The sequence below is a fragment of the Lithobates pipiens genome, unplaced genomic scaffold (assembly GCF_037356315.1).
Source record: "Lithobates pipiens isolate NorthernLeopardFrog02 unplaced genomic scaffold, aLitPip1_a1.2 Scaffold_18, whole genome shotgun sequence".
Taxonomy (NCBI): domain Eukaryota; kingdom Metazoa; phylum Chordata; class Amphibia; order Anura; family Ranidae; genus Lithobates; species Lithobates pipiens.
In genome coordinates this window covers 364,147,201-364,435,558 of record NW_027507758.1, presented here as the reverse complement: position 1 = coordinate 364,435,558, position 288,358 = coordinate 364,147,201, and the positions used below count along the sequence as shown (strand labels likewise).

The window sequence follows — 288,358 nt, the reverse complement described above, 5'->3', positions numbered from 1 at the left end:
ATTTATGAAGAAAAATTACTAATTTGCTAAATTTTATAACAGAAACGAAGAAAAATTCATTTTTTTTTACAGATTTTTCGGTCTTTTTTCTTTTATAGCGCAAAAAATAAAAAACCCAGCGGTGATTAAATACCACCAAAAGAAAGCTCTATTTCTGTGAAAAAAAGGACACAAATTTCATATAGGTACAGTGTTGCATGACTGAGTAACTGTCATTCAAAATGTGAGAGCACCGAAAACTGAAAATTGGTCTGGTTAGGAAGGGGTTTTAAGTGCCCAGTGGTTAATTATATCTGTTCTATCCCCCTCCCCCTCATCCCTAAACACTTACCTGGTTTTTGTCACCACTCCAGCTCTGTTCTGTCTGCAGCACGGCTCCTTTCAGTTCCTGACCTCACAGGTGACACTGAGGGCAGTGGCCATAGCCTCCTGTTGCTGTCAGCAAACACCTCTGAGGAGGGAGCGGGGGGCATGGCTTACCAGCACTGTGTGTGTCTATGGATGCATACAGCCTGGCTCAGAAGCATACCCGCATGGGTGCCCCCATAGTACACTATTTGCTAAGGGGGCACTCAGAAAAAAGGAGCGGACAGCATCAGTGTGGGACTGCCAAAAAGAGGTAAAGGACCACTCTGTGCAATATTTTTGCCAAAATAGGTAAATATAAAATATTTTTTCATTTTAATTATAATAAATAGCCTTTAATAGCACCTTAATGTTAAACTGGTGATGACCTATAGGGGCTTTTAGAATGCCATCCATGGAAATTTGGGGGTACTGAAGTGTGTTTTCGTTTTGGAATTCAAATTTTTGACATGTTAGGTATTATATTATGTGCACCAATACTAAAATGGGATTTTTTATTTCAAGCGTCCTTCACGTAAAGGCAGAAAATCAACCAACAATGAAATTTCAAAGCCATTTCCACCTGAGATGAAGGACAAGATCTTTAGGCAGAGGCTCTGTGCACAGATGGACAGAATCTGCGATTCCTTCATTGTCAGATCGGGAGGACCGAGGTTTTTTGACAGAAGACACGATGAGCTCCAAACTGCAGAAGAACATGGCTATGTTCCAAGGTAAAAAACAGGACTTACATTAATTTACTGACACACACTGGTCAACATACATTGACTGGCATACACTGACCTAAACTAACAGAGGACATCCAGATGTACATAACTGACTGGTACATACGTTAGAGAGATGCACACAGACACACAACCAAATTAGGAGAGAGTAGAACGCACACACAGATTATAGGATGAGGCCTACTACAAACATACATCCAACATTAGAAAAATGATGACTAGCATCGAGTAGGGTAGCTTAGTGTAGTTTAGTGTAGGTCCTGCCCTAGAAGAGTCTACCTTGCCGTGATGAGCAGGCTTGGAATCTCTTGGTCAAAAGTGTATCAGTGAATGGAAGAGAGGATCACTAGATCTTCACTTTTGGCCAATTGATTTCACTAAAAGACTCTTGGTTTAATCAGAGAGCATGAAAATAGGTGAAAAAGGAACAGATGTCCATAGGTACATAATCATACTTTCATAAACCTGCAATAAAAAAAATGGTATATTTTGATTTTGAATTGCTTCCTCTTTCATTTAACCCTTTCATGCCCAGTCATTAATGTCATTCATTAAAGCCACTTCTTTTATATCTACAGGTAAGCCTATAATAAGGCTTAACTTTAGGTAAAGTAACAATCTCTTAAACCTGCACGGAGATGCACTGCATGCAGCCGGTGACATCACCGTTGCATGCGCTCTGATGGGAAGGCATGCCCGGGCCGTTCCTTCAGAGCTCTATGCCAAGGTCCGTGGCATAGTTCCATTATTCATTAACTAACCTTACAGCAGTAAATTACACACTTGCTACATGTGCTAAGTAAACCTAATATGTGAAAGAAAATGTTCAAGGATCATCAAAGATGTGCTTAGTGCAATAAATTGACTTGTGCAATAAATAACCAAAAGTTCATATTGGAAAAGTTCATCAAGGATATTCTCACCTGAAGCAGATTTCCCACTGACCATTGGCTGCTACTTCTGTGCACCAAGTAAGCAAACAACTTGCGTACCAAAGATCAAGACCTCAAGAAAACAGGCCAAAAAAATGGAAAATTTGTATCAAATACTTACCGTAATTTTCCTTTCCTGGTGGACTCCATGGCAGCCTACGTATGGGTTAATCCCGCCTCTCATACCTCATAGGACCCCACTCCCATTAATCTTTGCTTCTAGCCAGATACTGTGTTCCGTAACTTAGCCTACTCCAGCAAATGGGAGGGAACTCCTGCTGCCATGGAGTCCATCAGGAAAGGAAAATTACGGTAAGTATTTGATACAAATTTTTCATTTTCCTGACAGACTCCATGGCAGCCTACATATGGGAAATAACTAGCCATACACACCCGGGTGGGCAATTGCTGGATAAAGAAAAAAGGTTTAATTGGCACCGTCAACAGATAAGACATTCAAACCAAAATTAACCGAAGACAAGGACGCCGGTTCCACACAATAGTGCGTCATAAATGTATTAATTGACGACCATGAAGCCGCCTTACAAATCACTTCTGGAGAAACGTGACGGGCAGCCGCCCAAGATGTATAAACGCTCCTAGTAGAATGAGCCGTCACTGCCTCTGGAGGAGCCAAACCCCTAGCCTTATAAGCCCCTTGGATGGCCTGAACGATCCAAGCTGCAATAGTTCTGGAAGAGGCACGTAAACCCTTATTCTTTCCGTAGAAAAGGATGAACAGATGATTTTCCGGAAAGGAGCTGTGACTTTCAAGTATTGCTTTAAAACGTCCCCAACATCCAAAGGATGGATACTGGAATCTTCAGAGGACTGAAAGATTGGAAGAACGATTTCTTGATTTTCATGAAAAACGGTTGACACCTTCGGATTTGACCCTAACCTAGGAATCAAAACTGCTCGGTCAGGAAAGAAAGTGAGAAACCGCTCCTTACAGCCTAGAGAACTGATCTCAGAAACCCTCTTAGCTGATGTTATGGCTACTAAAAAGGCAGTTTTACAAGAAAGTTCTTTAATAGATACTTGATCCCCATGATGTAAATCTTTCTCTGAAAAGTAATCCAGGACAAAGGGGTGATCCCACTAAGGCCGCATACACACGGGCGGACTGTCTGCCCAACTTAGTCCGCTGAACAGTGTTTCAGCGGACAATCCGCTCGTGTGTGGGCTTCAGCGGACTTTTTCAGCGGACAGTCTGACGAACAAAGTCTTACGGAATTTCCGTAAGACAGTCCGTTCAAACTTGGTTTTGTCCGTCCAAACTTGGTTTCAGCAGACAGTCCGCTCGTGTGTAGGCAAGTTGGACGGACTAAGTATGGCACATGCTCAGAAAGGATTTACACGGCCGAAGGTTGCATTGCAGTGTATATGACGTCGTTTTTCTAGTCCCGTCGTACGTGCTGTACACGTCATCACGCACGCTTTCAGCGGACTGTCTGCTCATCGTGTGTGGTCAAGTCCGTTCATGCTAATTTTGAATGGACTGTCTGTCGGATTGTCTGCCGAACTTAGTTGGGCAGACAATCCGCCCGTGTGTACGCGGCCTTAGAAAACCTTGGTTTCCTCTGAGGTCGGAGCCTCACTGCTCCTTTGAAGAACTGTTTCGTGTGAGGATGCTTGCCCCAGGAAACACCTGAAAAGGCAGATATTGCGGAAACCTGGACCCGCAAGGAACTCACCGATAAGGACAATTCCAGGCCTATCTGAAGAAAGCCTATAACATCCCTTATCTTTGGGTCTTTACACGAACCGTTGGTTGTGGACACATAGTCTGCAAATTTTGACCAAATTCTCTGATAAACCTTGTTGGTACCTGGTCTTCTAGCATTCAGTAAAGTAGCAATTGCCGTATCAGGACAACCTAATGCTTCCAGTCTTTCCCTCTCAAAAACCAGGCCATCAGATGGAGCTGGGATGGGCATGGATGAAGAGTTGTTCCCTGTAACAAGAGATCCGGTCTGGAGGGCAGAGGAACTGGATCCTGGAAACTGAGCTGCAACAAAAGTGGGAACCACGGCCTGTTGGGCCAATACAGAAGAACCGCTATTATTTCGACTTCTTCCCACCTGAGCTTTGCCAGAAATCGGAGAATGATCGGAGTCGGGGGAAAGGCATAACCTTTGTGGAATCTCCACTGGTCCGTCAGGGCATCCACTCCAAAGGCCTGAGGGCAACGACACCTCGTGTAATATTTCTCCAGTTTGAAATTGCACGGGGAGGCAAACAGGTCTACTTCCGGTAGGATCCCCAGAGACAGAATCCAATCGAATACCTCGCTGTGGAGAGACCATTCGTTGTTGTCCAGGGGGAATCTTGAAAGAAAGTCTGCCTGGACATTTTGAACTCCTGGGAGATAAACCGCCGTCAGATCCATCAGATTCGACTGGGCCCAGGACATAATCGGGACATAATCGGGCTTACTTCCCTCAGTAAGGAGAGGCTGCGAGTGCCCCCCTGTCTTTTGACGTAAGACACAGCTGTCGTATTGTCCATTCGAATGAGAACTGAAGCTCCTGACGTCAGGTGAAGAAAGGCTTGCAGTGCTTGAAAGGTGGCTCATAGTTCCAGCACGTTCGACACCACGCTTTGGACAGGGAAATCCCAACTGCCTTGGGCTACTTCCGAGAGACAGAGAGCACCCCAACCTCTGCTGCTGGCATCTGTTGTCACTGTGACCCAGGAGACAGGTGCTATGGAATGACAATGAAGAAGATTTTTCCGCTGTAGCCACCAAGGGAGGCTCTTCCGCATGGAAGGGGTTATCCGGACGAGAATATCTCGAGCCCCTGGATCCCACTGTTGGAGGAACCCTTTCTGAAAGGGACGCATCTTCCATTGTGCCCACTTCACCATAGGGGCTGTGGCTACCATAGTGCCGATTATCTTTTGACATTGAGAGACTCTGAGGAGAGAAGAGGACATTGCAAGACGAATCCTGTTTCGGATCACCGGAATTTTCTCCAGGGGTAAGGAGATGGTGCTCATTACTGTGTTGAACTGGGCTCAGAGGAAGATTAGAGACTGCGTTGGTTCTAGATGGCTCTTCTCCTTGTTCAGGAGCCAGCCGAACTCCGTTAGGGTAGAAATAACCTGTGCCCGATGAGACAACAGTTGCTCTTTGTCTTGAGAAAGTATGAGCAGATCGTCCAGGTAGTGATGCAACCGTATGCGTCTGATCCTGATTAAAGCCACGACCGCCAGTAAAGCCGCGTACACACGTGGCGGACTGTCTGGCCAACTTAGTCCGTCAGACAATCCGACGGACAGTCCGTCATACTTTCGAATGAACGGACTTGCCCACACACGGCACTTTTTGAGCGGACTAATACGGCGGACTAAGTCCGCCATACTATCCGCCCTACTTTTGAAATGAACGGACTCGCCCACACACGCGGAGGAAAGTCCGCTCATTTCGAGCGGGTCTCCAGGTAGGCGGGGCCCGCGAAGGAGACGCCGCCTGGTATGAACTTAAAGGGGAACCCCAACGCCGAAAAAAATCGGCGTGGGGGTCCCCCCCAAGTCCACAACAGACCCTTGTCCGAGCACGCTACCCGGCCGGCCAGGAAAGGGGGGCGAGCGAGCACCCCCCCTCCTGAGCCGTACCAGGCCGCGTGCCCTCAACATGGGGGGGTGCCTTGGGGAAAGGGGGGCCGCGCGGTCCCCCCACCCCAAAGCACCTTGTCCCCATGTTGATGAGGACAAGGGCCTCTTCCCGACAACCCTGGCCGTTGGTTGTCGGGGTCTGCGGGCGGGGGGCTTATCGGAATCCGGGAGCCCCCTTTAATAAGGGGGCCCCCGGATACCGGCCCCCCACCCTATGTGAATGAGTATGGGGTACAATGTACCCCTACCCATTCACCTGTGAAAAAAAGTACAAAAAAAACACAACACAGGGTTAAAATATTTTATTGCACAGCTCCGGGGGTCTTCCGTCTTCGGGGGTCTTCTCGCCGGACTCCTCCGCTATCTTCTTGTAGCTCTTTTGCTAGCGGAGGAGTCCGGCTTTCTTCCTCGCCACTGGCCTCTTCTCCCGACTTCGGGGGTCTTGTCCCCCTCTTCGGTTCTTCTGCCGGGCCACCGCGCCTTCTTATAGCTCTTTTACAGGCGGTGGCCCGGTCTTCTGTCGCCGCCTTCGCCGCCGCCTTCCGTTCTTCTTCTTCTTCTTCTTCTTCTTCTTCTTCTTCTTCTTCTCCAGGAGATGTTGCCTCGACGATCTCTCCGGCCGGAATGCCAGGGACGCGCTCCGCTGCCACTTATATAGGGACAATGGGGCGGTGTCACATGGCTTTATGTCACATGGGTTGGTCACATGGGTTGATGTCACATGATGACTATGACATCGTAAGGGGGCGGGGTCACCATGTGACCAACCCATGTGACATAAAGCCATGTGACACCGCCCCATTGTCCCTATATAAGTGGCAGCGGAGCGCGTCCCTGGCATTCCGGCCGGAGAGATCGTCGAGGCAACATCTCCTGGAGAAGAAGAAGAAGAAGAAGAAGAACGGAAGGCGGCGGCGACGGCGGCGACAGAAGACCGGGCCACTGCCTGTAAAAGAGCTATAAGAAGGCGCGGTGGCCCGGCAGAAGAACCGAAGAGGGGGACAAAACCCCCGAAGTCGGGAGAAGAGGCCAGCGGCGAGGAAGAAAGCCGGACTCCTCCGCTAGCAAAAGAGCTACAAGAAGATAGCGGAGGAGTCCGGCGAGAAGACCCCCGAAGACGGAAGACCCCCGGAGCTGTGCAATAAAATATTTTAACCCTGTGTTGTGTTTTTTTGTACTTTTTTTCACAGGTGAATGGGTAGGGGTACATTGTACCCCATACTCATTCACATAGGGTGGGAGGCCGATATCCGGGGGCCCCCTTATTAAAGGGGGCTCCCGGATTCCGATAAGCCCCCCGCCCGCAGACCCCGACAACCAACGGCCAGGGTTGTCGGGAAGAGGCCCTTGTTCTCATCAACATGGGGACAAGGTGCTTTGGGGTGGGGGGGGCCGCGCGGCCCCCCTTCCCCAAGGCACCCCCATGTTGAGGGCACGCAGCCTGGTACGGCTCAGGAGGGGGGGCGCTCGCTCGCCCCCTTTCCTGGCCGGCCGGGTAGCGTGCTCGGACAAGGGTCTGTTGTGGACTTGGAGGGGAACCCCACGCCGATTTTTTTCGGCGTTGGGGTTCCCCTTTAAGTCCATACCAGGCGGCGGGGCCAGCGATGTCTCCGTCGTGGGCCCCGCCTACCTGGATACCCGCTCGAAATTCTCCGGGCGGGAAAAGTCCGCTCATTTCAAAAGTACGGCGGACTGGCACACACACGGCGGATTGTCCGCCGAAATGCGAGTCCAGCGGACAGTATTTCCAACATTCCGAAATACTTAGTCCGCCAGACTGCACGCTGAAAAAGTCCGCTGAAGCCCACACACGAGCGGACTGTCCGCTGAAATGTGTTTCGGCGGACTAAGTAGGCCAGACAGTCCGCCCGTGTGTACGCGGCTTAAGAGTTTCGAAAATACTCAAGGCAACGTACAAAGCCTGAATGGGAGACATGTAAACTGAAGATGTACCTGATCTACCGCAAACCTGAGATACTTCTGGTAATCTTTTGCAATCGGTACGTGGAAATAGGCATCCTTGAGGTCTATTAAGACAAGTCGCCTGGTTGAATAGCCTGGCGTATTGTTAGTAGAGATTCCATTTTGAATTTTTCCTTTTTTATGAAGGAGTTCAGATGTGTCAAATTGATGACTGGTCTCCAGGAGCCATTCTTTTTGAGGACCATGAAAAGAGGGGAGTAAACTCCTTGAAATCTTTCCTCGGCTGGAACCAGAATGGCGGCTCCTTGAGCCATCAGTGATTCTGTGTATGATACAAGAATCTGTCTTTTTTCTTCTGAATGGGAAAGATTCATTGGCATAAACTGGTGAATGGGTGGATTGTTGAAGACCCAAGAATGTCCTGAAGAGACCGTTTTGAGGGTCCAGTAGTTCTGAATCGAGGCTGCTCAGACGTGCTGAAAACGGAGTAAACAAGCCCCGACTTGCTCTGTCTGGACAGACCCCATATCAAAAGGACTTCGATGCCTCCCGACCACCAGAAGAAGAAGCTTTTGAGGACTTTTGACCTGAAGGCTGGCTCCTTTTCCAGTTCTTCCTAAACTCGCGGCCAGGTCTGTAACGACATGCGTCCCTAGCACGTTCCAGTTCTTGTCTGGGGTGAACTGTTCTCTGACCCATGAGACGGCGATCCTGGGGCAGAAACCCCGATTTCCCCCCGGTAGCACGGGTAATAGCTGAGTCAAGTTTGTTCCCAAAGAGGGAAGATCCCTCAAAAGGAATTTTACACCATGCCTGCTTAGAGGCAGGATCCGCAACCCATGGGCGCAACCACAGGGCAGGTTTGGCTGTGACTGCAGAGAGCATTACGCGAGCTACCAGATGAATGTCCCATGTCCAGGGATGCCTCACCCAGGAAAGCCAAGGCCATTTTTAGCTCATGCACTGGCGAGCTTTTGACCAGCTCCTCAGAAATGCTTCATAAGGTCGTACCTTTATCATCCGTCCAGGATTCCATGGTCTTAGATAACGCTGCGAGGGCTAGGGCTGGTTTATAAGCCATGCCTGCAGTAATGTAGATGCGCTTGAGGTCCGTATCGATCTTCCTCTCCAGACCATCTTTGAAGGAAACAGAATCTTCCAGAGGGAGAGTAACATGCCTCACCAACCTCATTAAAGCCGAATCAATAAGAGGGGCCGACTCAAGATGTTTAACCTCATCGCTCTTAAAAGGATACATTTTTGCTACTATAGAGATCAAGGAATTTTTCCTCTCAACTTTGCTCCACTCATCAGAGATGATTTCACCAAGTTCTTCCAGAAAAGGGAAGTTTGGACAGTCTTTCATGAGATGCTTGAAGTATTTCCTCTGCTTAGAGGGAGCCTCCACCGGTTCATCCCATTTTAATGCATCTTTGACTGCTCTGACTAAGAATGGAACCTGAGAAAATTCAAAACCTGCGCCAGGTTCATCCATCTCCACCTCGCTATCGGAGGTTCCACTAATAGAAAGACTGTGATGAGAGGGACCTGGAGCCTCAGGATCAACCACATCAGTAACTAGGGCTGGAAGAGAAGGAGGATTGAAAGTATGGCTGGAATCTGACTTGTTCATGGATTCTTGGATCACCTTCCTGACCAGAGCCTCAACATGTTGGTCCTCAGATCCTCTTTCCTTCATAGCCCGAGAGTAACACAACTCGCAGAGAGATTTACCCTCTGGAACCTGAGTTTTACATCCCCAGCAAGCCTTTTCCACAGAGCGTCTGGAATGGCGGTAAGAATGGTGTCCAGAACCAGACTTTGAGCCTTCCTTCCGATGTCTGGAGGACGATCTGGTATGTCTAGTGCTTGAAGATGAAGGAGGGCGCTGTGACCTATTGTCACTATCACCGTGTGTCACAACTTGAGATTCAGACCTAGAGGGGCTGAGGAAAGGAAAAAATCTTTAACTTGCTCCAGAAACCCAAATACAAACAGGCAGAGGGAAAAAAATTCCATCCTACCTGTGGCATAAGGGTTGGCCACTAGGGGGCGGTGACACGTCCATCACAGCAGAGATTCAAACAGCTAAAACAAACACAATACGAATGAGCATGTAAAATGTAGGAACATAGAGAGAGCAATGATATGCACAGTACCACACAATGATACTCACCCTACCTTGAGCAGAAAAGCCACGAGCAGGGGAAGTAGCTGCCTTGCTTGTAAACCTTCCAAAGCATAGCTGTCTCTGGCTATTTAAATCTGCCACCGCGATGAGGTCATTACGTTAGCAGCGCACCTGCGATGTAACTAACGCCCCTCCTACGGTGTCCGCACGCATGCGCGACCGCCGCCATCTTGTCCCAACTGCACACGCGCTAACCAAGCCTCGATCTCAGTCGAAGGCTCGCAGCTGCGCAGAGGGAGCGAAGAGCGGCGGACTGGAATGCAAAGCGCTCCAGCCGCCATGGCTACACCGGAGCAGGTAAGGACAAACAAACACACAAAAACAGGCTGCCATGAAAATATTATACATCCCCACACTGAAGCCAGCACAATCCATCCTGGGACTGGGAGGGTCGATACACTCTCTGCATGATTGGCACATTAATAAAGGGGCCTCCCGCTAATAGCTAGGACGAATGGCCATGATGCAATCTGTCAACCAATGGATGACTTTAAAGATCTTCACAGCATCGCTCTTCAGTGGCTGTGTCCTCCCTGCTAATAGTTGGGAAATATGGACTCCAAGAATAACCGCCATCACCATCAACGTGCAAACCACCAGGACTGGATTAAAGCTTCCGAAAGGTATGAATACACCTTGGTCCTAGGAGGAGGACAAAAAAGGAATACAGTCTCTGGCTAGAAGCAAAGATTTATGGGAGTGGGGTCCTATGAGGTATGAGAGGCGGGATTAACCCATACGTAGGCTGCCATGGAGTCTGTCAGGAAACATTTAATTATACTACTCCGGCAACCAACATTACACCCAGGCAGACTTCTAGGGATTAATCCTCTCTTCCATTATGGACCTTGAGATACCCAGTACATGAGCCTCACAACAGCCAAAATAGCAGTTATGGTACATGAATAATAAAGCGCTCTATAGTGCATTACCCCAATAAAATTCAATTTATTCCAAAATTGCGCACTTACAGTATTGTAGGAGAAATGATCATCACACACTGAGCATCTGCCATACAGAATTTGCACGTTGCACCGGATTACAGCCGTGCGCAATGACATTATCACCAAGGGGTAATGCACTATAGAATTTGCTTGTCGATTTTATTATATGTTTACGTATGTTCTGCTGCCTTTCCTTTTCCTGCCTTAATGAGTTTCAAGATGGGAGACTGGTAAGCAATATGTACTGCACAGAAAATGTGTGGGAATTTCAAAAGCTTTCAATCAGGTTTTGACTACAAAAACTATTGACCGAATCAATGCACCCTACGAGAAGTCTTGTCCTTTAGATATACTGTACATATAAAGCTTGTTGGTGGAAACTTGCCTTGATTGATTCAATCAATCGGTTAAATCAAAAGTGGTTGAAAATGTATGGAAAATTGGTGTCTATATGGCCAGCATCAATGACTCCACAGGCAAGTGCAAGGGCACAGCGAGGACAGCTGGTCAAACATGCGCACTTGGGTGCACTCACTGCGTGCCCTGTCACAAATAGCAATTTTTGGCTTGGCAAAATACTCATCTTTTGGTGAATGGAGACGGAGAAAGGAGAAAAGGGGCACCATCTATTACAGCAGGCAATAAAAAAACTAGACCCATTACCTGCCTTGTGAGTAAGTTAACTGTAGGGTTTAACATGAATCATAATACACATTAGGGTTGCAGTGATGGGATGATATGGTGATTATTGTCTAGCCCAACAAGCTCATTGCCTTCTGTCTTTACCATAGAGTCAGACAGGCCCGGGTCAGGTGTGGTTAAAATCCAATTGCTAAAATGGAACAATTCTAGAAAGTCCCTTAATTTAACACAGGCATTCCCTGAAATCGCATCAAAATCGCAGCAAAAGACTTTTATATCGCAGCAGTGTGAAACGGGCCTTAGGCGTTAAACACAAAGCCTTAACACTTAGGCTGCATTCACACCTGAGCATGCATTTTCAGGTAGAAAGTTGCATGATTTTAATGTGATTTTTGTAGCATTTTTGCCACAATTTTGCAGCGTTTTTGTACAGGTCAAAAGTTCACCAATGTAAAAAACAGAAAAACACCCCAATCTGCCCGAATTGAGCTACAAAAAAGCTGTAGAACTTTTTTGAGTTTCAGGCATTTGGCTTCAGGCGTTTTGGAGTGGAGATGTGAACCAACTCCATAGAGAATAATTGATTTTTTTCCCCTCCAGCGTGTTTTGTAGCTTCAGCCTTCAAGCAAAAAAACGCTCAGGTGTGACTGGGGCCTTACAGCTGGCTCTGGAGAAAATGGTTTCAGAAATAAAGGTAACACATCACTATTAGGAATTTTTTTCATGTTGGTTAGCTCTTTAACCGCTTGACCACAAGAAGATTTTACCCCCTTCATGACCAAACAATTTCTTTGCTATTCAGCACTAGGGATGAGCCAAACAGGCAAAAAAATTGTTTGAACACGCGAACACCGTTTAATGCCTTGTACACACAGTTGGACATTCCGAAAAACAAAATCCGTCGTATGTTGCATACATACGGTCGGACAAAGCTGTCGTAAAATCCGATCATTCGGAACGTGATGACGTTCATTGGTTACGACGGGACTACGGTGAGGCTAGTAACCAATAGCTTTGGTCTCGTAATTTGATCTGCACATGCGTGGCATTTTGTCCGATCGGAATTCTCTACAAACGATCAGAAAAAGTCTGATCAGATTTTTTTGTCGGAAGAGATCCTGCTCTCAAATTTTTCCATTCGGAATTTCCGACGGAAATTCCAGTGCAGAAACTGACCGGGAACTGTCTGCATGGTGTGAACTAGAGCCATTGGAATACATGGAAAACACTGTGCATGCATTTTTAGTTCAGACAAAAAGCGCACAGAACTGAACGGAACTGCGTCTGGTGTGAACTGCCCCTTAAAGTGAAGTTGCTGAAACCCCTCAAGGTGTAGATACATTCACAAGGAAGGTGGGACATGAGCACATAGAGGTGTTACCAAGCAAACGTCAAAATGTAGGCATTATTATTACATGAGAGAACTTCAAATTCCAGGTCTCAGGAAATAAGTGAGCACAGTTGCCAACATTATAAAATAAAATTCCGGGACACTTTTTGGCTAGTAGGCGGAGTTGTATTATAATTAGGGGGTGGGGCATGTATTTGTAAGTGTGGCATAGGGAAAAATTGAAAATGCAGTGAAAAATGGATGTGGTTTACGCAAAATAGTGGGTGTGTCTTAAATAGGTGTGGCTCAAAGGAGTGTGGTTAGAGTCTGAGATGAATGTGGGATGGAGAGGGAAAGGGGGGAGAGGGATGGAGGTACAGCAGCCCCAGATCCTACACAACAATAGCAATATGTGTTTTCCAGCGTTTGACAATCAGCAGATAAGATACTCTAAATACCTGGTGTTAGCACTTCAATCATCCTGGCACCATGATTGTTATGGTGTCAGGATGATTTAAGCACATTATTTCTATTATTACATTGTCATATAAAATGAAATCATTCAACTCGCCATAATGCAGAATCAGGGGGAACCATGAGCATGTCACTAGCCATGTTGCCTGCCACTGGATGCCATCAGGTGCCCCCAGCAGAGACCACTCCTTACATCTGTGTCTCCATCAGTGGAGCCCCTCCTTACATCTGTGTCTCCATCAGCGGAGCCCCTCCTTACATCTGGTGTCCCCATCAGTCCTCCTTACATCTGGTGCCCCATCAGTCCTCCTTACATCTGGTGCACCCATCAGTCCTCCTTACATCTGGTGCCCCCATCAGTCCTCCTTACATCTGGTGTCCCCATCAGTCCTCCTTACATCTGGTGTCCCCATCAGTCCTCCTTACATATGGTGTCCCCATCAGACCCCCTAACATCTGGTGTCCCCATCAGACCCCCCCGCGGCCCCCCTGACATCCAGACTGCCCCCCCTGTGGTTCCCCTGACATCCAGAAAATGGCAAACCTCTAGCAGCCGGCGGCGAAAATGGGGAAAACCCAAATTTCCCAAGACATTTCCCGGGAAACGATTAAATCGGGAAAAGGGTCTAAATCCCGGGAATGTCCCGGGAAATGGGGTGTGGGAGTAAATGGTGGTTTGGGGTGTCATTAAGAAATAATGGCATCCTGTGGCATCCTGTGTTTTGCTGCATGATTCCAGATGTTTTAGATGTGAATGGAGCCTTAATCACAATTTTAAATCCCGAGCCGGAATGCTAGTTTTTATCTCCACAAGGTCTGAATGGGGCCTTAGGCTCGGTTCACACTAGTGTGAGCTGTGCGGTCTGCGTTTGCTCGGGCACGAAAAAGGTGCATGCAACTGTTTGAAAACACGGCCACAGGGAACTGCATAGTCTTTTTGATGTGCAGGAGTACCATTCAGAATGAATGGCAGCCCTGCGCGTCTGGCAAGAGCAAGGCATTTTGGCTGCAGGGGCAAGAACAGGTGTGAATCCTGCACCCAAAAAACTGCAGGCTAGGCAGTGTGGACTGAGCCTAAAAGACACAGATTTCAAATTGCTTTATGTGACTGGGACAGTAGTGACTGTACCTTAGAAGCTCCCATAGCCAGGTGTGCTACTAATTCTTTGAGTGTGTACAGGGCGAGAAAGAGAAACAACTTATGGAGTGTTGAGGTTGGCCTGGGGTAGATGAGCTCCAACATGGACTGTATGTTGGAACTGCAGTGTACTGGGTCATAGGCCGTCTACACCTGGGCAGACCCTGGCGGCCACAGCGCGGTGTGATCATCCCATCCACTGGGGGGAGCCAGCCTTCTACTTGGTCTACAGGCAGCTACACACTAACTCCACCACAGCACTTCTCAACTAAAAAAGGAAGATTCCTCTTTAAGTCCTTCTCCACCACTTTTTGAATATTTCTCTTTTTTTTGGGGGAGCATGTACTTTACCTAGTTTTGTCAGGTACCCACTCTTCCCCTCCCCCATCCCAGCCTTCTGGGACATGGCACATGTAAGCAGCATCTTTAGGGCGGTGGGGGAGCGGTGTATACACTGCTCCCCCACCGCCACTGCCTATTGAAATGAATGGGCATTGTTGCAGAAGCGCCTGCAAAGCGATTGAGCAGCGACACAACACAGGCACTTTTAACCCTTAATTCGGCCGCAAGTGGGGGTTAAAACTCCCTGCTAGCGGCCGGAAAAGCATTGCTGTAACAGCGGTAAAGCGTCGCTAGCACTGCCCCAGTGTGAAAAGGGGTCTTAATATAAATGGTGGGAGCGATACAATCAGTAAAATATAATTCTATAAGGAACCATTTACAACATCATGTTTTAATTCACTGATGTGCTAAAGAGCAGGTACCATGGTTTCCCTTACTATACAGTGCCTCCAAAAAGTTTTCATACCCCTTCAAATTTTCCACATTTTGTTCCAGCTGTATATATATAGAGACTAAATTACACACAAGTGTACACAGGTATTTACTAATTAGGTGACTTCTGAAGGCAATTGGTTCCACTAGATTTTAGTTGGGGGTATCAGAGTAAAGGGGGCTGAATATAAAATGCATGCCACACTTTTCACATATTTATTTGTAAAAAAAAATGTGAAAACAATTTATAATTTTCCTTCCACTTCACAATTATGTGCCACTTTGTGTTGGTCTCTCACATAAAATCTCAATAAATTAATTTAAAGTTTATGGTTGTAACATGACAAAATGTGGAAAATTTTAAGCGGTATTAATACTTTTTCAATGCACTGTAGATTGTCTCTGTTCCCATCTCAACCCTGCAGTACAGTGTGTTTTTAAAAATACATGTAGCGTTACCCCCATAGGGGCTGCCATTGTGGTTCTTCTCCCACCCTGCACAGCCAGTCACATGAACCTCCAGTCACAAGAAGTCAAGAAGTAGTCCCCGCAACCTCGCTTTTACTCAATTCTATTAGGGGAAAATAACTTGCATGGGGATAGGGTGCATATGGGATACCCATTTGATTGAATTAAAATTGGTAGGGACTTAACTCTATACACTCCAGTATAAAAAATCTTTTCTCCTCAACCTCCTGCACATACACTTGCTTGCAAACTATTACTCACAGGACCAGCTAGCACTGATGTGGGGATCTGACACTGGCTCAGTGAGACCTAGGAAAATGCCCTTTGCAGGCAGGGGCCACGGACCCCTAGGGTGTAGCGAAAATAGAGATTCTTGGTGCTAGCTTTCCTATATGTGGCTACTGCTCCCAGTACCACCTATCTAGGCCCTGTCAGCTCTCCAGGCCACAGCTGCCTCCTTTCATTGCCCGTGCCACCACAGTCCTCCAGACTGACTCTGCACCCATCCCAGACTGCTTCATCCCAGTCTTCCCAGCAGGGGCGGTTTAAGAGTCTAGTCTCAGGAGGGGCACTGACAGAAAATAAGGTGTGCTTACAGAACTGTATTTAACGTATCATACAGTCCTAACCTTGTTTAACCACTTGCCATTTCTGGCACTTCGCTCTTACATATAAAAATCGTCATTATTGTTTCTACAATTACTCAGAATCCCTAAATATTATATGTTTTTTTTAAGCAGAGACCCTAGGGCAAGGGTTGGCAACCTACGGCCCCTGCTGCTAAATATCTGGCCCGTGTCAAGCTGGCGCCCCCGCGAGTTAAACCGTGACAGCGGCGCTGTGACAGGGCAGAGAAAGAGAGGTGAGCTGTGACAGGGTGCGGGGGTGCCTGGGCCAGGTGCGGACTGTACTAGTACCCGGGGTACACCCAGGACCGGCCACCGGATTGACTCTGCCAGTCACAGCAGAACAGAGCAAGAGACATAAAACACTGTCTCTCCTGTACAGCAGGGGAGAGAGAGTGTGACAGAGGAGCAGCACTGAATAGAGGACCAGAACAGAACTGCTGGAGTTAACTTTCTAAGTTAATCAGCAGGTCATTGGTTGCTAGGTGGTCTTGGCAACCAATCATTAGCTTGTTAATATGAAAAATTAACTTCAGTAGTTCCTGCCCTCTGTTCAGCGCTGCTGCGTCTCCCCCCCCTCCCCCCCCCCCAATTGTAGCTTTATGATATTAATTACAGGTACTCCATCTATTTACACAGTGCCTACCATCCAGTATATTGTACAGTCACACCAGTCCCTGCCCCCAAGGAGCTTACAGTCTAAGGTCCCTAATTCACATTCATACACATACTAGGGCCAGTGTAGACAAGAGCCAGTTAACCTCCCAGCATGTCTTTGGAGTGTGGGAAGAAACCCATGCAGGCACAGGGAGAACATGCAAACTCCAGGCAGGTAACACTGTGGTTGGCAATTGAACCAACAACCCCAGTGCTGCTAGGCAGAAGTGCTAACTACTTAATTCCTCTAACTTCTGGTGGGACTGCGGCTTCTTGTTGTATGTTTCTGTGCAATATAACAGCTCTTATGCTCCACTGCATGTGGATTAAGCTGGACTCATAGCAACATCTTATGCCGCATACACACAACCGGACTTTTCGTCAGCAAAGGTCCGGTGGAACGAACCCGACTGACAATTTGATCGTGTGTGGGCTCCATTGGACCTTTGCTGTCCAAAAATCTGACGGACTTTAGAAATAGAACATGTTTCAAATTTTTCCGCTGGAACTCCGCCAGATCCAGTTCCTATGGAGAAATCCGCTCATCTGTATTCTAGTCCGACGGATTAAAACGTTAGGGCAGCTATTGACCACTGGCTATGAACTTCCTTATTCTAGTCCAGTCGTATGTCATGACATTTGAATCCGTTGGATTTTGGTGTGATTGTGTGTGGCTAAGTCCGTTCATTCGGAAAGTCCGTCAAAACCCTGCTGAAAGTCCATCGGGAAGACCGTCGGACCTAGTCTGCCGGAAAGTCCGGTCATGTGTACGTGGCATTAGTCTGCCTTTTCAATGCCAAGCAGTTACTCATTAGGTAACCATACTCCTGTTCTACAGAAGCTGCATTAGAGGCCCCATAAGGTGCCAGATGGAGACAACTAAAGACAGTTTTGGATGGAGTGGAGTGGGATTAGAACCCCATGTAAGTTTTTATTGCAGTCTGTGCCCCCAGTAGGGAGATTCACCCTCTCTATTTGTCCTATTTATCATTATCATTGCAAGTGAAAGTAAAAAAATCTCAAATAGAGGGTTGTCCCCAGAAAGGTAAGAGGGGAAATCTTCCATTGGGGATACTAGTTGTGGTGACATTGAGGGCCCCAGGGGCTTCTCTTAATTAGCAGGGATTTGCTCTCATTCCTGGGTTTAGCTATGGCACAGAAAGTGAAGGGAGATCTCCATGAAAAATAAACTGATGGGTTATGACACTCCCTAATTTTTACTAGGAGCCTGCAAAGCATTGCACTTACGAGGACTCATGTAGACTGTTAGTGTGGCAGTGTGCTCTTACCCCGTACAGGCTGCCAGTTACACACTGACAAGGAAGAAACAATGAACTACCACAGTACTCAACAGCGCCCTGGTAGCTCATTGGGAACTACAAGCCGACAGCTGCAAAGGCTGCCTGTTCTTGTAGTTCATTCATTCACAGAACTCTGTGAATGAAAGGAGAAGTATCGGAATGCAAAAAGAGGTAGTACATGCTACCCTCATACCTGCATTACATTTCTTTCTTTCCCCGGTCCTTCCATTTTTGCAGAATAGACTTTTGAAGATGCCAGAATCAGCCGCTAACGGTTCTTTCTCAGTTAAAAAGTTTCGAGAGGGTGGAAACATCTCCACAATCCAGCCCCTCCTTTACTCCCTCCCTCTGGAAGACATGTGAGTGTGTTTGGTGAAGAGGTGCACATCCAGGATGCTGTCTAGAACTAGCACATTCTTCACTTGCCTCTGTTTCCATGGCAGCATGTCCCCAGCTAAAACCCGGAAACAGAGTTTGATACAAGCAGTGAAATCTTGACCTTTCTCTGGCTCTTATCTGCAATCTCTCCTCTCCCCTGGGCTTTGATGTTCCTTCCTGTGTCCTCCGAATTCCCTCACCCTCACTCATTCATTCATTCAAAGTTCATGTCAGTGTCTCCTTCAGCTGATGAGGGAGGGGGAATTGTCACTGAAAACTTCAATGAACACAGGTAATCTCTCTACACATAGCACTGTGTTATATCAGAAGAGGAGACATGATAAGGATAGGGATAAGGATAAGGATAGTGACCTCTGCCCTGTATCTGTCCACTGAAATGAACACAGTGATACAGTATGTGTATAGAACATACCTGTGGACAGTACATAGGAGAGGAGACTGACAACTTCCCCACATTAAAGTGACCCCGATATGTTCCGAGTCTCCTTTATTGTACTTACAAATCATCCCTCTGTCACTGATGTCAACCCCCCCCCCCCCACCATCCCTCTATCACTGATCCCATCCCTATCCCCCATCTCCTGTACTCCTGTACAATCCCATCATCCCAGTGCCATCACATGCCATACAGTGCCATCATATTCCATACAGAGTCATCACATGCAGTGATATACAGTCCCATCATCCCCATCCCCTGTACTCCTATACAGTCCCATCATCCCCATCCCCGTACGGCATGTGATGGCACTGTACGGCATGTGATGACTCTGTACGACATGTGATGGCACTGTACAGCATGTGGTGGCATTTTACAGCACTAGGGGGTGGCTTCTGGGGCTATAGCCCCAAATCTGGGGCCCATAGCCCTGAGTCTCTGCAGGAGTCCCCAACCACTGGGCCACTGCCTCTCTGCAGCTGGGCTGCATAACAGTGCCGGTGTGTGAGAGAGCAGAGAGATGACATCATCTCTCACCGCCCATCCTGCATCACCGCTGTTCTGCCCTTACTATGCAGCTGGAGGCAGAAGAGAGATTACATCATCTCTCACTGCCCGCCCTCTCTCTGGGGACTCTAATGCAATCAATCTAATTTGATGCCGTGTGCGGGATATAGTCTGAGCATTGACAGGCTGATCCCCCACCCCTTCAATCTCTGCAGCAATTCTGGCAGCACTCATACATCAATTTCCCAAAGAAACCTCTGGATGTGACGCTGTGCATATGCACTCAACTACTTTGGTTGACCATGGCATGGCCTGTTCTGAGTGGAACCTGTCCTGTTTAACCGGTGTATGGTCTTAGCCACCGTGCTGCTGCTCAGTTTCAGGGTCTTGGCAGTCTTCTTATAGTCTAGTCCATCTTTATGTAGTGCAACAATTCTTTTTTTCAGAGAAGTGGTACTGTGCAGTGTCCACACATGCTGCCAGAGTGCCTCATCTAAGTGTTAACCACTTACGGATCGCCCGCTGTCGTTTTATGTCGTTACTTTGAAGAGGAATATTGTTGTTATGGCAGCAGCTAGCTGTCATAACCCCAATATCCTCTTCTTTAGCTGGCGGTCCGCTTTCAGATAAAAGTAGTCTCTTTGGTGGATTCACCCCGAGATGATGGGTGAGGGGAAGATGGGCAAGAGTTAGGGGAAGATGGCTCCCACCCGTCTCCATATCATTGCAGGGCGGAAGCGATGTCAAAACGTCACTTCTGCCCATAGCTCTTAAAGGGACATTTTTTTTTCAAATGACAATTTTTTTAATTCTTTTTTTATTGCATTTTAGTGTAAATATGAGATCTGAGGTCTTTTTGACCCCAGATCTCATATTTAAGAGGTCATGTCATGCTTTTTTTTCTATTACAAGGGATGTTTACATTCCTTGTAATAGGAATACAAGTGAAATTTAAAAAAAAAACAAAAGTGTAAAATATAAAAAAAAAGTAAAATAAATTAGAAAAAATAAATATTTTAAACGTGTCCCGTCCCGCTGAGTTCACGTGCAGAAGCGAACGCATACATGATTAGCGTCCGCATATGAAAACTTTGTTAAAACCACACGTGAGGTATTGCCGGGATCGTTAGAGCGAGAGCAATAATTCTAGCCCTAGACCTTCTCTGTAACTCATAACATGCAACCTGTATAATTGTTTAAACGTCACCTATGGAGATTTTTACGTGTAAAAGTTTGTTGCCATTCCACGAGCGGGTGCAATTTTGAAGCGTAACATGTAGGGTATCAATTTACTTGGCCTAACATTATCTTTCAACATATAAAAAAAAATTGGGCTAACTTTACTATGTCTTATTTTTTAACCACTTGCTTACTGGGCACTTAAACACCCTTCCTGCCCAGACCAATTTTCAGCTTTCGGTGCTCTCACACTTTGAATGACAATTACTCAGTCATGCAACACTGTACCCAAATGAATTTTTTGTCCTTTTTTTCCCACAAATAGAGCTTTCTTTTGGTGGTATTTGATCACCTCTGGGGTTTTTATTTTTTGCGCTATAAATGAAAAAAGACCGAAAATTTTGAAAAAAAAACGCATATTTCTTTGTTTCTGTGACAGAATTATGCAAATTATTAATTTTTCTTCATAAATTTTGGCCACAATTTATACTGCTACATATCTTTGGTAAAAATAACCCAAATTTGTGGATATTATTTGGTCTTTGTGAAAGTTAGAGAGTCTACAAGCTGTGGTGCGAATCGCACAAAATTGATCACATCTGATGTACTGGTGGCCTATCTCGCTTCTTGTGACCCGAACAAGTCAGGAAAGTACAAATACCCCCCAAATGACCCCTTTTTGGAAAGTAGACATTCCAAGGTATTTAGTAAGAGGCATAGTGAGCTTTTTGATGTTGTCATTTTTTTCCCACAAATGACACCCCCCAAAAAATTCTGCTACTCCTCCTGAGTATTACAATACCTCATGTGTGGGACTTTTTCACAGCCTGGCCACATAGAGAGGCCCAACATGCAGGTAGCGCCATCATGTGTTCTAGGAACATAAATTACACATCTAACTTGTTGACTATTTATTACACTTTTGAAGCACCAGGACAATGACACGTGACACTGATGACAGATGGCACTGATACGTGGCAATGATGACACTTATACGTGGCACTGATGACAGATGGCACTAATATGTGGCACTGATGACAGATTGCACTAATATGTGGCACTGATGACACGTGGCACTTATACGTGGCACTGATGACACGTGGCACTAATACGTGGCACTGAAGACACGTGGCACTAATACGTGGCACTGATGACAGATGGCACTAATACGTAGCACTAATACGTGCCGCCGATGACAGATGGCACTAATACATGGCACCGATGACGCGTGACACTGATGACAGATGGCACTGATAAGTGGCATTGATGACACGCGACACTGACAACAGATGGCACGTGACACTGACAGGTGGCACTGATGACAAATGGCACTGATACGTGGCACTGATGACAGATGGCACTAATACATGGCACTGATGACAGATGGCACTATGTGGCACTGATGACAGATGGCACTGATGGCAGATGGCACTTATACGTGACACTGATGACAGATGGCACTGGGAACAAATGGCACTGACAACAGGTGGCACTGGGGGCAGGTAGCACTGGGGTGGATGGCACTGGGGGCAGGTAGCACTGGGGTGGATGGCACTGGGGTGGATGGCACTGGGGCGGATGGCACTGCTGGGGGAGGATGGCACTGCTGGGGGAGGATGGCACTTTTTTTTTTTTTTACTTTTTTTTACTTTTTTTTAGCAACTCCAGGCTGCAGCCGTTCATCTCTCCCCTCTCACACTGTCTGTGTGAGGAGGGAGAGCGGCGCTGAGAGATGATCTCATATGTTTACATACGAGATCATCTTCCATTGGACATGCCGATCACGCTGTAAACGGCCGCTGTGATTGGCCGTTTACAGCGATCTGTGTTTGCCTGTCCCCGGGGGACACGGCGAACACAGAACTTCCGCGATGCGCGCCCACGGCGGCGCACATTGCGGAAGTAAACATTAGGATGTCCAGGGACGGCCTCGCGAACGCGCCTGCTCTACGGCCGTCATTCGGCTATAGGGCGGGCGCGAGGTGGTTAATTAAAAAAAGTGTATTTTTTTCAAAAAAAGTGCGCTTGTAAGATAGCTGAGCAAATACGGTGTGAAAGAAAGTATTGCAATGACCGCCATTTTATTCTCTAGGGTGTTTGAAAAAAAATATATACTGTTTGAGGGTTCTTAGTAATTTTCTAGCAAAAAAAAACAGTTTTTAACTTGTAAACACCAAATCTCAGAAAGAGGCTCGGTCCTTAAGTTGTTAATAACATGGGTGTTTTAGTAATCCAGTTGATGATGTGGCATTTCTTCCACTTAATCTATGCTGTATTGAAGCTAGCGGAGTTAATGATAAATTGCAGCAGACTGAAATGGTTTCAGTTTCTATTCTGTTTTCTGACTGCTGACTTTTATTGGGAGTGGATTGCTTACAAGACAACCATTAAACACTCTGCACTTCACAGAGAGAGAGATACCATCACACACCAGTATCCAGTATTCTGGTAAGTACATTGTAATTTTATCCTTCATTAAATAATTTTAATTCTTATCAGGGTGGATATGATTTAAATCAGGTCAATTTAAATCACAATTTAAATCATGATTTAAATCATTAGTAAAAAGGTTTGATTTAAATCAACTCGATTTAAATCATAATTTTTAAAGAGCAACTGTCATCTCTGTCCCGCAGAGACTCCTCTGACCTGCTGTTGACTCACCTACAGTCCCATTCACTTTAATATGACGGCTGGTGATGCAGCAGTAACACAACAAGGTGAGGGACGTGGCGGCAGCAGGTGAGTGGATGCCCGCTAAATGGCACTGCCATGATGGATCTGAAATGACAGGAGCGCTTTAAATGTAGGGACCCATTCTTGTTCCTAGTTGGAATCTTTAATATTTGCAAACAAAATGAAGGTTTCCTATTTAGAATAATAAGCTGTCAGGTTAGTAAAACAGCGATATCAGAATTGATTCAATTCAATTGATTCAATCATACAGGTTGTAGTGTACATAGATTTGCAAAACAATGGGATAAAGGAATATTCCTGAACTTTGTTTTATCTCATGGCTACTGTGAAATTGTGTGAATGCATCAATGCAGTGCATGTCATCTCAGCTTGCAGAGCTTGGATTCATTGAATGAGTTTACCAAAAATGTAACTATTGCAGAATATACAGCTACATAACTAAGCTCCATTTCATGTTGAATAAACTAAATTATTAATGTATCCTAAATAAAAAAAACAATTTAGATAGATTTTTACTCCAAAAGCATTTTAATAAATAAATTTGATACAAATAAAAAAAATCGATTTAAATTCCAAAAATTTGATTTAAATCTAAATCAATCTGATTTTTTGGATTTTTTTTTTTTTAAATCATTGATTTTTATCCACGCTGATTTTTATTCATACTATAGAACATCTTAATTAAATTGATGAGTTAGACATCGCAAAGCAGTTTGCTATATATTTTGTTTCCTACAAATTCAGCGCAATGTTCCAGGTGCACTAAGGCAGTGAATAGTTCTGATAGATATAATAAAATAAATATTGAAAATGTGAGTTATTATTACTATGGGGATATCTTGTAAAACATGGCAAAGAGTTAGAGGGTATGGACATTAAATCGTGTACACTAGTGAGTACTTTTTATATGTTTGTTTGCACCATATACTGTACATATATATATATATATATATATATATATATATATACATACATACATACATACATACACTTAGCAAAATTATAAACGCAACACCTTTGTGTTTGTCCCTATTTATCATGAGCTGAACTTAACCACTTGCCTACCCGGCACTGACATCCCCTTCCAGCCCAAGCCATTTTTCAACTTTCAGCGCTATCGCATTTTGAATGACAATTGGGCGGTCATGCTACACTGTACCCAAACACATTTTTTATCATTTTCTTCACACAAATAGAGCTTTCTTTTGGTGCTGGGTTTTTATTTTTTACAAAAAAAAAAAAGACCAAAAATTTGGGGGAAAAAACGTTGTTTTTTCTGTCAGTAAATTTTGTAACCAAGTAATTTTTCCCCTTCACTGATGTGCGCTGATGAGGCGGTACCGATGGGCACTGATAGGCTGAACTGGTGGGCATTGATGAGGTAGCACTTATGGGCACTGATGAGGTGGCACTGATGAGAAGACACAAATATGCCGTACTTATGGGCACTGATAGGTGGCACTGATGGGCACTGTTAGGTGGCATTGATGGGCACTGTTAGGTGGCATTGATGGGCACTAATAGGTGGCACTGATAGGCGTCAGTGGCTGGAACTGATAGGTGGTACAGATGGGCACTGATGGACATTGATGGGTGGCACTGATGGGCGACACTGATGGGCATTGATGGACAGCAGTGATGGGCATTGATGGGCAGCACTGATAGGTGGCACTGATTGCCAGCACTGACTGGCATGGCTAATGGGCACTGATTTGTGGCACTTGTGGCCACTGGTGGGCACTAATTGTTGCCACTGGTGGGCACTGTATGCTGGCATTGGTGGGGACTGTATTGTTACACTATATTTCTTTATTGTGATCAGGGCACTGATGATCAGTGCCCTGATTACATTCCTAGATGTCCCCCTGTGAGGAGATGCCACTGATCGGCTCTCCTCGCCTCACACTCTGTCAGTGTGAGGCGAGGAGAGTCGTCAAATATTGGCATCTCCGTGCTTACATGCGGATGCGGCTCTTTACACAGATTGGGGTCGCGCCGTGTCCTAACAACACGGCACGGCCGTGATCGCCGCTCTGCACACCACCGGGGGCGCGCGAGAGCGGCCCTTCTGGGACGCCGTCATTGGCCTAGCATAAGGGGTTGCAGGGGTCACAATTGCAACCCTACCCCCAGCTCCAGGGGACCCCTGCAGTCTCCCTGTCATATTGTCGTATTATCATATCCTCCACAAAATGCAGCTCTGATCTTCCCTAGGGCCCCACAGCCACGCTCCAGTACTGGGCTTCTACTTTGCCTTCCACAGTCCACACCCCTCTTTTCCATTGGCTGGGGAGAATCTCTGAGCCGTTTCCTGAATGGAGAGGAGCACGTGGTGAGAACAGCCCAGGGTGGGGAAGTGTCTGTGCTGTGTGCTGGCAACACAGAATGGTAACCAAGCTCAGCGAGGCAAGAGGAGGAGAGTGCCGTCCTGTAGCCACGATGGGACTGATGTCACTGGTGAGGTATGCTCAGTGTCTCCTAGTGACCAGCTGGGATTCTCTGTACCCCCCCACCCGGGGATGTCTACTTACCCTACTTTCCTGACAACTGGGGAAAAGACACACACCTCTGGGAGGTGTCCTTCCCAGCACTGACAGAGAAACCTTCAGAAATTTCTAAAACAAATCCCTTAACACCTCCTCGGGGGACCCCTGAAGGGCTAGAGGCTCCAGATTTTGTGTCACGTGACTTTATCCTCCCAGATCTAAGTTGCCCCCCCCAAGCCCCCTGACTACTCCCTTCATCCTGCATGCTATGCCTGCCTGCTGAGCTCCTTTCCTATTACAACACTTTATACCGTTCCTCCTCTGCCGGACTGAAATCCTTTACAACACAGCCAGTTAGCCATGATCTGCACAGGGTGTATCTGCCTACCGCAACTACACTGCCTTTCTGACCAGAGAATTCCACAGGTCAGAAGGGAGACATGAAAGCCAGATACACCCTGTGAAGACTGACAGACTTTGTGTAAAGGAATGTGATTTGAGCCCTGTGTAGTGTGGGGGGAGGGCTGTATACAGTGTTGGGATGGGAAAGGAGCTCTGCTAAGTGACCTGCCAGGGGTTCCTGTCCTCTGCTTCTCCAGCGGGAATCCCTGTCCTCTGCTTCTCCAGTGGTAATCCCTGTCCTCTGCATCTCCAGTGGTAATCCCTGTCCTCTGCTTCTCCAGTGGTAATCCCTGTCCTCTGCTGTAAAGAGGGACTCTGATGTAAAGAGGGACTCAAAACTCTTAAGCCACTTTGAGTATCTTAGCGTGAGGTGGATGTATCTGCACTCACGTTGGAAGTAGTGGGGGGGGGCCCAGGTCAACTTTTGCATCGGGGCCCACAAGCTTCAAGCTACGACTTTGGATGCCGTCATATAACGGCGTCCCAGAACAAGAGCTGCACCGCCCGCCGTCATTTGTCAGTGGATGGGTGGCAACAAGGCTGGCATTTAGTCCCCTCCAAAAGCCTCTGTCCCAGGTGAGTCTGTCACATTTCTCCCCCATCAAAGGTTGAGATCCCAGACCTCCACCTGGTCTGGACATGGGTTAGTCAGGCAGAGTGAACTCACATGATCTCCTTTCTTGGCTGCAAAGAATAATTGACCTCAGTAGGTGTGGGACAGAGGTCATTTACTCTCTGTCTGGCTGCCAGCGCTTCAGCTCGGTGGTTTTTAACATTCTTGGGCTCGGTCTGCTGCTGAGCAGAGGGGCCGATCACCCCAGCTTCCTGAAGCTGTAGAGACACACTAGGTGCTAGGCAGAGGCCAGTGGCGCTCTACTCTGTTGCCAGTGATTCAGCTGAGACTAGCAGCTTTACTACCTCAGCTTGTCGCTGGAGAGAGGGGCCGACTGCCCCACCTCCCTGGAACTCCACAGTTGTTGCCGGTGCTGGACAGAGGTTGGTAGCACTCTGCCCTGTTGCCAGCACTTCTGCTGGGGATTCCACATCCTCCGCTCCGGTTAATCGTTGGGGCAGGAGGCTGGCTTCCTCCACTCCTAAACTGTGTAGCAGCCATTGAGAAGGAGAGGCGGCTGCTTCCTTTTCCATTCCCTCATCTGGTTGCTGGGATGACATGTGTGTGGAACTGTCTCCCAGATGCACTTCCTCTCCCTTCCCCCCCTGTGTCTGCTGCTGGGAAGTGATTGCCACCTTCTCACCCTGAGCCTCCGAAACTGCCACAGGTGTGGGGCAGAGGTCTTGGACCCTCTGTCCGGTGACCAGCGCTTCAGCTGGGGAAGTTCCTTGTAACTCCACAGATACTGCTGTTGGTGCTGGGCAGAGCACAGTGAAGTTTGGCCCTGATACCAGCTCTTCTGCTGGAGGCTCATCAGGTTGTTTTTCCTCAGCAGAAAAGTCTATCAAATCCCCTGTTTCCGCAACTGGTGTCTGGGGATAGCGGTTCACCTCCTGTCTTTGGAACCCAGAAGATGCTATCAGTGCTTGGCAGAGGTTAGCAGAGCTCTGCCCTGTTGTCAGCACTTCAGGTTTGGGGATGGCATTCTCCGGAGTTTCCACTGCTGAGTTTCCACTGCCGATTCTCTGGCATGCTGCTGAACGTGTTCTGGCAGTTTCCTGTATGCCCTTTTCAGATGCTGTTCCTTCCTTAGCAAATGGTCTAATCTGCTGCCTGAGCTCCAGGTATTCATTCTCAGACACAGTCCTGGTGTATGCTGTACGATCTGCAGCAGGCCCAGGAACTCTGACGCCAGGTCCATATCTCCACTGGGGCGACCGAAGTCTGCTTTCCTGATCTTGGAACCAGGTGGAGGTTTGGATGTCCCAGACTGTAGGAAGCTTCCCCAGGAAGCGACTGTAATGGAACGTCCCCACACTCTGTGCTTCTGTCAGTATACCGCTTCTAGCATCTAACAGTATGCGTTCCAACAGTATGAATCAGTCACTATTCTAATATGGCAAATAAAGGGTTCCCAGAGTCTATGTGTCTTGGGGGGACATGGACCTGAATCCAAAGTAACACCTCCTCCAGGGTCCCCAGGCATACAGCTCACAAAGAGCACTGTTTCCCCAAATGCCAGGGCCCAAAATCGGTGTTCAAGAGGCTGGCATTCAGTCCCCTTCAAAAGCCTCTGTCCTGGGTGAGTCTGTCACAGATATCACTGGAATTTGTACAGCGTGGCTTCTGAAAAAGTCCATCTGCATTTGCCTTCTTCCCACTCAAGCAGCCAGCCAGGATGGTTTCACAGTTTACTAGAAGAGATTGGCGAATGGTTCATGCCGAGCAAAAGTTCAACCTGAGCATCGCCTGTTCACCCACTCGGGGCACACACCTGAATTTGTGGGTTGCTTGGCGGGATGTTCGCCCCGCCGAGCGATCCACAATGCACTGTGCTCTGCACATTCTAAGCCCGGTGCACAGTGCATTTTGTGACCTGAATGGGCAAAGCTTTTCCCAATCAGGGAACAGTGAATAGCTGGTTGTTAAGGAGTGGGCTGGGAAGCCGGCAACAGTGTCCTTAACAACTTATGAGTCATCAGCTGTCAATAGGTGCTTTGGGGCAGGGGGGCTGTTGATGGGGACAAGGGCCATCCCCCACAACCCTGGGCTGTGGTTGTGGGGGCCTGCGGGCAGGAGGCTTATCAGAATCTGGCCTCCATATCCCACACCCACCCCCATGTGTTTGAGTATAGGGTACCCATTCACCAAAAAAGTGTAAAAAAGAAATAAAAATACAGACACAGTTTATGAGAATTCATTTATAAAAAAAAACAATGCCCCCCCCACCCCCCCATGTAGATCCATTGTGAATCACGATGCTGCCGCCACCACCGACCCCTAAAAAGAAAAAAAAGCTTCGCCTGCGAAGAAGACTAACCGCCAACTGCAGGCTCCACTGTTTGACAGTTCTTATATGGGTAAGGGCAGGGCCACTATTTTTCTTTTTTTGGGTCTGGCAGTGGCGAAGTGGTTGATGATGGATCTACATGAGGGGGAAAATTGAATTTTCAAAGGATTTTTTCATTTGTCTTGTTTCACTTTAAAGTGGCTGTAAACCCTTGCAGATCACTTTTCACTACAGGTAAGCCTATAACAAGGTTTACCTGTAGCTACCGTGGATCGGCACTTATCCCACCCAGGTCGTGGCTGCAGGTTTCCATCTCCTCCACTGCTTTTCCTCCCGGCCAATAGGGTTTTCGGACTCCCCGCTTCCTGATTGGCTGGGAGGAGAAACAGGAATTTTAAGTCACATAACTGGAAGGGCTCAGGGTTCACTGTGCAGTGCTCTGCACCCCAAGCCCACCCTCTTTGGAAGGCACTTAGAGCCTCAGGCTCTAATCATGTGCTTAAAAAAAAAAAACATTGAAATCCATGCATCCTGCACCCTGCATGTAGATTAGGGGTCGGGCGCATGTGAATAGTATTAGTTGCTTCTTCATATAATACATATAGTGTAGTTGTTTTGTTTGGGACAATGTAGTCATGGCATCTTAGCAGATACAATCTTGATAAATGATCTGTGAAGACTTATTCACTGTCCTGTGGAGCATGTGTCGATACAAAAAAAAATGTTTAGCAGGGAGAAGCTCTATTAATAAGATTTAAAGGGCAGAATTAAATATCCACAATTCCCATAAAAAAATAAATGCCGGAGGAATGCTTTAAACCTGCAGGTGAGGTGGTACACCTGTACAATGTACTAAAGCAAAAGCAGCAGAAAAAGACAGGTTTTCCCTTAACATCCATACATGACCCTTATTTAAGAGGAGGGTCTGGTATGGATTGCAAAAAAAGACACAACAAATGAAAAACAAAGAAAAAACTGTGTGAGGTTTCCTTCAAAAAATCTATACCAGACCCTTCATTCTTGGTAAGTGTCTGGTATAGATTTTAAGAGGAACCCCATTCCAAACAAAAACAATAAAAACAATATGAGGTCCCCCACAAAAGTCATATCAGACCCTTATCAGAGCATGCATCCTGACAGGTCAGGAAAGGGAGGGAGTATAGCAAATCATACCAGGTCACATGCCCTCAATATTGGGAGGATATCTTGCCAGGAGAGGGACCGGCAAAGGACCATGTCCTCATATTAATGGTGATGACCAGTTGTCAGTGTGTTTTGTTCTTGTGGTCTGGCATGTGTTGTTCATCATGATTAATGTAGATCTACATCCCTGTACACCCCCCCCCCCCCTCCCCAAGAAAAGTACCCTCCCCATGTTGAGGAGGACATGTGGCCTGGCATGGTCTGGCAGTCAGGCTTCATGCTCTAGTAAGGGTAATGGATTTTGCGGAGGATCCCACTACCAACCAATGACTGTGCAGCCTCTGGAATCATAGCAACCAATGACATCATTGATGTATGATCTGAGAGGGCAGCAGATGGCCACAGGTTGCTGGCTGGCACAGCATCCTTGGTGGCTGCCAGCATCCTAGCAACTAATGATGCTTGCAGCCTGCACCATGGGAATTTGTCATTCAGTGGTGGTAGCAATAGCAAAACTAAAATAATGACGTGTAGTACTGCGTCAAGGACTGCAGTAGCCGTCAGAAGTTCACATGGGATGCCAAATATGGCAATTTAGTTTAGCCCATTTAATGAACAGTGAACAGCTAAAGTTAGCTGGAAATCCTGCATCACAGTGGACTCAAACCTCATCCCTACTCATGTTGTTCCATATTGGAAACAAACAGAAGGTAGACACCCTTTAAGAGTAAGCATATCATAGGCTGTGTGCTTCCGTCTTAATACTTTGTTATGGGCTCTGCTAATTTAGGAGTTTTAAATGAATGAGGTCACCATGTGTTCAATAGTTTGTACAAATGTTCAGATGGTTATTTAGAAGTCAGATTGTGTATTACTAAACTGTAAAGGAATAACGTATGGTATGAAAATATTGATTTACAATATAATATGATAACATTCATATCTAGTGTTTTTTTGTCAGAGAAATGCCCAGGGAACCATCTAGAAACATCTGGATAGACATATTTGATGAGCTGCAAGAGACAGAGCTAGAGCAAAGGTATGGAAAAACCTGGGTTCTGCAGTTCAACTACAATTTGAAACCTACTCTAACCCAGGAACAGAGACAAAATGGCTGGAAGATATCACAAACCACCACTAATGGCAGGTAATAGCATATAAATCCCCATCTCTGTTAATGTCTGTGTATATGCATGAGTGCCCAAGTGTCCTGGATTCCCACAATTAACAGGTCTGTCCCGGGTCCCGGGCACCTTAATTTTGGGACAATACAGTGTCCCGGAATGAAATTGACAGAGCGAGCAAACCCCGCTATAGCGCTGGCGCTCACTATGCCTCCAGCTCCATCTGCCTCCAGCCAAGGGGAGCTGAGACCGCCCCTCTGCCCAAGCACAGCCGAGCCTGCCCGAGCCGAGGGGAGCTAAGACCACCCCCCCCCACCCAAGCACAGCCGAGCCCGTCCGAACCAAGGGGAGCTGAGACCGCCCCCCCGCCCGAGCACAGGCGAACCCGTCTGAGTCAAGGGCAGCTGAGACTGCCCCCCTGCCTGAGAGTAAGGGGGTCTGTACTTAGCGGGGGGGTGGTCTGTACTGAGGGGAGTCTGTACTTAGCGGGGGGGTCTGTACTGAGGGGGGAGAGTCTGTACTAAGGGGGGGGGGTCTGTACTGAGGGGGAGTCTGTACTGAGGGGGTCTGTACTGAGGGAGGTCTTTACTTATTTGGGGGGTCAATACATATTGGGGGGATTCTGTATTGATTGAGGGGGATCTATACTGAGGGACGGGGGTCTGTACTGAGGGGGGTCTGAACTTATTGGGTGGGTCTATACATATTGTGTGGAGTCTGTACTTAGTGGGGGGGGGGTCTGTACTTATTGGGGAGAGGGATCTGTACTGAGGAAGGGGGGTCTGTACTGAGGGAGGGGGGTCTATAATCAATGAAGGGGGACACCCTGTTTTACCGCACCGGTGGGGTGACACAAACTATAGCGAAGCCACTGCCACCCACCTCCTCTTTCTTCTCTGGGCCCACTCCAGCACAGGGCCGGTGCTACCACTAGGCAAACTAGGCGGCCGCCTAGGGTGCCTTGCTGACTAGGGCGCTCGGCCACTGGTTTTCCTACTCTCTTCTTTCTGCAGCAAGCAACTAAGTCTCAGCATCAGCAGCCAGCTGCCGCTCCGTTCACACATAGTGTCAGAGGCGTAGCAGTGGTGGAGGACTGTATCTGTGTCCTGACTCCTGCAGCAAGAAAACATTCATTGATGGCCATTGTTGAGGCTCCATTTGATGGGCACTGGTGAGGCTGAATTTGATGGGCGCTGGTGAGGCAGAATTTGATGGGCACTGGTGAGGCTGCATTTGATGGGCACTGGTGAGGCTGCATTTGATGGGCACTGGTGAGGCTGCATTTGATGGGCACTGGTGAGGCTGCATTTGATGGGGGCTGGTGAGGCTGCATTTGATGGGTGCTATATTAAAAAGGTGGGATTTACATGGGCAGGGAAAAGGGGGGGCGCAAAATGAGGTTTCGCCTAGGGTGTCAAAAATCCTTGCACCTGCCCTGCTCCAGTATAAATACTGCGAGTGGTGGCACAGCCAGGCACTGCAAAGTACTCATAGGTCACAGTGTACTTCCTGGTTTTGCCGCGTGCATGTGTGCACCCCCCTGTTGACCCATGTGGTGATTAGACAGCATGAGTTTGTCAGCAGGGTACAGCTAATGATTATGGCTGTACACCTGCTGATCGCCTGTGGCCAATCACAGCACAGAGTTCTGGCCAATCACAGCACAGAGTTCTGTGTGAGGGCGGAGTCACCTGGGGCTCCGCCCCCTCTGACGCATGGAACCATGCGTCAGAGGGGGCGGAGTCACCAAATGGCCCCACCCTCCATTATAAAAGAACCATCAGAAGAAGAGAAGCGTCACACAGCGGGAGCCTCCCATTGCGCAGAGCGGCTTCGTGAACCAAGAAGAGACGCCATGGAGGAAGATGCCGGATGAGAAAACCGGAGCAAGAAGCAGCGGATCGGAAGAAGAAGAAGATGGAGGCAGAAACCAAAGGATGAAGAAAAGAAGAAGGAAGAAGACCAGAAGAAAGAAGATGAAAGAAGACTTTAATAAAGGACTTGTCAAAGACCATCTCCTGTAATTTTTAACACTTTTTTGTCACTTTTTTGGTGAAATGGTAGGGGTACTTTTCTACCCCCTTACCATTTCATACAGGGGCGGGATCTGGGGGTCCAGATTCCAATAAGCCCCCTGCCCGCAGACCCCCACAACCACCGGCCAGGGTTGTGGGGATGAGGCCCTTGTCCTCATCAACATGGGGAAAGGTGCTTTGAGGGGCTACCCAAAAGCACCCTCCCAATGTTGAGGGCATGTGGCCTGGTACAGTTCAGGAGGGGGGAGCGCTCTCTCATCCCCCCCTCTTTTCCTGCGGCCTGCCAGGTTGCATGCTCGGATAAGGGTCTGGTATGGATTTTGAGGGGGACCCCTACACCATTTTTTTTTGGCACAGGGTTCCCCTTAAAATCCATGCCAGACCTGAAGGCCTGGTATGGATTTTGAGGGGGACCCCATGCCATTTTTGTTGACGCAGGGTTCCCCTTAAAATCCATGCCAGACCTGAAGGGCCTGGTATGGATTTTGAGGGGGACCCCCATGCCATTTTTGTTTTGGTGCAGGGTTCCCCTTAATATCCATATCTGACCCAAAGGGCCTGGTATTCTCTTGAAGGGGAACCCATGCCGTTTTTTTTTTTTTTTTTTACACTAAAGTCGTGTTTAAGTCGTGCTGTGATTCACACTCAAGTCGTGTCCAAGTTGCCTCCCAAAATCGTGCTGGAAGTCGTGTTGCCCCGTGTGAATGAATGGACTGTTATGATACAAGTGCAATAGACACAGATTATTATTGTTAGAGTCACGTTAAATCTCCTATCTGTGTCGAACTGTGTCAAAACGAAAACGAAAATAAAGCATTTATTTATGTCGGATCTTTCATTTTTCAGATTCTGTGCTTTCGTTATCGTTTGTCAAAATGATAACGAAAATACCTGAAATTTGGACGAAAATGCATTCGGACAAAAACAAATGCACATGTCTACTGATGTGTTTAAGTGGTGCGTGTTAATAAAGTATCTGTAATGTCACACTTAACTGATATGTGCAATTTAACACTCACATTAAGCATAGAGCCCACACTTAAAACTTGTTATAAACTTCGTGCTGGTGCCAACCTATAGTAAAGTGATAAATACTCTACAATGTCACACTGTGTACAAAATTAGCATTCACATTAACCATAGAGTCCACATAGTCCAAAACCTCAAAGCTTCAAAAAAGAAGTGGCGTTAAGACGTACAGCACTGAACACTTTATTATTGAGCACCTATCACTTTATCACTGTTGCATAATAGCACAAAGTTTAAATACGTTTTAATTGTGGACTCTATGGTTAATGTGAATGCTAATATTGTACACAGCGTGGCATTGTAGAGTATTTACCACTTTACTATAGGTTTGCACCAGCACGAAATTTATAACAAGTTTTAAGTTTGGCCTCTATGCTTAATGTGAGTGTTAATTTGCACATATCAATTAAGTGTGACATTACAGATATTACCCTACTTTATTAACACGCACCACTTAAACACATCAGTAGGAGTTTTGTTTTGTTTTTTGTCTTTTTTTGTTTTTTTATAATTTCTTTATTGAGAAAAGCCAAAAGGTAATGTACAGTAACTCGAAATACAAATACAATTGGTGGTTGACATCAAGATTAAGGGTAGGAATTTTCAGTACAAAAACTGTACGATCAAGTGTAGCCTTGGTCCCTTGTATGCTCCCAAAGAAGGGAGCCTGGAAGGGAGGAAAGATAAAAGGAAAACTCTATATGAGTGAGGGGGAGGAGGGAGAAGGCAGGTAGGGAAGGGGAAAGGAGATGGGGTGTTAGTAGGTTAATGTTCATTGTTATGAGGAGTAGTGTAGTAATAGGCCTGTCAGCAGACAGCCCCTGGTGGCTCCGTTCTTTCCAGGTGATAGGCCATTATAGGTGAGGCCTAGTAGATTGGTTAAGGACAAGGCAGGGATGTAATAGCCAGAATTGCCAGTGGCAATAGAATTTATCCAGTGTCAGCTGTGCTTTTGCAAAGACAAATTGCATTGTTAGGTGGTCATTGAGGATATCAATGGTGTCTTGAAGAGTGGGTGGGCAAATCTGTTTCCAGCGCCGGGCAATAGATAACTGGGCAGCAATAAGTATGTGCGTAATGTTGGGGTGGAATTTGGAGGGCCATTCAGAGAGGCCCAGTCCGAAGAGAGCCACCTGGGGGGATAAGTCAATATTCATGTTAGTAACATTGTGTATAAGTGTGGAAATGTCCATCCAGTAAGCAATAATAGACGGGCATGCCCACCATATATGGAAGATATCCATCCAAGTCACAATTTCTCCAACATTTACTAGAGTAGGTCACGAAGATTCAAGCTAATTTCATGGGGGTGTAGTACCACCTGTATAACATTTTCATTGTGGTTTCCCAGTGGGAAATGTTTTTAGAGTATATGGTGGATGAGAGTAGTGCTCTGTACCAGATAGTGGGTTGAATCTCAATTTGTAGTTTGGATTCCCAGTATTTTATAGTTGGAGTGTGTTCCTCCATGTTTGGTTTCATTAGTAGGCTGTAGAGATAGGATATGCCACGCGTTTTATTGTTGGATGAGGAAAGAAACTGTAGAATGTCCTTAGTCCACGTGTTGTGTGAGGTTGAGATGGAGCTGAGTATATGGCGGATCCTTAGGTAGACATAGAAGTCTTTATTGGGGATGTGAAAACAGTCTTTGATTTGGGGGAAGGACAGAAGTTGATTCTGTTGGAACAAATCTCCAATATTCCGGAGACCCTATGAGGACCACTTCTGTAGTGGAAGGTCAGGTGATAAGAGCAATAAGGCTGATAATGGAAGTAGGTCAAGGGCTTCCATGTGTATGCCTCCCACGGATTGTAGGATGGATTTCCACGTGGATAGTGTAGCATTAACTGTGGGGAGGAAGGAGCGCAGATGGTGGTAGCCCATCCAAATAGCCGCTAATAAAAGTGCTGGTGATTGAACAAGATTATTTGCTTCGATAAGAGTCCATGGCTGTGCTGAGGATATGTCCCATCGTTTTTTGGTTTGTTCCAATATTATTCCTTTGTAGTACATATGGAGGTCTGGCACCCCAAGGCCTGCATAGGCTTTGGGCGTATTAAGTAAAGAGACTTTGATGTGTGGCTTGCGTGCCGTCCAGATGAAGTGATTAATGATCCGTTGAAGCATGGCGATGTCTGATTGTAGGATCGGTATTGGTAGGGTCCTAAAGAGATATACTACGTGTGGCAGAAGGAACATCTTAGAGAAGGCTATTCGACCTGCCCAGGTAGCCTTCGTAGATAGAAGCGATCTAACAATATCTTGTAATTTCTGACTCAGTAGAGATATGTTAGTACGGAGAAGTGGGTTAGAGGGGGAGATCAACTGGATGCCCAAGTAGGTCATAGAGAAGCCGGAGGCCAAGGAAAAGGGAGAAGAGGTTGTGATGGCTTCTCTAAGTTGTGGAGAGAGGGAGACTCCTAGCATGGCTGATTTAGAGTGATTCAATTTATACATGGACACCTTGCTAAACTGATGTAGGAGATCACACAATGGGGGGAGGGATTGTAATGGGTCAGTAAGCCAGATGATTATATCATCGGTGTAGAGGCCGATTTTGTGGTGGGTTTGGCCAACAGTAAGGCCGCAATATTTGGGTTTGCTCGAATTGCTTGTGCTAGGGGTTCCATCACTAGTGCAAAGATTAGGGGGGATAGGGGGCAACCCTGGCGAGTTCCATTAGTGATAGGGAAGGGGGTGGATAACATGCCTCAAGTGAGAACTCTTGCACTCAGTGTGGAGTAGAGCCCTAGGATGGCTTGTCGGAATGGGCCATGGATACCAAATTTCTGAAGGACGGAGTCTAAATATACCCAGTTAACCCTTTCGAACGCCTTCTCTGCATCAAGAGAAATCAGCAGATAAGGTGTTCGGTGGTGTTCAGCCTAGTGGATAAGGTCTATAAATCTTTGGGTGCCATCTGAGGCTTGTCGGGAGGGAATGAAGCCTACTTGGTCCGGATGGACTAGGTTAGGCATATGTTTTGCAAGGCGGGTGGCTAACAGTTTTGTATAGATCTTGAGGTCTGCGTTGAGTAGGAAGATGGGGTGGTAATTGGCTGGATCTTGGGGGGGTTTGCCAGGTTTATGTATAGTGGTTATTACTGCTTCAAGGGATTCAGATGGAATCTTTCCTGTTGACAAGAACCTATTAAAAGAATTACATAGGTGGGGTACTAGTTGATCCACATATGCTTTATATTATTCGTTAATGAAGCCATCAGGGCCCGGGGCTTTGTGGGAGGGAAGAGTTTTGAATATCTCTATCTGAGAATGGTTGGATTAGTGACTGGAGTTGAGGTGGAGAGAGTGAAGGTAGTTGGAGAGGATTAAGAAATTCTTGTATAAGTTGCAGAGTGGGATGGGGTTCAGAGGTTGATAGCGAAAGATTATATAATCTTCAATAAAAGGCACTAAATTTGTCCGCTATATCTTTTGGGTTTGTTAGTTTGTGTCCCTTATCATTTAGGAGGAATGGGATCCTAGTTTGTGCTACTCTTCGTTTCACATCAGTAGGAATTTTAACCCCCTATAGCACTTTACATGATCAATTGCATTGGCATCAACATATTAAAACAGCAATAATTTTTAATTTTTTAATTAATCAAGTTCTAGAGGTACTACTACTACAATTATCATTTCATATTATTTATAGCACTAGTTATTTTATCATAGAAGAATAGCGCCACGCCTACTTTTTTTATTTTATTTATTTCTGTACTCCGCCTAGGTGGTAGTATATTGTAGGGGCTGCAGTTCACTCTTCCCACCATCTGCTTTGTACTTTTTCCCTTGCGCGGAATCACACCCCAATTTTTACAAATTGAAGTTTCAGCTCACTCCATACATTTTCTATAGGATAAAGGTGTGGAGACTGATTAGGCCCCTCCATGACAGCTATGCAGACCAATTTGACCAATTTTATGCAGTGTGTGGGGTATGGTCTGAGCACTGACAGGCTGACCCCCCACTCCTTCAACCTCTGCAGCAATGCTGGCAGATATGGCGCTTAGCACGTGCACTTAACTCCTTTGGTCAACTATGGCGAGGCCTGTTCTGAGTGGAGCCTGTGGAACCTATCCTGGTAAACCGCTGTATGGTAGTCAGAAACCATGAAATCAGACCAAGACAGAAGTACAGTTAAATCACACTTGTTTAATAATGAAAGTAAAAGAACAAACATAGTCAAAGTTCAGTAACCGGAACGGATAGTCAGCCAAGTCAGATGTCAGGGATCAATGTAGTGGAACAGCAAGCAGGATCTGGAGCCATAAGGCATGTCAGCAAAGCAAGTCTTTAAACAGGAACACAGTTGATAGTCTCTGTGATGTTGACCAAGGCGAAGGCAGAGATCCACTGATCAGCTTAAGTAGGCAGGACTGACGAGCAGGATATCATCAACAGCTGAGTAACTGTGGAGAGATAGGAGCTGACAATTAGCCGACAGCTGAGCGGCCAGCTCTGAGAAGGAAGGGCTGAGCCCAGCCGTGACAATGGTCTTGGCCACCGTGCTGCAGCTCAGTTTCAGGGTCTTGGAAATCTTCTTATAGCATAGGTCATCTTTATGTAGAGCAACAATTCGTTTTTTCAGATCCTCAGAGAGTTCTTTGCCATGAGGTGCCATGTTGAACTTCCAGTGACCAGTATGAGAGCATGAGAGTGATAACACCAAATTTAATACACCTGCTCCCCATTCACACCTAAGACCTTGTAATTCCTAATTTCTATCTATAGGTGGCAGCGTGCTAACTACCATATTTATATACCATAGTAACACTGTACTACTCTAGTGAAGTAATCAAGATTTTTTTTTTACACATTATATTTGCTTATAGTAGTGTATAACATTGCTATAAGCAAGCATTTTACTGAATGAAACTGAATCATACAATTTGTTTTGTTGTGATTATCTGTGATTGGTCTGACAACACAGGGGAAAGCCATAGGGAAGTCCCCATGCATCAGAGGGAGGCGGGGTCACCGGGTGGCCCCAGCCTCCGTCATATAAGAAGTGTCAGAAGAACAGACGCGTCACACGGCTGAAGACTCCGACTGAGGCGGATCTTTTGGAGGATGAAACAGAGAAGAAGCCGGAGGAAGATGCCAGACGAGAAGAAGCGGAGGAAGAAGATGAAGGCCGAAGGAAGACCAGAAGAAAGATGGAAGAAGAAGCGGGGAAAGAAGAAAAAATTATTAAAGGACTTGTCAAAAACCATCTCTTGTCTTTTTTTAACCTTTTTGTCACTTTTTTTGTGAAATGGTAAAACATGCACCCCATTACGGCATACTATAGACACCCCCAGGTATGAACATTAAAGAATTATTACACTTTAATTTTTTTCACTTTAAGCATTATTAAAATCACTGCTCTCAAAAAAATGGCAGTTTTTGAACCTTTTGTTTGCATTGATACATGTCTCCTGAGGCAGGATCCAGGTCCCCAAACACTTTTTATGACAATGACTTGCATATAAGCCGTTAAAATTAGCACTTTTGATCTTTCATGTTCGTGTCCTATAGACTTTAACTATGTTAGCGCGTTCGAACAAAGTTTTTGCCTATTTGCATGTTCTGGATGCAAACCGAAAGGGGGGGGGGGGGTGTTCTTCTCATCCTTACCTAATTGTATTTGATCAGGTCCTTTAGAAAATCAAATCTGATTTCATTTTTTTCCTTCTTCCAGTTTTTATGAATGCTGTTGGCTATGGTCCAGTATTAGTGTCCAAACTGAATAGGTGCAAAGTGACTGTGCTGCCTACCTACAAGGAGATGGTGCCCTTTGCATCTCCTCAGTAAGATTGGCTATTATGGTGCAAAGGGCACCATCTTGTGGAAGACAGCACACTCATTGTGTTCACATCATTTTCAATTAATCAAAGAATATAAAAATAAATTCAACTGAAAAATGACCAGCCTTGAATACACTGACTTTTCTTTAGGCTAGTTTCACATCTAAGCGGGTGCGAGAAGCTGTGTAATTGCACACCTTCCTGCACTGGCAGAGGATAAACACACTACTGCTTAGGAGATCCGTGGAGGTACACTACAATGTGGGAAACCATCAATCCACGCACGTTTCCTGCACCTCATTCAAATCGCACCCCCCCCATGCAATCTGCAGTGGGTGTTAGTGCTATCTTAAAGTGGTTGTAAACCCCCTAAAAAAAACAAAAAAAACCTGCAAGACAAAGACATAATGAGCTAGTATGCATAGCATAATAGCTTATTATGAATTACTTACCTTAGATTGAAGCCCCCGCAGTGGTCCTTGTACACCGCTTTGGCCGGCGACATCGCTCCCGGAGTTACTTCCGGGTATTGCAGGCTCTGACGCTGTGATTGGCTGGAGCCGCAATGATGCCACTCCCACACATACGCACGGAAGCCACCGGTAATGTCACACTAAGGGCCGGTTCACACTGCGGGCGATGCGAGGCGACACCGACTTGCCTCGCCGCGACTTGCCGCGACCTCAGCGGCGATTTGCAAATGACTTCTGTATAGAAGTCAATGCAAGTCGCCCCGAGGTCGCCCAGAAGTAGTACAGGAACCTTTTTTCTGAGTCGGAGCGACTCGAGTCGCTCCTCTCAGAACGGTTCCATTGTACAGAACGGGGGCGACTTGTCAGATTGCGGCGAGGCAAGTCGTGTCGCCTCGCATCGCCCGCAGTGTGAACCGGCCCTAACTGAAGCAACAGCACGGATGTGTGCAATGTGACGATGACGTGGCACATGCTGATACAGGGGATATCTCCTAAACCGTGCAGGATTAGGAGATATCTGGGGTAGCTACAGGTAAGCTTTATTATAGGCTTACCTGTAGCAAAAAGTGGTTGTAAAGGGTTTACAACCACTTTAACGACACCCCAAGCTAAGGTTGCAAAACACAGTGTGTTTGCTCGCACCAGATCGCATTTACAAAACAACCATGCAAACCGGTTGCAGTGCGGTTCCAAAATTGCATGCATGACTTTGGTGCGATTTGAGCCCATTCAAAATGAATGGGCCTTGATTGCACCCCAATCAACACAGTAAGCCTGGTTTCACACTATAGTTTGCATGTAAATCGCACAGGAACTGTGCGTTTCACATGTGATTATGTGTGGTGTGATTTTAGCCCATTTTGAATGGGCTGAATCACGCCAAATAGCACCAAAGAAGTGAAGGCACTTTTTTTTGAAAACCAACCATGCGCTCACACAAACACTGCATTTGTGACCTTCTTTTGGGGAGTTGTTAACTTTGAATTGACACCTGCAGCAAATCAAAAACACAGTGTGATTGCAATTCAGTACAGAAACGCACAGGGAGCTCAGCATTTCCTGTACCACATATGTATGAACCAAGGGTAAAAAAGGGCCAAGGCATGCCACTGAGGGAAGCAGAAAGTTCAGCCTGGCTCTGGCATTGGCAGACATGTTGTGGTACCAACTGATGAATCAATAACTGATTGCTGACCGCTGGCAGTCAAATGACAGCCAGGCGGCGCACCTATTGTGGCGGGAGGCCGTCATATGACGTTTAATGTTTAATGCGCGCGCATCCCTGTTTCTTCGGTGGCGGCGTGTCACGGAGACACTGCTCGCCACCAAAGGGGGTGAACAGCCATTGGTTATGGCTGTTTACCACATGATCGGCCGTGATGAAGTCACGGCCGATCACAGATGGTCACACCCCGACTTTGCACGACGCATGTGCGCGATCGCGAGCGCGCTGTGCTTGCACGTCGGTGGCGGCTTGTTCCCCTGGAACACTGCTCGTCACCGACGCTGGTAAACAGCCATTGGCCGGCTGTTTACCCACGTGATCGGCTGTGATCCTTTCACAGCCGATCACTAAAATGTAAACAAACCGCGGTAACGAGATGTTACCGGGTTCTCCTCCTCACACACCGATCGTGTGTGAGGAGGAGATTGTGGTAACATCCTGTTACCGCCTACAGTGTACACCAATCACACTGATTGTCCCCCCCCCAATAAATAGGACCTGTCACCACCCCTCATAGTACCTGGCAATCACAGTCCATCAGAGTACCTGTCACAGTTCATCAGAGTATTTGAGTACCTGTCACGGCCCATCAGAGTACCCGAGTACCTGTCCCAGTCCATCTGAGGACCCGAGTACCTGTCACAGTTCACCTGAGTACCTGCCCCAGCCCATCAGAGTACCCGAATACCTGTCACGGCACATCAGAGTACCCGGGTACCTGTCACGGTCCATCAGAGTACCCGAGTACCTGTCACAGCCCATCAGAGTACCCGAGTACCTGTCATGGCACATCAGAGTACCCGAGTACCTGTCACAGCCCATCAGAGTACCCGAGTACCTGTCACGGCCCATCAGAGTACCCGAGTACCTGTCACAGTCCATCAGAGTACCCGAGTACCTGTCACGGTCCATCAGGGTACAGTCCATCAGGGTACCCGAGTACCTGTCACGGTCCATCACGGTCCATCAGAGTACCCGAGTACCTGTCACAGTCCATCAGAGTACCCGAGTACCTGTCACGGTCCATCAGGGTACCCGAGTATCTGTCACGGCCCATCAGAGTACTTGAGTATATGGCGGATCCTTAGGTAGACATAGAAGTCTTTATTGGGGATGTGAAAACAGTCTTCCACGTGTATGCCTCCCACGGATTGTAGGATGAATTTCCACGTGGATAGTGTAGCATTAACTGTGGGGAGGAAGGAGCGCAGATGGTGGTAGCCCATCCAAATAGCCGCTAATAAAAGTGCTGGTGATTGAAAAAGATTATTTGCTTCGATAAGAGTCCAGGGCTGTGCTGAGGATATGTCCCATAGTTTTTTGGTTTGTTCCAATATTATTCCTTTGTAGTACATATGGAGGTCTGGCACCCCGAGGCCTGCATAGGCTTTGGGCGTATTAAGTAAAGAGACTTTGATGCGTGGCTTGCGTGCCGCCCAGATGAAGTGATTAATGATCCGTTGAAGCAGGGCGATGTCTGATTGTAGGAACGGTATTGGTAGGGTCCTAAAGAGATATAGTACATGTGGCAGAAGGAACATCTTAGAGAAGGCTATTCGACCTGCCCAGGTAGCCTTCTTAGATAGAAGCAATTTAACAATATCTTGTAATTTCTGACTCAGTAGAGATATGTTAGTACGGAGAAGTAGGTTAGAGGGGGAGATCAACTGGATGCCCAAGTAGGTCATAGAGGAGCCGGAGGCCAAGGAAAAGGGAGAAGAGGTTGAGATGGCTTCTCTAAGTTGTGGAGAGAGGGAGACTCCTAGCATGGCTGATTTAGAGTGATTCAATTTATACATGGACACCTTGCTAAACTGATGTAGGAGATCACACAATGGGGGGAGGGATTGTAATGGGTCAGTAAGCCAGATGATTATATCATCGGTGTAGAGGCCGATCTTGTGGTGGGTTTGGCCGACAGTAAGGCCACAATATTTGTGTTTGCTCGAATTGCTTGTGCCAGGGGTTTCATCACTAGTGCAAAGATTAGGGGGGATAGGGGGCAACCCTGGCGAGTTCCATTAGTGATAGGGAAGGGGGTGGATAACATGCCTGAAGTGAGAACTCTTGCACTCAGTGTGGAGTAGAGCCCTAGGATGGCTTGTCGGAATGGGCCATGGATACCAATTTTCTGAAGGACGGAGTCTAAGTATACCCAGTTAACCCTGTCGAACGCCTTCTCTGCATCAAGAGAAATCAGCAGATAAGGTGTTCGGTGGTGTTCAGCCTAGTAGATAAGGTCTATAAATCTTTGGGTGCCATCTGAGGCTTGTCGGGAGGGAATGAAGCCTACTTGGTCCGGATAGACTAGGTTAGGCATATGTTTTGGAAGGCGGGTGGCTAACAGTTTTGTATAGATCTTGAGGTCTGCGTTGAGTAGGAAGATGGGGCGGTAATTGGCTGGATCTTGGGGGGGTTTGCCAGGTTTATGTATAGTGGTTATTACTGCTTCAAGGGATTCAGATGGAATCTCTCCTGTTGACAAGAACCTATTAAAAGAATTACATAGGTGGGGTACTAGTTGATCCACATATGCTTTATATTATTCGTTAATGAAGCCATCAGGGCCTGGGGCTTTGTAGGAGTGAAGAGTTTTGAATATCTCTATCTGAGAATGGTTGGATTAGTGACTAGTTGATTAGTTGGAGAGGATCAAGAAATTCTTGTATAAGTTTTATAATCTTCAATAAAAGGCACTAAATTTGTCCGCTATATCTTTTGGGTTTGTTAGTTTGGGTCCCTTATCATTTAGGAGGAATGGGATCCTAGTTTGTGCTACTCTTCGTTTCACATCAGTAGGAGTTTTAACCCCCTATAGCACTTTACATGATCAATTGCATTGGCATCAACATATTAAAACAGCAATAATTTTTATTTTTTTAATTAATCAAGTTCTAGAGGTACTACTACTACAATTATCATTTCATATTATTTATAGCACTAGTTATTTTATCATAGAAGAATAGCGCCACACCTACTTTTTTTATTTTATTTATTTCTGTACTCCGCCTAGGTGGTAGTATAGTGTAGGGGCTGCAGTTCCCTCTTCCCACCATCTGCTTTGTACTTTTTCCCTTGCGCGGAATCACACCCCAATTTTTACAAATTGAAGTTTCAGCTCACTCCATACATTTTCTATAGGATAAAGGTGTGGAGACTGATTAGGCCCCTCCATGACAGCTATGCAGACCAATTTGACCAATTTTATTCAGTGTGTGGGGTATGGTCTGAGCACTGACAGGCTGACCCCCCACTCCTTCAACCTCTACAGCAATGCTGGCAGATATGGCCCTTAGTACATGCACTTAACTCCTTTGGTCAACTATGGCGAGGCCTGTTCTGAGTGGAGCCTGTGGAACCTATCCTGGTAAACCGCTGTATGGTAGTCAGAAACCATGAAATCAGACCAAGACAGAAGTACAGTTAAATCACACTTGTTTAATAATGAAAGTAAAAGAACAAACATAGTCAAAGTTCAGTAACCGGAACGGATAGTCAGCCAAGTCAGAAGTCAGGGATCAATGTAGTGGAACAGCAAGCAGGATCTGGAGCCATAAGGCATGTCAGCAAAGCAAGTCTTTAAACAGGAACACAGTTGATAGTCTCTGTGATGTTGACCAAGGCGAAGGCAGAGATCCACTGATCAGCTTAAGTAGGCAGGACTGACGAGCAGGATATCATCAACAGCTGAGTAACTGTGGAGAGATAGGAGCTGACAATTAGCCGACAGCTGAGCGGCCAGCTCTGAGAAGGAAGGGCTGAGCCCAGCCGTGACAATGGTCTTGGCCACCGTGCTGCAGCTCAGTTTCAGGGTCTTGGCAATCTTCTGATAGCATAGGTCATCTTTATGTAGAGCAACAATTAGTTTTTTCAGATCCTCAGAGAGTTCTTTGCCATGAGGTGCCATGTTGAACTTCCAGTGACCAGTATGAGAGCATGAGAGTGATAACACCAAATTTAATACACCTGCTCCCCATTCACACCTAAGACCTTGTAATTCCTAATTTCTTTTTTTTTTTTTTTTTTTTTTTTTTTTTTCCAACAAATTTTATTGAGTATAATGGGTGATAACAGGAATCATAAAACATAAAATATAAGATAAACAACTGTTACAACTAGCATGGCACGTAAACATAAACATGCACAATAATGCATACGACAATGTGAAGCAATGTGGTTTTAACAGTAGAGTTATAAAAACAGAAAGGCTACGTCTACGTGCGCATTATACGGTCCTGCTATTGGGGAGCATATGAGCAGGCATGTGAGCGGGTTATTCGGCCTTGGCTCCCTATAGATTGGGTTTAGGGGGCAGGATCCGTCTAAAGATGAGATGAGGAGGGAGGAGGGGGAATTGCCTTAGTAAGGATGTGGAACATGACCAAGTGCCGGTGGCCGGGAGGGGGCCGGGGAGGGGAGGACAGAGGGGAAACGGGGACTGGGTGGGGGGGAGTTGAGGATCCGTCCACCGCTGTTCTCCAAAAAAAAGGATGTGACTCCTTAGCGTGTGCGGGTCGTAGTGGCGGATACCCAAAAAAGGGGTAAAGACGTGAAACATTGAGCATTCCCATAGGCGCATGATGATAATTGTCATACCGTCATAAGGGCAGGAAAGGTGCGGCTCTACATCTCTGTCAGAGGTTGACTAGGGGATTCAAGAGTTACTCGGTGTATTTTGCAGTTTTTACAATGTGTTTGTAGTTGTGAAGTATTTCCAGCAGGCCCATTTGGCGTTATATTTGTCGGGGGTGTCTCTAGATATGTGTATTAATTCTTCCATTTCTGATATTCTGTGCATTCTGTGGAGCCAGTCTTTAATAGAGGGGATTGTCTGGGATTTCCAGTATAATGGTATACATTGTTTGGCTGCATTGATCATGTGGACTATGATGGTTTTACGATAGGAAGTTTGTGACAAAGTGGTATGGTGCAAGAGAAATTGAGCTGGGGTAAAAGGTAGTTCATATGTCGTGATGTCTTTGATCAGTTTGTGTATAGATTGCCAGAAAGGTTGGAGTAAAGGGCAAGACCACCAGATGTGGAGCATCGTGCCTCTACTCTGGAGGCATCGCCAACAATTATCTGGCGTAGATGGGTTCCAACTGTGTAATCTATCTGGTGTTCGGTACCAATGTGACAGTATCTTGTATCCATTCTCCTGGGTGGATACATTGATGGAGCCTTTATGTATATTGAAAAAGATGTTCTGCCAGTCATCTTCCGTGAGTGTGAGGTCAAGGTCTCTTTCCCATTTCGTGCAAAATTTGGAAGTATTGGGGTTGTAATCTTGGAACAGGAGTGTGTGCGTTTGGGAGACAAGATGGGATAAGGGCGTAGTCTCGGAGCATAGGGTCTCAAAGGGCGTCAAATGTCGGGAGCAGTCAGATATTTTCTTTAACGAGTGTAAGTAGTGGGAAATCTGTTGGAACGTCCAGGGAGGGATTGGCTGTTTCTGCATGGCGTTAGCTATTTGGGTAGACGTTTGTGGGCGCCCCTGTTCGTAGAAATGTTTTAACAGGACTTGAGGGTGTGACCAGTGATTTTGAAGAAAGGTATGGTGCATCCCCGGAGGAAAGTCGGGATTCATTCGCAGTGGTGTTAGTGGACCTGGGACAGACGATAGGGAAGATTGCGTGCAAAGTTTACGAAAACATCGTAGTGTTGGAAGTAGGAGTGGGTGTGCTTTGATTTCTGTTTGAGAGGGGGAGGATAGAATCCAAGGCAGGGATCCAAGTGGTAATGACGTGAACGAGGATTCTAGAAGTACCCAGTCTTTGTTATTCGCGTGGACATTCCAATCTATGATTCTGGTCAGGTGTACTGCTGAGTAGTAATTGGAAAGGTCCGGGAGCCCTATGCCACCTAGGTGTTTGGGTCGGGACAGGAGAGTGAAGTTGATCCTGGGTCTGCGGGAGCCCCATAAGAATTTGGAGCATAAGCTTCTATAAGAGCGGAAAAAGGCTGGGGGGAGATGTATCGGTATCGTTTGGAGGAGGTAAAGGATTCTCGGCAATACGTTCATTTTCAGAATGGCGGCTCTACCAAACCAGGAGAAAGTAGGTTTGTCCCAACGTTTGAGATCAGAGGTGATTGTCTGTAGCAGGGATAGGTAATTCTTTGGGTACAGATCCTGTAGGTTATTCGTCAGTTTGATACCTAGATATGTGATATGATCGTCTCGCCATTGGAAGGGGAAGTTGTTTTTACAGAGAGTGACATCGGCCGGGGGTAGGGAAATGTTGAGGGCATAGGACTTAGTGAAGTTTATTTTTAGATTGGAAAGCAGGTTGAATTTGCGGAATTCACTCAAGAGGACCGGGATTGTCGTGTGCGGTTGCGTTAGGAACAGTAGAATGTCGTCCGCGAAGGCGGCAAGTTTGTATTCTTTATTGGCAGTTCGGATCCCTTTTATATCAGGGTTCTGACGAAGACTATTTAAAAAGGGTTCTAGGGTAAGTACAAAGAGAATAGGAGATAAGGGGCAGCCCTGCCTTGTTCCGTTGCATATGGGGAAGGCATTCGACAGGGTGTTGTTGACTCTGACCTGGGCTGTCGGATTTTGGTATAGAGCTTGGATGAAAGTTGTTAGTCTTGGACCGAGTCCAATGGTTTGTAGAACAGTGTGCATGTAGTCCCAAGCTACCCTGTCGAATGCCTTCTCTGCATCTAGGGATAGGAAAAAACCCTTTTGTTTGGTTTTTGATGTGAGGTGGTGTATATTAACAGCTTTGATGGTGTTGTCTCTGGCTTCGCGGCCAGGGACAAACCCAACTTGATCCTTTGTAATTAAAGCCGGTAGAAGGGGGAGAAGTCTGTTGGCAAGTATTTTTGCAAAGAGTTTAACATCTACATTTAAGAGGGATATGGGTCGATAATTAGCAGCTTGCGTGTGATCTTTATCTTCTTTAGGAATGACAACGATGTGGGCTGTGAGCATTTCAGTGTCAGGGGTACTGGAGGCATTCAGGGAATTGAAAGCTTTCCTAAACGGGTTCTGGAGGATATCGGAGAAGGATTTGTAATATGCTGATGTGAGTCCATCTGGACCTGGGCTCTTGCAGGGTTTTGTTTGTTTGAGTGCCTTATCCCACTCCTGTTGTGAGATAGGGCCGTCTATGTCTTGTAGAAGTTCTGATGCCTGAATTTTAGGACAGTATTTGTGGAGGAAAGCTTCCATGTCCCGGAGCCTGGTCTGGTTAGGGCAAGGAGGATCATGTGTTTCATTTATGTTGTATAATTTGGTATAAAATCTCTCAAATTCCCCAGCAATCTCTGTATTTTTCGTATAGATGGCACCTAGGGGGGATCTTAGGGAATGCACTGTGTGTTTCGTTCGTTTGGAGTGAAGGGCTCTTGCCATGAGGCGGCTGCTTTTATTTCCGAATTCATAAAATTGCTTTTGGGAGAGCATGTAATTCTTCCTGGTGGTTTTGCCTAGTTCTGTTTGTATTGACAATCTAACGTCCTGCAGCTCTTGAAGTGTTTGAGCGGCTAAGGTATGTTTATGAGCCGATTCCAAAGTTCGAAGTCTTTGGAATAATTGACGGAGGTGAAATTTTTTTTCCTTATTCTTCTGAGCGGATAGCGAAATCATTTTCCCTCTAATTACACATTTGTGGGCAGCCCACTGGGTCATAGGGGATGTCTCTGGGGTGTCATTTTCTCTAAAGTAGTCGGTTAAACAGGTCCTGATTTCCGATGTGTGTTTCGTGTCAGTGAGGAGAGTGGGGTCCAAGCGCCATATTCGAGTATGGGCTTGCTTTTCGGGGAGTGTCAGCGTTACCGTGATAGAGTGGTGGTCGGATAAAGTCATTGGTTCTATAGTCGCTGTGGTCAGGTAAGTGAGATCAGGTTGGGTTAGGAAAAGGTAGTCAAGACGGGAGTATCTGTTGTGGGGGTTGGAGAAAAAAGTAAAGTCCTTTTCGGTAGGGTGTAGGATGCGCCAAGTGTCGTGTAGAAAGAGCTGTTGGAGGGACAGATTTATTTGGCGTAGAGCTCTGTAAGGAAGATGGGAGGTACCTGCCGAGGTGTCTGTGAGAGGGTTTAAGGGGACATTGAAGTCTCCGCCTAGCAGTAACATGCCTGATTGAAATGCAAGTAGTTGATTGGAAACCTCTCGAAAAAAGGGTACTTGTGCTTTGTTGGGGCTATACACGTTAGCCAGAGTTATAGGCTTGCCGCACCATGAACCTTTGACAAAGATGTATCTGCCGTATTCGTCAGTCAATGTGTCTGTAATTTGGATGGGAACATTTTTGGATAGTAGAATCGACACGCCTTTAGTCTTGGAGGCCGGCGTGGTCGCGTGGTAGCTATGCGGGAAATGATCGTTAGACAGTCGCGGTGTGTTTCGGGAGCTAAAGTGTGTCTCTTGCAAGAATATAACATCAGCTCTCATGCTTTTCATGTGGGATAGCGTTTGTTTCCTCTTTTCCGGGGTATTCAGTCCTTTAATGTTTAGAGAGACAATCTTTAGAGTCGGATGGATGGAGGTGGTACAAGATGAGGCCATTGTAAGTGGTCAGGTTCACTATCTAATAGGGAACTGTGTGGACGGAGAACAGCGGAGGACAGATGGGAGGCTGGGGGGGTGGGAAAAGGTCAGGTGGAAGGTAGGGATGGAAGAGGAAGGAGGGAACGGGAGGATAGAACTAATGGGGCTGAAGGAGTTCCGGTCGTGTAAGGGGGGAGATACACGGCCCGGGCGGTGGTATAACTACTGGGGTCGGGGCGACTTAACGGATCACGCCCGACTGATCTTAGTCCAGTGAGGGATCAGGGAAATCTCTTTCCTCTCGGAAAGTAGAGAGCAAAGAGAACCCTGTGAGTGAGGGTGGTAGGTGTCGAGGTCGAAATTAGGTAGGATTTTAGAACCCTTGAGGTCATGTTGCCAATGAGTGTATCTGGCCGTTCACCATAGAGTGCGTAACGGGGAGGCAGGGTCAGAGGTCCATCATTAGATAGGTGAGAGAAGAGGGGAGGGGGCATGGGAATTTAATATGGTGGGATCAAGAAGAGAGAGGGAGAGAGCTAGAGGAGGTGAAGGCCCATATCTGAAAGTGTTTATGAATGAATTTGGATCTCTAGGAGTGGCGGCAGAACAAATAGTTCTTCTGACCTTGTCAGTGGGGTGGAAGGGGGTCATAGAGCATTAAGGCGTTATGATATACAAACTGCTTTAAATAGAAATAAGGGGGAACGATGCAGTCCTCTGAACGTAGGAGTCCTGGGTGAGCCCCATTCGAACGAACTCAAGAGTAACAACGAACAGAGGGATGCGATTAAAGTGGAACATCACAGTACGAGCGTTTGTAGATACTACTGTACCGGGTATGTAGAAACGTGACATAGCTAACTATTATATTCAGGTCGGGATACCGTATCAAAGGTGTATCAATACTACAGCGCTAGGTCAACGAACGTTTACTTCAAACGTCAGCTAAACAAAAACGTGTCTCACTCAAGAATGCATAACGCTGAAAATACGACATGAAACATAAAACATAAAACAGAAAACATATTACTTAAAGCATGGAAAAAAAACGAGGGCAACCGGTCTCTTCGTGGAGGAAGGGTACCTATAGACTAGAGTTCCACTCCCAGCGGGAGAGATCTCGAGCTATCCAATAGGGTCAATAAACTCAACATCGGACGTTAGAGTGTTAAGTGTAATGAGAGCCCGAACGGATGCGGGAACTTATTTGGGCTCAATAGGAAATCATTGGACGTGAACGAGGAGACCGGTAGCCCAACATGTAACAACTACTTGGTACTTGGTAACCAGTTCGTATTGAAGGATACCGAGACTTGCGTGTATGTTGCAGTATCGTAGAGTAGGACGGGAACCATGTCAATGAGACGGCAGGCATCTTTCCGAAATGACCTACGATCGGCAGGTGCATGGTATCCCGAGATCTAAGGCTTCGGATCAACATTCGGGAGCAACGTTCGGCTCAATGCAGTTCAACGGGAGGTGTGAGCCTCGGGTCAAACGAAGATAGTTTTGCGGGGGGGTTAGGAACTTACCACATCGTCCCGGAAAAAAAAGAGTGAGTGATTCGTGGTAAGAAGGGCAAATTTATCCGTCAGTTGTGATGGGGAGTTTGGGGTCTTGCAATGTAAGGTCCAGAGTCTCGAAGCGTAGAAAGAGATAAGTCGGTGGTAAGTTCGTGCGCGTTACACGCCCGCACAGTACGAACGGTGATGAATTCAGGGGAGAATAGGGTTAGTTGGAGACATCAGAGCAAACGATGAGCAATACAACGTAAGTCAGAGAGTGTACAGTTCAAGCTGGTACCTTATTTGGTGGGTGCCGTCGGATTAAGATCTTCTTAGTCTCCTGTAGTCCGGAGACGCCGTGGGGCTGTGGTTCCGCAGGTTACCTGATGGGCGCGGGGACGAAGGCGGCGGATGTGACCTGCGGCGGCGGCCAATGTGGAAGTTTCCTGCTTCAGCTATACCCTCCATAGATTCAGCTCTGTGTAGCGTGGGTAAGCGAAAGTCACTGTACCAATCAGGGACATCCACTGGAGGTAGGTTGAGGGCAGAACAAAAATGATCCAGGTCCTCCGGCACACGCAAGTTGACTGTGTGGCCATTAGCTGTAGCTGAAAGGCAGAACGGATATTTCCAGCGGTATGTGATGGCCCTCGTACGAAGGACATCCAGAAGAGGCTTTAACTCCCTTCGTCTTTGGAGGGTGATAGAGGACAGGTCTTGGAAGATTCGTATTTCTGTCCCGTGGTGTAGTATTCTCCCCCTGTTTCTCGCCTTTCTCATAATTTCTTCTTTTACGATGAAATCTGTGAGGCAACAGATGACATCCCTCGGCGGATCCGTCTCTCTTCCTCTGGGGCGAAGAGCCCTGTGGATACGTTCGAATGTGATCATCGTATCTGGAGCTCTCTCTAGTAGGTCGTTAAAGATCGTCGTTACCGCTTGGGCCAGTTGCTGCGGTTCAATAGATTCGGGCAATCCTCTCACCCTTACATTGCGGCGGCGGCCGCGATTGTCGAGATCCTCCAAGTGGCGGTTCACCTCCCTGAGGTGGATCGAATGTGATTCCGCGATTTGCTGTACTTGGCACAGCGCTGTGTCATGGCGGGCCTGTACTTCTTCCACGTCCTCCATTCGCAGCGTTATGGCGCGAAAGTCCTCTCGGAGCTCCGAGATGGCCGCGGATAATGTATTTTTTATGTCCGCCGCAACTGCCCGCAAGTCCGCAATATTGAGGGCAGGAGGTGTCGGAGGATCCATGGCAGAAGCCTGAGGGCTGCGGCTTCGTGACCTGTGTGCGGGTCTGCTGGCTGGAGGGGCCTCGTGGATTGCGGCCTGTGAGTCCGGCGTCGCGCCTCTGGATCGGGCCCGAAATATCTCGGGTATGTTTTGGCTCAGCGGTGCTTCTTGGCTCCGGGGTGGACGGGAGCCTACCGGGGGGGTATTTTGTTGTTTGCTCCCCATGGTGTAAGGTAAATAGGGCTTCTTAACGGCTGTTGCTGGACCTCTGGGAACGGGAGGTGAGGATCAAGCGTCCATCTTCCTCAGGCACCAAGCCACGCCCCCAGTGCTTGTTTCCCTAATTTCTATCTATAGATGGCAGCATGCTAACTACCATATTTATATACCATAGTAACACTGTACTATAGTGAAGTTTTTTTTTACACATTATGTTTGCTTATAGTAGTGTATAACATTGCTATAAGCAAGCATTTTACTGAATGAAACTGAATCATACAATTTGTTTTGTTGTGATTATCTGTGATTGGTCTGACAACACGGGGAAAGCCATAGGGAAGTCCCCATGCATCAGAGGGAGGCGGGGTCACCGGGTGGCCCCAGCCTCCGTCATATAAGAAGTGTCAGAAGAACAGACGCGTCACACGGCTGAAGACTCCGACTGAGGCGGATCTTTTGGAGGATGAAACAGAGAAGAAGCCGGAGGAAGATGCCGGACGAGAAGAAGCGGAGGAAGAAGATGAAGGCCGAAGGAAGACCAGAAGAAAGATGGAAGAAGAAGCGGGGAAAGAAGAAAAAATTATTAAAGGACTTGTCAAAAACCATCTCTTGTCTTTTTTTAACCTTTTTGTCACTTTTTTTGTGAAATGGTAAAACATGCACCCCATTACGGCATACTATAGACACCCCCAGGTATGAACATTAAAGAATTATTACACTTTTATTTTTTTCACTGTAAGCATTATTAAAATCACTGCTCTCAAAAAAATGGCAGTTTTTGAACCTTTTGTTTGCATTGATACATGTCTCCTGGGGCAGGATCCAGGTCCCCAAACACTTTTTATGACAATTACTTGCATATAAGCCGTTAAAATTAGCACTTTTGATCTTTCATGTTCGTGTCCTATAGACTTTAATTATGTTCGCGCAATCGAACAAAGTTTTTGCCTATTTGCATGTTCTGGATGCAAACCGAAATGGGGGGGGGGTTGGTGTTCTTCTCATCCTTACCTAATTGTATTTGATCAGGTCCTTTTTTTTTCCTTCTTCTAGTTTTTATGAACGCTGTTGGCTATGGTCCAGTATTAGTGTCCAAACTGAATAGGTGCAAAGTGAGTGTGCGGTAGGCAGAATCTCTACCCTTTGCATCTCCTCAGTAAGATTGGCTATTATGGTGCAAAGGGCACCATCTTGTGGAAGGCAGCACACTCATTGTGACCTGCCTTGAATACACTGACTTTTCTTTAGGCTAGTTTCACATCTATGCGGGTGCGAGAAGCTGTGTAATTGCACACCTTCCTGCACTGGCAGAGGATAAACACACTACTGCTTAGGAGATTCGTGGAGGTACACTACAATGCGGAAAACCATCAATCCACGCACGTTTCCTGCACCTCATTCAAATCGCACCCCCCATGCAATCTGCAGTGGGTGTTAGTGCTATCTTAAAGTGGTTGTAAACCCCCTAAAAAAAACAAAAAAAACCTGCAAGACAAAGACATAATGAGCTAGTATGCATAGCATACTAGCTCATTATGAATTACTTACCTTAGATTGAAGCCCCCGCAGTGGTCCTTGTACACCGCTTTGGCCGGCAACATCGCTCCCGGAGTTACTTCCGGGTATTGCAGGCTCTGACGCTGTGATTGGCTGGAGCCACAATGACGCCACTCCCACGCATACGCACGGAAGCCGCCGGTAATGCCACACTAACTGAAGCAACAGCACGGATGTGTGCATGTGACGATGACGTGGCACATGCTGATACAGGGGATATCTCCTAAACCGTGCAGGTTTAGGAGATATCTGGGGTAGCTACAGGTAAGCCTTATTATAGGCTTACCTGTAGCAAAAAGTGGTTGTAAAGGGTTTACAACCACTTTAACGACACCCCCAGCTAAGGTTGCAAAACACAGTGTGTTTGCTCGCACCAGATTGCATTCACAAAACAACCATGCGAACCGGTTGCAGTGCGGTTCCAAAATTGCATGCATGACTTTGGTGCGAATTTGAGCCCATTCAAAATGAATGGGCCTTGATTGCACCCCAATCAACACAGTAAGCCTGGTTTCACACTATAGTTTGCATGTAAATCGCACAGGAACTGTGCGTTTCACATGCGATTATGTGTGGTGTGATTTTAGCCCATTTTGAATGGGCTGAATCACACCAGATAGCACCAAAGAAGTGAAGGCACCTTTTTTTGAAAACCAACCATGCACTCACACAAACACTGCATTTGTGACCTTCTTTTGGGGAGTTGTTAACTTTGAATTGACACCTGCAGCAAATCAAAAACACAGTGTGATTGCAATTCAGTACGGAAACGCACAGGGAGCTCAGCATTTCCTGTACCACATATGTATAAACCAAGGGTAAAAAAGGGCCAAGGCATGCCACTGAGGGAAGCAGAAAGTCCAGCCTGGCTCTGGCATTGGCAGACATGTTGTGGTACCAACTGATAAATCAATAACTGATTGCTGACCGCCGGCAGTCAAATGACGGACAGGCGGCGCACCTATTGTGGCGGGAGGCCGTCATATGACGTTTAATGTTTAATGCGCGCGCATCCCTGTTTCTTCGGTGGCGGCGTGTCACGGAGACACTGCTCGCCACCAAAGGGGGTGAACAGCCATTGGTTATGGCTGTTTACCACATGATCGGCCGTGATGAAGTCACGGCCGATCACAGATGGTCACACCCTGACTGTGCACGACGCATGCGCGCAATCGCGAGCGCGCTGTGCCTGCACATCGGTGGCGGCGTGTTCCCCGGGAACACTGCTCGTCACCGACGCTGGTAAACAGCCATTGGCCGGCTGTTTACCCACGTGATCGGTTGTGATCCTTTCACAGCCGATCACTAAAATGTAAACAAACCGCGGTAACGAGATGTTACCGGGTTCTCCTCCTCACACACCGATCGTGTGTGAGGAGGAGATTGTGGTAACATCTTGTTACTGCCTACAGTGTACACCAATTACACTGATTGTCCCCCCCCCCCAATAAAGAGGACCTGTCACCACCCCTCATAGTACCTGTCAATCACAGTCCATGGCATTAATGAGCAATGATGGACGGCATTGATGAGCATGGATAGGTGGCACTGATGGGCATTGATCACTGATAGGCAGCATTGATGGCCACTAATGAGGAGGCACTGATAAGCGGCACTGATAGGCAACACTTATAAGCTGCATTGGTAGGCGGAATTGATGATCAATGATAGGTGGCACCTATAGGTGGCATTGATGAGCACTGATAGATAGCACTCATAGGTTGCACTTATGAGCACTGATAGGCGGCATTAATGAGTACTAATAGGTGACACTGATAAGCAGCACTGATAAGCTGCATTCATGAGCAATGACAGGTGGCAGTAATAGGTGATATTTATGAGCACTGATAGGCAGCACTGATAGGCTGCATTGGTGAGCACTGATAGGCTGCACTGATGGGCATTGAGCACTGATAAGTAGGGATGAGCTTCGTGTTCGAGTCGAACATACGTTCGTCTCGAACATTGGCTGTTCACCCGTTCGGCAAATTCCGAACGTTATGGGCCGTTCGCGCCAAATTTGTGTGGCGCTCACGGCCCACAATGCACTGCGTCATCGCAGTGCATTGCTGGCTCATGATTGGCCAAGCATGCACTGTGACCCCGCATGCTTGGCCAATCACAGTGCCAGCAGCGAGGAGAGCCATGATTGGCCACAGGCAGGATGCCTGTGGCCAATCATAGCTCAGGCTGTGTAGTACACGCCCCACACTATATAAGGCCGCCAGCGCGGCAGCCTAGTGTAGTGTGTTGGCATCTGAAGCAGTTAGTGGGTGTTCTGTGTACCTTCAACACAGTATACACCGATCGTTATCGGCCGATTTTCGATCTTGCTCTTCTGTAGTGGTTGTTGTCTGCTTGCCCTGACCGCAGTATACACCGCTATATTCACCTCACCTATATAGCTAGTGATCTATCTTTTATAATAGAGCTTGCAGTCAGTAGTGTTAGGAGCTTGTGCGTGCTGTCTGCCTGCTCTGTACCCAGTACACACCGCTATATCCACCTACATAGCTCTTCTCTATTTGAGCCCACTTGCCACCTGCAGGAGCTATTGGAAGTTGTGTGTGCCTCCAGCACAGCACAGTATACATCTGTATATACCCCTTTATCTCTGGTGTTCTATAATAAAGGCATCTGCAGGAGTTAGTGGGTTTTTTGTGCCTCCAGCACAATATACACCTGTATCTACCCTTTATTGCTGTTCTCTAATAGAGGCATCTGCAGGGCTTAGTGGGTGTTGTGTGACTCAATTACAGTATACCCCTTTATCTCTGGTGTTCTATAATAAAGGCATCTGCAGGAGTTAGTGGGTGTTGTGTGACTCCAGCACAATATACACCTGTATCTACCGTTTATTGCTGTTCTCTAATAGAGCCATCTGCAGGGCTTAGTGGGTGTTGTGTGACTCCATTACACTGCTGTTTTACCCAACTCCCTTCAGGCCATTACCATGTCTGAAAGGCCAGCAAGGAGAGTCAGACAGGCGCGAGCTGATAAAAGAGGGCAAGCAGGCTCTGTGTCTAGAGACAACAGTGCTGGTCGTGGACGCGGTGCATTGTCATCAGCACGTGGCCATGGGACAAGCTTGTCCTTCTTTTCGGCAGCTGGACATGTTGAACCGCAACATGCCAACGACTTGGTAGAGTGGATGACCAAGCCCTCTTCATCCTCCTCATCCTCTCTCACCCAGTCTCAGGGTACTAGCGAAGCAGCTGCCAACGCATCGTCTTCCCTCCTCTCAATGTCACCATCAGTGACTCCTTCCCTAGACCCACCACGTCCTCCTGAGGAGTCTCCTGAACTCTTTGAGCACAGTGTTGGGTACATGCTCCAGGAGGATGCCCAGTGTTTTGTAGGCTCTGATGATGACACTCAGCTAGAGGAAGGCAGTAGCGTGAGCGCAGAGAGAGGGGATGCTCAAGAAGGACAGCAATCTGGCAGTCATGTTCCACAAGCTGCAGCATACTGCTAGGTTTGCTACAGCGATGAAGAGGGAGGGGATGATGAGGGCACTGACTCCATGTGGGTGCCTGGTAGGAGAGAGGAGGAGGAGGAGGCACATGTCCAACGAGGCAGGATGCCCTCCGGGGGCCAGCTTAGGGGCAGCACACCGACTGAATCACACCGCAGAGCTCCGCCTGTGCAGGGCGCTGCCTCTGCGCGTTATTCTAAAAGTTCTTTGGTGTGGGCCTTTTTTGAGACGAGTGCATCAGATCGCACCGCTGCTATTTGCAACATATGTCTCAAGCGTATCTCGCGTGGCCAAAACATCAGCCGCTTGGGCACCACATGCTTGACCAGACATATGTTGACCTGCCATGCAGCTCGTTGGCAAGCGTACCTCAAAGACCCACACCAAAGAACAAAGCGGACCTCTCCTTGCTCCTCATCAGCTGGCATCTCCAACCCCACTAGACCTTCAGTCCTCTCTGAAACCTGCTCTGAGAGGAATGAAGGTGTAGAATTAGGTGTGTCGTAGCCTTTTTTGAGACGAGTGCATCAGATCGCACCGCTGCTATTTGCAACATATGTCTCAAGCGTATCTCACGTGGCCAAAACATCAGCCGCTTGGGCACCACATGCTTGACCAGACATATGTTGACCTGCCATGCAGCTCGTTGGCAAGCGCTCCTCATCAGCTGGCATCTCCAACCCCACTAGACCTTCAGTCCTCTCTGAAACCTGCTCTGAGAGGAATGAAGGTGTACAATTAGGTGTGTCACAGCCAAGTGCTTCCGGGCACTCTGCTAGCAGTACACCCACGTCCGATTATAGCAGGCAAATGTCCCTGCCCCAGCTGCTGGACCGGCAAAAGAAGTTCACTCCCAGCCATCCACATGCCCAGTGGTTGAATGCTAGCTTGGCTAAATTGCTAGCACTTCAACTGCTGCCTTTTCAGTTGGTAGACTCGGCCCCCTTCCGTGAGTTTGTACAATGTGCGGTTCCTCAGTGGCAGGTCCCCAAACGCCACTTTTTCTCACGGAAGGCGATTCCGGCTCTCTACCGGCATGTGGAAGGCAATGTCCTTGCCTCCCTGGACAGGGCGGTCAGCGGTAAGGTGCATATTACCGCTGACTCATGGTCCAGCAGGCATCGACAGGGACGTTACCTGTCTTTCACTGCCCATTGGGACACTCTTCTGGCAGCTGGGAAGGATGCAGGACAAGGTGCAGTAGTGTTGGAGGTTGTTCCGCCACCACGCCTCCAAAATGCTACTATTGGTTGTGACACACCTCTCTCCTCCACCCCCTTCTCTTCTTCTTCCTCCATGGCCTCTTCCAGTGCTCTCTCCTCAGAACCAGCGGTGCTCCGTAGGCGTTCCAGGGGCTACGCAAGTACGCAGGCATAACGATGCCATGCCGTGCTTGCGCTGGTTTGTTTGGGGGACAGGAGCCACACTGGGGCGGATGTTTTGTCAGCTCTGCAGGGGCAGGCCGAGAGGTGGTTGATGCCACGCCAGCTTAAGCCAGGAATGGTGGTTTGAGACAATGGCACCAACCTCCTCTCCGCCCTCCGACAGGGACAACTGACCCATGTGCCCTGTGTAGCTCACGTCCTTAACCTGGTGGTGCAGCGGTTCTTGGGCAGGTACCCCGGCTTACAGGATGTCCTGAAGCAGGCCAGGAAAGTCTGTGTGCATTTCCGCTGATCATTTAATGCCTGTGCTCGGCTGGCTGAGCTCCAAAAGGAGTTGAACCTGCCCAAGAACCGCCTTATATGTGACATGCCCACCAGGTGGAACTCAACGTTGGCCATGCTGCAGCGGCTGCACACGCAGCAGAGGGCCATCAATGAGTACCTGTGCGACTACGGCACCAGGACAGGGTCAGGGGAGCTCGGTTTTTTCTCCCCACGCCAGTGGGGCATGATCAGGGATGCGTGCACTGTCCTGTCACCGTTTGAGGAGGCCACAAGGATGGTGAGCAGTGACAGTGCATGCATCAGTGACACTGTACCTCTTGTCCACCTCTTGGAGCATACGCTGCATGGAATAATGGACAGGGCACTTGAGGCAGAACAGAGGCAGGAAGAGGAGGACTTCCTTGCCTCTCAAGGCCCCCTTTATCCAGACAGTGTTCCTGCTGTGCCACCCATCACACAGGAAGAGGATGAGGAGGAGGAAGAGGAGGAGGAGGATGATTGTGTCAGCATGGAGGTGGAGGCTGGCACTCAGCATCAGCAACAGCAGTCTTGTAGGGATGATTTACAGTCCCAAGAAACACGTGGACTTGTACGTGGCTGGGAGGAGGTAGCTGCGGATCATGTTGCCCTTAGTGACCCAGAGGACTCCGGACCGAATGCCTCAGCTAACCTACGCTGCATGGCCTCCCTGATCCTGCAAAGCCTGCGGAAGGATCCTCGTATTCTTCGGATCAAGGAGAGGGACCATTACTGGCTGGCCACTCTCCTTGATCCACGGTACAAGGGTAAGGTTGCCGACCTTATCTTGCCATCGCAGAGGGAGCAGAGGATGAGACATCTCCGGGAGGCCTTGCAGAAAGGTCTGTGCAACGCGTTCCCAGAGACTGGGAGGTTACAAACTCCTGGTCCTGGACAACGTGTTGCTGAGGCATCGGTCAGAAGGAGCGGTGAAGAAGGTGGCCGTCTGACTGATGCTTTCAGACAATTTTTTAGTCCGCAGCCCCAAGGTATGATCGGTTCCAGCAACCATCGCCAGCGTCTGATTTACATGGTGCAGGAATACCTAGGGGCAAGGTCAGACTTGGACACCTTTCCCACCGAAAATCCTCTGGCTTACTGGGTCTTGAGGATGGATCACTGGCCAGAGCTTGCACAGTATGCAATTGAGCTACTGGCCTGTCCTGCATCCAGCGTTCTTTCAGAACACACCTTCAGTGCTGCTGGTGGCTTTGTTACCGATCACAGGGTGCGTCTGTCCACCGAATCAGTTGATCGACTGACCTTCATCAAGATGAATCAGTCTTGGATCACCCACAGCTACCAAGCACCTGAAGCTGGTGTAACCAAATAATTTTTTTTGAAATATCACATCCCTTCAAGACTGCCTATGCTGATGCTGAGTGACTGTCCTGTTATGTTGATTGTCTATCCTCTTCCTCCTCCGCTGATATGTTGGAAGAACATTTCTGGTTCTGGGTGATGCCATCAGCCCAATTTTTCTGCCCCTGTTTAACAGGGGCGTTTAAGTACAATTTTTGATGCAATGCTTTGCAGCAGGGCTAGTTCCTGCAATAAAACTAGAGTATATGGGAGAGGTTGCAGTGTGGTGGCACCAGCACCAGTGCCTAAGGCCCAATTTTTCTGCCCCTGTTTAACAGGGGCATTTAAGTACAATTTTTGATGCAATGCTTTGCAGCAGGGCTAATTCCTGCAATAAAACTAGAGTATATGGGAGAGGTTGCAGTGTGGTGGCACCAGCACCAGTGCCTAAGGCCCAATTTTTCTGCCCCTGTTTAACAGGGGCGTTTAAGTACAATTTTTGATGCAATGCTTTGCAGCAGGGCTAGTTCCTGCAATAAAACTAGAGTATATGGGAGAGGTTGCAGTGTGGTGGCACCAGCACCAGTGCCTAAGGCCCAATTTTTCTGCCCCTGTTTAACAGGGGCGTTTAAGTACAATTTTTGATGCAATGCTTTGCAGCAGGGCTAATTCCTGCAATAAAACTAGAGTATATGGGAGAGGTTGCAGTGTGGTGGCACCACCACCAGTGCCTAAAGCCCAATTTTTCTGCCCCTGTTTAACAGGGGCATTTAAGTACAATTTTTGATGCAATGCTTTGCAGCAGGGCTAATTCCTGCAATAAAACTAGAGTATATGGGAGAGGTTGCAGTGTGGTGGCACCAGCACCAGTGCCTAAGGCCCAATTTTTCTGCCCCTGTTTAACAGGGGCATTTAAGTACAATTTTTGATGCAATGCTTTGCAGCAGGGCTAATTCCTGCAATAAAACTAGAGTATATGGGAGAGGTTGCAGTGTGGTGGCACCAGCACCAGTGCCTAAGGCCCAATTTTTCTGCCCCTGTTTAACAGGGGCGTTTAAGTACAATTTTTGATGCAATGCTTTGCAGCAGGGCTAGTTCCTGCAATAAAACTAGAGTATATGGGAGAGGTTGCAGTGTGGTGGCACCAGCACCAGTGCCTAAGGCCCAATTTTTCTGCCCCTGTTTAACAGGGGCGTTTAAGTACAATTTTTGATGCAATGCTTTGCAGCAGGGCTAATTCCTGCAATAAAACTAGAGTATATGGGAGAGGTTGCAGTGTGGTGGCACCACCACCAGTGCCTAAAGCCCAATTTTTCTGCCCCTGTTTAACAGGGGCGTTTAATTACAATTTTTGATGCAATGCTTTGCAGCAGGGCTAATTCCTGCAATAAAACTAGAGTATATGGGAGAGGTTGCAGTGTGGTGGCACCAGCACCAGTGCCTAAGGCCCAATTTTTCTGCCCCTGTTTAACAGGGACATGTAATTACAATTCTTGATATAATATTTCACACGAGGGCCCATTCCTGTGCCCACCCAGAGTAACTGTGAGGACTTATAGTGTTGTGGCACCAGCACCACAACCACCAAAGGTCAATTTTTCTACCACTGTTCAACAATGGCATGTAATTACAATTCTTGATATAATCGTTCACAGCAGGGCGCTCCAGCGCCCAGCAAGAGTCACTTTGAGGGCTTACAATGTTGTGGCAAAACCAACACCTTGTTCCGCCATTTCTGCAGAGCATATAGGGCAGGCCCCTACTTTCAAACATCCAACTTACAAACATCTCCTACTTGCAAACGGAAGGAGACAACAGCAAGTGAGATGAAAAAAGATGGACGACAAAACAAATTATACAGGGGTGATAACCCTTCCCTATGTTTTCCAAAAAGCTTAAAAATAGTTTTTTTGACTGGAGCTACACTTTAAAAATGTACCAGTTGAAAATTACAAACAGATTCAACTTAACACAACAAACCTACACAGTCCCTGTCTTGTTTGCACCGCCTGTATACTGCTGTTCTGAGTATATAGGGCCTGGGGGACACACGCATTTCCTTTTTTTAATATGGGTACAGGGTTCCCCTTGATATGCGTACAAGACCCAAAGGGGCTGGTAATGGGCAGGGAGGGCTACCCATGCCATTTTTCTCAATGGTTTTCAACCATATTGCAGGAACCAGATATAACATTAAAACCGCAAGCAGTTTTCAATGATGTTATTTCTGTTTAATGTCATTTTGTGCAGGGACTGTTCTAAACACGGGAAACACGTGGCACTTCACAAGCATACTACAGACACCCCCCAGGCACCATATTTAAAGGAATATTTCACTTTTTTTTTCACTTTAATCATCATTAAAATCAGTGCTCCTGCCAAATTGGCCATTTTTAAAAACATTTTAGGCATTGACCCATGTCCCCTGGGGCAGGAGCCAGGTCCCCAAACCCTTTTTAGGACAGTATCTTGCATATTAGCCGTTAAAATTAGCACTTTTAATTTCGAACGTTCGAGTCCCATAGACTTCAATGGGGTTCTAAAGTTCGTTCGAATTTGGGGTCCGTTCGAAAGTTCTGGTGCGAACCGAACCGGGGGGTGTTCGGCTCATCCCTACTGATAAGCAGCATAGATGACTACTGAAGGGCTGCACCGATGAAAAGGCATGCACTAATAGGCACTAATTGATGAACACTGATAGGCAGCACTGATATCCAGCACTGATACGCAGCACTGGTAGGCAGCACTGATAGGCGGCACTGATAGGCAGCATTGATGGCCACTGATGAGGAGGCAGTGATAGGCATTGATGAGCAATGATAGACGGCATTGATCAGCACTGATAGATGGCACTGATGGGCATTTAGCACTGATAGGTGGCATTGATGGCCACTGATGAGGAGGCCCTGATGAGCAGCACTGATAAGCTGCACTGGTAGGTGGCATTGATGAGCAAGGATAGGTGGCACTGATAGGCTACACTGATGGGCACTGATAGACGGCATTGATGAGTACTGATAGGTGATACTGATAGGCAACACTGATAAACTGCACTGGTAGGCGGGAATTGCTGAGCAATGATAGGTGGCCCTGATAGGCTACACTGATGGGCACTGATAGATGGCATTGATGAGTACTGATAGGTGACACTGATAGGCAGCACTGATAAGCTGCACTGGTAGGCGGGAATTGATGAGCAATGTCAGGTGGCACTAATAGATTACATTGATGGGCACGGATAGGCAGCACTGATGATCTGTACTAGTAGGCAGCATTGATAAGCAATGATAGGTGGCACTGATAAGCAGCATTGATGAGCACTGATAGGTGGCACTGATGGGCATTAAGCACTGATGGGAAGCACTGATAGGTGGCACAGATGGGCACTGATAGGCAGCATTGATATATGATGATAGGTGGCACTGACAGGCAGAATTGATGGGCACTGATAGGTGGCATTGATAAGCACTTATGGGCAGCACTGATAGGCAGCATTGATGGGCACTAATTGGTGGCATTGATGAGCACTGATAGGCTGCACTGATGATCAGGGCTCTAATCAGTATTATCAGTGTAAACAATGTACTGAAATTGCTGCCTCTCCTTTCCTCACACAGACACAGCATGGTAGGAAATGACTGCCGATAACCAGCAAGTCTGTTTGCATGTGATCAGCTGATCACATGGTAAAGAGCCGCTGTGATTGTGCTGGATGCAGGGGACACATGGGAGGCAGAGTTCTGGGAGCATGTCCATGGACGCCCTCCCAAAATTGGAAGCCCAGGGCTTGGATGGAAGTGAGGGGGGTGCCAAGGGGGCCCCCCATCATGGTTTCTTGCACTGGGGCCCTGAGGGTTCTAGTTCTGCCTCTGACCAAGACTAGAGGGGAAAATATAATCTACATGGAGTTTATAGGCAATACTATTCATTTGTCCTATGCCCTATGATTGCTGAATTCAGGAACCTCAGCACTCCAGGTCCTCTAACTGCTGCAGCTGAATGCACCCTGTTGTCAGAGAAGAAGCTCCAGACTGCTGCTTGTATTAAAGATATATTGATGCTCTATTTATTTTTATTTTTTACACTTATTCAGACTTGTGAGAAGCATAATAATGTTAGTCACTCAAGCAATATGCACTGACATATTGTTTAAATCATTTTACAATGTGTGTAGTGAAGTTTACAATTACAAATGCTCAAAGTCTACAGATGCCAAACTGTGTTTGACAAACAGAAGCTGCAAATAAGGAAGTTGGTTAAAGGTAAAGCTGGCTTACGGCCACGGCCATTATTTAAAGTAACAGCATAAAACCAGATCTTTGCACATATCTGCCTAAGGATATGTCCCCCTGTATGTGTGTTGTATATAAAAAAAAGCCGTATATACCCTATTTGTGAGCTCTGGTCACGTGATGCACCACATCTCTCCTCTCCCCGTCTAACAGATGCTGAGATTCCCCCACTGACGTCAGTCTAGAGGGGAGGTGAAGGAGAGAAGGAGAAAGCCGGCGCGTTATGTAACCACTGATCAGCACTCACAAATAAGGTATATACACAGCTCTCTTTTTATACAACACACACACAGGGGGACATATCCTTAGAAGACTGAGCAGATTATATAAAGTAAGACATGTTATTGCAGCAGGAGGGGGTCGGGACCTGACACAGGAGCCGACAGGCAGGGAGGGACGGGGGAGGAGGACACTAGAGCAGAGAGGAGAGACAGCAGGGCTGCGGATGGCGGAGGCACGTAAACTGACCACGGTGTCAGGGCTCAGCAGCCATTATACACCGTGATCAGTTTACAAAGGTATGGTAGAAACTGGCAGGATCAGCCAGGTTTTTTAGGTGTTACAGGGGTCCAAATGACACAGCACAAGCACTGTGTCATATAACATGCTTTAAAGGAGCAGGATCCATTTTATTTGGGGGGGGGGGTGGGGTTAAAATACGCTTTAAATGCTGTGATATCTTAATGCTACTGGGTTCCAACTGCATGAATTTTCCTATAATCACAGTGATAAAAAAAAAAAAAATGTATCTGGTTTTACTTGATCTATTTTGTTTTTCTAGTTTTACCTGTTTCAGATGCCAACATTTTTGGAACTCTGGTCGAGTTACACTTATCTTTCACTACTGCCTTGGTAGAGGCAAAAGAGGCACAGTTGTGCTACGGCCATTTGAACAATCGTGTCGAGAGTGTAACAATAACTTCTATATAAAACCTACATTTAATGAGGAAAAGGTGGAAACCATTCTGGAAAAAGTTATTTTAAAAATCAGAAAAAACTGCTATAAAGAAGATATTGATACTGGCGGGCAAGATAGAGACCGACGTGTACTGAGGACCAAACCTCATGAGAAAGACCATTGTGAAGCTTGTGCTGAAGGAGTGTGTAATAAAGAACTTGATGTTGCCTAGGAAGCATTTCTGTGTAATTCTCTGTGCTTTGACTACAGCGTTACCAATGCTTTTCTCATTATGATTCTTCTTTACTCTAATTCATTGATCTGAATATTTTAAAACAGAGGCTACAGGTATTTCCCTACCTACAAAACCATTGTGATTTGATTTCTAGCTCCATACTTTATACACACAGTGATCATGTTATTAGGTATATCTGCTCCTTAGCATTTGTAAAGCCCAAAAAATGTTTTATCTTAGTTTGGATTAAGTAGATAAGTAGTCTAGTGTCCCATCAGCATGATCTCCTTTCATTTCCTGCAGCAGGAAGTAAGAGGAGATCTCGCTAAAGTGAGGAAATATCCATCTTTAAACAGCTGTCACTAGAACATTTTTCCTCAATGGAAGATTTCCCATGACCTCCTGTTCCTATAACAACTTAAAATTATTGGATTTCCTGTCCCTTTTTTCACTGGGATACTAATCATCAGTACCAGCAGAGAGTATGGATCTACCCTATGAGGAGCAGACAGCAATAAAAACCTCCTACTCTACTTTAACACAAACAGAGAAGACGCACTTCATGTAGCTATATAATACATGCAGATACCAGGACATTATTTGCTTGTTTATTCAATTGTTTATTCAGTTGTTAGAATGTTTCTCCAATAAATTAGACAATGAAATGAAAATTTATTATTTTTAAAATGTACATATTTTTTCATCAATCACATTGACATGCTCCATGTAAAGTCCCACCTCCATTTTTCAAATTTTCTACAATATATGCAGGTACGGAGGCATGCCATTGTTTAAATTAAATTATAGTTGCGCTGGGTCACTTTCACCTTTAACCTTTTAATATATATATATATATATATATATATATATATATATATATATATATATATATATATATATATATATATCCCGCTCCTCAGTAACCTCATGCACATAATACTAATATTATCATCTTTCATATAATATACTTGTTACCCTTAGTCATGATCTCATTTGGTACTATTAGGACACATTTTTAATTCACACCTGCCTGCTTATGTATAGTCTAAGTAATTTGTTCCATCATTTACTGAGACCCATGTGACTTTCTAAGGACACTCCTCTTTACCATTGGTTAGCCAGCCCAGACCATGGGTGGTGGGGCTGGATCCTCGTTGGTCTCCGTTCCAGGGTTGCGATGCACCTAGATCCCTCTCCTCCATCCACCCTAGTCACCCGATAGGAGCAGGGTCTGATCTCGGCACATCGGCGTCATGTTCAAGCATGCTTTGCTTGCATTGTCCTCCAACGCTGCAAGGCGGTGGCGTGCTTGTTTCTCCATCTCACGCTGCAAGTGGAGACAATTATCTCCAGACTACCAGGTCATTCCCATACTGGAGCTGGGTATTACTTTTGGGTGTCCTTTTTTACTTTCTCTGCATCTGAGGGCTGTGTTTATTAATAATTACTTTATTTTGACTTTTCAGTACACACATGCATCTCACCCCTGATGATTGGCAGCATAAAGCCATGAAACGCATTGGGTTAAAGTGGATGTAAACCCCAATTTTTTTTTTTTGTATGACACAATATAGAGTATGGGATTTCAGATCAGCTGTGCCCAGTCTTGCCATAAAGAGTTAATCCAGCTCTGAGCAATCCTCATATCTTTTTTAAGTGAAATAAAACAGACAAACTTGGAAAACTTTGCCCGTTCTTCCCCCTTGCTGTGATTGACAGGTGATTTACATATCTCGTGCACTAGCCTAAGACATGCATTATTTTTTAATTCCCACCCCCACTCCTTTCTTCAGCAGCTCTGCAAGGATTGGCTGTTCCACACCTCAGCATGATTTGGCATGCTGAAGTCATGTGTGGACTTTTCTTGGTTTTGACTGGATGTTAGTGATCATAGAAGAAGTTCATTGTAAGAAATACACAGGAGAAAATGCATGTTGATAAGGGGAGTGTAGAGGTGGGCGGGGAGTCTACTTTACGACTCCACCCACTGAGCTGAAAAAGGAGATATCATCACTCCAGGAAAAACAAACAGATAGTGAACCGTTCTCTCGGTTTGGAAGTCATAGGTGCTGCCAATTGCAAATAGCAATGAACAGGAACAGATTCTTGACAGCCTGGATAGCTATTTTGTCTTCTGTGATTTACATCTTTTGATTTTGTGAATTTTTCTCAATAAAAGAAGGCTGCTTTTCAAGAGTGTGGCTGTCCAGAATCTGTTCCTGTCCACCCACTGAGCCCTGGAAAACAGACCCACCCACAAAATCTGCAGTTTTTCGGGGTCTCATAACAGACAGAAGGGAGACATTTGACAGATAAGTATACATGGAGGAGGCATGTATATCCTTCTAGATTACCAATATTGCAGTAGTTTAGAAAGGATGAGAGTGGGTTTACATCCACTTTAACAACTTATGGTGCCTACATATTTTCACTTCAATCTTGAATTTTAACAATAACATTATTGTCTGTATATCTCATATGTATTTTATGATCTGTAATTTGATCTCTATCTTTTCTGTATTTGTCGTATCAATTATGCCCATTTATGTGCAATAAACCTATTATTACAATTATCACGTTAACTATTTTTTATGATTGTATTTCAAATGATATATCATTTATATAATTTATTTATTCATTGATTATAAACATCATGGACTACCGCCAGGGGATTATGACATTAAATCAAATTAAAATTAATTCTTTTTTAAATTTACATATTTTTTTATCAATCACATTGACATGCTTCATGTAAAGTACCACCTCCTTTTTTCACATTTTCTACTAGACAATGAAATGATTGCAGGTCAAAGATGTTATGGGAGCCAAAATACCAATCTTCCCCATGCAATGGGGTTGATTTACTAAAACTGGAGAATGCAAAATTTGGTCCAGCTGTCCATGGTAACTAATCAACTTCTAACTTCAGCTTGTTTAGACCCCTTTCACACTGAAGTGTTTTTCAGGCGCTAAAGGGCTAAAAATAGCATCTGTAAAGCGCCTGAAAAACGCCTCCCCTGCCACCCCAATGTGAAAGTCCAAGTGCTTTCACATTGGGGCGCTGCGCTGGCAGGACGTTAAAAAAAGGGGCGGTGGAGGATTGAAATGAATGGGCACAGTACCTGCAAAGCACTACGGCAGCAGCATTACACGGGCGCATTTAACCCTTTCTTTGGCCGCTAGCGGGGGGTTGAAAGTGCCCCGCTAGTGGCCCAATAGCCCCTCTAAAATGATGGTAAAGTGCCTCTAAAACTAGTGCCGCTTTACTGCTAACACAACCCACAGCTCATAAAACTCATGATTTAATTACACATGGGGTACAGTTAACACTAGCCTGGTAGCACTAGAGTCATCATTTTGAATCTCAATGGTGACACTACCTGCCTGGAGTTTGCATGTTCTCCCTGTGCCTGTGTGGGTTTCCTCCAGGGACTCCAGTTTTCTCCCACACTCCAAAGACATGTCGGTAGGTTGATTGGCTCCTGTCTAAATTTACCCTAGTATGTGTATGTATGAATGTGAGCTCGGGACCTTAAGCTCGCCATACAATTTTCTTATTCAATTTCCTTTCGATTTACATTTATTATGTACTGCAATGGCCCACCTGATTGTTTACAAATTGAAAGTGTTTAGGTTTGACCTCATATTATATGGCTTTGGTCAATCTAAATTGAAATTGTACAAGAAAACTGTATAATGTATGGCCAGCCTTAGATTGTAAGCTCTTTTAGGGCAGGGGCTGATGTGAATGTACAATTTGTATGTAAATCATTGCGTACATTGTCGGCACTATATAAGTGCCTCAAATAAAACAATAAATACACATCATATCTATCTTGTAACAGAATTTACTTTATTAATATGTCACTCCACTTGTTGACTTTATCCAGTCTACATTTTTATAGACATTTGAATATACACCATATCTATCACTATCCCCACAGCCAACTCCCCAGGACACTGTTCCTGCCAGATACCAGAAATTTTTGTGCTGACTGAAGGTGACCATTGGACCACCGGAGTCACCAGAGCAGGCATCCTTCCCTCCTGCAAAACATGAGACTTTTACTTCAGTATGTGCATTTACCTTGTAACAAGACTGAAAAAAACTGTATGCAAAAGTGTAGTAACATGCAACGACCAATTTTTCAAAATTAAAAATAAAAATAAATGCATACGATTTAAAATACTTAAAATAGAAGTTTGGAAATAAAAACTATTATACTCACCTGATAAAAAGTGTATTAGTACCTCACGCCAATTATTAAAGTAAAAAAACTGCTGCTCCACTAGCTAAGGTTGGGGACACTACTTTTGGTGACAATATATTTGGTGTGAGGGGGTACTCATGTGAGGACCTTGGTCCAATACTAAAGTGCAAAATATTAGTGTATAAGTGAAATGAATGGATTATAAGTCATGAAAATAGCCACTATAACAATATTAAAATGCAATGTGCCATATTGTGAAAATATATCTTCAATATATATTAAACATCTTCAAGTAAAATGCAGACTATATAAAAACAACTGTGAATCAATTAAAATCCTTTTAAATAAACTTCTTCAGTGCTTGATATCTTCAATGTAACATCAAATGTAAGTATCCGTCACCAACTGCTTACCAGATGGATGTGACCTCTTTACTTAAAAAGAAGTTCAAACAGCGCTTTTAGCAAAGTATAAACTTGCTCAATACTGGAGACTTGTTCTTGATATGAGTCCCTCCTCTGCAAGCCCATAATAAACATAATAAACGGCATTACACATTATGGCACAATGCACTTTAATATTGTTATAGTAGCCATTTTTATCATTCATAGTCTATTAATTTCACTTATACACTAGTATTTTTCACTTTATTATTGGACCAATATCCTCACAGTGACCATTGTATTATGAGGGCCGGGAAACCTCCAGTTGTCCACTAGTGCAGGAGGATGGATTCTCCTATCAACACTGACTTCAACCTGTTGTGCATAATATATGGCCTGCATTACAGTTTAAATTTTTCTTATATGCCAGGAGCCTACCTATCTCTATGCAATCCAAACTTTTGGCCTCAGAACTGTGCCCCTCTTTCCTTCTTCCTGCCAAATAAATGCATTCAGAAAATACCAAGGCTCCTGTAAATGAACAGTCAGAGCCCCAGAGTATTGTGATAGCTGCACTCCTGGAGCTCTATAAAATTGCACATGTAAATGAAAGAGATAAGTCCACTAGGTGGCATGCACCTCGTTGAGCCTAATCATACTATGCTAGCACATATTACAAATGGGCTGAATTACTGGCGTTCAGCCTTAATAATGTTTGTTTTATTTTCTAATTGTTAATCAATATGCTTGTGGTGAGAAATTTTTCTAACAATGTGATTTTTGTTTAGAAGATTACGTTCATTCCAAAAACAAATGTTAAAATAAACAAAATTTTAAAGTACTTTCAAATGACATTCATCCAGTAATCGAATGTACAAATAATTTTCCTACGAATATTCGTATGAATTCTCAGACCAACCTTCATTTCAAAATCTATTATGCATGGCCAGTTTTAGGGTAACTACTCTGTGTTCCCAACCTTAGGCTTATACTGATAAAAAGGCCAACAATTCTAAGGAAATGAAGCCATTGCACCAGCTGTCACTTTTCAAAAAAAGTGCAGCTCTTTGGTGCTCAGCCCATACAGCTGCATTATTCATTTACATTGATCTGTGAATGAATGAACTACAAGTACCCTCTCCCATTGTGGCAGATGGCTTGTGGTTCCCAATAAACTCTAAGGGTGCTAGTGAGCGCTCTCGTACTACATTGATTCTTTCTGAACTTCCGTAACTGTCTGCCCCTACCTCCCGTACGACAGCTGTAGAGTCTGCATAAGCCTGACATTGCACCTGTGATCTATTGATCACAGGTGCAATGCTCTGCAGGCTACTGGGGGAAAAAAATAACAAATGTATATTTTTTTTACTGCAGAAATGTGTGCATTTATTATTTTTACCCAAAAGATGAACTTATATCAAGTACACACACATTTCCAACTGATGTTGGCTCAAACATTTCTTGCATACACACGGTCACACAAATGTTGTTGGAAATTCCAAACGTCAAGAACGCGGTGATGTACAATACATACAACGGGTATGGCGAGCCGAGAAAAATTAAGTTCATTAGCCAGTGCTGCTCTTCTGCTTGATTCCGAGCATGCGTGGAATTTTGTGCGTCGGAATTGTGTACACGTGGATTTTGTTGTCGGAAAATTTGAGATCCAGCTGTCAAATTTTTGTTGTCGGATATTCCGACAGCAAATGTCTGATGGAGACTACACACGGTCGGAATTTTTAACAAGCTCACATTGAACATTTGTTGTCGGAAATTTCGACCATGTGTATGTGGCAAGTCTTTAATGTAGATTAATTTTGAAGGGTGTGAAATGGTGGGTTCGAGCAGCTGATTTCAATAAAGCAGAATTTTTAGAGCTATGCGTGATCACGAACAATTTGTCTCTCTGTAGTCATTCAAACTAAAAACGTAACTTTTACAATCTCCATCAATTTATTTTTCACAGTTACTACCTTTTTTAATCACTTGGCCCTCTCTTTTAAATTGTAAGTTTCCACAAGCAGGACCATCCTGATCAAGGGGAACTGCCTGTCCTATACAATTAATCCCCTCTTATTCCTGCCTCAGGCTGACTCTCCAGCAACCACCCCCTTTGATCAGCTGGTTTGTAAAGAGGCCTGAAGTGGAAGTACCTTCAGGGGAATTTTAAATGGACTGAAATCAGGGCCGTCTTTAATATTGATTGGACCTGGGCAAACATTTTCTTGCCCCCCCCCCACCAGTGTGTCACCAATTTAAGGTGACACTTTTGCACTGACCACCAATGTTAGGTGGGATTTACACTGACCACCAGTGTAAGGGCAATTCTGCACTTACCACCAATATAAAGGGAAATGCATGCTGATTACCAATGTAATGAAGAATTTACACTGATAACCAATATAATGGGGAATTTTACATCAACAACCAACAGAGGGGGATTTCTACACTGGCCACCAATGTAAGGGGGGGGGGGGGAGGGGATTTACACTCACCACCAATTTAAAGGGGGCTTCTACATAGACCACCAGTGCAAGGGAGGATTCAAAATTGACCACAAATGATCAAATACCACCAAAAGAAAGTTCTATTTGTGGGAAAAAAAGGACATAAATTTTGTTTGGGTACAACATCACACAAGCCTGCAATTGTCAGTTAAAGTGACGCAGTGCCGTGATGCAAACAAATTGCCTGTTCTTTGATCTGTAAGGTGAGGAAACTTTCCAATTGAATTAGACAACATCAGCTATGGAGATATGTGCTGAACTAATGAAGTACGCATAGTCTCACACTGGTGTTGTATTTGTAGTTTATGTGCTCTTAAATTGCTTCCACTTTTACTAAGTCAAAGTAAGGTATCACCTCCACATCAGACATGGGTGGAGGGGTAAAGGGAAAATTCATTGACAAAAGCTGGGATTTTCCCTCACTTTGGACAAGGTTTATTTTTCACTTCTTGTCTCCAGGATAGAACGCGGAATGAAATCTTCCCACTAATGACATCAACAGCAATAAAAACAGAGGATCTAATTTTTTGCCTCTCTGTCCCAAACTAAGAAGAACTCTGGCTGATGGTTTCACCATATACAAATATATAAATACAATGCAGGTATATAATAATAAATGAATAATAATGCATACCTTCTTTTAGTCCTGCACAAAGCATATCGTCAGTTAGCACCCTGCCAATCTTTACATACCCAGCCTTGCACATTTCATGGGCTACCACAGGAATTTCAATCTAAAATAACAGAAGGACATTTAAAGCATTTGTTACCCCAACACTTTCTATTCCTGATATGTGCCTGCTGTACCATGTACTTGTATGAGAAAGCATCCTGTTATCTTTGTATTGCTTCCTTTGTGTTAAATACCTGGTGTTCCTGCCAGTCCCTCTGCTTCCCTATTCAAAAGTGATCACAAAAAGCAGGAGAGCACATCATGGTCAGTTCTCTAGCTATGCTATCTCCCAATAATGAGACTTGTTCTGACATGCTCCTGCTGCACAGCCATTCACTGGAAAGCTCAGTGTGCTGCTGCTTCTCCTCCCCCAGCTCTTATACAGCTGAGAACAGAGAGAATATGATCACTTATAAAAAAGGGAAAAAAAAAGTTTTTACAATGTGTTTTTTTTATATCTATACACAAATGTTTTGCTTTTCATTTCTATTTTTAACTTAACCACTTCCCACCCGGCCAATGCACATATACGGCCGGGTGGGAGCCGCCTACTCCTGATATGACGTTCAGGAACGTCATTCAGGAGTAGCGGGATCGCGCGCGCGCGCGCCCGCGCAGCGGCGCGATCCCGATGCGCCCGTGTCACCCGGACACGGCGCATCTCAGATCGGCAGGAGGGCTCTGTGATTGGCCCTCCTGATCACATGACGGCCGTGTCCAATCACGGCCGTCATGTGATGTAAACAAACAGCCGGTTGCTAGGCAATCGGCTCCTCCTCTCCTCACACAGAAGTCATCGCTGTGGAGAGGAGAGCAGATCGCTGCAGCCGGCTGCTGATCAGTGAGTATGGGCTGCTTTTTACAGCTTTTTACTCACTGATCACCAGTCTAGTGTACACAGTAAACACACCACACAGTAAACACATCACACAGTATAAACACAATGTCCCCACACATGTCCCCAAAACATACATGTCCCCAAATAATAAAAACACATGTCCGTAATAATAAAAACATGTCCCCCACATATGTCCCACTAAAATCACATGTCCCAATGATTATCTGCACACATATGTACGTGATCACCTGCACACATATGTACATGATCATTTGCGTACATATGTCCGTGATCACACAAACCAATTATTATACACTTAACGGATTTTTTTTTACCAAAAACATGTAGCAGAATACATTTTGGCTTAAATTTATGACAAAATTAGATTTTATTGGATTTTTATTGAAGTAGAAAAAAGAAAATAGTTTTTTTTTTCCAAATTTCCGCTTTTTTGCGCTTATATCGCAAAAAATAAAAAACGGAGTCGTGAATAAATACCACCAAAATAAAGCTCTATTTGTGCGAACAAAATGATAAAAATTTCATTTGGGTACAGTGTAGCATGACCGCGCAATTGTCACTGAAAGCGCTAGAGCGCTGAAAGCTGAAAATTGGGCTGGGAAGGAAGGGGGCGAAAATGCCCTGTATTGAAGTGGTTAATGTTTTTTTTTAAAAGGTGATCTTCACAAATCTTCACAATCACTTTAAGATACACTGCTGCTATACACAAACTGGTGAAAAAGAAAATGAAAGATTTTGTCAATTTCTAGCAATAAATTATTTAAATATGCGGTACATTGGACATACCTGCACAGTATTACAGTAGTATAACCAGAGCTAAAGTCCTCCTTGCATCAGATAAATACTAAAACAGCGCTAAAAATAAAATAAAAATAGAAAACAACTGATGGTAATGAAACCATGGGGCAATGGCAAACACCACAGCCAACAGTCTTTACGTAGCAGATGGATATGTGGACAGTTCAGATAATTCACAGTCACTTTTCTCTTAGTGTGCACCTTCCACCAGAGTAAGAATGCAATTATCCACCTCGTACGCTGGAAGTGTGCTGTTCCTTGCAGACACTGTATTACACTTCCGGGTAGAAGGCAGAGCGCGGTGGGGCCTGACCAGCACGGAAACCGGAAGTGACGTTGTGCACTCCACCGTGCTCTGCCTTCATACCCGGAAGTGTAATATAGTGTCTGCAAGGAACAGCACATTGTCAGGCCTAAACCTGTGCTAGTTGGTTCTGAGTACAAACAAGTGATGTGCTGGAGGTGTTGAGGAGGAATAGTCTTCAAGTGTTGTGCTGGAGTGAAGACTGGAGTGTATATACAAGGAGTGTATATAGTTGGCCCCATTTAAATATTCTGCAACTCAATGGGCAGCCCATATTCCCTTATCCCATCCAAGGTAATTCCACTCAATAAAAACAAACAAAACAACGTGCATGGGCTGTTTTCTGTCTAAAGAGTGACTGGAAATTGTGTGCCTGGCTTGGCAGGGTAACAGGTTGAGTACAACACGCAGAAGCCCCTATGGGGGTACCGCTACACTGGAGTTACATTTTACATTACATTTCAAAAACAGGTTCAGCATGTTCTAAATTTTATTTTATACTTTTTTTTAAAATAATTTAGTTAAATGAAACAAAAAAAAAAATACCTCCATGAGGGCTTCTGGCAGTCTTTTTAAGAACTGTTTTCCCCATCCACTGACAACTACAAAATCCTCTAAAATATAATATAATTATGTTAGACATTGCACAATGACAACCCATTGAAATACATTGGCACAATGGAAAAGCATATTTTATCAAAGGCACCAAGCTGAACAGCATCATTCAGGCCATTTAGAATACCCATTAAGAGTTGAAGACTCCGAGGTGAGTTTCTACTTCATCACCCTTCTGATATTTCTGAAGGGGAATCAATGCTGGCAACCATGATGTGACATAGTAAAACTAAAATTGTATCAGTCTTGCTTACCTATTATGAAATAAATTGGAACCAGGGCTGGACAATTCCCAGTCACCAGTTTTATGGGGTATACTTTTCAAAAGGCAACTTCTGAACAGAGGTGACAAGATGGGGCTGATGCCACAGGCTGTCATGTTGTACCATACTTTTACGTTTTATCTGACTCTGCACTTCAGGTGATGCTTTCTCAAATTACTAACTACTGGATCTTTATCAATTGATCCAATGGTTCCAATAAGGAAGACAGTTACTGGAATAAATAATGTTGCCATTTTGTCTCACTGCAATATAAACAATGCTTTGTGTTTTTAAAGTTCTTGCCACAAGTGGCTTATTTTATCTGCCAGTGATTAGTTATTTACTATAATGCTAAGTCGTTTCCGCTTCTTAAACAAAGCCCTTGTACACACAGTCGGACATTCCGACAACAAAATCCGTCGGATTTTATCCGACGGATTTTGTCCAAAACTTGTGTTGCATACACACGGTCAGACAAAGTTGTCGGAAAATCTGATCGTACGTAACGTGATGACGTTATTTCGTTACGACGGGACTACATTCAGGCTAGTAGCCAATAGTTTTGGTCGGGGAATTTGATCTGAGCATGCGTGGCACTTTGTCCGATTGGAATTCTCTACACACAAACGACAACTAACTATCCTTTTATAAGGTTATTAGCAGAGAGCACTATTTGTCCCTTGATTTTTTATATATGTTTGGCATATCTGATACATTGGAGGATCGTTCAATCTGGAAAAGAAGTGTCACCCTCATTGGGGAAAGCGTGCTGTCCCTGTCTTTTTAACTTAGGGGTAGGAATGGGCTCGATGTTCGGGTCAAACATAAGTTTGACTCGAATATCGGGTGTCCCGTTTGCCAAAGAACAAACATTATGGAGCATTATGCTGTATGATGATTGGCTAAAGCATGCACCTGACCGGCATGCTTTGGCCAATCTCAGTGCCCTCTGCTAAGAGAGCCATAATTGGCCAAAGGCAGGGCGCCTTTGGCCAATCATGGCTAAGGGGGACTAAGTCCACACCACACACTATATAAGGCTGCTAACACGGCTGCCCTGTATAGTGTTGTTGGTGTGGAGAGAGAGATAGTTTGATTTAGATTAAGCAGACAGGTTATTCAGTTAGTGGCAGTGTAATTGAGATATATATATATATATATATATATATATATATATATATATATATATATATATCAGTCAGAATATATATATATATTCAGTCAGATTAAGAGTGGTGGAGAAGGTGGCCGGCTGAGCGATGCCTTTAGACAATTTTTCAGTCCTCAGTGCCAAGGTCTGATCAGTTCAAGCAGCCATCTCCAATGTCTGCATTACATGGTGCAGGAATATTTAGGGGCAAGAGCAGAGTTGGAGACCTTTCTAACAGACCATCCACTGGGTTACTGGGTCTTGAGGATGCTGGAAGGTTTGTAACGAATCATAGAGTGTGCCTATACACAGACTCTGTTGCTAGGCTCACATTCATAAAAATGACTCAGTCTTGGATCAGCAGCTATCAAGCACCTGATGCTGATGTAACTAATTGATTTTTCTATGGATGTGAGATCCCTTGAAGGCCTATGCTGAGTGAATATCCTATTCCTCCTCAATCTTGATGATGCTAGCTTCCAACGATATTTTTGGTTTAGGGCACCACAACCACTGCCTAAGGCCTTGTTCGCTTCATCCCTACTAATGCTTCTAACGTGAGTGCACTGAGCGGCCACTATTGATTTTGGTGAGGGGACTGAACAACTTCTACACCTGGATGTTTACCATGTCACGGTTTTCATACACCGCTTTAACTGTATCATTGCTGGTGATTTGCCATCTGGTGAAAACTTTTCTATGGACTTTTTACTGCACTTTTATAATCTGATGAACATGATTTTTTTTTTACATAATTATTTTGCAGCATGACTACAGGGGGGCGGGGGGCAGTGTTTTATGATGTATTGTGATCCTATTTTAATTTTACTTGTTGCCTAACCATATATCTTCCAACAACCTATATTGCCATATGCAGGTTGATTAGTGGTAGCTCCTAGGTGTTTCTGCCTCAGGCAAAGGCCATATTTGGACAATAATGTCACCAGCATCCTGCCCTTTGTTTACTTCCAGCTGTCCACCAATAAATCTCCCAGCCAACAGCTGAACGGGGCCTGGAATGAGTCATCTGTTGCTATGATGTTGTTGACTGCACAGCCAACAGCGTATACGCTACCAAGGAGTTAAACATGCACTGAGGACAAAGTGTTTGTGAAATAGACACTTCAGCCTCAGTGCTGCCCCACTCTGTTCAAGAGATGTACCTGTTCCCGCATCTGGTTCCGGAATCAACATTTTTCATGTGAAGGAGTGACAGAATCTTAAAGACTGTCTAGTGAATGTGTGCTATGCCCCCTTGCCAATGGCATATAAAAGATGGCAGCACTCATGTTAAAGGATCCATTTTGGGCCCCTTATGCATCCGGAGAAAAAGTTAAGAAACACAAAAAATACATATTTCATTGGATTCTTTGGACCTCCTTAAAGCATCTGCAAAGGCAACTGTGATTTGAGGTACAGTATGTGAGTGCAGTGGCAGAGAAGGGAAAAGCAGAGGAGATGAGAGGGGATAAACAGAATATCAGAGAGCAGAAAAGCAGAGTAGCAGAGAGAGGATAAGCGGAGAAGTAAAGAGGAGTTATGCAAAGTAGTAGAGAGAGGATAAACAGAATGGTAGAGAGCAGATAAGCAGGGTAGTAGCGAGGGGATGAGCAGAGCAGTAGAGACAGGATAGTGTGGCATTGAAGGAATAAACAGAGTAGCATAGGTGGATAAGCAAAGTAGCAGAGAGTAGCAGTGGTGGCTGGTGTTTGCAATTTGTGAGGGGGTGCAAACAAACTGAAAAATTCTGAAAAATACTTAAAAAAAAACATCAATTGCAGCCTTACTGTGAATTCAGCCACTTGGCCCATCAAATGCAGCCTCTCCTGGAGTGATGGGGCTGTCCTCCTCCTCTTCTGCAGTGGCGGAAAGCGGCGGCTCCGATGTTCGCTCAGCTCCTCAGGCTTTCTCCACTGTGTCTCCTCTTCCGCCAAAGCGCTAGGCATCCAATTGGTTCGCCTAATGCTTTGGCCAATTGGGGGAGACAGGTCTCCCTGACCTGCCTCCTGATTGGCAGGGAGGAAAGTTAGTGTAAAAATAGCAAAAATGAATTTGCTATGTCACACAACAGGGTGGGATCGGGACACAGTGCTCTGCGCCCAGAGCCCACCCTATTTTGGAGCCTATCAGAGCCTCTGGCTCTAATTACATGCTTCAAGATACACACCCGCTGCCTATCCCTGTCATAGTATTTCATGTGTCCAGCATCCTAAAAGGGGCCAGGCACGTGAATATGGAAGGTGGTGAAGGTGTTAGAGGGGTGGCGCCTGTGTTCCCACAATGCAAGGCCCGCCAATGGAGAGTAGTAGAGAGTGGATAAGCAGAGTGGTAGAGAGAGGACAAGCAGAGTAGTAGAGAGGGAATATGCAGAGTGGTAGAGAGCGGATAAGCAGAGAGGTAGAGAGGGGATAAGCAGAGTAGTAGAGAGGATAGTGTGGCAGGGAAGAAAAAAACTGAGTAGCATAGGAGGATAAGCAGAGTAGCAGAGAGTAGTAGAGAGTGGATAAGCATAATGGCAGAGAGAGAATAAGTGGTGGAGTAGAATTTGGGTAAGCAGAGTAATAGAGAGGGGATATGCAGAGTAGCATAGAGGGGATAAGCAGAGTAATAGAGAGGGGGTAAGCCAACTAGAGAGGGGATAAGCAGAGTAATAAAGAGGAGGTAAGCAGAGTAGTAGAGAGGGGATGAGCAGAGTAGTAGAGAACAGATAAGGAGAGTAGCAGCGAGGGGATAGGCAGAGTACTAGAGAGGATAGGCAGAGTAGTAGCGAGGGGATAAGCAGAGTGTTACAAAGGGAATAAGACGAGCAGTGGAGAGGGGATAAGAGGAGTAGTAGAGAACAGATAAGGAGAGTAGCAGGGAGAGAATAAGCAGAGTAGCAGAGAAGGGTTAAGCAGAGTACTAGAGAGGATAGGCAGAGTAGCAGAGAGGGGATAAGCAGAGTAGTAGAGAGGGGATAGACAGAGTAGTAGAAAGGGGATAAGCAGAGTGGTACAGAGGGGATAAGCAGTGTGGTAGAGAGGGGATAATCATAGTATAGAGGGGATAAGAAGAGTAGTGGAGAGGGGATAAGCAGAGTGGTGTAGTAGAGGAGTAGTAGAGAGGGGATAAGCAGAGTGGCGGAGAGGGGATAAGCAGAGTGGTAGAGAGGGGATAAGCATAGTAGTAGAGAGGGGATAAGCAGAGTGGTAGAAAGGAGATAATCATAGTAGAGAGGTGATACGAAGAGTAGTGCAGAGGGGAAAAGGTGAGTATTAGAGAACAGATAAGCAGAGTAGTAGAGAGGGGATAAACAGAGTAGTAGAGAGGTGATAAGCAGAGCGGTAGAGAGGACATAAGAAGAGTGGTAGAGAAGGGATAAGCAGAGTAATAGAGGGGATTAGCAGAGTGGTAGAGAGATGATAATCAGAGTAGTAAAAATTGGATAAGCAGAGTAGTAGAGAGGGGATCAGCAAAGTAATAGAGAGGGGGTCAGCAGAGTAGTAGAGAGGGGATCAGCAGAGTAGTAGAGAGGGGATAAAAAGTGTAGTGGAGGTGGGATAAGCATAGTGGTAGAGAATGGATAAGCAGAGTGGTAGAAAGGGGATAAGCAAAGTAGTAGAGAGGGGATAAGCAGAGTGGTAGAGACGGGATAAGCAGAGTAGTAGAGGGAGGATGAGTGGAATTATAGAGAGAGGATAGTGTAGCAGAGAAGGAATAAGCAGAGGAGCACAGAGGGGATAAGCAGAATACCAGAGACAGTGTAAGCAGAGTAGCAGAAAGGGGAGGGCGTATTTGTCTCTGAACCTCCCTTTCTTTAGGATACTAAGAACATTTTTTATTGTAGATGGGATCAGCCTTTTTGGGATTTTCTAGAAACTCACTGATAACAGCTACGTTGAAAAAAAATAGCTTACCGAAAGTCAATAAAGAAAAAATGTTGCGCGTCAAAATAGTGATATGTAATAAAACAAATTTCCTTCACATACTTCAAAACACATTATATGTTTAAAGTGATGACAGTGTCCAAACACCAGTTAATCCTTAGGTGAAAAAAGGGCGGTGTCCTTCCAATTAAGGACAGGTGCATCACCTTGTGCTCCCCAAGGGATAGATAAAGGGGTTACAACACTTTAACCCCTCACATATACTCTTGTTGGGCACAGGAACGTATATCGGCAAGTAAGGTGGCCGGCAAGCGTTTAACTAGTGTTTGGACACTTTCATCACTTTAAACATATAATGTGTTTTGGATTATGTATAGGACTTTAACGGTTTATATCCTCTGATAATATATTGAGGAAAGACTTTTATTATATATCACTATTTTGACAACATAACATTTTTTCTTTATTTGCTTCTATGGTGTGTACATATTTATGAGTGCTGCTGTTGTGTAACATATTATCAATTACAATTAGATCACTAAGCGCAATTTTCCCATACTGTATATACTGTTTTATGAAAGTGTTTGATTTAAACCAAGAGGATGAATTACTGTGAATTCAGTTCCAATATTAAATGTATATATCGTTATATAAAAATGAATACCTGGCTGCACTTCTTCTTCTGGTATGCAAATAGGCATCACATAGTCATTGAGAAAAGCTTGTTCTGAAAGCTCCACCAGGGCAATGTCATTTTGAAAGGTACTACTATTGTACTTTGGGTGGAGAAAAAGGTTCTTGGCCTGAAATACTTGCTCTGAGTCATCCTTTTTTAAGGTCCTATGCTTCCCTGCGAATAGAAAGAGTATTCATAACACTTTAATTTCTGTGCTGTAATACTCAGGCCAGTTTACAATACTGTAGATCAATTTATAGGAAAACCTTCCGGAAAATTTAGGGGTCATTGCTCCATTATCATTCTGAGTTTCCTGCCTGTCATGCTCACTCTTCGGCTTCAATATTTTGTACCAGTCATTGACTCAAAATAACTATGCGAATAAGGACTTTACTCTGACTTTTTTGATGTTTATAATTGTTCTGGGTAAGTAGCTCAGAAAGTAAATGATCCACTGGACAATATAACAGCCATGCAAATTGCACAAGTTGCACAACAGTGATTCTCATATTTCTCTTAGGAAAGGTTTGAAATATGCATTATACAGCTGGTCCTAGATGTGAGTGTGATGCCGAAATACACATGTATCAGACTATCCGGCGGACTTATTCTGGCAGACAAACCGCCAGTCTGTCCGCTGGACTGTCCAAACGAGCTACCTGCCCACACACGGTACTTTTGTGGTGGACTAGGTCCGCCGGACTATCCGCCGTACTTTTGAAATGAACGGACTCGCCCACACACACGGAGGAAAGTCTGTTCATTTTGAACGCAGCTCCAGGTAGCCAGGACTAGCGAAGGAAGCGTCGCTGGCCCCGTCACCTGGTATGGACTTGAAGGGGAAGCCCTACGCCGAAAAAACAACGTGGGGGTCCCCCTCTAGGTCCATATCAGACCCTTATCCGAGCACGCTACCCGGCCGGTCAGGAAAGGGGGTGGGGACGAGCAAGAGGCCCCCCCTTCTGAGCCGTACCAGGCCGCGTGCCCTCAACATGGGGGGGTGCTTTGGGGAAGGGGGGCCACGCGCCCCCCCACTCCCCCCACTCCAAAGCACCTTGTCCCCATGTTGATGAGGACAAGGGCCTCTTCCCGACAACCCTGGCCGTTGGTTGTCAGGGTCTGCGGGCGGGGGGCTTATCGGAATCCGGGAGCCCCCCGGGCATGCTCAGGGATGTCATTCTAAAGAACAAAAAGGATTACAACAATACTAAGCAAGTAAGGAGATATCTACAAGCAGTGTTCATTAGGTTTTTTTATGCTGATTTACATGGGACAAAGTTGTGGGGGAGAGTTTACACCCACTTTAACTGTGGGTTATTTTGACTTTCCCTTACAAGTATCCTCCCTATCCTCTGAGACTGGAGAGTGAAAGGAGAAGCAGCAGACTGATGAGCTCATCTCTCTATCACTCTGCTCTCTACTATTGGAATGCTCCTTGCATGTTATTTGTTGCTTCTCCCCTCCTCTTTGAAGTATGCTGTACAGGGACTTCAAGAGGTTAAAGTGGTTGTAAACCCTTACAAATCACTTTGACCTACAGTTAAGCCAAGATTAAGGCTTACCCGTAGGTCCAAGAAATATCTCCTAAACCTACACGGTTTATGAGATATTTACAAAAAGACAGGCACTGCTGTCTACGGCGCATGTGCGGGATATGCTGTTAGTGTGCATGCGCGGTAATAACAACATCGCTGCTCCAGCATTGTGAGTGGCCAAAACAGTGATACTCAAAAGAAGATGGACGCTCCATGCTACAGGGGACAGCGGTGATATCGCTGGCTCCTGTGTCAGGTAAGTGACACATAATGGGCTACTATGCGATGCATAGTAGCCCATTATGCTTTACCTTTGCAGGGAGACAAAGAGGAAGTAAAACCATCAGGGTTTACTTCCTCTTTAATACCAAATCAAAACAAGCAGGGTTACCAACCGTCAGTAAATTTACTGACAGTTTGTAAAAATAAGTTATTTTTAGAGGTGTATTTAACTGGTATTTAATGGATAGGCTGTACTAATGGGCACTGATGAAGAGGCACTGGTGGGCACTGATGAGGCTGCACTGATGGGTGGCACTGATGGGTGGCTCTGATAGACGGCACTGATAGGTGACGCTGATGAGGAGACACTGATGGGCTCTTATTGGCAGCATTGGTGGGCACTTATTGGCAGCACTGGTGGGCACTGATTGGCAGCACTGGTGGGCACAGATTGGCAGCACTGTTGGGACTGCACTGATAATCAGGACACGGATAATCAGTGCCCTGATTATCAGTGCCTATGTCCCTTTTAGAGAAGTTGGTTATCGTCTCTCTTCTCCTCTCCTCTCTGTCAGCACGAGAAAAGGAGTGATGATAACCTGCTTCTATTTACATCTGTGATCAGCTGTGTCCAATAACAGCTGATCAAGGATGTAAACAGAAGCCGCTGATTGGCTCTTTACCTCAATCTGTGATCAGCAGTGTCCTCCGAACACTGCAATCACAGAGTGCACCGCCTGCACATATGACGGCCTCCCAGAACTAGCCGTTTGCACTGTAGCCATCATTAAATGTACACCAGGCCAATTACCTACTCAGTGTGCTCAGATGCTGCTCGTGTTGTCTGTCTGTTTCACACTGGTCCAATGGGACAAGGTATGTTGAGTGAGCAAATTATCATACTGTGTGCAAAGGCTGGGTCTCGTGAGGTATGTCTTTTGCAAAGAGCAACATTTGAATGTTCAGGGATGCCGCAGTGCATTTTTCAGGCATTTTAATACATATTAGTAGAAAATAACAAAGATGGTTCAGTTCAATGAGTCTGTATACAGCACTTACCTAGTGTGATGTTAAATGATGAAAGTGTGTTTAGATTAAGACTTGTCTCCCCTGCGGTTACTTCACTGTGCAGGCAGTGGGCAGCAGTAACAACCCATTTGTTACCTAAAAGATATATTTACATTTTAACACATTAATATCACACCAAAGCATGACAAAGATCACATCTAAGTGTCAGTCCATTTCATTCATCTGTCTAAATAAAAGGTTCACTAAAAAAGCTTGTCTGTGATAACTTAATGGGGAACTTTAGCGGGTTTTATGATGCTATCAGCATTTATAACTGTGCTTTTTAATTTGTACTGATTGTTTTTGTAGCAGCCACATGGTTGTCAGTACAAATTCCATAGTCCATAGTCCATCTTGGGAGGGAGAAAGAAAGGGTGGCTATGCTCTTACTTACAGTGGGACTAGAATGAATGAACATAGCTATACTCTAACACAGCCTTTCCCAACCCTTTGAACACAAAGGAACCCTTGAAATAGTTCTCTGGTCTCAGGGAACCCCTGCTAAAATTTTGAAATCTACAACTCATGATACAATAGTGTGATGGTCAGTGAGAAGAATGGTCCTTACACTTGTGGTCATTGGGAAGAATTACCTCCTTACAGATAGTTAAATCTAAAGATCAATGGTGTCAGTGGGAACTTATCCAAAAGGTGGAAATTGCCCAATGCTGAAGGAACCCCTAGCAACCTCTGGAGGAACCCTGGTTGAGAATCACTGCTCTAAAAGGTAGTTAGATCACAGCAGCAAAAGAAAATCAATTAGAAGATTTGGAGGAGGCTGAATAAAACAGAATGTACTTTTTTATCATTTAAGAATATGTAGCCAAGTGCTGGACTACAAGAACATGGAGGAAAAGACGTTGAGGTTGATTTACTAAAACTGGAGAGTGCAAAATCTGGTGCAGCTGTACATGGTAGCCAATCAGCTTCTAACTTCAGCTTGTTCAGTTGAGTTTTGATAACATCCAGATTTTGCACTCTCCAGTTTTAGTAAATCAACCCCATTATTTGCTTACAGTTAGCTACTTTATTCTTCACTAATAAGCTGGACATTGTAACATACTATGCCCTCCGGCCAGCAGGGGGAGAACTACACAGGCAAGCCTAGAGACTTCTTTATAGCACAGCAGAGATCATATGAGTTGAAGTTCTGGACATCCATGGCATTATACTGTAGGTCATATAGACGCACACACTACAACTACCATAAACGCGAAAGAGGATCACTGGACATAAAGGGGCACCTTTCCACCAGTATAGCTTGCAGTGAGTATACTATATTATTGCAAACTGTGTTTAATTAACCTACTGTGTCAGAGAGGTTGAAGTACTTGTGAGGTTGTGGCTAAGAACAGATAACCCATCCTATCCAGCAGCTCCTGCATACATGAATAGAATATATATATATTTTTAAACAAGAGTTTAGTGTCACTTGAAGGGTCTTTCAGATATTTATTTACTAAATGAAAAATATATACAGTGCCTTCAAAAAGTATTCATACCCCTTGAAATTTTCTACATTTTGTCATGTTACAACCAAAAACGTAAATGTATTTTATTGTAATTTTATGCAGGCATGTACTGGCCATAGGGACTATAGGGAGTTTCCCGGTGGGCCGATGGCTCAGTGGGCCGGCTTCAGTGACAGCCAGTGGCATAGTTGGGAGGGACTTCTGGGGCTATAGCCCCGAATCTGGGGCCCTAACCTCCCGAGTCCGTGCAGGAGTCCCCAACCACAGGGTCCCAGCCCACTACCTGCCCTCTTTCTGGTGACCCTGATATTAGGAGGGGCTCTCTGTGGACCTGGATTTAAGGGGGGGTTCTGTGGGGACCCAGATGTAAGGGGCTGGCTCTCTAGGGACCCTGATGTAAGGCGGATGATCTCTGGGGACTCTGATGTAAGAGGGGCTCTCTGGGGACCCTGATGTAAGGGGAAGGCTATATGGGGACCCTGATGTAAGGGGAGGCTCTCTGGGGACCCTGATGTAAGTGGGGGGCTCTCTGGGAACCCAGATGTAAGGAGGGGCTCTCTGGGGACCCTGATGTAAGGGGGACTCTCTAGGGGCTTTTTTGCGCAATTGCATACAGTTTATATACTGTTTTTTTGCGTGTTTGCAAAATTAAAGTGGGCCGGTGTCTTGTCTAATAGCGTCCTCCATCGGATAGTGTCCCCTGCTTACTGCGCATGCGCAGTACACAGGAACACAGATTCCGAAAATTGCCGAGGATGAACGGCGCCTGCGCCGTGAGTCCAGGTTCTATCCCCACTATCCAAGTGGACATAGAGTTAGAATAAAAAAGAGGCGAGCGCAGCGAGGCCGAGCCCGAAGCGTGGCGAGCGAAGCTCGCCCGCGAGGGGCCCTCTAAAATTCACAACCCTATGTCCGCTTGGATGGTGGGGCTACCACCTCCACTCACAGCATGCAGTACGGAGCGGACACTATGTGATCGCCGGACTCTATACGGCAGAACACCGGTCTGGATGAAGTCCAGGGCCAAATTTTAGTCCCAGTCCAGCCCTGATTTATGTGATAGACTAACACAAAGTGGCACATAATTGTAAAGTAGAAGGAAAATGATAAATGGTTTTCAACATTTTTTACAAATAAATATGTGAAAGTGTGGTGTACATTTGTATTCAGCCCCCCTGAGTCAATACTTTGTAGAACCACCTTTCTCTGCAATTATAGCTGCAAGTCTTTTTGGGTATGTCTCTACCAGCTTTGCACATCTAAAGAATTAAGTTTTTGCCCATTCTTCTTTGAAAAATAGCGCAAGCTCTGTCAGATTGGATGGAGAGCATCTGTGAACAGCAATTTTAAAGTCTTGCCACATATTCTCAATTGGATTTAGGTCTGGACTTTGACTGGGCCATTCTAACACATAAATATGCTTTGACCTAAGCCAATCCATTGTAGCTCTGGCTGTACGTTAAGGGTCGTTGTCCTCCTGGAAGGTAAACCTCTGCCCCAGTCTCCAGTCGAGCCGACTCTAACAGGCTTTTGTCTAAGATTGCCCTGTTTTAAGCTCTATCCATCTTTACATCAACTTTGACCAGCTTCCCTGTCCCTGCTGAAGAAAAGCATCCCCCCATAACATGATGCTACCACCAACAGGTTTCACGGTGGGGATGTTTTTGGTCTCACCTGACCAGAGCACCTTCTTCCACATGTTTACTGTGTCCCCCACAACTGCAAATGGCACTTCTTATGGCTTTCTTTCAACAATGGCTTTCTTCTTGCCACTCTTCCATAAAGGCCAGATTTATGGAGTACACAACTAATGGTTGTCCTGTGGACAGATTCTTCCACCTGAGCTGTGGATCTCTGTTTGCAGTTGTGCCAAACTCTTTCCATTTTTGGATGATGGATTGAACAAGCTTGGGATATTTTTTTTTTTTATAACTCAACCCTGCTTTAAACTTCTCCATAACTTTATCCCTTCATGATGCTGGTTGTTCATGGAGGTTCTCTAACAAACCTCTGAGGGCTCCAAAGAGCTGTAGTTATACTGAGATTAAATTACACACAGGTAGACTCTATTTATTAATTAGGTGACTTCTGAAGGCAATTGATTCCACTAGATTTTAGTTAGGGGTATCAGGGTAATGATGGCGGAATACAAATGCACACCCCACTTTTCAGATATTTATTTGTAAACAAAATTGAAACCCATTTATAATTTTCCTTCCACTTCACAACTATGTGCCAATTTGTGTTGGTCTGACACATAAAATCCCAATAAAATACAATTTCGTCTTTGGTTGTAACATGACAAAATGTGCAAAATTTCAAGGGGTAGGAATACATTTTCAAGGCACTGTAGGATAACATGATAGGATAAAAATAGCAGATTTTCAAATGAAATACAGGGACACCCTACTAGTCACACTACCTTTCACTGCACCCACAAATTCTCACCCTATTTGTTGCCACACCCAGAAAATCACATTCCTTAAGCAATTTGTCATAAACTTTTTGAACAAAAGTCAGACATTGAAGGGTTGGACAGAGGTCATAGGTTGGACTTGATGGACGTTTTCAACCTTGCCCACTATGTATGAAAAAATATATAAACTGATTTTGAAAAAAGGGGCACCAAGATACAGTTTGCCTGCAAAGTTAAGAGGAATACCTTAATAGTATCAAGAAATGAACTGCGTGCACCTCCCGCCGAACACCTTATATCTATATATTGTGTAAATATAATTTATTATCACCCCTGATGCCCATCCAGAAATATATATGTTATGCTCAATCAGTACATTTTGTAAAATGTATAGAAAGATTTGGGTTGATATCTAAAAGCATATGCATTAGCTATCCTGGGATTTACCACTTACCAACACTGTTTTACTAACTTACTTCTGCCACTATATATACTGTATTTATTGTTTACTTCAAGGAGTGTTCCGCATCAGTGTTATTGCTGAAGTTGTTGTTGCTAAATGATGAAAATGTAATGAGCTAAAAGGGTTTGGAGAGACACATTTGATTGCACACTTTCATATTACTGTCTAGTGCCACAAACCCAAAATATGACACTTTAAGATATCATCCTCCCCAGCCTGTTTACAATTGGGTGCCTCATGTAGTTCAGAATATAGACGAGCGCCTACTTGGACTTATGTATATGTGCCCAGATCCAGGAGCAGGGTACATCTCCTCCACTTCCTCACCTCCTGTTCGTAAGTGTGCACAACCTAGGGAGGTGGATCACGTGATGTCCACAGACTAGAGTTGGGCCAAATACCCTCCATCCAGTTTGCGCCAGAACTCTCGAACATTGCAAAAGTTTGGACCCGAACTCCAAACTCTATTAAAGTCTATGGGACCCAAACTTGAAAATTCAAAAATTCCCATTTTGAAGACTTATATGCAAGTTATTGGCCATACAAAGGGTATGGGGACCCAGGTACTGCCCTGGGGGACATGTATCAATGGATTTTTTTCCTCGAAACTATTGTTATTGTTGAGTAGTGATTTTAATGATGCCTAGAGGTTCAGCAGTGGGGGTAGCTCACTTGCCCCCCCCCCCCCTTTCCTGTGTTGCTAGGCTGCATGCTCGGATAAGGGTCTGATATAGATTTTGGTGTGGGGGGGAGGGGGACCGCCAAGCCGTTTTCTTTAGTTCCCCTTAAAATCCATACCAGACCCAAAGGGTGCTTCTTAATCACCTTTTTTTCACTTTTTTCTTTTGCTGGCAATGTTTTGTTTTCATTAAGCTGTCAGCGGGGAGGCCCATTGACAGCTGATGACTCATCCGTTGTTAAGGACGCAGCGGCCAGCTTCCTGGCCCACTCCTTAACAACCATCTATTCACTGTGCCTTGATTGGGCAAAGCTTTGCCCAATCAGGGCTTAGAATTCATTGGGCAGTGTGCAGTGCTTTGTGGGGTGCACGGCAGGCGAATATCCTGCCAAACGTCCTGCAAAGTTGGGTGCCAATGTTTGGGCTGAACTTTTGCTCGGCTTAAATTGTTCACCCAACTCTACCACAGACCAATGACTAGTGGACACTGACGTCATAAAACCTAGAGACAGCCAGCAGCTAATGTACGCACCCCTTCCCTCCCTCCTGCCTCCTTCCTCCCTCCTTCTCCTTCAGGCAGCCAATGAGAGAACAGCAACCGTTTCCAGGTAGATTATCATGTAGCCTTTGAGCTGCAATTTTTAAAATGAAAATGAAATCAGAGATACTTTTCAACTGGAGACAGCCTCCCAAAATTGGGGACTGTCCCTGGACACCAGAGATGTCTGATCACCCTAACCTAAGATTGGGCTTACCAATGAGAGAGCCACCACAAAAGGGTTGGCCACTCCATGCACTGGAAAACATGGCTATCCAGGGAGAAATGCCTTTCTTGGCTGTACTTCCTCGTGCAATTCTTGCCAGCTTTGACCTGGAAAATCGTGGCTCCCCACATACTACAAACAAGCAAATAAACATAATTAGTCTCATTTTTTTATATTTTACATGATGGTATGTCCTCAATGTATAGATGTTTGTGAAAAAAACATATTTTTAAACCCTAGCCTGTGTTTGCTTCAAATACCCGATTGGGTATTTGAAACATACATAGAATACATAGAATAACATCAATACCGCAACATTATTTTTCTAATTACAGATTGTCAAATACAGTAAACATAGACACTTGGATGGTTGAGTGTGCTACTTATTATTTCCTTTTTTGGTTACTTATGGAGCAGAGTGGAAGAATGTGGACAAATACCTGTAGAACCAGCCTATTTCACAGAAAATAATAGTGGTGAGATGTAATGACCCAAGACCAGTTGTCTGTAGGTATCAGATACCATTTTCTGTTGCATATCCAAACAAAGCGGAGGTATGTTAATGCTTTTCTTTAAATAAAAGTGAAAGCAGTCTTTCCAAAACTGCATGAACATGACTACATGGCACACATTGCTGTTTAGACCCATCATTTCATAAGTTCAATAGTCACTGCTACTTGGGGCTCCGTGAGAGATTTTTCCTCACTCTTTTGTCCCCCTGAGAACTTTTGCAATACAAAACAATTTAACATAGAGTAGACAGATTTGTGCTATCTAAATGTATGAAATTATATTCATCATCATTGTAATATTTTACATGCATTGAATGACTGTACATGTTGTTTCCAGCTTTTCCAGTAGATGTCAGTCAAGTAACACCAAATAATATTTGAGGCTTGAATTAAAAGCATTAGACTTTTTTTCAAGCGTGATTTAAGCATTTGGAAAAGTTGACATTTGTTATTTCGTAAAATTGCAGACATGTACTAAAAACCACAGCAATCAAATACTTGATTTCTTTCTTTAATTTAAATTAGATACATCAAAGTTAGTAGCTGGCTTGTCACAGCTCATTAGCAGTTTATTCATTGTCAGGCTCTATGGAAATTGTTAGGTTAATCCTGGCATGCATGAACCTTAGATTCTTCTACCTTTTGCTTTTTTATTTAGTAAGGTAATGCAAATTATCTAACATTTCTCTACTTACATTTCCACAGTAAAACGAATTTTGGTTATTAGATTTGGCAAATCTTCATTGCTTTGTGTCTTACTTTACTGCATATGTGTCTCTGGTTCTAACCTATTTAGCAGTATTCACTGTTTCTATATTATAATGGTTAAGTTACATATACATGCCTATCAATGAAAAAAGGTGTTTCCTGCTAGAATTTTAATGCGACTTTCCAGTCAATCCAAATACTAAATGTAGGTTATAATTTCAGTAAACGTGGCCTTCTATGAAATGAATTTTATATGTTTATGTGTGCACATACATGCATTATGCATAAAAATCCATATGTATAGTTTTCTTTGGAAATTAGACTACTCTCTAAAGTTAAAAGTAAATGCTTAAATTTAGGTAAAAAAAAATCGTCACAGGGTACAATACTTAAATTCAATGTCCCTGATGCTGCTGGATGGTCTATTAGTTGAAATCCTCAGCTCTATGATACCCCATGCCCCGATACCCACACATACTCCATACCCCCACAGCCTTAATCTTCTGTGCTGCGGGGATTAATACAAACAAGGGACCTATAATACGCACTGGTCAAGAGTGCTTACTATGCCCATCCTTTCTGCCTCTTTCCTCCATTCATACAAGCAATACTTTAGCTTCTATGAATAAAAATACCCTTTTCCTTCTTTTTTTTTTTTTTTTTTTTTTTTTTTAAGTGATCACATAAACTCTGCTCTCAGCTGCATAAGGGGCTTGGAGAGGTGGGGGTGGAGAGTATGGCTGTGCAGGGGGTCATGTCAGCACTACTCTTGGCCACTGGAGGACAGGTAGGCTGTTCTCCCAGCACAGCCAGAAAACTGACCACGCTGGATTAGATGTGCTCTCATGCCCTGGTGTGGTCAGTTTGAAATAAGAAAGCACTCGCAGGAACACCAGGCATTTCATACAAAGTAAGCAATACAAAGAGAACAGGATACTTTTTAAGTACATGGTACAACAGACACATATCAGAAATATGAAATGTTGAGGTTTAACTTTAACTAAAGTTTTATGGCTTTAAAGTAGATGTAAACTCTAAATGAATGACATTTTGTTTGCTAAAGGATTTTGTATCATAAATTGTTACCTTTTTAATTAAAATATTGTTTTCACCAAGCATTAGTTGGCTACAATATGTTACATTTTGGTTCTAAGGTATGGATATAATTTAAATATGAATACAGCTGTGAGTTAGATATATTTAAGAAACACCCATCTTAGGAGAAATGTAGGTGCTAGCTTCTGTCTAAAAATGCAAGTTAAATGACCTTGACATCAACACCTTTCGAATTACTGACCTGGAATGAGCTTTCAGTAAACAAAAGATTGACAAAAGGTATCAATACTTATCTCTGTATTTTTTTCTTCTTTTATTGGTGACTCAAACAGTATCAAAATGAAAGCATCAATATGCCAGCCAGACAACTCGCATTTTTGGGAAGTGGAGATCGGCAATGAGAGCTCACATTATTTTTGTATGACAGGTTAACTTAACTTAATTTTGAAATTAATTGTAAGTATAGCACCTAAAAAGTGTACAGATTGCTGTTATCTTAGAACATAAAGTATGTAATATTCTTCAAGGAATCAAAGAAGAGATAGTAAGCAGGAAGAAGTGCAAATAATAGTCAGGACCATAGTATCTTTTGAGCATTGAAAAGGAAAAAGAAAGAATACATTCTAACATTATTATTCTGGTGAAAAGCAATGGTTAGAAACTGTTTGCAAAAATATAGATTATTCCTTTTCAAGATAACAACAGGCCCACGCTCTCATATTGTATGTGGGTTCAGCCATCAGCCTTGTTACCAGCCTTATCGCGTGGGTAGTGGCATGGAAAATCCACATAGTACAAATTTCCTCTAGTTTATTAGATGAGATCTGAAGATTTCCTTGTTGGCAAGGTTCAAATGTACAAAACTAGAACAACAAAGACATGGTTTGAGGAGATTTGTGTGGAAGTCTGCACGGAGAATGATCTCAAACCTACTGGACACCTTTGTAATGGTTTGGAACTCAAATTGTGAGCGAGGTCTTCTCGTTGAACATCGGTACTTTGTAAACGGCTCCTTTGGTTGAATAGGCATGCAATTTACACAGGTACAGTCTAAAATCTAATGGAAACAAAAGGGAACATGGAAAATCTTACAGGGTATACATTACAGATCCAAGGAATGCAGGCAAGACTCCTGATTGGACCACACAATATTCAGGCCTTTCTGCACGATTAACACAGAGAAATTCAGACTGCTGCAAATAATCATAACCATGCAGATATTTTTAGCCCTAAATTCCTGTGTGATGGATATCAATCCTTTCCTTTTTATGACGCAAATGAAAACATGGTGTTTACAACATGTGTGCTGCATTTGTATGTTAGAATTAGCACACAGAATATCAGCAGGTTCAAGAAAGGGCAAACTTCTAACCTCAGTTTTTTTTTATTGAGTCATCTGCCCATCTAAGGTCACCCTTAATCAAGAACATCTGAGACAGCTCATCAATCAATCAATCAATCAATCAACCAATCAAACAAACAAAATAAATAGCTTGATCAGTTACCTTGTTGACTGTTGTTCAGATTTATCACCCTCTGCAATATTAGTTGTAAGTTAGTTGAATTGTTTTATGTATGAATCCCCTACGTGTCATCACTAAGTTTAAGTATTAACCCCTCACTGTGTCGTCATTGAGTGTGATTATGAATCTCTTACTATATCATTACTCAGTTTAAGTATGCATCCCTTATTGTACCATAATTGACATGGAGTATGAAACTCTCACTGTACCATCAGTGAATTTTAGTTTCAAAGCCATGGGGAAAAAAAAAAAAATTTTGTCCAGAAAAATAGAAATTTTCAGAAAAAATAAATAAGTAATTCAGTATGGAATTGTTTTACAAATTGAAAGTCACTATGTAACACTAAGACGGTGAAATGCAGTATATATTAAGTATTATGCTTGAAATAAAAGTGAAGCTTTATCAGTAAATAAACAAAACATTTAAACTATACATGAGAACAGGTAACCCCCTTTCCCTTGTAATAATTTAAAAGCTTCTTGCCAATATGCATGTTCAGTTATTGGTAATACTGATCCAGAAGCATATATTGCTCTTGCAAGAGCTTGATCAATTTTCTCCTGATTTTCAGGTTTAATGTTATCTGTGTATTTTTGTGGGGCTGTGGTTTGTAACACTTCCTTATTTGAAGATGCTGCTGGTGAAGAAACACTTTGTTATTACCCCCCAGTTATTACCTTTTGTATCACTTGACCCTACCTCTTAAATTGTAAACTCTAACGAGCAGGGCCCTCTGATTCCTTCTGTATTGAATTGTATTGTAACTGTACTGTCTGTAACTGTACGTTGTAAAGCGCTGCACAAACTGTTGGCGCTATATAAATCCTGTATAATAATATAATAATATTTGAAGATGCTGCTGGTGAAGAAACACTTTGTGATGATCAAAAAGCAGCAGAAATAGTGTTTCTGGATTGAGAACTCTGGAGGACAAAGCCACTTACACTTCCATTATGGTCCTCATTATTGCATTTCATAAAGTATTATTTTGTGTCCATAACCGCTTGTCGACCACCTCACGTCGATATACATTGGCAGAAGGGCTCGTAAGGCAGACTAACGTACCTATATGTTACCCTTTAAGAGGCGGCCTGTGGGTGCGTGCAAGCTCTGTGAGTCAGGTCGTGGGTCCCACAGACTCTATGTCTGTGGGGATACCCGCGATCATCTCATGGAGAGGAAGAACGGGGAGATGCTGATGTAAACCAGCATCTCCCCGTTCTGCCTAGTGAAAGTGTCACTGATCTCTGCTCCCTGTGATTAGGAGCAGAGATCAGTGAAGTGCCACACATAGCCACGCCCCCCCCCACAGTTAGAATCACTTCCCAGGACATACTTAACCCCTACACTGTCCCCTAGTGGTTAACCCCTTCACTGCCAGTGTCATTTACACAGGAATCGGTGCATTTGTATAGCACTGATTACTGTATAAATGACAATGGTCCCAAAAGTGTGTTAAAAATGTCCGATGTGTCTGCCATAATGTCGCAGTCATGATAAAAATCGCTGATCACCGCCATTACTAGTAAAAAAAAAAAATATTAATAAAAATGCCATAAAACTATCCGCTATTTTGTTGACGCTATAACTTTTATGCAAACCAATCAATAAACGTGTATTGCGATTTTTTTAAACCAAAAATATATAGAAGAATACGCATCGACCGAAACTGAGGAAAAAAAATGTTTTTTTTATATATTTTTGGGGCATATTTATTATAGCAGAATGTAAAAAATAATGCTTTTTTTTTCAAAATTGTCACTCTTTTTTTGTTTATAGCGCAAAAAATAAAAACCACAGGGGTGATCAAATACCACCAAAAGAAAGCTCTATTTGTGGGAAAAAAAGGACGTCAATTTTTTTTGGGAGCCATGTCACACGACCGCGCAATTGTCAGTTAAATCAAAGCAGTGCCGAATCGCAAAAAGTGCTCTGGTCTTCGGCCAGCAAAATGGTCCAGGGCTTAAGTGGTTAAGGCACCTCTGGCATGCCAGGATGTGTTTTGTCATCAGAGCTTTTTTTCTCAGAGAAAAGGTAAAAATCAAAAAAATCACCCCTCCACCCCTAGACCACGTCTTTCTCTGATCCCTAACCACCCATAGGTCCATCCCCACACACCTCCTAGAACCGCCCCTTTTAGAGAACAGTTGACCAAGTATCATTTAGGGAGCTATACAAGTACAGTAAAACCTTGGTTTGAGAGCATTTTGCAAGGCAAGCAACGTTTTTAACTAAATTCTGACTTTTTATACAAGGGATGTCTTGATATACAAGTAGTGTCATGTTACAACTGAGTATAAAACAGAACAAAGGTGCCTCTAAGTGTAGCAATATGGTTACATTTAATGAAGGTACAACATTTAGCAACTAACATGGTTGATGATTAAAACAGGCACATCTAAATATGCAGGCATCTGGGGTAAAGCTGTCCACATAGACCATCCTCCACACCACCATCACCGTCATCCATGCCATGCTGCGTGCCTCACTTTCAAATTGCTCTACTGCAGGGTAGTCTTCTCGGTCACGATTGCAGACCGACAGTGGTGAGAGCCGCTGGTGCAGAGGACGGTCTATGTGGGCAACTTTACCCCAGATGCTTGCATACATAGATGTGCCTCTTTTAATCATCAACCATGTTAGTTGCTAAATGTTGTACCTTCATTAAATGTAACCATATTTCTACACTTAGAGGCACCTCTCTTCTCTTCTCTTTTATACTCTGTGGCTCCTGCTGGAGTTTGCTTCTAATCCCCTTGTGGAGGCTTCCATTTGTGGATGGACATTTTATGGTTACACAACCTATCACATTGCTATAATCTTTTTATATGGACTATAAATTGAAGGAACTTATGAATAAATGGTCGTGGAACGGATCATCTGAGTTTCCATTATTTCTTATGGGGAAATTCACTTTGATATACGATCATTTTCCGGGACAAATTATGTTTGCAATCCAAGGTTTTACTGGAATTTGTATGGAATTTGTTAATAAAAAAGCAATGTAGTAAAATGCACAAAACATTAGAAATATCCAGCACTTACATGTGATTTCAACAGGCCCCATATCCTGCAAAGAGACAACCTGATATTCAGCAAAGCGACAGCTCCATATCCAGTAGAGAGGCATCCTCATATCCAGCAAAGAGGTATCTACATATCCAGCAAAGCATAGCCCCATATCCAGCAAGAGACATCCCCATATCCAGCAAAGAGACATGCCCATACCAAGCAAAGAGACAGCCCAGTGCATCAAAGAGACCACCCAGTCTAGCAAAGAGACAGCCCAGTCCAGCAAAGAGACAGCCCAATGCAATAAAGAGACAGCCTGCTGCATCAAGGAGACAGCCCAGGGCAGCAAAGAGACAGCTCAAGGCAGCAAAGAGACAGCCCAATGCAGCAAAGAGAGCCAAGTGCATCAGAGACAGCTCAGTGCATCAAAGAGACAGGTCAGTCCAGAAAAGAGACAGCCCAGTGCATCAAAGAGACAGTCCTGCAAATATACAGCCAAGTGCATCAAAGAGAAAGCCCAGTGCATCAAATGGGCAGCCCAGTCCAGAAAAGAGACAACCCAGTGCATCAAAGAGACAGTCCAGCAAATATACAGCCAAGTGCATCAAAGAGACAGCTCAGTGCATCAAAAAGACAGTCCAGCAAATAGACAGCCCAGTGCATCAAAGAGACAGCCCAGTGCATCAAAGAGAAAGTCCAGCAAATAGACAGACCAGTGCATCAAAGAGACAGTTTCAGCAGGTACAGACCAATTCAGCGGCATTGTCACCAGAAAACTAAAAACTTGTCTCCACAGCACACAACAGTTCTCAGGATGGAGACGAGAACAGGCTACCTACCCACATGTTCCAACAATCATCCGCATGGCCACGCCACACCTTGCTCTCACACAGCGTGTTGAGTGGTGCCAAAACGAGGTTCCAAAGGGTCCGCATTGAGAGGTGGAGCAGAGTGCAGATCACTCCGCCTTCCTCTCTCTCAGGTTGCAGCTTTTTGATTCCTCAGTGGCCGCCCCTCTTTGTTACAGGCAGCAGACTACACATTGAAGGAAACGGGTAGTGCTCTGGTGAAGGTGCTCAGTCCGGCAGAAAAAAGCCCTTTTTGTCATCCTTGCAACATTTGGAAAATAATATTTCTTCTCACAATATTTGCAAACTGTGATGAAACAACCCTCCCGCTATTAGAAGCAACAACCCTATTAATAAGATCAGAAAGCAGCTCTCACTTAAAAAATGTGCACGCAATACACTTTAAATACAGAAATCATCAATTAACTCCCCAGTGGCAGCAGCACTCATGCAGCCCCAGACCATGACACTCCCACCTCCATGCTTCACTGTAGGCAAGACACACTTGTCTTTGTACTCCTCACCTGGTTGTCGCCACACACGCTTGACACCATCTGAACCAAATAAGTTTATCTTGGTCTCATCAGACCACAGGACATGGTTCCAATAATCCCTGTCCTTAGTCTGTTTGTCTTCAGCAAACTGTTTGCGGGCTTTCTTGTGCATCATCTTTAGAAGAGGCTTCCTACTAGGACGACAGCCATACAGAACAATACGATGCAGTGTGCGGCATATGATGTGAGCACTGACAGGCTGAACCCCCACCCCTTCCACCTCTGCAGCAATGATGGCAGCACTCATATGTCTATTTCCCAAAGACAACCTCTATATATGACGCTGAACACGTCCACTCAACTTCTTTGGTAGACCATGGCGAGGTCTGTTCAGAGTGGAAGCTGTCCTATTAAACTGCTGTATGGTCTTGGCCACTGTGCTACTGCTCAGTTTCAGGGTCTTGACAATCTTCTTATAGCCTTGGACATCTTTATGTAGACCAACAATTCTTTATTTCAGATCCTCAGAGAGACCTTTGCCATGAGGTGCCATGTTCCAGTGACCAGTATAAGAGATTCAGAACGATAATACCAAATTTAACACATCTGCTCCCCAGGGACCTTGTAACACTAATGAGTCATATGACACAGGAGAGGGAAAATGAGGGAAATGGCTAATTGGGCACAATTTGGACATATTCACTAAGGGGTGTACTCACTTTTGTTGCCAGAGGTTTAAACATATGGCTGTGTGTTGAGTTATTTTGAGAGGACAGCAAATTTACAATGTTATACAAGCTGTACTCTCACCACTTTACATTGTAGCAAAGTGTCATTTCTTCATTGTTGTCACATGAAAAGATATCATAAAATATTTACAAAAATGGAAGGGGTGTACTCACTTTTGTAAAAGAAAGTGTAAAAAAGTGTAAAGTACATAAAGTCCATAAAAACAAAACCAGTCTCATACATTTAATATCCGTGCAATCTCATGTTGTAAGTATGAAGATCCTTAAACTGTGAACATGACTCAATATCCACACCAAGGTGCCCTTCACCCCACCTTATGGGTATCTGCTCACCTTCTCTGTTGGACCCCCACTGTAAAAAAGGAGGCCAACTGCACTTTATTTACATATAGAAATGTTGCTCCTCCCCAGTCCTCCTCTTTCACCAATGATTATCTCCCACAAGCAGGATAATATATAGGAAGTAGAAGGGATACCAATAGTGTAGAACGTTTTTGCAATTTTATTAAGAAAATAGTAAACCACTCACATTTCAGTGGGTGAATATAAGCATGTCATAGAAGCTTTTGCAGTACATGCCATCCAAGCTCCGCCCAACGTGATACTGTCACTTCTAACCTCAAGTGTTGGCACTAAAACAATTTACTGACCAGATTATAGGTAAAATGCTGTGATGGTGGAGAACATTAATAGGAATAATTTAAAGGTTAAAAAGATAAACTAATTTGTCAAATTGACCTTCTTACCCATAGGCGGGCACATGGGGTGTTAAGGTTGTGCCTGGGCACACCCTAATCAGACCCATGTGCCAGAACTGCTGATAAGGCAGAACATTTGGCCCTCCTGTACCAGGCCCAAGCCCTATCAGTTCAAAGGGGAGGACCAGGCACCTACCAAGCAGGAGGACTAACTGCACTTCTTTATTGCACACTGATCCTCTTGGTTCTCCCACTGCTGCTCTTCTGGCTTCTCCTCCTCTCCCTCCCCCTGGCTGCACTACAGGAGGATCAGTTCAAGCATCTGCACCCCCTTTCCCCTGCTGTCCGGGCCCCCCTGTATACCCCTTTCCACTACAGGGCTTTTGGTTTCCCTCTCTTCCTCTCCTACTGATAGCTGCTGCGTGCATAGAGGCAGATGTTTTTGGATGGAGAGCAGGAGAAAATGATGGTAAAAATGTAATTTACTGGCCCCTTCCTTTTCTGAATGATCACTCCTGTGTCCATTCATCGCTGAAGCATAGTAAACTGTTTATATTGCTTCCGTTTATAAATTAATAGGAAGCCTGAGAGCACTTTCAATTCATTCATCTGTGTAGCTGAGGCTGCAGGGAAAGGTACTGATAAATCTATGTCCTCTGTCCCTTTCTGTGTCTTAAATGTGAGACATCAGGGGTATGTTTAGACCCCTGATCTTTCACTAAAGCTCCCAAACAGGGCAGTTAAAAATGTAAATAAATAACTATAAATCTAACAAAAAAATAATAAAATAAAAATATAATTCTAAAAAATAACTCATTCACATAGAACTTTGTTCTCTAAAATGTATGCCATAGCTGCAAAGAATAGCATGACAACCATGGCATGTGTACACCACCAGCCACTGCCTCTGTTGCTCTGTGTTTGAACTTTGGGGTGCGCACGCTAATGTAATAGGCTACGCTGTTCTTACCTGTCAATTAAGGCCTGAGAGGACATAAACTATTATCCACTGTATCCCCACAATCACCCAACTGTAGGAGGTACAAGATGGAACCCACAAGTAAACTAAACGTTCCTCATGCAGTGCCCCCCTAGTGGTAGAAATGCACAGTCTTGTTTGAGAACTGCATTGAGAAGTACAGTGTTACTTGAATTATATTCCAGGATTTGCTTGTCTTCAGCTGAGGGAATTTGTAATAATTTAAGACTTTACTTACATAATCTTTCATTAAGGTCTTTATTTTATATAGTTTGAATACCATGCCATAAAGAGATTTTTTATCATTGTAAAAGAAACGGCTTTAAAAAAAACAAAAAAAAAAAAAAACAGAAAAAAAAAAATAATAATTTCCACAATTTTTCATTTTTTTTTCCAGGCCTTCCATCTCCAACCATCACTGAGCCTAACTATGAATCCCTCACTATGCCATCACCCAGCCTGCATATAAATACCTTCACTGTTGTCTCTAAGTTTAAAGCAACATTAAAGCGGAGGTCCATCCTAAAGTGGACCTTCCGCTCATCAGAACCCTCCCCCCCTCCGGCGCCACAATTGGCACCTTTCAGGGGGGAGGGGGGTGCAGATACCTGTACAGTACAGGTATCTGCACCCACTTCCGGGATAGCTCTCTGCGGAAAGAGGCGTAGATTACGCCCCTTTCCGCAAGTGCCCGCCCCTTTCCGCAAGTGCCCCGCTGCCTGCTGGGAAACACACAGATCCCAGAGGCAGCGGGGACCGTCCTTATTGCGCAGCACGACTCGCGCATGCGCAGTAGGGAACCGGGAAATGAAGCCGAAAGGCTCCATTTCCTGATTCCCATACCCAAGATGGCGGCGGCAGCACCCGAGAGACGATCTATTGATCGGCTTCGGGTGCCGACATCGCGGGCGCGCTGGACAGGTAAGTGTCACTATTTTAAAAGTCAGCAGCTGCAGTATTTGTAGCTGCTGGCTTTTAAAAAAAAAAAAAAAACGCGGAGTCCCCGCGGACTCCCGCTTTAAAGCTTCATTTAAAAAAAAAAAAAATAAACATTGTATATTTACCTGCTCTGTGCAATGGTTTTGCACAGAGCAGCCTCTTCTTCTGGGGTCCCCCGCCAGCATTCCAGGCTCCTCCTCTTTGGTAAGTGTCCCCCATGGAAAGCCATTTTCATGGGGGGGGGGGGGGGGCACCCATGTGGGCTCATCCCAAGCCACCCTGTCTGCCTCTATTGACACACAGCAGGCAGCGCGGCTCTCTCGACACAGCATTTGATTGATAGCAGCGGGAGTCAACAGCTCGTGCACTTCACTGGATCAAATTGGGCTCAGGTAAGAATAAAGCGTGGGGGGGGGGGGGATTCTGCAGCACAAAAGGTTTTTCACGTTAATGCATAGAATACTGTAAAAAATACTGTAGCTGCTGAATTTTAATAATAGAACACTTACCTGTCCACGAATCCAGCTGTGTCTTCACCCTAGCCGATTTTTCAGTCAGCTCTCGGGTACTGCTGCCGCCATCTTCACAGCTGGTTCCCTACTGCGCATGCACAAAGTGTGCTGCACTTTGTGAATGGCCCAGCATTGGGGGAAGGAGGAAGGGGGCCAGAACCTCAGAATGAGTTTGCTGCATTGAAGACAGCCAGAAGTGGCAGCGGGTACCTGTCAAAACCAAGCACCCGCCCGCTTCCCACTGAAAGGTGCCAAATTTGGCAACGAAGGAGGGAGGAAGCAACTAAATGGGGCTTCCCCTTTTGGGTGGAGCTCCACTTTAAGCCATGCCTTTATACTTCTTGTTTGCCAGAGTAATGTATTCTCTTCAGCCAATATCTAACTCTTGTCACTTCTGCTGCCACCTGTATCTTTGTCTCCACTCGTTACCAACTTCTGGCTTGTTCCTTGACTACACTTCCGCTTGATCTGAACCTGCTATCACTTGTTAGTGACCATTGGCTTGTTCACTGACTATCCTTATGCTTGACCCCTACCTGTTATTTTTGCTACTGGGCCCTCGCATGCTTACTTCCTGCTGAGGTAATCCTGAGGACCACGGCCTGGTACTAACATACAGCAAAACCCATCTACACCATCAGGAGCTCTAGTGAATACTGGTTAGAGCTTAGACTCCATACTTAGGGTGAGCCTGCATCATCTGCCAGGGTTACCTGCTTGTATACTTATCCTGCTGGTCAGTGGAAGCCACTACAGCGACTGGCCTCTGAGCCTGATCTCTGGCTGTGACACCCTCACTCTGTCATCACTGAGTCTGAGTATGATCCCATATTGTGCCAACACTGAACTGAATATGGTCCCTCACTTTGTCATTACTGGGTCTGAGTATGATCCTGCACTGTGCTATCACTGGGTCAGAATATGATCCCCTATTGTGCCAACACTGAGTTTGAGTATGATTTACTCACAGTGCTATCACTGAATTTTTCTTGTTGGTTATAATTAAAAGTTAATTCCCATGTTTCCTTACAATTTTTTTGACTAATTCAAATTTTGGAGATCACTAAATATGGATACATTTGCCCATAATATCTTGCGTAGGAAAACTGTGCTAAGAAATGTCAATTTACTACGCGACTGTGGTCTGGTTATGTTCTTCTAAAATAATTCCTATTCTGTGCTGTCAGTGTCTGGAATTATACTGCCACATGTCCCTTTTTCTACAAGAATATGTTTTTGCTGCTAGAGAAAAAATATATCTTTGCATGGGTATTTAACTTTTGCTTTAAATAAAACACAACAGCTCTCAGCATGTGTTCGTAAGCCAATTTAAGGTGAAAACTTTGTCCACCCAAAAGTAAATGCCTAACAGCAGACACCTCACAGTGGCAACTGTTAACCGCTACTGCCCCAGAAGATTTTACCCCCCTTTCTGACCAGAGCACGTTTTACAATTTGGCACTGCATTGCTTTAGCTGAAAATTGCGTGGTCATTCGACGCTGCACCTGTAACGAAATTTGCGTTGTTTTTTTTCTCACAAATAGCTTCTTTCGGTGGTATTTGATCACCTATTTTCTTCATCAGTTTAGACCAATATATATTCTACATATTTTTGGTAAAAAAATCGCAATAAGCATCTGTTAATTGGTTTGCGCAAAAGTTATAGCATCTGCAAACTATTGGAGTTATTGAGAGTTATTGCATTTTTATGCCATTTTTATTTATTTATTTTTTTACTAGTAATGGCGGTGATCTGCGATTTTTAGCGGTATTGCAACATTGCACTTTTTTGGGACCATTGGCATTTATACAGTGATCAGCGCTATAAAAATGCACTGATTACTGTGTAAATGTCAATAGGTTAAATGTGTGTTCCCTCAGCATGTTCTAACTGTGTGGGGATGTGAGTGACTAGGAGAGGAGCAATATCATTTTTATCAATATCATAGGAAGAAACAATATGGCTCTTCTCCTCTGACAGCACAGGCATTTGTGTGTTTACACAAATTCCCGTGCTGGTGCTCGTGCACATGATTACGTGTGGCCAGTGGCGATCATGCCCACCGGCCACACTCATCGGGTTCCCTGCCATGCAGTGTGGCCTGAAATGGGTAGGATGTTCCTTTACGGGATTTCGCCCAGGAGAACCATTGTGCTGCAGTATATGTGCGTGACAAGGTTGGCAAGTGGTTAAAGGAGAGGTGGGGGAGCTCCGTCATGATGCTCACGCTGGAGTAGAAAGCTACCACCTGCCCTCCACCCACCATTCGCCTGCCCTACCGCCGCTAATGGGAAGGAGCTGCGTCCAGTGGAGTCTTGCTTCTGGACACACATGGCTCCACAGACTGGCGAATTGACATTCCCTGCTCTGTGAGCCCTGTTCCTTTCCTCCGTAGAAACCGAGGAAGCTGCACTAATATCCCCGGCAGATTCTGTTGCTCCCCAAATCCCCAGACCGGAGGATCATCCATCTATCTACTTGAGTGTGAGCCCAGGTGGGGGCATTGTGGACACTGAGAGGTTGGAGAAGGTGTCTGGGGCTCCATTTGCTCTGAGCTTTCCTTTCTCCCTCTCTTGCTGCATCCTGGGAGAAAGCTTATGTTGAGGGAAGATATCTAAGGCTCCATTAACTCCGAGCCCACTAATGAGGGTCTTTTGGCGGAAGCTCAGGAGAAGAGGCTAAAACCTAACAATTCAGAGGGTTCCTCGAGCCCCTCAATTTAGCTTGCACATGATTGGATGATAAAATCAACAGCACTTTCCCTCATTTCAGAACTTTCCCTCAGCTCTACAGTGACTGTACTTCCAAATATACTTTCAGTGCACTTTCAAGTGCACTTGCATTGCACTTGTAGTGCAAAGTGTATTTGCCTTTAGTAAATCAACCCCTATATCTTGATACATAGAGGACTTTAAAGTCCATACATTTTGAGACTGAGTGGGAAAATGCAATAAAGTGGGGCCTGAGGCAATTAGTAAAATTGGTGGCTTTAGGAGATAGTGCAGCCTGCTAACTATGAAGACAGGACTGAGACTTCCCCCTCTCTATCTGAGTGCTGGGGGTAATTTACTAAAGACAAATCCACTTTGGATAGTAAAATCAGCATAGTTTGCCCTCATTTCAGATCCGCCCCTCAGATTTACAGCGACTGCACTTCCAAGTGCGTTTTCAGTTAAATTTCAAGTGCCCTTGTAGTGCAAAGGGGATTTGCCTTTCATAAGTAACCCCCGATGACTTATTCAAGTTACTATATAAAAAATTGAAAGTGGAAGATGAAGGGAAAATCACATACAGAAGGTGTTAGCAAATCAACACAACCTACCGCCAGCCCTGGGGGTATCCAGCGATACATGTCAGTAGGAATAAGCATGTCTGGTGAGGGAGCTGGCAGACCCCGACAAGGTGTATCGTCACGCACCAGGACAAGCAAACAAAAACTGACAGTCGACTTGGCCAAGAAGCATGAGAGGAAACCCCATAGGAGGCCCTAATCACAATATGGAGTTCCCCAAAAAAGGAGACTCTTTACCAGCAGAGAAGGAAACAGGACTCGAGGAAGTACAAGCAATTATGCCCTTACTCAAAGAAGCCCTAGCGGAGATGCTGTCCAAAATTTAAATATCACTGAAAATGGACATTGCGGCAGTCCGTGCAGACGGAGATGGAAATGGAGGAAAGGCTTGATACACACGACCAGATTCTGGAGATGATATGTGAACAGATGAAGTTATTACAGGGCTAATAGATCCCTACTATACAAAAGGGAGGAACCAGGAAATCGGAGCCGGCGCAAAAATTTGCGAACAAGAGGTTTACCAGAGAAATACAAAGAAGAAAAGTTACTGGTTGTAATGAGGGGGCTATTTAATCCTATACCTGTAAAGGAGGCCTCAGAAACATTAAAAATTGACAGAGTTTATAGGGTGATGAGATACCGAAGCCAAGCTGCCGACACGACGTAGTGGAGAAAACAAAAATAATGGAAAAAGCACAGTTCTCAGCTGGAATTTCCCTTGAGGGTGTGGAACTGCAAATATATGCTGATTTATCGGCAGAAACCCTGACAAGAAGAAGGCTTCTCAAACCCCTGACAGATCAAATGCGGGCATCTAATGTCTCATACCATTGGGGTTTCTCAGCGTGTCTTAAAGGGAAAGATGGATGCACTGCAGTCTTAAGATTTTCTGATGACTTAGATGATTTTTGCAGCAAGCTGGATATGACACCCCATCCCTTCCAGGTTGGGAAGAGAAAAAAATAATATTGGGCTCTTTAGGGAACAAGCAGTGGACTGGTTTGAGGGGAGAAGGGGAGGGGGAAGGGGCAAGGGGGATTAGGATGTTAAAGAAGGGCAGAAGGATTTCTTCCGACAACGAGACCTAGTCAGATTCCTCTCACAACTAAATGACCCTTTTTCGTTCCTGCAGGCGGAAACCAAAGGGAGGCTTTTACCCTAAAGGATGAAATAAGTAAAAGACAGTATAACTTAATGTGAAAAAGGGACACTGGAGGTGGCAGAAGTACAAGAGAGGGACTAGGTGGCTAGAGGTTCCAGTAGTGGGGATGGTCGGGAGTGTGAGGTGTGGTTACACCATAGAAGGTACGAACAGGAGGTGATACCTGGATAGGTGCCGCCAGATCTGTACAAGGAACAGGGAGTGGTTATTTGCTCAACCCTTTTCAGGGATAGTACTCCTGGAATGTATGGAAGGGGGAAACCAGGTTTTTTTGTGTGTGTGGTGGCTTGTTTTCTCCTCTCTCCTTCAGGAATTCATGATGGTAAAGGTCTGGCCAGATGCTCCTTGAGTACACTATGGCTCCGATAAACTTAGTGACTTACAATATTAGAGGCCTCAATAGTTCCAGTAAAAGGTACAGGGTACATAAAGAATGCCATCATTATGTGGCATGTGTGATATGTCTACAAGAGACACATATCCCACATGCCTCTGGGTACAGATTAACCTCTCAACTTTTCCCGATGTGGTTTTATGGATATTCAATCTCAAGCAGCTTGTGGGGAATAGTAATTGGATTTGATAGACATTCTGTGTTTGTACTAAAGGAGCAGCTGGCAGACCCTAAGGGAAAGTTTTTGTTCATTAAAAGGAGAATATTTTATATGAAATGTACTATTGCAAACAACTATTCCCCGAATAGGGAACTGAATAAGTTCTTGAAGAAAACTCTGAAAAGGTTGATGGCTTTTAAAGAAGAGAAACTTATTGTAGCAGGAGATCTCAATATGTGTTTGGACCCAGGGATAGATTCCTCAGTAAGGTCAACACGTTTTACAACACAAAGGCAGAACTAAAACAGGAGGTTATTAGCAGAATACCAGTTAGTGGATTCCTGGAGGATTAGGCACCCTGAGGTCAGGGACTATACTTAATATTCCGCAGTTCATAGATCATACTCAAGGATCGACTATAACCTAATAGAACATCAAATGTTAACCCCCCTTAACGACGTAGTAATTAAAACTATCACACTCTCTGATCATGTGCCAGTAGTGATCCATTTAGAAGTTCAGCTCGAGGTTCCTAAACAAACTGTTTGGGAACTGAATGATTCTCTCATACAGGACCCTAAGGTAATAGAAAAGATAGAACAAAGAGTTGTTTTCCATTAACGATAGACCAGAAATTTCATAGTCCATTTTATGGGAGTCTCATAAAGCCTATATAAAAGAGATGCTAATAGGTATAGGAACACAAGAGAAAAGGGGAAAAAAAAAGATAGGATAAATTCCCTCTATGGGGAGATTCAGGAGCTGGAGCAACAGACTAGGTCTAAAGGTATCCTGGAGAAGCAGGAGCTAGAAAAGAGAACAAAATCAAGAAAAAAAGAAGAGTTAGCAGCACTCTTAGAACAAGAGACAAAACGTGCATTTCACATAGTTACGAAGGATAGGTATCAATGGGAGAACAAACCAGGAAAATGGTTGGCAAAGCAGTGAGGGAAAAGAAAACACAACCTATATTTCAAAAATTTGAAGTGATAAAGGGGGAATAGTGCACTCATCTCCGGAGATTGCTGGGGTTTTCCACTCTTATTAGCTTTATAGTGCCAGACAGAAATAGAAAGGAAGGGGAGGGAGTAAGGACCGTTTTGAGATACAGGACTACCTCCAGGAACTGGACCTCCCAAAGGTGCCTAACGATGAATTAGAACAACTAGAAGACCCGATCACACAGGAGGAAGTGATACGGGCAATAAAAAATATCGAAGTTCAAAATGCAGCGCTTGAATTCACATGAAAGTTATTTCACTAAATGTATAGAAGATAGGAAGGACCCTTCATCAGTTTCTGTGTATATGGAAAGACACACCCCACCCAAGTGAATCCAATCTGCTTACCAGAAGGTAATGATATGTAGGCATAGAATCATCAATCAGAGGCAATTCTGGTGTCACTCTACAAATGGTATAGGTAAAACGAAGAAAGGTCCAATCATTGAATAACATATGGCCACCAATTCATCGAACTCCAAAGCCAGAGTGGATGCGATAATCGTTCACCAATTTAGCACTTAGCCAAATGGAAACAAGAGGCAGCAATGGTAAAGCTGTAAGGTAAAAAGCAGCAATTTATTGTAGCTCACTTACAGGAAATATTAGAATACAGTCATGCTATAACATAAAATCCGTGGCTCTCAGCGTGCTTGCATCGGCCAGCCTGACATGTTTCATCCAACAGGATATCATCAGAGGCGTGGCATATCGATGCAAGCATGCCCATTTAAATACTGACCCCAGTGTCGTTTAGCATCAGGTGATTAAACAATTAGATATCAACATCAGCTGAAGGTGTAACCAGTGTGTGGAAGGAAACAGCAGCCACGCTTTGCCACAATGGCCGTGTCTTCAAAACTGTAAGTAAACAAGCAGTGACGATTTCCAGGAGGCAGATCAGGCCCAGGTCTCTGCCGACCAGAAGTGATGTCACTGGAGAAAATCGCAACTGTGCCCACACTCCAAGATCCACAAATGACACAAAGAGTAGGGCGGACTCGATGTCAGGTCAATTATAGTCAATGTGCAAAGGGAAACTAAGACTGTGCTTGCGCACAATGACTGTGCTACTAAGACTGGAAATAGGCAAACTGTGGCGACTTCCGGGAGGCGGATCCCACCGAGGTCACTGGAGCATGTCACAACTGACAAATGACAGCCAAGAAAGACAGAGTATCCGAATCCAGGAGGTGATTCTTTTCACACTGACCTCAGTGGTTTGAAGAAAGTTCCTATGGTGTGCAGCAATTCTTTTCTTCCTTTTGATCACCGGTGCCAAGCTGTAGCTTGCACCCAGAGTATTTGGATGGCAGTGGTTGCTTACCTGGAGCACCATCTTCCTTGTTTGAAGCCGTGATGTCCGCCAGCCACCAGCAATCGCTCCACAGAGAGCTAGAACAGGGGATCTGTCAATGTAAACTAACAGACCCCCATTCTGTCAGGGGAGTAGAGAGAGATTGTCTGTTCGTAGTGATCAGGAACAGCGATGGCTATAATTAAGCACTAAATGTCAGCTTTTTCTTTGTCTACTGTGTTTTCTGAGTTTTGATGTGATCTTCCAATAAAGAAAGATGGTTTTTCTGAAGAGTGCGGCAGTCCAGAGTCTATTTTCATCTGTTGCTGTCGGCAATTGCCAGCACCTGTGGCTTCCGGGCCAAGAGAACAGTTTACACTCTGTATGTGTGCTACTGGAGCGGTGTGACTTTGTCTTCTCTGTATCACAATTTCTGGACTGTCCACCACAATGTCGCAGTCCCCCTAAAAATTACTGATCATCGCCATTACTTGTAAAAAAAAAAAAATTATAATAAAAATGCCATAAATATATCCCCTATTTTGTAGACGCTATAAAGTTTGCGCAAGCCAATCAATATACACTTATTGCAGTTTTTTTTTAACCAAAAATATGTAGAAGAATACATACTGACCTAACTTGATGAAGACCTTTTTTTTAATATTTATTATAACAAAAAGTAAAAAATATTGTTTGTATACAGGGGAGGATTCCCTAGAGAAGGATCATGCTATACGGGGAAAGTGTTTGAATTTCTAAAAATCTTGGGGATATATGCATATGCTGGAGGTCTGAGATTGCTTATAGAATGGATAATGAGGCTGAGGCATTGGGGACCACAAGAAGGGGCCAAGACTTGAGACTAGCATAAAGATATGACAAATCCTGTGGGAGGTGGAGGCTTAAGGGTAAGGATTCTGGGACAACTGATGGGAGTGTTTTAGAATTCAGATTTATATGGATGTATTGCATATTGTAGAAAGAATTTAAAACAATGAAAAGATAAAAAAAAAAAACTGTTGAAGGAGAAGTAGAGCCAAAAATAGTTTGACCCTACTTCTCTTGTGGGAGTGCACTTAATTCTATACTCCTGTGACCCGTATTCAGCCGACAGCAGGCTAAAGTCTGCTGTTGTCTGATATCACTCATCCAGCCCAGTCTCGGCTCTGGAGAGATTGCGACTTTAATGTCAGGATCTACCCAAATGCCTGGACTGGAAGCTGGCACATCCTCTCAGCACACTGCTGAGAGCCTGAGTCAGCCAATCCTGCCCCTCCACAGCCTGGTTATCCAGTGAGCACTGGAGGGGTAGAGCAAAGAGCCGGTGATTGTCAGTCTCCGGCTCTCTGCTCACTCTAAGACTGAGAACTGAGCGATCAATGGTCTTTGATCACTCATTTCTTGATGTAGAGTCAGCAGGGGGCAAATGCAGCTGCATCCACCTAGGTGAGTATGTACGTTTGTTTTTTAAATACCCCACACTTCTGTTTTAATTTAACTTTGGAATGTTACCCTTATTGACTCCCACTATACTGGTGAATCAATGTAAGTAAAACATGAAACTTGATCAGAGAGGGGCACTGAATAAGCTTTTCTGGCTAACAAAAGTAAGCAAACATTTTTCTGTGTCTGGTAAATCTACAACAATAAAACAAAACATTTTGGGTAAGTTCTAGGAAATAATATATAAAAATGTGTATACTGTATGTCCCCATGACTACCCCAAAAACATTATTACTTTTTTTTTACACCCCCTCCCTTTGCAAACACAGCTGAATAGTGCTGTACACATGCTCCCTGTCACTTTCGGCATGATTTGGTTGCAGCGGAAAGGTGTGGGCTTTTAAGAGTTGAGGAGATGATTCCCAGTTGCCTGCCATCTGCCTTCTGAAGCGATCCACCGTGGATCACTTTCCAGATGGGTGGCATGGGCTGCCACATATGTAAACTAGGCTTTCCAGCTTAGAAACATCTGTGTGTTTTCATTAGAGAGCTGGCAGGATGGCAGAAACTGCTCTCATGGATAAAGCTCATATTTCAATGCCTCTGTTGTGAATTTAGAAGATTAAAGTTGTCACAATGCCCATAGCTACTGAGATGAACAAGGTTTTTTTTTTTTAAAGTGTTTTACTGCTTTTTCACAATATGCAAATAATTTTGTGTGCATGGTCTGGGCATCAATTCACGTTAAGCTTGGTAGATGCGGATATCCAGTTGTGCTCCCATCTGTGAGCAGAGTCTTTGTGAGGCATTTAAATGTAAGTGGAGATGAGTTCACAATACTCAAGACACAAATATTACTTTCTGCATTGGCAACCAGGGAATGTCACCTTTGGCACCCGTTTTCTGATACATGCAGAGCAGACGCTAGATGCGTTTCACTCTTTACAAAGAAATAAAAAAGCATAATTTCAGAATAAGTGTGGTTTATGTAATAATGTTTATTTGGTTGTTTCACAATACTTAATAACATACAAAATGAATAAATACAAATTGTGATAACATCTAAGTTGAAAAAAAATATATAAAGCTGAATGTGTTACAGTGTAGCAACTTTTGGTCTTATTTATATTATTGCATTGTATTGCAACATTTGATTTTTTTAAATGCTTGATGATTTATACTTTTTTTTGTATATTTCACTACTGTTGCCCATTACAGGGCTAATTTCAATTTTCTTCTATGCAGGCATAAATAAGGCATAAATTATATATAAAAAAAGTATCATATTTTAACAATGTATAAGCAAAACTAGAATAGAAAAACTAATAATATATAAATCACAGTTTACAAAAAAGAAATATTTCATCTTGTGGAGTGAAGATGTGTACTTTTATGTTACAGGCACACTACTATGCATTTACACTTGAAGGAGTTACACGGGTAGTGTATGTATGTGCGTGTGTAAGCATCAGTGGTGCAATCAGAAACCAAGTCCAAATTCATTTGTGTGCATCATGTGGACCTGCATTAAATGCATTTATGCTTTACATTATTTAGTTAAATCTCCCTCTATAAAAATTAAACTCACTGTCATTAATTGAAAATGCAACACAAACTAAAATCTGAATTTCAGGACTCAGTATTACAAAATCTAAATACAGTCTAAATTTGATTCTGGTGATACCATAAAAAAGATATACATGTAGCTATGCTAGCTCAAGGTCATTTCAAGAATGATATAATAGATGACAGGGATCATTTTTATTGAAAACAATATCTGCACAGAGAATAGGCATGAAGGGTTCAGTGCATAAACATGAGTTTTCTTTCATTTGTTTTCTATCTATAGTGTTGACAAATTATTAGAAATTGTCAATGGTCATTGTATGTAGGCAGGGAAAGATCTACCACCATAGAAGCCAAATTTAGTGGTTATATGGTCCAGGAGAAAAAGGGTTTATTAGAAGAATCCTCTTCCTACAAGCCTGCTCTATGGTCCCAGACAACATAGATAGATGGTGTTTGAACCCCCCCCCCCCCCCAAAAAAAAAATCATTTATATCTAATGTACTTACAATCTAAGGAAGGAAAGGAGTGTGTTCAATGAAATTTCAAATTGAAAACTACCTCTGCTTTCTAGTACCAATAAGATCTGCTTTACAAACATACTAATGCTGTCCAATGTGGTGCTATGAGGCCAGCGAAATTTGCTTTTATGAATATAGACATTTCTAGTTGAATTTGCAGTTCTTTATTATGGTAGCTTTAGTATGCATAAATATTTAGCTTGAGTGATAATACATATATAAAAATTCAATGGAGTGCACTACATCAACAAGGAGTGTAGCTAGAAATTACATAATTATGTTAGATATTTTGTAACTAAAGATAGGAACATTGATGAAATAGTTTTATTGATTTGTCCTGTGGCTTCACAAAAGACCTGCCATATATGTATTTTACCACTCAAGCTGAAAATGCTAGTGAGATGCATTGACTTGTTCAGGTGTAGATCTGGTTATCTAGCCAGTTCACATAATTTGAAACTTTGGTATATACTCCATATACTTGTTTGCTTCCACATTCTTCTGGGCCTCCCCAGGACACCAGACCTTGGGCCACCCACCTCTTTGTATCAGTGTCCTGAATTACAAAGGCACCTCCACTGTCTCCCAGACAAGTGTCTTTCCCACCTTCATAAAATCCAGCACAGAACATGTTGTCAGTTACACTGTAATTTCCAGAGCGAGACTCATAGCTTGCCTTACACTCTGCATGGAGCACCACTGGTAATTTAACATATTGCAGGACATCTGACAGTGTCCTCATGCCAGAGCTTATCCCTTCATCCACTGTGATATTAGGGTTTGAGATACCCCACCCAGCCACAAGGCCAAGAGTATTGGGCTGTGGACCTTGTAACTCATGGTCAAGCTCAGGTAGACATACTGGCAATATATACTGGTTCATTGTTACTTTTTCTTTTAACTTCACAAGAGCAATATCATGATTGTAAATCTTTGGGTCAAAATCTTCATGTAAAATAATTTTGTCTATGGTTCTGCTGATGGCATCTGTTTTATTTCTTACATCATGCAACCCCAAGTAAACAGTAACATGTTCCTTTGACACAGGAATAACGGTGTTATCACGGCGCAGAGACTTTAACACATGGGCAGCTGTGAGGACCCAGTAATCTGATAGAAGGGCACCACTGCCAAACCATTTATCCTCTGGAACACGCGACATATCTTCTACCACAATGAGCACTTGCCAAGGGAAAAATCCTGGTTCTGCATTACGACCCCCGATGATACGCTTGACTATTCCAGGGAGCTGACGAATCGGCTTTCCACACACTGACAGGACATAGAAACAGAAGGGGAAAAAGTAACATTAGCAAGTGTTAAAAGACTAAAGACCATAGTAAGTAGTGCGTTAAGTAGATTATGCCAGGTTTTGCTAAATTTAAAAACCACATGGACATAGAATTATTTATATATTTGATATTCCTCTTGGAAATCAGCTAAATATTTCAAAGAAGAACAGTAACTGAAGTCCCTGTACTTTTATCTTAAATAGTAAAAATCTGAATAAAAATACTGACACACTTCTAGTTAACAATCTGGTACTGCATCATTTTGTTAATTTTTACCTTCCTAAAAAAAAGTAGTTCAACTTCCAATAAAAAATTAAGGAACCTTATCCTATGGTGTGCTTATGCAGAATGGCACAGCTTTTCTTCATGTTTTGAGATGATTGAAAATAGCAAGGAAATCCCCTTTATCAGGGAAATTCCTAAATACTGACACTATAGCGAAAGTTGTAGAAGTTATAGTAAAGAATGGTGTTTGTTTTAAGCCATCAACTATTTTTTCTTGTACGAAACAGCTGGGCTGTTGTTTTTTAATTGAATATACAGTAAATTATACACAACCATGTGGAATAATATTTTTCTTGGCTTTTAAAGCATCCTTTAGACTTCTGTGATTTTATTTTAATAGGTATTTTCTTGATCTTGACATGTTTGTCCTGGCATAATCTACCAACAATGATGTATCATGGGCATAATACATCATTGCACACCTAAGACCTTCAATACCTGCCAGTGAATTCAGTGGTCCATCCCAGCAAAAGCTCTGATTTCTAAGGATATGATTGTCAGTAAAAAGACAATAGCAGCATGTGTTTACAAACGACATTCTTCAAAATCCCTGTCAGAACCCAAACCCTGAGTCATGCATGGATGATCTTCTTTGACTGTACTTTTTATGCTCCATTGTCACCAGAAGAAATGATCCGAAAAAAAGACAATTGTAATAAGAAAATGATACAACAGACACAACACGCTAAATCGTCTTTCATAAATCATGTGAGCACCGTGTAGCAAGCTGTAACCACACATTAAATGCCAGACCATACACATCTCAGCCACAAATATGTTCCAACATTCTTGGCCCGAAAATCTCTTCGACAGTAAGGTTTCCATAGACACCAAAAATATCTGGAAAATATGGTCTCTCATTTGTCTGGAGTAGAAAGGCTTGGATATCTCAGGGGACAATATTGTGTCAGAAGCTGCTAGACATTGTGCATTAATGGTTTATTAGCACCAGCCACTAACATGCTGCTGAAGTAATTGAGAGAAAAACAGCTTCTGGCATCGTTGATACTATTTGTTCAGTGGAATCTACAGGCAAAGTTTAGTCATAGACTCCTAAAGTACTCGAAATGTTCTAATTCATTGAATCAAAGTAGCAGTTACATTGTGAAGGATTTTTTTTAGAGAAAAAAAACAAAAACAATATACTGCAAGCAAAAATGCAACATTGATATCTTAAGTTTTATTTTTTTCAGTCTTTTTCTCTTTATTTTCACCTGATAATCCAGAAAGAAACACACTTCCTGTCCTAGAATGACAGAGCTTCCACATTTTACTGTTACTATGGAGGAGCAGTACTGTCAGCCTAAGTCAGGACTACAGAGCACCTCCCCATAATTTTTAGTCCATATAGATAGCTGGGATATAACTGATATAAGTGTAGCAGTACAGGAAGATTTCCGGCAGGGTCAATAAGTATTTTTTAGCACTTATCAAACAGATATGGCAAAACATTTTCAACTGTGTATTTAACAGACCAAAGGGAACAAGTAAGCAAAGTTCATTGTTAGGGTTTAAAAAAATGCTTTAAACTTATTTTCTTTCTGTTGCAAGGAGTGTATTCATGTCATTTATGTTAACCTGTGACTGAACAATTTTCTACTGAAATTCCTATATCAATTATAAACACACAAAACAAATAGAATTATTTGATAGAGCAAGGGTCAAAATTCAAGAGTGGTCATTTCTAGTAACCACTTGGCAGTCATCTTTATCTAGTGAAGCTGCTCTAAATTGATTAAAGGTAAATGCTGACAGCTGTACTCTGGCCATCTTTGGGCCCCTTTCACATATGCGGACCGTTTGCCCGTATTTCAGTTATCTGTTGACGGATGAAAATAGGGATGAGCTTCGTGTTCGAGTCGAACGTACGTTCGACTCGAACATTGGCTGTTCGTCCGTTCGGCGAAATCCGAACATTTTGGTCCGTTCGCGTCAAATTCGTGTGCGATGGCGCAGTGCATTGCTGGCTCATGATTGGCCAAGCATGCACTGTGACCCCGCATGCTTGGCCAATCGCAGCGCCAGCAGCGAGGAGAGCCATGATTGGCCACAGGCAGGATGCCTGTGGCCAATCATAGCTCAGGCTGTGTAGTGCACGCCCCACACTATATAAGGCCGCCATCGCGGCGGCCTCGTGTAGTGTGTTGGCATCTGAAGCAGTGGGTGTTCTGTGTACCTTCAACACAGTACACACCGATCGTTTTCGGCCGATTTTCTATCTTGCTGTTGTGTAGTGGTTATTGTCTGTGTGCCCTGACCGCAGTATACACCGCTATATTCACCTCACCTATATAGCTAGTGATCTATCTTTTATAATAGAGCTTGCAGTCAGTAGTGTTAGGAGATAGTGCGTGCTGAGTTAGAGTAGGATTTTGCAATATCAATCAATTGGATCGCTCTGCAAATGCTGTCTCATGTACCCCTTAAATGGACAAAGCCTACTTGATCTTTATGCGCAGCCACTGCGCCCATCAAGCGCAGCCACTGTGCCTATCAAGCGCAGCCACTGTGCCCATCAAACGCAAGTACTGTGCTCATTAAACGCAGCTACTGGTGCCACTAGCGGCTGGTGCTCAAAATTTTTGGGGAGGCGCAAACAAACTGAAAAAAGAAAATCAATTGCGGCCATTGTGCCATCAAACTAAGCCACTGTGCCCATCAAGCCCAACCACTGTGTCTATCAAACGCAGCCACTGTGCCCATCAAGCGTAGCCCCTGTGCCCAGCAAGTTCAGCTACTGTGCCCATCAAATGCAACCACTGTGCCCATCAACCACAGCCACTGTGCCCATCAATTGCCACCACCGTGCCCATCAAATGCAACCACTGTGTCTATCAAACGCAGCCACTGTGCTCATCAAGCACAGCCACTGTGCCCATCAAATGCAACCACTGTGCCCATCAAACGCCGCCACTGTGCCCATCAAATGCAGCCACTGTGCCATCAAACGCAAGCCACTGTGCCCATCAAATGCTGCCATTATGCCCATGAAAAGCAGCCACTGTGCCCATCAAAGGCAGCCACTGTGCCCATCAAGAGCAGCCATTGTGCCAACTACCATACCTATCAATTGCTGCCAGTATGCCCATCAATTTCTGCCAGTGTACCCATCAATTGCCGCTCCTGTGCCCCATCAAATGCTGCCAGTGTGCCCATCATTTGCCGCTGCAACTGTGCCCCATCAAATGCTGGCAGTGTGTATCACCCCGGCACTTGCCTGTCTCGCAGCGGGTCAGTGGCAGTGTCCTGCGTGCTCCTTGATGTCTTCTTCCGTCCTCTCTATCAGGCGTCCAATCACAGCGTCTGATGTTTCAGCCAATCAGGTGACAGATAACAGACCCGAGCACCTGATTGGCTGAGAGGTGGTTCAGTGTTAGCAAAGTGAATTCCTTCGCTTTGCTAACAAACAATTGAGTGAGCAGCAAACGCACAGCATTGCACCCGCTGTTCACCTTTTTGGGTGCCTATTAGAGTCTACGGCTCTAATCAGGTGCTTCCAAAAAAAAAACCCATCACTATAATTCAGGTGCCCAGCGCCAGAAAAGGGGCCAGACACCTGAATAGGGGGTGTCAGCGGGGACTATAAATAGATTCATGCAAGGCATGAATCTATCTATGGTGATAGAGCGGTGACAGAAGAGAGGGGGCAGCGCTCCTGCGCCCTTTACGGACGCACTGCCACTGTATGTTATACTTTTCATTTAAAGCCCCTCTCAGAGATAAAATCCACACCCCTGCCTGTTGTAGCCACTTCCTATTGGATGGGCTATGGTAAAAAAAAGGTGGACGTCAGCAGAGAGGATTGGAGGAGACTGGTGGTCCCCTGGGTCGGTGGTACTCCTAACAGTGGGGATGTGGGATCTAGTTTGGGGATTTACGTGGGTATATCTGGCTTCACACAGTAAGGGGGAAAAGGCCTAATAGAAAAAGATAGTGGGTATTTAAGTCAAATAATGAAGAGGTAGAGAAAACATTTTGGGAGCCCAATGGATCCAGCAAATTATGCATTCTAATTATTTTCATATTGCATTCTTCTTTCTTTTCTCCAGTACCACTACATTAAACTCCCACTTAAATTAATATTTTATTGCTTCATAGGCAGAACAAATGTCATTTTGTAATTATATGGCAGAGGTTGCAGTGTGGTGGCACCAGCACCAGTGCCTAAGGCCCAATTTTTCTGCCCCTGTTTAACAGGGGCGTTTAAGTACAATTTTTGATGCAATGCTTTGCAGCAGGGCTAATTCCTGCAATAAAACTAGAGTATATGGAAGAGGTTGCAGTGTGGTGGCACCAGCAGCAGTGCCTAAGGCCAAATTTTTCTGCCCCTGTTTAACAGGGACATGTAATTACAATTCTTGATATAATATTTCACAGGAGGGCCCCTTCTTGTGCCCACCCAGAGTAACGGTGAGGACCACAACCACCAAAGGTCAATTTTTCTACCACTGTTCAACAATGGCACGTAATTACAATTCTTGATATAATCGTTCACAGCAGGGCGCTCCAGCGCCCACCAAGAGTCACTTTGAGGGCTTACAATGTTGTGGCAAAACCAACACCCTGTTCCGCCATTTCTGCAGAGCATATAGGGCAGGCCCCTACTTTCAAACATCCAACTTACAAACATCTCCTACTTGCAAACGGAAGGAGACAACAGCAAGTGAGATGAAAAAAGATGGACGACAAAACAAATTATACAGGGGTGATAACCCTTCCCTATGTTTTCCAAAAAGCTTAAAAATAGTTTTTTGGACTGGAGCTACACTTTAAAAATGTACCAGTTGAAAATTACAAACAGATTCAACTTAACACAACAAACCTACACAGTCCCTGTCTTGTTTGCACCGCCTGTATACTGCTGTTCTGAGTATATAGGGCCTGGGGGCCACACGCATTTCCTTTTTTTAATATGGGTACAGGGTTCCCCTTAATATGCGTACAAGACCCAAATAGGCTGGTAATGGGCAGGGAGGGCTACCCATGCCATTTTTCTCAATGATTTTCAACCATATTGCAGGAACCAGATATAACATTAAAACCGCAAGCAGTTTTAAATGGTGTTATTTCCGTTTAATGTCATTTTGTGCAGGGACTGTTCTAAACACGGGAAAGACGTGGCACTTCACAGGCATACTGCAGACACCCCCCAGGCACGATATTTAAAGGAATATTTCACTTTTTTTTTCACTTTAATCGTCATTAAAATCAGTGCTCCCGCCAAAACGGCCTTTTTGAAAACTTTTTTGCATTGACCCATGTCCCCTGGGGCAGGAGTCAGGTCCCCAAACCCTTTTTAGGACAGTATCTTGCATATTAGCCGTTAAAATTAGCACTTTTCATTTCGAACGTTCGAGTCCCATAGACTTCAATGGGGTTCTAACGTTCGTTCGAATTTGGGGTCCGTTCGAAAGTTCTGGTGCGAACCGAACCGGGGGGGTGTTCGGCTCATCCCTAGATGAAAAACTCACATCAATGCATCTCTATGGGCAACCGATGTAAACGGATGATTATTTATAAACATCTGCATCCGTCAACATCTGTTTTTTAAATGGATCCAAGCTTTATTTTTCTTCCATTAAAAAAAATGAATCAAATGGAAAACATGTAAACTGACAAACAGTGCGTTTTTCATCTGTTTTACTCTGGTTTCCTCCCACATTCCAAAGACATGCTGGTAGGTAATTGGCTCCTGTCTAAATTGGCCCTAGGGTATGAATGTGAGTTAAGGACCTTCGATTGTAAGCTCCTTGAGGGCAGGGAATGATGTAAATGTACAATATATATTTGTAAATTGATAGCACTATATAAGTACCTGTAATAAATACAATTAACCCACATGTAAGCAAATATATGTACAGTATATACCAGTGTCAAAAAGAAAAACAAGAAAAATGCTACATGTTTAATTTGGCATAATGTAATAGTGCCCTTAGAGACAAGACTAGCTGTTTTTGGCTTGATATGGTGACCATGTGATGTCTATGATACATGCAAAAAGTCCTAGTTGACTGTTCTCCTTGGGATACAACTGATAAGACACCCTATATTTCCCCTGTGTCTTTCCGCACACACACTGCCAAGGTGTGGATCACAGTGCCTCAATCTCTGCCTGTATGTATTTTACTGGAGTATACCTAAAGAGATTTTAAAGCATAAAAAATGTGTGTGCCAATAATAATACATGAAAAAAAAAATAGCTATGTAGGAATTGCATATAATAGTATGCTTGAACAATTTAACATCCTAGGCTACAAAGAAAATCTGTACAATGCTTTTAATTTGTTTTGTCTACATAAAGTCTGCTTTGTTTTGCACCAAAGATTCATTGTCCATAGCCAATATAAAATGGGTTTATGATGATTAGATACCTTTTACAGCACATTATGTATTTAGTAATTACCTGGCTCGCATACAGGAAGCTTGGTACCAATTTCTGAGTTTATCCACTCTCCATTTTCTTTACAGAAATAAACAGCTGCAATAAATGAAACATAAATAACTGGGATTTTTATTTAGGTTCAATATGTTTTTATTGTTTCCAAAACATTTATAAACAAGAAAAAGAAAACAAAAAGGAACAGATAAAAGACCAGGTACCCAACAACGGGCTATCCGGTATAACATTTACAAGTCATTCAGTAAGTAGTACATTTAATGTCTTTTATACATATATCCTGAGTGAAAGTCATTGAGGTAGGGTTGTATACATTGTACAAGCAAAGGTAATACTATGATCTCGTGGTCCAGGCACCCCAATGGGAGCCTGCTGTGCTCCGCAACCAGGGAGACCGATGTATCTAAGCAAAACTTAAGAGATTTATCTGTACAAAAGTGCTGGTATATACCAGGTCTCAGGACCGATTTAAATACAGTATCAATTAGGACTAGAGTGCTTACAGTTTCAGGGTGTGGCTAGATATAGTCACGGGGGAATAGGTTAGAAGTAAATTAAAGTGAGAGAGATATAGAGGGAGGGTAGTTTGGGAGAAGAAAGAGAGAACTAGGGTGAGGGGGAAAGGGTAGGCAGGGGAGGGAGGTGGCGGGCCTCAGACCAACTAGATGTTGTCAGATCATGGTACAAGGACCCCATTTTGGGGGTGGGCTATCCGATTAAGGGGTGGTCGCTATGGAGAGTCTATGTTTCAGTTTATCTGAGGTAGAATAATGCCTCCAAATACTCCAGATATAGGAAAATTTTGCATATTTATCTAGGGATTTGGCTTGCATCTCCTCCATAAGCATGATACTGTTTATTTCGTTCTGGGATTTTTATTTAGATAAAATGTAATAATACCATCAATACTATAATTTGTAATAAATAACATACTTGTATATGGCCAAATATCACAGAAGAGTTTTCCCCAAGACTGAACCAGATTGTACTGCATATATAGGCAGTAGTAATGAGCAGATCGAACCCCTAAACACCACCAGTCCCCCCACCCCTGGCCCACTAATTTCACCTTCCACATTGACTCCCAATTTTGGATGACATTTTGGTTATATGACCAGCTCCCACAAATGGATTGCATATTCCTTTTCTGCAAGTCTGGAACATCCTAATTTCATTGTTTATGATCCCCTATTTTCAGTATGCTCTTGAATACAATCTTTATTGCATATTATACTTTTATGTACATGTAACTGTGTATCAATGCTAATTACATTTGTGTATTTTCCCTATACCACTTGTGTCAGCAAAGGCGTATTCCTGTGCACATAAGATTGGTCCATGGCCAATTTGCAGGTGTGCATGCACAAACGGATGCAGATCAACGAGTGCGCACAACACCAGGGGGGCTATTTAGGCTGCACTATGGCCTTGGGTCCTTGCAGTTTGGTCTATTACATTTCCTAATTATCCACAATCTGTTCCTGTGTTGACTCCTTGATTTGATCTGCTCCTGACTCTGCCTGAACGCTGCCTGTACTGCCTGCTCCCTCTGGTAACCCACCCATCTGTCTGCTGTTACCGACCATGGCCTGACTTGAACTACCTTTTGTACTTGATTTTGCCAGTTGCTGTCTCTCAGTTGCCTTTGCGGACTGCCTGACCTTGCTTACCTGCATCTGAACCTGCTGACCTGTGCCTATCTCCTGTTCTGGTCTTCCTGCCAGCACAGTCTGCTCTTCAGCAACGCAGCAATGCACAGCCTGCTCTTCAGCAACACATGCACTGCTCTTCAGCATCCTGCAATAGAAGACCAGTCAGGCACTCGTGCCCACTCTCCTGATCCAGAGGTATAAGAGAAGCCTACCGACACACATCAGGCTCCACCACCAGGTATGTTACAACTTATATTTCACAAATACACTTAAAAAATAGGAAAGTATAGTTTCATTATAGTCTCTCACCAGTAATGTTTGGGGTCATTGTGTAGTATGGTTCTCTGCAGGAATATGTAATACTTGATTGGTATGTGGTAGTATTTTCTGATGTAGAGAAGGTCGTAAATCCATTTTCAAGTTCTTTTGGCAACTTGCAGTCAACAACTAGAAAAGTGAACCAATCCTGATGTTAGGTCACATAATTAGTCAGTTTGAAAAAAGACACTAGTCTATCTAACTCAACCAATTAAAAAAAAACAGAAATCCTGCACATACACTATACAGTACCTGCAATTGATCCAGATGAAGGACCCCCCCCCCCCCCCCCCCCCACACACACACACACACACTTATTCATTATCCAATTTGCTCCAGTGGGGAAAAAAAACAAAAAAATTGTATTTAATTATATTATGTACATTTAGGAATGCATCCAGCTCTTATTTACTGAGCTGGCCAGAACTAGTTCTAGCTAAACTCCTCCGTGCCTCTTATAAGTTCTCCAGTTCCCCAATATCCTTTTCGTGAACTGGTGCCCAAAACTGAACTGCATATTCTAGCTGAGGACTTCTGAGTCCTGGTTCACATTGATGCTACTTTAAAATCAGGCTACTTCACTTGAAGTAGCCTGATTTCAAAGTAGCAGGTCAGGGATTTCAGGGGCTATTTGAAAGGCATCAGTGCAGTTTCATGCACAGATGTCTATTGAATTTGCACCTGAAATCAGCAAAAGTAGTGCAGAAACTACTGCAATTCAGTGCGGCATCACACTAATTGGAATGGTGCCATTGTTGGCAAAAGGGTGCGACTTGCCAGCTCAAACCTCATGACAAATTGCTCTAATGTGAACGAGGGCTTAATGATTTATACAGGGGCAAAATTATGTCATTCCATTGCTGCTATGGAGATTTACTAAAACTGGTGCACACAGAATCTGGTGCAGCTGTGCATAGTAATCAATCATATTCCAGGTTTTATTGTCAAAGCTTAATTGAACAAGCTGACGTTAGAAGCTGATTGACTACCATGCACAGACACACCAGATTCTGCGTGCTCCAGTTATAGTAAATCTTCCCCCTGGGGTAAAAGTCAAATTAAAAAATATTAGATATGATTCCTTGTGTAACACTTCTTACCTGGCCAGTCCATTGGAACATTTTAAATGGGACACTATTTCAGCTCATTAAAGTCATAGCTGATACAATAATTAACCTTTCGAATAGAATGGAATAACCAGTAGCAAATGAATCACTGTTTCAACAGCAATGTTATATTTACTGACAGACCAATTTCTGTCACTTTATCACTTCCATAAAACAAAGTTATTCCTGCAAGCAAGAAACACTTCTCTCTCCTTTATTAATTAATCTTGTGCAAAATCAGGTTAATTCATATTGATTGAGCATTATCAATAAATCAAATAATAGGGAAAACTAGACGGACCATTTGGTCTTTATCTGCTCTTTTATAAGCCTATGTGCTATAAGTTTAATAAAATATATTCTTTATATTTATGTAAAATCTTAAAATTCTTATCTGGCGATGAAAAATGTTGGGCCTAAGTATAAAGGACCTAATAGCTTTATCAGAAACAGATACAGAATAAGGCAGGATAGGAGCCCTAGAAATAGTAGCAGCTGTGGCCCTCAATTCCTTAAACTGCCTGATAAGGTTTGAAATCACAGAAGGCAGAGAAGCTGCCCCATTTGCATGACCCACACAATGTTAAAATTATTGTAAAAGCAGAACTTTTTTTTTTCTTAATGCATTCTATGCATTCAGCTAAAAAACCTTCTGTGTGCAGCAGCCCTCCTAATACTTACCCCCCAATCTCTATCCAGCGATGTTGCAGGAGTGACTCGGGTGCCCGGCACTCTCCTCATTGAGACAGCAGCACAGTGCCATTGGCTCCCACTATTGTAAATTAAAGTCAGTGGGCCAATGAGGAGAGAGAAGTGGCAGGGCCTACCCGGGGCTCCATGTCTAAATGGTGCGGCTTGGCTCGGGTGCCCCCATAGCAAGCTGCTTGCTGTGGGGGCACTCATCAGGAGTGAGGGCCAAGGAGCGCTGGTCGGGGACCCAAGAAGAGGAGGATCTGGGCTGCTCTGTGCAAAACCACTGCACAGAGGAGGTAAGTATTAGCCCTTGTACACACGGTTGGACATTCCGACAACCAAATCCGTCAGATTTTTTCTGACGGATTTTGTCCGACGCATACACACGGTCGGACAAAGTTGTTCGGAAAATCCGATCGTTCAGAACGTGATGACGTTATTTTGTTATGACGGGACTACGTTCACCAGGTAGCCAATAGCTTTGGTGTAGGAATTTGATCTGAGCATGCGTGGCACTTTGTCCGATCGGAATTCTCTACACATGATCGGACAAAGTCCGATCGGATCATGTTGTCGGAAAATTTTATATCCAAGCTGGAAAACTTGGTCCGTCGGATATTCCGATGGAAACAGTCCGATGGAGCCCACAAACGATCGGATTATCCGACAAAGGGCTAACATGTTTGATATTTTTAAGCAAAAAAACTGAGACTTTTGTATCACTTTAATGAAAAGGCCCCCCTTGTGAAGGTGCACAGCTTTGATCAATTATATAATCCCTCTGGTTTACTGAAGGATCATGAGGTTTGTAGCTGTCTGCCTAGACACCAATTGGGCCCTAGACTCTTGTCTACGGTGCCCTGTGGATTATTTAGCTCTGCAGAGGACATGCATTTTTTTAATCGCACAAAGGATATCTCATAACCTTTGTACGAATGACAAACCCAAGCTGATTGAAGATGAGATATGTTTACAAATTACTCCGGAGCAGAAATTTAAAAAGGCTAATTTATTAAAACTCTCGTCGGGTAAGTTAACGTTGTTTATTTGAAATCAATCAGGTAAAAAGAATACAAAAATTGAAATAATCTTCAACTGGAGTGGTATTAGAAGCAAAAAAATGTTTGCTGGGCTGGCACACCTTCAGTATTTTGGCCCTGGTTAGTGTTGCCGGCCGTCAGTATTTTTACTGTCAGCCAGTAAAAAAATGGGCACTTTTCTCCTGCCAGTAAATGCCTGTGCCCAAAAAAGGAGAAAAAGTCCCTCCTCTGCTCTCACCTGCTGGGCCTCTCTGTTGACCTGAGGGGGCCCAGAAATGACTATATTTGCTGGCAATCAAATGGGTGTGGGGCTGTGGGTTATAAAGTCCCATTCCATTTTTTTTAGCTAGAAATGAACTGTAAAGCTAACCAGGCCCCGCTGCAGAGTTTATGAGGCCTGGGCCCGGTACAACAGGATTTGCACATGATTTGGCAATCAAAGTGAACATGAATTTTCTTTTCACATGCTTGGGTACATGAAGTTGATATCCACACATTTTTTTGAGTGAAACTTCTCAACTCTTCTAGTAAGACCCCTTTCACACTGGGAGCATTTTTCAGGCACTTTAGCATTAAAAAAAGCACCTGTAAAGCGCCTGATAGAAGTCTCATCTGCAATCCCAATGTGAAAGCCCGAGTGTTTTCACACTGAGAGCCTTTTCACACTGGGGCATTTTTCAGGTGCTTTAGCGTTAAAAAAAAGCACATGTAAAGTGCCTGAAAGAAACCTCATCTGCAATCCCAATGTGAAAGCCCGAGTGTTTTCACACTGAGGTGCTGCGCTGGCAGGGCATCAAAAAAAGTCCTGCAAGGAGCTTCTTTGTAGTGCTGCAAAGAAGCTCCTTGCAGGACTTTTTTTGATGCCCTGCCAGTGCAGCGCCTCAGTGTGAAAGCACTCAGGCTTTCATATTGGGATTGCAGATAAGGCGCTTTACAGGTGCTTTTTTTAACGATGAATCACCTGAAAAATGCCCCAGTGTGAAAGGGTCTGAATCAGCCTCATAAATGTGTGAAGATTCACTTTAAATATCCAATCATATGAAAACAAAATCCCTGTCTACTTATTTATTCTGCACATGATTGGATAAATGTATTGAATTTTCACACAATTTATAGTGCTAACATTTACAAATGCTTTAGTAAATCAGCCTCAAATCTGAATACCTGAAAGGCTTCTTGTATGTCATGAACTGTGCATTAATTAGGTGCACATATAATGAATTATATAGTAAGTGACATATGCTCATTGAAAACGCTTTGATTACATTTGCCCTCCCTTAAGGCTGAAAATTTTACTTAAAATGGTTCTTTCAATATATGCTTTACCAAGTTTTAATTAATACCATTATTTTTGTAAGAGACGCTCTTTGTACTCATAAATCCTATGTTTATTTTGGATGAAGGGTAGTAGGCGCAGAATGAGTTTCCAATGGCCTTTGTAGCCCTTTTGTTTAATTTCAGGACTGTGAAGTGCCTATACCTATCTCTTACATTTTCTCCTTTGAATGCTTCTACTTGTCAGAGATTGGCCCCAAAACCAATTCAAAATAAAAAGGTTTCTCCACCTTCAACAGAATATGTTAATCCCCTGCCAGGGGCAAGTAGTGTCCAGTAGCACTCTCCAATCTGTCAGTCTCATAAAAAAGAGCTGATTGGAACCCACTGCAGGAATTCCAAAACAGAGAGCTTTCTTCGATTTCTAGAAACCAGTTGATTTCAACAAGCTTCAGTTTGAATTCTGTCCCCTTTATTCCCAGTTTGAATCTCCTACTTTTGTAGATTCAGTTTAAATACTAAGATGGCCAGAAAGCAACTCATTCCATACCACAGTAAGCAACTCTGTCTACACCACAGTTTTAAACTGAGATAGGTCATTGAAAAGAGGTTTTTAAAGAGCATGCACATATTATATCCATTCACCAGCCCCTTAAAGAGGTCTATTTTAAAATATTAACTGTGCAAACTGTGCTTTCATTCAGAAAATAATCCCATATTTTGCCTCATATTTTATTTCCTCCGATTACCAGCTTCATCTGGTGGCTACAATGTGGCGTTTTTCTGATTGAGTTGTTTCAGGAAAATACCATATTATGACACTGATGAGTATAGGAAATAAAAGTAATAGGCAAAACAAGAAATTAGTTGTAACAGCTTAGTGAATGTTTTATACCGCGTACGCGCGGCTGGTTTTTCCATCAGAATAAACTCTGGTGGTTTTTCTGACGGAGTTCTGCTGAAACGGTCTTGCCTACACACGATCACACCAAAGTCCAATCGTCTAGAACACTGTGACGTACAGCACGCACGAAGGGACTAGAAAAAGGAAGTTCCATAGCTAGTAGCCAATAGCAGCCTTTGCGTCCTTTTTGGTCCTTCGAAACAGCATACAGATGATCGGTTTTCCCGATAGGAATTGATTCCATTGGAAAGATTTAAAACATGTTCTATTTCTAGGTCCCTCAGAATTTTCAAAAAAAAAAGTCAGATGAAGCCCACACACGATCGGAATATCCGATGAAATGCTTCCGTCTGACTTTCCGTCCGACCGTTTGTACACTGCATCAGACATTCACACAACTAATATTATATAAATAAACCTCAAAGTGTATGTCAGGGCAAAAAAAAAAAAGAAAAAAGAAAAAGAAAAAAAAAAAAACAGCACATCTTTGAAATACATGCACATTTCCAAATATTTAACAACCCCAAAAATACAGGACCAAAAAGGTACTTAGCTCCTAAATCCTTTTGCACAGGATACAGGACAGGTCTGAATTTCTGACTTGATCAACTGAATTATTTTGTTTTTTGCGTTTTAAAAAAAAAGATATAACATACCGGTAACACATTTCATGAAATATTTAGAGATCAAAAGCAAATGAGTGAAGTTATAGTTTACATACATTCAAAATAGGAGTATTACTAAAGCTTTTTTGGTCATACTTCTCTTCTGGGTCACAGGAATGCAGCCCATTGTTAGTTGATATCATAGAGCCACTCTGGAAGGATCCCAACAATAACACCGGGATCCACCCAGATGCCAATCAGCAGCTGGCTCAGCCTTTCAGCACACCACTGAAAGCCTGAGGTGGTCTCTCCCACCCCCCCCCCCCCCAGCCCGCAGCTTCAATGAGCACTGGAGGGGCAGAGTAAAGAGCTTTGACTGACGATCATTGCTATCTGCTCATTTGACTGATGATCATTGCTCTCTGCTCAGAGTAGACCAATAACTCAGTGATCAGTGGTCACGTGATCACTCAGTTCTGGGGTGGGTGAGTATGTATGCTGTGCCCATCTGCAGCGGTGCTGGTCTGTGTTCCTCTCCTCACAGGACACAGTGGCAGAAGAGGGATTCATTGGCTAGTGCTGCTGTCAATCAAATCCTGTGAGGAGGGAAAGGGGGGTGGGGCTGAGCCACACTGTGTGGCTATAGGTCAGGGATATGCAATTAGTGGACCTCCAGCTGTTGCAGAACTACAACTCCCATGAGGCATAGAAAGACTCTGACAGCCACAAGCATGACACCCAGAGGCAGAGGACTGATGGGACTTGTAGTTTTGTAACAGATGGAGGTCCACTAATTGCATATCCCTGCTATAGGTGCACAAAGTCTGACTTGGGTGTGAGCCATACCAAGCAGCTTGCTATGGGGGGCAGACACAGAAGTGGAGAAGCAAAGATATCACCGGTGGGGGACCCCAGAAGAGGAGCTTTGTGGCCGCTTTGTGCAATACCATTGCACAGAGCAGGTAATTATAGCATGTTTATTATTTTAATAATAATAATAAAATAAAAACCTTTACACTCACTTTAAGACCTGGGTTACTTCATGTAGATTACCACAAATAAAAACTGCAATTGATTTGGAGACAAGCAGTTCATGTAATCTAACTAGTACCTACCATGTAAAGGAGAAGGAATAACATTTTTGTTTTCAACAGAAACATGCTTCAAATACAGGACATCTTCTTATAACATGTTAATAATTGTGGTATATAAATATAAATGTTATAGTAGTTTACAATGCGTAGCATTTACTAATCATTGATAAAAGATGCACTTCACACAGGCTATTCTTTTTCTCTTGTATATGCATTATTTTATTTAAACACGAGATGTAAAGCAATTGATAAATACAAACAATGTGCAACATGTGGAGTGTGTATTTATATTGTAGAAATAGAGTAAAATATAATAAAATCCATAATATTAACAATTATAATACTGTAACGTAAAAAGAGTTTGTACTAAGAGCAATAGTATGCTGCAAATAATCCACATTTACTGCACACCATTACTGTCTGCATGTTATTAAATATTGTTTGTCCAAAAGTGCTTCAAATTGTCTCAAACTAACATTTGGTATTTCCAGAGACAAGGTTACTGTCAAGGTGCTTGGATATAAATATTTCACTTTTTAGCAGAAGGAAAGCTGTTTAAATACTAAAAATCCTGATGGGGATAGGCAAATGACACTTTATTAGGACAGTCAGTCAGCAGACAGGCTGTCCAGGCTATGTAATAATAATTGCTTCGTCTGACAAATGTGCTGTGAGTACATAATGAGAGCAACAGGCTGAAATTGAAGCGGGAGCAGGCCATTTTTTTTCGCAGAGCCACACTCTTTTCGAAAAAACCTCCGGTAGCTTGTTGTGTCACACATACACACATGTTTGTCTTGTGCTGTTACTATAAGAGCTGTATAAAGTGTTCTGAGACACTGGAGCATATAATAATAGGCCAGCAGCAGCTTGTTCTTATTCCCGTCTTCAGCTCATCCTGAAATCCATCTCTGCAGTTTTGTAAGAACAGGGGGAGTAAGAGGGAAATTGTAGATTGCAGAAAGAAAAAGACAAAAGAGGAAAGGGAAATTAGAATTCATGCAAACAGGATACATGCAGAAAACCCACCACCAAAGAACAGACGCAAAACAACTTTAAAGGATTTTTTTTCTTTAGACAGTAAAAGAAAAAAGGGCACAGAGTAAAAAATAAAAAATAGGTGTATACAAATGTAGAACACCAATAAACGGTGTCAGCAGACCATACAGCCAGGACAGAAGGTAAGTAAAATGTTAATCCTAGAGAAAGAAAAGTGTCTATGGATCTAATTGTTTGCTATGGATGACACAATTAATTAGAATGCACATATGATTATATAACTTTATATAACCTAGGATATCATATCAGCTCTGTGCTGCATAGAATTACCCACAAACTGTCCAGTTTTACCAGGTGTAAAAAACATTCATGAGTATATGCAGAAATTGCAGTCTCTTACTTTGGCATCTTGGGACCTGGTTACTCCACGTTCCATCTTTCCTGCACTCAATCTGGAAACTGTCCATCTCAACATTGTCCTAGGTTAGAATGACAACATTTAACATTCTGATATAGAAAATGCTTTGAAAGACACACCAATGCTGAGTAAGTAGTCCTGACTCCTGAATACCACTGACTCATACTCATAAGAGATAAATAAATTTCTACATTTCTTATTATTTTCTACAGGGAAGAGATAAGCAAACTTTTACAAATTTGCCTAGTTCAATTTGAGTTCAGAAATATAGGCTGAATCCTAATTCTCGATTGACAATAGAATCAACAGTATTATAGAGTTATACATTTCTATGGTAATTCATACTTACATCAAACTAGTTTCACAATCACAAACATGATGTAAGTTTGATGTAAGTGCATTTCTTTTAATAAAACGAGTTACCTGAAAGATTTTTACAGTATTGGAGGCTCTCTATTGACCTTTGTTCCTACATCTGGAGATTGCTATTGTAACTTGAATGGAGTTTGGCAATGTATGGCAGCTTTTGAGCACAAAAAGCGAGACTTGCCAGACACGAGAGTGAATGGCAACATGATTTGGTGAGCCTCATTCTTTTGGGAATTGAATCAGCATAGATCACTTTGGTGGAGGACTTATGGTGTTTGATTTTGCATTCCAGTTACACTTGTTTTCTTAATCGTATATCACGGGACACAGAGCCATAGTAATTACTATGTGGGCTATAGGCCACCTTCAGGTGATGAACACTGGCACACCCTAAACAGGAAGTTTCCTCCCTATATAACCCCTCCCACTTCTGGGAGTAAGTCAGTTTTTTGCGCCAGTGTCTAAGGTGTTGTTCACGAGTAAAGATGTGCTTTGCTGAGCTCCACTGGAGCAATCCTTTCTGGGGCTAGCTATGCAGCCAGATCCATTCAAAGTGTCTTTTCAGGCCTAATTGAATGGTACCCGGGCCTTGGGGTGGAAGAAACAAGGTTTAGCCCATAACACTTCTCTTTTTAGGGAGCTGGAACCCAGGATCCAGTGCTTTGGTGTTTTCAGCCATAAAGTTTTTACTTTGGGGTGCTTTACAGGTCCAGGGGTGTGGGTCCCCGGTTCCTGAAGGTTTTGTAATGGAGCCCACCATGAGGGGTGAAGATTGGGTCTGTTGGTTTTACCACAGAAATCCCTGCGGTGGGAAAGGTAAGTGGAGGTTTCTAAGGAATTTGGAAATTTTCTTATGAAATGTCTTCTTTAAAAAAAGTAAACGTTGTCATGCCTAAGAGTCACCACTGGGGGCTGTATAGAGCATGTACCTAGATCACTCTGTGTCAGCAGAAGCAGGCTTGCCTCCGGGCGAGCAGCTCAGACCTCCAGTAAGATTGGGGGGATTTTCTTCCACTAAACACCCCCCCTACTTGGACAAAGCTACTATTCTTTTTCACCACCCCTGCACGGCGGGTTGCCACAGGTCTCCTCCTCGCCACTACCCACACACATGGCAATCCCGTCAGATTGGAGGCCTGCGCTTGCACGGGAAAACCCTCTTTTGGTTGGGGTGGCGCAATGTGACGGAAGGGGTGGGGCTTAGCGTGGTGTTGACGTGCAGCAACGTCCAGCGCAGGAATATATTTAAAAGCTCAATTTTTGCAGGCTGCAGATGTTGGAGGGACACAAGAGCAAAAATGGCATGTAAGAGGTTGGTGAAACAGGCATTCCCTTGGCACATTTACTAATAGAATCAGGCTGAGCTTTAATAGCAGCAGCAGCAGTTGCTGGACTATTGCTCAAGCAGTGGATGTGATTTCTTTGTGTAGTACCCTTGCATTTGTGCATCGGGCTATGGTCAAAAAGGGCTAAAAGGGTCTCTCTCAAACTCTGGAAAGCCTACTCATCTCTACAATGGCATCCTCCCCTGAGAGGGGGTGGCTGGTCAGAATGAGCATCGGGGCCATGAAATGTTTGCAACTGTTTTCAACACTGCAGCCCCTGTCTGTATTACTAAAGAGGTCTTTTTCCTCAGCCATGATAGGATTGTAAAAAAAGGTTAGCGGCTTTAATCGCATCCCAGTGTGGAACAAAATGCGAAAAGTTGCCTTCCATTACACAGGACCCTCAAACTGAGGAACTGGGGGTGGGAGAAGATGAATTCCCTCAGGGGACCATGGTGAGGCTGATGACTCCTCTTCTGAGTGGTCAGATGCGGGGGGATCAGCTTCACAATCTGTAAGACTTATGGTGAAATTTTTTACCGAATGGTCTGCTCCACATTTATGTACCCTTAACTGAGTGTTTGGGTTCGCTAAAGCCTCCTCAAGCAGTGCATGCCTTTCCTGTGATTCATTGCTGAAAAATCTTTTTGTATCTGAGTGGAATCTTTTTTCCTCCTAAAAAGTTTTTCACACTTTATCCTATGGAGGAAAAAATTCACTAAAGGTGGGGATATCAGCAATTGGCGCTGCTATATCCTCTGTGTATAAAAGTTTGACTTGTCCGGCAGACAATGCTCAAATGCTTAGGGATCCAATGGATAAAAAGTTGGAATTCCTATTAAAAAACACCTTTTTCTGTGGCAGGTTTAGTGTTTCAGCCTGCGCTGACAGTAATTGGTCAATCCTTGAGAGACCAGTTTAAACAGGTGTTCAAGGTTATCCTGTTCAGCGGGCCCAAGATCTTGCAAGCTACTAGCAGCTTTATGTTTGCAATAGTCGCTATGAGAGATTCTATCCTTCAGGCATTGCACCTTTTACTAAGCGTCATGCAAGAAGCTCCTGGCTAGTCTTCCTTTTTGCAGTGAAACGGCTGTTTGGGGATGATTTGGGTAATACATCCAAAGAATTTCTAGTGAAAAAGAACCACTTTGCCATTTAAGAAAAGGAGTAAATGTATTTCAATTTAACATGCTCCTTCTGCATTGCCAGGGGCATCAGCCTTCAGGCAGTTACAACGGCCTCCGCCATCAAGTTCAAGAGATAATTCTCAGGGTCAACACCAGGGACAAAAGAAGTCTTGGGGGAGGCAACCTACAAAATACTAAAGCCTCCTTATGAGGAGGTGCCCCCGCTCGCTCGAGTAGGGGGAATACATCTGCAGTTCTCAAGGGTCTGGCAGGAAGAGTGTCGAGACAGATGGGGGACTTTCTCAATAGCTCCAGGGTACAAACTGGAGTTCCAAGAGTTCCCTTCTCCTTGTTTTCTCAGATCAAACATTCCTAAGGATCCAGAGAAAAATAAGTCTTTCTTCAAGCATTGGACCATCTTTTGGGAAAAAGTGATCATGGTGGTCCCCATGAAAGAGCAGGGGTTGGGGTTTTGTTCAAATCTTTTTTCACTGTGCCAAAACTGAATGGAGATGTCAAACCCATTCTGGATCTCAAAAATCTAAACCGGTTCCTGAACATCCACTCTTTTTTTGAATGGAGTCAATCCAATCAGTTGTCTCCATCCTACAAGGAGGAGAACTTCTGGCGTCAATCAACATCAAGGATGCATACCTCCATGTGCCTATTTCCCTGCTCACCAGTAATATATACTTTTCAAGGTAGAATCCTCATTTTCAGTTTGTAGCTCTGCTTTTCGGTCTAGCTACTGCACTTTGAGCGTTTATAAAGGTTCCGGCCCCTCCTCTAGCCAGATTAAGGGCCCAAGGTATAACGAAAATAGTTTACCTAGACGATCTGCTCTTATTAGACCAGTCGGTAGCCCGCTTAGACCAAAGTATGATCACCACACTCAACTACCTGGAATGCCTAGGTTGGATTCTCAACCTAGAGAAATCTTCCTTAAAACCATGAAAGAGGTTAGAATACTTGGGTCTGATCCTAGATACACCCAGAAAAGGGTATTCTTGCCCCAGGCAAAGATCAGTGCCATTAAGGAACTGAAAAATGGAAGAGGAATGGTGCCTTCTAAATGCAGTAAAATGGTAAATTTTAATAAAATTAAAAAAATAAATACACTCACAAAAGTGATTCATAGGTGGGCATTGTAATAATTTCAGCATCCGCTAGTCGCCGTCAGAGAGGGGAGGCCATCAGCTGTAAATATGGCAGGGGGATAGATGATGTGAATGGTCCCAGGCCCGGAAACACCGCTGGATATGATGTTTCCAGTGGTTGTGGAGCGCAAACACTAGGCACCAGCACTGGTTATTTTTTCCATAAAGGAACTGATTCAGGTGGTCGAAGCAAGATGAATCCTTCTATTCAGCTTTGCATGAGGTTGTTGGGAAAGATGGTGGCTTCATTCAAGGCCATTCCAGTTTCATTCAAGACTGCTGCAAAACAGTATCCTATCGGCTTGGAACAAGAAGGTTCATGCTCTAGATTTCCCAATGTGTCTGACTCCAAATGTGCACTGGAGCCTCAGTTTATGGTTAATAACCAAAAATCTGAAAAGGGGAAAATCCTTCCTACCGTTACCTGGGAAGTGGTAACAACATATGTCAACCTTTTTTAGGTTGGGGAGCAGTCCTGGGAGAGGCAACTGTCCAAGAGAAGTGGTCCAAATCAGAAATTACCTTGCCCATTAACATTCTAGAAATTCGGACAGAGCACTTGGCCCTGAGGGCCTGAACATTCAGTTTACAAAATTGTCCTGTCAGGATCCAATCTGACAATGCCACAGCCATGGCCTATATCAATTACCAAGGGGACACAAGAAGTTGTGCGGCCCAGAGAGAGGTGAATCATATACTATCTTGGACAGAAAACAATGTACTCCTTCATTCTAGGAATAGAACATTGTCAGGCGGAATACTTGAGTCGCCAGCAGTTGTTCCAGGGAGAATGGTTCCTTCACCCTGATATCTTCCTGTCAATATGCCAAAGATAGGGGATCCCAAATCTGTTTGTGTCTAGGTTCAACAAAGAAATGGACAACTTTGTGTCAAGAACAAAGGATCCGCTAGCATGTGGAACAGATACCTTTGTGTTTCTGTGGAATCAGTTTTCACTGATTTATGCATTCCCTCCTATTCTGACTGCTTCCACAACTTCAGAAATTAAGCTGGCCTTGAGTACTTTCAGAGGCCAGGTCTCAACCTTATTGGTATTGTTTCAACTACCACTTGCTTCACATTCTTTGGTTCGTAGTTTTTTCTGGGGGTAACATGGCCTAATCCCCCGGGTAGGTCACCCCTGAACCCTTGGGACTTGAATTTAGTTCTGTTGGCATTACAAAAACAGCCTTTTTGAGCCGATATGACATATTCCCTTGGTCCTTTTGACAAGGAAACTAGTTTTTCTGGTAACCTTATCTTCTGCAAGAAGGGTATAAGAGTTGGCTGCTCTTTCTTGTAAAGAGCCATACCGTATATACTCGAGTATAGGCCGACCCGAATATAAGCCGAGGCCCCCAATTTACCCCCAAAAAAACTGGCAAACTTATTGACTCGTGTATAAGCCGAGGGTAAGACATGCCTGTCCATCCCTGTGTGTGTGTCCGTCCATCCCTGTGTGTCCGTCCATCCCTGTGTGTCCGTCCATCCATCCCTGTGTGTGTGTGTGTGTGTGTGTGTGTGTGTGTGTGTGTGTGTGTGTGTGTGTGTGTGTGTGTGTGTGTGTGTGTGTGTGTCCAGCCTACCTGTGTCCTGAGCCTTTGTCCCGAGCCTCCGTCCCGTGCCGAGCCTCCTTGCCTCCGTGCCTCGCCGCCGTGCCTCGCCGCCATGCCATGCCTTGCCTCCGGTCCCGTCCCGTGCCGTGCCGTCCTGTGCCTTGCCTCCGTCCCATGCCCTCTTCGTTCGTCGGCGCCTCGGCGGCCATTGTAAAATTCAAAAGCTGCGCCGCCGCCTTCGCCTGTGATAGGCGGAACACTGAATTTCCCAGCAGCCTGTGTTCCGCCTATCACGTACATCGTATCATCCTCGTCCGTAGTACGAGGATGATACGAAGTCCGTGATAGGCGGAACACAGGCTGCTGGGAAATTCAGTGTTCCGCCTATCACAGGCGAAGGGGGAGCCGGAGGCGCGGCTTTTGAATCAGAATGGCCGCTGTCTGTCTGCTCGACACGCTGATCGAGCGGGCAGACAGCGATGACTCGAGTATAAGCCGAGGGGGGCACTTTCAGCCTCAAAAAAGAGGCTGAAAATCTCGGCTTATACTCGAGTATATACGGTATTATTATTCACAAGGATAAGGTAGTATTGCGTCCTCATCCTAACTTTCTACTGAAGGTAGTGTCAGGTTTTTATCTAAACCAGGATATTGTTCTATCTTAATTTTTTTCCAGAACCCTGTTCTATGGATGAAAAATCACTACATTCTCCTGATGTTGTTAGAGCAGTCAAGGTCTACTTAAAGGCGACTGCTCAGATTCGAAAAATGTATGTTTTGTTTGTGTTGCCTGAAGGTCCTAAAAGAGGACAGGCAGCATCGAAATCTACTATTTGTCAATGGATTCAACAAGTAATCATTTTAGCTTATGGTTTAAAGAGGTAGATTCCACCCTCTCAAATCAAAGCGCACTCCTCCGGGGCTGTTAGTGCTTCCTAGGCAGTGCATCATCAAGCCTCCATGGCTCAAATTTGTAAGGCCGCAACTTGGTTTTCAGTCTATACATTTACCAGATTCTATCAGGTGGATGTAAAAAGACACAAGGATGTCCCCTTTGGGCGCAGTGTGCTGCAGGCAGCAGTATAAGTCCTCTGATCTCATGTTGCCCTACTTTTGTTGTGTCTCCCTCCCGTCAGTTGGCATTGCTCTGGGACATCCCACATAGCAATTACTGTGGCTCTGTGTGTATGATTAAGAAAATAGGATTTTTACAGCTTACCTGTAAAATCCTTTTCTTTGAAGTACATCACGGGACACAGAGGTCCCTCCCCTCTTTCTGGCTTACACATGTATGCAACTTCCTGTTTAGGGTGTGCCAGTGTCCATTACCTGAAGGTGGCTTATAACCCCCATAGTAATTAATATGGCTCTGTGTCCCATGATGTACTTCAAAGAAAAGGATTTAAAAGGTAAGCTGTTATAAAAATCCAATTTTTTTACACTTGGCTGGCCTTGAGATTTCACAAATAACTTTTTTTTATATATATTTTGGGCACATTCCTATTAAGTTCTATTTAATTAAGAATAGGATTTGTTTATTCACAATAAGTGCGCTACTATTAAATGTTTGTTTGTATTATATTTCACCTATTGTGTTTGGATATTTTTTTAAAGTAGCAGCATTGATTTGGTATTTGTTCACTTATCTATGAACACAATGTTCACATTTGTAAATTATTTAGTCTTGTTTTTTTCCCCATTAGGGAGGATTCCACCTCATTTCCAGTGATGGTGGTCACTGGCCACTGTGTCAGTCAGTGAGGGAAACACAAAAGCAGCAGAAACAAAATTATTTAGTAGAATTGGGAAAGGTTAGAACCTGTGTCAGTTTTTTTTTATTGTTTTCTGCATCTATACTGGGGAGATTTCCTTCACTTCCTGTCCCAGTGATGATGATAATCACTAGGGCAGGAAAAAAAATGAAAGTCTCTCTGCTGGGGCCACCACTATTTTACAGGATTATTTAAAAAAAGGCATTAATAAATGCTACTCAAAAGTGTAAAACAGTGGTCTATTTGTGTCAAAAACCAAAAAAAGTGCTGATGTGCATAGTATGTCTCTACGAAAAGAAATTACATAAATAAATACATTGAAAAAAACAGCAAGAGAAAAAACAATAAATAAATAAACCAAATTGTGATGTCACTCAAAGTAAAATAAATAATAGTCCATAAATGGATTTCAAAGTGAAAGTGTCACTTTAAAGTGAAGCTATGTACTACTAAAGTGAATCCGTGACAAGCCAATCTCCACAGCAAAAGTGATGTCCAAGTGTCCACTGAGCACACTAGGTGATTACCTTACAGCTGTAAGGTATACAGCATATATAGTCTTTGAGGAAACACAGGGAAACCAGGCAGGGAACTTCAAACTCTTGTAACCTCACCGCCGTCCAACATGGGGTTAATCCACAGGATTAAATCAAAGGAGATACTCCGAAAATAAACATAAAGCCCGCCATAGTGTAGTAGTTTTGCATAAAACAATTATTTAAAATAAATTAAAACTGCTCACACATTGCAGATAAAAAAAAATCCCACGGTAACAGACTACGAGTATCCTGCTCGTGTGCGAACGTCACTTCCGGTGTCCATAGCTTCACTTTAAAGTGACACTTTCACTTTGGATTCCATTTATGGACTATTATTTATTTTACTTTAAGTGACATCACCATTTGGTTTATTTATTTATTGTTTTTTCTCTTGCAGTTTTTTTCAATTTATTTATTTATGTAATTTCTTTTCGTAGAGACATACTATGCACATCAGCACTTTTTTGGTTTTTGACACATAGACCACTGTTTTACACTTTTGATTGATTTAATATTAAGGATATATTCCTCTTAAGTATTCGGATATTTATATATTCACTTACGTGTGGGAGCGCAACACCATCTTTTAATTATCACATTTTTCTGTATGAGAGTGTTTAGCTCATAAGGTGTGTGCAGCATTCATATAGACATTATCTCTTTTTTTTGCCTCATATATAGCGCAGGAGCTCATATATATATAATAAATGCTACTCACCTTTAGAACCCGATATCCAGGGTTACATGTAATCACAGCTTGGTCTTTAAAAGTGTACTTTGTTTGTGAAGGTTCAATTTTCCCATTTGAGGGTTCCTGAAGATCAGGGCATGAAATGCCTAAAATGACAAGTACCAGTGATTTGGTGAGTCCTTACTTTTTTGACCTAACTGTCATCAAGAAGTAGCTGATCGTAATTACAGGTTGTGATGAATATATGATCATATTACATATCTAATTCACAAATACTTGGATATTTGATATAACAACAATCTACTCTACATAAGCTCTCCTGATAAGCTCTCCAGAGCTGACACATAAAGTACATTAGATAAGTTTAAGGAGTCTTACCTGTGACTGTGTAAGACAGCTTCCATCCTCCATTTTCTCCAGAACCGTCACTGTGAAACAAGATCTGAACACTGTTGCTTCCAGTTTCTATTCTTCCTGGTGATTTATCTCCACAAGTTGGACCAAATTCTTTTTTCCCAGCTTTGATCTAGTCAAACATAAGTCAGACAATGGCAAGATGATTTTTTATTCTTATTAGTCAAACTGTGTTAATTAAAAATAGGGCTTGCCTATAAGGAATACATATTGAGCTTTTTAAACTAGGAAGGGACACTTCCTGCCCACTGCTAGGCACAGCATTAGGATAAGCATTAGGATAAGCAAAGAAATTGCAAGAGGTTGCTGGTGATATTTCATAGCTACAGATCTTCGTAACAGCTAACACAAACTTTCATTCATTCCTTTAGAATAAAATAGTACTCCAAATTATAGCAGCATGTATTGATTCCCCTTTGACGATTGGGTTTTTTCAGCAGCTTTAGCCTGGGTTCACACTGCTGGGGTGTGAGACACACATGCAATTCGCACAGGAATTGCAACAAATCGCGATGCACTTTAAACCGATTGCAGGGTGTCGTTAACTTGATAAACACTCTGCAATCGGTTCACATTGGCGGTTTGCGATTTAGATGCAGCGCCGAATCCGCAGCAAATTCGCTGTGAATTTGCACATCTAGTGTAAACCCAAGTTTTTTCTAAGCAATTACATTTTTTTTAACATACAGTATGGCCTTCCAGTTGTTCTGGAACTAAAATTCTCATCATGCCTAATCATGTCTTTTAATGTCAGAGTTTTATAATGTCTCATGGGACGTGTAGATCTGCAAACAGCTGGAGGGCTGTCGTTTAGAGATCCCTGGTATACAGTATGCCTAAAATACATTTATAGATTACCCTTTTGGTACAACAGTTGGTTGCTCCATTTGCTGCACTTCTAGGAAAAATAAAAGTGAATTTGGCAAAACTGATTTAATGAATGTCTTTTTTGGTGTATATTTAGGGATTTGCTAATTGTTGTTCTTTGTACTTTACTTTATTTGGATATTTCATGTGTTTACAGATACTTTTAATATTTTATTTACCACATGCCACAACTTCAGCCCAGTGCTCAGGGGTCACAATAAAGGCAAGCCCTGCAATTTTCTGTTCAACAAGGTGAGGGTAGGGCCTTTGAGACAATAATAAGGAATAGCCAATATAGAAAGTTGTGTAAAGAGTTAAGCAGCAGAACAACATTCTGGAATCATTAATGTTAAATGCTTTGCTAAAGCCCCAAAAAAATAAAATAAAATAAAAATCTAGTAAAAAGGGGTGTGTTTTTATCCAAAGAGAAAAGATGCCCATCCTTGTAGGGTACTAGCAAAAAATCGAAACATCATGGGATTCGGAGGGTTATACCTAGCTGACCATCAACTATTTTTGTTTGCCACTGTCCAGTTCCTCATGACCTCCTGAAGTCAGCAGTATAATCAAATTTTATATGATTTTCTTCTGATAATATGTCCCTTAATGGTGAACAATAGAAACAAAGAATTCCTGATTTTACTTATCACTGCATACTATATACTAAATCTTGTAACCATTTGGGCAGTATGGGCTATTTATTGTCTTGATGGAAGCATGGATACAATAAGAACTAATGTTGTACCTTTAGGTAATCATATGGACAAGATACTTCTGGGTGGTCTTCAATATCAAATCTATCATCAAATTGAAGATTGACCACAAATCCTTCCTCCAGCTCAATTCTATACAGGCAGTCAGAGCTCTTGGGATACGAATTAGGATAATCTGCGCTTGAAATTGTTCCACTCCTTTGTGTATACAGATTATCGCTGCATTCCACTGTAAATAATAATATAAATGCAAAGCCATTATCATTACCACAGGCAACAGTTCCCTGCACAAATATTTGGGAAGATGAAGCTCCATTATTTTTTGAACATGTAAAGTGTTGTATCACTCTTAGCTATGCTGAAAGAAGTGTGTCTTTTGCAGAACTCAGTGATTCATCAAAGAAATTACTCTTCCCTTATTATACTTAGTCTCAGGTTTAAGTCAGACAAATAGAGCCTCAAAACAAGCTTCTTCTGTTGAAAATTCAAAATGTGAGATTAGGACAGTTTGTATCACAGGGCGACACTGTGGACAAACAAATATTAATGTGCCATCATCCCGATATAGGTTACAAAAGGAAAAAACAACGAATGTTTAGAGGACTTTTAAAGGCACATGAGTACTCCATCTAAAAATCATGAAAAAAAATGTTTTCAATTATTTAGTTTCCACAAAGTAACAAATAATTCAACAACAACATACATTACAGCAGTGATATTAAAAAGTGTATATAATGGACCTGACCCATAGAGCCTGATAACTATTAATTCTTAAAAAGGACTTATAGTTAGATATGTGTTGTGGTACTACAATACATGGTACAATGCCATACATTTAAATATTCAAAACAACAAAGTATATTCCAAAGGTCATGAATTGGGTTCCAAAAATTGTATCAGGCGTGGGGGTCCAGATCGAATCTAGAAAAGTGGCTCGACATGTTTCGCACTTCTGTAGCGCTTCTTCAGGAGCAGTTCACACGTAGGGAACAAAGATAGCAGTGTAGGAAATCTATCAGCTTGCTGGTAAGCAAGCGAGTAACACACTATTAGGAATTATGCCCAAAAGTAGCAGGTGGGTCCGGCGAATGACCCCTCTTATCCGGAGGTAGAGACCATAGCCCTATAAACAAAAGAGATGCTAGCATAAAATTAGTGCATCAAGTAGTCCATCAGCAGTTGTTTTGAATATTTAAATTTATGGCATTGTACCATGTATTGTAGTACCACACCACATATCTAACTATAAGTCCTTTTTAAGAATTAATAGTTATCAGGCTCTATGGGTCAGGTCCATTATATACACTTTTTAATATTACTGCTGTAATTTATGTTGTTGTTGAATTGTTTGTTACTTTGTGGAAACTAAATAATTAAAAAAATATATTTTCATGATTTTTAGACAGAGTACTCATGTGCCTTTCAAAGTCCTCTAAACATTAGTTGTTTTTTCCTTTTGTAAGCTTCTTCTGTTGTCTCTTTTGTTAACACATATGGTTCTGGGAATTCTTTGTCATGTATTTGTAAAACAAAGATTATATAATAAAAAATATTTATAAGCACGTTTATAAATATTTTAACTTTATTTTAAAAATAAATAAAATAAAATCAACCCAAATGGTTATAATTTCACCTCACTTTTCATATGTAAATAATAATTATTATTGTGCTTTGGGGGCCATGATATGTTGAGCACTGCTCACAATAATGTTAAATGAATAAACCACATTACTGTTATGCTAATTGTTAGTCTAGATAATGTTGAACATGGCGCGTTTCATGGTGACTGAATTTAGGTACATGCAGTACTACAGCTACTCAATGATATATTTCTGGCTGCAGTCATTTAAATTTACCCCAGGGAATGATTTAATTTATCAAACTTAGTCAATGGTGTCGCCTGCAATTCCCTCCCACAATCCTGCTGTTAAACAGCAGACCCTCAGCTCAATAACATTCATAAACTTTATTACTAAAGCCAGTAGGTATGTGCTTGTGTTTTATTTCATTAAACATTTTTTTTCATTGTGTTGGTGTTTTTTTTACTTTTAAAAAAGGGTTTTAAAAGGGTTACCAATGCATGTTATTATAAAAAGGGTCTCAAAATTCCACGATAAGTCCCTCTATAATACCCATCTGCCCTTCTATTTTGGAGACACTGAGCTGGGGAGGAAGCCCTTGTTCTTCAACACTGAGGCAAATGTCCTCTGAGGAAAATCAATAATGGTGTCCAGTTAGGTAGTTCATGTCAATCATGGTGTCCAGAAATACAATCCATGCCAATCACGATGACATGTCTTCCACTATTCTGTACAAGTGACACTCACAATGCTAGATTACAGATTCCCAGCTGGGATAATACCTCTGGAAATCCTGGGTGATAACATTGACCAAATTTTATCAAATACATCATTCAAATTAAGTAAACGCAAACATTGCAAATGTTTGCTTCTAGTTTCTTAGAACTGAATCTGTAGAATTTCCCATTAGAGCATGTAATGCTGGATTTGTGTATTTAAGATATCCCAACAACTGTTCAAATTCTAAGTATCTATGTTTGACCTGTTTGTAGCTTCTTGCAATTGCCTGTACAGCAGAGTGGGAGAAGAAAAAGCAGAAAGGAGCCAGTCAGCTGTGTTCATGTGCTTGTGTGGGAAATTTCTAATTCCCTTGGCTCCCAAGGTTCTTGTCATTTACTATTTAGTAGATGTACTCAAGGACCCCTCTAATCCATCAGTGCATCTCATTATTAGCAGTATTGACTCTTTAACAGAAAGAATAAGACAATGCATAGATGATTTTTTGAAACAACTTAAATGATGCATAGATGCATATTAAGCATAGAAAAATGTACTCTGGTTTTAATGTTCTTAAAACCATAAAATATAATTATGGTTACCTTTTGGTCACTGTAAAGAGAAAAATGGATGAATTGGGGCAACAGGATTTTATCGATACTGTCAAAGGACATTACAAAGTTTTTTTTTTAATTTTTGTGTACAACATTACTATATCAATACTGTGCTTTCAAATACCCTATAAAATGCACTCTAAGGAAAACCATCTCGCATATGCTCAATATGTGCTCAATACTGCAAGACATCAATTGGGGCCAAATCCTAGAAACATTGAACACAGAGGAAAAATTGGAATGTTTTAGGAACATATTAAACAAAGGCTTAAAGCGGGAGTCCGCCGTTTTTTTTTTTTAAAGCCAGCAGCTACAAATACTGCAGCTGCTGACTTTTAAAATAGTGACACTTACCCGCCCAGCGCGCCCGTGATGTCAGCACCCGAAGCTGATCTCTCGATCGTCTCTCGGGTGCTGCCGCCGCCATCTTGGTTATGGGAATCAGGAAGTGGAGCCTTTCGGCTTCATTTCCCGGTTCCCTACTGCGCATGCGTGAGTCGCGCTGCGCAAACAGGATGGTCCCCGCTGTCTCTGGGATCCGTGTGTTTCCCAGCAGGCAACGGGGGACTTTCGGAAAGGGGTGTAGATTCTGAGGAAAGGGGCGTACCTTCTGCAGAATCTACGCCGGAAGTGGGTACAGATACCTGTACTGTACAGGTACCTGCACCCCCCTCCCCCCTGAAAGGTGCCAATTGTGGCGCCGGAGGGGGGGAGGATTCCAATGAGCGGACGGTCCACTTTAGGGTGGACCTACGCTTTAACACAGTGCATTCCAATGGGAAATAAATATAGAAGAGCAAAGGTTAAACCTGGGTGGCTAGACCGTAATGTAAAAATTCTTATTAGAGAGAAAAAAATTGCCTTTAAAAAATATAAAGTGGTGGGAACATTATCAGCATTCCAACACTACAAGTAATACAATGAGAAGTGTAAGAACGAAATCAGGGTGGCTAAAAAGACTACAAGAGACACACAGAGGAAGAGAGTAAAAAAAGAAGAATTCTTTAGATTTATTAACAGTAAAAAAGTTAAATCAGAGCACATTGCCCACATAAAAGATGATGATGGGAGGATGATTACAGATGACACAGAAAAGACAACTGTACTAAATGCTTACTTCTCTTCAGTTTTTACACAGGAAAAGGAGGGATCTATTCACCACAGCAGTATTATTAGTAACACATCACATGATATACCCTCGTGGCCAGAGTCAAGGAAAGACTAGATAAGCTTAATACAAATAAGTCACCAGGTCCAGATGGCTTACACTCGAGAGTCCTCAAAGAACTCAATTGTTATAGTTAGACCATTGTTCCTAATCTTTACGGACAGCATACTGACACGAATTGTACCAGCTGATTGGAGAAAAGCCAATGTGGTATTAATATTCAAAAAAGGGCATAGACATATTCTGGGTAACTACAGGCCTAACATCAATAGTAGGTAAATGATTAGAGGGGATGATAAGGGACTAAATCCAAGAATTTGATGATGAAAACAGTATCATTAGTAGTAATCAGCATGGGTTTAGAAAAAATAGTTCAAATAAAAGCAAGTATATATTAAAATTAGTGCTCAGTATAGTTCCATAAAGTTCAACTGGTGTCTTGTAAAATTCAGCAACGTTCAGGATCCCAGCTCAAAAAAGAAGAAAAAAGTGAATTTCATGATCACATATAGGGGGCATGAACACAGAAGTCACCAGATATATGTGATCACGAAAGTCACTTTTTTCTTCTTTTTTGAGCTGGGATCCTGAACGTTGCTGAATTTTACAAGACACCAGTTGAACTTTATATATACTTGCTTTTGTTTGAACAATTTTTTCTACAATCTTTACAACCTTGACGGCTGAGGACTATTGAATATATACATAATTTAATGCGACCATTTGTTCGGTCTACAGTTATCTTTACAATGTGTGGTCTTTGTATGGTACATTTTATCTTATGTGAGGATTTGGACTGACAGCTGTAGGGCTTATTTGCACAAAAATTAATTTTTGCACTGTTTTGCACTTTATAACCTTTATTGTAGTATGTATGCACCTTACTGGTTTATAACTTAGACATGCACTTTATTAGTTTATAACCTTGCACATATATGCTTAAGTCACGTTAGCATTATAAGATTGAGACCTGAAACTTCTCTGCGTATACAGCAGAGTGGAACTGTGCATGAAGGAACATTTTTGGGTTCTTAACCTATAGGAAGGCACGCTACGCACAAATATAGGTCTACTTTATTTTTTGTTATATCTTAATTTTTTGTTCTATCTTTATTTGTCTTTTTTTCCCACCCCCTGTGGGCCATTATCCTATTGTAATAACTAGTGTATATATATATATGGTTGGCATAGGGGTGCACACTCATTGACCTCATTCATTTTTTCTATAATAAGCACCTGTAAAATATTTTTGGGTCACCTGATAGAGGTAATAAGTAATTTAGCAGAGGCTAAAGTAATTTAGCAGAGGTAGCGCCAACAGCCCATACCAACACTACAAATATCTTCCACAAGTGGTGGTGTCAGTGGGGAGTATTGCTATTTTTAAAAGACTCTTGGACGTGCATCTTAAAGAACACAATATACAGGGATATGTGAAATGATTATCAACATTGACTCACGTACACCCACACAGGTTGAACTGGATGCACTGTTGTCTTTATTCAACCTTACCTACTATGTAACTATATACTCATATATTATATATAACACACACTCTGTTATATCCTCTCCCATGCAACTGTCGGCTGGCTGTACCTGACCTTTGGGGTAAGTGTCCCCACACTACTCTGATAAACAATGGAATTTGAAAGAACTGTATACTATGCATTCATTATGATAATTTTGTACACATGCTTATGCTCTTCATTTGCTTTTAGTGTCCTACTCCCTCTATATTATCCCAAAGAAACGGACAATCGCAAAACACATTGAGCCTGATGGCCTACGGTAATACATCTTCTCTGGAGTCGTTTCCCAGGTAGAAGTGACCCCAAGGTGTAGAAACCATCAAGAGGTATTTATTTGTATCTATTTGTATTCTTCATGCCTTGATGAATATTTGTATTGTAATTAGTGATGGACAAACTTCCGACGGGACGTTTCGCGAACGCGGACCGCGAACGCGGCCGATAGTTCGCGAACCGGAACGTTCGCGGCGGGCCCCATTGACTTCAATGGGAGGCGAACTTCGCAAACCTACAGGTAAAATTTGCAGCCACAAAATAATTAATAGCTGTGCAAACATAGTCCCACCACATGGCCAATGACATAACACATGTATGAGGTGAATCTGGGATCGACAACTACAAGCATTCTTTTTTTATATGGGAAATTGTTGTGACAATTCAGGACTGTGGAGCGCATGAAGGCAATGGAGGAGAGGGAAGGTCAGGGACCAGGGTAGGCAAATTAGAGGGTGCAGGAGATGATCACCAGCAGCGTGACATACAGCAATGACACCTGCACCGTGATAGAGTAATCTGACAGCAGCACCGTGATAGAGAGCACTGACATCAGCAGCGTGACATACAGCAATGACACCTGCACCGTGATAGAGTCATCTGACAACAGCACCGTGATAGAGAGCACTGACATCAGCAGCGTGACATAAAGCACTCACACCAGCACCGTGATATACAGTACTGACAGCAGCACCGTGATAGAGAGCACTGACATCAGCAGCGTGACATAAAGCACTCACACTAGCACCGTGATAGAGAGCACTGACATCAGCAGCATGACATAAAGCACTCACACCAGCACCGTCATATACAGCACTGACAGCAGCACCGTTACAGAGAGCACTGACATCAGCACCGTGATATACAGCACTGACACCTGCACCATAAGCAGCCCCAGGAGGAAGTCAGCATAGCACAGGGATGGTGGGAGCCCCTCATAATGAGCATAGCACAGGGATGGTGGGAGCCCCTCATAATAAGCAGCCCCAGGAGGATGTCAGCATAGCACAGGGATGGCGGGAGCCCCTCATAATAAGCAGCCCCAGGAGGATGTCAGCATAGCACAGGGATGGTGGGAGCCCCTCATAATAAACAGCCCCAGGAGGATGTCAGCATAGCACAGGGATGGTGGGAGCCCCTCATAATGAGCATAGCACAGGGATGGTGGGAGCACCTCAAAATATGCACAGCAGAGGTACAGCCCCAGGAGGAAGTCAGCACAGCACAGGGATGGTGGGAGCCCCTCATAATATGCACAGCAGAGGTACAGCCCCAGGAGGATGTCAGCACAGCACAGGGATGGTGGGAGCCCCTCATAATAAGCAGCCCCAGTAGAAATATGACACCACTCAACCTCTTCAAAGAGGAGGGTACGGGCATATAGTACGGTGTGCTTTTTTTGGACAAGGAAGTGAGCCAAATTAAGAAAGAAGGTCTCTGTGCTCGATTAAAAAAATTGTTTATAGACATATACATGGTCTACTGGTCACATGTGTTGAATTCCTCCGAGATCCATGCCTCATTCATTTTTAGAAATGTGAGGTAGTTAACACTGTCGTGAGCTAGGCGAGTACGCTTATCGGTCACAATCCCCCCTGCTGCGCTGAACGTCCTTTCGGATAGGACACTGGATGAGGGGCAAGCCAACAGTTTGATTGCAAATTGGGCAAGCTCTGGCCAGAGGTCAAGCCTGCCCACCCAGTAGTCCAGGGGTTCATCACTCCTCAGAGCGTCCACATCGGCCGTTAACCCAATGTAGTCGAACACCTGACGGTCTAGGCGTTCCCTGATGCTGGATCCGGATGACACCTGTCGATGGGTCGGCTGAAAGAATGACCTCATATCCAAAGTCACCAACACATCTTCAAACCGGCCTCTTCTTGCAGGTGCTGTTGGATTGGTACCCGCAACTCCTTCTCTGGGAGTGGGAATTGCTCCTCTGCCAGCGCACGCAAAAGCAGAATGCAGCATTTCTCGAAGCAAGGCCTGGAAGTGCTGCATTCTGACAGCCCTCTGTGACGGCGGTAACATTTCCGCCATTTTGTGTTTGTACCGGGGGTCTAAGTACGTTGCCACCCAGTACTGGTCCTTGACCCTTATGCTTTTTATACGGGGGTCCCTATTAAAACACTGGAGCATGAAGGCCCCCATTTGCACTAAAGTGGAAGCGGTGTGGTGGCCTGGCTTCTGCTCATCATCCAGGATAATGTCGTCCTCTTCATTCTCCTCTCCCCATCCACGTACAACAGGGATCCCAGAAAGGTTTAAAGCATGCTCTTCTTGCTCCTCCTCATCTGCTCCGGCACCATCCTCCTCTGACTCCTCTTCAGACTCCTGTTGTTTACTTGTCTCAGATAGAGTAGCTTCCCCTGGGAATTCATCCAGCATTGCGACTTCCTCATCTTCCCGCTCCTGCATACCATGAAGACCATAAAGAAGGCATAAGGTACCATGTCACTGATGGCGCCATGGCTGCGACTGACCAGTTTGGTGATCTCCTCAAATGGGCACAGAAGTCTGCATGCGTCGCGCATGAGCAGCCACTGGCGCGGTGAAAAAAACCCCAGCTCCCCAGAAACGGTTCTGCCGCAGAGTTCATACAGGTAGACGTTAACTGCACATTTCTGCTGGAGCAGCCTATCAAGCATATAGAAGGTTGAGTTCCATCGCGTCGGGCAATTGCAAATAAGACGTCTGACCAGCAGATTGTGTCGCCGCTGAATGTCAGCAAGGCGAGCCATGGCCGTGTAAGATCTTTTGAAATGGGCCGAGTTTTTCCTTGCCTGCCGCAAGATGTCCTGGACCCCAGGGTATTTGACAACGAATCGCTGCATGACCAAGTTTAAGACGTGTGCCATGCATGGCACGTGCGTGATTTTGCCCTGTTTCAATGCGCTAAGCAGATTGGCACCGTTGTCACACACCACTTTACCAACTGTCAAATTGAGCGGTGTTAGCCACTGATCTGCCTGTGAACGCAAAGCTGAAAGGAGTGCTGGGCCAGTGTGGCTCTTGGCTTCCAGGCACAACAGACGCAGCACGGCATGGCAACGTCTCACCTGGCATGTCAAATAGGTTCTGGGGAGCTTGGGCGGCGCAGTGGAAGAGACGCTAGCAGCGGAAAAGGAGGAGTCAGCTGAGGAGGAGAGGGAGGAGGATGGAGTAGGAGGAGGAGGAGAAGAAGAGTCAGCCCTGCATGCAATCCGTGGCGGTAAAACCAAATCTACACGGGTGCCACGGGTTACATGCTTGACGGCCGTCAGAAGGTTCACCCAGTGGGCAGTAAAAGTGATATACCTTCCCTGCCCGTGTTTGCTAGACCACGTGTCTGTGGTCAGATGTATCTTGGCTCTGACACTGTGTGCCAGAGATACATTCACTTGCCGCTGAACATGGCCATATAGCTCTGGGATGCCCTTCTCTGAGAAATACTTCCTTCCTGGGACCTTCCATTGTGGTGTTCCAATGGCCACAAATTTGCGAAAGGCCTCCGAGTCCACCAGTTTATATGGCAGTAGTTGGCGGGCTATGAGTTCTGACAAGCCAGCCGTCAACCGTTGGGCAAGAGGGTTTTTCCGGTGTCATCATTTTTTTACGCTCGAACATTAGGCCCACGGAAGCCTGCCTTTTTGCAGAAAAATGTGAGCTTGGCATGATGGAAGGTGGAGTGGAGGACAATTGTGAGGAGAAGGAGAAGTAGAAGACGAGGCTGGATGGTGAGAGCCTGCAGTTTGGCTTTGTGTGGTCCGTTGCTCCCACTCGGCTCGGTGATGGCTGCTCGTGTGCCTTCTTAAGGCGGTCGTCCCTAGGTGAGTGTTGGGCTTACCGTGACTAATGCGTTGACTGCAAAGATTGCAGATGGCAACGCTATTGTCAGCAGCGGACACGTTAAAAAAAGCCCACACTGCGGAGCCATGTGCCGGTGTCCTGGGAGCAGCAGATGTGACCGTACATGGTCGATGACTCGCTCCTGATACATTTGCAGTCTGCTTTGTCCCTCCTGTGCAATGTAAGTTATTTCTGCTTCTCCTCCCTATCTGCTGGTCCATATCTCCCTCTGAACTCCCCTCCTCTTCCTCTCTTGTGGGCACCCACGTGACATCACTAGACACGTCATCATCAACGTCACCTTACCCACCGCTATAAGTAGAGATCTCAGAGTAGGCAGCAACACTGGGGACCAACCTCCTCCTTGGGCTGATCTGGGTACTGTCGTCAGACTGCTGAGTAGCGATTGTTGCTGCCTCCTCTTCCTGATACAATACCAAGAGTGGCTGCGCATCAGAAATGTCTTGATATGGATCGGAAAATAATTCCTGTGACTCAAGCGGAAGATATGTGGTGATGGTGGTGGTGGTGGTGGTGTTGTTGGTGGTAGTGTCTTTGGGGGTGCACATAGCAGAGAGTGAAGAAGAGGGTGCAGATTGAGAGGATGAGGAGGGTGCAGAAGAGTAAGGCTGAGCGAGCCACTCAACCAAGTCTGGTGCTTCCTTTAAAGTAATTGAACGCACCTTCTGCAACTTCCCACTTTGGCTCAAGCCTGTTGCTCCTGCCCTACCCCTACCACCCCTGCAGAAGGGCCTGCCTCTTCCTCTGCCTGTCATTTTTTAAATGACCCTGTGACAAAACTCTCAGTCCCTATACCGATGAAGGACTGCTGCAGTATAGGGCAGCGGTCAGCAGTAGTGAACCTCAACCCTATGTATTGTGGACCGATACCAGTCCTTATAGAATGGCAGACTGTATCTCACTCAACCCTATGTACTGTAGTGCCCTATACCTTACCAGTCCTTATAAGGACCTTTGTGGACCAAGTAGGTTGTGTGTGAGTGATTAGCAGACTGTACGTCAGTCCCTATACCGATGAAGGACTGCTGCAGTATAGGGCAGCGGTCAGCAGTAGTGCACCTCAACCCTATGTATTGTGGACCTATACCAGTCCTTATAGAAAGGCAGATGGTACCTCACTCAACCCTATGTACTGTAGCACCCTAGACAGACCAAGTTACCAGTCCTTATAAGGACTTTGGTGGACCAAGTAGGTTGTGTGTGAGTGATTAGCAGACTGTACGTCAGTCCCTATACCGATGAAGGACTGCTGCAGTATAGGGCAGCGTTCAGCAGTAGTGCACCTCAACCCTATGTACTGTGGACCTATACCAGTCCTTATAGAATGGCAGACTGTACCTCACTCAACCCTATGTACTGTAGCACCCTAGACAGACCAAGTTACCAGTCCTTATAAGGAGCTTTGTGGAACAAGTGGGTTGTGAATGATTAGTAGACTGCAGCAGAAGGGCAGCAGTCAAGTATAATATTCTTTCTATATTTGGAAGAAAGAATATTATACGTGTACAAGCCTATTACCATACCACTGATACCAGTCCTGAAAAGAACCTTTGTGGAACTAATAGTAACAGCTACTGATTAAACTGACCCTCACTGCCTCACACACTGCTTCCTGCCTGTCCCTATATAAACTGACAAAACAGAGGCTACTGGAACAATAATTAAAATAGCACTTTTGTGGACCTGATAGTAACAGCTAATGACTAAACTGGCTGTCCCTGCAGCACACACCGTCCTGTCCCTTTCTCTAAACTGACAAAAGACACTCAGGCTGCTGCAACAATCACTAGCACAGCACTGCCTATCCTGAACTACACCTAACACCTATACCAGTCCTGAAAAGAACTTTTGTGTACCAAATAGCTAGCGATTTGGGTCACTGTAATCTCTCCCTGCTCCACACAGCAACCTCTCCCTATAGTGACAGAAGAAAGAATGTAAAATGGCCGCCGGATCGGGTGTATTTATAAGTTAGGGGGAATGTCCAAGTGTCCATGTGCTGTAATGTCTCAATTGGCTGTCCTGTACCCCATGATGGATGTGTCATCATAGGTCAAAGTTCTTTTACACCGTAAACACGGAAGTCCGCCGGGCGAACGGCGCCAATAGTCCGCCGAATGGGCGGACCCCGAACAGCCGAAATTCGCCGCAAAAGATGTCTATTTTTGAATATACTGGTTATTATTACTAATTCACAAATAAACAACATTACAATTTGAATATATATATATATATAAAATAATGTTACGTCACACCTTTGCATGTCCTGTTATCTGAGTGGAGAAGATAACCAAATCTGCAGGAACAGTAGAATCCACCAATATAATTGTGGCAGTGATGGTCACATACCATATCCTCATCAATTCCCTCCGCACACTCATCTACATCTGCATTAGATAAATAGTAGAAGTAATTTTTGCATATTACCAGTACAATCAGAAAACACATTTACTGTTTACTTGTAATAGAATGTCTGAATTTTTGATTTAGGAATACACCTTTACACATGCTACAAAAAAATAAAAATAATGGTGCATTTTATATGATATGATAGATGTTTCTAAACTGAACAGCACTTTATGCTAATGAACTGCAATAGCAAACAGTCAAAGATAATTGTAAGAAATGTGTATGTTCAGTATAGATGACAGCTACCTACTCCATAGTATTATCATAAAAGGATTCATACTGTATAGTAGACACTTTGTTAACAGTCTAAAAGAAGACTAACAGTCAACGATTCCTCATAATCATTCTTATATTCCTATATATGATAAATTCAAGGTGTTCATATAAAGATACATACTGATGGATTCAGTGTGGGCAATATGAATTTGTTTTATCATACTGATGAGCTGTCCCCGCTGAAATACGTGGTTTCATCATAGAATTTCACACCTATGGCAGCAGGAGAAGTCAGCTTTTTTGCTGCACTTTTTGTAGTATAATTTAAGTGAAAATCCAACAAGGAGATTAAAGCGGGAGTCCACCGGGACTCCGCGTTTTTTTTTTTTTTTTAAAAGCCAGCAGCTACAAATACTGCAGCTGCTGACTTTTAAATAGTGACACTTACCTGTCCAGCGCGCCCGCGATGTCGGCACCCGAAGCCAATCGCTCGCTCGTGCCGCCGCCATCTTGGGTATGGGAATCAGGAAATGGAGCCTTTCGGCTTCATTTCCCGGTTCCCTACTGCGCATGCGCGAGCCGCGCGGCGCAATCCGGACGGTCCCCGCTGCCTCTGGGAGCTGTGTGTTTCCCAGCAGGCAGCGGGGCACTTGCTGAAGGGGGCGGGTGCTTGCGGAAAGGGGCATAACGTACGCCCCTTTACGCAGAGAGCTAGCCCGGAAGTGGGTGCAGTTACCTGGATTATCCAGGTAACTGCACCCCCCTCCCCCCTGAAAGGTGCCGATTGTGGCGCCGGAGGGGGGGGGATTCCGATGAGCGGAGGTCCATTTTAGGGTGGACCTCCGCTTTAAGCTCCACTGATAATGTTCACAACAGATGCATGGATCTCAGATTGAAAATCCTGCTCCTGCTGAGAAAAGATTGTGGGTGAATGAATCTAGTAGGGATAAGGTTTGGGTTTGCCACTGCCACGTGTTTCAGGAAAATTCCTCAGGCTCGAGATTTAAGGTCCAGGTGAATTTTTCTGCAGGTTGGCCCAATTTCTTAAAACATGACACTTTAACTATAGCCATCAAGCTTAGAAAGGTCAATAAGGGGGCTGTTAGATAAGCCAGACTCCTTACAATAAAATGGGGGGGGGGGGGCAGCCATAGTTTCAGTGAATTGAAAGCTGTTATAGGGAAATTACAGGGAAAGCTGACAAACTTCATAGGGAAAGGTTTGGGTCAGTTAGGTCAGTGTTTTTACACTGGAGTATCCTCTGCAGTAACTTAATTTTTTTTTTTTGGAAAACCCCAGCTTGTGTTTTCTGCCTTTAGTAGATTTGGGTCTAACCCTGCTCATTTAAATTGTCCACTAGTGCATCATCAGCAATCGTTTAATTTTTGCAGTAAAACAGCTGTCTGTTCTCCTTTTTCTAGTAGATGTCATCCTTTTCTTCCTCCTCTTCTGCTGGACAATTTTACACTGACTTATCATTTGCTACCTCTTAAAAGAGAAGTGTGCAAATTAAAAAAAATAAACATTCTTACTCATCTAGATAAATGCAGCATTGATCCTTTGGTGCATCTGGCCCCAGCTGCCTCTACACTGAGAACTGAGTGATCAAAGAACACTAATCACTCAGTTCTTAGGTCCACTCTGAGCACAGAGAGGTAACTGTCACCTCCCTGTGCTCTACCCCTCCAGAGCTCATTGGAGTGCTGGAGTGTGGAGGGGTGGGAACAGCTGGCTCAGTCTCCCCGAGTCACGTTGAGAGGCTGAGCAAGCTGCCGGTCAGGCATGCTGGCAGTTCCTGCCATTATTGTCAGGATCCCTGCAGAGCCTAGACCGGCTCTGTGATGTCAGCTGACAGCGGACTTTATATCAAAGAATACAATCAGTGCAACCACTCATAAATCCTGTGATATACTTCCTAATCTGTGAGAATACCAAATATAATAAATACTAAATCCAAACATTTAGCATAAATAAACCCCAATTGCAAGCTGGACACTTCTTAGTAATTTCACCACACCAAAGAACTTATTATAACACGCTCAATATAGTGCAGTGCAATTACTGTAGATCAGTACATTTAACACCACCCTCCTTCAATTACTTATTGTTAAAAATCATAAAGTGCAAAATACAGTAGAAGTCATAAATTAAGTCCTCTCAAACTTACAGTGAAGTCCAAATCAATGAAAGTTCATTAATATTCATGCTCCTCCACCCAAAAGTGACACATAAACGGATGCTCCAGCATAATTCCGTCAGCGTGCCACCACCACCAGTGAAAAACCTGCTCACCTCACTTATAAATAATATAGACTTCTCGCTCCAAACTCCTGCAGTGGGGACGGACACCTTTCCTCTTATGTGGATCATGACCTCTCCACTAGTTCGCATCTCCTCAGTATACCTCGCGGGACCAGTTTAATAAAACACCCCCCCTTTAAAATCACACTTACAAAAAGACCGTATATATGTGCTTATTCTGTCAGCTGACTCACCAATCCTCACTAGCAATGGTGACAGCCTGGATTCTACTGAAGAAGCCTTATACGAAGGTGCTACGCATCTAGGAGAGAGGTGGAGCCGAGCCCTTATGTCAGGGGTCTAGAACTTAGCATATTTCAGGACACCAACAGTAGGAGAAGGGCTCGAGGACCCAGCATCTCTACCAGCACTTAACATGGGCATTTATAAGGAAGCATGTCAGTGATTGCAGTTGCTGGTTGATCTTCAGCCCCTCCAGTATGTTATCTCTGGGATATTCATGTTCCTGTGTCTCCTGTTACCAACCCGGCTTGTCCTTGAGCTGTCTCTTGCTTGCTTCCTGTGTTTGACCTTGGCTATCCATCTGACCATGTCTGCTTTGATACCCACCTTGCTTCTGACCTCGGCTATCCATCTGACCATGCCTGCTCTGATGCCCACCTGGCTCCTGACCTAGGCTTCCTCTGACCACGCTCCAGTATCAGCATTATCAGAGTCCTGCAACATCTCATGGGTGCTACCTGTCTGCTGATTCTATGCCAGCACACCAACTGTACTCTGGAACCTCCTGCACACAGTCCAGCAGGAGACTCGTGCTACTTTGGGCCTGACCTCTCCTGTTTTCACCTTCAGGATGGTCTGGAACTTATCTGCAAGGGAAGCCCTCTCTCTCCATTGTCCTCCAGCACCAGTTATGTGATAGTATCAACCAGCCAAGTTGGCAGCAGATGATAGCTCTTACACAAGCAGTCCAGAACTTACATTACGGCTACTTTCAGCTGGAAGGACACCTTCACTCTTTCACTGCCTCCATGACTCCTGCGGATCCTAACCAAGCTAATAGCTCCACTGTCTCTGCTCCAACTGCCAGTCTTCCTGCTACAGCTGCACCTGCTGTGGGATTACCTCCTCCAGAGCCCAGAGTCCCTACTCCTGAGCACTTTTCGTGTGACCAATGTAAATTCAGGGCCTTCAAAAGGGAAGTGAACTTTACTTTGCCCTGCAACCAAGGACTTTTTCTCTTGAGACCGTCAAGGTGGGTTTAATTATCTCACTTTGTCAAATGAACCCCAGCCCTGGGATCATAACCTCTTTGAGGAAAAAGAACTTAGAACTAGATTCAGTTGTCACCTTCTTTGAAGCTATGGCTACCCTATATGACGATCCACAGTGGACTGCCACCGCTGGGTCTGCCCTTCATGCTCTAGTACAAGGCAGATAAATGGTGGAGGATTATATTGTGGAGTTTCAAAAGTGATCAGCTGATACCAGGTGGAATGATGCCATAGGCTTATCAGAGACTCTCAAGGATGAGATGGCTAGGATAGAGGCTCCTGCATCATTAGAGAATCTCATCCACGTCTCTATCCAACTAGACCAACGACTGCAGGAGTGACAGTCTGAACACACTTCCAAGGGTTCAAGGACCAACAACCCCAGGCTCCGTTCCCCAGTCCATCAATTCTTCTGACAAGGAACCCATGAAAATGGACCTATTCTGCCCAGCTTTAACCCCTGAAGAGGGAGGATGCAGATGACAAGGTAACCTGTGTCTCTGCTGTGGAGCTTCGAGCCACTTCCTTCGCAGTTGTCTTGTTCGCCCAAGTAAGTCCAGCCTTCCATGTCCCTCATACCTCCATTTATCTGAGACTGTATCCACTCATGTAATTCTCATCATCTCTCTTCAGGTGGCTGAAAGGGAAGTCAAGCTGTGGGTGTTCGTTGACTCTAGAGCCTGTAGCTGCTTCTTGGACATCAACCTCGCCAAGAACTTGCGCATACCCCTTAAACTGAGGGAACAAAGACTTGACATACACCTAGCAGATGACACTGCTCCCAGCTCTGGACCTGTCACTCAGGAAACTATCTCTGTCCTTGCCACCATGGATGCTGGCCATCATGAATTACTCCCCTTTGACATCATCAGGTCTCCTATATTCCCAGCCATCCTAGGGATACACTGGCTGTGGGCCCACAACCTGCAAATCGACTGGCCCAAGGGAGAAATCATCTTCTCATCTTCCTACTGTCACCAACACTGTGGCGTCCTCAATGCCTGTGAATCATTCAGTATGTGTCTCCGTTCAACATACACCGAATCCCTGTCATGCCACCTCTTCGGCCTATCTTGATGTGTTTGACAAGAAAGGTGCCAATGCCCTGTTCCCCACATCAGTCCTACGACTGCCTGATTGAGTTTCTACCTGGAACAGAAGTACCCTTCGGTGAATCTTTCCTTTATCCGAGAAGGAGCTGGAAGCCCTCTGACAATATATAGATGAAAACCTAGCCAAAGGATTTCTTCGCCTTTCCTCTGCGCCTGCTGGAGCTGGTATCTTCTTTGTCAAGAAGACGGCTCATTCTCTCAGACCATGCATTGATTATAGGGACCTTAATAAAATTACCTTCAAGAACAGATACCCACTTCCTCTAATTTCTGAGTTATTCCAAAGGTTCTGAACAGCTCGGGTTTTCACAAAGTTGCAATTACAGGGAGCCTACAACCTGATTTGTATTAGGGAAGGTGACGAGTCGAAGACCGCCTTCCAAACATGCTTTGGTCATTTCAAGTACCTTCTGATGTCCTTCAGTCTATGTAACGCCCCCGCAACATTCCAACATTTTGTGAATAAAATCTTCAGAGAATACCTTGACCTGTTCTTAATCATCTATCTGTACGACATACACATTTTTCTCAGTCTCACTTGAACTTCATCAAGAGCACGTCAGAAAAGTGTTAAAGACCTTAAGAACCCTTGGCTTATATGCCAAAGCAGAGAAGTGTGGGTGCGAGAAACAATCTATCCAGTTCTTAGGTCTCATAATCTCCACTGAGGGGATCTGCATGGATCCTTAGAAGGTCTCAGGAATCTTGGAATGACCTGCACCTTCTGACAGAAAAGGTGTCCAGAGGTTTGTGGGCTTCGCTAATTTTTATGAGAAATTCATTAGAATCGACTATCATTGCCCTGATCACACAGCTCATTCGCCTGCACTCACACTTCTCCTGGAACCAGGATTTTCAAATGGCCTTTCAATAACTGAAGGCTCTCTTCACCTCTGCTCCCGTGTTGCAACAACCGGACCCAACTCTTGCCTTTGTCTTCGAGGTGGACGCATCCAAAGTAGCTACGGGAGCCGTTCTCTCTCTCTGCGGCAGGGCCCAAAGCTGAATCATGCAGAGAGAAATTACAATGTGGGTGACAGAGAACTGGCAATTAAAGTCGGCCTCAAAGAATAGAGGTACCTGCTGGAAGGTACTTACCACCCAATTATGATTTTCACAGATCACAAAAATCTGGAATATCTAAGATCTGCACTACGCCTAAGACCTCGACAAGCCAGGTGGGCCTTATTCTTTTCTAGATTTAATTTACACTTGACATACCGCCCAAGTTCCAAAAATGGGAAAGTCTAAAGCCCTCCATTGAACAAGCTTTTGCATCTTGCCCTGAATCCAAACATGACTCATTAAGAGACTGGACGGATTACTTTGGCACCAGGAACCAGTCTTCATGCCTCAGGAAGCAAGGTCTCAGGTCCTCAGGACATTCCACAACCACCAACTTGCAGGGAACTTTAGAGCCTGTAAAACTAACAAGCTCATTCAGTGGTCCTTTTGGTGGCCTAACCTCAGTCAGGACTGTAGATCCTACATCAAGTCATGCACAATGTGTCTACGTAGCAAAGGCGACAAAACCAAAGCCTGGGGGTTATTGGGACTCTTGCCTATCCCTAATCACTGCTGGGAGATGATAGCTTCGGATCTTATTGCTGACCTTCCTACCTCTGAAAGATTCACGACCATCCTGGTTGTGGTAGACCGACTATCCAAAATGGCCCACTTCATACCAATGATTAGTACTCCCTCTGCGGCCAAAACAGCTCACACTTTTATCAAGGAGATCATCAGACTTCACGGACACCCAAAGAACACCATCTTGGACTGGGGGGTGCAGTTTACCTCCAGGTTTTGGAGAGCCCCTTGTAAAGCCTTGGAAGGAAAACTCTACCTATCATCTGCCTACCTGTCAGGGAAATAGGCGCAATCTCACGAGGTACGTTCGTGTTAGCGCGCGTCGGCGCCTACGAAAGCGCAAAGTAGTTTCAAGACGAACGACCAACGCTACGTCTAACCAGGCGGGCATACGCGGTGATGTTACGAATACACAACGTACTCGACGTAGCCGTACGATCGCCCCGACACGCTCACGACGTGACCTGGTCACCTCGCCTATTTAAACGTTCGCCTGACAGTGCCGCATCGCTGGATTATCGTCAGCTCTCCTGTGAACCTGTACCCGTGCTTCCTGTTATCCGACCTCCTGTGTACCGACCCGGCTTGCTTGACCTACTCCTGTTATTCTCCTGGCTCTGACTCCTGGCTTGTACCCGACGCTCCTGGTCTGCTTCCTGCACCCGATCCCGGCTTGTCTTGACCACTCTCTGGACTTCTGCTGCCCACTCTCGGACTTCCTAGCACGGTTGCCCCTAGAGACTTGCTTACCCGGTACCTGACCTCTGCTGCTGCTACCTGGCAACCTGTGCTACTGTGGGCACTGCATCCCTGTGTCAACTTCAGGGTTGTGCTGCACTCGGCCGCAAGGGGAGCCCTCTCAGCATCTCGGCCTCGCTCCTGACCGTGACAGTATAATCCAGCCATGTCAGAGGTCGACAGAGGTGACTCCCCATTGGAGGCCATTTTACAAGAACTTACGGCCCTTACTCCAGCTATTCAGGAGCTCCAAGAGAGATATCACTGGCTGAAGGAACGCCTGCAACACCCGCTTGAACCGCCCACCTCCTCTGGTCAAGTTCCTGCTTCTACAACCTCAGCTGCCCCAGAACCACGAGTCCCAGCCCCGGAACGCTTTTTTGGGGACCGAAGAAAATTCAGATCCTTCAAAAATTCATGTTTTCTCTATTTTTCCCTGCAACCTCAGACCTTTTCTTCAGAAGCGACCAAGGTGGGGTTCACCATTTCACTGCTGAGGGACGATCCCCAGACGTGGGCCCATGGCCTGCTGGAGCAATGCAGCCCTTACGTGGATACTTTGGATCTGTTCTTTGAGGCCATGGCTCGCTTGTATGATGACCCTTTTCGGACAGCTACAGCTGAAGCAACCTTGTACACCCTTCGCTAGGGTGAGCGACCTGCAGAGGACTATTCAGTAGAATTCCGTACCTGGAGCTCTGATTCCGGCTGGAACGAAGCAGCACTAAAATATCAATATCGGGTGGGGTTGTCCGAAGCTCTTAAGGACGAGTTAGCCAGATTGGAGATTCCCACTACCCTTGAGGATCTCATCTTACTCACCATCCAGCTCGACAGGCGTCTACGGGAACGCCAGTCTGAACGCACTCGGACTTCTTGTTCCATCCAGGCCCCACCTTCAGCTCGCCCAGCAGTAGCTCCCGTTCTGAGGGGCATGCCCCGTCCCGCTTTAACCTCCGAAGAGAGACTTCATCGCCGACAGGCACACCTTTGTTTTTACTGTGGGGAATCGGGACATTTCATTAACAACTGTCCCACAAGGCCGAGTAAACCAGTCCCATGCACTCCATTTCATCTTCAGGTAGCGAAGTCAGCTTCCGCCCACATCACTCTTCCAGTCACATTGATGGTGGCAGGTAGAGGAATTCCTCTACAAGCGATAATTGACTCTGGAGCCTGTAGTTGCTTCCTGGACTTAACCCAGGCTAAGAGTCTGTCTCTCCCACTTAACCTCAAGGAACGGAGACTGACTGTCCATTTGGCCGATGGCTCCTTACCCAGTTCAGGTCATGTCACCAAGGAAACTCGTCCTATCCTGGCGATCACCGATTCAGGTCACCGGGAATTCCTTAAATTTGATGTTCTGAGTTCTCCGATGTTCCCCGTTATCCTAGGGATTCCTTGGCTACAGGCTCACAATCCCCAGATCGATTGGCCCACAAAGGTGGTATCCTTCACATCTGCCTATTGCCAGCAGCATTGCTTAGATTCCGTACCCCACAACTTGCCCAGTTGTCTGACTGTACAACCCGTACCCAGTCCAGCTCCTCACATACCAGCAGTCTACCAGGAATTCAGAGATGTGTTTGACAAGAGGAAAGCTGATACCCTACCTCCACACCGCCCCTCTGACTGCCCCATTGAATTGTTACCCGGGGCCCCCATCCCTTTTGGTCAGATATTTCCCCTTTCTGAGACTGAACTTGAGGCTCTGAGACAATACATTGACGAGAACCTGGCCAAAGGATTCATTCGTCCCTCTTCATCTCCTGCCGGAGCAGGCATCTTCTTTGTGGAGAAAAAAGACAAGACTCTAAGACCATGTGTGGACTATAGGGAATTAAATAATATTACCCTTAAAAACCGCTATCCACTTCCGTTCATCCCTGAACTCTTCCAAAGGTTCCATACCTCACGTATCTTTACTAAACTCGATCTACGTGGGGCTTACAACCTTGTCCGTATCCGGGAGGGGGACGAGTGGAAGACCGCTTTCAGAACAAGATTTGGACATTTCGAGTACTTAGTCATGCCCTTTGGACTATGTAATGCCCCGGCAACCTTTCAGCATTTCATTAATGACATCTTCCGGGAGCATCTAGACCACTTTGTTGTCGCCTACCTTGACGACATTCTGATTTTTTCAACCTCACTAGAGCTTCACAGGGTACATGTTAAGAAGGTACTATGTATTCTTAGAACTCACGGGTTATATGTCAAAGCCGAGAAGTGTGATTTTGAGAAGGAATCCATTCATTTCTTGGGACTCATCATTACCACAGGTGGAATTGCCATGGACCCGCAGAAAGGGAAATCTATCCTGGATTGGCCCGCTCCTTCTGACAAAAGGGGTGTACAGAGGTTTATCGGGTTCGCAAACTTTTACCGAAGATTCATAAGGGGCTTCTCCACCATTGTAGCCCCCATCACTCAGACCACTCGCCAACACACCAAGTTCCACTGGTCCCCAGCAGCTCAGTCCGCCTTTGACCAGCTCAAGACCCTCTTTACCACTGCGCCCATCCTGCAGCATCCAGATCCCGCCTTGCCCTACGTGCTAGAAGTTGATGCCTCGGAGGTGGCCACTGGGGCGATCTTATCCCAACGTCAAGGTTCCAAAGCTTTACTGCATCCTGTAGCCTTTCTCTCGAAAGATGAGTTCCCCAGAGAGGAACTATGATGTAGTGGATCGGGAACTTCTAGCGATCAAAACCGCTCTTGAAGAATGGAGGTATCTCCTGGAAGGTGCCGCTCACCCCATTCTAATTTTTACGGACCATAAAAACTTAGAGTATCTCTGCACAGCCAAACATCTGAGACCCCGACAGGCCCGATGGGCTTTGTTCTTTTCAAGATTCAATTTCCACATTACCTACCGCCCAGGATCTAAGAACAGCAAAGCGGATGCTTTATCTCGGATGTTTCCTGATACCCCAGAAGGAGTCCCACCCAGTACAATTTTGTCTCCCCAAAATTTCTTGTTGATCCAATCGGACCTAAGGCCTTCTATCGAGCTGGCTACTAGGCAGTGTACGGAAACTGAAGTTTCTTCCCTGAGAAGCCAAGGAGGGCTTCTATGGCATCGGGACAAGATTTTTGTTCCCCGGCAAGCCAGGTTACTGGTATTAAAGACTTTCCATGACCACCAACTTGCAGGCCACTTTGGAGTCCGGAAGACGACTGACCTTGTACAGCGGTCCCTATGGTGGCCTACTTTAAGGGCTGACTGTAAAGTATACGTTGATTCCTGTACCATCTGCCAACGTAACAAGGGATCTAACACCAGACCCTGGGGTCTGTTAAGGCCACTGCCAGTCCCGGAAAAACCATGGAAAGAAATTTCCATGGATTTTATTGTAGAACTACCTCCCTCTGAAGGGTTTACGACCATTTTGGTGGTAGTAGACCGCCTGTCCAAGATGGCGCATTTTTTGCCGTTAAGAGGGACTCCTTCTGCCCTGGATACGGCAAAAACTTTTATAAAAGAAATTGTCCGGTTACACGGGATACCTGACAGCATTGTATCGGACAGAGGGGTACAATTCATCTCCAAATTTTGGAAAGAACTGTGTAAATTGCTCTCAATTAGAATATGTTTGTCTTCTGCCTATCACCCACAGAGCAACGGTCAAACCGAAAGAACCAACCAAACGTTGGAACAGTACCTGCGATGCTTCTGTTCCTTTTCCCAGGATGATTGGGTTTCCTTGTTACCTTGTGCAGAATTCGCCTATAATAACTCAGTGCACGCCTCTACCAACCAGTCACCTTTCTGGGCAAACTACGGATTCCACCCCTCATTCCTGCCTAATACCATTCCTGAATCGTCTGTCCCGGCAGTCCAAGACAGAGTAAATCTCATTCACTCAAACTACCAAGTACTTCAAGATACCATGAAGAGGGCCCAGGAGGAGTACAAAAAACAGTACGATAAGAGGAAGAGAGTTAACCCTACCTTCAAGGCAGGAGATAAGGTGTGGCTTTCAGCAGCAAATCTTAAACTGCCATGTCCATCCCGGAAATTGGGACCCAAAATTCTGGGTGCTTTTGAGATCAAACGGGAGATTAATCCCGTAGCCTTTGAACTTGTTTTGCCTGAATCATTTAAGATCCATCCTGTATTTCATGTCTCCCTCCTTAAACGTGTTACCTTTAGTCCTTTTTCAGGAAGAGAAGAAGTGCCCCCGCCTCCAGTTCAGGTTGGTGAAGAAACCGAATACGAAGTTGAGTCCATCCTTGACTGTCGTCGGAGAGGTAGGACTATCCAGTTTTTAATCAAATGGAAGGGGTATTCTGCTGAAGAGAACTCTTGGGAACCTGCCAGTCACGTACATGCTCCTAAGCTTATACACAGGTTCCGCAGCCGGTATCCTGAAAAATGGGCTCGGTTGGGCATCCGGAGGCTGCCCCTTGGGGGGAGGCACTGTCAGGGAAATAGGCGCAATCTCACGAGGTACGTTCGTGTTAGCGCGCGTCGGCGCCTACGAAAGCGCAAAGTAGTTTCAAGACGAACGGCGGACGCTACGTCTAACCAGGCGGGCATACGCGGTGATGTTACGAATACACAACATACTCGACGTAGCCGTACGATCGCCCCGACGCGCTCACGACGTGACCTGGTCACCTCGCCTATTTAAACGTTCGCCTGACAGTGCCGCATCGCTGGATTATTGTCAGCTCTCCTGTGAACCTGTACCCGTGTTTCCTGTTATCCGACCTCCTGTGTACCGACCTGGCTTGCTTGACCTACTCCTGTTATTCTCCTGGCTCTGACTCCTGGCTTGTACTCGACGCTCCTGGTCTGCTTCCTGCACCCGATCCCGGCTTGTCTTGACCACTCTCTGGACTTCTGCTGCCCACTCTCGGACTTCCTAGCACGGTTGCCCCTAGAGACTTGCTTACCCGGTACCTGACCTCTGCTGCTGCTACCTGGCAACCTGTGCTACTGTGGGCACTGCATCCCTGTGTTAACTTCAGGGTTGTGCTGCACTCGGCCGCAAGGGGAGCCCTCTCAGCATCTCGGCCTCGCTCCTGACCGTGACACTACCATCCCCAAAGTAATGGGAAAATTGAACACACAAACCAAACCCTGGAGCAATACCTCCTCTGCTTTTCATCTTTTTCCCAAGATGACTGGGCATCCCTGCTGCCACTGGCAGAATATTTCCGTAATAACTCTATCCATACAGCTATGAACCAGTCCCCATTCTGGGCCAATTATGGATTCCACCCTGCTACCCTGCCTGAAACTATGCCTGAATCTACTGTACCTGTCCTGCAGGACAGACTTGTTTTCAAACAAACCACTTATCAGATTCCATGGGAATCCTTACAGAAAGCCCAAGTGGATTACAAAAAACACTTTGATCGGCAACGGAGGGGGAATCCTGCCTTCAAGGTTGGAGACAAAGTGTGGCTTCTAATGCCAGCCTGAAATTGGCCTGCCCTTTTCGGAAGCTAGGGCTAATATTGGCCCCTTTTGGATCAAACAGGAAATAAACCCAGTGGCATATGAATTATCCCTGCCTAACTCATATAGGATCCATCCGGTCTTTCACACCTCCTTGCTTAAACCAACTGTTCCAGATGCATTTTCAGGGAAAGCAGATCCACCTCCGCCACCAGTGACTATTGGAGAGGTCACAGAATTTGAGGTAGAATCAATCCTGGACTGCAGCAAACAAGGGGGACAAACCCAATTCCTAATTAAATGGAAAGGGTTTCCACCCGAAGAAAGCTCCTGGGAACCCAAAGCCAATGTAGATGCCCCCAGACTCCTCCAAGAGTTTCAGGCCAGATACCAAGAAAAAATTGCCCAAATGGGGATCCAGAGGCTGCCCGTTTGGGGGGGGGGGGCTGTCAGGGGTCAGGGCTCTAGGACCCTGCATCTCTCAGGATACCAACAGTAGGAGAAGGGCCAATGGACCCAGCATCTCTACCAACACTTCACATGGGCCTTTATAAGGAAGCTAGTCGGTGATTGCAGTTACTGGTTGATCTTCAGCTCCTCCAGTGTGATATCCCTGTGTCTCCTGTTACCAACCCAGCTTGTTCTTGGCCTGTCTCCTGTTTGCTTCCTGTGTTTGACCACAGCTATCCATCTGACCACATCTGCTCTGATACCCACCTGGCTCCTGACCTTGGCTATCCATTCGACCACGTCTGCTCTGATACCCATCTGACTCCTGACCTATTCTTCCTTCTGACCATGCTCCAGTTTCCGCATTATCAGAGTCCTGCAACACCTCATGGGTACCACCTGCCTGCTGATTCTATGCCAGCACACCAGCTGTGCTCTGGAACTTCCTGCAAACAGTCCAGCAGGCAACCCATGCTACTTTGGGCCTGACCTCTCCTGTTTTCACCCTCAGAGGGGTCAGGAACTTAGCTGCAAGGGAAGCACTGTCTCTCCATTGGCCACCAGCACCAGGTATGTGATACCTTGATGTCACGCTATCACCGTTGCTAGTGAGGATTGGTGAGCCAGCTGACAGAATAAGCGCATATATACTTTTTTTGTGAGTTTGATTTTAAAGAGGGGGTATTTTAATAAACTAGTGAAACGGAGAACACTAACAAGAAACCTATATTATTTATGTGTGAGGTGAGCAGGTTTTCCGCCTGGAAGTGGTGGCATTCTGAAGGAATTAACCTGGATCATCTGTTTATGTGTCACTTTTGGGTGGAGGAGGACAAATATTAATGGGCTTTGACAGGGCCATTTTTAATTGGTTCCCGACCAGCGCACGCCAATGTATGTCGGCAGAATGGCACGGGCAGGCAAATGGGTGTACCTATACGTCCCTTTAAATTTGCTCGCTCGCGTGCTGGTCGGGACCTCCATGAGTCCGGTCGCGGGTCCCACGGACTTGATCGCCGCGGGCATACCCGCGATCGTCTTGCGGGGCGGTTGAACGAGGAAATGTCATTGTAAACAGCATCTCCCCGTTCTGCCTAGCAACGGCATCTCCCCTTTCTGCCTAGCAACTAGTGACACTGATCTCTGCTCCATGTGATTGGAGCAGAGATCAGTGTTCACTAAATTAGAGCTCAGCCCCCAACAGTTAGTAACACACCCCTAGGAACACTTAACCCTTACACTGCCACCCACTGGTTAACCCCTTCACTGCCAGTGTCATTTACACAGGAATCACTGCATTTCTATAGCAGTGATTGCTGTATGAATGACAATGGTCCCAAAAATGTGTCAAAAATGTCCGATGTGTTCGCCATAATGTCGCAGTCACAATAAAAATCGCTGATCGCCGCAGTTACTAGTAAAAAAAAAATTATTAATAAAAATGCGATAAAACTATCCCCTATTTTGTAAACGCTATAACTTTTGAGCAACCCAATCAATAATCGCTAATTACAATTTTTTTTACCAAAAATATGTAGAAGAATACATATCGGCCTAAACTGAGGGAAAAAAAAATTTTGATATATTTTTGGGGGATATTTATTATAACAAAAATTAAAAAATAATGTGTTTTTTTCAAAATTGTTGCTCTATTTTTGTTTATAGCGCTAAAAATAAAAACTGCAGGGGTGATCAAATACCATCAAAAGAAAGCTCTATATATGGGGAAAAAAAGGATGTCAATTTTGTTTGGGAGCCATGTTGCATGACCGCGCAATTGTCAGTTAAAACGACGCAGTGCCGAATCGCAAAAAGTGGTCTGGTCTTTGACCAGCAAAATGGTCCGGGGCTGAAGTTGTTAATATAGATTGGACCCTGGGCAAACATTTCCCCCCCCCCATCCTATTTCACTCTCCACCTGCTCGACCTGAGACATACAATAAATAGTAGCTCGACTCATAATCAGTTTACTACAGCAGATCAGGTAATGATTGCGATTGGTTGCCAGAGGTTACAGCATATCATTACTGCTTACTAATTAGTTGGTAGAGATTACAGCACATCATTACGGTCACTGACTGGTTGCTAGAGGTTACATCATATCCTTACCGATCACTGACTGGTTGCTAGACATTACACCACATCATTACTGCTCAATTAGTTGCTAGAGATTACACCACATCATTACTGCTCAATGATTAGTTGCTAGAGGTTACAACACTCATTACCACTCATTGATTAGTTGCTAGAGGATACAGCACATCACTACCGCTCATTGATTGGTTGCTAGAGGCTAGTGCTAGAGATTACAGCACATCATTATCACACATTGATTGGTTGCTATTGGTTACTGCACATCATTACTGCTCACTGAGTGGTTGCTATTGGTTACTGTTTATCATTACCATTTTACTTACTGGTTGCTAGAGGTAAACATGGCAATTTCTCTATAGAGGGGCCACTGAACTAAATGTGGCAGTCTCTCTATGGAGGGGCCTCTGGACTAGAGGTTGCAATCTTTCTATGGAGGGGCCCTGGCACTGAAGGTTGCAATCTCCCTATGGTGGGGCCTGTGAAATGTTGGTAGCAGTCTTCTTATGGAGGGGCCCCTGGAGGTAGAAGTTTCTTTATGGAGGCCCTCCAAAAAAAGAAAGTGCTACCTCCAGTCCAGGGGCCCATCTATAGAGGGATTACTACCTCCAGTCCAGAGGCCCCTCCTATTTTAGAGACCCTCTAGAAAGAAAAGCCCCAGTAATGGCAATAGTGAGAGTAGTGCTGTGCTGTGCTCCCCTCTCGGCAGTTCCCCCCCTTCGTGTGTGCTCTGTATGTGGGACTCTCACCAGAGCTACAGTAGGTTCAGCCCATGCATCTCTCTCCTCCTTCTTCACAGCAGGCAGGTGCGGAGTGGCATTGGCGCTTTCTCTATGATAAAGGCAAAATAGAACTGTCACAGTGGGGCGGGGGTTCGAGGAAGCGGATGGCCCCATGCTTGCCACGTGTGCTAGGACATCAGTGGTAGTGCCCATAGTTGAAGAGAAGCTGTATGATGTTAGGTGGAGGACACATCACTCCGCTATGACTGACAGGGCTGCAGCCGGGACTAGAGGAGCAGTATCGCGGCAAATCCAGCCAACTGCTCCTTCTGCGGCACCTGCCCAGCGCTGTCAGAGTCATTTGAAGGAAGTGCCTGCAATTGCAAATTATACTGTTGGCAATGGCAACCATGGGCAGGGTGGGCTCAAGGTTAAGGGGCAGCTGCTTTGTGCCCCACACCAATGATTGGGCCCGGGGAACTTCCTCTTTTGCCCTGCCTTAAAGACGGCCTTGGACTTTTATTGATTTGGAAGATTAAGAGGACTTAATTTATGGCTTTTACTGTATTTTTCACTTTATGATTTTGCACAATAAGTAAGTGCACTCCTGTGACCCACAGGCGTAGGACCAAAAGAGCTTTGGCCTTACTTCTCATTTAATTCGTAATGAGGGCTTGATAGAAATTGGCTAGCAGCTGGACAGATTTTCATCAGTAAGAACAGGGACAGCCACAGTGAACTACTGGCCAATTTCAATATGCCAGTCAAAGCAACCTTATTATCACTGGATGAAACAGCATGTGTCACTGCTAAAGCTATCTGAAAAAGAAGCCTTTTTTTAAACTGTAATGAATCAGATTGGGGTGGTGCTGCATATAAGTCAAGCTAATTGTAAAAGTAAAAATATATTCCAAATCCACAGTCAAATATAAACTGAAAATGTATGCTGTCACTGAGAACCACATGGAAAACAATGCTGTTCTATAACCATTCACAGCTTTAAGGTGTCAACAAAACATGTTATTTAAAGGATTTTTGTATTTTTAATACAAATACATATCAAAAGACCTTCTTGTCACTGGTATTTACATTTTTTTTTTTATTTCGCCTCTAAGTTCAGGTTGACTAAATTTCAAACAAGATTCACCGGACAAATTGAAGCAAAGCAGATTGTGCCATCACTAGAATCCACAAACATTTCTACAAAACTCAACATTTTTTGGTGTAGTAACACTTTAACAAGTGGTAAACCATATATAGTATTTATGTTAGCTAGTTATATGTTTAAATAAAGAGACCTTACCAACTGCACTATAGTGAGCATCAAAGCCGGTGTAACGTTCTTCATTGGAGAAATCAGACCTAAAAGTAAGGCTGAGAAAGTTTCCAGGAGATGTGATTACTTGCTTGCCTGGAGCTTGCTCTGTGTCAGTACTTTCCTTTCCACAGAAAGTTGTCAGCACTTGATCATCAGTCTCTACCTGTAAAGAAAACAATAGCCAACATTCAGATTACTTTGTATATTCTGGAGTCCAGTGCAACATGAATATGAGATCAGTACAACTTTGTTTGTTTTGTCAGATGGTATAGAACAAGGCTGAACATTACAAATACTGACATCTACTGAAGGGTTTCTCAACCTTTTTACCTTGAAGAAACCCTTGGCAAAAGGTTTGAGATCTCGGGGAACCCCTAAAAATAGTTTTCTACAATTACTGTAGAAATAGCATTAAATCAGGGATTCTCAACTGAGGTTTTACAGTACCCTAGGGTTCTATGAAAAGTCCCCAGGAGTTCCCGCCACAAATCAACATTGCAGCCAATGTACTGTATATCCACCCAATGTTGTTTTCAGTTTTCACTGACAGTAAGTACTATCATGTGAACTCGGAGGGCGGCGCCGCGAGGAGTGGAGAAAGTAGGAACACTTTACTGAAAGTGGAAGCGACATCCTGTGTATGGCATTACTGAATGCAGACTACGGAGAGGGGAAGAAGAAAGTAGGGCCACATGGCTGAAACAGGAGGTGACATCCTGTGTATGGCAGTGCTGAATGCAGACTGTGGAGAGGGGGAGCAGAGAGTCGGAGAATGTGACTGGATCAGACTGAATGTAGCAGGAAGGAGGCTTATAATAGCTTTATGTTATGAAGGGCCATCTTTAATATGGATTGGACCCTGCTCCATGCAATTTCGCTCTCCACCCAAACATCACAAAAAAAACAAATACGTAGACCTTTTTTAAAAGCTTTAATAATGTAATCATAAAGAACTGGTCTGTACTCACTGATTGGTTGCTAAAGGGTAACTTCACATGCTTACTGCTCACTGATTGCTTGTAAGAGGTTACTTCACATTATTACTGCTCAATGATTGGCTGCTAGAGGTTACTGCACATCATTACCACTCACCTATTGGCTGCTAGAGGTTACAGCACATCATTACCACTCACTGGTTGCTAGAGGTTACAGCATAACATTACTGCTCACATTGGATGCTAGAGGTTACCGTGCATCATTACCACTTACTTATTGGTTGCTAAAGGTTACAGAACATCATTACAGCTTATATACTTACTTTTATCAATTTTTATCCTTTTATAAGCCATTTATTTAAAGTACTGTAAACAATAAGTACCATACATACACACCAAAAACATGTCAGCAAACACAAAATCGGTACTAAACAAAATAAACAGGCAAACAGCAAATCAGATATAAAATTAGCACCATACTGACATGCCAGAAACATGTCTGCAGACATAGTCAGTAACATACTGACGCACAAGCAAACTTGTCACAGATTACAGACTTAGCAGTAACATGCAACGCCAAGCTGCAGCTAACACAGCCAGCAGACTACTCTCATGCAGTAAAAATTGAATACATTCCAGAGACAAATCAGTTATTCTACCCCTTTACAAAATGCTGGTTCACCCTCATCTGGAATATGTACAGAGGTAAGTAGTAGGTAGGGTAGTGTACAGAGGTCAGTAGTAGGTCGGCAGTGTACAGAGGTCTGTAGTAGGTAGGGCAGTGTACAGAGGTCAGTAATGTGTAGAGCAGTGTACAGAGGTCAGTAGTATGTAGGGCAGTGTACAGAGGTCAGTAGTAGGTAGAGCAGTGTACAGAGGTCAGTAGTGGAGTAGAGGACTGGGCATCACCAGGGCAGAGGATAGGGTATGACAAGGACAGAGAACAGGGGTTCAAGAATAAACAGTTTGGGGGGTCAGCATGGAACTGTAAAGGGGGTAAGCAGAGCGCAGGACAAAGTGCAGGGAGTGAGGGCAAAGTACAGGAGGTGTCATGGTCGTCTCCAGAATCCAGTGGTTTATGGAAGGCCTACCCACGGAATCCCCTCGTTGAGAGTTAACAGGTATCCATGGGCGTGCGTTGGCGCGAACGGACGCACACGGGTGCGTGTAGGTACGAACGGGCGCACGCGGGTGCGCGATGTTGCGAACAAGCGCACGCGGGTGAGCGATGGTACGAACGGGCGCACGCGGGTGCGCGGGGTCACGAACGGCTGCACGGTTTCACGCGGGCGCGCGCAGGCATGCCGTGCGACCGTTCTTGGTGCCCAAAGGGCTACTTAGGAAATCGTGAGACTGCATGGCATTCCTGCGAATGTCACTTCGGATCGGGAGTTCAGTTCACGTCCAAGTTCTGGAGAGCTCTTTGTGGGGTCCTGAAGATCGATCTCTGTTTCTCATCTGCCTACCATCCTCAAACCAATGGGCAAACTGAACGAACGAACCAGACGTTGGAACAGTACCTACGCTGCTTCTCTTCTTTCTCTCAGGATGATTGGGCCCCCTTACTACCTCTTGCCGAGTTCGCATATAATAACTCCATTCACTCAGCCACGAAACAGTCTCCATTATTCGCAAACTATGGTTTCCATCCTTTGTTCCTGTCCAACGATCTTCCAGAATGCCCGGTATCTGCGGTTCAGGAAAATCTTGACTTCTTTAGATCCAACAACAGGCTTCTGCAGGAAACCATGGCAAAGACCCAGAAGTATAATAAAGAGGTGTTTGATAAGAGGAGAAGGGGAGAACTTAATCTCAAGGTCGGGGATCAAGTTTGGCTATCCACTCTGAACCTGAAAATGGCCTGTCCATCTAAGAAGTTGGGTCCAAGGTTTGTGGGTCCCTTTCCAGTTGTGAAAAAGGTGAATGATGTGGCGTATGAACTAAAGTTGCCAGAATCGTTTCGGATTCACCCTGTCTTCCACGTAGCTTTGCTCAAGCCAGCCGTTCCAGATCCCTTTGACAGCCGGAAGGTTGCTCCACCTGAACCCGTGATCATCGACGGTGAAGTCGAATATGAGGTGGAATCCATCCTGGACTGCAGGCGAAGACGCAATCAAATCCAGTTTTTGGTAAAATGGAAGGGGTACGGGCCTGAAGAAAATTCTTGGGAGCCTGAGTCCAATATTCACGCCAGAAGACTGATACTTGCCTTTGAGAGGTCCCATCCGGGTAAGATGGCACAATTGGGCATCCGGAGGCTGCCCCTTGGGGGGGGCAATGTCATGGTCGTCTCCGGAATCCAGTGGTTTATGGAAGGCCTACCCATGGAATCCTCTCGTTGAGAGTTAACAGGTATCCATGGGCGCGCGTTGGCGTGAACGGATGCACGCGGGTGCGTGTAGGTACGAACGGGCGCACGCGGGTGCGCGATGTTGCGAACGAGCGCACGCGGGTGCGCGATGGTACGAACGGGCGCACGTGGATGCGCGGGGTCACGAACGGCTGCACGGTTTCACGCGGGCGTGCGCAGGCACGCCGTGCGACCGTTCTTGGCGCCCAAAGGGCTACTTAAGGAATCTGTTACAGTGCCTCTGTGCTGTCCAGTCTACAGCGTGTCCGGTTACTTTGTCTCCTGATTGTTCCTGATTCTTGTTACCCGGCCTGTTCCTGACGACGCCTGCTTGCTGCCAGCCTTTGACCTTCGGACTGTTTGACCACGCTTCTGCCTTCTCCTGTGTACCATTGCTGCCCGCCTGTTACCGACCCGGCTTGTACCTTGACCACCTGTGCCTGCTGTTGTCTGCTGTCTGCCTGCCAGCTGTTCCAGTCTGACCACCTGTGCCTGCTGTTGTCTGCTGCCTGCCTGCCAGCTGTTCCAGTCTGACCTACTGTGCCCGCTGCCGGCTGCTGCCTGCCTACCAGCTGTTCCAGGCTGACCACCTGTGCCTGCCGTTGTCTGCTGTCAGCTCCAGGGCCGGTTCTACTCTTCACCAGCTTGGCACTTGTGCCCTCTGAACTCTAGAATTCCTGTCCCCACTTCCAGGGATTCTCGAGCCAGAGGCTTACGAGAGGCCACTCCCTGCATTCTGGGCTCCTCCACCAGGTACGTGACAGGAGGATCAAGGCAGGCACAGTACGGTGGGCCTGAAGGCACACACTAGGGGGGTCAGGAGGGCACAGTACAGGGGCTGGGAGGGCACACACCTGGGGTGGTGTCGGAGTAGGCAGAGCAGTGTACAGAGTAGGCAGAACAGTGTACAGAGGTCAGTGGTAGGTAGAGCAATGTACAGAGGTCAGTAATAGGTAGGGCAGTGTATAGAGGTCATTAGCGGGCAGGGCAGTGTACAGAGGTCAGTAAAAGGTAGGGCAGCATACAGAGGTCAGTGGGATTAAGGGTAGAGGAAAGAAGTCATTAGAACATAGAACAGTGTACAGGGGCCACCCAGGCAGAGGACTGGGCATCACCAGGGCAGAAGACTGTGCATCACCAGGGCAGAGGATGGGGCGTGACAAGGACAGAGGACAGGGGTCAAGAAGACACAGTATGGGGGGTCAGCATGGCACTGTAAAGGGGGTAAGGAGAGTGCAGGAAACAGTGCAGGGAGTGAGGGCAAAGCACAGGAGGATCAAGGCGGGCACAGTACGGTGGGCGGGAAGGCACACACTAAGGGGGTCTGGAGGTCACAGTACAGGGGGTGGGAGGGCACACACTGGGGGTCAGGAAGGCACATACCAGTGGGGTCGGGAGGGCACACCAGGGGGGTCAGGATGGCACACACCAAGGGGGTCAGAAGGGCACACACCAGGGGAGTTCAGGAGGACACACACCAGGGGGTCAGGAGGGCACACACCAAGGGGGTCAGGGGGGCACACACCAGGGGAGTTTGGGAGGGCACACACCAGGGGGTCGGGAGGGAACACACCTGTGGGGTCGGGAGGGCACACATCAGGGGGGTCAGGAGGACACGCACCAGGGGGGTTCGGGAAGGCACACACCAGGGGGGTCAAGCGGGCACACACCAAGGGGATCGGTAGGGCACACTTGAGGGGGGTCAGGAGGGCACACACCAGGGGGGTTCAGGAGGGAACACACCAGGGGGGTCAAGAGGGCACACACTAGGGGGGTTCGTGAAGGCACACACCAGGGTTGGAAGGGCACACACTAAGGGGGTTAGGTGGGCATAGTATGGGGTCAGGAGGTCATACACCAGGGGAGTTAAGGAGGGCATAGTATGGGGTCAGGAGATCACACACCAGGGGAGTTCAGGAGGACACACACCGGGGGGATCGGAAGGGCACACACCAGGGGAGTTAGGAGGGCATAGTATGGGGTCAGGAGGGAACACACCTGTGGGGTCGGGGGGGCACACATCAGGTGGGTCAGGAGGACACACACCATGGGAGTTCTGGAAGGCACACACCAGGGGGGTCAAGAGGGCACACACCAAGGGGATCAGGAGGGCACACACCAGGGGGGTCAAGAGGGCACACACCAAGGGGATCGGGAGGGCACACATCAGGGGGGTCAGGAGGGCCCACACCAGGGGGGTAGGAGGACACACAACAGGGGGCTCAAGAGGGCACACGCTAGGGGGGTTCATGAAGGTACACACCAGGGTTGGAAGGGCACACACTAAGGGGGGTCAGGTGGGCATAGTGTGAGGTTTGGGAGGGAATACTCTAGCGAGGGTCAGGAGGCCACACACCAGTGGGGTCAGGAGGGCATAGTATGGGGTCAGGAGGTCACACACCAGGGGAGTTCAGGAGGACACACACGGGGGGGTCGGGAGGGCACACACTAAGGGGGTCAGGAGGGCACACACCAGGGGAGTTTGGGAGGGCACACACCAGGGGGTCAGCAGGGAACATACCTGTGGGGTCAGGAGGGCACACATCAGGGGGGTCAGGAGGGCACACTCCAGGGGGTTTCAGGAGGGCACACACCAGGGTGGTCAAGAGGGCACACGCTAGGTGGGTTTATGAAGGCATAGACCAGGGTTGGAAGGGCACACACTAAGGGGGGTCAGGTGGGCATAGTACGAGGTCTGGGAGGGAATACACCAACGAGGGTCAGGAGGACACACACCAGGGAGGGTCAAGTGGGCACACACCGGGGGGGGTCAGGAGGGCACACACCAGGGAGGGTAAGGAGGCCACACACCAGGGAGGGACAGGAGGGTACAGTACGAGGGCTAGGAGGACACACACCAAGGGGAGTCAGAAGGGCACACACCAGGGGGCAGTGAAAACCTGGAGACAGGGACAATCATTAAGCCCAATTTGTCATAGTGCTTCCCATTTGTCAGCTAACAGGCAGCACTTCCATGCTAAGCTGCAGTAACTCATCAGACCTCTCCGCAGTCTGCATACAGCATTGCCACAAACAGGATGTCACCTGCCACATGCTTTCTCTTTCAGCAATCTGCAGTGCTGCCATACACAGCATTGCATGTGCTGCTTCAGGTACGTACTCCCACTCACTCCACTCCTCCTGGCACTGCCATCTAAATTCACAGGAGCCAGTACTGAGATGACCTAATCCAGGTTACTGAGCCACTATGACTTTCCTCCAATAGTATCAAGTTGCATTGATACAATCATACCTATTTAATAGAGAATAGATTCTAAACCAGAGTAGAGATCTGACCACCAGGGGTGTGCTTCAGCAGTGTGCATAAAAAATTATTAATAAAAAATGCCATAAAACTATCCCCTAAAAAAAACGTGTGTATACACCGCTCCTTCATCGCTCCAAAGATGCTGCTTGCAGGACTTTTTTTTACCGTCCTGCCAGCACACCGGGCTTTCACACTGGAGACACAGCAGTGGCTCTTTTTAGGGTGCTTTGCAAGCACTATTTTTAGCGATGTAGCGCCTACAAAATGCCCCAGTGTGAAAGAGGTCTAATAGTACAAAATGTCTAGACAAGACTCTGTGCACTCCAGTGTTGTTGAATCAAAGCAAGTACATCCTGCTTCTGACCAAACAAATGTGGCAGCAGGTTCCACATACAGTGCAGAGCAAAGTATAAAAGCGCACAAAAAAATCAACACAAAAGCTTGGAGAAAACTATGAAACTACTAGAGATGCTTTCTGAGGTAATCCATTATACTTAATTGACAGAACCACGCATTGCATTTTAATTTTTCCATAATTAAGAGACTCTATGGATCACTTGTCATCCATGAATGTTATTAATGATTCTCTGCAAAATATATATATATATTTCTTGAGGGACACTAAGGTGGATGTCATGAATCAGATGTGACCAGAACTGTGTGGACAGCAACAGAGGAAATCAAACGTATGTAAAATGAGATCATGTAATTTATTTAGGGTAAATAGATATAGATACAACACCTCCAATACAACACAGTGCACAACAAACCAACTACCAGACAGAGACGCACAAATAACAACAGTTGGACAGGTATGTACAATAAATGGGGAACACCAGAATCGTAAACGTAGCCAGGCCAGGGTCATCAATGGGAGATCAGCAGATGGGGACAGGGAGCAAACAGGAGAGGGAGAGTATGGACGGATCAGGCTGCAGGTCAAAGTTAAAGGTAACAGGGTCACAGAAGGGGACAGGTTCAGGTTCAGGTACAAGACACAGGGTTCAGGTACAGGTTTCAGGTGCAGATGATCGCAGGTAGAGGTCAGGGCTCAAGGACAATACCAAGGCAAGTGTGTGAGTGCTTGCCGGGTATTAATACACATCTCCTGCAATCAGTCTCAGGTGATGCCTGATCCCAGGAGATAATGTCGGCTCCACACTGCTGGGAAACACCTGCTGGTGGATGCCAGTACTGCGGCCCAAGGATCAGATAGTGCCACCAGCAGGTGAAACCTTTCCTGGTAGTTCCAGACTGCCAAGAGACACCAGCTGGTGGACATAAGTACTGCAATCCATAGGTTTGACAGCCCCACCAGCAGGTGAAACCTTTCCTAAAAGTACCCCCCGAAGGAGCAGCCTCCGGACGCTCCAACTAGCCGCTGCTGAGAAAAGTCCATGGCATCAAGCCAGGCGGTGGGCAGAGGCATATCAAACTGGGCATGAAGAAAGTCCAAAGCATCAAGCCGGGCAGCAGACAGAGGCACACCAAGCTGGGCGTGTAAAAGGTCCATGGTTTTAAATTGGGCAACCGGCAGAGGCAGCGAGCAGTGGCACATCAAGCCAGGCAGCGGGCACAGGCATGTCAGGCTGGGCAGTTGGCACAGGCACGTCAGGCTGGGCGGCAGGCACATGAAGCTGTGCAGCGGGCACATTGATCTGGACAATGGGCACAGACACAGCAAGCTGGGCACAGGAACAGCTTGGCAGCAGGCACGGACACATCAAGCTTTGCAGGAGGCACAGAAACATCAAGCTGGGCAGCAGGCACAGGCACATCAAGCTGGGTAGCAGACACAGGCACATCAAGCTGGGCAGCAGGCACAGGCACATCAAGCTGGGCAACATGCACAGGCATGTCAGGCTGGGTGGCGGGCGCAGGCATGTCAGGCTGGGTGGCGGGCACATCAAGCTGGGCAGTACGCACAGGCACATCAACCTGGGAAGCAGGCACAGGCATATCAAGCTGGGCAGCAGGAGCAGGCCTATGTGACACTTTAGCACTTCAAACCTGGACATTTTCACTCCCTACGAGTCCAGGCCATTTTTCAACTTGATTTCAGTGTGTCACTGCACTCTGTATGACAATTACAACTACTTTTAAAGTAGATAGCTATAGCTTTCTTTTGGTGGTATTTAATCACCAATTTTGTTTATATTTTGTTACATAAAGGCAAAAAAGACCACACATTTTAACCCACCTGGCGGTATTCCCAAGTCTGGCTCGGGGTGGAATTTTTATACCAAAAGCGGTAACCCCTGCATCGCTGTATGCAGGGAGAGGTTTACTTACCTTCTCCCTTTGGATCCAGCGATGTCCCCGCGCTGTACGAGCGAGCCGTGTCTCGCTCGATTCATCACATCGCCGATCTCCGTGCCCTGCGAGCATTGTGACGCACGGGGACGGAGATCGGTGCCAAATTCAAAAAGTGAAACACTCACTATACATACAGTATAATGTAATCTTACAGATTACATTGCTGTATGTAATAATTTCACATCCCCTTTGTCCCTAGTGGTCTGCCCAGTGTCCTGCATGCAGTTTTATATAATAAAAACTGTTCTTTATGCCTGGAAACTGGAGATTGTCCATAGCAATCAAAACTGTTCCTTTACATCAAAAATTATTTTAGACCAGTTAGAAAACAGCGATAATAAATTGGAATCACTCGCAGAATTGAGCGATAGCGATTTGTGGGGAGATCCGTCATCAAATATTGAAAAGTAATGACAGTGACAATTCTGCAAATGAGAACATTTCAGTGTTTTTGATTTGATTACATTATTGAATCATTTTTATTATTGTTATATTATTATTTGGTATAATTATTTATAACTATTTATTATATTATAATTTATGATTTCATTTTTCAAACTTTATCATACCCGGGATGTCTGCTAGACTCTGGTTTGGACAGATTTAAGTGAGTTATTGCTAAGAATTACAGGACTGCAATATAAAACGCCAAATTTTCATGCAAAAAATTGTACTGCTTTTAGCACCTGAAATCCGAAATAATCGTACCGCCAGGGAGGTTAAAACAAACACATTCATTTTTTTTGTTATATCATTTTGCAAATAATCATTCTTTGTGAATTTAGACCAAAATGTATTCTGCTGCATTTCTTAGGTAAAAATAACCCAAATCAGTATATATTATTTAATCTGTGTGAAAGTTATAGAGTCTGTAACTCTACATATGAAAACTGATTAATCCTGAGTTATTCAGTGCTATTGAGCTGCTCTTGTCTGGCCATACAGTATATATACATTGGCTGGATAGGAGGTGGATAAAGTTTATGCTATGTCAAAAATGTTACTTTGTTTTGTATACAGAATAGCTCAAATTCCCCTCAGTTTAATTTTCGAGGCCTGTGTTTACTGTGTTTAACCCCCCTGCTGGTATTCCCGAGTCTGGCTCGGGGTGAAAATTTAGTACCATTAGCGGTAACCCTGAGCAAGACTCGGGACTGCATCTCTGAATCCAGGAAGAGGTTACTTACCTTGTCCCCTGGATCCAGCGATGTCCCCTCTCTGTACGAGCGAGCCGTCCTCCGCTCGACCTATCACATCGCCGGGCTCTGTTCCCTGCGAGCGTTGCAAATTCAAAAAGTAAAATTCCCACATTACATACAGTATAATGTAATCTTACAGATTACATTACTGTATGTAATTATTTCACATCCCCTTTGTCCCTAGTGGTTTCTCCAGTGTCCCGCGTGCTTGTTGCATGTTTTTATATAATATAAAAACTGTTCTTTATGCCTGGAAAACTGGAGATTGTCCATAGCAACCAAAACTGTCCCTTTACATCAAAAATGGTTTTAGACCAGCTAGAAAACAGCGATAATAAATTAGAATCACTCGCAGAATTGAGCGATAGCGATTTGTGGAGAGATCCGTCATTAAATACTGAAAAGTAATGACAGTGATAATTCTGCAACTGAGCAAATTTCAGTGTTTTTGATTTGATTACATTATTGAATATTTTTTATTATTGTTATATTATTATTTGGTATAATTGTTTATAGTTATTTATTATATTATAATTTATGATTTCATTTTTCAAACTTTATCATACCCGGGATGTCTACTAGACTCTGGTTTGGACAGATTTAAGTGAGTTATTCCTAAGAATTACAGGACTACAATATAAAACACAAAATTTTCATGCAAAATAATTGTACCGCTTTCAGCACCTAAAATCTGAAATAATCATACTGCCAGGGAGGTTAAGGAAGAACCCTAAGAGGCTGATTTACTAAAAGGCAAATAGGCTGTTAACTTTGCAAGGAACTTTTTCCATAGGTTAGTTAATAATATGGTGGTAAGTAATGTGGTAAATGTGAAGAATGCACAGTCAATGCTCACACAAGGAAAAAAAACTGTATTTTGCGTGCATACGATTGGATGATGTAAGAGTTTTACCTTATGCACAAAGCTAAGGGAATATCACCTTGCGAAGTGAAAATGCCCCTGCAAAGAGAACAGCAATTTGCCTTTAGTAAATCAACCCTCAAATGCAACCCTGCTGCCTCATCCAGTGGTAATGGGAGTGAACTTAAGCTCATTGATATAAATAAGTATTTGGAAATTGAAGGTAAAGTGTATTGCAAAATATTTGCTTTTCATCACCCCCATGTAAAAAATGAGCTGTACTATTATTTACCATAAAGCGTTAAATGTTCTAAAGTACATATGATTCTATTCTTGGCTTGAAGACAACCTCTAGGTCATTGTCATTTGCTGTAAACACTCGGAGATAACGCTTTAGCTGTTGATCACATCCCGACAATGATCAGTAATGTCAGCTGAAAATGACTAATATATTCACGAACCTTCTCACAATGATGTTCTTCACTATTAGTAAATGGGATGTTCATTATTTCATTCATACTCAAATACAGAAATCAATGTATACATGTAAAATAGAGACAACTTAACTTTAGCTTCTGTTATAGGCTTATCAAGTGGCTTCCTCCTCCCCCTACTGCCAGCCAAGACTACTTTTGGTCTTATATATGATATCTAGTCTCTGACCAATATGGAGACTCCAGAAGTGAGGCACAGGAAAAGTCAAGCGTTGAACATAAAATCAACAGTCTATTTCTTTGGATCTCATAATAATTTTCACTTGTTATATTCAGTGAAAATGACTGATAGATGAATTTTTATAATGAACTCAGTATAAATTGCCCAATTTTGGGGCATGTGTCCTTTAAAGTACTCATAGACATTAGTTGATCGTTTAAGTAGCTTCAATAGATGACTATTCAATGTCTATGAATCCCCCAGAGACATCTCTAACATTGAGGAAAATACCACCCAGGAGGGTCATAAATCTCTTTCTATTTGCTGTGAGTGTCTGCAGTATCTCCTACCCCTGAGCTAAATGAATACCTAATGTAACATTTTGTGTATAGCAGCAATACACTGAATGGTACACATTCTTGAGAATGGTTTTATTTTGAACTCTAGTATCTATCTTTAGAGCCATTATTTCCTACAGCAAATGGTACTATACCTACCTTTTCCTTATAAAATGCTGATAGTTACTAAAATGGGTAGACAACATGTAGTTTTCAGCTATAGTAGAGCCACAAATCAGAGAAAGCCTGCTGGGTATAACTGGAAAACCACATATTGACAGGATTGATCTTCACCCCGTAAAATGACCATTTCCAACCTTGGAAATCTTAAAATGGAAGTAAACTCCCCTATCGTTTTCAGCCAAGGAAGCTGCCATCTTTGCCTCTGTTTAATCTTCAACTGCTATGGTGCTGCACATGTGATTCGTTATGACACCAGTCATTGGATGGTTTGATAATTTGGCTGAGAGCACAGCCAATGTGCAGTTAGCATTCCCAGCATGCCTTTTTTCTTTAACTGTTTAAATCGATGGGTTTACTTCCACTTTAAATATAAATCTACAGCACTAGAATGCTGACTTGCATATAATATTTATGTTTGAAAACTTTTAGAAACTGTTGTTATTTTCTTTTCATGGGATTTCTATGGATGGTTATATGTGAGGATGTTCTTTATGTCTACCTTGCGGGCACAACTTTTCTAGATTCTTTTGGTCTCTCCTACTGGCAGGATTTAATGGTGTGAGTGTGGGTAGAGCAGAGGAGCCATTTAGGAATTAAACAGTTCAATAAGTGATGCATTAGCAGAACTGAACACTAGAGGGACATCAGATCAGGGGAGTTGCTAGGGTCAGAAATGATCAGGTACAATTCCCATAAATGGCAGCCCAAATAGAAATTGAAAAACAACAATAATAGTGTAATTTTTGAAGGATGTTCATAAATAGTGGCAGACCTATTACAAAATGTTAAATCAAGCTTGCCCACAGTACAGACACTTGCTGACATCAGTGGGCTTGACAAAATAGTGCAAGGTTCCAACTCTCAGACAAAGATTAGGCTCAATATTTGGCTAGGGTGGAAAACTTTAACATGCTGTTTTATATCACACCCCAACCATCACCACCTACAGGCCTTTCAATGTATTTATTGCACAGCATAGGCATCATGCACAGATGTGAATTCTAACATCACCACCATATTTTCCAGTCCACTCAACCATAGCCAATGTTACAATGTATGTGCTCCAAGTAATCAAGTATCTACAGACACAAGGTGATTTTCCCCAAGATGTCTAGTTATGCTCAATCAGTGTATGACTATACACACTTTTTGACTTCTCCAGCCAAAAACACTTTTTTCCACTGATATGAGCCAGTTTTAGGAATGCCTATCACTGCTCCCTCTTCCATAGGTCCAAATTTGCACATTCAATCTAAAATTGAAGTATATTAACCACTTAAGCCCCGGACCAATTTTCAGCCTAAGGACCAGAGGTCTTTTTACAATTTTGCACTGCACTGCTTTAACTGGTAATTGCGCGGTCATGCAATGTTGTACCCAAATGAAATTTGCGTTCTTTTCTTCCCACAAATAGAGCTTTCTTTTGATGGTATTTGATTGCCTCTGCGATTTTTATTTTTTGCGATATTAATGGAAAAAGACCGAAAATTTTGAGAAAAAAAAGATATTTTCTACTTTTTGTTATAAGAAATATTGAATAAACTCAATTTTAGTCATACATTTAGGGCAAAATTTATTCAGCCACATGTCTTTAGTAAAAAAGAATGTCAATAAGTGTATATTTATTGGTTTGCGCAAAAGTTATAGCATTTACAAACTAGAGTACATTTTCTGGAATTTACACAGCTTTTAATTTACGACTGCCTATCTCATTTCTTGAGGTGCTAAAATGGCAGGGCAGTACAACCCCCCCCCCCAAATGACCCCATTTTGGAAAGTAGAAACCCCAAGGAAATTGCTGAGGGGCATGTTGAGCCCATTGAATATTTTTTTTGTCCCAAGTGATTGAATAATGACAAAAAAAAAAAAGTTTACAAAAAGTTGTCACTAAATGATATATTGCTCACACATGCCATAGTTATATGTGGAATTGCACTCCAAAATATATTCTGCTGCTTCTCCTGAGTACGGGGATACCACATATGTGGGACATTTTGGAGTCTAGCCGCGTACGGCACCCCGAAATCCAATCACTGCCTTCAGGATTTCTAAGGGTGCAAATTTTGGATTTCACTCCTCACTACCTATCACAGTTTCGAAGGCCATGAAATGCCAAAATAACACAAAACCCCCCCAAATGATCCCATTTTGGAAAGTAGACACCCCAAGGAAATTGCTGAGGGGCATGTTGAGCCCATTGAATATTTTTTTTTGTCCCAAGTGATTGAATAATGACACACAAAAAAAAAAGTTTACAAAAAATTGTCACTAAATGATATATTGCTCACACATGCCATAGTTATATGTGGAATTGCACCCCAAAATATATTCTGCTGCTTCTCCTGAGTACGAGGATACCACATATGTGGGACTTTTTGGGAGACTAGCTGCGTACGGCACACCGAAAACCAATCACTGCCTTCAGGGTTTCTAAGGGTGCAAATTTTTGATTTCACTCCTCACTACCTATCACAGTGTCGAAGGCCATAAAATGCCAAAATAGCACAAAACCCCCCCCAAATGACCCCATTTTGGAAAGTAGACACCCCAAGCTATTTACTGAGAGGCATGTTGAGTCCATGAAATATTTTATATTTTGCCACAAGTTGCAGGGATATTACAATTTTTATTTTTTTGCACAAAGTTGTCACTAAATGATATATTGCTCACGCATGCTATGGGCATAAGTCAAATTACACCCCAAAATAAATTCTGCTACTTCTCCCGAGTACAGGGATACCACATGTGGGGGACTTTTTGGGAGCCTAGCCACGTACGGGACCCCGAAAACCAAGCACTGCCTTCCGGATTTAAATATAAAACGCTACCAAAAAAACTGTTAGCGATCGCAGGGATCAGGCTTGACTCTGCGATCGCTGCAGTTATCAGGGGGGGGGGGGGTTGTGTGCCTGTGTGTGCCTACATGTCAGTGTAGTGTTGGCGCACACTTACTTTCACTTCTCCTCGTAGTCCGGTCAATAAGACCGCCCCAAGGAGAATGACATCACTTCCTCCCTGCCTGTGTTTACTATACACAGTGAGAGGAAGCTTCTCATTCGCCAGGAGCGATCGAGAGGGGATAGCCAGAAACCAACGGCCATCCCCTTATCCCGAATCGCTCCTGCAGCGAAACGGACCGCCGCATCCAGTGGGAGGGGGTCCGATCGGACCCCCCACCCGCTGGAAGGCAAGCACGTACATGTACGTGCTTGTGCCTGTACATGCCATTGTGATGACGCCACTTAAGTGGTTAAGAAATCTTATATAGGGCATATCATTTGCAACTGCCTAGTGCCTGCACATCTGTAGCTTAAAGGAGCATTTCAGCCAAAGCTTGTTTGGCTGGGTTTCTCCTATGGATCACAGGAGTGTAGTTCATTTAGTACTCCTGAGACCCATTTTCAGGAGAGAGCGAGCTGAAATCCGCTCTCTGCCGACATCATGGATATCAGTCCAGGCACCACGGTCATCACAACAATAAACTCTGGATCCACCTGGTGCCTGGACTGACACCCATCAGCAAGCCACTGAGAGACTGAGGTGGTAGCTCCCTACCCCTTGACAACTCCTGTGAGCATGGAGGACAGTCAGCAGCTCTCTGCTCTATGATCTGTGAGAACTGAGGCATGGGTGATGTTCAATGGCTTGGTTCTCAGTGTAGATGCACGGGCGGGGGGGGGGGGGGGAGGGGTACAGATACAACATCAGACCAATGCTGCATCCACCTAGGTAAGTATGATGGAGGAAAAACCTTCAAACCCATACTTCTCTTTTAAGGGTGACCATACATGGCTACATTTTTCTGGGTAAAAGGTCACTGTTCATTTCCTCTTGAAAAGGAACAAACATTGGTTTTGTCAAGTGCCCTAAAGCACATTATCAAAGTGCTCACAATGGATTACCAATGGTAAAGTCAATGTGTCCACAAATATAAGGCTGAAGTGGCAGTAAAATGGTGGCAAGGGATCCACAGATGACTAGTACAGCTTTAACGCCTGTGTTTTAGCTTTAATGGACTGACATTGAACAAAGGGACAAAGAGACAGTGCCAGTAAATAAGTACACCCACCCACATCCTCTTGTGGAACAAATCCTCACAGCTTGCCAGAAGGATACTCCATACATGCTGTAAATTGCATGGTTATCCGGTGGCATGGCACATCATCATCCAGCTCAGTGGTCCCCACTCCATGTTGCTGCTTAGTGGATATTTATCTTACCCTTGGAGCTGTTCTCTATGTAAGTCAGATAGTGTTGTTTTAATAAATTTGTGATGCTCCCTACTGATCCAGCGCCTTGGTTGTTTGTTTCCAAACATTGTATTTGATAAATCTGGAACAATATTGTAGTGCAGGGGTGGGCAACCTTTCAGAGGTTTAGATCTACCTGGACAACATGGAGGAAATCAAAGATCCCCAGGGGTGGGTGGGGTACTAGGCAGTGCCCTTTAAAAATATATATATATATCAAGCTCCAAATAAAAAGATAGCATGAAGGACACAGAGTCACAGTAGTGTATTCTGACCCCCTTCACATCACCCTCCCACTGTAGTGTCCTCTGCCCCCCATAGCAGTGCCCTCTGCCTCCTCCCCCCACAGTAGTGCTCTATACGCCCCTTGCAATGCAGTGTCCTCTGCCTCCTGAACATCCCCCCATAGTGTCCTCTGCTCCCCCTCAGTAGTGTCTTGTACCCCAAATGCAGTGTCCTCTTCCCTCTTCATTTTACCCCACCCACTATGTTGTCCTCTGCCCCCCCATAGCAGTGTCCTCTGCCCCCTCCCCCAGTAGTGTCCTATACCCCCCAAAGTGTCCTCTAATCCTTTTCACATCACCCCCCCACCTTAGTGTCCTTTACTCTCCCCCATAGCAGTACCTCCCCCCTAAAAGATGTCAATTGCCCCTCTGCCCCCTGAAAGCAGTATCCTCTGCCTCCCTATCCCCCTAAGCAGTATCCTTTGTCCATTTCTTATCACAAGCCCCCCCACCTATTGTGTCTTCTGTCCCCTTCACATCATCCACCCCCCTCACATACACACAGTGCTGTGTAGTTAGCACTTTGTACCTGCCAGGAGATCAGGAGACAGCATAGTGCTGGGTGGAAGGCGGGAGCTACAAAAGTTAACTTTTCATAATAACAAGCTTATAATTGATTACAAGAACCACTTAGCAACCAATCACTGAGGCAGCTCCTGCCCCCGCCCTCTATCCGTAACTAGGCTGCGTCCTGCTCCGTGCTCTGCAGTGAACATGAGAGTGGTGGAGGATGGGGGAAGGCAAAGCCCTGGTCACAATCCACCTGTTGGCTCTCTGTAGTTGACTGGTCAGTTGTGATTGCTGGCTTGCTGACCCCCTGTTATAGTGGGTCCCAGAAATTCAGAGATGCACCTGAAACTGGGATGTTTCATGCAATGTCACTGCTGCTGGATATACTTGTTGAAACCCCCTTTGCTACCAACAGACACTTTAGCAAATAATGACACCTGTGGTGTGATATCTAAAAAGGTCTGTTAACTAAATGATAAAAAAACACCAATGTAATCTGCTGTTGGAAATAAGTATTACAATATATACTATAGATCAATGTTGCGTAACCTTCCTAGTACTGTCTACCACTAAATTATTCTTGGCATGCGCATGTAACTTGTCTGTATAATTTAGTTGTGTACATTTTTTATTGAACAACCCTTCATGTTTTAAGATAATAAAATGATGTTTTACATATGATTCATTAAGAAGAAGATACTGCTGGCCAATACTTTCTGCTATAGGTATCAAGAAGCAATTACAGTAAAACTTTGGATTGTGAGTATAATTTGTTCCTGAAATATGCTTGTAATGCAAAGCACTTGCATATCAAAGTGAATTTCCCCATAAGAATAATGTAAACTCAAATGATTAGCTCCACAACCATTTACTTTAGTCATAAGCCCTTCAGTTTAAAGTCCATATAAAAATCATATAGCAATGTGATAGGTTGTGTAACCATAAAATGGCCATCCACAAATGGAAGCCTCCACAAGGGGATTAGAAGCAAACTCCAGTGAGTTTTTCCTTCAGATTTATCAAAACCATATAATATGAGGTCAAACCTTAGGAGTTTCAATTTGTATGCAATCAGGCAGGCCCTTGCACTACATGGTTTTGGTAAACCTGAAGGGAAAAATCAGGAGAAAATCTGATAGTGTGTATGGGGTATAAGTGTAGCAATATGGTTACATTTAATGAAGGTACATTTAGCAACTCACATGGTTGATGATTAAAAGACACACATCTAAGTATGCAGGCATCTGGGGTAAAGCTGTCCACATAGACCACCCCCCACAACTCTGGCTCTCACCGATGGCAGTCTACAATCGTGAGCGGGAAGATTACCCTGCAGTAGAGCGAGTGAACCGCTCGTGGAGTGGAGCGTGGAAGGGACGATGTCAATGGCGGTGAGGAGGATGGTCTATGTGGACAGCTTTACCTCGAATGCCTGCATACTTAGATGTGTCAACCATCAGAGTTGCTAAATGTTGTACCTTCATTAAACCTTCATTAAATATAACCATATTGCTACACTTAGAGGCACCTCTTTTCTATTTTATACTCAGTTGTGATGTGACGTTACTTATATGAAGACATCACTTGTATATCAAGTCAAGAATTATTTAAAAATGTTGCTTGTCTTGAAAAACGCTCTCAAACCAAGGTTATACTGCGATAGTGTGAGTCTCACACTTTCACATCACAGTGTGGATCAGAGACACAAATCTTCACACAAATTAGGGAACTGGCTTAGATTGAAGGGCATTCTACAAGTTCTGCATACAAGTCAAATGCCCCGCCACTAAAGGTAGAATCCATCAATGTAACAAAAGAAAGATTTACGGACCTATCAGTAGGAAGCATGCAAAGAAGGGAGGAATACAAAGGGAATGGGCTGATATTGAGTTGGGAGCTTGTTCTCACATATATTGTACAGCTCCACTTGATCTACTGAAGCCGAACTCATGATTTAAGGCCAAGGGTTATGCAAGCTGTGAGAGTAAAGGAAGAAAAAGAGAACTAACAATAGGAGTCTTCAATCAGACAGACAGCAGTCTAGAGTATTGTGACAAATCAGCAGGGAGCAATTCACAAAGTCTCTTACTCCAACAACATGGGAGCATGGTATGATATGCTGACATTGGTTGCACATGTAAGCAACTCATTGCTAACAATACTAGGATCACAATCATACATTTGTACAATCATAAGTCAAATTAAAAGTCTGGGGAATTACAGCAGGTTTTAGGGTAATTACATAATACTAAAATGGAAGTCTTAGTCATCACAGAAATGTATTCGAATGGTTCATGAATGTGTCACCCTCCCCCATCTAGTTTCTTTCTTCCATATGCTGTTTAATCCTCAGGTTGCTGGAAAGGAAAATCTCCCACAGCAAGAATGACACAGCTGTCAATCATGTGAAAATGTTTACATCATTATCTAGGTCCAAGAAAAACATTTAATTAGCAGAAACCTCTCTGGGCACAACCCTCAGCCAGCATGATGAGATAGGACAGGAAACAGCAAATATTAACTCAACCAAAGGCCGCTGTGTTTATTCTAGGGCAGAGGACATGTCTCTGTTTTACGTACTTTGGAATGAAGCCTATTACAATTGATAAGATTCTCAACCAAACTACTGTAACATGCAAGGTTGAAATAGGTATTCTTGGCAGTGCTCACAGTTGTAGATACCTGAAGCCAAACACTGATATGGACTTTGGGATAAAGCAATTAACAGAAAATGACACTGAAACGGACATTTATCAATATAATTTTTAGGTTTAAATCATTCATGTACAAAGAAAACCGATCTTTCCAATAGTATCTGGCACCATTAAAGTTGAACTGTGGGCAAAATGAAAAATGTCATATATATAATGCAGTCTTTCAATTGCGTTAAAGTGTTACTAAACCCAGGACCCCGCACTGACTATATCTGGTCTCCCACAGTACACATAACATTGAAATGCAGTCATTTTAGAAAATATAAACTCCTAAATATCTTTTTCATCAGCAATATCTAGCAGTCTTGTGACTTCTATCAGTGTCTGGTTAAATCTTGTAGGAGGAGTTTTCATTCTCCCCTGATTGTCCTATGAGGCTGCATGACTCCTGACCCTGTGTCTGGACAGTGCTGATTGGCCCTGTGCTGATCACATGCACTCTCTCAAGAAAAGTGTTAAAAATCTCTAGCAATACACACCTAATTGAGCATGTGCAGCTTGCCCTCAAGGCTCTGTTATATCAGCTGATAGATTGGGGACAGTGGAGGAAGGGGAGGTTAAGAGAAGACACAATCCCACAGCCTTTTTACACAATGCAGAGGATTAACCCCTTAGGTTATATGGTGAGTATAACAAGCATTCTTTACTGCATATACAGACTGATTTTAATGTTGTGGGTTTAGTAACACTTTAATGCATTACTTTGTTTTTGTGAGTCCTCCCATAACATATGGGTTGATTTACTAAAGGCAATTAGACTGTTCAATTTCCAAGGGAAGTTGCACTTTGCAAAATAATATTCCAAAGAGCTTGGTGAAGTAGGGTGACATTTCAAAATTTACAATTTAGAAAAAAACATAGGGCAAAGGTCATACAAATTAGCCCTTATGCATATTAATATGTCATTATTTTCAGGTATAAGCAGTAACAACATAAAACAGTGGTCACATGGCAACACCATCAGTACTCATCAGTGAGTTGTAAACTGCCACTATAGTTATGTCACTTCTATTAAAGTAGATGTACAGTATATACTAAGGGCCCATTCTGATCTAAGCTTTGTGGTAAAGCCCAACAAAAATACACTTTACAGCAAACCATAGATCAGAATTGGCCCTTAGTATTCACATATATTAATATGTATTAAAATACTAGTTTTGCATAGACCAAGTCATATGAGATGACAGCATCATACTCCTGGGCTCCTCAGAGCCCAAATCAGCTATCCACCCCAACTTCTGGTACACCACTTATATTTTTCTTAATTTCATTGTTTTCTATAATATCTCCACCCCCCTTTTTTTTTCCCGTCCAACCCCTACTCCTCCCTTACTCCTTCCCTTACCACCCTCCCTGTCCATATCCTTCCCTACTTACCTATCCCATATCCCCCCACCCACCCTTATCCCCTACCCCCGAGCACTATATAATTGCCTTATATAGTCCAGCCAAAGACACAATAGTAATGGAATATGCTATAATATTTTGTTTATGACGATAGAATTTCATCTTTTTCCATGTTTTACACCTTTTATATGTATACCTCTGGTTTATTTTCCAATGTTTGTTAAATTTTCACTCAATAAAACCCTTTGATTGTGAAAAAAATAAAATACTAATCTTAAAAGAAAAATATTGCAATTATTTCCAATGTTACTGTTACCTTAGCATAGTCATATTCACAGAGGTAAGATGGTTCCAGGTCAAAGTGAATAAAGTACAGCCTGATTCTGAATCCTTCTGACACAGTTATATTCCAGGTCACCTCTGAATCACTTGGATACAATTCTGGAAAATTGGGTGTTCGGATCTCACCATACATTTCTCTAAGTACAATGACCTCACCTTCACATAGCAACCATAATAAAGGAAAAAAGAGCTGGAAGAGCCTAAAAGAAGAAAAAAAACATGCATTTATTTTTGTTTACATACAATGTAAAACACTGCAATATTGTTGTCAATTTATTTAATCTCCTCTTGGATTAAATGTTTTTATGATAATAATCTGCGTAAAGGAACTTCCCTCAAATGTTCACATTGTCCTGCATGTTTGTGGTCTGGAATCTCAACGAGAGAACAAAGATTTTTGTATTTATTTCCCTAACTAAAAAAAAACAAAACTAAAAAAAAAACCTTTGGTGATGGTAAACATAAGCCATTTGTCAGCTGGTGACAGCAAATACACATCTGTCCCTTTATAAAGAACATAGGAAGGAACAATCATGGTCCCTGTTCATATACAAAGCTTTTTTTAAAGGATATCTCTAAAAGTTAAACCCTTAAATACAATTCTGTAAAACTGGTACAAAAATTAAACAGTATAAACAAAAATCCAACAGGTTTTTTTTTTTTTTCCATCCAGACATCCCTAAAGGGTTCTTTCTTGTGATCTGCAGCCATTTAAGTTTGCCAGCTAGCTCAAACAATTAGCAGGTAGATAAAATTAATAAAATAAAAAATATTAAAACATGCAGTTAGAAGTTATATACTATAACACAACTCTGAAGCATAACAATACAATAAATACAATTACTAAGAGTCTACAATGAAACCCTAGAGAACACATTTTCCAGCTTATTTATCCATTTTAACAACACAAAATTCAGAATTCTACTACGCAATTCAACTAACCGCAGCACACGTTTTCAATAGTCATCAATGAAAAACAGTTTTCTGAGGGATCATTATGTGTGGAAAATGTCTGGAGGCCTCTGAATTATATCATAAAGTTACCCTTAGTGCATTCAATAACTCCTTAAGATGCTTGGTCAACATATAGAGGTTATTTAAAGGAGTCAAGGCTGTATACTTATTAAAGTGAATGCTCTCTTCCCAAATGATATGTCTACATTGAAAAGTGAATTAGAAAAATTTTTGAACCTGTGTTCACTTTGAATACATAGTTATCTGCAAGAGAAATTTAAAAAGCAAGATTTTATGCTAGCTCACGATAAGGAATTTTAAGTGACTAAATATTCACCTTTTTAACCACATTCAGGCTCGGATCACACTTGTGCGATGCAGGAACTCTGTGAATCCACTGTGGCTTCCCCCATTGCAACCAACTTGCATGGAAGTTCACACTGCCATATGAAAACTGCTGGAAGTGTCATTGCAATGTTAATGACACCCCCATTTCAGCTCACATATAGCACTACGAACTGACAGTTCGGACATGATTTGGATTGCATGGGTGTGAAACCAAACAAAGGTTCCAGTGCGAATTTAGTCTGAATGTGATACAATATCAGCCATACTATCTGTATAGCTGATATCGCATTGCGCAGACATCACATGTGATTTTCACTGCAAGGCGGTGCGAATCATATGCGATCTTGCAGAATGCACTGGTGTGAACCAACACTTACTTAAAGGAGTTGTAAAGGCAGAACGTTTTTTTATCTTAATGCATTAAGAGAAAAAACCTTCTGTGTGTAGCAGCCTCCCCAGCACCTCCTAATTACTTACCTGAGTGCCATCTCTCTCCAGCGATGTCCAATGAGTGTCTTAGCCATCTGGGACACTCCTCCTGATTGTCTGAGACACAGCAGCTGTGCCATTGGCTCTGGCAGTTGTCAATCAAAGTCAGTTAGCCAATCAGAAGAGAGTGGGTGGGGCTGGGTCAGAGCTCGGAGTCTAAAGAACAACACGGAGCTGTGACTCGGCTCGGGTGCCCCCATAGCAAGCTGCATGTTGTGGGAGCACTTGACAGAAGGGAGGGGCCAGGAGCTGCGAAGAGGGACCCGAGAAGAGGAGGATCCAGTCTGCTCTGTACAAAACCAACTGCACAGAGCAGGTAAGTATAACATGTTTGTTATTAAAAACAAATAAAAAAATAGATTTTACAATCACTTTAAATACAGTCCATGATCTAATTGTATCTAAATGCATGAACTTAGGTTCATAGCAGACAGAAAGCTAGTACTTATTGAAAATTTCTTTGATTTACTGCTAGCTGTTGGAAACCTAAGTAGAATATTTTCAGATAAAAACTAAGTTTGGGTCTGCCACCTTCTCTCCTCTGAACCTTCCTATTGGTAAGCAAAGCTACTCCTAACCAATGTATGGATGTAGGAGGGAGTGTAATCAAGCTGGATTTGAACAACAAAAGTTCTGATTCGCACATATCTTCAGCTGCCTGGATCTCTGGATCTACTAATTATTTTGAGTCTGCTTACACAGGTCCTTCAGTGATTGTTTTACGCAGTGTGTACAACTACAGCATCTGCAAAATTATCACCATAAATGAGTAATGAACTGCAAAATGATGTAAGCAAGCTTAAACTAAATGTGTCATGAATAAATCATGTCAGACAGATACCACAATTCCCTTTGACTGTCATACTTACCCTCTGGCTTAAATATGCTAAAACTGGCCATACACGCTGGTGCAAGGATTTTTGACACCCTAGGGGAAACCTCATTTTGCCGCCTCCCCCTTTTGGCCCCGCCCTGACTCCAACCCCTGTGCCCTGCCCATGTATACTCCACCTTTTTAATGAAGTGCCCATCAAATGCAGCCTCACCAGCGCCCATCAAATGCAGGCTCATCAGCACCCATCAATGCAGGCTACTAGTGCCCATCAATTATTGTTTGCTTGCTTCCATTCATTAGAGAGTCAGGACACAGTCCTCCACCTCTGCCTGCTGATGCTGAGACTTAGTTGCTTGCTGCAGAGAGAAGAGAGTAGGAACACCAGTTGCCGGACACCCTAGGCAGCAGTGCGCCCTAGGCAGCTGCCTAGTTTGCCTAGTGGTATACACGAGCAAATTGTGGCCAATTCCTGGGAAATTTGTTCAGTGAGTGACCCTGCTATAAAATTTTCAGCTGCACCCAATCACATACAGCCAGTATCTAACAAATGGCAGGACTGGCTGTCAAAATAAAATAGCCACAGCTAGAGATTAATTCATCCCAGCCATGTATAGTCAACTTTAGTTACTGACCAAAATAAATTTGCAGATAAGAATCTTTGCACTTGTTACTGGACAGTGATTTGGAAAGTATTAATGGGGGCCATAGATGGATCATAATTCAGCCGGTTCAGCAGGGACCAGCCAAATCAGTAGCAAATCATTGAATCGACTTCTGTCGCATAAACAAGGTGGAAATCTTTTGTCAATCAGCAATTGCAGTCAACTGGCTGCAGCTGCTGATCAGTGTGTTCTAACAGCCCTCAGTCCCGCTGTAAAAATACAATATCCCGTTGGTGCAGATTACTCAGTTCACCTTGCTTGTGTGGATGGCGGAAACTGTTCCTTTTTTTTGTGTTCAGCTTGCTAGCTGAACGAAAAGACTGCAAAAAACGAATCATGTATGGTCAGCTTAAGCCTGTATAATTATCAGCATATTTATATTTTACTCAGATTTCCATAAGCCATTGGGTCACTAAGTTCAGGTCTGACTGGAAAAAGTTAAAGAATATTTAATCTCCCTGTCGGTATTCCCGAGTGTGGCTTGGTGTGAATTTTCATTACCAAAAGCGGTAACCCCAAGCCACGCTCGGAATTGCAATTCAGTATCCTGGGAAAGTTACTTACCTTGTCCCCAGGATCCTGCGATGTCTCTCTGCTGTGTCCATGGGCTGTGTACTCTGCTCAATCACTGTGCCGGGCTCTGTTCCCTGGGAGCGTTGTAATGCATAGGGACGGAGCTCGATGCCAAATTCAAAAAGTGAAAAAAAAATAATACATACAGTACTCTGTAATCTTACAGATTACATTAGTGTATCACATTATTTCACCTCCCTTTTGTATCTAATGCTTTGTCCAGTGTCCTGCGTGCACTTTTAGCAGAATTTAGCGATAATGATTTGAGGGAAAATTCTACATCATACACTGAAAATAACAACAGCGACAATTCTGCATCTAAGCAAATTTTATTGTTTTTGATTTGATTACGTTATTGAATAAATGTTATTAATATTAAATTATTATTTTTTAAGATTATTTATAGTTATATTATAATATATATATATATATATATATATATATATATATATATATATATATATATATATATATATATATAATATATAATATATATATTATATTATATTATATTATAATTTATGATTTCATGTTTCATACTTTATCATACCGGGATGTCTAAAGCCCCGTACACACTATCAGATTGTCTGCTGAGTTTTTCCTTCAGATTTACCAAAACCATATAATATGAGGTCAAACCTTAGGAGTTTCAATGTGTATGCAATCAGGCAGGTCCTTCTACTACATGGTTTTGGTAAATCTGAAGGAAAAACTCAGCAGACAATCTGATAGTGTGTACGGGGCTTACTAGACTCTTGTTTGGAGAGATTTAATTGAGTTATTCCTAAAAATTACAGGCCTACAATATAAAACACAAATTTCCATGCAAAACAATATCCTGATTTTTTAGCATCAAAATCAGATATAATCATACCACCAAGGAGGTTAAAGTATAAAGTATATCTTTAAATCTTTTTTTTTTATCAACTCATTTATTTTTGGTAGTAGAAATAATAAAAGGATGATCTCTTTTGTGAAAAGTGCATCTCAATGCGATGAATGGAGTGTCCCAATCTGAATACAGTACTGGGTTTCTATGTAGAGGGTTATATTTAATTTTCATTTCAAAAAATAAATACATGAGATAGATTAATGATGAATAGCTCCCATGTTTTGGAAGCTCAATACGCTCAGATACATAAATTTTCTAGAATGTAGAGTACAGTTTGGGTTCTTTCCTTTGCAAATGTGTTTTCAATAATCCACTGAAATATAATTTAGAAGCCTTCACGTGACCAGAATAAAAAGGAAGAAGAAAAATTATATTTAACCATTTTATTGGCTGCACGATTCATACTGCAGCTAGAAAAAGAAACCATTGTTTGCTGTGTGAGTAAAATATGCCTGTATATATTAAATTGAAGGTAAACTGTTGATCTCTGTTTCACTACAATTGTGCTGGGAATAATCAGCTCTGTCTGAAAGTTATGTAAAATGTTTCACTAATACAACCGTGGCAAGCACAGCACATAAAACATCAAACTGTCTGTGGACTCAGCTGTCCTAAAGGTTGATGTTTTTTTGTTAAATCATTCTGACAGGAATGAACAAGTTGGAGAATTGAACAGGAAATTGTATAACAATTTGATGTTTCATCTTTGAAAGACTATCGCGTGGAAAATAAACTTACATTCTATATCAGAACTTGTAAGATAACTCCTTCCTTTTTGGCTTTATTTAAGAGAGTCATTTCCTACAATCTCTGTAATATAACTTGAAAAATCTGAGAAACTAGTAAATAATTACACAACAGATGTATCATTTGTGGTATGTAAATTGGTAGTGTGTAGTGCTGTGGCTGAGGGTGTGATAAATATGTAAGCAGAGCCCAGATGCTTCATTGCCATGAGACAGTACCATGACCAATGACATTTATAAGTTTATTATATATATATTTTTTTCTTTTTCTTAATGCATTTTAATGCTTTATTTTTTATTTTGTTAATGCCTTTTCATTTTTTTAATGCGGTAATAAATAAAGAAGAGGGTAAATCAAATATTCCCATCCTGGAAATGGCTCATAAAGGATGGGTGCTGTTGCAATAGTCGGCTGGGAACTGATATCAACACAAGGTTAAAGCATATATTGCCAGCACACTGTAGGACTTCAAATAGCGTTACAAAAGTTTATTAAAGTGATCACAGGGAATTGTGACGTTTTGGGGGTGGTTGTACTGAAGTCGATCCATCGACTGATTTTTGCATACGATTACTGTCAGTGGCTATAGATACCAGCAGTAATCATTGTGTTCTGTTGGCCAGGGATGCTCCCCGCTGGCAGAACAGAATAGCACTGTGGGAGGCATTCACCCATTAACATTGACTGGGGTTGATTTACTATAATTGGAGCTTGAAAAATCTGGTACCCGCATAGAAATCAATCAGCTTCCAGGCTTTATTGTCAAAGCTAAATTGAACAAGTTAAAGTTGATTGACTTCTATGCACAGCTGCACCAGATTCTGGGTGCTCTTTTCTTAGTAATTTTTTCCCATGGTGTTGGTGAGGAAATCAAGCTATTTTCTTTTGGAAAGAAAATTGCATCATCCATGGCTTACCTTAGCAAGACTTTTAAAAGCTTGAAATGACTGATAGGTTCGCTTTTAGTGTGGAGCTTAACTTTACTGATGTGCTCAGGTAATAGGTTGGATAACCGTTAAGTTTTGAGTTAAAGTGAGGTTTAGAAGTTTGGTTAAGGGTTGGTTTTAGTGATTAGATGTACGTTTTGTGAAAGCTTTGGGGTTGGATTAGGTAGTGGTCTGAAGTTAGGATGGGGTTAAGGAAAACCGGCACTGAGTCCAATCCAGAAGCTACCATTACTGAGTTCCCTGTAGGATGACTAGTTACCTGGCTGTTTCTGGATTTATTAATTAGTAGGTCACTGACCTGGAAAAAGATGAGCGTTAAAAAGGCACAACACCCGATCTGTAAACTTGTTTAACGTAGTGACTTAGTAGGCAAATTAGGCCTTTGGATCAATGTTACAGACATGCAACTGGCAACTGACATAAAGAGAGGCCAACAATGATAGCCATATTATCTTACTACATATTTCATTTAAAGGTAAATTGGTAATTTCATAAAGTTTTAAAGTGGAAGTCCATGCAAAATCTAAAATCCCTGCATCTATGACTCCAGTGATCTAACATTAACCTCTCTATCCCTGTAAAGAAAAGATGAATATACATACCCTTTTGGACTATGATCTGACCTGCTCCAACCTGATCTCCAGCGCCGGAAGCTCTGCAGAGGACATGGACAACAACGGCTGTAAAAAATGAATGGGAAGTGACATCACCCATAGACTTACTAAGGGGGCTTCCGTTCTCCTCCCTCTCCTTTGCACCCGCGTACACAGAGAAGCCACGGCTATCAGCTCAGAGTGGGATCTGGTCAGAAGGGGTCTGATCGGCTTCCAAAAAGGTATGTTTACTAGTTTTTTCTTTACAGGGATAGACCCTCTCCTTTGCACCCGCATACACAGAGAAGCCACGGCTATCAGCTCAGAGTGGGATCTGGTCGGAAGGGGTCAGATCGGCTTCCAAAAAGGTATGTTTACTCATTTTTTCTTTACAGGGATAGAGAGGTTAGTGTTATGCCGCGTACACACGGTCAAACTTTATGACGTACTTAGTCTGGCGGAAAAGTACGCCAGACTGTCCGTCGGAATTTCCGAACGGGCTACTTGCCCACACACGGCACTTTTTGAGCGGACTAATACGGCGTACTAAGTCCGCCGTACTATCCGCCCTACTTTTGAAATGAACGGACTCGCCCACACACGCGGAGGAAAGTCCGCTCATTTCGAGCGCATCTCCAGGTAGGCGGGGCCCGCGAAGGAGACGTCGCTGGCCCCGCCGCCTGGTATGGACTTAAAGGGGAACCCCAACGCCGAAAAAAATCGGCGTGGGGGTCCCCCTTCCAAGTCCACAACAGACCCTTGTCCGAGCGAGCGCCCCCCTCCTGAGCCGTACCAGGCCGCGTGCCCTCAACATGGGGGGGTGCCTTGGGGAAGGGGGAGCCGCGCGGCCCCCCCACCCCAAAGCACCTTGTCCCCATGTTGATGAGGACAAGGGCCTCTTCCCGACAACCCTGGCCGTTGGTTGTCGGGGTCTGTGGGCGGGGGGCTTATCGGAATCCGGGAGCCCCCTTTAATAAGGGGGCCCCCGGATACTGGCCCCCCCACCCTATGTGAATGAGTATGGGGTACAATGTACCCCTACCCATTCACCTGTAAAATAAAAGTACAAAAAAAACCACAACACACGAGATAAAATACTTTATTGCACAGCTCCGGGGGTCTTCCGTCTTCGGGGGTCTTCTCGCCGGACTCCTCCGCTATCTTCTTGTAGCTCTTTTGCTAGCGGAGGAGTCCGGCTTTCTTCATGGCCGCCGGCCTCTTCTCCCGACTTCGGGGGTCTTGTCCCCCTCTTCGGTTCTTCTGCCGGGCCACCGCGCCTTCTTATAGCTCTTTTACAGGCGGTGGCCCGGTCTTCTGTCGCCGCCGCCACCGCCTTCCGTTCTTCTTCTTCTTCTCCTTCTTCTCCAGGAGATGTTGACTCGACGCTCTCTCCGGCCACAATGCCAGGGCCGCGCTGCGCGCCCACTTATATAGGGACAAGGGGCGGTGTCACATGGCTTTATGTCACATGGGTTGGTCACATGGGTTGATGTCACATGGGGACTATGACATCGTAAGGGGGCGGGGTCACCATGTGATACCAACCCATGTGACATAAAGCCATGTGACACCGCCCCTTGTCCCTATATAAGTGGCCGCGCAGCACGGCCCTGGCATTGTGGCCGGAGAGATCGTCGAGTCAACATCTCCTGGGGAAGGAGAAGAAGAAGAACGGAAGGCGGCGGCGGCGGCGGCGGCGACAGAAGACCGGGCCACCGCATGTAAAAGAGCTATAAGAAGGCGCGGTGGCCCGGCAGAAAAACCGAAGAGGGGGACAAGACCCCGACAACCAACGGCCAGGGTTGTCGGGAAGAGGCCCTTTTCCTCATCAACATGGTGACAAGGTGCTTTGGGGTGGGGGGGCCGCACGGCCCCCCCTTCCCCAAGGCACCCCCCCATGTTGAGGGCACGCGGCCTGGTACGGCTCAGGAGGGGGGGGCGCTCGCTCGCCCCCCTTTCCTGGCCGGCCGGGTAGCGTGCTCGGACAAGGGTCTGTTGTGGACTTGGGGGGGACCCCCACGCCAATTTTTTTCGGCGTTGGGGTTCCCCTTTAAGTCCATACCAGGCGGCGGGGCCAGCGACATCTCCTTCGCGGACCCCACCTACCTCGAGACCCGCTCGAAATGAGCGGACTTTTCTCCGGGCGGGAAAAGTCCGCTCATTTCAAAAGTACGGCGGACTGGCATACACACGGCCGGATTGTCCGCCAAAATGCGAGTACGACGGACAGAATTCGAAAAAACCGAAATTCTTAGTACGCCGGACTGCACGCTGAAAAAGTCAGCTGAAGCCCACACACGAGCGGACTGTCCGCTGAAATGTGTTTCGGCGGACTAAGTAGGCCATACAGTCCGCTCGTGTGTACGCGGCATTAGTGTTAGATCCCTGGTGTCTATAGATGTAGGGATTATAGATTTTGCATGGACTTCCACTTTAACCTGTTAGGGTTGTAAAATTTCATCTTGCTGTATTAAATTTCACTGGGCCCAAAGTATGGTGCCTTTCTAATTTTGCCCAAAAATAACGTGCAGCAGCTATAATTGTAATTATAATTATATAATGCATATATACAGTAAGAATATAATATATTGTACTTAAAATTATATAAAAACCCTCATATATTAATGCAGTTTTATGTTCTTCAACACTAACTTTAGTCATGAAGCTTAATCTGCTGTTCAAAAAACCTTTCTTTATTTTATTTTTCTGGCTTTAAATGTGCCGCTTCGGCTTATGTCCTTTGTGGACCGCCCCCTATTCAGTGCCAACCACATGGGGGCACCTGTGCGTGCACGCTCACAGTGACAGAACTCCACTCTGGCATCAAAGGATGCTACAGCTCCTGCCTGTAAGGTGGGAATGAGCATGCTTGTTAATCATAGCTTTCCTCAGCTGTGGACAAGAGTCTGCTCATCCTCACTTCCACAGCTTTAACAGTGAAGCAGTGCATAAGCGTGAGTGCAAAGCATGGTGGGACATGTAGTCCCTAAACCTTTGTTGTGATCATGCTCTGTTGAAAGTAAGAGTAGATGAAGAAAAGCAAGAGGGTATGATAACAGACATAATAACTGTCAATTAATTATTGTAATAGTTGCATTAAAAAAAATTATATATAATACATTTATATACTTAATAGATGTATTTCCAGGGAAAATGTGCAAGCCTTTATGACTACATTAAAAACATGGTAGGAAAAAAAGCAAGCACAGGTGCTACTCGGAACTCAGCAAATAATTTCCTTCTCTCCTTTGCTGACTCCGTAATACATTGAATAAAAAAGTCAGTAAAGACAAGCCATTAATATTAATGAATTCCACAATGAATATTGACTAATGTAAGAGTTAGTCTTAGAGTTAGTTTTTGCAGTTAAGCAGTCGATTTTTATATTGCCTCAATAGAAGATATTACTGATTTATCCAGTTCCAAGGAAATAAACGTGGGACAGGAGCTTTTGAGTGTTTGTTGGTCTGTGTTTCTAAGAGGATGATTTGATTACTGCAGCATTTTGCATTTCAAAGATTTTTTTTTTTTTAACTCAAGACACTTGCAAGAATGATTTTCGTTTTGTGCGCTAATGTCAATCTTCCTGCTTATAATTCTTATGCAAATTAGCTTATTCAGTGAAGTCTTAGGAATAAGTCAAGTGATTTACATTTACATTTGTTTATAACAGAAGAGACCTAGACAATTAGAAGCTAGTAGAAAACAAAATTATACATTTTAACAAACTGACAGTGGATACGATAAAGTTTGATACATGCCATTATTTTGCTATTTAGTGTTTTTTTTTTCAAGAGTTTGTATTTTTGCATTATTAAATGTGTAAAAATGAGAACATTTCTCAAATGTTTTGAGCTTTGCTTGGAAGATTAAATATAAATGGTGCTGTGCTGTAAAATGTAATACATAATAGTCCTCAGCTCTTTGTTTTATTAAGATATATAGCATTCAACTATAGATAAAGAAAATAAATTTGTTAGCTCACTTTAATTAAACTGTACACAGTTATGCAAATAATTCTTATTGAATGTGTTTAATAATGTATAGCAAAGTAAGCAATCCCCCAAATCATATCCCTAATTTTCTTTGAGAGAAAAACAAGTTATGAGAGCTATTTACCAATATGATAAATGCTTGGTCTCATGAAATAGGACTTACAGATATTGCATAGGAAAGATTAGATATATCAAAGGCAGTGCCAATGATCATGTGTACTAGTGATACTGGGATTGATTTAATACAAATAGGCTGTTAACTTTGCAATGGAAGTTGCACTTTCAAAGGAAACTTTTTCCAGAGCTTAGTGAATGAGGGGAGCTCTGCTGAATACCATTGTACAATTATGTACAAGCACAAATGCTGTTTTTTTGCATTTTCCATGCACTAGATTGGGTATTCTTTGCAAAGTGAAACCTCACATTTTCTAAGCTCTTGTACAGTGCAGCTTCCCTTTCAATGTGTGTCTATCCTATTTTTCAGTCTGTGATTGGGGCAGTTTGAAGCAATGGGCAGTGGTTGGAATCATGTAGGCACAAAGTGTTCAAAAGCAAGTCAATAGGCATGTTTAGGTTCTGAGTTGTGATCTCAGTCCAGTGTGCTACAAATGAGATTCTGTTGGACTTATGGGTTGATTTACTAAAACTGGAGAGTATAAAATCTGGTGTAGCTCTGTATAGAAACCAGCCCTCAGATTTTTTTTTCGTTGAAACTTAATTGAACAAGTTGAAGTCAGAGGCTAATTGGCTACCATGCACATGTGCACCAGATTTTGCACTCCAGTTTTAGTAAATCAACGCCTTAGTATATTTCTACTGTGCTTGTGAAAGAAGCATGTGGATCCTACTTATACACAAGAGCAATATTAGAAGGTAGAGGATCCTCCTGACCAGAATGTATCTTGCTTATTCCAGTTGGCAACTAAATAAAAATGTTATCACTACTTACTAGATAAAAAATATGACGAGCTTAAGGATTTAGAAAAAGTTTATCATGTTTTGTGTATCCTATTTAGTTTATTCTTGCTACTTCATCCTCACATTTATTTCTCACCTAGATGGAAATGAAGTATCCTCTGCCACCTGCAGACTCTGAGATATTCAAGCCACACATCCCAGAAGGCTGCAGGTCAGTAAATGCAGAAATTTCCCTTGATTTTACTCCTGCATGGATGTCATCTATGCATGTGAGAAATCATGTGAATCTTCCCAAGTAGGAGGGGAGGAGCAAAAATAAACTATATACAGCACACAAAACATGAAAATTGTTAGCTCTTGTGCAATAGAGAGGTGGGAGAGTGAGTATCAAAGTGCAGTGATTGGTCAAAAGTCCACTTTAAAGGATGCAAACCCTGGTTTCCAGACAAGCACGTTGTGAATATCCCCTTATAATATACCTCAAGTCAACCAAAATGGAGAAAAGTGACTTACATATACTTGAGGTGCAATTAAAATTAACAATACTGTCAACCAAAATGAAGTCGATAACTCTGGGCTGATTTATTAAAAGAGCAATTTTCATTTTTTCTATTGTTAAGTGCAAATATCTAATACGGTCAAGAAGAATTTAAAAAAAATATTTAAACCTATTTGTATGAATAAAATGACACAGGCTAGGATGAAAATAATTATTTCATTCAACAAGCCCATAAGACTTTGATATATATATATATATATATATATATATATATATATATATATATATATATATATATATACCGTGGGTATAGAAAAGAATCACCCCCTTTAACATATTCACATTTTGTTGCTTTGCAGCCTGAAATGAAAACAGAAAAATATTTTGTTTTATCCAGCTGTATTTACTCAGTGCAACTTATAACATCCAAGTGAAAGATACAACACCAACATGTCAGAAAAAAATTTAAAGAAAGAATTACTGAGTTGGAAAAAGGATCACCCCCTCCTAAAAATGACTTAATCAGACGTAAACTCAATCAGCTGTAGCTAATCACCTTCTCAATGGTACACAAAGCCATTTGACTTTCAACTGTGATCAGTTGTGGTCATTTTGATTGTCGCAGCATGAAAAGAGCTTTCCTGGAGCATTTAATTCCTAATAGTGCAACTGAAGCAAACAAATCAACTATGGGTGGCAAGTTACTGTCAAAAGATCTCTGGGATAAAGTTTTGGACAGGCATGTCAGGAGATAGATACAAAAAGAAATCAAAAAGCTTTTCTCACTGCCTAGAAACACAGACCCTTCCTGGATCAGGATGTCACTCCAAACTCTATGAAGGTACCAGGAGGAAACTGGTTAGAGTGGCTATCAAAGGACCTACAGCAATTCTAAAGCATTTGCAAGACTTTTTGACAAAAAGTGGTCATTGTGTGCATGTGACAATATCACAAATGTGGCTTGTATGGAAGGGTTGCAAGAAAAAAGCTCTCTTCAAGAAAGGCCACATGCAGTCACGACTGAGCTTTGCCAAAACACACCTTGAAGTTTCTGAGACCACATGGAAAAGGGTGTTATGGTCATATGAGGATAAATTAAATTATTTGGCCTCAACACCAAATGATATGTCTAGTGAAAATCCAATACAACTCTTCGTTCAAATAACACCATTCCTATAGTAAAGCTTGGAGGTAAAGGACTGAAGCACTTGTCAGGATAGAAGGACAAATGGATGGAGCAATATACTGTCAAATTCTTGAGGAAAATATGCTGCCCTCTGTCAGAAAGCTGTCAATGGGAAGATGGTTTACCTACCAACATGACAATGACCCAAAGAACACAGCAAAAGTGACCACACTGTGGTTGAAGGAGAAAAGGAGAAAAGGATGAATGTCCTTGCATGGCCTAGTCAGAGCCCAGAATTAAACCCCATTGAAAAATGTGTGGAATGACTTGAAGACTGCAGTCCACAAATGGTCAACATCAAATTTAACTAAACCTGAGCAGTTCTGCAAAAAAGAGTGGGCAAATATTGCAAAGTCTAAGGCCTCTTTCACACTGATGTCCCGTTCAGGCCCGCCTGTCAGTTTTTCAGGCGGACCTGAACGGGTGCTCCATAGAGGTCTATGGAGCGTGGGATGTCAGCGGTGACATGTCCGCTGACATCCGACCCGCTCCGATCCGAAAAAGTGTAACGGAGGAAAAAGCTATTTTTCCATCCGTCTGCGGATCGGATCGGATGACGACGGACCGCAGTGACAGGTCCGTCCCTGCGCAGTGTGCAGAGACGGAGCTGGGGATCGGCGGAGTGATCCCCGCTGAGCAAACGGATATCCACGGGGCGGATCAGAACTGATCCGCCCCGTGTGAAAGGACCCTAAATGTGCAAAGTTAGTAGAGACAAAGCCCAATGGACTAAAGGCTGTAATTAAAGCAAAAAGGTAGTTCAACTAAATATTGACACCAGGAGGTGCTCCTTTTTCCAACTCAGTGACTTTTTTCTGACATGTTGGTGTTATATACACCTAAAGATATACATTATGGAGTTGATGTGCATGGAAAATAAAAATAAACAGCATTTATGCTTGTACATGATGGGTTCATGAAAGTCAGCATAGCTACATGTCATTTAGTAAGCTCTGGAGAAAATTACCTTGCAAAGTGAAACATCACTTGCAATGTGAGCAGCCTATTTTCCATTACTTTTCCATTATTTTCCATACCGACCCTTGTGTCTATTGTTTTTTAAAATGACATAAAGGGTTGATTTGCTAATGGAGAAGAGGCTGTTCACCTATCAAATGTAATTTTAGTAAATTATTTGTGTTCACTATGAATATCCAAAATAAAACACATTTTCTAGGACATGGCTGGTTTATTGAACACAGGTTGACCTGCTTTACTAAACTCAATGAACATTCACTTTGCTAAGTGAGCAGCCTTTACTCTTATAGTAAATTAACCCCTATGCTTTCTACTTCATTGGTTAACAGTGGCAGCCACATCATATGATGTCAGAGTGACAAGGATATGAACATGTACTATAGCTGTGCCTGCACTTTGTTTCTTGAACTATAAATTCCTGAATCCACATTTTTATGTGTGAATTTATGAAGAAGTGTTGGTGGTGGCCTATGAAAATAAAAATAGTGGTGGTCTCCTATGAAAATCGACCTAATAAAATCATCACTTCACTTGGGATTAGGTAGCAATGTTTGGCTTGTTACTGTGGTATTTAGTAGCTGCTAATCCTTGGCAAATGCTATATACAGTTTTCTTGGTGTTTATGTCTTATGTACCCAAAAATGAACAGCTACATCCAGTAAATCAAGTAAATATTTTAGCTCATAATTCCTGTGTATGTTTATTGTTAGGCCTCATTCATATGCAATGTAATTATATGAATTAACATGTGCACACATATAAATGCATGTAATACATTTTAATAGTATAATTTACACTTTATTGCTGTTTACATGCATTCAGGAGCACTTAGCTTAGCTACATTTAGGAAACAATTATATTTTTTATTTTCTCTGAATGTGTCTAAATACATGTAAATGCAAGTACATTGAAACACAGGATTAATTAGTCTGGACAGTATAAATTTGTGAATGAGGGCTTTTAAATGAATGCTTCAAAATATAATCACCATTCAGTTCTCAAAACGGAAAAAGAATTGTGATGTTTTGTTTAATTCCTACATTTATTTTCGTTTATTTCCTATATTTCCTTCAATCACCTCTGTTTAATTCCTACATTTATTTTATGGCAGAATACAGGTATACCCCACTTTTAAGTACACAATGGTGTTTATTTACTAAAGCTGGAAGTGCAAAATCAGGCTACTTCTGCATAGAAACCAATGAGCTTCCAGGTTTTATAAGAAAAGCTTAATTGAACAATCTGGGGTTAGAAGCTCATTGGTTTCTATGCAGAAGGGAGCCTGATTTTTCACTTTCCAGCTTTAGTAAATAAACCCCGTTGAGTATTTAAAAGTGGGGTATGCCTGTAATACTTTTGTGACTACTTTTGTTAAATACCATTTGTATACTTTTATTTGTGAATCTTTTTCTTTGGAAACTGGAAATTGGAAACTCATAAGAAGTGGTGGTGAGGTGTAGTTCATAAGTCCAGAAGAATACTTAATACAGGGATTAAATTTGAACTATACACAAATTAATACATTAAATCTATAATGCAGTCTATCAGTAGCTTCAACACCACTGCTTTTTCTGATCTTGTAATGTATTTTTATTACCTGTTAATCCTGCAAGTGGATCCATTATGTATCCACTTCCCTTAACAGAGCAAGCTGTCAAGCAAAAGATACAGTTACAGGGGACAGTACAAACCACAAAACATTGACAGGTGGTGTCCTTGTATATATCTAAGGGGTACAAGAAAGGTCTATTTTTTGGCTTAATACTTTTTTTCCAAAAGAAAAAAAAAATGATTCTTCATATTCTTAAAAAGTGTTAGATTGAGTGGGGTTTTAACGTATTTATCCTCTATTTAACATTTATTTAAAGAAACACATCCATGAACCCTGGATCCCAGCCTCATTTTGTTTCTCTTGGATTTATTTGTCTCCTGAGTTGAAGAAGACTGATTTATTTCTACATGGGACATACACGGCAGTAAATGATCTTTTTGGGACTGACCTTTTTACTACTGGTAACTCTAGTTCTCTGTTCTCTACTCTCTGTTTGTTTAGAATGAGCAGTGCACATTAGTTGTAGTCATGCGCACTGCTCTATGCACACTACAATTCTCATAGTCCATACTTTATCTTGGGAGCAAGAAAGAGAGGCAGGCCATGTTCCTACATACAGTGGGATCATGGAGAATGAAAGTGGGCACCCTCAAACAGGGAGTCAGATCACTGTAGCAGAAAAGAAAAAGAAAGGAATTTGGAGATTGTTGAAGAGGCTGAGAAGAATAGAGTGTAGTTTTTTGAGCTCAGACTGCTACATTTGTTTTTAACTATAGTTTAATGTAATTTTAATGCTAGTAACAGACTGAATCATATATTACATTTTTTGCCCATGGTTACTTGGGACATGCCCCACACAGATCTCTATTGTTCTTTTTTTATAATTTAGTAAACATTGTTGGAGAAGACTTTTGAAAATCCCTTGGATGGCAAAAAGATCAAACCAGTCAATCCTGAAGGAAATCAACCCTGAATATTCACTGGAAGAACAGATCCCGAAGCTGAAACTCAAATACTTTTGTCACCTAATGCGAAGAGAGGGCTCATTGGAAAAGACCCTGATGCTGGGAAACATGGAAGGAAAAAGGAGAAGAGGATGACAGAAAACAAGATTGATAGATAGCATCATCGAAGAATTGAACATGAAAATAATTAAAGCGGAGGTCCACCCTAAAGTGGACCTCCGCTCATCAGAACCCTCCCCCCCCTCCGGCGCCACAATTGGCACCTTTCAGGGGGGAGGGGGGTGCAGATACCTGTACAGTACAGGTATTCTGCACCCACTTCCGGGATAGCTCTCTGCGGAAAGGGGCGTAGATTACGCCCCTTTCCGCAAGTGCCCGCCCCTTTCCGCAAGTGCCCCGCTGCCTGCTGGGAAACACACAGATCCCAGAGGCAGCAGGGACCATCCTTATTGCGCAGCGCGATTCGCGCATGCGCAGTAGGGAACCGGGAAATGAAGCCGAAAGGCTCCATTTCCTGATTCCCATACCCAAGATGGCGGCGGCAGCACCCGACAAGACGATCTAGAGATCGGCTTCGGGTGCCGACATCGCGGGCGCGCTGGACAGGTAAGTGTCACTATTTTAAAAGTCAGCAGCTGCAGTATTTGTAGCTGCTGGCTTTTAAAAAAAAAAAAAAAACGCGGAGTCCCGGCGGACTCCCGCTTTAAGCTCCGGGAGGCAGTGGAGGACAGAAAAGCTTGGTTTGCTATGGTCCAAGAGGTCACGAAGAGTCGGGCACGACTAAATGACTAAACGACAGAACAACAACAAACTTTATAAGGGAAACATAAATATTCACATTTTAATAAATACTTTCTTTGTCAAATATTCTTCTTTGTAAAATAAAACTATAAATAAAACAATTTTGAACATCATTGTAAAAATCACTATTGCAAAGAATTGGTTTTCTGTTACAAAAGTCTATACATAGAGCTATAGAATTTTTTTAGGCCACTTTCCATTGGATGCCTACATCTCTGGCACGACTGTCAGATTTCCAAACAATAAGTTTCAGCATTAATTAATTTCAGTGGCCGGAATAAATCATCATTCTAGGAAATGAAAACAATTAACAACCAAGAGCTTGATGTGCCTAAATGTATTACATATGTTTACAAGTTCCAAGTGGTTTTTATGCCAAAACACCTCTACCCGGAGTAAAGGCATCTAGGAGAGATAGGAAAAATGTCCAGTGTGCGTGAGGCCTTACTCTTTGACCTCTTCTATCTGCACAGAAACAAATGTTTCTGATGAAATTTTGAGTTTGGCTTTGAAGCATAAAGATTTTTACATGAGCTAAATGATGTGACCACATTTCTCCATCCCCTTATTTCCTTGGCCAGTTTTACATGGCATGGCACTGCCACTTATTGTTTGGAAATCTGACAGTCTTGCCAGAGATGTAGGCATCCAATGGAAAGTGGCATAAAAAAATTCTATAGCTCTATGTATAGACTTTAGTGCCCAGCTTTCTCTAAAGCCCCATACACACTATTGGATTTTCTGCTGAGTGTTTCCTTCAGATTTACCAAAACCATATAATATGAGGTCAAACCTTAGGAGTTTCAATTTGTATGCAATCAGGCAGGCCCTTGCTCTACATGGTTTTGGTAAATCTGAAGGCAAAAATCATCAGAAAATCTAACAGTATGAGGCTTAAGAATGATAAAGGCTATGTTTCCACTATTGTGTCCCCAAAGTCGTGTGATTTTGCCGCAATTTTTTGCCACGACTTGAAGCAATGCCTGTGCATTCTTGATATCTATGGACCTCAAGTTGCATCAAAGTGGGACCAAAGTAGTGCAGGGACTACTTTGAAGTCGCTGTGTCATGAAGTAGCACAGATATGAATGGTACTCATTGAAAGTCATAGGGTACGACTTGTCATGCGACTTTTCAGTCCCAAATCACATGAAAAGTCGCACTCGTGGAAACCTAGCCAAAAGGATTGCACAAGCATAAGCTACCTTCTGTATTAACCAGTTCTCAGAGTGATCGGTGAATCCACAGTTAAAGGCAGCTGAAGTTATATGCAGATCTCAAGGACTTACTAGTCAGTAGCCCTGCCCATCTTATTAAGGGCCAACAGGGAGGCTACAGAGATGGGAAGGAGTGAGGCTAACTTAAGTTGATTTTTTCAAAGGGAGTTTAAAATATGGATATACTGTTAGCTGCTTATGCCTCTGGATCCATTGGTAATTTTGATATATGGTTTTCAGTAACATTATCTTATGTATTTTTTTAAATATACTCAATTTTAATTGCAGATAATTATTATAGGTTAACAGAAAACAGTGATTATAAAATAACAATGTATTGAACAGAACCTGGCAAAGGTAAAAAAAATAAAGTGATATTAAACCCAAAAGCAATAATTGATTATATTACAGGTACCAATTTATTAGATTTGATAGCTGCATTCGTTTTCTCTTTACTTTATTTTCAACAGAATAAGCTGTTTTGCAGATGTAGCAGTTAGAAGGTAGAGACAAACAATTTATTATCGACAGGGGTGCTTACAATGATCAGATTTTTTATTTTTTTTTGTAAAACCTTTACCCAAAAGGAACACAACTGTTTCCCATGATTGCTTATAAAGTATAAGATGGAGTTTGGCTTCATTTTGTTAGTGTACCTTAAGCCCCATACACACAGTCCAAATATCGCTCTGTGTGTTTGGGACATAAGGCCAACACTCAGAATGTGTGTACGGCAGCCCGTCTGACGGAAGCCAGGTGAACATCCAGCTTCTGTCAAAGGGGCTTGATTGAAAAACATCGCCATCCAGTCAGCACTCTCAGCCACCCCCTGTCAGAACACAATAGAGCAGGAAGATTGCTGTACTAACATTGGATAGTTAGTACAGTGAGCTCCTCCTGAGCTCCTCAGTTTTTTTGTTCGTTCAGCCCGCTTGGTTGAACGAAAAAAAAATCATAGTGTGTACCTAGCTTTAATCTACTAGTCCATTAAAAATTACTCTACCCCCAGACTGACAATGCGCCTGTCCCAAGGTGGCCCTGTGCTCATTCATTCAGATTGGGGGCACTCTAATACAGGAGGTGTGTTACTGGCTAGATCACTAAGTAAAAATAAAGGTAACAAAAAGAGAATTAATGATTGGTAAGCTGCAATATATTACATTTTTGGTTTTGGGTTTAATATCACTTTAAATAAAAGTAAAAAACATTACCATTCCAGTACTCAAATCTATACTATAGAGATAGTAACTGCAACCTGATTTGTCTCTGTTGGTAATGTCTCCTCCTTTTTGTTTGCATATGTGCGGTATGCTGCTTTCAATTAATATAAGAGACAAGTATACTTCCATTGCACAGCTCCACAACATTATATCACCTAGCTGGATATCTGGACTTTGGGGCACTGTGCATTACCAAATGTTTATCACTGCATGAAATACATAGGCAAATCAAGATATGGTTGAAATTAGTGTAGCAACAAATATTTTATTATAAGCATTTTATATAATGGTTTCTGTATCAGTACATAAAAAAAAAAGTAATTTTTTTTTTTCAAAATGTATAATGTTTCTTACTTTGTTTTTTATCCGTAATGTTTATCCTATATGACACTACTGGATGGCAAATTGTAGGACAGGAGTCTTAGAATGTTTAGCATCGTTAGCATGCTTACTGTTACGAAAATGCATAGAGCACTTACCTATATCGGCTAGATTTCTTAAGATTGGCATCCTCATCAAGTCTTAATAAATTATCTCATTACTTATCAATAATGTCATTTTTTGCATGCTATTAATTAACATTGGAATTCAAGTTAAATTAAGCAAACATTGGAAACAGTGCTTGAACATATTTAGGCTTGTTTAGTAAGATAGAAGAGCAATCTGTAAACTATTTTATCCAGAATGGTCCAATAATAATTCAATCATCTAACTTCAGCATCTGATTGCTTTCTGTTCTGTGCACTTTGGATCTTGCTCTGCTTTTTTTCTTTTTTTTTTAAAGCCAATTTATGATCAAGTACTGTCTAAATAGTTTTTAGTCATATTACCATCAAACAGTAGTATATGATGGAAAGTTATCGTCATCGTTATCTTTATCTTCCAATTTAAGCAAAAATAGAACACATTTGTTTTAATTGTATAAAAATAAAAATAAATCTAAATTATTGCTTTACCCTGCTTATTGCACTATTGCACTTGTGACAGTTGGCCACGACGCATTAAAGACTACACTAGGGCAATGTGAGCAAACTAGCATTTAAGTCCCAGTTAATAATGTAACAGTTTCCCAATACCAGCTGTGTTAGCTTCCACTAGCAGCCAGGCAACATCAAAAAGTTTCTTCAAGTTCTGAATTCATACATTTTCCAGTAGTAACAAGTTGGCACACTACACTTTTATCACTAACCTCATGTTAGCAGTCTGTGCTGTTCTTTCTCCTGTTTCTCCTTTGTGTATGTGTGTATGTGCCTGGTCCCAAAAGCTGATCAGCCTGGCTCTATCTTTGTTCTGAGGTTGCTGTGTTATGTGCCTGTGAGCTGCTACTCAGTACTCTGGTCACGCCTCCCAGTCTGTAACTGTTCCACACCAAAAGAAAAAAAAACCTGACAGACTTTAAAAGAAGTGCTTAACTTGGAAAGGAAGAAGACTGTAATAAATGGGATTGTATTTGTTCAAAATAGCTTGCTAAGCACTGACGTTTAAAGAGAGCCTGTCATTCGCAAACCACGGCACAGAGAGCCGAGCTGAGAACAAAAAACACTGAAAATCATTCTATATACTATGACTGATGGTTACATTTACTAAAATAGAACAGCTTTGACATGGCATTTAAAGGGAATTACAATGTATTTGAATTTCATTTAAATTTAAAGTAATTTTTTGTGCGGTTTATACTAAAGTAATATTACATGTGATTTTTTTTTTTTTTACATAGTTACATAGTTAGTAAGGTTGAATAAAGCTCAACCTGAATGAGTGTGGGCGCGTTTCTACAATTGTCCCTATCCCTATACAGTGTGTCTCATTAAGATGCTCATCTATTATTATTATTTTATTTAAGGTACCCATGCTCCACACATACATCGCATACTCATATCAATCCCTACCCTCAAGGAGCCTACAATCCTTGGTCCCCAAGGTTTTAAATAGTATAGGTTTATTAAACATTTTCAAAGTAGACAGAAAGTAGCAGACAGTACAGATATACAATGTTGCCACTGCTGATCAAACAAAAGACGATTATCTTTGTTTGGAGAGCCCACAGCCTGACTGTAAACTGGGATTTAAGGAACAAGGCTGGGAACAACTCTATAGGCTAATGTGGAACAAGATATGAAATTCTAGCTATATGGATATTTCAAACATCCCATGAACCAGAAATAGAAAGATAGAAGAGTATAGAGTGCAGAAGGGTAGGATCATTAAAGCGGAGTTCCACCCAATTTCTACATGTGCAATCAATCTCATGGCCATCCAGAATGCTCTTACAAATAACAATTTTTTTTTTTATAAGTAAATAACTTTTTGCTTGAATTTTCTGCAGCACCTCTGGCTGCGACCGCCCAGGCAATTTCATCAATAGGCAATTTGCAAGGACTCCTGGGATATCAGCATCATCTATCCCACCAGAAGTCCATGTGAATTGCTTAGTGATGAAAAGCTTGCGTTATTTCCAGAGAGAAGTGCCACACAGCGGTATTACTACACAGGCGCAAGATCAGGAGGTACATGCTGGGTAGCCAGCTGCACCTAATCTCAGAAATTAATAGAAGAGGGCTTCAGATGCCCACAGCTGACATAGAACCTGCCCCCTTCTGAGATCTGGTTAGTATTTCACTATTTTAACATAAACTACAAGGACCACTTATATGACATCATATAAATGTAGCTGTATATGTGTACACAAGTACGGCAGATTGTTTTAAAAAAAAAAAGTGTTTGGGGGGGCTGGAACACCACTTTAAGGAGGATTAGGGAAGAAGGCAGAGTAGTTGGGAATTGGGGTGGGGAGCAGGTGTCCACTTGGGAGGAGGCAGTGCCCCTTCCTGTTTGGTAAGTTAAAGGGGTTGTAAAGATTCCTGTGAAAAAACACCTGGCAGTCACTGGCCCCCTAGCCCCCCTGTTTTACTTACCTGAAGCCCTTCATTCAGTCCGCGGGGACATGCTGTCTCTCTCTTCAAGGGCTCCCGGCTCTTGATTGGATATGTTGTGGATATATTGTGCTATCAATCAAATTCAGTGACACGGGCACCAGGGGGGGGTGAGGCTGAGTCTGGCATTCGTGTTTATTGATGCCGAATGCTGGACTCAGGAGCACGCCCGCAAGGTAATCCCCCGGGAGAGTGCTTCTCCTAGGGGGTTATCTGATGCGGGAAGGAGCCACGAGAGCCGGGGACCCCAGAAGAGAAGACTCTAGGCCAATCTGTGCAAAACGAGCTGCACAGTAGAGGTAAGTATGAAAAAAAACTTACCCTTACAATCACTTTAATGATCCATGTTACAAGAGAATGCTCCCAAATTGAACAAAGTTCATGAAAATTATCCAGATGCTCCAGGTAGATATAGAGTTTGTTGCCCAAATCTATTGTGCAGTAAGACCTGCAGTTCCTCCATACATGCAGGTGAGTAAATTCAGTAATCCATTATTGAAAGAAGGGGAAAGGTTTGACGGACAGAGGTTGATTTGGACAGTGCAAAATCTGGCGCAGATCTGCATAGACACTAATCAGCTTCCAGTTTTTTTTTGTCAAAGTTGAATTGCACAAGCTGAAGTTAGAAGCTGATTGGTTACCATGCACAGCTGCACAAGATTTTACACTGTCCAGTTTTAGTAAATCAACCCCACAGTGTCTTGGAATTATGGTCTGGTGGCCAGAAGAAAGAAGCACAACAGGCCTTTTTTTGGTGGTAGACATAGCCCGAGATCAGTGAAAGTATGCAATTTCTGCTGTTGTCAGGATTTTGAGGCCTGTAACTTGCTTGAATATAGTGATGATTTGTGACCAGAAGGTCAAGATCTAAGAGCATGACCACCAGCAATGTACTAGGGTCCCTTTTTCTTTTTCACAGCCTTGCACGTGTTGCAGGGAGGTTGCAGCAGTAACCCATTCCCTTCAATAGGTTGTATTTGGTGGGAGATAGTGCCTGCTGAAGGGCTTGTTCGCACTTACTGAGGGGGGGGGGGGGGGGTGTCAGAAAAAAATTGCAGTTCAGTCATGTTTTTACTAACTTTTTACTACCCCTCAACCACTCCCTTTTTACCTGAAAAAGCAGCGGCCAGTGATATATACATGCAGTGGCTGCGATTCTTTGTTTTGCCACCACAGCCACACTACAACCACCCAGCAATCCTTGCTGCTAATGTGAATCAGGCTGATCGCAACAAGGGGGTATAATTCCTGCTACAGTTGCAAAGTATGTATATACTGTATATAAGTCTGTATATCTTACAAATTGAGTAAATAGAGTTAAACTCTTCTAAATAAACATGTAGACCCGTAGAACACTGAGTACAACAGGATTGTTTTCTCCTTACTTTGTTCATGTTTGTCTACCTGCTCTGAACACATTTTGGAGACTCTTGGTTGACATGTGTAAGCTATGGCAGAGACACAGGGGGAGACTTACTAAAACTGGAGAGTGCAAATTCTGGTGCAGGTCTGCATGGTAGCCAATCAGCTTCTACCTTCAGATTGTACAATAAGCTTTGAAAAAAAAAAACTCTGAAGCTGATTGGTTTCAAACACAGAGCTGCACCAGATTTTGCACTCTCAAGTTTTAGTAAATTTCTCCATAATGTCACAGTTCTACAGCAGTGACTACAGATGACTGTAGTCTGTGCATTGGCATAAACACATATGGTCCATGAAGAAAGCTGGAAAGTGTAACACCTCATTGAAATAAATCTGTGTCATCATTAAGGTCATTGTTGGGTTTGTAATGACACTGGGCACTGTGTTGAAAAGTGTTCTAGTATACTGCAGTGGACAGTGAGTAGATTGCATGTGCACCAAATTTTTTGTGTGTAATATTGTGCCACAAAGGACCTTTGTGGCAAGCAGATCGCATGTAGTATTTAGGTGTCTGGACACATTTTTCCTAAATATCATATGCAATCCTGAAACTGTCATTTTTTTATGCATTTTTAGGGTATTTACAGCAAAACACTAAAAACACTCTGTAAATACCGCATGAAAAGGCATTAAACTCCATTGACAGTAGGAACTAAGTAATTAAATGCATGTGGTAATTAAGTAGTGGTCCAGCCATGTGGTATGTAAGGAATGTAATAATATAGTAGCCAATTTTGAGTAGTCTCTACATTTTTGGGTCTGTTTTCTCAACAGTTTTGCATAGAAACCTAAACATGGAAATATGGAAATCATTGGGGTTGAGTTACTTAACCACCTCAATACAGTGCAGATACACCCCCTTCCTGACCAGACCAATTTTCAGCTTTCAGCGCTCTCACAGTTTGAATGACAATTACTCAGTCATCCTACACTGTATCCATATGAAACTTGCGTCCTTTTTTCCACACAAACAGAGCTTTCTTTTAGTGGTATTTAATCACTAGTGGTTTTTTTATTTTTTGTGCTATAAATAAAATAAAACGTAAATTTTGTGAAAAAAATGCCTTTTTCTTCGTTTCTGTCATAAATTTTTGCTAATTAGTAATTTTTCTTCATAAATTTTGGCCAAAATTTATACTGCTACATATCTTTGGTAAAAATAACCCACATTAGTATATATTATTTGGTCTTTGTGAAAGTTATAGAGTCTACAAACTATGGTGCCAATCACTGAAAATTGATCACTTCTGATCAGGCCTTCAGTACATCAGGTGTACCTCATTTCTTGAGACACTAACAAGTCAGGAAAGTACAAATACCCCCCAAATGACCCCTTTTTACAAAGTAGACATCCCAAGGTATTAAGTAAGTAGCATGGTGAGTTTTTTTAAATTGTAATTTTTTCCCACAATTCTTTGCAAAATGAAGATTTTTTTTTTTTTTTTACTAAATTGTCATATTATCAGGTTATTTCTCACACACAGCATATGTATACAACAAATTACACCCCAAAATACATTCTGCTACTCTTCCTGAGTATGGCGATACCACATGTGTAGGACTTTTACACAGCCTGGCCACATACAGAGCACTAACATTGATGTAGTACCTTCAGACGTTCTACGAGCAAAAATTACGCATCTCATTTCTCAACCACCTATTACACTTTTGAAGGCCCTGGAGTACCAGGACAATGGAATTTCCCATAAAATTACCCCATTTTGGAAAGCAAACACCCCAACGTATAATCTGTGAGGCATAATGAGTCTTTTGAACGGTTCATTTTTTTCCAGAAGTTTTTGGAATATGTGGAAAAAAATTAAAACGCATTTTTTTTTACACAAAATTGTCAATTTATAAGATATTTCTAACACATAGCATGTATATAGCAAAAATTACACCCCAAAATACATTCTGCTACTCCTCCCGAGTATGGCGATACCACATGTGTAGGACTTTTACACAGCCTGGCCACATAGAGAGGCCGAACATTGAAGTAGTACGTTCAGGCGTTCTAGGAGCATAAATGACACATCTCATTTCATTCCTACCCATCACACTTTTGAAGGTCCTGGACCACCAGGACAGTGAAATTACCCACAAAAAGACCCCATTTTGGAAAGCAAACACCCCAACGTATATTCTATGAGACATGGGCTGCAAATAGGTACTCGGATACTCTGATGGCCTGGTGACAGGTACTCGGGTACTCTGATGGCCTGGTGACAGGTACTCGGGTACTCTGATGGTCTGGTGACAGGTACTCAGGTACTCTGATGGTCTGGTGACAGGTACTCGGGTACTCTGATGGTCTGGTGGCAGGTACTCGGGTACTCTGATGGTCTGGTGGCAGGTACTCGTGTACTCTGATGGCCTGGTGGCAGGTACTCGGGTACTCTGATGGCCTGGTGACAGGTACTCGGGTACTCTGATGGCCTGGTGACAGGTACTCGGGTACTCTGATGGCCTGGTGACAGGTACTCAGGTACTCTGATGGCCTGGTGACAGGTACTCGGGTACTCTGATGGCCTGGTGACAGGTACTCGGGTACTCTGATGGCCTGGTGACAGGTACTCGGGTACTCTGATGGCCTGGTGACAGGTACTCTGGTACTCTGATGGCCTGGTGAGAGGTACTCTGATGGTTTGGTGACTGGTATTTGGGTACTCTGAAGGGTGGTGACAGGTACTCATATGGACTGTGACAGGTACTCGGGTACTCAGATGGACTGTGACAGGTACTCTGGTACACAGATGGACTGGAACAGGTACTCGGGTACTCAGATGGGCTGTGACAGGTACTCGGTACTCTAATGGACTGTGACAGGTACTCGGTACTCTAATGGACTGTGACAGGTACTTGGGTACTCTAATGGACTGTGACAGGTACTCGGTACTCTAATGGACTGTGACAGGTACTCGGGTACCCTGATGGACTGTGACAGGTACTCGGTACTCTAATGGACTGTGACAGGTACTCGGGTACCCTGATGGGCCGTGACAGGTACTCTAATGGACTGTGACAGGTACTCGGGTACCCTGATGGGCCGTGACAGGTACTTGGGTACCCTGATGGGCCGTGACAGGTACTCCGGTACCCTGATGGGCCGTGACAGGCACTCGGGTACCCTGATGTGCCGTGACAGGTACTCGGGTACTCTGATGTGCCGTGACAGGTACTCGGGTACTCTGATGTGCCGTGACAGGTACTCGGGTACTCTGATGTGCCGTGACAGGTACTCGGGTACTCTGATGGGCTGTGACAGGTACTCGGGTACTCAGATGAACTGTGACAGGTACTCGGGTACTCTGATGGGCTGACAGGTACTCTGATGGGCTGTGACAGGTACTCGGGTACTCTGATGGGCTGTGACAGGTACTCAAATACTCTGATGGACTGTGACAGGTACTCTGATGGACTGTGATTGACAGGTACTATGAGGGGTGGTGACAGGTCCTCTTTATTGGGGGGGGCAATCAGTATGATTGGTGTACACTGTATGCGGTAACGAGATGTTACCGCAATCTCCTCCTCACACACGATCGGTGTGTGAGGAGGAGAACCCGGTAACATCCCGTTACCGCAGTTTGTTTACATTTTTGTGATCGGCTGTGAAAGGATCACAGCCGATCACGTGGGTAAATAGCCGGCCAATGGCTGTTTACCAGCGTCGGTGACGAGCAGTGTTCCCGGGGAACACGCCGCCACCGAAGTGCACGCGCAGCACGCTCGCGATCGCGCGCATGCGCCGTGCACGTTCGGGGTGTGACCATCTGTGATCGGCCGTGACTTCATCACGGCCGATCACGTGGTAAACAGCCATAACGAATGGCTGTTCACCCCCTTCGGTGGCGAGCGGTGTCTCCGTGACACGCCGCCACCGAAGAAACAGGGATGTGCGCGCTCGATCGCGCGCATTCCCTGTTTAAACGGGAGGCCGTCATATGACGGCCTCCCGCCACAATAGGTTCGCCGCCTGCCCGTCATTTGACGGCCGGCGGTCAGCAACTAGTTAAAGTATAACTAAATAAAAAACTTCTTTAAAATGTTAGGTAGAATGGAGAGGGATTAGAACACCTGTCAGTTTTTTTATTGTTGTGTGTGCTCGTATTAGTGAGATTCACCCTCTCTATTTGTAATCTTTACCATTCTCATTGGAAGTGAAAGTAAAAGAAAATCACAAATTTTGGGCTGTCCCCAGAAAAACATTAGAGGGGAAATCTTCCAATGGGTACGCAGATAGCAAAAAAAACTACAAAAAAACTGACAGGGGTTATAACCCTCCCCTACTCTATCCAAAATGGAAAAAAAAAGTTTTGCCTATAGTTCTACTATAAGGCAAGGAGACACATTGCAAGCTCCAGAGCTTGGTACATGAGGTGAGGCTTCACTTTACAAAGAAAACCCAATCACATGTGTAGCGGGGTCTCTTTAAGGACTATAAAACTACTGTTCCCAGAACCCCACTGGTTCCCAGGATGTTTGGAGTTATGCCCCAGAGACTCATGGGGGAGGGCATATAAGGAGGGGGAGAGGCCTAGTTCGCTCTCTTTGGACACCCCCCCCTCTCTCCTAGCAAGAGGAGATCTGTGCTGAACTGCTGGAAGCACAAGGCCTGAAGCCTGGGCCTTGTGCTCTTTTCCAAAGAGCCCTCTGCCAGCCTAGCTGCACCTGAGAGACATCTTCTCATCCTTGCTGCAGTACACCAGAAGGATTGAAGACTCGGAGGTCGTGGATTCCTGTTCCTAGACGAAAAGGCAGAGAAAACGGACTTGGACTTGTCCGGGTGGTGAGAGCTGTTTAAAGACAGATGCTTTATCTTTATTATTCGTTTGGATTACAAAGTTGTTCTTCAAGTGCACCACCGAAAGATTGCTAGCGAATATTGTTTTACTGGACTTCCATCTAGATCAGTCAGGCCTGACTGCATAGGTAGATAGTGCTGGGTGTTAGTTTACCCATGCGGGGAAGTAGCTGAAAAAGGGCAGCGTTAGAGTTGCATAGCAATACTTTATTATGCTGATTATTCTGTTTATCTTTATTACTGGTTACTGCAGGGACCTGCTTATGTGTTGCAATCCAAATGTTTGATTCATGTTATTCCTTTTATAAAAACAACAAGTAAAGTCAGTTATATACTTTCAAAGATTGTCTATGAGCTTGAGTTATCCACCCACGCACACACACATATTTAGAGTATAAGCGATTTAATGTGTATTGCTAGATACTAACTGTGCCAGAGTGGGTAGAGCAGATTGCCGGGGGGGTTGGCGGAGCTGTGCTCAGGGCCCAAACCAAACTTGCGGCCCTCTTAAGTGAGGGTATCGCTATACATGGGGGCTCGTAAATCCGGGATTTCTGAGACAGCGGTGAACACGCCAGAGGTACCGGCATGGACCCACAGGGAGTCAGAGCGTGGTGTGAAGCGGCTAAGGCCGACCCAAGGCAGTCAGTGGTCATTAGCCTCCCAGGGGAGAAATGGTCGACTGAGACCGTAGAGGAGTTAATGAAGTCAGTGTCCCCAGACCATGAACCATGGGTGATGGAGATAAAATCAGACCCAGACATCTCATATCAGTACGCGCTAGTGGAATACTGGGATGGGATGCCGGAGGCTTGCAAGCGAAACTGTGTACGGACACAAGACAACAGATCCTATAGGTTGGCGCACGCAACAAAGGAGGAGCCATCGCCAACGGGATCACCGCAGGCTGCGGCCCGTACCTCACCCGAGAATCTCAGATCAGCACCGGCCACCCTTAGCGCAGAACTGTGTGCTGTCCTGGGGGAGATGGTGGCCCAGTGCAAGAAGGATCCCACAGATTACCCGATGTCGGGGTACAGAAAACTCCGGATGTTTTCAGGGAGGAAACCTGTACGTTCGGAAGAAGAGGAATTTGAAGAGTGGTTAGATAGCGCAACACAGGCACTAGAGGAATGGGAAGTTCCAGAGCGCAGAAAGAAGCAGAGGATTGTGGAAAGTCTAAAGGGGCCTGCTCTAGAGGCCGTACGCAACCTGAAGATGAGCAGGACAGACTGTAATGCGCAGGAGTACCTAGATGTATTACAGAATGTGTTTGGTGGGACAGAGAAAATCTCTGAGCTTGCTTATCAGTTAGAGCATTGCTACCAGAAGAAAGGTGAAAAAATATCAGACTACATGGGACGTTTAGATAAAATCCTGCATAGGATGATCCTAAAGAAGGGGATCAGCCCAGGAAAAGTAGATGAGGCCCGTGCTCAACAGGTACTGAGGGGAGCTCAACCCATGGATCCTATTGCATGGACACTGCGTGCCCGACTGGATGGGAAGAATCTGGAGTACACTGACCTCATCCGAATGATCAGAGAGGAAGAAGCCCTACTGGAAGAGAAAAGGGAAGAACATCTCATCGAGCCCGTCGAACAACCGGTAGCAATAGTTACACCGGCCATGACTCCCGCTAGAGATAAAGAGGTGGACACTTTGAAGTTACAGATGTCCCAGGTAATGGAGATGTTGACTGCTATGATGGCGAAAGGTCAAGGGGGAGCCGAGAAACCAAGTCCTAGGAAGGAGTTGTTTCCAGATACACCAACACCAAGCCCCACTCGAGACCGAGAAGAGATGCTATGCTACAACTGCGGGGGCAGTGGCCACTTCGCCAGTAGATGTTCCAGTCCCAAGAAGAAGTGAGGGAGTCAACCGGGTGCCCATGCCTTTCAGTGAACTCCAAATTGAATAGAAGGAAGAGAGAGAGAGAAAACCAGACCCCTCAGAAGGAATGTCTACAAATAAGAGACAATAACATCCCTCAGCGGGTTTGTACTCCCATTACTGTGGGGAGGGTCAATGCATACCAGGCTCGAAAAAGAATAAAGTCTAAAACCAACTGGATGAAGATGGGTCCCCAGGAGAGGGTGGCCTCAACCCGGCCCTACCCAGAAGAATTGGTCGGCCCGTCCCCCACTGTCTCCATCCAGGTGGAAGGAGTCTACACGAAGGCCCTCCTGGACACTGGAGCTCAAGTGACTTTGTTGTACAGAGACTTCTATGATAGGCACTTGAGCCATTTGCCTATACAGAAGATAGAAGAGCTGGAGATATGGGGCCTGGGAGCTCAGAGCTTCCCCCACGATGGTTACCTGCCCATAAAGCTGACCTTCGATCCCTCTGTGGCGGGGAAAACAGAGGTGTTTGACACCCTGGCAGTTGTGTGTCCTAGACCGCCCGGGGCCAGCAAGATGTCCCTCATCATAGGGACCAATACGGATCTGGTGCGAAGACTTCTGACCCCTCTAGTGGAGACGAGAAACCATCAAGATCCCAATATCCATCCCATGCTGAAGACAGCCTACCAACGGTTGGTCCTAGAGCAGAAGACCCCAGGAGAGGGGATAGGAAAGGTGTGGAGACTTGGGAGAGAGGGAGTGGTGCTGCAGCCCGGAGAGGTAGTCTGCCTCAGGGCCACGGTGAAGCTTACCTGGGAGCAGCCTGGCCCCTTTGTAATGCTGGAATCCAATCCAAGGGAGGACCACTCAGGCCTGGAAGTGATACCGGAAGTGATTTCAATCAAGGCCCTGAAGAAGGCTCGAGGAAGAGTCCCAGTGAGTGTGAGAAACCCTATGGAGAGACCCATAGAGATCCCTGCCAGGATGCTGTTGGGACAGGTGAGTCCTGCGGCCCCAGTCAGCTGGTCAGAAGTAAAAGGAACGGGTGAAGGAGGAGATGTTTGGGAGGAACTTTCCATGGAGAACCCGGACCTACCTGGAGCCTGGAAGGAGAGAGCCAAGGCCCAGCTGACTAGATGGGAGAGGATTTTCTCAAAGGATGAGTTTGATGTGGGATGTGCCAGGAGTGCCACCCACCGAATCCGCCTCCAAGAAGACAAACCCTTCAGGGAAAGGGTTAGGCGGGTCCCTCTAGCTGACCTGGAGGATCTGAGAGAGCAGCTTGCGGAGTTGAAGAAGACTGGTGTGATTCGGGAGTCTAGAAGTCCCTATGCCTCCCCCATAGTGGTGGTCAGGAAAAAGAATGGGTCGTTGAGGCTTTGTATTGACTACAGGACTCTCAACAGGAGGACCATCCCTGACCAGTATACCACACCGAGAATAGAGGATGCCCTACAGAGTTTGTCTGGTGCCAAGTGGTTCAGTGTAATGGACCTCAAGAGTGGGTACTACCAAATCCCCATGCACCAGGAAGACCGAGAGAAGACAGCTTTCATAACCCCAGTGGGATTCTTTGAATTCAACAGAATGCCTCAGGGCCTGTCTGGAGCCCCTGCTACCTTTCAACGCCTCATGGAGAAGACCGTTGGAGACATGAACCTCATAGAAGTCCTTGTGTACTTGGACGTTGTCATTGTCTTCGGGAAGACTTTGGAAGAACATGAGGCCAGGTTGGAGAAGGTGTTGAGAAGACTTAGCGAAGAGGGACTCAAGCTTTCTCCCGAGAAGTGCCGGTTTTACCAATCCTCTGTGAACTATCTGGGACACATAGTGTCTGAAAAGGGAGTGGCTACAGACCCTGAGAAGTTGGAGGCAGTTACCTCTTGGCCAAGACCGACAACAGTCACAGAGCTCAGATCTTTCTTGGGGTTCTGCTCCTATTATAGAAGATTTGTGGATGGGTTTGCCCGGATTGCCAAGCCACTAAACGAATTGCTCAAGACTGAAGGAGATAAGGATGGCTTGGGACCTAGGAGGGCCGTGAGTCGGTTCAAGATCAGTGGAACCCAAGGTGTGAAGAGGCTTTCCGAACCTTGAAGAGGAGCCTTACCACGGCCCCAGTCCTGGCCTATGCCGACCCCACCAGACCATATGAGCTACATGTCGATGCCAGTCATGAGGGCCTAGGCGGAGTGCTCTATCAAGAGTATGAAGAGCAGCTACGACCAGTGGCCTATGTGAGCCGGAGCCTGACTCCCTCGGAGAAGAACTACCCCACTCATAAATTGGAGTTCTTGGCCCTCAAATGGGCAGTAGTAGACAAACTGAAGGACTATCTCTATGGGGCGGAGTTTACCGTAAAGACAGATAACAATCCTCTGACCTACCTCTTCACTACTGCAAAGTTAGATGCAACCGGACACAGATGGTTGGCTGCATTATCCGGATTCAACTTCAGTCTAAAGTACAGACCAGGGGCTGGAAATAGGGATGCAGATGCCCTGTCCCGAAGATCTCCTGTCATGGTCAATGACTGGGAAGACTGGACCCAGGTAGCACCGGAAGGAGTGCGAGCACTCTGTCAGGGTGCTGAGTTTCAAGCAAGAGGGGGCCCCAGAGCAGAGGAGATAGGAGTCACCGCAGTGGGAGTCCCTCAACCGTACTGTGGGGTAACTCAACTAGCAGAGGAACTCCTGCCAAAGCTGTCCAGAAAGGAGCTGAGCTATGACCAATTGGAAGACCCCATGGGGAGATTGATCCTTGAAGCTTTGGAGAACGAGAATCCAGAGGGACTTCGACATCACCCTTCCAAGGAGGCTCGCCTGCTGAGGAAAGAGTTGGATAAGCTACAAGTACATCAGGGAGTGGTCTACCGAAGGGGCCCCTCTGATAACTCAGAAGATAAGTGGCAGCTGTTTCTCCCAGAGAAGCACCGAGAGACGGTACTAATTGCCTTACATGACCAGCATGGCCATCTAGGGGCGGAGAGAACTTTCCAGCTTGTCAGAAGCCGGTTCTATTGGCCCTGTATGAGGGCAGAAGTGGAGGAATATTGCCGTTCTTGTGCACGATGCATCCAGAGGAAGACTCTACCCCATCAAGCTGCCCCAATGGGCCACCTACAGAGTCAGGGTCCAATGGATCTGGTGTGCATTGACTTTCTCTGCCTCGAACCCGATTTGAGTGGATTGGGAAATGTTCTGGTGGTAACCGATCATTTCACCCGTTATGCCCAGGCTTTCCCCACCAAAGACCAAAAGGCCTCCACTGTGGCCAAGGTGCTCATGGAAAAATACTTTGTCCACTATGGATTACCACAGAGAATCCACTCAGACCAAGGAAGGGACTTTGAGAGTCGTCTGATCCGGAACCTACTGGACTCATTAGGAGTAGAGAAGACCAGGACTACACCTTATCATCCACAAGGAGATGCCCAACCTGAGAGGTTTAATCGGACCTTACTAAACATGCTTGGAACTCTAGAGACAGAGAAGAAGCAACACTGGAGCCAACACATATCAGCTTTGGTGCACGCTTACAACTGCACCACAAGTGATGTGACGGGTTACTCCCCCTACCGGCTCATGTTTGGGAGAGAAGCAAGATTGCCGGTGGATCTGGCCTTTGGCATTTCCCTAGACCATGCCTCTGCTACCTCCCACAAGGGATATGTGGACCGACTTAGACACAATTTGAAAGTGGCCCATGAATGAGCTCAGGCGGCCTCCGACCAAAGGGGAGCCCGCAACAAGAGGAACTTCGATCTGAAGGTTCGAGTGCAAGACCTGCAGCCTGGGGACCGAGTACTGCTACACAATCTGGGGATCCCTGGGAAGCACAAGCTTGCTGATAGATGGAGATCGGAGCCCTATGTCATTTGCAGAAAGCTACCTGGATTGCCTGTGTATAAGTTAAAACCAGAGGGGAAAGTGGGGCCCTTGAAGACTTGGCACAGGAATCATTTGCTCCCGCTTACTGAAGCAGTCAGAATACCTCCAGCGATAAATTCACCTGAACCTGTTTCCATTCTGGATACCCCGGGACCTAGCACTCGGTCTCAGACCTCCCGGGTTAGAGATGGACAAGATCCCCAACGAGGTGAAGGTGGAAGAGGAGAGCTTGAGTGGCTGTGGCCTTCATCAACTCCAGGAAATTCTGCCATAGATCTCCCACCTACTGAGGATACACAGGATGGGGCACTGAACCCAGAAGCTACAGAGTTCATTCCATCTAGTGGTGTGCCTGACGGCTGGGAAGATATCCCTAGCATTAACTCAGAAGAGGAAGGAACCGATGTTCCAGAACCAGTGATGCTGTCAGAATATGTTCCTGAAGTAGAGCCTGTGGCACCAGAGCCTGAAGCTAACCTACTCTCAAATGGGGGAGAGCTCTGAGGACTCTGTTGTGACTGCTAGAAGAAGTGCTGAACGCTCTAATCCTTCCACTGACCATTTGGTGGAGGGCAACCCCAGCTCACTCTCTGGCACAGTTAGGCAGGCCACTTATGCCAGTGTGACCTGTGGGACAGGGAATCCCACCTCTGAGTTCTGGTGGAAATTCCCTGTACCAACATCATACCCAGCACTTTCAAAATTGGTACAGGATATGTGTTAAAAGTTTATCTTTGGGGACCAAAGAGTTTAAGTGGGGGGAGTGTGTAGCGGGGTCTCTTTAAGGACTATAAAACTACTGTTCCCAGAACCCCACTGGTTCCCAGGATGTTTGGAGTTATGCCCCAGAGACTCATGGGGGAGGGCATATAAGGAGGGGGAGAGGCCTAGTTCGCTCTCTTTGGACACCCCCCCTCTCTCCTAGCAAGAGGAGATCTGTGCTGAACTGCTGGAAGCACAAGGCCTGAAGCCTGGGCCTTGTGCTCTTTTCCAAAGAGCCCTCTGCCAGCCTAGCTGCACCTGAGAGACATCTTCTCATCCTTGCCGCAGTACACCAGAAGGATTGAAGACTCGGAGGTCGGTGGATTCCTGTTCCTAGACGAAAAGGCAGAGAAAACGGACTTGGACTTGTCCGGGTGGTGAGAGCTGTTTAAAGACAGATGCTTTATCTTTATTATTCGTTTGGATTACAAAGTTGTTCTTCAAGTGCACCACCGAAAGATTGCTAGCGAATATTGTTTTACTGGACTTCCATCTAGATCAGTCAGGCCTGACTGCATAGGTAGATAGTGCTAGGTGTTAGTTTACCCATGCGGGAAGTAGCTGAAAAAGGGCAGCGTTAGAGTTGCATAGCAATACTTTATTATGCTGATTACTCTGTTTATCTTTATTACTGGTTACTGCAGGGACCTGCTTATGTGTTGCAATCCAAATGTTTGATTCATGTTATTCCTTTTATAAAAACAACAAGTAAAGTCAGTTATATACTTTCAAAGATTGTCTATGAGCTTGAGTTATCCACCCACGCACACACACATATTTAGAGTATAAGCGATTTAATGTGTATTGCTAGATACTAACTGTGCCAGAGTGGGTAGAGCAGATTGCCGGGGGGGTTGGCGGAGCTGTGCTCAGGGCCCAAACCAAACTTGCGGCCCTCTTAAGTGAGGGTATCGCTATACGTGCAAGGAAAAAAACAGCATTTTCGCTTGTATATGATTGAATGATGGAAGTCAGCAGAGCTTCACCTCATTCACTAAGTTCTGGAGCAACTTCTCTTGCAAAGTTCTGGCATTTTGTGCCTTTAAATAAATCTCTGTAAATTCCTCTCATTACATGTAGTAAAATATAAAATTCTAAAAAAAATATAAAATATAATTATTTTCTCCTGTCATTTTGCTAGATTTGTAGATACTTTTTTGTGTACGGTATATACAAACATATACATCATTTGCTGCAAAAAAACTTGCAATCACTCAAAACATAATACAATGTACATGCATATCACAATGGTCTAATCCCTTGTTAGAACAGCTCATCAGTGACATCACTGATCTTTTTTTAACAATCTATAAGGGGGTAATTCTTCCCACTGACTATTGCACTAATGTATCATGAGTTGTAGTCATTTTTAGCAGGGGTTTCCTGAGACTGGAAACATATTTCAAGGGTTCCCCTGTGCTGAAAATGTTGAGAAAGGCTCCTTGATAGTGTAACTAAAGGCAAAGCTTTCATTTTCATTTTAGATTTTAGAGTAATGAAGGGTTAGAATCCCTGTCAGTTCTTTTTTTTTTTTTGCCATCTGTGTCATTGGGAAGTTTTTGCTTCACTTCCTTTCCCATCGTTAGGAAGTGAAAGGAAAGCCCTGCAAATTAAGGGAATCCCTTGGGGTCCCCCAGGTCACCGGAAGTAGTGCCTCAATTGAAAATTCCCTCTCTATTACTTTTCTGGGGACAACCCAAAATTTGTGATTTTCTTTAAATTTCACATTCAATGATAATGCTAAAAAGACAAATAGAGAGGGTGATTTTCACTAATGAGGGCACAGATAACAGTAGAAACCTAATATGTGTTCTAATACCTCTCCACCCTATCCAAAACTAAAAGAAGAGGAAGTAGGGTATTTATATATGTGTGCAACTTTTGATACAATTTTCATTCAATATTTGACATTTATAAAGATATTTTTTTTGAACTTAGTTGTTTTTGATACTGACTTGGTGAATTGGCATATTTCTGCAGTTTAAACCAGTTTACCTTTTTATTAGCAATAAAAACTGACAGGGATTCTAATTCTTCTCCACTGTATCCACCCCACTGGATATTGTTTGAGATAAAATACTGCATGGTTTCATGAGATAAATACCACACATTTCTGAAAAATACTGCAAGCTGTATTTTAGAAGTGTTTTTTAGCGAATGCCAGAAAATTAAAAAAAAAACGATATGTGGTATTTTACTGCATTTCTTAACCACTTTCTTACTGGGCACTTATATCCCCTTTCTGCCCAGGTCAATTTTTAGGTTTCAGTACTGTCACACTTTGAATGACAACTGCGTGGTCATGCAACACTGTACCTATATGACATTTTTAGCATTTGTTCACACATATAGAGCTTTCATTTGATGGTATTTAGTCATCACTGAGTTTTAATTTTTTTTCTAAACAAGCAAAAAAAGGCCGCAAATATTGAAAAAAAAAAAACTTTCATATTTTTTTTTTATAAAATTTTGCAAACAGGTAATTTTTCTCCTTCACTAATGTGCACTGATGAGGTGGCACTGATGGAAGTTATTTCTCACACACAGCATAGGCATAATTACAATTACACCACTGAACACACTACTGCTCTTGAGTAGGGATGAGCCAAACACCCTCCGGTTCGGTTCGCAGCAGCACATGCGAACAGGCAAAAAATTTGGCAGAACACATGAACACTGTTTTGCCCTGTACACACAGTCGGAGTTTCCGACCATGGTGTTGCATACACACGGTCGGACAAAGTTGTCGGAAAATCCAATCGTTTGGAACGTGATGACGTTCATTCATTATGACGGGACTATGTTGAGGCTAGTAGCCAATAGCTTTGGTCTCGTAGTTTGATCTGAGCATGTGTGGCACTTTGTCTGATCAGAATTCTCTACAAGCGATCGGAAAAAGTCAGATCAGATTTTTTTGTCAGAAAATTTGAGATCCTGCTCTCACATTTTTTCAGTCGGAATTTCCGATGGAAAAGGTCAGATAGAGCCCACACACAATCAGATTTTCTGACAATATAATCCGATCGGACCTTTTCCGTCTGAATTTGTGTACAGGGCATTAGAGTCTATGGGACATGAAAATGATTAATCAAAAGTGCTAATATTAAAGGCTTATATACAAGTTATTGTCATAAAAAGTGTTTGGGGACCTGGACATGTATCAATGCATTTTTTTTTTAACCACTTACAGATCGGACCATTTTGCTGGTCAAAGACCAGACCACTTTTTGCGATTCGGCACTGTGACGCTTTAACTGACAATTGCGTGGTCGTGCGACATGGCTCCCAAACAAAATTGATGTCCTTTTTTTCCCCACAAACAGAGCTTTCTTTTGGTGCTATGTTATCACCCCTGCAGTTTTTATTTTTTGCGCTATAAACAAAAATAGAGCGATAATTTTGAAAAAAACGCATTATTTTTTACTTTTTGTTATAATAACTATCCCCCAAAAATATAAAAAAAAACATTTTTTTCCCTCAGTTTAGGCCGATACGTATTCTTCTACATATTTTTAGTAAAAAAATTGCAATAAGCGATTATTGATTGGTTTGCGCAAAAGTTATAGCGTTTACAAAATAGGAATAGTTTTATGGCATTTTTATTAATCATTTTTTATTATTTATTTTTTTACTAGTAATGGCGGCGATCAGCGATTTTTATTGTGACTGCGACATTATAGCGGACACATCAGACATTTTTGACACATATTTGGGACCATTGTCATTTATACAGCAATCACTGCTATATAAATGCAGTGATTCCTGTGTAAATGACACTGGCAGTGAAGGAGTTAACCAGTGGGTGGCAGTGTAGGGGTTAAGTGTTCCTAGGGGTGTGTTACTAACTGTGGGGGGGCTGGGCTTTCATTTAGTGAACACTGATCTCTGCTCCAATCACATGGAGCAGAGATCAGCGTCACTAGTTGCTAGGCAGAATGGGGAAATGCTGTTTACAACGGCATTTCCTCCATTCAGCCGCCCCGTGAGACGATCGCGGGTATGCCTGCGGCGATCGAGTCCGCGGGACCCGTGACCGGACTCACGGGGCTCCTGACCGGCAGGGCGGCAATGAAGATTGGACGTACCTGTACGCCAATATGCCTGCCCGTGCCATTCTGCCGATGTACATTGGCGTGCGCTGGTTGGGAACCGGTTAAACAACCGCTTTTTTCAGGAGCAGTGAATTTTTTTAATGCTTAAAGTGAAACAATAAAAATGAAATATTCCTTTAAATATCATGCCTGGGGGTGTCTATAGTATGCCTGCAAAGTAGCGCATTTATAAATATAAATATAAAATAAAAATAAATATAAATATATGAATATATAAATAAATTTTTACATTACATTAAAAAATTGTGTGGGCGTCACCCTAAAATCCATACCAGGCCCTTCAGGTCTGATATGGAAGTTGAGGGGAACCATGCCCCAATTAAAAAAAAAATGGCAAAGGGGTCCCCCCAAAATCCATACCAGACCCTTCAGGTCTGGTATGGATTTTAAGGGGAACCCTGTGCCAAAATGTAAAAAAAAATGGTGTAGGAGTCCTCCCCAAAATCCTTACCAGACCTGGCAGGCCGCAGGAAAAGAGGGGGGACAAGAGAGCACCCCCTCTCCTGAACTGTACCAGGTCACATGCCCTCAACATGGAGAGGGTGCTTTTGGGTCTGACCCTGAAGCACTTTGTCCCCATGTTGATGGGGGCAAGGGTCTCATCCCCACAACCCTTGCCGGTTGTGGGGGTATGCGGGCAGGGGGCTTATCGGAATCTGGAATCCCCCTTTAACAAGAGGACCCACAAATCCCAGCCTCCCCCATGTGAATTAGTAATGAGGTACATTGTACCCCTACCATTTCACAAAAAACTGTCAAAAATTGTAAAAATGGTATAAAAGACAAGAGACAGCTTGGGACAAGTCCTTTATTAAAAAATAAAAAAAATTAAATGTTCTGCGATGTAAATTCACGCTGCTCGACGGACCAAAAAAAGAAGCTGAAACAGGCTCCAGACAGTTCTGTTATAGCTAAGGGCAGGGCCACCTGTGACATAAACGGGTAGCCCTGACCCCTCTGACACCACAGGGAAGCCCCCGTGGCATCAGAGGGGGGGCGGGGGTCAAAAATTGTTAAACTTTTTTTGCATTGATATATGTCCCTTGGGGCAGGACTCAGGTCCCCAAACACTGTATATGACAATAACTTGCATATAAGCCTTTAAAATTAGCACTTTTAATTTTTCGTGTTAGTGTCCCATAGACTTTAACGGTGTTCTGGCAGCTTTTTCGAATTTGCCACGAACACTTACATTTGACTCGAACATCGGGCTCATCCCTAGACCCTAGGATTCGTGGTATCAAGGAGAGGGATCATTACGGGCTGGAAACCCTTCTTGATCCACATTACAAGGACAAGGTTGCAGAACTCATGGTGTCTTTGCAGAGGGAGCAGAGGATGAAACATCTTCAGGATGCCTTGAAGAAAGGTTTGTGCAATGCATTTCCAGACCCTGGAAGGTTTCCTGGTGCTGAACAACGTGTTGCTGAGGCTTCGTTCAATCAGAGGAAGTGTGGTGGAGAAGGTGGCTGGCTGACCTATGCCTTTAAACAATTTTTCAGTCCTCAGCGCCAAGGTCTGATCGGTTCAAGGAACCATTGCCAGCGTCTGCATTACATGGTGCAGGAATATCTAGGGGCAAGATCAGACTTGGAGACCTTTCCAACAGAGCATCCACTGGGTTACTAGGTCTTGAGGATGGACCACTGGCCAGAACTAACAATATGCAATTTAGCTACTGGCCTGTCCTGCATCCAGCATGCTTTCTGAACGCACATTCAGTCCTGCAGGAAAGTCTGTAATGGATCAAAGAGTGTGCCTGTCCACAGACTCCGTTGATAGGCTTATATTCATAAAAACGAGTCTGTCTTGGATCAGCAGCTATCAAGCAATCGATGCTATGTAACTGGTTGAATTAGCTATGGATGTGGGATCCCTTGAAAACTGCTTATGCTGACTATCCTATTCCTCCTCAATCTTGATGATGCTAGCTTCCAACAATATTTTTGGTTTAGGGCACCACCACCACCACCCAAGGCCCAATTTTTCTGCAACTGTTTAACAGGGGCATGTAATTACAATATTTTATCTAGTATTTCACAGCAGGGCCTGTTCCTGCGCCAACAAGAGTATCTGTGAGGGGTTACAGTGTTGTGGCACCACCATCACCCAAGGCTCAATTTTTCTGCCCCTGTTCAACAGGGGCATGTAATTAATTACAGTTCTTGATCTAATATTTCACAGCAGGGCCTGTTCCTGTGCCCAACAAGAGAATCTGTGAGGGGTTACAGTGTTGTGGCACCACCACCACCAAAGGCCCAATTTTTTCTGCCCCTATTTAACAGGGACATGTAATTACAATTATTGATATACTATTTCACAACTTTCTCCCAACAAGAGTAACTGTGAGGGCTTACAGTGTTCTGGTACCACCAACACCTAAGGCCCAATTTTCTGCAGAGTATATAGGGCAGGTCGTATAGTATATATACTGCTGTCCAGAGTATATAGTGCCTGGGGGCCTGAGGGACCATTTTTTTTTTAATTTGAGTGTGGGATAATAATAACCAGACCCAAAGGGCTTGGTAATGGACTAGGGGAACCCATGCATTTTTTTTAATGATGATTTTCATCTATATTGCCGGGACCTGACAATACATTACAGCCGTGGGTCGTTTTGAAATTACATTTTTCCTTTAGAAATGTCATTTTGCTGTGGTATTGTTCTAAACATGGGACAAATGGGCTATTTTACAAGCATACTAAGGACACCGTTCAGGCACGATATTTAATGGAATATTTCATTTTTATTGTTCCACTTTAACCTCCCTGGCGGTATTCCCGAGTCTGGCAAGGGGTGGAATTTCAGTACCATTAGCGGTAACCCTGAGCCAGACTCTGGGCTGCATCGCAGGATACAGGGAAAGTTACTTACCTTGTCCCCTGGATCCTGCAATGTCTCCCCGCTGTGTGTGCGAGCTGTCTCCTTGCATGATTCATACAGTGCCGAGTGCTGCTGAGCTCCGTTCCCTGCGACGTTGCGATGCACGGGAGTGGTGATTGGCGTCAAATTCAAAAAAGTTAAAACACAGTACACATACAGTACACTGTAATCTTACAGATAACAGTACTGTATAAAAAAATTACACATCCCTTTTGTCCCTAGTGGTCTGTCCAGTGCCCTGCATGCACTTTTATGTTATAAATACAGTTTTTTTCTGCCTGGAATTTGGAGATTGTCCATAGCAACCAAAACGTGTCCCTTTATGTCAAAAGTGGTTTTAAACCAGCTAGAAACCAGCGATAATAAATTAGAATCACTTGCAGAATTGAGTAATAATGATTTGTGGGGAAATTCATCATCACACACTAAATCTAATGACAAAGACAATTCTACAACTGAGCAAATTTCTGTGTTTTTGATTTGATTACATTATTGAATAATTTTTATTATTATTATATTATAATTATTTATAGTTATTTATTATATTATAATTTATGATTTTGTGTTTCAAACTTTATCATAACCGTGATGTCTACTAGACTCTTGTTTGGGCAGATTTAAGTGAGTTATTCCTAAGAATTGCAGGCCTACAATATAAAATGCCAAATTTTCATGCAAAATAATGGTACCGCTTTCAGTACCTAAAATCAGAAATAATCATACCGCCAGGGAGGTTAAGCATTATTAAAATCACTGCTCCCGTTTTTAAAACTTTTTTTTGCATTGATACATGTACCCTGGGGCAGGACCTAGGTCCCCAAATACTTTATTATGGCAATAACTTGCATATAAGCTTTTAAAATGAGCACTTTTGATTTTTCCCATTCGTGTCCCATAGACTTTAACGATGTTTGCATGTTCAAACAAATTTTTTGCCTGTTCGCATGTTCTGTTGCAAACCGAACCGGGGAGGTGTTCCGCTCATCCCTACTCAGGAGTCACAAGTACAAATTAGAAATGGAGTCTAGAAGTTCTAATACATACTACACTATATAATTATTATAATTAACATTCTAATTTTGCAATATAACAGGTTGTCCAGGGGGACCATTCTTTGAAAGCTTTATTTAGCATACCTTGGGTGGACGCCCACATTAGTTTATATTGACAATGTGTGGGGACAGTGTCCAACGTTGATAATAGGCTCGGAGCTTGCATAGTTTTCTAGTGTCTGACTATTGTCAACCTAACCTTTCTCTTGTTAGATTGGCATCCGGGAAAATGGTTGTTCTCCCATAAATATTATATGTTCAGGTCACTTCCGATATGTTTACCACAAACATACAGTATCTCCATTCCATCCCATCCCTAATCAACAGTTTTATCTGGCAGGGCAAAAAAAGCCCCCTGTGCACACTCCAAGCGTATTAAAAATAAAATGGCTGGTGGGTTGGGAATTACTACAGTAGGGCAGTTTTAAGGGGCATTTTCAATGCCTAAATTTAACAAGACTAGTTCAGGCATGGGTTGGATATAAAGAGTTGATATTTCTGATAAGACACCGAAAATCTGAGACCAAAAACTCCTGACCCCCCTGCAGGTCCACAGTATATGGTATAATGTGCCTTTATCCCCACACAACCTCCAGCATCCCTGGGGCTCCTGAGAAGCAAATGTAGATGTAGGTGTGAGATACCATCTCAAGAAAATGTTTTGATAAACTTCCCATAAGTTGACATTCACTGTCACTTTATATGTCACATTGATAGCTCTGGACCAAGGAACCAAGGAATAAATGGAATAAAGATCCCTTTTCCCAATGTTCCGTGTGTAAGGTTCTGCTCAGTACTGACTTCTCTCAGAGAAGGTTATAAAAAAGTGAGATACCTTTAGTAGTGGAATGGTCTGAAAAGAAATACAACCATGTCCTGCCTGAGAGGCAAATAGGTACTTTGAGATGCAGTTTAAGAAAAGTGGAGATTTGGATATACCTAAAATAATCCGATAAGGGTAAGTGAAATTCTTACTGAAGTCTTCAGAATGATTTCAGCTTTCCCTTGATATATAGATCTTCCAGCCAATGAATGCCATGACTAGACTAAGAATGCACTGACAGATACGGGATGCACAACTGTAGGAGAAAAACGGGGATACAAGTTGATTCAGGGTTGTCACCTACTGATGAGGACGTCAACACATTCCAGGCTTTCAAAGAAGCTTGCATAGTTAAAGGCAGATGCTCTGTCCACTGTGAGTGATCCGCAAAAGATATTACATTAATCAAACGCCTTGTCACATCACAAAACTGCCATCCTTTTGTGAATCCCGACTGATCTGGATGAATGAGGTGTAATTTTTATATTTTCCTTGGACATTATTGGGTATTCTTTGCAAAGTGAAACCTCAACACATTCACTAAGCTCTGACAATAATTCCATTGTAAGGCTCAACTTCCCTATTGGCCTTTAGTAGATCAATCCAATAGTGTTTTGTTTTCATCAACTGTAAGCTCTACAAACCTTAATGATACAGTACTGGATCTCACATGTACACATATTTTATGTTTAATTTGCTCCAATGGCCTCTTTAATGTAGACCTCTCCCATCTGCTGACTCCATAGCAATCGTAAGGGCTGCTATGATTATAGTTTTGGCACAGCATACAATTTCATATGGTATATCGTCAATCTCATCATAAGTTCTTATACAAATATCTTAAAAACTTAAAATATAAACTCTCAATAACTATTTCATTTGGATATATTATTTGACCATCATTTTTTAAATATATTGTACATGCATTCTTCCATTTGAATTGTTGATAAGAATTGTTCCAAGAAGTGACTGTCATTCATAACTTTAACAATAATATCAGAAATGTCTCTGCGTTGTGATGTATTGGCCGCTTCCATAAACAAGCAGTATACTCAGCTTATGTAAACAATATAAGTAAATTGTCTAGCGACAAAAATATTTATAAATCAGTTTAATATATAAAACAACTGTGTAAATATTTATCAGGTGATAAAATTAATCCTCCATGATAGATGAAAGTCTTATTTGAAAGTAAGACCCCTTGATAATGCACTATTGGACGAAACGCATCAGTGGGGAGATAGTGCTGACTAGTGCTGACATCACGCCGCTGCACGATCCTGGGTTGGCAGCAGCTTTCTATGTAAGGAATTTCATGCTACTAATTGTGTTTTTATCTGTGCATGCATTCATATTAAACTATTACGCTATGAGGGATTATGTTGGCTCCTGGTGAGCTTCATTTACCCTAACCTGATCCTGCTGAGGAGTGCCACTGGACAGAAATATTGGGTGAAATTCTCATACTTCCACTGGATGTCTGACACATAAACACAGTTGTATTAGCTCTTGTAATGGCAGCCATCATCTCTGGTGAAGTGTCCACTTCACTGGGATGCGGTGGCTGACTTCTGAGCACTTTATTGGCAATCCTGTTTTCACTTCAGAAGGTGGTGGACTTGGTTTCACTTCACTTTTTTTTTATAAGGATTGATCTTATCATCTGATGAATATTTACACAGTTTTTTTTATGATAAACTGATTTATAAAACCTTTTTAGCGCTACACAATTTTTTTTATATAGCTTTAACAATAAATAAACTGTAAATTGTGTATTTTTTTGTAATAGCTCAAGCTTGTATTAACGAATTAGGCCTTGGTTCATGCAGTACATTTTATTGAAAGTCTTAAAGTCTATTAGTATGTGAACAAACTGCACATACATTATCTTCATCATAACATTTGGTAATTCAATTAGTTAAGATGTCATCTTTCTGATGATGGAAAAACACAGAAGGTGGTGTTTGTACTACTGTGCTCATTTGTTCACAATTAGGCTAAAAATTTTCCTAGAATTCATTTACTTGTTTTCAGTCATTAATGATTTCTAAAGAAAGGACTTGTGTTTTATTTGACATTAAAGCACATGCAAGTCTAATCAGAAAATTTCTTGTATCTACGCTTTCATCTTTGGTCCAAATAATATGTTGTTCCAAGGATTTGAATTCATGTATGCTGTTCTTCTACAGGGAAAACATCATCAATTTGCATATATGCATACTCTACCATAGGTGATCTACAATAACTTCTTCACTTAAAGTGTTACTAAACCCAGTAATATGAAAATAGTTCACCTGCCCCCACCCCCCCCCCCACCCCCCAGTGCCCACAGCTTATAAATCTTCTTTCTTTCTTGTACATCACGGGACACAGAGCAGCCATATACATTACAACATTACAACCTGGGTTATGCACCACCTATAGGTGAATGGACACTGGTAGAATAACCAAAAACAGGAAGTGATCCCCTATATAACCCCTCACATACAGGAAGTACTCCAGTTTTTTGCCAGTGTCTAAAATGGTGGACGGTCACTTTTGAGATCCCTGTGAGCTTCCATGCTGTAATCCCGCATAGGTTCTTAGGAGATAAGATAAATTGTACCCGAGCCTCGTAAAGAAGATTAAAGGATCAACAACAAGGTTTTGCCTGTAATGCAACCTTCAGGTGCTGGACCCTGCGTAGTGGAATCCCGGACACCACAGCGCTAAGGCATTCCTGCAGGGTGCTGTACAGGTCCATGGGTGTGGACCTCATACTAAAGAAGCTGGAAGCCTTGCTAGAGGCATCTTTTGCCCTGGCAGGTTCCGCTATTCAGCCCACAGTAGCAGCAATTGGGGTCTGTCAAGCCTTGAAGGATCAGGCTAGACGGCCCAATAGACTGGAGGATTCTGTTCAGGATAGAGCAGATCTGCCTCAGGCTCTTTGCTTTGCTATAGATACCCTTAAAGACTCCATGCAGTAGATGTCCCGCATGGCTCTTTTGTATGTGCACAGAATTTTATGGCTAAAAAGCTGGTCAGCAGAGCTCCCTGATAAGAGGATGCTAGCTGGTTTTCCTTTTCATGGAGAACGTTTGTTTGGGGATGATCTTGATAAGTACACCCAAAAGATATCTGGAGGAAAGAGTTCCCTCCTTCCTGAGAAAAAGGTAGCTACACTGCCCTCTTTTAAGGTGCCATGCGCTAATTCCTCAGGTTTTTCAGGCTCTAGGCAGTTCCGACGGCACCAGGGATCTGCTGCCAAAGGTAAACAGCAGGGCCAGGACCAAAAGAGGCCATGGGTCCAAAAGCCTGCTAATACTGGCACCAAATCTTCCTTGTGAAGGGATGCACCCACTCCTGCGGGTGGTGGGAAGGTTTCTGCAGTTTGCAGGATTGTGGGGAATGCTAATTCAGGACAAGTGGGTCATCTTCACAGTGTCTCAGGGGTACAGGCTGGAATTACACTCTTAGCCCTTGTACACACGGTCGGACATTCTGACAACCAAATCCGTTGGATTTTGTACGACGGATTTTGTCCGAAAATGTTGCATACACACGGTCGGACAAAGTTGTCGGAAAATCCGATTGTACATTACGTGATGATGTTATTTCGTTACGATGGGACTATGTTCAGGCTAGTAGCCAATAACTTTGGTCTAGGAATTTGATCTGAGCATGCTTGGCACTTTGTCCGTCAGAGTAGGCTACACATGATCGGAGTATGTCCGATTGGAACATGTTGTCGAAAAAAAAAAAACTTGGTCCGTCGGATATTCCGACAGAAACAGTCCGATGAAGACCACACACAGTCGGATTATCCGACAATACGGTCCAATCGGACACATTCCGTCGGAATCGCCGCACGTGTGTACAAGAGCTTACCCTCCTCAAAGATTTGTGAGGTCTAGCATTCCTACAGACCTTTCAAGAAAGGGCTTATTACTTCAAGCACTAGACCGTTTAAGGCAGCAAGGGGTGATCATGAAGACCCCAGTTTCCGAAAGGGGAACAGGGTTGAATCTGTTCACGGTTCCAAAGCTAAATGGCAACATAAGACCAATTCTGGATCTAAGAGCACTGAACCGTTATCTCTCAGTGTGGCCCTTTCAAAAGGAATCAGTCCGCACTGTCTTGACCGCTCTCCAAGAAGGAGATTTTCTGGCATCCATAGATATCAGGGAAGCATACTTGCACGTGCAAATTTTTCAACCTCATCAAAGGCTTTTGCGCTTTGTCATAGAGGGAAAACAATTTTTAGTTTGTGGCTCTGGCCCTTGGGCTCGCAACCACACCCTGGGTCTTAACAAAGATCCTAGCACCCGTACTGGGTCTTCTAAGATCTTGAGGGATCTTGATTGCAGGCTACTTAGACAATCTCCTTCTCAGGGATCAATCACTGCAGGTTTTGAAAAGGAACATGACCTTTATGGTCCAATTCCTGGAACATCTCAGATGGATCATAAATTCTGAGAAATCTGCCGTAAAAAGTTCAAAGTCTGGAATACTTAGGCCTTGTTATGGACAAAGTCCAGGCAAGAGTGTTCTTGCCTCCAAGAAGGGTCGAGGCCCTAAAGGATCAGGTTCAGCAGGTAAGCTGAAAGAGATGCCCATCTGTCTGACTCTGTATGAGTCTTTTGGGAAGGATGGTTTCATCTGTCAAGGCAATTCCGTATGCCCAGTTCCATTCCAGGCCATTGCAGCAAAACATCCTATCTGCATGGAGCGGGAAGATGCAGGCTTTGGATTCCTGCATGATCCTGCATGATCATAACCCACAAAGCTGGTGGTTAGTAGACCAGAATCTGGTACAGGGAAGGTCTGTGTGGAAGGTAGTGACCACAGATGCCAGTCTTTCCAGCTAGGGCGCAGTCATGGAAAGTTCCACAGTCCAAGAGAAATGGACTCTGAAGAAACAGGGATTGTCCATCAATGTGCTAGAGCTGCGGGCAATACGCCTCTCGCTGAATTATTTTTGTACATCAAAATTACAGGGTCACCTGGTAAGGGTGCAAATCGACAATGCCATGGCTGTGGCCCATGTCAATCATCAGGGTGGCACCATGAATCATCTGACCCACATGGAGGTCAGTCATGTGTTAACTTGGGCAGTGCCAGTGCTGGGGTAGAGAACTGGAAGCCGGACTATCTCAGCTGACAACAGATACACCCAGGAGAATGGTTCCTGCACCTACAGGTGTTTAGGCAGATTTGCCAGCGGTGGGGTACACCGGATGTAGACCTCCAGGTTCAACTGCAAGATTCAGCAGTTTGTATCCAGAGCAAGAGATCCACTTGCGATTGGGATAGATACTCTGGTAGTTCCCTGGACTCAGTTCTCTTTGATTTATACATTCCCCCGATTCCTCTTCTGCCACATCTTTTGCACACGATCTGGGAGGAGATGACATCAGTCATTCTGGTAGCTCTGGCCTGGACCAGGAGGGCCTGGTACACGGAGGTAGTTAGATTAGCTGTAGGCAAGCCTTGGACTCTTCCGCTCTGGCTCGATCTACTGTCACAGAATTCCATCAGAATTCATGTTTGCTGAATTTGATGGCGTGGCTGTTGAAACCAGGGTGCTAGGAGATTGTGGACCAGGGGTAATTACATTGGTGAATGCCAGAAAGGTGGTCACCAGGAAGGTTTATCACAGGGTTTGGAAGGCTTACATTGTGTGGTGTGAGGTCAGAAGTTGGCATATTTGCAGATATTTGGTAGAGAGTATTTTCTCTTTTTTCAGTCAGGCTTAGATAAAAGATTAGCCTTGACAACAATTAAAGGGCAGGTTTCAGCTTTATCAGTGTACTTTCAGAAGCCTTTGGCTTTACATTCCCTGGTCTGGACTTCTCTTCAGGGATTGACTCACTTTTTGCCTCCCGTTAAATCACCTCCTTGCCCTTGGGATTGGAATTTGGTTTTGTTGGTGCTACAAGAGCAGCCTTTTGAACCAATCAACGAAGTTCCATTAGTTCTTTTGACACGGAAGTTGGCTTTTATTTTGGCAATTACTCTGGCTACAAAGGTCTCTAAATCGGCGGCCCCATACCTGTTAGGAGCTATATTTCTTTTTGCACCATGATAAAGTGGTGCTACGTCCTGGTCCGTCCTTTTTGCCTAAAGTAGTTTCTGATTTTCATTTAAATCAGGACATTGTTCTACCTTCTTTTTTCTCTCAGCCTGGCTCAAAAGAAAAGAAGCAGTTGCACCTTTTGGATGTGTGACAGGCGGTCAGAGTCTACCTGGAAAGGTCTGCAAGCATCAGCAGCATCAGAAGCTCATTCTACCAGGGATGTTGGACCTCCTGGGCTTTTTGCCATCAGACATCAGTGGCGCAGATTTGCAAGGCAGCTACTTAGTCTTCGGTACATATGTTCACAAGATTTTATCAAGTGGATGTTAAGGCAACAGAGGACTCGGCTTTGGCCATAGTGTCTTACAGGCTGCTATATAAATCTGATGTTTTTTTCATACACCATGTCTCCCCTCAATGCTATTGCACTGGGACGACCCAGGTAGTAATGTTTATAGCTGCTCTGGGTCCCGTGATGTACAAGAAAGAACATTTAAATTTTTCTTCATACTTATCTGTAAAATCCATTCCTTTGAGTACATCACAGGACACAGAGGTCCCTCCACTGCCATTTTTTTGGGGGAGTTCATTGCTTGCTACAAAACTGGAGTACTTCTTGTATGTGAGGGGTTATATAGGGGATCACTTCCTTTTTTTGATTATTCTACCAATGTCCATTAACCTATAGGTGGCGCATAACCCAGGTAGTAATGTATATGGCTGCGCTGTGTCCCGTGATGTACTCAAAGAAATAGATTTTACAGGTAAGTATGAAGAAAAAATCCAATTTTTTACATTAAAATATTGCCACTATATACCTTTTTGGATGATCGTGACTATATACCACTGCTGCCTGTATACACATGTGTGATGTCAATATCATGTGACCTGGTTATTTGTGAGAACAAGTAAATGTTCTCTTCAGCATAAAAGACACAACTGAGAGTGTGCAGGTTGGCTAATCTGCCTGTGTTAGCTGGCTTTGCCCAGATAGACAGTGTAGAAGGGAAGGATCTATGCATACAATTTGGTTAAGGCCCAAATTGATTAGAAGGATCCTGAGGTGCCTGATAAACTGGCTGCCACTCAGGGAGCCGGTTGGAATTGGTGACAGCATGCTACCATCTGATTGGCAGGGTAGATAGGACAGTAGTCGGTCGAGCACCATTACTGGGTACCAGGCATTTTTAGTCTGAAAGAGGCTGATGTCAACCCCGGGACCGGTTTGTTGAGTTTTGGAGTCTGTAAGATTAAGAGTGTAATGGTTTTGAAAAGTAAGTCAGGTGACATCTGAGCAGTATCGGACTGCCGGTACCGTTAAAGTTAAATTCACTAGGCCGCAAAAAAATTTAGAAGGCCAAGTAGATGGTTGCTTGGATGACTAAGCTGGACAAAACCCCAAACAGAAAATGTGTAAGGATTGTAGACATGTCTCTAAACATGGCACTCATAATAGATAGGTGTTTGCCACTTGCTATGGGCTGGCGTTCTGGATGCCACGTAGGAGGGATCTGACTGAATGGGCTATGAACACTGATGGCTTTCTGGGGTCCTGTAAGGACAGAAAATGTTGGAGGTCAGCTAGGTATATCCTGATGGTATTGTGAGAAAGAGCCAGCTGCATGTGGCAATACGATATAAAGGCCAGGATGTGTCAAATGTCACCTGTCGCTGCTCTGAGGCAAGAGGATAGAAACCTGCAGTAAGTGTTCCAAGCATTGTTTCAGGCCAAGGAATGGTTAATGAGCTGGGTTGCGTTGGCAAGGTGGGATTTCAGTCCATCATCAAGAATGACCAGGGTGGGACAGGAGTACTCGTTGGATCGGCTTCAGGTTCCTGCTGGAAAAATAATAAATAAAATTGAAATGAGATGTGCATTTGCTGTTATATTGCATTTGCCTAGAACATGCTTGCAGTGGACATTAAACTGGTGAAGGAGTGACACTGCACCAGCCTATGCAGGAAGGACATGATGGAAAGTGATTTGGACCTGCCCTTATTGATGATGTCAGTCGTGGCCTGATTGTCTGTAGTGAAAACCACCATTTGTCCTGTCCAGTTGTGGCCCCAGACCTGGGCAGCTGCCACGATGGGATACAGCTCGGACAGTGATGAGGACTGAGTTCAGTGAACCAGTGGGAGCCAAAAATTGCAGCAAAGCCCATAGAGGCTGCAGCATTCATGGCCAACTGAGGTGACTGAGCTGATGCTGATGGAATAAACATCGAAATGCCGTTGCAGTTTGTGAGCAACTTGTCCCACATAGCTAAGTCTGCTGTCGCTGCTGGGTCTAGTTTAACCGATTCCCGACCGGTGCACGCCCATGTACGTTGGCAGAATGGCACGGCTGGGAAAATGGGCGTACCTGTATGTCCCTTTGAATTTGCTGTCGTGCCATCGGGTGCGTGCACGCACGCGCGCCGGCCAGGAGCTCTGTGAGTAGGATACCCGCAATCGTCTCACGGAGAGGAAGAACAGGGAAATGCTAATGTAAACAAACATCTCCCCATTCTGCCTAGTGAGTGTGTCACTGATCATAGTTCCCTGTGATCAGGAGCTATACGGCGGATAGTCCCGTGTGTGGGCAGGTCCGCTCGTTCGGACAGTCCGGCGGACTTTACGGCGGTTTGTCCGCCAGACAAAGTCCGCTGGCTAGTCTGATCCGTGTGTACGCAGCATTAGAGACACTCAGGGGTTATTTACAAAAGGCAAATCCACTTTGCACTGCAAGTGCACTTGAAAGTGCACTGAAAGTGTACTTGGAAGTGCAGTCGCTCTAAATCTAAGGGGTAAATCTGAAATGAGTGGAAGCTCTGCTGATTTTATTATCCAATCATGTGCAAGCTAAAATTATGTTTTTTATTTTCCTTAAATGTCCCTCTCGAAAATACAGCGACTTTACTTCCAAGCACACTTTCAGTGCACTTTCAAATGCACTTGCAGTGCAAAGTGGATTTTCCTTTCGTAAATAACCCCCGAGTGTCTCTAATGCCGCGTACACACGGATCAGACTATCCGGCATGTTTAGCTAGGGGAGCACAAGGGGTGCTATAGGTCCCCACAGGAATGTCCACTAGATGGGATTCTAGAGAGCCCAACAAGCCCAATTTCCAACATAGAGCTATATATGCATGCAATGTCCCCCTCGCATCTACAGCGACTTTACTTCCAAGTGCACTTTCAGTGCACTTTCAAATACACTTGCAATGCAAAGTGGATTTTCCTTTAGTAAATAACCCCCACTGTCTCTGCAGTTAAATCCATTATCAAAGGTGAATTAATATGCTACCGATATATCCGCCATACAGTTCAGAGACAAGATACGCAGGAGTAAAATTTAGTTTTAAAGACAGGAAGTAACATTACAGAGCTTTTAGAGGTTTAAAGGGACAATGAAAAACATTAATGGTGAAGCGTACCAATCCTGGCAAAATGTCCATGTTTGCTGTAGCATCGCAGGAAAATTCATTTTCATGTATTTATTGATTATGAAAAATATTTGAACCAAAGGATGGTCAGGAATTACATTAAATTGTCGAGGACTGTCTAGATTGATAGCCGGTTTATTATAAGGAAGTTAATTTTTTTGCAGCCTGTCTCAAATCTTGAGAAATTTAAAGATATGCGTAAGCCCATATATTATTATAGAAATAAAACAAGTGCAAAGTGCACTTGTAATTGCAGTCGCTGTAGATCCGAGGGGGACATGCAAGGAAAATAAAAAACAGCATTTTACCTTGCACATGATTGGATGATAAAATCAGCAGAGCTTCCCCTCATTTCAGATCTACCCCTCAGATTTACAGCGACTGCACTTCCAAGTTGACTTGCAGTGCACTTTGCACTTGTAGTTTGCACTTGTAGTGCAAAGTGGATTTGCCTTTTGTAAATAACCCCCAAAGTGTTTTAACGCATATAACATTGCCATCTTTGTTCTGATAATTTAATAATAAAGTTTGGAACAGAAAGGTAAGAGTTAAGAAGTTAACTCGAACATAGCTTAAATGTAAGAAGTATTGTATAGCAGAGCTTTGTAGTGTGTATGCGTACAGGGCACACACAAGTGGTATCACTGGTAGCATTTTTGCAGCTCGCAAACTACTGTTGAATTACTGGTTATTAGGCAAGGGAAAGTTGTTAATAGAGAGAAATGCTTCATTTTATGTGTATGCAAATTTTTGTCTTGTCTTGGAATTCCAATTTAGAGTATAAGTTCTGAATGCAAATGGATTGTTTGGTAGTTGATATATGTTCTGTGATCCTGCCAAGATGGAGAGCGTTGCTAAAATGGGCAGGTCAGAGGGACAGAGTAGGGTACTCATCTGTAGGGATGAGCCGAACACCTCCGTTTCGCATCCAGAACATGCGAACAGGCAAAAAATTAGTTTGAACACGTGAACACCGTTAAAGTCTATGGGACACGTACATGAATAATCAAAAGTGCTAATTTTAAATGCTTGTATGCAAGTTATTGTCATAAAAAAGTGTTTAGGAACCAGGATCCTGCCCCAGGGGACATGTATCAATGCAAAAAAAGTTTTAAAAACGTCAGTTTTTTTCGGGAGCAGTGATTTTAATAATGCTTAAAGTGAAACAATAAAAGTGTAATATTACTTTAAATGTCATACCTGGGGGTATCTATAGTATGTCTGTAAAGGGGCACATGTTTCCTGCGTTTAGAACAGTCTGACAGCAAAATGACATTTCTAAAGGAAAAAAAAGTAATTTAAAACTAGTCGTGGCTATAATGAATTGTCGGTCCGACAATACACATAAGAGTTCATTGATAAAAACAGCATGGAATTTCCCCACAGGGAAACCCCCGAACCAAAATGTAAAAAAAAAAAATGTGTGGGGGTCTCCCGAAATTCCAACCGGATCGTGCGGACCAAACGGAGAAGAAGCCAGAGGAAGATGCGGGACGAGAAAAGCAGAGGAAGAAGAAAATGGAGAAGAAGAAGATGGAGAAGAAGAAGATGGAGGAAGAAGAACACTGAAGGAAGACCAGAAGAAAGAAGATGGAAGAAGAAGTGGAAAGAAGAACAAATTAATAAAGGACTTGTCAAAAACCGTCTCTTGTCTTTTTTAACCTTTTTGACACTTTTTTTGTGAAATGGTAGGGGTACATTTGCCATTAGCAATTCACACGGGGGGCGGGATCTGGGGGTCCCATTGTTAAAGAGGTTCCAGATTCCGATAAGCCCCCTGCCCGCAGACCCCCACAACCACCGGGCAAGGGTTGTGGGGATGAGGCCCTTCTCCCCATCCACATGGGGACAAGGTGCTTTGGGACTACCCTGGTACGGTTCAGAAGGGGGGGGTGTTCTCTCATCCCTCCTCTTTTCCTGTGGCCTACCAGGTTGCATGCTTGGATAAGGATCTGGTATGGATTTTTGGGGGGACCCCACACCATTTAAAAAAAAAAATTTGGTGTGAGGTTCCCCTTAAAATCCATACTAGACCTGAAGGGTCTGGTATGGAATTTAGGGGGATCTCCACGTTTTTTTTTTTTTTTTCGTGTTTCCCCTGTGGGGAAATCCCATGGCATTTTTATCAATGAACTTTTATGTGTATTGTCGGACCGACAATTCATTATAGCCGCAAGTAGTTTTAAATTAATTTTATTTCCTTTAGAAATGTCATTTTGCTATCAGACAGTTCTAAACACAAGAAACATGCGCCCCTTATAGGCATACTATAGACAACCCCCGGTACGAAATTTATAGGATTATTACACTTTTATTTTTTCACTTTAAGCATTATTAAAATCGCTTCTCCCAAAAAAACTGATGTTTTTAAAACCTTTTTTTGCATTGATATATGTCCCCTGGGGCAGGACCCGGGTCCCCAAACACTTTTTTATATATACTATGCATATAAGCCTTTAAAATTAGCACTTTTGATTTCTCCCATAGACTTTTAAAGGGTGTTCCGCGGCTTTCGAATTTGCCGCAAGCATCCCAAATTGTTTGCTCTTTGGCGAACAGCCAATGTTCGAGTCTAACGAATTTTCAACCCGTAAAAATAAAGCCCATCCCTAGTCATCTGTGTGTGGTGTTTTAAAAGGATTGAATCACAGATTTGGACAAGGACAGGTTACTATATGAGTGATTCCTCCTATCCAAAGAATTGTTTAGCACAATACACAGAGGTATATATCTGCTTGCACTATGTTGATTCAAGTGAAAGAAAGGGAACAAACCGCTGACTATTCCTTTGCCACCACATTTATATTACATTTTCAGTGAGTCCGAGAGACGTGCTGAGGAGGAGAATGAATGTTAAAGAAGGATTTGATTCAGAAAAGTTATCTATAAAAAGACATTTATTGTTAAAATGTTTCAACTATTGTAAGTCTATTCATGAAATGTGTTGGGCACATATCAAGCCCATGTCCAATGCATAGTTAATTGGGAACATTAAAAGGGGAATGTGACAAGTCACTGATAAATTACATGTATGCGCTGGTACCAAATGTTTTTTTTTGAGGAATCTGATCAGATACAATTTTTTAGGAATAGCATTTCAATTTATGTATAGGGTATTTTGATTATTTCAGTTAGAGTCAGATTTTAAGGACCGTTTTAATTGTAATTGCCTATCCTTACATTATTGAAGTTAAAAGGTGTTTTTTTTTTCAATGGCAGCAAATGTGCTATATTTGTGCAAATGGTATTAATTGTGTTTGGGCTATATTAACAAGGATTGGGGACTTTAAAATGTTTGATTTAATCTTTTTTTGGTTAAATACAAGTTTAACCACTTGCTTACTGGGCACTTAAACCCCCCTCCTGCCCAGACCAATTTTCAGCTTTCAGCGCTGATGCACTTTGAATGACAATTGCGCGGTCATACAACACCGTACCCAAATGAAATTTTTATCATTTTTTCCCCTCAAATAGAGCTTTCTTTTGGTGGTATTTAATTACAGCTGGGAGTTTTATTTTTTGCTAAACAAACAAAAAAAGATGCAAAAAAAAAAAAAATCATGTTTAATAGTTTGTTATAAAATCTTGCAAACAGGTAATTTTTCTCCTTCATTGAAGTGCGCGGATGAGGCGCACTGATAGGCTGCACTGGTGGGCACTGATAGGCTGCACTGGTGGGCACTGATAGGCATAGTTAAGGCAGCACTAATAGGCACAGATAAGGTGGCACCGATAGGCACAGATAAGGCAGTACTGATGGGCACAGATAAGGCGGCACTGATGGGCAAAGATGGGCACAGATAAGATGGCACGGATGGGTGGCACGGATTGGTGGCACAGATGGGTGGCACTAAGGGGCACTGATAGGTACCACTGATAGATGGGACTGATGGGCACTGATAGGTGGCACTGATAGGTGGCTCTGATAGGTGGCACTGCTGGGCACTGATGGGCGGCACTGATGGGCACTGGTAGATGACACTGATGGGCATGGATATGTGGCACAGGGGTGCAGCACCGTTGTTGAGGCAGATTGTGGGTGGCACTGTGGGCACTGATGGGTGGCACTGTGGGCACTGGTGGGTGGCACTGTGGGCACTGATGTGTGGCACTGTGGGCACTGCTGGGTGGCACTTACGGGGGGCACTTATTTATTCCTGAGCGGGGCAGGTAGGCACTAGTAAGCTGGCCATGATCGGGACTGATGTCCCGATCACGGCCGCCGGTGATCGGCTCTTTTTTTTTCTCCTCGCGCTGTTAGCGCGAGGAAGAATAATAGCCGATTACCAGCTCCATTGTATCACATGATCAGCTGTCATTGGCTGACAGCTGATCACGTGGTAAGGGGTCGGGATTGACCCCTTGCTCGGATCCGTGATCAGGCGAGTCTCATAGACTTGCTGATCACAGAGCGCGCCGCGCGCGCCCCTCAGGGGGCGCGCAGGCCGCTCGTGCACAGGACGACGTCAATAGACGTAGTCCTGGCAAAGGAGGTCCATGCTGTAGCTGTCATTTGGCTATAGTGCGGGTCTCAAGTGGTTAAGAATATTGCAGGATAATGTGACAGAAGAACCTGTGAACTACACACCTGGCTGGTGCCCTAGTAGTGAGGTCCTGGTATGGATCGAAACTTGGTCGACTGGAAACCTGTAATGAGGGTGACATAAGTGTAACATATATATTCCTTTTACCTGAAACTAACTGTCCTACCCCAGTGATGTGACTGACCCTGGTGAAGATGCAAACCCTATGTTCTTTTTTTTTTACCTGGGGAGATAACGTCCAACCTGGTACAGGATGAAACCTGAACTTGACTGACCTAAGCAAGAAATGACAGAGAAAATGATGAGTGTCTCGCATGCCACTGGAGATGAATTGCCAACTGAGTGCCACTAACAGGGCCGCTGTTAGAAATCATGGGGCCCCATACAGCCTACCTGACGGGGCCCCATTGACCCCGCCCACAACCCATCCTGGCTCCGCCCATAACCCCACCCCTGCCTCCACGCTGTCAGGGCAGGAGGCAGGAGCTGGAACATTTAACATTTACAGCGCCCCACCAATCATAACTGCATCTGAATGGGAGAGATGTCAGTGTTTTGACATCTGTGCCCATTCAGTTTGTGTCTTCATACGGAGCTTTCAATCAGGTCTGCATGAAAAAGGACCTAATTGCAAAGCTTGGGTGAAAGGTTATGAAAGGAAAAATGCAGCTTGGCTATGTATTTTTACTGTCCCTTCCCCCATCACATGTGTAAAAGTAGCATCTCACTATGTGCTCATGGTCATTATCATTATGATGATCAGAGCACAGCAGGTGCTGTGTGGCTCTGTCAGTGTAACATGACTGTGTGATGCTGACTTTGTTATGGCTGTGCTGAGTTATAGTCTGTAACACACAGTACAGTCATATATCAGGAAAGTCAGCACCACACAGTCATGTTACACTGACAGAGCCATACAGCACCTACTGTGCCCTGATCATCATAATGATAATAACCATGAGCACACAGAGTCTAGGGACTGCACATGCTACAATAGTGTGACCTGTCAGTCAGTGTGTGTGTGTGCAGGGGACTGCTTGCCTGTGCACCACTGCCATTGTCCAGATTACTCCTGCTGCTCTGTCTGTCTCAGCCGTCCCAGTGATAAGTCCCTCAAGCTGCAGCACTTACTGGATGAAGGGAGCCGTATAACAGTAATATCCATCAGCAGGAGAGGCATACAGTGAGCAGGAAGAACTTTAGTTTGTGCAGGTATACTGAGAACAGCATGCGGCACAGCATTGTATCCCTGCACCCGAAAATAGAAAAAAAGTCCCTCTTCTGCTTTCACCTCCTGGGCCCCTCTGGTAACCTGATGGGGCCCAGGAAATGAATATATATTCCTTATATATGTTAGTAATCAAGTGGGTGCAGGTTAATATAGTTATTTCGTTTTTTTTTGTTTTGTTTTTTGGTAGAAGTTAAAAGCTGCTCGGGCCCCCCCTGCTGGCCGGGCCCGGTACAACAGGGCTGGTTGTACTGCCCTATCAGCGGCCCTGGCCACTAAATGTTGTGTGGCTGATTGTGTGCCACTGGAATGTGCTTGCGATGATTGCAAGAAGTTATGCTTGTATGTGTGTTGGCACTTAGGCGCATGCAGTGAGATGTTTTGTACAACTATAGACATGGTTGCAAGTGTCTCAATAATTTGCAAGTGTCTGTGCTGCAGGAGACTTGGTTACATAGACTGCAAGTGTCTGTGCTTCATGAGATGTGGTTGTAATGAGTTACAATTGTCTGGGTTGATGGAGACATGGTTGTAAGGTTGCAAGTGTCTCAAGATTTGCAAGTGTCTGTGCTGCAGGAGAAGTGGTTACATAGACTACAAGTGTCTGTGCTGCAGGGAACATGGTTGCAATGTTTACAGTGTCTGGGATGCTATAGACTTGGTGGCAATGGTTGCAAGTGTCTGTGCTTCAGGAGATGTGGTTTTAATGGGTTATGAGGGTCTGGGTTGCTAGAGATGTGGTTGCAAGTGTCTCAAGATTTGCAATGAAAGAAAAGATAGGAGAATTTTTAATGTGTAGGACTATAACTGAGACCCTAACACCCCTTTCATACCAGGGTGTTTTGCAGGCGCTATAGCGTTGGAAATAGCGCTTGCAATCCACCCTAAAGAAGCTGCACCATTGTATGTAGTGTGAAAGCCCAGAGGGCTTTCACACTACAGCGGTGCGCTGGCAGGACGTCAGAAAAAAGTCCTGCCAGCAGCTTCTTTGGAGCGGTGAAGGAGCGGTGTGTTTACCACCGCTCCCCATTGAAATCAATGGGGCAGCACTGTATTACCGCAGGCAAAACGGCGCTATTGCGGCTTATTGCCGGCGGTTTTAACCCTTTTCGCGGCCGCTAGCGGGGGCAAAAGCACCCCGCTAGCGGCCGAAATGCGCCGCAAATCCGGCGGTAAAACTCTGCTAAAGACGCAATGGGCGGTGTGGTGTGAAAGGGGTCTAAGTGGCTGTGTCTGTGCCCTTATGGTGTAAGAAAATGAATCAGATACGAATTGTAGTATCATTAGACTCGAATTGGACCGTATCGGGTATGGAAAAGAACCTGATACAAATCTGTTGTAGGGTTGGACATGAAGCTAGTACGAATCGTTGTGTATAGTGCAACCAATATGAATGGTCCTGTCTCTGAAACGACTGGATTTGAATTGGACTATGATGAACAAATGTATCCGACATGAATCGGTTGTGGGTTAGAATAGTAGATGGGGTAGATGCCTAAGCAGGGTATAATGAGGTAGGCCTATGAGAAACGATAGGTAGGATAAATGACATAACCCAATGCGAATCGGTGTGCAAAGCGTCCGATGCAAAACCGTTATGCCGCCAGTGACTAGGTTCAAATCGGACTGTAGTGGTTGTGCAATGTATCCTTTATGAACCAGGAGAAATGCGGTGTAGCGTCGTGCATAACGCACATGGAACACGTTTTCGGCAAGAAAATGGGAAAAGGGCAGCGTTCAAACGATTCGTAAGTTCCACTGCGAGAACTGAACATACGACATGGGGGACATAACGAATGAAAACGATCTGAAGCATGATACGAAAACATAGTAACAAATCCTAACTGCGACAGTGAGAATTGAAACTAGGTTCGAATTGGACTTTAGTGGGTGTTCAACATATTCGGTATGAACCGGGAGAAGTATTGTAGCGCCGTGCATGACGCATATGGAAACAACTTTGATTTTGGCAAGTAGATGGGAAAAGGACAGCGTTTGAACGATTTGTAAGTTCTGCTGCAGGAACTGAACATACGACATGGGGGATACAACGAATGGCAATGATTTGAATATGACACGAATACATAGTAATGAATCCTACCTATGACAGTGAGCAAGACTTGATAGAAAACCACGAATAAAGCAACCACAACACACTGTATTCAGGAACAACAGACTCACGAACATGAAGTGAGCTAAAGTGGTGACATAATGAATCGCGTACCAGAACCGTCAAGAAGCATGGGCGAGCGGGCTGCTTAAATACCCCTTGGGCTCCTCCCATAAATTCAGGCCACCATACTGGCCTTTCTTATATATAATATACAGAGACCATACTCACATCTACAAGAAACAACCGCATGTAGACATTTTTTTTTTTTTTAAATGTTGATCAGATGAACATGATGGTCGATATCTTGTACATAGAGCACTTTCTTTATAGTAAAATTCAGTTAAATGTCACAATAGGGGTTATTTACAAAAGGAAAATCCACTTTGCACTGCAAGTGCACTTAAAAGTTCACTGAAAGTGCAATTGGAAGTGCAGTCGCTGTAAATCTAAGGGGTAGATCGGAAATGAGAGGAATCTCTGCTGATTTTATCATCTAATCATGTGCAAGCTAAAATGCTGTTTTTTTTTTTACTTGCATGTCCCCCTTGGATCTACAGAGACTACTTCCAAGTGCACTTTCAAGTGCATTTACAGTGCAAAGTGGATTTTCCTTTAGTAAATAACCCCCAATGCGTCAAAGGGGAGCAGCGTCCCAAGGGCATGTTTAGCTAGGGGAGCACAAGGGGTGCTATAGGTCCCCACAGGAATGTCCACTAGATGGGATTCTAGAGAGCCCAACAAGCCCAATTTCCAACATAGAGCTATATATGCATGCAATGTCCCCCTCGCATCTACAGCGACTTTACTTCCAAGTGCACTTTCAGTGCACTTTCAAATACACTTGCAATGCAAAGTGGATTTTCCTTTAGTAAATAACCCCCACTGTCTCTGCAGTTAAATCCATTATCAAAGGTGAATTAGTATGTTACCGATATATCCGCCATACAGTTCAGAGACAAGATACGCAGGATAAAGCAGGAAGTAATATTACAGAGCTTTTAGAGGTTTAAAGGGACAATGGAAAACATTAATGGCGAAGCGTACCAATCCTGGCAAAATGTCCATGTTTGCTGTAGCATTGCGGGAAAATTCATTTTCATGTATTTATTGATTATGGAAAATATTTGAACCAAAGGATGGTCAGGAATTACATTAAATTGTCAAGGACTGTCTAGATTCATAGCTGGTTTATTATAAGGAAGTACATTTTTTTGCAGCCTGCCTCAAATCTTGAGAAATTTAAAGATATGTGTAAGCCCATATATTATTATAGAAAAAACACAAGTGCAAAGTGCACTTGAAATTGCACTGAAAGTGCACTTGGAAGTGCAGTCGCTGTAGATCCGAGGGGGACATGCAAGGAAAATAAAAAACAGCATTTTAGCTTGCACATGATTGGATGATAAAATCAGCAGAGCTTCCCCTCATTTCAGATCTACCCCTCAGATTTACAGCGACTGCACTTCCAAGTTGACTTGCAGTGCAATTTCAAGTGCACTTTGCACTTGTAGTTTGCACTTGTAGTGCAAAATGAATTAGCCTTTCGTAAATAACCCCCTATGTTATTAGTGTATCTTCAATGTGTTTTCTATGATTTTTACAGAATCTGGTAGATTTTTTGTGGAATACAATAGATGGGGGATACAAACAGTGTAAACAAGCCTTTTTTGTTTTGGGTTTTTAATGGAAGAATTCTATTAAGCTAATGCATCATTTAGATTTGCAATCTTTACTGCCTGTCTACTTTTTGGAGGAGCCAAAACAATTAGCCCCTGTACACACGGTCGGAGATTTCAACAACCAAATCTGTCAGATTTTGTCCGTCGGATCTTGTCCGAAACTGTTGCATACACACGGTCGGACTAAGTTGTCGAAAAATCCGATCATTCAGAACGTGATGACGTAATTTCGTTACGATGGGACTACGTTCAGGCTAGTAGCCAATAGCTTTGATGTAGGAATTTGATCTGAGCATGCGTGGCACTTGGTCCGATCAAAATTCTCTACACATGATCGGAGTATGTCCGATCGAACCAGTTGGTCGGGAAATATTTCCAACATGTTGGAAAATTGGGTCCAACGGATATTCCGACGGAATCAGTCCGATGCATACCACACACAGTCGGATTATCCGACAACGCGGTCCGATAGGACACATTCCGACAGATTCTCCGACCGTGTGTACAAGGGCTTAGATATGTTTATTACAAAACACTGCTCTAATTGCATTTTATCAGGTACACAAAAAATCTAATCACTTGTCCATGGCCGTATATATAGACACATCCATGGGAATCATTAGACTAGATGCTCTACATCTACTGTTTTTTTTAATCATCACTAACTATATAGTTTATGATACTGTATATCAATTATATTTTATACTTAGCATCTGCTCCCTACTTGGATTCTTTAACACTAGCAGCTAGGACTGCAGCATTTATATTTAATTATTTATTAAATATTAGTGAGCTTGTTTATTTATTAAACATCTAATCTCAATGATATATGGGCTTATTCAGCTTTTTTATTGCTAGCATTATATAATGTAGTCATGATTTCTGAGGATTTTGTCCAAATAAACGTATATACTTGTCCTAGGTCAAAACTCACACTTTGTGGATGTACAGAGGGTTCAATTAACAGCTCCAGGATGTGTTCCTGATGATGACTCATGTAGTAACCTTTGCTTTCTGAGATTTTTCTGGGGGGCATGGGAGCAGGGTAAACAAAAGTCTTTACTTAATTGCTGTCTGTCAATAGTGTTGGTTTGTGTTTCTGAATTCAAATGACACTAAAGGAAACATGTACATGCAAGCACCTTAGTGCCAAGCAGATTTAAGTATTTTAGAGATCGATGGTTTAACAAGACCTCCTGGGACTATAAAACCTCCTGTAGTCAGGTCATAGGTTACTCTTCCCAGTACCTCTGGCTTACATTACTATGCATAACTAGTGGTAGAATATTATATTACATATATAATTTCCCAATAGTGGAAAACTGTCTATCTATCTATCTATCTATCTATCTATCTATCTATCTATCTATCTATCTATCTATCTATCTATCTATCTATCTATCTATCATGTCAGCCATAATTTAATTGGATATAAACTTAGTAACGTTATACATTTAGAATGATGTGCTTAAGGGGTAAGATGCTTTATTTTTTTAGCATATGTATTAAGCAAGATTTATGCCTGGTCCAATGAATGCGGTCACATCCACAAATAATGCCTAAAGCGTATATCCACTTTTATAGTTAGGTTTAAGAAAACCTCACATTATGTTTGTTTGCCTAAAAAAATAAATAAATAAATAAATAAATATATATATATATATATATATATATATATATATATATATATATATATATATATATATGTGTGTGTGTGTGTGTGTGTGTGTGTGTGTGTGTGTGTGTGTGTGTGTGTGTGTGTGTGTGTGTGTGTGTGTGTAGCGGCGACACTTTTGACAAAGTGGCCGCTATGTGCAAATTTAGTTTTTTCCTCAGAACAGTAAAGGAGTTCTGAGGGTTGATTGTGCAGGTTTAACTTTGGCCTAAGTTTGGCTGGGCTGTGTTAGGGTTCTGCCTGGTCATGTGTAAAGTTATGTGCACATGGCAGGACCAGAACCAGGCCTGGTTGGACGCTTTGGGTATCAGCGTTCCTCTGAGCCAATCAGTGAGTGAGTCTGGCCCCGCTGAGGAGTCTGGGGAAGGGTACTTAAGAGGCTGAAGTCACGTGTTCGTGGTTCATTCGTTAGGCCTGAGCTGCCTGTTCCTGAAGCTGGACCGGGGTAGCCCCGCGAGGGGTCCCAGTCATGGGAGCGTATGCCGCTCCGCAACATGGTCAGTTTGACTAGCCCCATTAAAAACGCATGGTCTGGGGCAAGGATCCATCTGTTCCCGAGTCTCGGAATCGGCTGGTCCGAGGCGCAGTACCTGAGGGAGGATTCAAGGCGTCCGGGTGTGCTCTCAACTTGGAGGGGCACCGCAGCCCGTGTAAGCAAACGGAGAGGACTCTTCAGAGGAGGGCCAACAAGCTGGCATCCCAAGAAGTGCCTGGTTGCTGGGTTGTCAAGGACACTAATGGATTGACGCTTTCCCAGTACTGCTAAGGAGACAGAGAACGTTCCAGGTAAAGGTACCTGTTCACTTTCGGTTGCAAATTTGTTCAAGGTTAGAGACTTTGCAAGTTCCGGATAAAAGTGCTGACTGCCATAAACTCTGGCTAGAGATTTGTTCCACTTTGAAGCTCCCAGCTGCGACTGGCTACTCTCTGGGTTGCATTAGAGACTTTCTAGCGATTAGCAGTTCAAGGTGCCTGAGTTTCTTCACCCTTGCCCTCTGTTCCCATACGAGACTGTGTTTGTTGGATGTTACCCTGCAAATAAAAACCTTTCTAAAGGACTTTTATGGTGTCAGTGCCCAAGGTTGTTGGGTTGAGCTAGTAGCAATATCTTTGTTCTGTCTCTCCTCAATAGGATCTTCTCCATAGTGCTAAAAACATTGTACCTAACTAGCAGGGATCCTGTTCCTACTCTATACACTGCACAAATGTGCACCGACTGCAATGAGACAGTGCTATTTATTAACATTGCCCCGTTGCCCTCACTAAAGATGGCAGCGGAGGTCATCCAGCTTCCAATAGGACAGCCAGTAACACAGTGCCACCTACAGAGGGGATGATAAACTGCACCTACCTACAGGGCTGCTTCAATTATATATCAGTTGTATGCTCACGTAATATTTTATGCCTCCTTTTTTATTCATGTCACCTCTTGCTAATGATTAGAAAGTTATTTTTCTATAAAGAAGTTGTTGTATAAGGTTTAATTTTATACCGCGTAATAAATAATTATTCAGATACTATGTAAGACCCTGTGACTTTTAATTATGACTCTGCTTGTGAGCAGTTTGAGGGGCTATACACATAGGTTCAATGGAATCATACAATTACTGCCTGCTAAACTCTAACCTTAAAGTGATATTAAACCCTCAGTTTTTCAACATTGTCAGCAGTTTATTTATTTACTTACTGATTATGCCAATTCTTTACCTTTTAATCCTTGTCGATGTTGCTGTTTAAGCTGGTACCAAGAACTATGTCCCAGGTTTCAAGCACCTCCTTTCTCTTGCAGCATCATATGGAGCCATCATTGCCTGCAGGGACTAGAGTTGTGTCTCTGTATACTGCGTGTATCAATAGAATTACAAAACCCCAGAGTCTAGGATGGAACCTGCCAACCTAACAGACTGGCTTCAAACTGCACTATCCACTGTTAACTCTTTCCTGTGAAGACCAGAAGTTCACAAATAAGTTGAGAGAGCAAGAGCCAGCAGCATAGAAAGTTGTAAACTGACAAGCCTTCTGGTCCCTTACTTCTAATAATAGCTTTTGGCTGAAAGACTTGAGGGACACCAAATTTTGAAGCCTTTCTGATATATTTGAGATATGTTGAACCCTCCAGTTGACAGTTGGAGGCTTCTACAGCTGAACCATCCTTATCTGTCACCTCTCAGCGTGGCATTTCTCACCACAATCAAATTCATTCAAATGTATGGAAGCCAGCCCATCCACCCATACAGTTCCTACAGCCTAAAAATTCCCTGTACAACCACCTGATTTCTCCACATCCCCCTTTCAATTATATGGTACAAAGTACCAAAGGTCCTATAAAAAGTTTATATTCAATCCTCGGATTAGTTTTGGAGATGTAAGAATGCAGAAGGCACACTTCTAGATGTCTTTTGGTCATGTAATAAACTGAAAAACATTTGGACAAAAATAAGGGCTCTTATCATTGAACTGATCGACCCTGACTTGTTGTCAGAAACCATGAAATCAGATTGAGACAGAAGTACAGTTAAATCACACTTGTTTAATAATAAAAGTAAAAAGAAAATACGTAGTCAAAACAGCCAAAGTTCAGTAACCGAAACGGATAGTCAGCAAAGCCAGAAGTCAGGGATCAATGTAGTGGAATGGCAAGCTGGATCTGGAGCCAGAAGGGATGTCAGCAAAGCCAGTCTTTAAACAGGATGCAGTAAATTGCCTTGGTCAACATCACAAGAGACTAAAGCCGCGTACACACGGGCGGACTGTCTGGCCAACTTAGTCCGTCGAAACACATTTCAGCGGACAGTCCACTCGTGTGTGGGCTTCAGCGGACTTTTTCAGCGTGCAGTCTGGCGGACTAAGTATTTCGGAATTTCCGTAATATTGTCCGTCGTACTTTGGTTTCAGCGGACAATCCGCTCGTGAGTAGGCTAGTTTGATGGACTAAGTATGGCGCATGCTCAGAAAGGATTTACACGGCGAAAGGTTGCATTGCTGTGTATTGGACTTCCTATTTCTAGTCCCGTCGTACGTGCTGTACACGTCATCGCGCAAACTTTCGACGGACTGTTTGTGCATCCGTGTGTGGTCAAGTCCGTTCATTCGAAAGTAGGACGGACTGTCCGTCGGATTGTCTGACGGACTAAGTTGGCCATACAGTCCGCCCGTGTGTACGCGGCTTAAGGCAGAGATCCACTGGGCTGAACGGCTTAAGTAGGCAGGACTGACAAGCAGGATAGCATCTACAGCTGAGTAACTGTGGAGAGATAAGAGCTGGTGACAGCTCTGAGAAGGAAGGGCTGAGCCCAGCCCTGACAGTACCCGCTCCTCAACAACCCCTCCCTCTCAGAGGACCGCCAGACTTGAGGGGAAAATGCCTATGGAACTCATGGAGGAGGACAGGGGCATGTATGTGTGAGGATTAGACCCCAGAGCATTCCTCCGGACCGTACCCCTTCAAAGTGCACCAGGTACTATATGTGCCCACAGAACCTATGGGAGTCAACAATGGACTGTACTTCATACTTCTCATGGTTCTCAACCTGTACAGGGTGAGGACATGGCACTGAGGTGGTAAAGTGGTTGCAGACCAAAGGTTTTAATAAGGAGAGATGAAATACATTTGAAATAAGCATATTAGAAGAAAGGTCTAATATGTAAGCCACTGGGTTAATCCTACAAAGAATACGGAAAGGCTCAATAAACCAGTGAGGGAACATGAAGTCGGAGGTTGCGAGATGACAGCCAGACCCTGTCCTCAACCTGGTAGGAAGGCGCAAGCAGGTGTCTGCGGTCAGCATGGAGTCTGTACTTATCATTAGCATGCCGCAAAGTCTCCTGGATTTTTGCCCAAGTGGAGCATAGACTAGGGAGATGCTCCTCTAATTCAGGAGTACTCTGTGAAACAAATGAGTCAGGCAACATGGCAGGTTGGAAACCATAATTCGCCATAAACGGGGACAATCAGAAAGCAGAATTCAAGGCACTATTGTGAGCAAACTCTTCCCATGGTAATAGAACTGACCAGTTGTTATCATGGTCAGAAATATAGCAACGTAGGAATTGCTCCAGGACTGACTGGCTCGTTCTGCGGCCCCATTAGACTGTGGGTGATACGCAGAGGAAAAGGCAAGCTGAATTCTCACCTGTGCACAAAAGAGTCACCAGAACCAGGACACAAATTGACTACCCCTGTCCGAGACAATCACCTTGGGTAGCCCATGTAAGTGAAAGATCTCCCGAGCAAAAATGGAAGCCAATTCCTTAGAAGTGGGCAACTTCTTAAGTGAATCTAATGAGGCAATTTAGAGAACAGGCCAACCACCATAAGGATAACTGTGCTGCCCTTGGAGTCGGGTAACTCCACAATGAAATCCATAGACAGGTGGGTCCAGGGCCTCTCTCCATTGGGTATGGGTTGTAGAAGACCCACTGGAAGATGTAGTGGAGTCTTACTCTGAGCACACATGGAACAGGCAGCTATGAAGGCGTTAACATCAGCATGTAGACTAGGCCACCAGAACAGTTGGGAAATTTCCCAAAGGGTTGATTCTTCCCAGGGTGACCAGCAGTCTTGGGAGAATGGTAAGTCTGGAGCATGGCAGTATGGAGACTCTCTGGGATAAAGCAGCAGTCACAAGGTTTCTCAGGAGGAGCATGGACCTGAGCAGAAAGAATTTTGTCACCCAAAGGAGAAGTGAGATTGGTGCGAACCGTGGCCAGAATACGATCAGGAGGAATCACAGGAACTTGAACCGACTCCATCCTGGAAGTGGAGGAAAATTGTCAGACAAAGCGTCAGCCCTTATATTCTTAGTACCGTGTAAGACTGAGAAAATGTAAATGAAACTAGACAAGAAAAGAGCCCATTGCGCCCTTCTGGGAGAGGCGTTTAGCCTCAGACAAGAATCTGAGATTCTTATGGTCAGTAAGAATAAGAACCGGCACAGTGGTACCTTTGAGGAGATGTCTCCATTCTTTCTGGGCTAAAATGATTGCTAACAGTTCTCTGTCACCAATAATTGCAAAAAAGGTAACAAAGGATCGGGATTTGCCAACACAGGAGCAGAAACAAAGGTAGCCTTGAGACTCTCAAAGGCCTTAATGGACTCCGGAGACCAACTCTGTAGGTTACCGTCCTTTCTGGTCATATTAGTCAGGGGCTTGACCAGAGACAAGAAGTTACGAATAAACTTCTGATAATAGTTGGCAAGGCAAAGAAAACATTGCAGAGGATGTAAACGCACAGGTCGGGGCAACTGTACACTTGCTGAAAGTTTCTCTGGGTCCATTGAAAAACCAGCAGTGGAAATTACATAAAATCAAGCTTCGTTATTCCCTTGAGGCGGTCAAATAACTTAAATAACGGAATCAGATAGGCATTCTTAATTGTGAAACGATTGAGTCCCCTATAATCAATACAAGGTCTCAGTTCCCCACTTTTCTTCTTTACAAAGAAGAAACCATCACCAGCAGGAGATTAGGATTTGCGGATGAAACCTCGAGAAAGTGCGCCTCAACATACTCCTCCAAGACCGACAAAGGGTAAACCCGGCCACGGGGGGGTATGGCACCAGGTTGAAGGTCAATTGCGCAATCCTACGGCCAGTGTGGAGGCAAACTACTGGCTTGACCTTTGTCAAAGACATCACTAACATCACAATACTCCTCCGGCAGGGAGGAGAGTGAAGAGGTGCACAGGACCTTGGCTACCTTCTGGAAGCATGTCCCACTGCATTGTGATGACCAGGAGAGAACCTCAGCATGGAGCCAATCGAAAGAGGGGTTGTGCCTCTGTAACCAAGGATAACCAATAACCAGAGGAAACTTAGGGGAGGAAATAACTTGGAATTGGATTATCTCATGGTGAAGAGCCCCTACAGCCATGGACAACAGAACCGTCTCATGCCCCAGAGTCGATTAGAGTCTGTATCTTGAAGGACGACTCAGCCCAAGAAAGGGTGACCAAAACCAGGGGCTTATCCTTCAGGATAACTGGGGATGAAACAATGCCACCTATGGTCTGTCTGTGACAGAACCTCAAAGTTCGGGTGTTCACTGTACGGGTAGGACAAGACTTCAAAAAATTACCTGCCTGGCCACAATAAAAGCACAATCTCTCCCTCCCCCTAATGGTTCTCTCATCTGCAGAGAGATGCGTGAAACCCAAGTGCATGGGTTCACCTCCACTGACCGACTCGGTACCAGGAGGCATGGAAAGCGAGGGAGGCACAGGTGGGACTGCAAAGCTTGGAGACAAATGTACAGAAGGCTTCCGCTAGCGCTCCTTAGAAGAGAGTCTTTCTCTGAGTCTGGAGTCAATGAGGATTGCAAACGAGAGCAACTTCCTCAGCTCAGTGGGTATATCTCAGACTGCTATCTCATCCTTGATGGTATCCGAGAGACCATGAGATAAAGCAGCCTCTGCTGCCAGAGTACGGAATTCAATGGCATAGTCGGCAACAGTTCTAGTACTCTGTTCGATGGACATGAGGCACTTGGCAGCAGAAGCGGAGCATTTGAGAACGTCAAATAACCTTTTAAATGAAGCCACAAACTCAGGGTAGCACAAGACAACAGGTTTTTGCATCTCCCATAGAGGGTTTGCCCAGGCCAAGGCTCTCAGAAAGCAAAGCTATCACAAAACCTACTTTGCTTCTGTCTGTGGGAAATGGCTGGGGCAGCATCTCAAAGTAAATCTCAACCTGGTTGAGAAACCCTATGCATTGGACTGGATCGCCCCCAAATTACTGGGGAAGTGAAGCAGAACTAGACATACCTCTTATAGAGGTAATACTCGAGGTGGATTTCTGCATAGAGATTGGAGCAGCAGCAGGGTTGGCCTGCTACATAGGTTGTATAGGGGCAGCCACAGTGGGAAATTCCAAGTGATGTGTTTCTATTGAAAATGTAAAATAAAGAATAAAAAAAAAAGTTATAAACTGTAAGTGCTGGCGTGTGAATTTTGACAAAAAAGTTTACCTGGGAATGTGTTTTTTTTTATTATTATTGTGATTAATGTGTTAAACTAAAAAGGAAAAACTTTGAGGGTTTGATCCTAGTTTGAATAAAGAAATAGCACTCAGCCGGTATGTACTGTGGGTGGCCAAAAGAGGTTAATTTAATTATTATTATATTATTATATATAATAACTAGCAGCACTTAGAGGGTTAAACTGGTAGAAGAGACATTTTCTGAAGTAAATTGAAATTAAGTTATGAAAGGATATTAAGTATTTACAAAGCTTTTTTTTTTCATATAAATGCGTGAATGCAAAATCTATACTTGAGAACAGGATAAGCTTGGGGGTATCTCGCTTTGAAAATGATTGAAAGTATCTTTTCTATTAGACGTTAATGTTATTCAAAAACCAACATCAGCTGAAGAGAACCATCAGACACCAAAGGCTGCATTTACATTAACCAGAACTTATTTTCATTCTCACAAGAGTGGGTTTTGTGGGAAAATATTCTCCTGAATATGCTGATCGGAATAGTTTGTTTCTGGTTGTATATCTGCATTTCCACCACCTGAGGGCCTCTTGTGATTGTTTCCACTTTGTTGCCTTTCAAGACAGCAGGCCTTTGATATATGCTTCATTGAAATACTCTTTAGAACATGAGCTTCTTAAGCTACTTGAAGCTTTATTTGCAGAGGTTTTATTAAAAAGTAAACATTTTGTATAGTTAATAGAGTCTAAGACAAATATAATAGTACAATCAGCTTAAGATCTGCTGTGTCTACACTGCAATGTTCTAAATTGTTCCTTCCAACATCATCAACTTCATTTTATCCATGGCAGTTCTCTAATGGAAAGTAAAGACTACGAGGCAATTTGCAATAGTTTATTGTAATACTTATGTATTAAATTAAGTTTTACATAGTACTTCTGAGCTGGGGAGATGGTTGAGGCTGAAAAATATTTGAATAATGTTATTTTAAACGTAAAGTGCATTTCCACAATTGCAGCCAAATTAGTATAACCAGTATACAGTGCTACCCTGCCTCTTAATTAAACAACCTTCAAAAAACAACGTGCTAAACATCCATTTGATAAATACATATACATACATAAATAAAGTGTAGTCTTCTTTTCATAAAGTAGAAACAATTACATAGCTCAGAAGGGTGTCAGTGACAAAGCTATCACTTGCTTAACGTGCTACTAAAGCAAGTAATATTAACATAGTTCATTCGACCCCCCCTCAGTGCCCACAACTTATAAATCCTCTTTTTACGTTAAAATACTGCCACTATATATCTTTTTGGCTGATCTGTATACCACGGTCACATGATAAACTGATAGGTTTGCCTTGTGCTGTGTGTTCCGGTAGGAGGAGATTTCTACTAGTCTGCCCTGAATAAAAAAAGACAAGTTCCCTTTAAAACATACTTTTTTAAAGTCAGGAATTAAAGAACAAAAGTAGTTTGTGGAATTGTCCAGCATACAACTGCTTATGATACTAAATTGAAGGTAGGCTGTCTGCGTGAGCAGTGGCATCGCTGTTTCAAAGCAGAACTCCAGCCAAAAATAACAAGATACAAATAAATAGTCCATTAAAAAAATAAACTAATAAAACCATCTTTTTTTGTGTAATATTCAGCTTCAATCTAGAGATTTCCCTTGCAGTAATTGTTTTTTGTCACTAGATGTCCTCAGTCTGATAGCCAGCATCATTAAAGCCCCTTCCTCTGAGCTCAGGTCATCCTGAACCTACCGTCAGCCTGTGACAGGATAGTGAAAAGAGAAGCAGTACAGTGATAAGCTCGTCTTTCTGCTTTTCTGCTTTTTCCTCCTATCAGTATGATATGTGTCAACTCATGAACCTATTGGCTTCTTGTGCTGCTTTTTCCTCTCATGCTCCATCTCTGTATGGCTGATACGAGGTCAAATTCAGATGTTTGCACTGCTTGTATTTAAAAATGTATATTTATATAAATCAAATAAAAAAACATCAAATCGGCAGGTGCAGTCCATCAGAGCCCATACACTATTAATATATTGTATGACCAAAAAATACATATGTAAGGTGCACACTCTCTAAGCAGTGTTTCAGTAATTGATAGTGATTGACAATTTGATTGATAGTTCCAATGATTAAATGATGTTAAAAATACTGCCCATACTGCAGAGGAGGAGGAGGAAGATAGAATAATTTATTTTGCACATTTTACTTCTTCCAGTGAAATAATCAAGAGCCAAACTACAAGATAATGGCAAGGTGGTACACAGTCCCCATCCTTCTACATTGATTCTTTCAGACCATCCCTTCAGTGTGCTAGAGTTGTGAGGCAGAGGCAGACACTATTTTACATATATTTTGGACGTGTCCACGGCTCACTAAGTTCTGGACAAAAGTCATAGACATGACACAAACATTTATGGACTTCATTGTCCCTTGGGATCTTGCCTTCTTTCTGTTATACCACAACCACCACCAGATTGCAAAGGTTAAAGGCAGGTAGGAGGCCTTTCGTGTGGTTTTACTGGAATACATTTTTCACTCAAAACCTTTTAATAACAAAACTCTTGCTAACCTGTAAATTATCAGTTTAAAAAAGCCCTAGTGTATTTTCAATGTTAGATCTGACATTGTGGGGTGTTAAATATCCCAACACCCCTTCTCTTGTACCTCTCTTAACTTTTCCTTTCTTCATCTCTCTGGGTTCCAAGATTCCAGCTTTTCTCCTCTTTGCTTTCCATTATGTCCCTTTTACCACTTTCCTAACTTGTTTAGTTTTTGATAATTATTGTTGATGTTGACTCTCCCCAATCAGAGAGACCTTCTTCATCACCTAACCGTTGTTGTTTTTATACTTATTGAAAAATTGTGTAATTGCTGAGTTGCTGACAAAATAGTGTATTTTATATGACACTCCAAGGGCATTACTTTACATTATGTAAAAGTTACTTATCTTCTGGTATCAAATAAATTGTTTATCTCATATATCACCACTAGGGATGAGCCAAACGCTCCCAGTTCGGTTCGCACCAGAAGTTGCAAACAGGCCAAAAATTCGGAATAACACGCAAACATTGTTAACGTCTATGGGACAGGAACATGAAAATTCTAAAGTGCCAATTTTAAAGGCTTATATGCAAGTTATTATATAAAGAAAAGTGTGGTGCTAAAAAAACAAAACAAATAAAAATTTAATCAAAGTTTGTCAGAAATTAATTGGTTGAAGACAATCGAAACAAAGTCTTCTAATAGATAAATCCGGATAAGGATGAATAGGAAAGCCAATACTGCTGACTCTTTCCATCAGTGTGTAGGGTACACACATTAAATGTATAGGTTATGACCTCAACAATCCTCTTCCACAGATTGATCCACTCCACAGAGAGTCAAAATAATCCTCTTTCAATGAAAGTAAAAAAACCTCCAAGACCACCCCCATAAGTAAGAATTCCACGAATAAACTCCAGCATCCACATAAATTTGAGAAAGAAGACTGCTCATTGCGCAGACATCCATGTAACAAGCAGGTGGAAACGACCAACGTTTCCTATCGACAAAATGGCCACCGTGTCCCAGTCAGCGTCCTACGTTCTTAGCTCCACCCAATGTTTCATCATACAAAATTTGTCATCAGGGGCCTTATTGCCATAAAAAGTTATTGCCATAAAAAGTGTTTGAGGACCCAGGTCCTGCCCCAGGGGACATGTATCAATGCAAAAAAAAGTTTTAAAAATGGGCATTTTTTCAAGAGCAGTGATTTTAATCATGCTTAAAGTGAAACAATAAAAATGAAATATTCCTTTAAATATCATGCCTGGGGGGGGGGGGGGGGGTGTCTATAGTAAAGTGGCACAGTTTTCCCTTGTTTAGAACTTTACCTCATCAAAATTACATTTCTAAAGGAAAAAATTTAATTTAAAACTGATTGCGGCTGTAATGAATTGTTGGGTCTCCGCAATATAGATGAAAATCATTGACAAAAACTACATGGGTCTGGTAGGAATATTAAGGGGAACCCCGAACCAAAATAAAAAACAAAAATTGCGTGGGGGCCCCCCCAGAATCCATACCAGACCCTTCAGGTTCAGATGTTCCAGCATCCGACACTGAAAAAAAGATTGTACTGGGAAGAGGACTTATCTGAGACAAGTAAAGTCTCAGCTTGGGAAGAGAGAGAGAGAGACAAAGAGAAAGAGAGGACTAGAAGCATGTGATCAGATAAGTAATCACCAATATCTGAGGGTAGGTGATGGGGGGGGTTAACTTTCACTACCTCTGGCCATCAATGGGCTGCCTAGTTTGATGCAATGAACCTCGGGGCATGAAAAGGCTGTGCTATTGTATTTTTTTAATTAGACCATCGAAGGAAAGGATATAATGTTCACTGCTAAGTGAAAGTCATTATGTGGTTGTGTGCAGAGCCTACGCCGCCTTCTTCATCTTCCTCGCCGTTGCCGCTAAAAAAAAAAAAAAAAAAGCTGGTCTTGTCGTTTAGCTGTCTTCCTCTGTTGTTATGTTCACCGCTCTTCGGTGCCTCTTATAGAGACATGGGGCATGGCCATCCAATAACATCTCCCGGAGAGCCCACCTCTTGTGACATGTGACATCACATGTCACAAAGGACTGGCTCTCCGGGTGATGTCATTGGATCCACGCCCCATACCTATATAAGAGGCACCGAAGATTAGGGAACATAAGAAGGCAAGAAAGAAGACAGCTTCAAGAAAAGACCAGCCTTTTTTGTTTTTTAGCAGGTAACCGGCAACGGCGAGGAAGAAGACAATGACACTGGGAGATGACAGTTCGAGGAGAAAAAGGCGAGGGCACCAGGAGAGACGACACTGCGAGAGACAGTGGCTCAGAGCTATTTTACTTATAAAGGAACTGTCAAAAACTGCCACTTTTTTTTTACTTTTCACTGCTTTTTGTACCCCGATACCCATTTACATAGGGTGGAGGGTCAGGATCTGGGGGTCCCCATTTTAAAGGGGTCTTCCAGATTCCAATAAGTCCCCCACACACAGACTCTGACAACCACCGTCAAGGGTTGTCGGGAAAAGGCCCTTGTCCTCATCAACATGCGGGCAAGGTGCAGAGCCCCCCTTCTCCAAAGCACCCGTACCCCCCCATGTTGGGGGCATGCGGCCGGGTATGATATTGGGGGGGGGCGCTTGCTCGTCTCCTCCCTCTCCTGACCTGCCGGATGGCATGCTCAGATAATGGTCTGGTATGGATTTTGGGGGGACCCTACACTCTTTTTTTAAAATTTTGGCGTGGGGGGGCATACCAAATCCATGCTAGACCCAAAGGGGCTGGAATGAAGCTGGGGGAAACCCTACACCATTTTATTGCACATTTTGTTTGCCTGCAAATTAATTTTTTTCTTAATTCAGCTTTCAGCAGGAACCCCGCTGACAGCTGATGACTCATCGGTTGCTAAGGATGCAACAGCCAGCTTCCCGGCCCCCTGCTTAGCAACCAGCTATATACAGTGGTAAAAAAAAGAACCACAAAACACATTAAAAATCACATCACAAATGCACCACTTGCATTTCTGGTACAGATCCATTGAAATCTATTAGCTGCAAATCACTGGAAAAAAGTACCTTTCCAAAAATGCACCAGCCACAAAATGCATAGATGTAAACTATACTGTAGTGCTGTCAGGAAGATCCTGCCAGTAAATGGCGCGCCAGGCTTACTGGCGCATGTTTGTGGATGCCATCGTGGATGCACGTGAGCACACACGTGCGCATCCCTGTTGGCGCCAGGCGGGCTATTTAAGCCTGTCTGTCAGACAGTCTCCGCTGTCTGCTCTACACATTCTGTTTGCCTTATCTGATCTGACCTGAGACTTACCTGTGAGGACCCGGCTATCTGTTTGTGACCATTTCAGATATCAGCCTGCATCTGACCTCCGGCTTGCCAAGAGCATTCTTCTGCCCGTCCCCTGGTACCTCTGCTGTCCGCCCGATACCTGACCACCGGCTTGCCTGACTATTCTGTCTGCTTCCTGGTACCTCCGCTGTCTGCCTGATATCTGACCCAGGCTGCCTGACCTCTCTCTGTGTATTCCTGTCTGCTGCTAGTTCCTGGTTCCAGTCCAGCACTCCAGTCTCCAGCCTACTTGTCTGCTGCTTGTTCCTGATTCCAGTCCAGCACTCCGGTCTCCAGTCTACTCTCCAGTTCCAGTCTCCTGTCTTTGCAAGTGATTCCTGGACAGCTGAACTGAACGTTGATCCTGCCAGGCACTCATACCACTCCTCACTCCTGTGTCCTCTGTCCCCATTCCAGGGGGCCATGAGTAGGAGCCGTAGGGGATGCCTCTCTCTGCAATTTGGGCTCAAAACCACCAGGTACGTGACAAGTGCATTCCTGTAAACTGCAAAACACACTAAAAAACACATAGGTGTCATCATAGGGTAACTCTGAGTTTCATTGATATGTATATCAAAGGGATGACATAATTTAAAGCATCCTTACAAGTAAAAATAAATGTTTAACCCCTTATTAAAAAGTCCCTGTCACAATATTAAAAAATGCAGGTAAAAGCACAGAAAAAATCTGACCTAATCTGTGATGAAGACGCTCAAGCTGATTGGGAGAAACTAGTCAGTTGTCATGACACCACGTGAATAATGTACTGACGTCACCATTGACGTCGGCTTGCTAGCCCGCACATGCTCACAGGAATCTGTGAGTACCACAGCATTCATTTTAACTAAGGGACGCTGAGACCGCTACGGGACTGGACTACATACAACTGCAGCCACTGCTGACCTAGAGCCTGACCGGCAAGATGACCACATCCCTGATCCAAATCCAACAGATGTGCAGGGGGGAAAGCTACAGCCAGTATCCATGTAAGTCCACACTGCTTCCAGGCTGGGTGCGCGGACTTGTTGGTCCATGCACTATACTTCTATGCTGTAAAGAATGATGTGGTCCAAGGCACCAAAAGTAATTGGCCTCCATCCCAAATTTTAGACCACGAAAAGGGAAAGTGGTCAGCGGGACTTTAAATGAGGCCACTCACTATATAAATTAAACACGTAGGATATAAAACAGTGTTGCTTTTATGGGTTCCAACAAAAAAAGGGGGAATTTGAGTGAGAGATGTATACCAAAGGCAGCCTTGGCACAGAAAGTTTTATTATACCATGTGAAATCATATATAACATATTGAATACCACAAAAATGCATTTACAGAATCTCATACATGCAGGGTATGCTGAAAATTGCATATAAATATTGACACCATGGTAATAGGCATAACATAAAGTAAAAACAAGTACTGCACAACATGGGCCACTGGAAGGGCTGAATGATGTTAAAAAGTCTAGAGTAAAACAAAATAAGGGGCATAAAATCATCTGAATGGACTATGCATCTATGCATCTGTGTAAGGGACAGGATCCTGTCCCTTACACATTATTTATTCCTATTACTCAGTTACAATATTATACAATATGGTTATGTTTCTTTATAGATCACCATTGCATTCGCCCCTGAAGAGTTGGTATACCTCAACGAAATGCGTCGGAATTACATAGATGCATGATGTCCATACAGATGAAGCCCTGTAGGCAGGGCTGTCTTAATGAGTGGACACACCTGGGCCCTGCCCAGGGACCCCAGCTGAATGGGGGGGCCCTGCACTTTCCCCAAAGCAGCTGGTTCTTGAGCCAAAATTGGGGGCCCCATTATGGTATTAAGAGTGATAGATACACAGGGGAGGCAGGCTGGCAGTAGTACACCGTGCTGTGCATAACAATACCTATTATTTCACAGCCAGCAGGGAGGGGCAGGGCTGGAGTGCCAGTGATGCTCTGACCCTGCCCCATGCAGCTTGAATGCTCGGGGCTCAAAAGCTGCGGGGTAGGGGCTGGAGTGGGAGCTGCTGAGCCGGCAGCACTGAAAGCCCATCTGCGGAAGTAGCATTGTGGATTGTGTCATGGTGAGCCCAGCTGTCCAGCACTGTTTGCACCGTAGGGCTTGGAATTCCCAGAGGGATGCTCCCTCTTCCGCCCCCCCTTCTGCCTGCTTGATTGGCATAGGTAAGTCCAGTGATGGAGGTGGGCACATAGCCAAAAGTTTACATGCACTGTATCTCCACTGGAAAAGGGGTATTACATGGAATAATGGTGCTGGGGGATATCAAGGGTGTATGGGGGAAAACATTGCTGAGGGGGGATCTGGGGTGTATAGGGAGTAGCAATGTTTGTGGTAGCGTGGGTGGCTATAGTGCTAGAGGTATCAGGGATATAGAGAAGCCATAGTGTAGGGGGTATCAGGGATGTAGTGGGGTCACAATACAAGGGGTATCTTATAGTATATAGTAACAGCGCTGGGGGGAATATTTAGGGTGTAGAGGGGTCAGAGTGCTGGGAGGATATCTAAGGTGTAGAGGGGTCAGAGTTCTGGGGGGATATCTAGGATGTAGATGGGTTAGAGTGCTGGGGGATATCTTGGATGTAGAGGGGTCAGAGTGCTGGGGGATATCTGGGGTGTAGAGGGGTCAGAGTGCTAGGGGGATATCTGGGATGTAGAAGGGTCAGAGTGCTGGGGTGATATTTTGGGTGTAGAGGGGGTCAAAGTGCTGGGGGGATATCTGGGGAAGTAGAGGGGTCAGAGTGCTGGGGGGATATCTGGGATGTAGAGGGGTCAGAGTGCTGGGGAGATATCTGGGATGTAGAGGGGTCAGAGTACTGGGGTGATATCTAGGGTGTAGAGGGGGTCAGAGTGCTGGGGGGATATCTGGGTTCTAGAGGGGTTAGAGTGCTGGGGGGTATCTGGTATGTAGAGGGTGTCACAGTGCTGGCAGGATATCTGGGGTGTAGAGGGGTCAGAGTTCTGGGGGATATCTAGGGTATAGAGGGGCCATAGTGCTGGGGGATATCTAGGGTGTAGAGGGGTCAGAGTGCTGGGGGGATATCTGGGATGTAGAGGGGTCAGAGAGCTGGGGGGATATCTGGGGTGTAGAGGGGTCAGAGTGCTGGGGGGATATTTGGGATGTAGAGGGGTCAGAGTGCTGGAAGGATATCTGGGATGTAGAGGGGTCAAAGTGCTGGGGTGATATATAGGGTGTAGAGGGGGTCAGAGTGCTTGGGGGATATCTGGGGAAGTAGAGGAGTCAGAGTGCTGGGGGGATATCTGGGGTGTAGAGGGGTCAGAGTGCTGGGGGGATATCTGGGATGTAGAGGGGTCAGAGTGCTGGGGAGATATCTGGGGTGTAGAGGGGTCAGATTCCTGGGGGGGGGGATATCTGGGATATAGAGGGTGTCACAGTGCTGGCAGGATATCTGGGGTGTAGAGGGGTCAGAGTGCTGTGGGGATAAGTAGGATGTAGAGGGGCCATAGTGCTGGGGGGATATCTGGGGTGTAGAGGGGTCAAAGTGCTGGGGGGATATCTGGGATGTAGAGGGATCAGAGTGCTGGGGAGATATCTGGGGTGTAGAGAGGTCAGAGTGCTGGGGGGAATATCTGGGATATAGAGGGTGTCACAGTGCTGCCGGGATATCTGGGGTGTAGAGGGGTCAGAGTGCTGTGGGGATATCTAGGATGTAGAGGGGCCATAGTGCTGGGGAGGCATCAATCTAGATTGTTCATGTAGTTAATGCGGAGCTCCACCCAAAAAGGGGAAGCTCTGCTTGTCTGCCTCCTACCAACTTGATGTCTGTTTACCTGCGCTGTCTTCATTGTAGGGACTGCAGAGCATTACTTTTCCCAGGAGCCCATGATGCTATTAAGATGGCCATGCCTGTAGGAGCCACTGGATAGGATTGGTCCTCTGTTATTTGCCTTCACTTTCTCAAGTACCTAAGTCCCCCTGACACACCAGGTTGAGTGTACATACATACAATATCACAGAAAATCTTAGTACCCAATAGTAATGATATAACAAGTAAAACAGGCACCAAACCAGGTAGTAAAGGCAAACATAATATATTGTCACTGAATTTGGTTGGCAACTAGGTAAGCATACAATGGATTAACAATGGTAATAACACAATTTAGCATACAAAGAAATGGCATCCAGATCAGCATAAACAGTAGCAAGGCCACCTCAAGTACAGCAGTGAGCAGCAGTAAAGATTAATTTACTGAGTGGTGGATCTATACTGCCAGAGTACAATCATGGCAGTGATGCTAGTCCTAGACCGAATGAGTATGCACTGTTCAAAAGAAAAGAAGGATGGTAGTGAAGGAGGCAGGGGAATATGGGAGGGGCATGTTCTTCTGCCGGGTATCCTGGGGGCCCATTGGTGCACTTAAAAACAATCCTGGTTAACCTTCATGAGATATAGGTACAGTATAGGTACGGTATAGACTTGATACAGTTGCGAGGTAGATGTGTTTTATATGTGGTAAAGGTTTTTTATAATGCAGTATAGAATTGGTATAGATGCAGTCTAGGTTTGGAATTAATGCAGAATGGCTGCTGTATAGAATAATCTTGGTGTCCTGCCGTGAGTGGCTCAGTCTTTGCTAGCAGTATCAGTAATGGGGGAATAGCCCTCTCATCAGCCCCCTAGATGCTGCAATGACCTCTCACTGTAGAAGGGAGGCCCCCTCGGTGTCTCCCCCCCGAAAGCCTCCAGTGATCAGCGGTGGGAAGCAGAGGGTGAGTGGACTCTCTAGTCTCCTTGTGGCAGGGGTACGGATGTTGTGGGCAGTGCTGCGCTACCCCTGGTTGTCCTCACTCCCAGTTTCTGCTTCGGATCTCGACTGGTATGATCTCCAGCCTGCAGGCAAATAGTTAGGCAGAGGTGCTCTCTCTCTAACTCCCTTGGTGGAGGAAGAACAAACTACAAATCCCAGGATTCTCATTACTCTCCATAGAAGTCCATAGGCTTGGTTTGCTTTAGCTCTCCCCCTGCTGGCCAGAGGAACATGGTGCAGCATAACATCAGTATCTCATTAAAGGGGGAGAAAAATAAAAGGGCAATTTCTCCATCCCCATATTGCTGTAGCCCAGCACCTGACTATTGTCCCAGTTGACACTGGCAGGTGTCACAGAGAGAGTTCACTTGGGAAGGTGGGGGGATATCAATATTTTGCTATGTGTACCCGATTGGTAGTTGTAACGGAGCATCCCCCACACTCCCCTTGAGTGCTTCCGTCAGTATACTGCTTCCTAAGTCCTGGAACACAAGTCCAATGGATATGGCTATAGGAACCCCCAAGAACCAGACAACACCAATCTTGGAGTACAGGAGGAATAGCTTTTTATTTGAGATCTCACACAAATATATACAGCAGGATGAGTAAAACCTAACCTAATTAACATGAGCTAATTATATAATCATTGACCCAGACTATTTGACTGAGAGATAAGACTTTTCAGGGTAAGACTTTACGTCCCCTAGCTCACTGTGACTATTCAATACATATTACCATGAACATCAACACAGGGTTAATTGGCACAAACAACAATGTGTGGAATACTCTTAGAAGCTGTGGTAAGCTAGACTAGACTCATTTACATTATAGAGGATAACAGACAGGTGAGTGGAGTTGATGACATTAGCATCTAACAGTATGAGTCCCAACAGTATGAATCAGTCACTATTCTAATATGGCAAATAAAGGGTTCCCAGAGTCTGTGTGTCTTGGGGGGACATGGACCTGAATCCAAAGTAACACCTCCTCCAGGGTCCCCAGGCATACAGCTCTCAAATAGCACGGCTCCCCCAAATGCCAGAGCCCAAAATCGGTGTGCAAGAGGCTGGCATTCAGTCCCCTCCAAAAGCCTGTCCTGGGTGAGTCTATCACAGTCTGTAATTATCTCACGCAATGTGTATTGTGCCAGAAATTCTCCCATGCTTCTCAAGATGAGATGAAATTCCTGTGTTCAGTGAAGTGAGGCTTAGCTTAATATGTGTGTAGTTGACCATTAAGGGTGAGCTCAGGCGCGTTCGCTTGGTCCAAGTGCAGAGCCCGCCAGGAGGTCGGCGCAGCACTGCGCTAATCATAGGCAGTGAGACATTCTGCAGCATTGCATCAGGGCAATGTCTCACTGCCTGTGATTAGCGCAGTGCTACGCCAACTTCCTCGCGGGCTCTGCACGTGGACCATGCAAACATGCCTGAGCTCATCCTTATTGACCATACTAGCACATAAGAAACCTCAAATATTGCAGTTGTGAAAATCCCAATCTATCGTAAATATCTAAAATGTTAACTCAATGCAAATAGATGCAAACCCATTAGCTTAAAGTTTAATTGTATATACAATGCAAAGGCATCAAAAAAATATATAAAAACAAAATAGATGCAGCGCTAATAACAACACGTGACTAAATTACGGAATTCAAACAACAACAAAAAATATGCTGATTAACTCTACACATAGAAACTGTGGTTCAAACCTAAGGCTGTGTTCACACTATTGCTAATTGGATGCAGGTTTCTCCACAACCAATTCTGAAGAAAAGTCAAAAGATACAAGCATGCGGCTAGGGTTTTTGATTGATTTGCAAGGCTGCAATATACTGTTCTTTTATAATAAACTTTGAACGGAGCCAGTGGCACTCACATAACCGATACATTCTTATTGGTTGCTATTTTCACCATTTTTTCTATTTGATAGAAATTCTTCATACTGTTGTAGTATCAACATAATGATGTTTATGGAACTGCATTTCATTATTTTACTATGGGATAGAGATGAAAAGTGTTTACTCATCTATATCATAGTGTGATATCCACTCTGATGAACACCTAATTAAATTGGGTCAGCTTATTTACAGATGGGGTTCTAGTGAACAGTCATCCTTGTCATAACAGCAAGTTACAGTCATTTTACACAGGTGGAAGTGGAAATCCTTGCCAAAAAAGCCAATGAGAACTGAAAAAAATGGTTATGGTTCTGACATGGAATGAAATACTACATCTACAAGCCAAGTCTCCTTGCTCTGGAGACAAGAAAGGGCACCTGGTGACAATTAATGTTGTTACATGCTGCACCAAACAAGTTAACCCAAGGTTATAAAGGATTAAGTACAATCTTTTAGTCAATGTTTTTTAGATATACTGCACATGTAAAACTACAAACGTAGTGCTACACACTAGTTCTATGCAACCATAGCAGCCCATATTTCATAAATGTGCAGAAAACTGTAATACATATAAATAAAAAAAATAAAAAACAATAAGCAATTTAATAAAATACGCAATTAGTAATCACAGTCCATTAATTTTCATCCACCAGTTATAAAACAACAAACTGTTCACACATTAAATGCACAACTGATGCTGCAATAGTATTAGCCACAATCCACTTATTCTCAGTAGTGCTTTTTCCATCAATCCTAGGGTAATGCCAGTGAACAGAACCACTAACCAGATAAAAAGACTCTTTAATTAAAAGAAGATCTAAAACCTCGTACACACAATCAGATTTTCCGCAGACAAAACCTCAGACTTTTCTCCGAAGGGTGTCGGCCAGGAACTTGTCTTGCATACAAACTGCAAGGAATTGTCAACCAACAAACACGAACGTAGGGACGCACTAGATGTACTACGAACCAATAAATAGGAAGTTCAATTGTCATGCGCCACCCTTTGGGCTCCTTCTGCTAATTTCGTGTTAGTAGAAATTTGGTGATTGTTGATTTGTGCTTTTCATTTTGTGCTTTTCAGTTTGTTTCTGAACGGACGTTGGTCAACCAGCCATGTTGCGGAATCAGAGGAGATAACGTGGTATTTATTATTGGCTTTGGAGTTATTGCTTTGACCAGTCCAGGAACAGGAGGAGGAGGATTTCTTGGACCAAAAATTGGTTGCTATATTAATCGTGACCAATTATGCCTTTGCTGTGGGAGCTCCAGAAGAATAAATCGGATTATTTTTATAATTATCTCCGGATAACGGACCCCTGCTTTCACCAACTATTGGCATTGTTCACCCCCTATATTAAGAATCAGGATACATGCATGAGGCTTTTATTTTATTTTTTGGTTGAATAATGATTAATGACAAATAGAGCTTTCTTTTGATGGTATTTGATTGACTCTGTGATTTTTTTTTTTTGCAATATAAATGGAAACAAACATTTTGAAAAAAAAATGATATTTTCTACTTTTTGTTATAAAAAAAATCCAATTAACTCAATTTTAGTCATACATTTAGGCCAAAATGTATTCAGCCACATGTCTTTGGTACAAAAATATCAATAAGCGTATATTTATTGGTTAGCGCAAAAGTTATAGCGTCTACAAACTAGGGTACATTTTCTGTAATTTATGTAGCTTTTAGTGTATGACTGCACATCTAATTTCTTGAGGTGCTAAAATGGCAGGTCGGTACAAAGCCCCCCCCCCAATGTTTTTGGAAAATAGACACCCCAAGGAAATTGCTGAGAGGCATGTTGAGCCCATTAAATATTGAATTTTTTTGTTACAAGTGATTTAAAAATGACAAAAAATAAATAAAAATGACAGAAAGTTGTCACTAAATGATATATTGCTCACACATGCCATGGTTATATGTGGAATTACATCCCAAAATACATTCTGCTTCTCCTGAGTATGGGGATACCTCATGTGTGAGACTTTTTGGGAGCCTAGCCGTGTACAGGATCCCGAAAACCAAGCACGGCCTTCAGGATTTTTAAGGGCGTAAATTTTTTGATTTCACTCCTCACTACCTTTCACAGTTTTGAAGGCCATAAAATGCCAAGATAGCACAAACCTCCCCCAAATGACTTTTGGAAAGTAGACACCCCAAGCTATTTGCTGAGAGGCATGTTGAGTCCATGGAATATTTTATATTTTGCCACAAGTTGCGGGAAAATGACAAACTTTTTTTTTTTGCACAAAGTTGTCACTAAATGATATATTGCTCAAACATGCTATGGGCATATGTGGAATTACACCTCAAAATACATTCTTCTGCTTCTCCTGAGTACGAGGATACCACATGTGAGACTTTTTGGGAGCCTAGCCCTGTACAGGACTCCAAAAACCAATCACTGCCTTCAGGCTTTCTAAGGGCGTAAAATGGTGATTTCACTTCCTCCCTACCTATCACAGTTTCAGAGGCCATGACATGTCAAGATAGCATAAACCCCACCCAAATGACCCCATTTTGTGCTATCTGGATATTTCAGGCCCTCCATAACTGTGATAGGTAGTGAGGAGTAAAATCACAATTTTACGCCTTTAGGCCCCTTTCACACTAGGGCGGGAGGTGCGTCGCTATTTTTAGCAGAGCTTTACTGTCAGATTTGCAGCACTATTCAGCGACTAGTGGGGTTGTTTTACCCCTTGCTAGCGGCCAAGAAAGGGTTAAAAACCACCGCAAAGCGCCGGTATAGTTGTGCTGCCCCATTGATTTCAATGGACAGGAGCGGTGTATACGCCGCTCCATAGATGCTGATAGCAGGACTTTTTTTACGGGCCTACTAGTGCACCGCTCCAGTGTGAAAGCCTTCAGGAGACACAGCAGCGGCAAGCCCCGAAGGCTTTCACACTGGAGCGGTGCACTAGTAGGACGGTGCTTTCACATTGGAGACACAGCAGTGAAAGGGGTCTTAGAAAGGCGAAGCACTGAAGGCGGTGCTTGGTTTTTGGCGTCCTTTACGCTACCAAAAAGTCTCACACATGGGGTATCCCCATACTCAGGAGATGCAGCAGAATGTATTTTGGGGTGTAATTCCAGATATAAGCATTCCATGTTTGAACAATATATCTTTTAGTGACAACTTTGTAAAAAAAATGTTTAACTTGTGGCAAAATAGCAAATATTCTATCAATACAACATTCCCCTCAGCAAAATTCTTGAAGTGTCTTCTTTCCAAAATGGGGTCATTTGGGAGGTTTTGAACTGTCCTGGCATTTTATGCACAACCTTAGAAGCTTATGTCACATATCACACACTCTTCTAACCACTTGCAAAGCCCTTTCTGACACTTTTTGTTTACATGAAAAAAAAAAAAAATGTTGCTAGAAAATTACTTTCAACCCCCAAGCATTATATATATATTTTTAAAGCAAAGGCCCTACAGATTAAAATGGTTGGTGTTGCAACTTTTTTTTTCACACAGCATACCGATTTTTCAAATGCAATTTTTTGGAAAATAAACACTTTTTTAAAATTGTAATGCACTAAAACACACTATATTTCCCAAATGTTTGATGAAATAAAAAAGGATATTATGCTGAGTACATGGATACCAAACATGCTTTAAAATTGCAAAGCGCTGCGCAAACTGTTGGCCCTATATAAATCCTGTATAATAATAATAATAATTGCGCACAAATGTGCAGCAGCGACAAACTACATACATTTTTAAAAGCCTTTAAAATCATTTACAGGTTACCACTTTAGATTTACAGAGGAGGTATACTGCTAAAATGACTGCTCTTGATCTGACCTTCGTGGTGATACCTCACATGCATGGTGCAATTGCTGACACCAGACCGATGCCTGCGTTCGCCTTTGGGTGGGAGGGACAGGGATGTTTTTTTTTTTTTTTATTATTTATTTTGCTTTTTTGTTTTATTGTTAAACTGTTCCTTTCATTTTTTTTTTATAATTTTTATTGTTATCTCAGTGAATGTAAATATCCCCTATGATAGCAATAGGTAGTGACAGGTACAAGCCATTCTAGTCTCTGATCAGCTTTATGGTCAGCTGGCGAAACCACCGGCTGCATTCTTGGGTTCCCTGTTGGGACAGGAGAACCCGACAAAACTATGGAAGATGGTGGGTAAAAGTAGTCTAGAGGCTAATTAGCCAGTATGATTGCTTTTGCATGAAAGCCAACCGCTGGCTGAAAAGAATGATACCACGATGATACCTAAACCTGCAAGCATCATTCTGGTATAACCACTCAAAGTCCAGCAACATACCAGTACATTGCTGGTCCATGTTGGGCTTATATTGTAATGTTCTTTTTTTCATGCAGCCTATGGGCTGAACGAAAAAAAGAGATTGATCGGTGGGTATGCCCACCATTAGAATACCGCCCTTCATCCACTTACTTCTAGTATAGATCTGATCAGATCAGATATTGATCCGTTCAGACACTATAATACTAAGGAAGGTGTATGGTGCATGCTGTGGTGTTACTGGCACTAATCTGATGCTGCCTGGGGCGATGCAGACCCTGATTGACACTAAAACCTAACTCAAAATAACGAACTGACCAGCGTTACCGTGAAAATTATACAGTGATCACTGGTGACAGGGGATAATCAAGGGGTTAAACCTTTAATAGGTTAGGGGGGTCCCTAGACCTATCTGGGGCTACTATTAAGAAACAACAAAGTCTGGGGAATGCTCAGGAAAAAGTATGCCTAGTATGCATTAAAAAAAGGGGTTTAGTCCGCACGCATTTAAATGCGTGCGGACTAAACCCCTGTTTTTAACGCATACTGTTAAACAGGTCAATTTGGTTGTCTGCGAGCTGGTGGTAAGTAGGCTTTGTTTTTTTTCCTGGGCATGCCACAGACTTTGTTTTTACCTGTTTTAGCCTTTCAATGCCGCTTACTGCGATAGCCAGCTATAGATGAGGGCGGTGGCAAGTTTTTGTTGTCACGTGTGTGTTTGTATTGGTCCAGCAACACACCTACTATTAAGTACCCTAACGCTGATTAGTGTCACAAATGACACCAGTACAGTGATTGACTGGTTGTCGGCTGTCAAATGTGGCGGGAGGGCGTCATATGAAGTCCTCCCATTTAAACAGGGAATGCACGTGATTGCGAGAGCGCATCCCTGTCCTTCGGTGGCGGCGTGTCACAGAGACACAGATCGCCACCGAGGGGGGTGAACAGCCATTGGGTATGGCTGTTTACCACGTGATTGGCCGTGATGAATTCACGGCCGATCACAGATGGTTCCACCCCCACTGTGCATGGCGCATGCACGCGATTGCGAGCTTGCTGTGTGTGCACGTCGGTGGCGGCGTGTTCCCGGGAACACTGCTTGTCACCGATGCTGGTAAACAGCCATTGGCCGGCTATTTACCCACGTGATCGGCTGTGATTTTTTCACGGCCGATCACTATATGTAAACAAACCGCGGTAACGAGATGTTACCGGGTTCTCCTCCTCACACACCGATCGTGTGCGAGGAGGAGATTGCGGTAAAACATCTCATTACCGCTTACAGTACACACCAATCACACTGATTACCCCCCCAATAAAGAGGACCTGTCATGCCCCATCATAGTACCTGTCACTCACAGTCCATTAAAGTGCCTGTCACAGTCCATCAGAGTACCTGTCACAGTCCATATGAGTATCCGAGTACCTGTCACAGTCCATATGAGTACCCGAGTACCTGTCACAGTTCTTACGAGTACCCGAGTACCTGAGTACCTGTCACAGTCCATCAGAGTACCTGAGTACATGTCACAGTCCATCAGAGTACCTGAGTACCTGTCACAGTCCATCAGAGTACCTGAGTACCTGTCACAGTCCATCTGAGTACCCGAGTACCTGTCCCAGTCCATCTGAGTACCCGAGTACCTGTCACAGTTCATCTGAGTACCTGCCAAAGTCCATATGAGTACCTGAGTACTTGTCAGTCCATCTGAGTACCTGTCACAATTCATATGAGTACCTGAGTACCTGTCACAGTCCATATGAGTACCTGAGTACCTATCTCTGCCTTTCAGAGTACCCGAATACCAGTCACCAGGCCATCAGAGTACCTGTCACCAGGCCATCAGAGTACCCGAGTACCTGTCACAGTCCACCAGAGTACCCGAGTACCTGTCACCAGCCCATCAAAGAACCTTAGTACCTGTCCTGGTGCTCCAGGACCTTAAAAAGTGTGATAGTTAGGAATGAAATGAGATGTGTCATTTATGCTCCTAGCTCGACCTGAAGGTACTACTTCAGTGTTTGGCCTCTCTATGTGACCAGACTGTGTAAAAGTCTTACACATGTGGTATCACCATACTCGGGAAGAGTAGCAGAATGTGTTTTGGGGTGTAATTTTTGCTATATACATGCTATGTGTTAGAACTATCTTATAAATGGACAACTTTGTGTAAAAAAAAAATGTGTTTTCATTTTCTTCCCACATTTTCCAAAAATCTTCTGGAAAAAAATGAACCATTCAAAAGATTCATTCTGCCTCATAGATTATACGTTGGGGTGTTTGCTTTCCAAAATGGTGTAATTTTGTGGTCAGTTCCATTGTCCTGGTGCTCCTTTTTGCTTGTAAAACGCCTGAAGGTGCTACTTCAATGTTGGTGCTCTGTATGTGGCCAGGCTGCGTAAAAGTTTCACACATGTGGTATCACCATACGTGAGAAGAGTAGCAGAATGTATTTTGGGGTGTAATTTGTTGTATGCATATACTGTGTGTGAGAAATAACCTGATAATATGACAATTTTGTAAAAATAAAAATAAAAAAATCTTAATTTTGCAAAGAATTGTGGGAAAAAATTACAACTTAAAAAAAATTCACCATGCTACTTAATACCTTGGAATGTCTACTTTCTAAAAAGGGGTAATTTGGGGGGTATTTGTATTTGTACTTTCCTGACTTGTTAGTGTCTCAAGAAATGAGATACACCTGATGTACTGAAGGCCTGATCAGATGTGATCAATTTTCAGTGATTGGCACCATAGTTTGTACACTCTATAACTTTCACAAAGACCAAATAATATAGACTAATGTGGGTTACTTTTACCAAAGATATGTAGCAGCAAAAATTTTGCCCAAAATGTATGAAGAAAAATTACTAATTAGCAAAATTTTATGACAGAAACAAAAAGAAAAATGCTTTTTTTTTTCACAAAATGTAAGATTTTTTTATTTATAGCACAAAAAAAAAAAAACACTAGTGATTAAATACCACTAAAAGAAAGCTATATTTGTGTGGAAAAAGGGACACAAGTTTCATATGGGTACAGTGTTGCATGACTGAGTAATTGTCATTCAAACTGTGAGAGCGCTGAAAACTGAAAATTGGTCTGGACAGGAAGGGGGTGTAAGTGCACTGTATTGAGGTGGTTAAGGAAAAATATGAACACTGCACTGGGTAACACAGTGACAGGAAGTGAAGGGGTTGACTGGGGGGGGGGGGAATTGGGGGGTGCTGGGGGGGGGTGAAATATGTGCCTATGTGTACCGTGTCAGTGTAGTGTTGGTGCAACTCACGTTTGGATGTCCTCTCTCCTCTCTCTGGAATGGAAAATAGGAAAATAATTCCACAAGGAGAGATGACATCACTTCCCCTGTCTGTGATTACACTTACACAGTCAGGACCAATGAGCAGGTCTAGGCCAAAAATCATTGGCCTGGGCCTGGAGACTGACCACCTAAGGCCGCGTGCCTGACATAACATAACGTTGCTTGACCCACCTTGCCATTCTACTGCAGTTAAAACTGTGGCGGCTGGTCAAGAAGTGGGTAAGCATTAGTAAGCTGCAATATATTACATTGGTTGTGGATTAAGATCTACTTTAATTATTGCATTTTGACTATGAAGCTCTTAACTCTCTGCAAAGAGTATATTCACAGTGCAAGTTATATGCCAGACAGGACATACATTCAATCCTAACGTTATCATATTTATAATTACGTGCCAGTATGAGATGAGCCTATTATGGTTTTCTTGTTAAATATGATTTAATATTTGGAGTAGAACGTGGCAACTTGTCTGATATAAATCATACACCTACACACGGAAGAAATGAGGCATGGACTGTTTATTATCTTCTACAATTATTAAACACATTCCTTCATTAAAACATAGGACAAATTAAAAGCAAGCTCTAATTACAGAAAAAAAAAAACATTAATATTCCATTGTCAATATTAACATTTTTTCTTATTTAAAAAGAAGAGATGGAGGGTTACATTTATTAAACAACAGATGTCAAAGTTAGCTTGTGGACGAGATTGATTTGAGTTGATTAGACATAATGAACAATTATTTTTCTCTTGTGCAGTATGTGATTTATTTCATATCTAATGAGGCTGATAATCAGATGTGAAAGTGGCTATAAATTTGCTTTTATTTATTAATTTTATTTATTGAGAAAACAGATGAGTATATTGACATAAATTGCAATAATCATTAATAGTAATATTGTAGTACAGAGGCACAAACTGACAAAAAACAAAAACTTAAATCATATTAAGAATTGCTAAAGTTGTAGGGTTCATAATGAAAGTCACCAATAGGGACTTTTTACATTAATTAGACATATTTGTGTGGGTGATAAAATTAATATTCCATCACTCATTCTCCTACATTAGCCTGTTTAATAAAAATCATTGATTTGAGAGCAAGTCTGTAAAATGTAATGTGCTTCTCAATATATTTTCATCAGGGCCCTTCTTCTACACTAGCAGATTTTAATGCAAATTGTATGGTTGTTGCAGACCAGGGAAAAATAATTGACAAGATCAAGAACAGCCATTAAACTCCAGGTTTCATATACAGCTGTTACCTCACCTTCTTGACATTGTTTATACCTGTAGTTCTTAAAAATGTTAGGTATTTAGTAACATTTATGCATGGTCATTAATGGGTATTTTTATTATCTTGTAGCATTTTATACAAAATGCTTGGAAAAGTGAGCAGCATTAATGGGTCCTGTAAGCACTATTAACAAACTTTTTCAAAGGTAAAAGTGTGTTAAATTATTTTGAAAAGTATGTAACAATAGACAGACATATAGAGTGTTAGCAGGTTG

The 288,358-nt window shown here is 43.7% G+C and overlaps 2 protein-coding genes across 6 annotated transcripts; one reads left to right on the top strand and one right to left on the bottom strand.

Moving 5' to 3' along the window:
• The first annotated feature begins 22,943 nt into the window (after positions 1–22,943).
• On the top strand, positions 22,944–69,413 carry LOC143988193 (receptor-transporting protein 2-like). 3 transcript variants are annotated; one of them, XM_077487574.1, is made up of 3 exons: positions 22,944–23,081; positions 31,226–31,411; positions 66,489–69,413. In XM_077487574.1, exons 2-3 carry the CDS (start codon positions 31,230–31,232, stop codon positions 66,835–66,837), a joined length of 531 nt encoding a protein of 176 aa, XP_077343700.1. In that variant the 5' UTR covers positions 22,944–23,081; positions 31,226–31,229; the 3' UTR covers positions 66,838–69,413. The 3 variants fall into 3 exon arrangements, with proteins under 3 accessions (XP_077343700.1, XP_077343701.1, XP_077343699.1); XM_077487575.1 differs by having other exon boundaries at positions 22,967–23,081; positions 31,212–31,411; XM_077487573.1 differs by lacking the exon at positions 22,944–23,081 and adding an exon at positions 23,273–23,375.
• Positions 69,414–70,672: 1,259 nt separating this feature from the next.
• MASP1 (MBL associated serine protease 1) lies at positions 70,673–215,835 on the bottom strand. 3 transcript variants are annotated; one of them, XM_077487571.1, is made up of 16 exons: positions 215,679–215,825; positions 194,093–194,318; positions 172,552–172,729; positions 155,230–155,361; positions 143,277–143,473; positions 141,629–141,776; positions 141,278–141,396; positions 132,697–132,775; positions 124,572–124,709; positions 122,617–122,691; positions 91,756–91,896; positions 85,962–86,066; positions 83,134–83,319; positions 77,122–77,189; positions 74,576–74,675; positions 70,673–70,887 (listed from the first exon to the last, which is right to left on the bottom strand). In XM_077487571.1, exons 1-16 carry the CDS (start codon positions 215,681–215,683, stop codon positions 70,697–70,699), a joined length of 2,088 nt encoding a protein of 695 aa, XP_077343697.1. In that variant the 5' UTR covers positions 215,684–215,825; the 3' UTR covers positions 70,673–70,696. The 3 variants fall into 3 exon arrangements, with proteins under 3 accessions (XP_077343697.1, XP_077343696.1, XP_077343698.1); XM_077487570.1 differs by lacking the exons at positions 70,673–70,887; positions 74,576–74,675; positions 77,122–77,189; ... (1 more) ...; positions 85,962–86,066; positions 91,756–91,896 and adding an exon at positions 113,528–115,908 and having other exon boundaries at positions 215,679–215,835; XM_077487572.1 differs by lacking the exons at positions 70,673–70,887; positions 74,576–74,675; positions 77,122–77,189; ... (3 more) ...; positions 122,617–122,691; positions 124,572–124,709 and adding an exon at positions 131,602–132,208 and having other exon boundaries at positions 215,679–215,824.
• Positions 215,836–288,358: the final 72,523 nt, after the last annotated feature.

What these genes read in the sequence shown, in the direction of transcription:
- LOC143988193 (XM_077487573.1), top strand. Translation starts at nt 23,320, where the DNA reads ATGACGGCTGGTGATGCAGCAGTAACACAACAAGGTGAGGGACGTGGC. An exon ending in GAGGGACGTGGCGGCAGCAG is followed by an intron (nt 23,376 to 31,225) that starts GTGAGTGGATGC and finishes TTTTTTTGTCAG; the next exon opens with AGAAATGCCCAGGGAACCAT. An exon ending in CAAACCACCACTAATGGCAG is followed by an intron (nt 31,412 to 66,488) that starts GTAATAGCATAT and finishes TTGTTTTTCTAG; the next exon opens with TTTTACCTGTTTCAGATGCC.
- MASP1 (XM_077487570.1), bottom strand. An exon ending in GTGAATATGACTATGCTAAG is followed by an intron (nt 172,730 to 194,092) that starts GTAACAGTAACA and finishes TTTTCTTTACAG; the next exon opens with GTAGAGACTGATGATCAAGT. An exon ending in AATGACCCCAAACATTACTG is followed by an intron (nt 122,692 to 124,571) that starts GTGAGAGACTAT and finishes CATTTATTGCAG; the next exon opens with CTGTTTATTTCTGTAAAGAA.